Source organism: Podarcis bocagei (assembly GCF_964188305.1).
Source record: "Podarcis bocagei genome assembly, chromosome: 4".
In the NCBI taxonomy this organism is placed as follows: domain Eukaryota; kingdom Metazoa; phylum Chordata; class Lepidosauria; order Squamata; family Lacertidae; genus Podarcis; species Podarcis bocagei.
In genome coordinates, this window is record NC_138128.1 from 6,214,978 (window position 1) to 6,447,238 (window position 232,261).

Below are 232,261 nucleotides of genomic sequence, written 5' to 3' on the forward strand. Positions count from 1 at the left end.
GAAATTTATGGAACTAAGCTAGCAATGCACATTAATTGCAATGACTCACATCCTCCCCACCTGCTGAATTTCTGCCTATCAGAATGATGGTAAATGTAGAAACCGGGCCAAAGAAAGAAAGAGCTGGAGATAGCAACAAATTAGCAGAGCTTTGCCTCCAACATCCCTTTCCATATAGCTGTTAATGATAATTTATTCACACACACACACACACACACACACACACACACACACACACACACACACATGCATCATAGACAAGTTCATCCAACAACTAGGGTTACATCTTTTCTTGTCACAGATTTGAGGCTTTTTAAAAAAAGCCATTTGTTATCTATAGCATTCATAGAATCACACAATTGTAGAGTTGGAAGGGACCCTGGGGGTCATCTAGTCCAACCCCCTGCAACGCAGGAATCTTAATTAAAGCATCATTTAAAGCACTCTTATACCACTTTAACAGTCACGGAGTCCCCCAAAGAATCCAAGTTTGTTTGGAGACCTCCTAGTCTTCTCCTAGAGATATAATCCCCGGATTCTTGGGCCAGTCCAGTCCTGCCTCTTTAAACAGACTAGAATGGCTTCCCTGAGCAGGTCACCATTTGCAGTTTCAGCCTTTGCCTAGAAGAAAGTCACAAAGTCCTGGCAATTCTGCCAGTCTCTGCTTCCTCCCCCTGCATTTGTAATATAAGGGGTAACAAGGATGGTCTGCAATAGAGGGATATAAGAAGTGCTGGGGGGGGGAAATAATTTTATTTTTTTAAAAAACACAACCAATTCTAACAATTGTAGGTGGCATGTGTCATCATAAAATATGCATTTAGTTCTGTGTGTGACAAGGGGAGGGGGGCGGGGAAGAGCATCTTTCCAAAAACTATTAATTGGCAGGATTAATAGAGGACACCTCGTATTCACAGGCACCAGAGCTGCTGCTTCTGGGACAAAATGCTAATAATAGAAGTTCCCCTGGTGCGGGACTTGACATCTTTCCTCAGGGCCTGCAAGACAGAGCTGTTCCACCAGGCCTTTGGTCAGGGCGCAGCCTGACTCCCTCCCTTGGCAATCTTCACGGAGCTCTGGCCCAATGGTTGCCAGTGGCTTGATTTGAATTAATTTTATAATGAATGATTTTAGAGTGTTGTTTGTGCTGTACTTTTGTACTGTTTTATTGTTGTTAGCCGCCCTGAGCCCGGCTTCGGCTGGGGAGGGCGGGATATAAATAAGATTTATTATTATTATTATTATTATTATTATTATTATTATTATTATTATTCATTATACACCTTTAGGCGCCAAGCAAAAACATTCCTTTTTAACCAGGCCTTTGGTTGATTTGATTGACATCCTATGTCCTTTTAAAATGTGGTTTTATTTTTGGGGGGCAGGTTTATTGGTTTTGTGGTTTTATACGTTGATTTTGTTCTATGAACCGCTCTTAGACCTCCGGGTATAGCGTGGTACAGTGGTACCTCGGGTTAAGTACTTAATTCGTTCCAGAGGTCTGTTCTTAAGCTGAAACAGTTCTTAACCTGAAGCACCACTTTAGCTAATGGGGCCTCCTGCTGCCACTGCACCGCCGGAACACAATTTCTGTTCTCATCCTGAAGCAACGTTCTTAACCTGAAGCACTATTTCTGGGTTAGCGGAGTCTGTAACCTGAAGCGTATGTAACACGAGGTACCACTGTATATTAATTAATTAATTAATTAAGTAAGTAAAAAAATAGAAGGCAGTGGACCAAAACAAAGAAAGCTCCCTTCCCCAAATGCCTGGCCACGTGTTTCATCTTACAAACAAAACAAAACAAAACAAAACAAAACAAAACAAAACACACTCATTAGGCTGCTGCTCCACTATTGGCTATCCTGGAGCATCAATCAGCCAGCTATGAAGGGGAGGGTGGCCTCAACTTCCTAAGTACCTACCATGTTTAGTTGTGCATGAGACAAGCAAGCTGGAGTGAGCGCCCAAATGCCCACCTGGCCAACCCCTAGGTATGGTCCTGCCAGCAGGGCTCTTATGGCCCCATTAAAAAGTTTTGGAATTAGGAAGTTAGCAGGCAAAATGAAATAACAACACAGCGCTTAAAGGATCACGACATGCTGCTGAACCCCTGTTTCGTATTTCTCAACAGTGGATGGAAACAGGTAGGACAGTTTAGCTATAAAGATAATATCGTTAGTCTGTTACTTGCAGCTAAACTGTAGGTGGCTCAGAGTTGGAAGAAAACTCAGGCAAATACTTGAGTCGTAGCTCAGTGTTTGGATATATACCAGCAATTCCAAAATCAGCAAAAGCTGCATGTGATCCAAAACAGGAAATTCATAGGGTCCCTTTCCTTGGTTAATCAAATGGCAAAGCTGGATACATGTCAAACGATATATATGTTGCGATAAGGGATGAGGATGTTTCCGAAAGATGCATATGCTAGGGTGATGCAGGCATAAGCATGCATATGTTAGTCAAAGTAACTAACTAACTAACTAACTAACAGCGTGTGCAAAATTGCATGCAAAATTACAAAGGTGTGGTATATTGGGAGAAATTTGCAGGAAAGTGCTGGTGAATGGACGGGGTATAAATAATAAATTATTAGTATTATATTATTATGAGAATTTAATTTTTTCAAGAAAGAACAGAGGCAGAAATTTGGGGGACTGAACTGAAGAATGGAAAAATGAGAAAATGAAATGGATAATTTGCTCATCTTTGTGACAGCATGTTTATGCTGGGATAAACTTGCCTGAGCCATAGAGCTATTGGAGACAGGGAAGTGGACAGGAGAAACAATAATAATAATTGTCACAGAAACAATAATAATAATAACAAAAAATGCAAGACCTAGTTTAATATGGGACAAGCAGCTCAACCCACTTAAGAGTTAGTTAAATACAACCCTGATATCCCAGTTTTCTGTTTACAAGAAGAGAAGCGAAAACAAAATTCGTATAAAATGAACAAATACTATAAAAATAACTATTGCTGTAACAGAATCCGTAACAGAACAGTAGAGGAAAGGAGGCTAGCGAGAATCACTAGAAAACAAAACCAAGACCCAAAGGCTGTCACAGGACAGAAACATTTTGATTCACTGGAATGGAAACCCAGACTATAATATAATGGGGATAAAACAATTAGCCATCTTGATAAGAGATACAGTCATGAAGGTGTGCTATAAATAGATAATTATAATAAATGCTAGTTAGTTAGAGAGTCAGATGAGTCCAGTTTGTCTTTCAAAAGTGGAGTACATAAATAGGTGCCGGCCAGGAAAATGAGAGAGGTGGCGATGTCTCTGATGAATGCAAAATGCCCTCAGAAAAAGGGGATTCCTCTCACCCGGCTCTGCCTGGAATAAAGGAAGACTGGACCATGGTGCGAGCATCGGAATCTCTGATTACTTTGGTTCTGCGTAAGATTCTGCGCTTGATGAAACTGCCCTGGTCCCGCAAGCGCTACCCTCCTGGACCCCTTCGACTTCCCATCATCGGAGGCATGTGGCGGTTTGGGGTCATGCTCTCTCTGGATACTTTCATGAAGGTACTTCTTTCAAAATACTTCTTCAGCTGAAAAACAGGAAGAGCGAAAAGGCATTGCAAATTATTTGAGAACTGTGGATAATGATTCACCTGTGAAATCTAGGGCTTGAGCGTCTTGGCAGATTTTTCTGCCTGCTGTGGCAATTGCAATGTGCTGCATTGTTTAAATTGTTTTTGTTGCTGTTGCTTCTTTCATTTCTTACATATTGAATTTTAATGTATTACAATTTTAATTCCATAAGAGAAAAAATGTAATGCAATAAAATGCACAGTGTAAGAAATAAAAGAAGGAATACAAATACAATAAGAAATCAAAATGAATATTCAAATCCACAGACATGCTGTGGAGCATATTAATTCAGCTTGTGGACTCTTGGTGGCCATGGACCATATCTGAGAACGCTTGATCTATGGGTCTTTTAAGAATTTATGTGCAGAAGAAATCCTTGAAACAATATATTTTTGGTATTCTCTCCAACAAAACTACTGATCATATTAAAGGTTAATCAGAAATTTAGTTACGCAGTTCTCAATCCAATTAGTTTTTCAGGGTTTTCCCCAGTAATTCCAGCCAATTAGTCAAGAATTCTCTTCTGCTTGGTCACATTGCCAACGAAAATTATCTTTCTTTTTTAAATAAAAATTAACCAATTGTGAAATAACTGGGTGAATGGCCATATTCATTATCTCATATAAAAGTTTGTGATATTCTACCCATCGATGGATGTGGAAACAAATAAAGAGACCTCAGTGGAACAAATATCAGATCACCAACCTTTTGCCTTTGAGAGAGAGATCTGACTCTTTGGGAGTAGGTGAGATTCTTGTGGTTGAAGGGAAGCCTGTCTGAGCAGGTACAAAAAAGTTATTTAAGGCCATGTGCTAACTGCAGAAATACCTTTTATCATCTTAATTTGATATGTCACCTTCTTAGAAAGCTACTGTCTCAAGGCAGAGATCTATAGTGTTCTGTCCTCAAGGAGTGACAGCCACAATGTGCTTTACGTGAGACAGCTGTTAGACTGGTGACTGGCAGTGGCCGCCGACACCATATAACACCGGTCCTGAAAGATCTTCATTGGCACCCAGTACGTTTCCGAGCGCATTTCAAAGTGTTGGTGCTGACCTTTAAAGCCCTAAACAGCCCTGTATCCCTGAAGGAGCGTCTCCACCCCCATCATCCAGCCTGGACACTGAGGTCCAGCGCCGAGGGCCTTCTGGTGGTTCCCTCACTGTGAGAAGTGAGGTTACAGGGAACCAGGCAGAGGGCCTTCTCGGTAGTGGCACCCACCCTGTGGAACACCCTCCCACCAGATGTCAAGGCAATAAACAACTATTTTACTTTTTAAAAGACAACTGAAGGCGGCCCTGTTTAGGGAAGTTTTTAATGTCTGATGCTGTATTGTTTTTAATATTCGGTTGGAAGCTGCCCAGAGTGACTGGGGAAACTCAGCCAGATGGGCGGGGTATAAATAAATAAATAAATAAATAAATAAAGCTTCAAAAGCTTCAGCTAACCCTGCAGCACCCCCCCCCCAAAATATGGCTTCTTAGATATCAAAAAATGGCACCACCCATGAACCGGACAGTGGTTCTGCGGGTCAAGAAAATCCTTGGGTTTGCAGAAGTGCACAAAAAACCCTTTAGAAAATGCATTAGGCTGTGTGGAGGACACACTCCAAAATGTCACATTGAGGGCTGTGAAGTTTTTTGGGGTCACAGCCTGCTGGCGGGAGGAGGTGGAAAACCAGTTAGGAGGTGGAATGTTATGAAGCACCCTGATAGTGGTCCTGGCTGACTGACTAGAGCCCTGAATTGCGAGTGACACTTGCCCAGCCCAGACGGCTTACACTGCCAAACTGAAACCACAAAAGATTCAAAAGAAACACAACCTACAGCCGGCATAGTAGATCATTCTGTCCATTCCCAGTAACATCCAGCTGGGTGGCCTTACATTATAAGTTCTAAGACTTCCCTGGGCTGCAGCATTCATCTCTCTCACACACCTTACGGCTCCAATGTTTCCTGAGGGATGATTCAAATCAAAATGCCCCTACGAGCCAGTACTTGACGCTTCCAAAATATCCTGAATATAACTAATCTCTTCTCTCTCTTTTTTTATCTGAATGGCAGTTGGCAAAGCAATATGGGAACATTTGCATGGTATGGATGGGGCCTATACCTGCAGTCATACTGTCCGGCTACAAACCAGTCAAGGAAGGCCTAATCAACCATTCGGATGATTTTGCTGACCGTCCAGAAACTCCGTTCGTGAAAAGTGCAGGGAAAAATAGGGGTAAGTTGTTGGTTTGAGTAGGAGGTTTTATTAGCCTTTTATCCAGTGAAGGAAACAAAGGACCCTTCCATATGGGATGTACCTTTTCCCCATGGGCGTCTTCTTCTGCAACATGTCATTGATGCAAGAGTAGTGGTGGATTTATACTGGACAATCCACACCACTTTATTAGTTGTTCTGCTTTCCCAGTGTTACTGCATTATCCAACGAAAGCTGGACAACCCTCCACCCGGAACATTTGCGGAATGGAAAGTTACAGGATTTCATTAGGAAGTAACAGGACATGCACTGATGGGAAAGGGAGCAGCTTGGGCCTATGAATTCATGATGGTTTGCGCTGGTGTAGCGGTTAAGAATAGTGGACTCGTAATCTGGTGAACTGGGTTCGCTTCCCCGCTCCTCCACATGCAGCTGCTGGGTGACCTTGGGCCAGTCACACTTCTTTGAAGTCTCTCAGCCCCACTCACCTCACAGAGTGTTTGTTGTGGGGGAGGAAGGGAAAGGAGAATGTTAGCCGCTTTGAGACTCCTTGGGGTACTGATAAAGCGGGATGTCAAATCCAAACTCTTCTTCTCTTCTTTCAATGTTGTTTGTACCTGCAAAGTGTTGGGGCAGTGACTCACTCCCAGTCTGTACATATCAATTAAAGAGCAGCAGTTCCATAATGGAACTGGTACTGCAGTGTAAAAAAGAAGCTAGAAGTACTAGCATTGTAACCAGTAAAATTAATGTAAAGAATTCTTTTAACAGTAGTTTTCGCATGCGCTAATTTTCTCTGATTCTTGATGGCCCCAGGTATTCTGCCAAGCTTAGGACCCCACTGGGCATGCTGATACCTCCCTGCTGTTAGCCTCATTTTGGCTCCAATCCTGTTGGTACTCAGTGCTTGAGTTTCGTAATAGAGGGAGTGATGATGAAGGTCTTGTTTCTTATATGCATTTTCTGAAACATTCACTGGTGTCCCATATCAGAGATATAACACTCCACAACGAAAAAATTGATTCTGCACCAGTCTTCTGTTCTTAGGTTCTTTAATGCCTAGGCATGGACTGCACTGGTGTTTTCTAGGCTGCTGATGTAATAGCTTTTATATGAATTTTGTAAGCAATAATTTCTCACTGGTCTGTGATGGTTTTAGGTATTGTACTTTCAAACGGTCACACCTGGAAGCAGCAGAGACGGTTCAGCGTGGTTACTATGCGGAAGCTGGGGCTGGGGAAGAAAGGCATGGAGCACCAAATAGAAGAGGCGGCCATTGAGCTTGTGGAGATCTTTGCACGTGCAAAGGGTATGTGATAGAAGAAAATGAGGCTAACTCAGGTTGGTTTGTTATCCACCTCTGCCTGAGACAATCTGCAGGTTGGGGCAACTTCCTGGGACTCACAGCAGAAGAGTGGTTCAGTTTTGGAAGCTGAGAGAAAAGAGTCCACTGGCATCCTGTAAACTGGGTAGGGATTGCTTGGGAATACAAATATTTAGCAGCCGCAGTGCAAAGAGTTAGTGCCTAGTTTGCATCCTGCTGGTGTAAAAAAAAAAATCATGGGAGATGATGGATTGCAGAGGTGACAGGACTTGCTGTTGTTTGAGACCATTACATTGTCTGTGAATTGTGCAATTGTCTCATCCTGATTTTAGTAAGTAGGCAAAGTGTGTTAAACTGTTTTTTAAACTAAGGAACTTTCTTAATGGTTTCTTTCTTCTTTGGCGATCACTCATCGCTGAGTAAGATTGTCTTCCATAAACACGGTTTTAACAATGAGTCCGTAAGTGACAGTGGAGGCTAATTCTGGATCCACATGTCCTTCCACAATGGGAATATTGATTTCCGGGCAGGAGCTGATCACGGTGTGGATTTGCCACAAGAAAGAAGCAAGAAAGACTGATTTTGAAAAGCTGTTAACTAATCACGATTTCTCCTTTTGCATAGCAAAAGAATAATAAGTGTGTTTGTGTATGTGTGTATGTATGTATGTGTGTGTATATATATACATATGAGCATTGGATCTCATTAGGATTTCATCTGCAGGGCAGCCATTTGACCCATCCTTACACATCATCAATTCAGTCTGCAACGTGATATGCGCCATGTCCTTTGGATACCGATTTTCTGTTGAAGATAAAGAATTCCTGAGGCTGATAGAAGCCATTCGGATTAGCTTACAGTTTGGAGGCAGCTTCTTTCATGGCGTGAGTAGGTTGAAGCTTAGGCTTGGTGGTGGGCGGGTGGAGGAGAGCATGAGATGGGAGGCCCGTGAGCTGTGGCTGCCTACAGTAGACATCAGTTCAAACTGGGATAGCCAGCAATGTCAACTCCAGATGCTGTGGACTACCATTCCCATCGGCCCCAGGCAGCATGGCCAATGATCAGGAATGATGGGAGCTGCAGTCCAAATCATCTGGGCAACACCACATGGGTTACCCCTGTAACCTTATAAATGTGAACAATACTGAATTTCTCCTCCATCTCACCTTTCAGACACTCAGGGTGAAATTTCTAGCCCTCAAGAACAAGCCAAAGCATAATAATAATAATAATAATAATAATAATAATAATAATAATAATAATTTATTTATACCCCGCCCATCTGGCTGGGTGTCCCCAGCCACTCTGGGTGGCTTTCAAAAAATATTAAAATACTGTAGTACATCAAACATTAAAAGCTTCCCTAAACAGGGCTGCCTTCAGATGTCTTCTAAAAGTCTGGTAGTTGTTGTTCTCTTTGACATCTGGTGGGAGGGTGTTCCACAGGGAAGGCACCACTACCGAGAAGGCCCTCTGCCTGGTTCCCTGTAGCTTTGCTTCTCGCAATGAGGGAACCGCCAGAAGGCCCTTGGCGCTGGACCTCAGTGTCCGGGCAGAACGATGGGGGTGGAGACGCTCCTTCAGATATAAGCATGAAGTTGGAGTTGACTTGTGGGTTGTGTTGCTGATAGGATGTGCCTTTTCTTTCCTTGTAGCTCTACGAAATTCTCCCATTTGTCATGAAATTTCTCCCGGGGCCTCACAAAACCGCATTGTCCTCCATTGAGATGGTCGTTTCATTTGCGAAGAACGAGATAGCGAGGCACAAGGAAGACCAGACTGTGCATGAGCCCATGGACTTCATTGATTTCTATCTATCTCATATAGAGAGGGTAAGGAACTGCTTTGTGGGCGAATGCTTCTTCTTCAAGGAATCGTTGCATTCTCTGTTACGATCGAACAATAACATCTGCGGGACCGCTGGGAATCCCCCCTGCCCTCATTAGTCATTTTATGTAAACTGTGTTACTTTTACTGTTGATAGCCGCTCTGAGCCCGGCTTCGGCTGGGGAGGGCGGGATATAAATAATTTATTATTATTATTATTTTATTATCATGGGAGTTGCAGGCCCAAAACACCTGGAGGGCCGAGGTTGAGGAAGTCTGGTATAGGAACATAATAAGAGCTGCTGGATCAGGCCAGTGGCCCGTCTAGTCCAACATCCTGCTTTCACAGTGGCCAACAGGATGCCTGTGGAAACTAGCAAGCAGGATCTGACCACAAGAGAAACTCTCCCCTCCTGCGGTTTCCAGCAACTGTGATTCAGAAGCGTTGGTTAGTAGCTGTTCATAGCGCTCTTTAAAAGCCATCTAGGTTTTTGTTGTTGTTGTTGTTTTATTCATTTTTATTTTTTATTCATTACATACACCTCAAATTCTTAACATTTACAATATATTCCTCCCTCCCTCCCCTCCAAGGCTTCCCCCAACGTCCGCTTCTGGTTTGTTTCTATTTTCACCCATTTTGATATCTCTTAACAGAAAAAGTTATTAATAACATAACTTCAAGCCTAAAGACGTAAAAATAACAGTAAATACACCATCATCTTTCACTATTTTTCAAAACATTTTCTAATGCTAATAATGTGAATGTTTATTTAAATCCTGCCATCAAGTCTATTGACCTTCTTTGTTTCTGCACATATAATATGAGTGGTTCCCAATCTTTTTCAAAGTCTTTTTCTCTTAGTCTATCTGTCATTTTTGCCAGCTCTGCATAGTTCATCAACTTCTCTTGCCATTGTTCTTTAGTTGGTATTTTTCCAGTCTTCCAATTTTGTGCAATCAACATTCTTGCTGCTGTAGTTGCACACATAAATAAAGTCCTCATTTCCTTTGGTATGTCTTGACCTAAAATACCTAACAAAAAGGCTTCTGGTTTTTTTGTTTTTTTAAAAAAAGTTATTTTCAACATTTTCTTCAATTCATTATATATCATTTCCCAGTAGGATTGCAAAAAGGTAAAACGCTACTAAAGCCATCTAGGTTGATGGCAATTGCTCTCTCCCATGAGAGGGAGTTCCATAGCTTACCTATGTGCAGAGACTGGAAGGCCACCTGCCATGAATGATCTTGGTGAGATTCTTGCATTGCAGGGGGTTGGACTAGATTCTCACAATAAGAATGGGGTTTTCCTTCCAGACTGTCATTGTTGGTTTTTTGGATGGGATTCAATCGCAAACAAGCAAATTTAGGGTGCACGATTACAGAGGATTGTTGGAGGTTTTGAACAATGATCTACTCCCCCCCCCCCAAGATACAGAAAGTGACAGGGAATTGCACTTGGAAGTGCGGGGTAACAATTGCTTCGATGCAACAGCATCTAACCTCCTCACAAACAAATCAGGATGAATGCTCAAGGAGCAGGTCACCTGGAAACACCCTCACATTAAGGCCTAGTATCAAGAAGAGAAATAGCATGGTGTTCCGATAGTGGCAGGAATCAGATTACTCAGGTGGTAATTCCTCTACTCATCCTTGGTCTTCCTTGTGGCAGTCACTGTTTGACCTCTGCTCACTAGACAGCTGGAACTTCCTCAGTTCCTGATGGAGGTAAGTCTTAGTCGATTAACTGTATGCACTTATGTTGATTAATCAATAAAATTTACGTACATAAATGTAAAAAAACAATAGTTTTGAAGCAAAAAGTATACTTTTCTGATTTAGCACATCTGTGTCGCAGCAGGTATAATCTCAGGAAAGGCACCACCTCATTTAAAGAGGCACTTCGCTGCCTGCAATTTTTATTAATACTTGTATATTATATGGAAGGCCCATTTTCCAGGGCTTATACTGGTGTAAGATCCACTGGTCTTAGTTTAGCAGACTGGGGCCTGTGAGTGAACTGAATCTAACCTCCGCTATTGCTTACAACAGAACAAGGATGACCCCTACTCTACCTACAATGAGGACAACCTGGCTCAGTGTATTTTTGACCTCTTTATTGCTGGAACAGAGACAACTGCTACCACTCTGCAATGGGCACTGCTCCTCATGGTGACACACCCAGATATTCAAGGTGAGAGGGAACTGTGCAATGGCAGCAAGAGGCCATTTTGACCTCTTGATCTTGGACCTGAATTCCTTTCAGATTGGCCCCCATCCAGCCCATTACTACTTCTGGGCAAACACCTTCAAAGCCTCTCTTGATTCAGATGGAATGGAGATACAGAGCTGTGTGTCACTAGCATACTGACAGCACCATGCTCCAGATCTGTGGAAGATCCCGGTAGATCTTGCTGCAAGAGGCTACCCTTCTGAAAATCATTATTTAGGTTTTCCGCCCCAGCAGGTCTAGGTGGAATACTTTCCTGTGGAACAAATACCCCTTAATGATTGCTCAACTTGTTTAATTTGAGATGCTTCATCCAAAACAAAGCTTAATTCTCCACCATTTTCCTCAGAGAAAGTCTACCAGGAGATGGAAGATGTTTTCGGTTCATCTCACTCAATCCGCTATCAAGATCGGAAGAAGCTGCCCTACACCAATGCTGTGATTCACGAGATCCAGCGTTCAAGATATATCTTTTTAATTGGGCTTCCAAGGCAAACCGTGAAGGATGTGAACTTGCATGGTTTTCACATTCCAAAGGTACAGACGATTGTAACAGTTGCATTTCTATAGCCCAGGGGGAAGGCAGGTTCCCTTGTAGTGCAAATTCTGTAGAAAGTAACTATAGCTCCTTCCATTTCCAAAAAAGAGAGGGGAGTTCATGCAGGGACATCTTGCGCTGTGTCCTCCAGATGTGGACCACAACTCACATTATCTGTGACCCCCATCATTGATCTATGTTGGCAGGGGCTGTTGGGAGTTGTAATCCGCAGCAGGAGCGATTGGTGAGCAGAGGTGCAGCTGCACACCTTGCCTCTCAGCAGCAGAGTTCCTCCTGCTTCCTGGGAGGAAGAGGCATGAGATGACAGGGGAGATAGCATCTGCGCAGGCACATTGGAGGGAGTGCCCCAGAAATGCACAGGATCGCTTCTGCGGAGCTTCTTCACAATTTGCATCCTTCCATCAGCACTCAAGACTTTTAAATTCATGAAATGCAAATCTGAAAATTCATCATTTACAGTGGTGCCTCGCAAGACGAAAAGAATCCGTTCCACGATTCTTTTCTTCTAGCGGTTTTTTCGTCTTGCGAAGCAACCCCATTGGCGGCTAAGCGGATTAGCGCTATTAGCGATTTAGCGCTATTAGCGGCTTAGCGGGCTTAGCGGCTAAGCTGTTAAAAGGCTATTAACAGCTTAGCCCCTTTGAAAAGGGGGGGAAGCGAAAAAAAATGGCAAGACTCGCAAGACGTTTTCGTCTTGCGAAGCAAGCCCACAGGGAACTTCGTCTTGCGAAGCGCCTCCGCGACGGAAAACCCTTTCGTCTAGCGGGTTTTCCGTCTTGCGAGGCATTCGTCTTGCGGGGCACCACTGTATTAAAGAAAGAAAATGCAATTCTTCAGTTCCAGGAGAATGAAGCTTGTATGTAAAGATTAGTGGAAATAATAATAATAATAATAATAATAATAATAATAATAATAATAATAATAATAATGTTTATACCTCACCCATCTAGATGGGTTTCCCCAGCCACTCTGGGTGGCTCCCAACAGATTAAAAACAGAATAAAACATCTAACATTAAAAACTTCCCTAAACAGGGTCGCCTTCAGATGTCTTCTAAAAGTCAGATAGTTGTTTATTTGATTGACATCTGGTGGGAGGGTGTGCCACAGGACAGGTGTCACCACTGAGAAGGCCCTCTGCCTGGTTCCCTGTAACCTCACTTCTTGCAGTGAGGGAACTGCCAGAAGGCCCTCGGAGGTGGACCTCACTGAGCGATGCAGGTGGAAAATGGGGGAATTGAAGGGCAAAAGTGCAATGTTCTGTTTAGATGCATCCTGAGACAAGTCTTCTTTCCCTGCAGGGGGCTGTGATTGCTGCAGATCTCCGCTCTGTTCTTCTTGATCCTAAGGAATGGGCAACACCTAAAAAATTCAACCCAAACCATTTTTTGGACGAGGACGGGCAGTTTGTGGACAGAGAAGCATTTCTGCCATTTGGTGCAGGTATGTGCAAGTGCCCCAACTGTTGCATTCAGACAACACTTTATTCCATTTTCTTGATGTTTTCTTACCAGATGATTTTCACATTTTGTGTGATCTTCCACACAACACAAATGCCACTTCTGGAGATGTAGTGGAATCTAGTGGAAGTTTAGCGCTCGTTTCAATTTGTTTCCAGAAAGCAACCTGTTCTCAGCTCTGTTAGCATGGAAAATAGAGCCACAAAATTATGCTAGTCCAGCATACAGTTCCCTCCCACCATTTTCATTGGTGCATCATGGCAGAACAGAAGCGCACATGCGCCCTAAAGACTAGCATTGGATACAACCCAATAAAAATAGTTATAATAAGTATTATTATTAGTAATAACTAGTATCATTCATAAAAACAATGGTAAGTATTAAATACTACTATTAGCACTACTAGCTAATGATAGAGATTTTAGCATACAGTTTTAACATGTAATTTTAGTATGTATAATTCTTTTTAAATTACTGGTTTGATTCTTTATATTATAGTGTTTGCTTTTACTGGTATTTTTAATGAACACTTTAGATTGTCTTTTGTAAGCCGCTTAGAGGTATTTCGTTTGAGGAAGCAACTAAAGCAACTTTTACTAGACTCAGGAATTTGGGGAGATCTGGCCTATCGCAAACCCATAACAATACTTGAAAGGGAGATTTAAATAAACACATTACGGAAATAAAATAAGTAACCAGTCCTGATCTTATGCCGAGCCAGGTCTTGGCATCCCCTGAAATAAAGCCCACTTTCTCAGTGACATCCCCACACCCCAAAGTTGAAATGGGGGACTCGGGAATCGTAGAAAGAGGAGTTGCTGCAGGATGCTTTCATAGACTGAATGAGGCCTTGGCCCAGACACCCAGATTCTTTTCTCAGAGTCAAAGCAAATTGGTGCCTTGGGTAAACACTCTGGGGTATAGGTGGAATAGTAGATAATTCAGTTCCTGCTTTCCTCTTTTTTCATTTTCCTGCAGGTGCTCGGGTGTGTCCAGGGGAGCAAATGGCAAAGATTGAGCTCTTCATCTTTTTCACAAGCCTGCTGAGAGCATTCAGGTTCCAGCTGCCAAAAGGAGTGAGAGGAGTCCATAAGAAGCCTATAATAGGGCTGACGGTCCGTCCTCGCCCCTACAAACTCTGCGCTGTTCCCCGCTGCAGCCACATAAACAATTAGGGGGGCTGATCAACTACTGCAATCTCCTCCTTTAATCATTTCCCGCCATCCTCACATTCTTTCTTGGCTTGCTCAATTGAGATTCTCCAATCTGTGATGCCACTGTGATGCTGCTGCTGCTCTGGTGAGTGCTGGGTGGGCCACTCCCTTTCCTGCCAACTCCATCTGGCCTAGGGGGTGGAGCCTGCACTCACCCCCACAGTTTAGAGGCCTGAGCAGCTCCCTACAGCAAGTGACAAAATGGTTTTAAATGCTTTAAGTGCTTTTCATTTGCTGCACCTTAAATGGTGGTTGTTGTTTTTTATAATTTTTCATAATATTTTATAATTTTATAATTTTTTTTCTGCTTGGGGTTGGATAAGTATTTAGTCAGGGTGGGGAGTAGTTTAATTTTAGCACTATTGTTTCTTGCTTTGCTTCTATTTTTATTATTCTGTTAAGTTATTATATAGTTTGTATTTTGCTTTTTAAGGGGAAGGGTCAGGGCTGCCTGGGTGTAGGCCTCAGCCAATAGAATGGCTGGGGCAGGTTCCACCGGGGGGGTGTGTGTATTGGGACACCCGATCTCAGTGATTACAGGCAGGAGGAGGAGTTATGCTATGCTAAGACCAGACCATGTCATTACCGAGGAGGCAGGGTTAGTCGTTGTTTGAGGACTATCCCTGCCTCCAGGTCTGGTCCTGACCGGAAGGATACAGTAATCAGCAAGGGAAACCCACATGACCTGAAATTGTTGCTGTGCAATGCCAGGTCAATGATGAATAAAACCACTGCCATCCATGACCTGATTGTGGATGGAGGATTTGACCTGGCATGTGTGACAGAGACCTGGTTGGATGAAGCAGATGGGCCTGTCCCTGCCGCTGCTTGCTCACCAGGTTTCTCTTATGCACAGCAACCCAGGTCATGTGAGCAGGGAGGGGGGTTGCAGTGATTTTTAGGAAGTCATTAGTCTGCAGCAGGCGTCCTATTAGGAAGACCCAGTTTTCTGAGTGCATGTTCTGGAAGTTGGGCAATAGGGGCAGTACAGGATTCCTACTGGTGTACCGACCTCCCTGCTGCACCAAGGATTCCCTGCCCGAGCTGCTTCAGGTCGTGGCGGATATGCTCCTGGAGACACCTAGCTTGGTTGTCCTGGTGGATTTTAACATCCATGCTGACACAACCTTACAAGGAGCCGCTCGGGACTTCATGGAAAGCATGGCCTCCATGGGGCTGTCCCTGAATAAGTTTGGCCCAACTCATAGCCGCGGACATGCCTTAGACTTGGTGTTTACCTCTACGGATGTTGGTGATCTGACACTAACTAAAAGCGAAACAAAAGAAGTGCCATGGTCAGATCACTTCTTGGTGCAACTGGACTTCTCCACGACCCTTCCCCTCTGCAGGGAGGTGGGACCGATTCGGATGGATCCAATTGGTTTCCAGAGAGTGGTAGGGGATGTTTTATCCCAAGTTGATGGCCTCTCAGCTGATTCCATGGTGGCCCGTTGGAATGCGGAGTTAACTAGGGCTATTGACTGACTGGCTCCGAAGCGCCCTCTCTGATTGCACGGAGCCCGGACAGCCCCGTGGTTTTTCCCGGAGCTGAGGGCGATGAAACAATCGTTGAGACGGCTAGAGCGCCGGTGGCGGAAAACTCACTCTGAATCAGACCGGACATGGGCTAGAGTTCAATGTCGAGCCTACCAAGTGGCAATGGCGACGGTGAAGAGGGCCTTCTTTGCCGCCTCCATTGCATCTGCAGAAAACAGCAACAGGAGATTTTTTCAGGTGATTCGCAATCTATCAGAAGCACCTATACCACTGGGGCCTGGTAGGGACCCCAAGATCTCCTGCAATGCTTTTGCAAAGTTTTTTGCAGATAAAGTCGCTCAGATTCAGAAGGAGGTAGACTCCACCGTGGGAGCAGGGCCGGGGTGGGAGAGTGCTAGAGTTCTGTCTAGTCCTGTTACATGGGATCAATGGGTGTTCATCAGTATGCAGATGACACCCAGCTCTACCTCTCCTTTAAATCAGAAGCAGTGAAGGTGGTGAAGGTCCTGGGTAAGTGCCTGGAGGCGATTGGAGGATGCATGGGGGCTAACAGATTGAGGTTGAATCCTGACAAGACAGAAGTACTGTTTTTGGGGGATAGGGGGTGGGCGGGTGTGGGGGATTCCCTGGTCCTGAATGGGGTAACTGTGCCCCTGAAGGACCAGGTGCGCAGCCTGGGAGTCATTTTGGACTCACAGCTGTCCATGGAGGTTCAGGTTAATTCTGTGTCCAGGGCAGCTGTCTACCAGCTCCACCTGGTACGCAGGCTGAGACCCTACCTGCCCGCAGACTGTCTCACCAGAGTGGTGCATGCTCTAGTTATCTTCCGCTTGGACTACTGCAATGCTCTCTACGTGGGGCTACCTTTGAAGGTGACCCGGAAACTGCAATTAATCCAGAATGTGGCAGCTAGACTGGTGACTAGGAGTGGCCGCCGGGACCACATAACACCGGTTCTGAGAGATCTGCATTGGCTCCCAGTACATTTCCAAGCACAATTCAAAGTGTTGGTGCTGACCTTTAAAGCCCTAAATGGCCTCGGTCCTGTATACCTGAAGGAGCGTCTCCACCCCCATCGTTCAGCCCGGACACTGAGATCCAGTGCCGAGGGCCTTCTGGCGGTTCCCTCATTGCGAGAAGTAAGGTTACAGGGAACCAGACAGAGGGCCTTCTCGGTAGTGGCGCCCACCCTGTGGAACACCCTCCCTTCAGATGTGAAGGAAATAAGTAGCTATCCTATCTTTAAAAGACATCTGAAGGCAGCCCTGTTCAGGGAAGTTTTTAATATTTAATGCTGTATTGTTTTTAATACTTGATTGGGAGCCGCTCAGAGTGGCTGGGGAAACTCAGCCAGATGGGCGGGGTATTAATAATATATTATTATTATTATTATTATTATTATTATTATTATTATTATTAATGAGTTACCACCAGCCTGGCAAATATTCATTGTTCCTTGTTCATTGCTTGTGCACATCCGGGACCGATTTCTTGCAGTTCTCCTGTGTGTTTCAGAGACGGCAAGGGATTAGCTGAATAAACTATTTGGTCAGATCTATGTTCTGAGCTGTGAGTGTATTATTTGATAAAGGATGAGCTGTTATATGCCACCCCAGTCTCTGTGAGCGCTACAAGTTTCTAAGGGTTGCAGGCACACTATAAACAGGAAATGAACGCATAGCTACTGTGGTTTTAAACTTGTTCATTTCCTGTTGATGGAAAAGCTGTTGATGTTACGGATGACCTGACCTGCTCCTATGGATCAGATAAGAAACTAAATAACTGATCAAGCTGGCCGTAATGAGGTCACCACAGGTGTCCTGTACTAGCCTACACATAAAATCTTCTTCACAATTTTCTATTTCCTTCTGGAAATAGTCCTTTTGAAAATAGCAGGAGTAGCAAGAAGGAGCAAATAATTTACTCGATGAATATTGAAGAAGGCAAGCTGCCCCCTGGTGTATACAAAGTACAAAACTGGGTTTACTAACCACAAAAATGGGTTCTTCCACCGCCCTCAGAAGCTTGGGGTGGTGGCAGCCCAGGAAAGGCATTATTTGTAGCGGCCCCTAAGTTGTAGAACTCCCTCCCACCTCTTTACCCTAGTTTTTGATACGTGAGATGCGTATATTTTTAGAACCCACCTTATTTTTATAATGTAAAGTTGTTTTTCTGGGGAAACCCAGCCAGGTGGGTGGGGTATAAATCATCATCATCATTATCATCATTGTGTAATATTGCATCTTAACATTAATATTGAGTTTTAATTGTTGTAACCCAACTTTGGAACTCAGGGTGAAGGGCAGGTAAAAGATTGTAATAAATAACAGCAACAACTTGAATGCTGCAATTCAGAACTTTCCTCAGCACAGAACTCTTATCTTGTTGTATGCTATAGCACTTGGACTTACATGCATCAGCCTCTGCTGTCCCCCCTCCCCCATTTACTGAAGAACTTAATTACAGTGGTACCTTGGTTCTTGAATTTAATCTGTTCCAGTAGTTCGTTCGATTCCCGAAACCAAGGCGTGGCTTCCGATTGGCTGCAGGAGATTCCTGCACTCAAGCGGAAGCCACATCGGACGTTCGGCTTCTGAAAAACATTTGCGAACCAGAACACTTACTTCTGGGTTTGTGGCGTTCGGGAGTCGAAATATACGAGTACCAAGGCGTTTGAGAACCAAGGTACGACTAAAACTGTCCCCCAGGGGATTTGTTCAGGTGGAATAAATTATCTCCAGTTTAATTGCTGGATCTATGAGAGAATGGGTTGCTATCAACTTCTGCCTGCTGACAAGTTTGAACAGAATGGGTGTCTCCTTTTGTTTCTTCAGGGTGAAACATTACATTGCATTTTGTTTTTCAATCACATAATGACAAGTATGATGGAGGGCTGTCAGTGATTGCTTACTACCCACATGGATGGAAGCTGGGCTTCTGCCTCAGTGGAGTCCACGTCAAGGCCAGCAAAGAGGGGGAGTGCTGCATCTTACACACACACACACACACACACACACACACAGAGAGAGAGAGAGAGAGCATGCCCCACTATCAACATCAGTAGAAATGGGCAAATCTGTCCTTTTTGGATTATGCTTAGGATGGTGCTGTTAGTTACTATATGCTCTTTCACCACATGTAAACGGTTTTAAAGGGAATTCTACAGGCTAGGTTGATTCTGCCATCTAGGGTTGAAACTCTGTTACTTAACTGAGCCCCAGTGCTAAACACAATTCCTAACAGGGTGAAGGTTTAATCCCATGTAAACTCATTTGGAGACCAGCCACATTAAGGATGTGCTTCTAATTTGTAATTGCTATCCTCACCACCCCAGTGGCGTAGCGTGGGGGTGCAGGGGGGGCCGGCTGCACCGGGCGCAACATCGGGGGGGGGGGGGGCGCGCTCGCACTCGCAGCTCTCTGCCCCTACTAAAATCCATGGGTTAGGGGGCGCAAATTACTTGCCTTGCCCCGGGTGCGGACAACCCACGCTACGCTACTGCACCACCCTCATACGTGTGCCACCATTGCATAAGGTTATGTGTGCAGGAGTGATTTTATCCCACAGTAACTGCATGTTCTTACACAAGTCTACTTATAATCATAGTATTGTAGAGTTGGACGGGCCCCAATAAGTAGGTTTACTTCCTGATAAGTCTAGATACAGGTAGGTAGCCGTGTTGGTCTGCCGTAGCCGAAACAAAATAAAAAACCTCCTTCCAGTAGTACCAGAGAGACCAACTAAGTTTGTTATTGGTATGAGCTTTTGTGCGCATGCATACTTCTTCAGATACACCAGGAGTGTGCATGCACAGGAAAGCTCATACCAATAACAAACTTAGTTGGTCACTAAGGTGCTACTAGAAGGAAATTTTAATTTTGTTCCTGATAAGTGTGTAGGATTGCAGCCTGATTGGGTGTGTCTTAAACAGGATACAGAACAACAAAACAAAACCACCCATCCCTTCTTCAGCCAGCTCCCCCCACCCCATTACAGTGGTCAGGCTGTCCTGGACCAGCTGGTAAAAAGCACTCTTAGCCACTGAAGGAGCATATCCACCCACATTGTTCAGCCTGGACACTGAGGTCCAACTCCAAGGGCCTTCTGGTGGTTCCCTCACTGTTGGAAGTAAAGCTACAGGAAACAGGCAGAGGGTCTTCTCAGTAGTGGCGTCCGCCCTGTGGAATGACCTGCCTTCAGATGTCAAGGAGATGATTTGCTTTAGGATGAGAACAGAAATCGTGCAGCAGCGGCGCAGTGGCAGCAGGAGGACCCATTAGCTAAAGTGGTACCTCGGGTTAAGAACTTAATTCGTTCTGGAGGTCTGTTCTTAACCTGAAGCACCAATTTAGCTAATGGGTCCTCCTGCTGCCACTGCTGCACGATTTCTGTTCTCATCCTGAAGCAAAGTCCTTAACCCGATGTTAGATTTCTGGGTTAGCGGAATCTGTAACCTGAAGCGTATGTAACCCGAGATACCATTGTGTAACCTTTAGAAGACATCTGAAGGCAGTCCTGTATAGGGCAGTTTTTTAATCTGTAATGTTTTATTGTGCTTTTATATATGTTGGTAGCTGCCCAGAGTGGATGGGGCAACCCAGTCATATGGGCAGGGTATAACAACAACAAAAACAACAACAACAATAATAGATGTAACCTGTGCATTTAGCAATGAAGATGGATCGAGGAGCACCTGTAGATTATGAACGTGCTATTTCACCATGCAAAGAAGGCAATGGAGCAATTATCTGGACCACCTACTTTCAGGAAGCACCTGCTCACAGAGCCTCAGTCTTGCCAGGTTTCAGAGTCAGGGCTTATCCACACTTACCTTTCCTCTGTTCCTTCTAGGCACAGCCAGTGCTCTGTAGCTTTCCCTATCATAATCCACTCCTTAAAGCTCAACCAGAGTGAACGGCAATCTGCAGAGAACCTAAATTGACATTTGCTCTGACTGAGTGTGCTAAAGAGAGGTCCCTGGCTGGTGAATTTAGATAATAATAATAATAATAATAAATTTTTATTTATACCCTGCCCTTCCCGGTTTAAAAACCGGGCTCAGGGCGGCTAACAGCAAATATAAAACATTGATTAAAATGTGACTTAAAAACAGCATAAAACACAACATAAATGCATCATCAATGTCAATAAAATTCAAAAATTCAGGGGTCATTCTGGGGAGAAAAAAAACCCCCAGTCAGTAAATATCAAATGATACCAGGGCTAACTGGCCAAGTTGGTCCTACTAGGGCCAGCAAGGAGACCAGGGAAGAGTTTAAATGTGGGGTCACCTAAAGACAACTTGGTTAGGCCCTGATAATCTTCCTTCACTCCATTTTAGTCTCTGTCTCACAGCCCCATAGTCCCAAATAATTGCATCTATACCCTTAAGGTGTATGAGGTGTGAGGGGAGGGGTAGTACCTTTGGTGGGGAACACACATGCTCTCACCTGTAGCTCCTAGAAGCTCCTAGAAGCTGTCAGCAGCCACACCTCTGGAAACGGCTTTGACTGCATGGCACAACCAGGTGAGGGAGCTGATGAGTCTCAAATTCTCAGTGAGTTAGGGACTTCCCCAGCATGCGAAGGCAAACTGTGGCAGATTGAGCGAATGAGACCAAGAGTGGGTCCAATGGCCCTGAAGGCAGTTTCTGTAGATGCTGTAGAGGGAAGTGAGAGGCAGATGGGGCTTGTCAACCAGGGAAGGTAGCCCACCTAGGAGAAAGAACTCTGACGCTAAACCTCCACTGCCTTGCGGGACATCTTCAGAAGAAAAGGCTAAGAAATCTTCTTCTTTCTTCTTTGGTGATCACTCATCGCTGAGTAAGATTGTCTTCCATAAACATGGTTTTAACAATGAGTCTGTAAGTGACTGTGGAGGCCAATTCTGGATCCACATGTCCTTCCACAGTGGAGACATTGGGTTCCGGGCAGGAGTTGATCACGGTGCGGATTTGCCAAGGTTGCCTTCCTCTAAGGCTAAGGAATAAAACTTACACAAATCCAGAGTGGAGTCCCTAAGATGGTTGGATGGCACCTTGTACTCCTATCTCTGGCAACTCCTGCAGCCAAGCTGGTGCCAAATGTATGGTTCTGCTTTCCTTTGGACCACACCAGTGAGATTTTCATCTGGGCAGCCCAGGACCTCCATACACAATGCCCAGGCTTGCGCCCTGGGGAGGTAACCTCAGAGTTTGCCTATGGTGAACTTTGATTTCAAATTACTCTCAATTATTTGAGGGACACATATCAGGATCAACCATGTTGACTGCTGTATAGTAATCCATGCCTGGAGGACCGCATTTCTGGGCTACTTGAATAAAGTGTCAGAAGGCATCTCTAAAGATATGGCCTTCATAAGTGGCAGGAAAACCAGCAGGTGGCAGGTGGCAGCTTCTTTGAAGAAAGCAAAACAGCATTAGGGAGAGAACATTCAAGAAATATTCTAAGAGAGAGAAAGAGAAGGCCGGAGGAATGTTGTGGGAAATGGGATCTTTGATTACTCTGATTCTGCACTTTCAGAAATGGCTCTTTTCACATGAATTTTACCCTGCTGGGCCTTTCTGGCTTCCTATCGTTGGAGGCATATGGCAGTTGGGGGGGTCATGCTTTCAAAATATACTTTCATGAAGGTACATCTTTTAAAACTGTTTATCGTCTCAATAAGCTGTCATCAAAACCAATTTGTTTTATTTAATTATAAAAAATATTTATATACCATTCATCGGTTAAAAACAAAATGAAAAACCAGAGCAGTTTACAAAGATTATATATAAAATCATATAATAAAAAAGTTTTTAGAATGTTATAGCTAGAAATCAGGCAACTATTGTGGAAAGATGTGTTCTTAATTGTCTGCATAAGCCTTTTCAGCAGGTGTTTAAACTGTGTTGCACAGCTGATGTTCTTTGCATGGTCATCTGTCCAGTCATTAATTAATTAATTAATTAATTAATAATATTAATTCTGCTGGGTCTGCTCTGGGTAAGCATTCATGGAATACAACTTGTGGGTTCTGCATTTGAGCTGAGTGCACTGTGGAAACATTTTAGAGTATCCTTTCCCAACCTGGAGCCCTTGGTGCCCATTGAACTAAGGAGGCTGTACTAAAGCTAACTCAGGATGCCTGAAGAGCAAAAGGCTTACAAAGAATTTTTGTAAAAATACATAGAATTCCATTTCTAAATGAACTAAAATGAGCCCTCAGTGGATGCCCCAGAGACACACAAATGCATTCGTATTTCGTAGACCTGCTAGTTCCAGAAGTCCCTTGTGATTTCTTGAAGGAAGTGTACTTTCTGTGTACAAATCATAACTGAATCCTAAACTGGAAAATGAAAATGAGGCTACAATCCTAAGTGTGTTATACTTGAAAGCTAACTTCCACAAGATTGTCAGTGTTTGTAAAAAACAGCAACAAAGGTTCTTACATCCCTTTGTCGCGTCAACCTGGTCCTCGGACCCTTGTCGGCATAAAAGAGTCCACGAGAAGAGTATCCTTGCAGAGTACTTTCTGCTTTTATTCTTAAAAGTCTTTCTGCAAAAGCGACTGACCAACTGTACACACATCAACACTACCAGCTTTCACTAACCAACCAACCAAGCAACCAACCCCAACTAACATTTCTCACTCTATATATACAACCCGGTGCTGACTCATGCTGACCCTGCTTTTTTAAGCATTAAAGAAACAGCGGCCATTTTAGCCATGACAAAGATCAAGAGGAATCACATTGGAGAACATATGCTTACAGTGTTAAAATACAGCTTTTAAACCCCTTAACCCTGCCTCCAAATTGCTTTCATGGTGGATTTGGGCTGGGTGGCTCCCAGGGTGGCACAGGGTGATTCGCCGCTTCAATTGCAGCTACAGAAAACAGCAGCAGGAGACTCTTTCAGGTGGTTCATAATCTATTGGAACGACCTTCGTCATCGGGGCCCGGTAAGGACCCCAAGATCTCCTGCAATGCTTTTGCAAAGTTTTTTTTGCAGATAAAGTCGCTCAGATTCGGAAGGAGGTAGACTCCACCGTGGGAGCAGGGCCAGGGCGGGAGAGTGCTAGAGTCCTGTCTAGTCATGTTATATGGGATCAATTTCAATCTGTTACCTCCAAGGATATGGACAGGCTGCTTGGATGAGTGAAACCAACCACCTGTCTTCTTGATCCTTGTTCATCCTGGCTGATAAAAGCAAGGTGGGAAGGGGTGGGCGATGGGCTCCGTGGGGTGGTGAATGCTTCCCTCTGTGAGGGAGCCTTCCCAGACCCGCTGAAAGAGGTGGTCATTAAACCGCTTCTTAAAAAAAAATCTTTAGACCCAGCCATTTTGGCCAACTATCGCCCAGTCTCAAATCTACCATTCTTGGGCAAGGTGATTGAGCGGGTGGTTGCTGAACAACTCCAAGCACGCCTGGAGGAAGCGGACCATTTAGATCCCTTCCAATCGGGATGCAGGCCTCACCATGGGACTGAAACTGCCTTGGTCGCGCTGGTTGATGATCTCCAGCGGGCTAGGGAGAAAGGTAATGAGGCATCTGATGAAGATCTGCGTTTTAAAATGAGCTTAAAAATATATATTTGTAAATGTTTGTATCTCTCATGCCAGGCAGAAACCAGCTGGGTGCTTTGGCAGATGTTTATCTTCCTAAACAGGGCCCCTCTGATTTGTATTAGCATTAGCAGGAGACGAGTGCCTCAGGGTTGTAAAAGGAAATTACAGGCTAGGAGCAAAAGGTCACACTGACCATACAAATTACAGAATACAATCAAGCTGCAAAGACACAATTAAGACTTGGTAAATAGTGAGATTTATTGTTTAACAGAAATACCCTGTGCCTCCCATTAAACTTGAGCCACATCTTCCTAAGGTTAAAGGGCAAAAGCTAATAGAAACAGCAGCTGGCTAGGAAAAGGAGTTGTAAACTAAAGAGGCTGCTTTCGAAGATGCTTTACTGAGTCCTTTTTACTTTGAAAAGACCTTTCCTTCTAAAAATCTATCTATGTTATATATGAAATATATTGGCTTAAATGTAATCATGCAAAGGATTTAGAAAGTAATGTTATGTTAGATTCTTATTTCATTGATGGCGTGTGAGAAGGTGAACCCAAGATCTCTGTTTAAAATAAAATTAGAACCACTAGCCATCTGTTTTGGAGTGAATAGGGTAATAGGGCAGCAGGGGCCAAAGGTTATCTGGTAATTAAGGTGCCTGGTCGAGGCAAATGTAAGATATATGGCTACTTGTCTGCCATTTATGGATAGAAGGAAATATAGCTCTTTGTCTCCCATAAAAGGTAATAGGAAATGGGTGTATCTTTCATGATTGGTTCTAGCAAACAGTCAATAGGAATTTCAACCAGGCTGATTGGACAGAGGCAGCCAAAGGAGGAGCAAGGGGGCTGGGCTGAGGGAATATAAGTGCTGGCCAACAGGGCTGGAGTGGGCAGAGCTTTGGTATCCATATACCACTGTGTCTCTCATTTATTTGTCTGACAAATAAATTATTATTTTAATTTCTCTATTGCTGCGTTGAATATTTCATTCCAGCTAAGCGTTAACCACAAGCAGGGTGCTACAGTGAGAGCTGTTTCCTAGTTCTGCTGGATCTCTCAGTGGCCTTTGACACCATCGACCATAACATCCTTCTGGACCGTCCAGGGGGGCTGGGAGCTGGGGGCACTGTCATACAGTGGTTCCACTCCTTTCTCCTGGGCCCTGTCCAGAAAGTGGTGCTGGGGATTGAGTGTTCAGACCCCTGGGCTCTCACTTGTGGGGTGCCTCAGGGTTCCGTCCTCTCCCCCATGTTTTTTTTAATATCTATATGAATGGTAAATTTGAGACTGGGCGATTGTTGGCCACCCCCTGCCTCCACATGCCCCCAGGCACTGGCAACCCACACTATGCCACTGCAGCTGTATGAGGCTTGCTTGACTGGCTAGTCATTTTAGCGGTTTGTACTGTTTTTAATGGTCTGCTTTTTTCTGCTTTACTCTGATATCACAGTATATAAATGGCAATGCATAAATTATTTTATAGATTAAAAAAACACATGCATACATAATGTGAAATATCAATGGTGCAGGCTGTCTCAGAAAGGTGTGCTAAATACATCAAAAACAATGTTTAATTTCATTCCTCTAGGGGGCGTTTGCAGCCTCTGTGTTTGCAGGCTGCTGAGAAACAGAGCTATGGTGGCCTTTTCCTAGCCCTATTTTATTTGTATACTGCTTATCTGTCAATAAAACCTCTAGCCAGTGCACAAAACCTGAGCTGACCACAAGACCTGAGACTTTTTGTCCTGCAAAACAAACCTTGGCCTGGCTGCGAGGTGGAGGTTTGGAGTCTGCAAGAGCTACAGTCAGCCCCGGGCCGGGGAGGAGTAAGAGGCCAGTTGGAATAATGGACCTAGATTTGAGAGACGGCGGCTTATTTTAATTTATGAATTAGCCTTATGGGCAGTTTTGTCTCCTGGTGCAGTTGCTAAAAGAAGGTCTATAGTGTGTGGATAATATAATTATATAGTTTAGCCACAAGGTGGCACTGGACTTAGTTGTATCTGGGTTACGTTTCTGTTGCTCTTCTGTTCTTGTGTGAGACACACAATGAACATTTCTGTCTGCCATCTCTACTGCCATGTCCCGTGAGCCGTTTGTGACACAGTACACAGTACACAATTTGGCCGTAGGTTAGGGAAGAGTGTGTGGATGGGTAGAATAGTGTAGATACAGGGCAGTTTCCTTACCCACTCATTTCTCAGTAGGGCAGCTGGCCCAACCCATTGGGGTGCTGGTGTTGGTTTATAGCCAGAAGGTGTGTGTGTGTGTGTGTGTGTGTGAAGGAGAGGAGGTGCTGGCTTTGTTGCAATTTGTATTGGACAGGAAGTTTGGTGAGATTTCTGAGACCAGAAAGACTTTCCCCAGCAGCCTTAGTTGTTCAGTGCAACATTTGCATCAACCATTTGGGGTGAAGTCTTTTTGGACTCAAAAATCTAAAGTGGGAGTAGGTGAAAAACATACAGGGGATGGGGAGAGCATAGCTAGCAAAGACTATGATAGTTTTTGTTCCAAAGACTGGCCAGGTTCCCCAGGGTATCCAATCAAGTGAGCATTAACAGGCAACCCGCCAGACAGGAGATAAACAACGACAGGAGATAAACAACGCACTCAGATTTCTGCTGCCCTTTTTGTGATGTAGGTATGATGTGTCTGGGCGGTGGTCTTGAGCTACACCCCTTCTGTGATGTATGTATGATGCTTCTGGGGCTGGTCTTGGACTCCAGGGCGGGCAATTTAAAATGTCTATATAAGGAGGGGCACACCTTGGTTCTGGGTTCCTCCTCCTTTCCTGCGTGTGAGGGGAGCACCCTGTTGCAACAGATCAATAAAGATCAGGCTTACTAGCTGCTTTGCTTCTCAATATTCTCTGGTTGGCCTCTGTTATTTTCTCCTACCAATAGGGAACCTACGTAAGGACTCTATATGGGCTCTTTGATACCCAATAAGGGAAAAAGGCAGATTTTCTTTAATTTTGTTTAGAACACAAGTTATGCCAAAGTTGGTTATGCTTATGAAATACACTTTTCAGTTTGCTTTGTGTTAATCTAACCTAGAAGTTAGAGCAAACTGTCTACGCAGCGAGGGAGCCTTCATCTAAGGAGCTACCTCTTGTTGTACAAAGGACTATGAAATTGTGCCTTAAGTCTCTTTTACTAAAACATTCTCTTTTTATGTTTGGATGAATAATTGGAGAGACAGCTGGAATCTCCCCGATATTTAGCAATACTGTGCATATGTTAAAATGTCAGCATGCAATTAAGGCATTGTCCTTTCGCCTGCTCATCTGTGTTGGCTGTACAGCTCAAATGATTTTCTTACGCAGCCCTTGTGCAATGGGCCTGGAAAAGTAGAGCACCCCCTGCAGAAGATCTTGCACATTGATTGCAATGTTTGAAAAGGAAGTATGTCATTCCTATATGTTATGCCAGTGTCTCTGGATTCAATGCTAATTGTACCTAATTGTTATTCAGCAGAACACCCAAGTTGTTTTATGATGTTAATGATGACTCTAAGAACATGACGTCTTCCAGGAGGAACCTAAAACTGACTCAAGGGGCCTCAGAATCTGCTCTGTCACTACCCAGGGACCTAGTTGTATGCTAATTGCTAGCTTCAAAAGGACTGCTGGCTTAATTTGCAAATGACTAGGCTTGCAACAATTGTTTACAGAGAGTACCTAGATGTAATGGGAACCTATATGCTGCCAAGCAATTTATTCTTAAATGGAAAAATGTGGATGTTGCATGACACATCTTTGCATATTGATTTAAAAGTGTATTTTTCTACATATGAGCTTTGGATTTGACCTTGCTTTGTTAGAGAGTGTTGGTGCATTTTGAAATACTGTACACCTCCAATGCAAGAAAGCAAAGTGGCTGTCCAATGAGGCCTTACAAATAGCGGGGGAGAGAAGGCAAGCAAAATGCGAGGGAGATAGAGAAAGATACAGGAAATTGAATGCAGATTTCCAAAAAACAGCAAGGAGAGACAAGAAGGCCTTCTTAAACAAGCAATGCAAAGAAATAGAGGAAAACAACAGAATGGGAAGAACCATAGATCTGTTCAAGAAAATTGGAGATATGAAAGGAAAATTTCGTTCAAAGATTACCATAATAAAGGACAAAAGTGGTAAGGGCCTAACAGAAGCAGAAGACATCAAGAAGAGGTGGCAAGAATACACAGAGGAATTATACCAGAAAGATATGGATGTCTTGTACACCCCAGGTAGTGAGGTTGCTGACCTTGAGCCAGACATCCTGGAGAGTGAAGTCAAATGGGCCTTAGAAAGCACTGCAAATGGGGGGCCACCAGGTGGCGCACTGGAAGATGGCCAACAATAACACCTCTCCGACCCATACAAGGTAATTAAGAGGCTGCTAAGGGAAGCATGCAGTCTCCCACCCCCAAGGATATGGGGGGGGACTGCCTTGCCAGCGGTGGCCACAATGCACCCCCAGATTCGAGAGAAGGGGGTGCGCTGGTCACTTGGCTAAGCCCTCGGTGTGTTCGGCTCTTCCCGGACGCCGTCTCCAATTTGCGCGTGCTGGCTTGCTTTAACATGAAAATATAACTGGAAATATATAATTGGAGATGTTAAAGCACATACGTCAAGCAAAGGTTGGGAGATAAGACTGCTGATTAATGGATTTCTGGGATCGGAGCGGCGGGCGAAGAGAAATAAATCAAGAGACGGAGCGCCATTAAGAGATGGGCATGTTTGGAGCTAAGAAGGTGGGGTGGAGGAAAAACTTTTCTTTCTTTATATTATATGAGCATAAATAACCCTCCACCCAAAGAAAAAAGAACTGCCGTATTTTACTACACAAGCAGGAATCTAAAAACTGTGTGGGATGAATTAATGATGAATGAAGAGAGGAATGGTAAAGATCGGAGAATGGAAAAAATTTATGACGCAGTTTTAAAATGGCGTCTCGCAAGACAGGCTTGTTTAAGAAAGACGGGGGGAGGAGAACCAGGACTGTTTGAAAGTGAACGGTATTTGGAATTTGATCTTTAACCTGGCAGAGCCCTCTAGGAGATATTTTACAAGCCCGGGACAACTAAAGGGCAGACCGAAGATAAATTTTTGAAGTAGGAGTGGAATGGCGGCTGTCCCTATGACATATGACTTATGGAGTGCGTAAAACCCACACAGACGATGTTTGTTCTTAATCTGCCTGTGAAGATTATCAGAGATCGCAAAGAAAGGAATATATGACAACAACAAGAATGAAGAAAGTAAAAAAGAGACTACCGTATTTTTCGCTCCATAGGGCGCACCGGACCATAGGGCGCACCTAGTTTTGGGAGGCAGAAAACAAGAAAAACTTATTCTGAACCCCAGAAGCCAGAACAGCAAGAGGGATCTGGCTTCTGGGATACCTTGTGGCTGTTCTGGCTTCTGGGATAACCGCGCCAAGCCTCTTCAGGGCAGCGGGATGAAGGTTCCCCCTGCCCGAAGAGGCTGCGCAGGGCTAAAGCAGAAGCCAGGACAGGCGCGTCGCTGAAGGGGCGCTGCGCCTTCTCTCTCTCTCTCTCTCTCTCTCTCTCTCTCTCTCTCTCTCTCTCTCTGCTCAGCGCCTCTCCTTCACAGGAGAGGCGCTGCGCAGAGAGGGAGAAGGCACAGCGCCCTTCAGCGAAGCTGGAGAAGGAACAGAAGGAGACCCTTCTGTTCCTCCTCCGGCTTCGCTGGAAAGGCGCGTCACTGCGAAGCGGGAGGAGGAACAGAAGGAGACCCTTCTGTTCCTCCTCGGGCTTCGCTTGATAGGCTCGTTGCTCAAGGGGCGCTGCGCCTTCTCTCTCTCTCTGCGCAGCGCCTCTCCTTCACAGGAGAGGTGCTGTGCAGAGAGGGAGAAGGCGTGGCGCCCTTCAGCGAAGCTGGAGAAGGAACAGAAGGAGTCCCTTCTGTTACTCCTCCGGCTTCCAGGTCAGGCGCCTTGCGGCGAAGCCGAGGATCCTGCATTCGCTCCATAGGACGCACACACATTTCCCCTTCATTTTTGGAGGGGAAAAAGTGCGTCCTATGGAGCGAAAAATACGGTATCTGGATAGAACTGGATAGAACTGTTTAATTAATGCAGTAATAGAAGTGATGTTTGGATTCTCGTCCGGAACTTGATGTATGGGTACCCCCAACAAAATTGAAAAATTCGGCTGTATAATTTGGAATTAATGTGATTTGAAATAATGTGATATGATTGGCCTATTAATAAAAAATATTTTTTTTAAAAAAAGAAAGCACTGCAAATAACAAGGCCAGGGGAAGTGATGGTATTCCAGCTGAACTATTTAAAATTTTAAAAGATGATGCTGTTAAGGTGCTACACTCAATATGCCAGCAAGTTTGGAAAACTCAGCAGTGGCCAGAGGATTGGAGAAGAATGCTCCAACTACTGCACAATTGCACTCATTTCACGCGCTAGCAAGGTTATGCTTAAAATTCTACAAGGAAGGCTCAAGCAGTATGTGGACTGAGAACTCCCAGAAGTGCAAGCTGGATTTAGAAGAGGCAGAGGAACCAGAGACCAAATTGCAAACATGCGCTGGATTATGGAGAAAGCTAGAGAGTTCCAGAAAGACATCTACTTCTGCTTCATTGACTATGCAAAAGCCTTTGACTGTGTCGACCACAGCAAACTATGGCAAGTTCTTAAAGGAATGGGAGTGCCTGATCACCTCATCTGTCTCCTGAGAAAATCTCTATGTGGGTCAAGAAGCTACAGTTAGAACTGGATATGGAACAACTGATTGGTTCAAAATTGGGAAAGGAGTACGACAAGGCTGTATAATGTCTCCCTGTTTATTTAACTTATATGCAGAATTCATCATGCGAAAGGCTGGGCTGGATGAATCCCAAGACGGAATTAAGATTGCTGGAAGAAATATCAACAACCTCAGATATGCAGATGACACAACCTTGATGGCAGAAAGTGAGGAGGAATTAAAGAACCTTTTATTGAGGGTGAAAGAGGAGAGCGCAAAATATGGTCTGAAGCTCAACATCAAAAAAACGAAGATCATGGCCACTGGTCCCATCACCTCCTGGCAAATAGAAGGGGAAGAAATGGAGGCAGTGAGAGATTTTACTTTCTTGGGCTCCATGATCACTGCAGGTGGTGACAGCAGTCACGAAATTAAGAGACGCCTGCTCCTTGGGAGAAAGGCGATGGCAAACCGTGACAGCACCTTATAAAGCAGAGACATCACCTTGCCAACAAAGGTCCGTATAGTAAAAGCTATGGTCTTCCCAGTAGTGATGTATGGAAGTGAGAGCTGGACCATAAAGAAGGCTGATCGCCAAAGAATTGATGCTTTTGAATTATGGTGCTGGAGGAGACTCTTGAGAGTCCCATGGACTGCAAGAAGATCAAACCTATCCATTCTTAAGGAAATCAGCCCTGAGTGCTCACTGGAAGGACAGATTGTGAAGCTGAGGCTCCAAGACTTTGGCCACCTCATGAGAAGAGAAGACCCTGATGTTGGGAAAGATGGAGGGCACAAGGAGAAGGGGACGACAGAGGACGAGATGGTTGGATAGTGTCTTCGAAGCTACAAACATGAGTCTGACCAAACTGCGGGAGGCAGTGGAAGACAGAAGTGCCTGGCGTGCTCTGGTCCATGGGGTCACGAAGAGTCGGAGACAACTAAACAACAACAACACCTCCACATAAGCCCGCATTTCCTTTTTTAAAAAATGCTTTTTATTAAGTTTTCCACAAACAACAAATAAAACAATCTTTACAATCAACATTTTGTGTCATCTTATTTACATTGCGTATATTCACGCCCCGACTTCCTTCCTTCCCTGCTTTGGTTTTCTTAATATATATCTTCTCTTGTAGTTTCTTATTTACCTTGCATACACATCACAGGATTTATGTTAACCCTGCCGTAGTTTTTAAGCTTCTACAGTTATATCTTATATATACCACAAATTTACCCCATTCTTCTTTGAACTTTGTCCCTTTTTGGTCTCGAATTCTGTATGTCATTTTAGCTAATTCTGTATATTAAAAAAAATTGGTTTGCCATTCTATTAACGTTGGAGTCTCCTGTAATTTCCATTTTTGGGCCACAAGTACTCTAGCTGCTGCAGTAGCATATTGAAGTAATTTATGATCTTCTTTTTTTTTTACTTCCTTCCCTATTATCCCTAATAAAAAGATTTCAGGTTTTTTTGGAAATGTATACTTAAAAAGTTTTTTCAATTCATTATATATTACCGTATTTTTCGCTCTATAAGACGCACCAGACATTAAGACGCAGCTGGTTTTTGGAGGAGGAAAACAAGAAAAGAAAAATAATCTGAATCTCAGAAGCCAGAACAACAAGAGGGATCGCTGTGCAGCGAAAGCAGCAATCCCTCTTGTTGTTCTGGCTTCTGGGATAGCTCCACAGCCTGCATTCGTTCCATAAGACGCACACACATTCCCCCTTATTTTTTAGGAGGGGAAAAGTGAGTCTTATAGAGCAAAAAATACGGTAAGTCCCAAAACTTTTTCATCTTTTCGCACTCACACCACATGTGGTAGAGATCCCCGTCTTTTAATTTGCATTTCCAACACGCTCTATTGTTCAATTTATACATTTTGGCCAATTTGACCAGGGTAATATACCACCGGTGCATCATTTTTCCTAAATTTTCTCTTAAGCTGGAGCATGCTGTAAATTTCATCCCTTCATTTCATAATTTGACCCATTTGTCATAATCGATGTTGTAGCCAAAATCAACCGCCCACTTTATCATAACTTCTTTGACCATCTCATCCTTAATGTCCTTAGTGTTTTACCTTCTTTTAATAAAGCATTAACCTGATGATATTGTAACCATCCTGTAAGCCCATCTTTTATTTCCTCATATGGTTTAATTCTCCACCCATACTCTGTTTTCACTAATATATCTTCATAAGTTATTCTCTTTCCCTCCATATTTAATTTTTTTGTTATTAACATATCTGTTGGAGATAGCCACCAGGGTGTGGTTCTTTCTAACAGGTTTTTGTTCTTGTCCCATACATCATATAGGGCGCCCCTGAAAATATGATTGGTAAAAATATGATTGGTATAACTTATTCATGACCTTATAGAGTACCAGAGTTAATTGTTCTTCAAGAATTTTGTAGTATTTAGTAGAAAGGCCATCCTATTTTCATCTTTTTTATCGCATTTTGTAACTCTTCTGTTGTTATTGGTTTATTTAATTGTTCTCTTTCTTCCACTGTTATTTGTTTCCCTTTATAAATCTTCTATATATTTTTCTATTTTACTTACTTCCTTATTCTCTTTCTTATATAAGTCTTTATAAGATTCCTGGAAGGCCTTCTTTATTTCTCTCTGATCTTCTATTTGATGTTCTCCAACTTTAATTTTACTTATCACTTTCTGCTTTTGTCTTTTTCTTAATTGCCAAGCGAGAAGTTTCCCTACTTTATCAGCCGATTCAAAAAATCTCTGCTTCATGTATTTACCGTAGTTTTCGCTCCATAACATGCATTTTTTTCCTCCTAGAAAGTAAGGGAAAATGTCTGTGCGTGTTACGGAGCGAATGACTCCCTCCTCCGTGGTTTCCAGCGGGAGGGGAGGGCTCCTTTAACACGACACGACATGACACGACACGACACGACACGACACGACACGACACGACACACTCATTACTCAAACTCAGTGGTGGGACCCTGCTCTTTCTCTCTCTGCTGCTCCACTATTGGCTATCCTGGAGCATCAATCAGCCAGCTATGAAGGGGAGGGTGGCCTCAACTTCCTAAGTACCTACCATGTTTAGTTGTGCATGAGACAAGCAAGTTGGAGTGAGTGCCCAAATGCCCACCTGGCCAACCCCTAGGTGTGGTCCTGCCAGCAGGGCTCTTATGGCCCCATTAAAAAGTTTTGGAAATAGGAAGGTAGCCTGCAAAATGAAAACATTAAAATAAAATAAAAACATTGAAATGAAAACATTAAAAAGTTTTGGAAATAGGAAGGAAATAGGAAGCATGCTGTCAGTGAACTGCCATCAGAGGCACGGGAGAAGGAGAGGGTCTCTGATTCTGCAGGAGAAGGCCCCAGCGCTAGGGGGAGACTCAGCTGGGAAGTAGGGGAAGAGAATGAGTGTAACACCAGGGATTCAGGAGAGCAACGGGACAGGGAGGTGCAGGGGCTCCAGGGCTCTTAGTTAGAAGTGAGTGAGGAGAGCCCAAGCACCCCTCTGCCCACGCCCACCCTGCGCAGGAGACCCCCGCGCAGTGAGAGGCGGAGACGATTGGGCGTCAAACAACTCTTATGTTGGCAACGCTTTAAGAAACGCCCACAGACAGATTCTACGAGTGACTAAGGGCAGCCACGCTGAGATGGGCTGTGCAGTCCGGAGGGTTTAACCAGGCAATCTAATGCTCAAACGGAGCAGGATTACGCACGAGTAACTCCCAACCATTATACATGCAAAAATAGGAAGGTAACCTGCAAAATGAAATAACAACACAGCACTTAAAGGATCATGACATGCTGCTGAACCCCTGTTTCGTATTTCTCAACAGTGGATGGAAACAGGTAGGACAGTTTAGCTATAAAGATAATATCGTTAGTCTGTTACTTACAGCTAAACTGTAGGTGGCTCAGAGTTGGAAGAAAACTCAGGCAAATACTTGAGTCGTAGCTCAGTGTTTGGATATATACCAGCAATTCCAAAATTAGCAAAAGCTGCATGTGACCCGAGGCACTTCCAAAACAGGAAATTCATAGGGTCCCTTTCCTTGGTTAATCAAATGGCAAAGCTGGATACATGTCAAACGATATATATGTTGCGATAAGGGATGAGGATGTTTCCGAAAGATGCATATGCTAGGGTGATGCATGCATAAGCATGCATATGTTAGTCAAAGTAACTAACTAACTAACTAACCAACTAACTAACAAACAGTGTGTGCAAAATTGCATGCAAAATTACAAAGGTGTGGTATATTGGGAGAAATTTGCAGGAAAGTGCTGGTGAATTTTCATGAGGATTTAATTTTTTTCAAGAAAGAACAGAGGCAGAAATCTGGGGGACTGAACTGAAGAATGGAAAAATGAGAAAATGAAATGGATAATTTGCTCATCTTTGTGACAGCATGTTTATGCTGGGATAAACTTGCCTGAGCTATAGAACTATTGGAGACAGGGAGGTAGACAGGAGGAGAAAAACCCCAGGAATTGTTTTGGTTCTTTATATTGAAGTTAATCTAATAAATGTTGCAGAAACAACAACAATAATAATAACAAAAAATGCAAGACCTAGTTTAATATGGGACAAGCAGCTCACCCCACTTAAGAGTTAGTTAAATACAACCCTGATATCTCAGTTTTCTGTTTACAAGAAGAGGCGCTAAAGCAAAATTCGCATAAAATGAACAAATACTATAAAAATAACTATTGACGTAACAGAATCCGTAACAGAACAGTAGAGGAAAGGAGGCTAGCAAGAATCACTAGAAAACAAAACCAAGACCCAAAGGCTGTCACAGGACAGAAACATTTGATTCACTGCAGTGGAAACCCAGACTATAATATAATGGGGATAAAACAATTAGCCATCTTGATAACAGTTACAGTCATGAGGGTGTGCTATAAATAGATAATTATAATAAATGCTAGTTAGTTAGAGAGTCAGATGAGTCCAGTTTGTCTTTCAAAAGTGGAGTACATAAATAGGTGCTAGCCGGGAAAATGAGAGAGGTGGCGATGTCTCTGATGAACGCAAAATGCCCTCAGAAAAAGGGGATTCCTCTCACCCGGCTCTGCCTGGAATAAAGGAAGACCGGACCATGGGGCGAGCATCGGAATCTCTGATTACTTTGGTTCCACGTAAGATTCTGCGCTTGATGAAACTGCCCTGGTCCCGCAAGCGCTACCCTCCTGGACCCCTTCGACTTCCCATCATCGGAGGCATGTGGCGGTTTGGGGTCATGCTCTCCCTGGATACGTTAATGAAGGTACTTCTTTCAAAATACTTCTTCAGCTGAAAAACAGGAAGAGCGAAAAGGCATTGCAAATTATTTCTTTTATTTGAGAACTGTGGATAATGATTCACCTGTGAAATCTAGGGCTTGAGCGTCTTGGCAGATTTTTCTGCCTGCTGTGGCAATTGCAATGTGCTGCATTGTTTAAATTGTTTTTGTTGTTGTTGCTTCTTTCATTTCTTACATATTGAATTTTAATGTATTACAATTTTAATTCCATAAGAGTAAAAATGTAATGCAATAAAATGCACAGTGTAAGAAATAAAAGAAGGAATACAAATACAATAAGAAATCAAAATGAATATTCAAATCCACAGACATGCTGTGGAGCATATTAATGCAGCTTGTGGTGGCCATGGATTATATCTGGGAACGCTTGATCTATGGGCCTTTTAAGAATTTATGTGCAGAAGAAATCCTTGAAACAATATATTTTTGGTATTCTCTCCAACAAAACTACTGATCATATTAAAGGTTAGTGTGTATCCTATCAGAAATTTAGTTACGCAGTTCTCAATCCAATTAGTTTTTCAGGGTTTTTTTCCAGTAATTCCAGCCAATTAGTCAAGAATTCTCTTCTGCTTGGTCACATTGCCAATGAAAATTATTTTTCTTTTTTTATAAAAATTAACCGATTGTGAAATAACTGGGTGAATTTCCATATTCATTATCTCATATAAAAGTTTGTGATATTCTACCCATCGATGGATGTAGAAACAAATAAAGAGACCTCAGTGGAACAAATAGCAGATCACCAACCTTTTGCCTTTGAGAGAGAGACCTGACTCTCTGGGAGTAGGTGAGATTCTTGTGGTTGAAGGGAAGCCTGTCTGAGCATGTACAAAAAAGTTATTTAAGGCCATGTGCTAACTGCAGAAATACCTTTTATCATCTTAATTTGATATGTCACCTTCTTAGAAAGCTACTGTCTCAAGGCAGAGATCTATAGTGTTCTGTCCTCAAGGAGTGACAACCACAATATGCTTTACGTGAGACTGCAGCTAGACTGGTGACTGGCAGTGGCCGCCGACACCATATAACACCGGTCCTGAAAGATCTTCATTGGCTACCAGTACGTTTCCAAGTGCATTTCAAAGTGTTGGTGCTGACCTTTAAAGCCCTAAACAGCCCTGTATCCCTGAAGGAGCGTCCCCACCCCCATCGTCCAGCCTGGACACTGAGGTCCAGCGCTAAGGGCCTTTTGGCCGTTCCCTCGCTGCAAGAAGTGAGGTTACAGGGAACCAGGCAGAGGGCCTTCTCGGTAGTGGCACCCACCCTGTGGAACGCCCTCCCACCAGATGTCAAGGCAATAAACAACTATTTTACTTTTTAAAAGACAACTGAAGGCGGCCCTGTTTAGGGAAGTTTTTAATGTCTGTTGCTGTATTTTTTTTAATATTCGGTTGTGGTTCGAGGACCCGACCCCCGCGATGTGAAATAAATACACAAGGACACGTGATATAAGGTTAATGGGCAAGAAAAGGCCACAACTTTATTGATTACAGCAGTGAAAAGGTATTGGCTTAGGCATTGGATGTCTAAAACAAGGGGGTTTATTCACCAGTAGGTCGAGCCTGTTGATGCTAATCCAACTATAGGCTCTCCCCTGATGTCACCGAGGGTCGTGCCATGGCCTCCCGCCAAGCAGGCATCGGACAGAGTAACGACCCCAGATTCCTTTAACGGAATATCCAAAAATTGAAGGCATAGGCGATGGCCACACCCAGCCCTTCGACACACCACAACACATTATTCCAATGCCTAACCTACCCACCAATACCACAAAAAGTTGTGACGATTGCTACGAGGTAGGCGAAAAAACCAAAAAGCCTAATGCCAAATGGAAAAATTCCTACCAGGCCCCCTAGACAACCAGGGCAACCAACCTAAGGTCCATAGCAAGGCCAGTGACCTAAGCCCTAACTCTAAGGGAGTGGAGGGTGGGTGACTCGCGACGGGACGATGGCGAAGAATGAGGCTGGGGAGAGGCTGGCGCCGCAGCAAAAGGCTGCTGAACACGCCCCCTTGAAGGCACCTGGTTGGATGCCTGCCGAGGGGGCGTGGGCGCCAGCCAGGTGAGAAGAGGAGGAGGCAGGGGGCTAATGCTCCCTGCTAGGGGCGGTGCTCGGGCTCCCGCCCACAACCACTCCCCTCTCTTCCAGGGAGGAGAGTCTTTGGAAGCTATTATTATTATTATTATTATTATTATTATTATTATTATTATTATTATTATTATTATTATCATTATTATTATTATTAATTCTTCAAAAGCTTCAGCTAACACTGCAGCACATCCCCCCCCAAGTATGGCTTCTTATATATCCAAAAATGGCACCACCCATGAACCGGGCAGTGGTTCTGGAGGCTCAAGGAAATCCTTGGGTTTGCAGAAGTGCACAAAAAACCCTTTAGAAAATGCATTAGGCTGTGTGGAGGACACACCCCAAAATGTCACACTGAGGGCTGAGAAGTTTTTTTGGGACACAGCCTGCTGGTGGGAGGAGGTGGAAAACCAGTTAGGAGGTGGAATGGTATGAAGCACCCTGATGGTGGTCCTGGCTGACTGGCTAGAGTCCTGAATTGCGAGTGACACTTGCCCAGCCCAGACGGCTTGTACTGCAAAACTGAAACCACAAAAGATTCAAAAGAAACACAACCTGCAGCCGGCATAGTAGATCATGTTCTGTCCATTCCCAGTAACATCCAGCTGGGTGGCCTTACATTATAAGTTCTAAGACTTCCCTGGGCTGCAGCATTCATCTCTCTCACACACCTTACGGCTCCAGCGTTTCCTGAGCGATGATTCAAATCAAAATGCCCCTACGAGCCAGTACTTGAAGCTTCCAAAATATCCTGAATATAACTAATCTCTTCTCTCTCTTTTTTTATCTGAATGGCAGTTGGCAAAGCAATATGGGAACATTTGCACGGTATGGATTGGGCCTATACCTGCAGTCATACTGTCCGGCTACAAAGCAGTCAAGGAAAGCCTAATCAACCATTCGGATGATTTTGCTGACCGCCCAGAAACTCCTTTCCTTAAAAGTGCAGCAAAAAATAGGGGTAAGTTCTTGGTTTGAGTAGGAGGTTTTCTCTTAGCCTTTTCTCCAGTGAAGGAAACAAAGGACCCTTCCATATGGGATGTACCTTTTCCCCATGGGCGTCTTCTTCTGAAACATGTCATTGATGCAAGAGTAGTGGTGAATTTATACTGGACAATCCACACCACTTTATTAGTTGTTCTGCTTTCCCAGTGTTGCTGCTTTATCCAATCAAAGCTGGACAACCCTCCGCCGGGAACATTTGCGGAATGGAAAGTTACAGGATTTCAGCAGGAAGTAACAGGACATGCACTGATGGGAAAGGGAGCAGCTTGGGCCCCTCTAAACATCCTTTCTTTGTGCATTCAATGATGGTTTGCGCTCTTGATGCTTTTGGAGTGGCCACAAAGAAGCTCTTCTTTCAGTGTTGTTTGTACCTGCAAAGTTTTGGGGCAGTGACTCACTCCCAGTCTGTACATATTGATTAAAGAGCCGCAGTTCCATAATGGAACTGGTACTGCAGTGTAAAAAAAGAAGAAGCTAGAAGTACTAGCATTGTAACCAGTAAAACTAATGTAAAGAATTCTTTTAACAGTAGTTTTCGCATGCGCTAATTTTCTCTGATTCTTGATGGCCCCAGGTATTCTGCAAACCTTAGGACCCCACTGGGCATGCTGATACCTCCCTGCTGTTAGCCTCATTTTGGCTCCAATCCTGTTGGTACTCAGTGCTTGAGTTTCGTAATAGAGGGAGTGATGATGAAGGTCTTGTTTCTCATATGCATTTTCTGAAACGTTCACTGGTGTCCCATATCAGAGATATAACACTCCACAACGAAAAAATAGATTCTGCACCAGTCTTCTGTTCTTAGGTTCTTTAATGCCTAGGCATGGACTGCACTGGTGTTTTCTAGGCTGCTGACGTAATAGCTTTTATATGAATTTTGTAAGCAATAATTTCTCACTGGTCTGTGATGGTTTTAGGTATTGTACTTTCAAACGGTCACACCTGGAAGCAGCAGAGACGGTTCAGCGTGATTACTATGCGGAAGCTGGGGCTGGGGAAGAAAGGCATGGAGCACCAAATAGAAGAGGAGGCCATTGAGCTTGTGGAGATCTTTGCACGTGCAAAGGGTACGTGATAGAAGAAAATGAGGCTAACTCATGCTGGTTTGTTATCCACCTCTGCCTGAGACAATCTTCGGGTTGGGGCAACTTCCTGGGACTCACAGCAGAAGAGTGGTTCAGTTTTGGAAGCTGAGAGAGAAGAGTCCACTGGCATCCTGTAAATTGGGTAGGGATTGCTTGGGAATACAAATATTTAGCAGCCGCAGTGCAAAGAGTCAGTGCCTAGTTTGCATCCTGCTGGTGTAAAAAATAATAATCATGGGAGATGATGGATTGCCGAGGTGACAGGACTTGCTATTGTTTGAGACCATTACATTGTCTGTGAATTGTGCAATTGTCTCACCCTGATTTTATTAAGTAGGCAAAGTGTGTTAAACTCTTTTTTAAACTAAGGAACTTTCTTAATGGTTTATAATGACAATGGCCAGGGAAGGCTGCAATTAGCACAGTAAATTCAAAATGTTTAATTGAGTGTTAATTTAGTTTATAATGAAAGGAAGTTGAAATTAATGAACAGGGTTGGGCTTGGGTCACTATACAATATATTCTCAAGCTCCGGCAATAATTTGCAGTTGACAGCAACTAATTAGAGTGATGCATACAATGAACCTTCGGCTGGATCCAGGAGTGACTTGTATGAGCAGAAAGGCGCTTGGACTTGAGCTTGGTGCTCTCATCCCCAGATTTTGCAGATTCTCCCTGCTGCTGCAACCTGGACATGCTCCACCACTCACCATTAAGGAGAGTTCCCTGATCCTGAAGAGCAAATTGCTGAGAAAGCAAGAAATGCACTGGAGTGTGTGTGTGTGTGTGTGTGTGTGTGTGTGTGTGGAGTGAACTGGCAGTAAATCACACAGTGCAATTTGGAGTTAGCTCTTTATTAGCAAAAACATGATCTGCATGGACTTGACGGAGTGTCAGGTTTAATGAGCACAGCCACCCATCCCCGGCAGATCTTGTCTGCATGGAGCAGTTCCTGAGACTGAAGGTCCCTGCGTTCCCACTGCTGCCTAAGTCCCCTCCTCTCCAGGGTTTCCCCCCAAGCAATCGGAGACTATGCCTACATGCAGCCAATCTCTTCTCTACCCTTTTCATGCCTCTTCTGGTTCTGGGAGAGCAGGGGGAAGGGGCAGACACCAGTGACTCTTCAGCAGCCTGACTCATCTCTGTCTCTTGGCCTCTTTCTTTCCACTCTCCTGCTTCAGCTTCTGCCTCTGATTCTGGACTTCTCTGTGCCACAGACCCTACCAGCTCACTAAGCCCAGTTATCTCCTCATTCTTCTGTCCCATTCTTCTGTAAAATGGATGCCTAATTGATTCCAATTTGGAAACAAACAAACAAACAAACAAACAAACAAACAAACAAACAAACAAGAACATATATTGGAATAACAATGGAGATAAGGAGCAAGAAAGACTGATTAACCAATCACAATTTCTCCTTTTGCATAGCAAAAGAATAATAAGTGTGTTTGTGTATGTGTGTATGTATGTGTGTGTGTATATGTAGATATATGTGTGTGTGTGTGTGTGTATATATATATATATATATGCAGGTTTTGGTGTCTTCGGGTGTCTTCCCGTGTAAGAGTTGGGGTGTCTAGGCGACGTTTCGACGAGGTCTCACTCGTCATCTTCAGGCTGGTGCTTTCGGCTTCTTGTTACTAGAACAGAGCAGGATCTCAGTGTTTGAGTTCCTATAAATACTGTTGAGGGGGTGTGGTGTATAGCCTCCAACGTTCTGGGCAGAGAGGGAGTTCCCAGGTTAGTGTGCCTTTTCTTCTTTTGTTCCTTAATTACTTGAGGGATATCTTGAGTGATTTCTTGAGTGATATTCTGAGTACCACTTAGGAGGGTCATTAGGTGTGGATTAGTTGCTAAAGCTTTCGTGTCTTGACCTCTTGAGCTTGTGAAGAGTTTTTCTGAGAAGATGGCTGTACTGCACTTAGTTGTGCTCTGGCTTGGCTTCGTGTATAGGGGCGAGCTATAGGGGCGAGCCACACCAGACCCAAACCCAGACCCTCTCCACAGATAAAGTACAGACACCATCCAGTAGCCAAACCATAGTGGCACCTCCGGATGCTGCACCCCCCTGCAATCCCTACACAGATCTGGCTGGCACAGGGCACAAAACCACAGCTCGCCCCTATACACGAAGCCAAGCCAGAGCACAACTAAGTGCAGTACAGCCATCTTCTCAGAAAAACTCTTCACAAGCTCAAGAGGTCAAGACACGAAAGCTTTAGCAACTAATCCACACCTAATGACCCTCCTAAGTGGTACTCAGAATATCACTCAAGAAATCACTCAAGATATCCCTCAAGTAATTAAGGAACAAAAGAAGAAAAGGCACACTAACCTGGGAACTCCCTCTCTGCCCAGAACGTTGGAGGCTATACACCACACCCCCTCAACAGTATTTATAGGAACTCAAACACTGAGATCCTGCTCTGTTCTAGTAACAAGAAGCCGAAAGCACCAGCCTGAAGATGACGAGTGAGACCTCGTCGAAACGTCGCCTAGACACCCCAACTCTTACACGGGAAGACACCCGAAGACACCAAAACCTGCATTCCTGTACCCGTGAAAATCTACGAAAGCATATATATATATATATATACACACAGTATTTTTTGCACCATAACACTCACTTTTTTCCTCCTAGAAAGTAAGGGGAAATGTCTGTGCGTGCTATGGAAGGAATGCCTACGGGTGGCATGCCTACGGATTTTCCTCCTCTAAAAACTACGTGCATGTTATGGTCGGGTGCGTGTTATAGAGTGAAAAATACGGGTATATATGAGCATTGGATCTCATTAAGATTTCATCTGCAGGGCAGCCATTTGACCCATCCTTACACATCATCAATTCAGTCTGCAACGTGATATGTGCCGTGTCCTTTGGATACCGATTTTCTGTTGAAGATAAAGAATTCCTGAGGCTGATGGAAGCCATTCGGATTAGCTTACAGTTTGGAGCCAGCTTCTTTCATGGCGTGAGTAGGTTGAAGCTGAGGCTTGGTGGTGGGCGGGTGGAGGAGAGCATGAGATGGGAGGCCCGTGAACTGTGGTTGCCTACAGTAGACATCAGTTCAAACTGGGATAGCCAGCAATGTCAACTCCAGATGCTGTGGCCAGATGCTGTGGACTACCACTCCCATTGGCCCCCGGCAGCATGGCCAATGATCAGGAATGATGGGAGCTGTAGTCTAAATCATCTGGGCAACACCACATGGGTTACCCCTGCTGCAAGGGATATGTCAGTATACACCAGGGATCAGCAAACTTTTTCAGCAGGGGGCCAGTCCACTGTCCGTCAGACCTTGTGGCGGGCTGGACTATATTTTTTGGGGAAAATGAATGAATTCCTATGCACCACAAATAACCCAGAGATGCATTTTAAATAAAATGACACATTCTCCTCATGTAAAAACACCAGGCAGGCCCCACAAATAACCCAGAGATGCATTTTAAATAAAAGCACACGTTCTACTCATGTAAAAACACGCTGATTCCTGGACCGTCCGTGTGCCGGATTTAGAAGGCAATTGGGCTGGATCCGGCCCCCTGACCTTAGTTTGCCTACCCATGGTATACTCTCTCTCTCTTTAAAAAAATATGTTTATTGAGTTTTCAAAAGCAGCAACCTGCAAACAAGAAAAACAAAATGGGAGCACAGGACAAGAACTGTGTGGAGCACATTATTGCAGTCAGAATGAAACAAATAAAGGTTCAGTACACTCTTGCAAATGCCATAATAAAATAGATTCCACGAAGGGACATTTTGGAAGGAAGTGGCACATATTGATAAGGAAGCCTCACCACACAGACATGGTCAGAGGCATCAAATACTTCTGAAGACCAGTTGCTAGAAACCACAGGAGGTCTTGTGCTCAAATGAGTTGGCCACTGTGAGAACAGGATGCTGGACTAGATGCGACCTGATCATGGAATCATAGAACTGTAGAGCTGGAAGGGATCATGGGGGTCATCTAGTCCAACCCCCTGAAATGCAGGAATCTTTTGCCCAATGAGGGGCTTGAATCCCATGACCCTGAGATTAAGCATGTCATGCTGTACCATATGGACCATCCCAGATACAGCAGGTTCTTCTTTATGCTCCAATACATCTTTGCAAAGCAAATTTTACACTGTTTCAACTAATATATACACGTCTTATGTGCCCTTTACCCTAGCATATGCATTTTTACACATTGCTTGCCTGGAGAGCTGCACTATAAAGATCAGAGGAGTGCAGATTTCAAAGTGTGGCTCTGTTCCTGTATTGTTCCAGAAAGTTCAGGCCAGAAAGTTCACTTATAATTGTGAACAATACTGAATTTCTCCTCTATCTCACCCTTCAGACGCTCAGGGTGAAATTTCTAGCCCTAAAGAACAAGCCAAAGCATGAGGTTGGAGTTGACTTGTGGGTTGTGTTGCTGATAGGATGTGCCTTTTCTTTCCTTGTAGCTCTACGAAATTCTCCCGTCTGTCATGAAATTTCTCCCAGGGCCTCACAAGACTGCATTGTCCTCCATGGAGATGGTCTTTTCATTTGCGAAGAACGAGATAGCAAAGCACAAGGAAGACCAGACCGTGCATGAACCAATAGACTTCATCGATTTCTATCTATCTCAGATGGAGAGGGTAAGGAACTGCTTTGTGGGTGAATGCTTCTTCTTCAAGGAATCGTTGCATTCTCTGTTACGATCGAACAGTAACATCTGCGGGACCGCTGGGAATCCCCCCTGCCCTTATTAGTCAGCCGCCGTGCAGTGAAATGGTTGGGGAAAGTAGATCTTTTCATATCCTCGACAGTCTAGGACAGGCTTCCTCAACCTCAACCCTCCAGATGTTTTGAGACTACAATTCCCATCATCCTTACCTTACCTTACCTTTCTCGTCCTTATCTGGCCACAGTGATCCATGCGACGGTCACTCCAGGCTTGATTATTGTAACTTGCTCTGCACGGGGCTTCCCTTGAAGCTGACCCTGAAACTCCAGCGGGAGCAGAATGCCGTGGGGAGGCTCCTTACGGGGTCCTTGCCGCAGGGTCACATTCACCCGGTTCTTTACCAACTGCACTGACTCCCGGTGGAGTACAGGGTCAGGTTTAAGGAGCTGGTTTTGATCTTTAAAGCCCTAAGCGGCCTAGGACCCACGTACCTATGGGTCCGCCTCTCCTGGTGTGCGCTGCAGAGGACCTTAAGGTCCACAAATGAGAACATTTTGGAGGTTCCAAGTCGCAAGGTGGTTAGGTTGGTCTCAACTAGGGCCAGGGTCTTTTCAGTACTGGCCCTGACTTGGTGGAACGCTCTGTCACAAGAGACTAGGGCCCTGTGGGACTTGACATCTTTCCGCAGGGCCTGCAAGACAGAGCTGTTCCTCCTGGCCTTTGGTTTGGACTCAGTCTGACCCTTATGTTTCCCTCCCCTTACGGTTTTGATCTATGGGATCCTTTTAAAATGAGGCTGCATTTTAAATTGCATTTTAACCTGTATTTTAAATTGTTTTTCCCCCCTATTATGATTTTACTGTAATTCTACTGGTGTTATCCGCCCTGAGCCTGGCTCTGGCTGGGGAGGGCGAGGTATTAATAACAATAACAATAACAATAACAATAACAATAACAATAACAATAACAATAACAATCATCATCATCATCATCATCATCCCTGACCTACAATTCCTGCTAGCTAGGGATCATAGGAGTTGTAGGCCAAAAACACCTGGAGGGCCGAGGTTGAGGAAGCCTGGTATAGGAGCATAATAAGAGCTGCTGGATCAGGCCAATGGCTTCTCTAGTCCAACATCCTGCTTTCACAGTGGCCAACAGGATTCCTGTGGGAAACTAGCAAGCAGGATCCGACCACAAGAGAAACTCTCCCCTCCTGCGATTTCCAGCAACTAGGATTCAGAAGCGTTGCTGCCTCCGACCATGGAGGCACGGCATAGACATCCTGGCTAGCAGCTATTCATAAAAAGGTAAAGGGACCCCTGACTGTTAGGTCCAGTCATGACCGACTCTGGAGTTGCAGCGCTCATCTCGCTTTATTGGCCGAGGGAGCCGGCGTACAGCTTCCAGGTCATGACTAAGCTGCTTCTGGCGAACCAGAGCAGTGCACAGAAACGCCGTTTACCTTCCCGCCAGAGCGGTACCTATTTATCTACTTGCCCTTTGAGTGCTTTTGAGCTGCTAGGTTGGCAGGAGCAGGGACCGAAAAACGGGAGCTCATCCCGTCACGGGGATTCGAACCGCTGACCTTCTGATTGGCAAGTCCTAGGCTCTGTGGTTTAACCCACAGCGCCACCCGCTGTTCATAGTGCTCTTTTAAAGCCATGTAGGTTAGTAGCAATTGCTCTCTCCCATGAGAGGGAGTTCCAGAGCTTACCTATGTGCAGAGACTGGAAGGCCACCTGCCATGAATGATCTTGGTGAGATTCTTGCATTGCAGGGGGTTGGACTAGATTCTCACAATAAGAATGGGGTTTTCTTTCCAGACTGTCATTGTTGTTTTTTTTGGATGGGATTCAATCGCAAACAAGCAAATTTAGGGTGCACGATTATAGAGGATTGTTGGAGGTTTTGAACAATGATCTACTCCCCCCCCCCCCCAAGATACAGAAAGTGACAGGGAATTGCATTTGGAAGTGCGGGGTAACAATTGCTTCGATGCAACAGCATCTAACCTCCTCACAAACAAATCAGGATGAATGCTCAAGGAGCAGGTCATCTGGAAACTGATGGAGGTAAGTCTTAGTTGATTAACTGTATGCACTTATGTTGATTAATCAATAAAATTTACGTACGTACAGTGGTGCCCCGCAAGACGAATGCCTCGCAAGATGAAAGGGTTTTGCATTTTTTGAGTCGTTCCGCAAGACGAATTTCCCTATGGGCTTGCTTCGCAAGACGAAACGTCTTGCGAGTTCTTGCGAGTTTGTTTCCTTTTTCTTAAAGCAGTTAATAGCCGCTAAGCCGCTAAGCTGCTAAGCCGCTAATAGCCGTGCTTCGCAAGACGAAGAGACTCGCGGAACGGATTAATTTCTTCTTGCGAGGCACCACTGTAAATGCAAAAAACAATAGTTTTGAAGCAAAAAGTATACTTTTCTGATTTAGCACATCTGTGTCACAGCAGGTATAATCTCAGGAAAGGCACCACCTCATTTAAAGAGGCACTTCGCTGCCTGCAATTTTTATTAATACTTGTATATTATATGGAAGGCCCATTTTCCAAGGCTTATACTGGTGTAAGATCCGCTGGTCTTAGCTTAGCCAACTGGGGCCTGTGAGTCACTGTGAACTGAATCTAACCTCTGCTATTGCTTACAACAGAACAAGGATGACCCCTACTCTACCTACAATGAGGACAACCTGGCTCAGTGTATTTTTGACCTCTTTATTGCTGGAACAGAGACAACTGCTACCTCTCTGCAATGGGCACTGCTCCTCATGGCGACACATCCAGATATTCAAGGTGAGAGAGAACTGTGCAATGGCAGCAAGAGGCCATTTTGACCTCTTGATCTTGGACCTGAATTCCTCTTAGGTTGGCCCCCATCCAGCCCATCACTACTTCCAGGCAAACACCTTCAAAACATCTCTTGATTCAGGTGGAATGGAGATACAGAGCTGTGTGTCACCAGCATACTGACGGCACCATGCTCCAGATCTCTGGAAGATCCGTGCAGATCTTGCTGCCAGAGGCTATCCCTCTGAAAATCATTATTCACCCCCCCCCAGCAGGTCTAGGTGGAATACTAGGTGGAACAAATACCCCTTAATGATTGATCAACTTGTTTCACTTGAGATGTTTCATCCGAAACAAAGCTTAATTCTCCACCATTTTCCTCAGAGAAAGTCTACCAGGAGATGGAAGATGTTTTCGGTTCATCTCACTCAATCCGCTATCAAGATCGGAAGAAGCTGCCCTACACCAATGCTGTGATTCACGAGATCCAGCGTTCAAGATATATCTTATTATTTGGGGTTCCAAGGCAAACCGTGAAGGACGTGAACTTGCACGGTTTTCACATTCCCAAGGTATAGATGATTGTAACAGCTGCATTTCTATAGCTCAGGGGGAAGGTCACAAGATCACAAGAGAGGCAGGTTCCCTTGTAGTGCAAATTCTGAAGAAAGAAACTTTAGCTTCTTCCATTTCCAAAAAAGAGAGGGGAGTTCATGCAGGAACATCTTGCGCTGTGTCCTCCAGATGTGGACCACAACTCACATTATCTGTGACCCCCATCATTGATCTATGTTGGCAGGGGCTGTTGGGAGTTGTAATCCGCAGCAGGAGCGATTGGTGAGCAGAGGTGCAGCTGCACACCTTGCCTCCCAGCAGCAGAGTTGCTCCTGCTTCCTGGGAAGAAGAGGAATGAGATGACAGGGGAGATAGCATCTGCGCAGGCACATTGGTGGGAGTGCCCCAGAAACGCACAGGATCGCTTCTGCGGAGCTTCTTCACAATTTGCATCCTTCCATCAGCACTCAAGACTTTTAAATTCATGAAATGCAAATCTGAAAATTCATCATTTATTAAAGAAATAAAATGCAATTCTTCAGTTCCAGGAGAATGAAGCTTGTATGTAAAGATTAGTGGATATAATAATAATAATAATAATAATAATAATAATAATAATAATGATGATGTTTATACCCCGCCCATCTGGCTGGGTTTCCCCAGCCACTCTGGGTGGCTCCCAACAGATTAAAAACAGAATAAAACATCTAACATTAAAAACTTCCCTAAACAGGGTTGCCTTCAGATGTCTTCTAAAAGTCAGATAGTTGTTTATTTGATTGACATCTGGTGGGAGGGTGTGCCACAGGACAGGTGTCACCACTGAGAATGCCCTCTGCCTGGTTCCCTGTAACCTCACTTCTTGCAGTGAGGGAATTGCTAGAAGGCCCTCAGAGGTGGACCTCACTGAGCGATGTGAGTGGAAAATGGGGGAACTGAAGGGCAAAAGTGCAATGTTGTGTTTAGATGACTCCTGAGACAAGTCTTCCTTCCCTGCAGGGGGCTGTGATTGCTCCAGATCTCCGCTCTGTTCTTCTTGATCCTGAGGAATGGGCAACACCTAAAAAGTTCAACCCAAATCATTTTTTGGACGAGGACGGGCAGTTTGTGGACAGAGAAGCATTTCTGCCATTTGGTGCAGGTATGTGCAAGAAGCCCCAGCTGTCGCATTCAGACAACACTTTATTCCATTTTCTTGATGTTTTCTTACCAGATGATTTTCACATTCTATGTGATCTTCCACACAACATAAATGCCACTTCTGCAGATGTAGCAGAATCTAGTGGAAGTATAGGGCGAAAAATACGGTATTATTATTAGTAATAACTAGTATCATTCGTAAAAACAATGGTAATTATTAAATACTACTATTAGCACTACTAGCTAATGATAGAGATTTTAGCATACAGTTTAAACATGTAATTTTAGTACGTATAATTCTTTTTAAATTACTGGTTTGATTCTTTATATTGCTTTCATTATGAACCTCGTTTTCCGTGTTTGCTTTTACCGGTAATGGTATTTTTAATGAACACTTTAGATTATCTTTTGTAAGCCGCTTAGAGGTATTTCGTTTGAGGAAGCAACTAAAGCAACTTTTACTAGACTCAGGAATTAGGGGAGATCTGGCCTCCCGCAAACCCATAACAATACTTAAAAGGGAGATTTAAATAAACACATTACTGAAATAAAATAAGTAACCAGTCCTGATCTCATGCTGAGCTAGGTCTCGGCAGCCCCTGAAATAAAGCCCACTTTCTCAGTGACATCCCCACACCCCAAAGTTGAAAGGGAGGCATGAGGGACTCAGGAATCGTAGAAAGAGGAGTTGCTACAGGATGCTTTCATAGACTGAATGAGGCCTTGGTCCAGACACCCAGATTCTTTTCTCAGAGTCAAAGCAAATTGGTGCCCTGGGTAAATACTCTGGGGTATAGGTGGAATAGCAGATAATTCAGTTCCTCTTTCTTTATTTTCCTGCAGGTGCTCGGGTGTGTCCAGGGGAGCAACTGGCAAAGATTGAGCTCTTCATCTTTTTCACCAGCCTGCTGAGAGCATTCAGGTTCCAGCTGCCAAAAGGAGTGAGAGGAGTCCATAGGAAGCCTATAATAGGGCTGACGGTCCGTCCTCGCCCCTACAAACTCTGCGCTGTTCCCCGCTGCAGCCACATAAACAATTAGGGGGGCTGATCAACTACTGCAATCTCCTCCTTTAATCATTTCCCGCCATCCTCACATTCTTTCTTGGCTTGCTCAGTTGAGCTTCTCCAATCTCTGATGCCACTGGTTGATAAAAGAATTACCACCAGCCTAGCAAATATTCATTGTTCCTCATTCATTGCTTGTGCACCAGTATCTGGGACCGATTTCTTGCAGTTCTCCTGTGTGTTTTAGAGACGGCAAGGGGTTAGCTGAATAAACTATGTGGTCAGATCTGTGTTCTGAGCTGTGAGTGTATTATTTGATAAAGAATGAGCTGTTACCTGCCACCCCAATCTCTGTGAGCGCTACAAGATTCTGAGGGTTACAGGCACACTTATCAGAGTCTGTGTTCCCTTTTGGGACAACGAGACACAATAGAAACTGTGGTGTCTTTATGATAGATGGCTTATTTTCATGTATGTACAACCTGAGCCAACGGTGGATAGGTTCCCAGCATTACACACTCTAAGAGGATCGCTTGCTTCCCTCATAGGTGCAGCAGCCAATCTCCTGCTTTCCTATTGGCTGTCATGTTGGATCCCAAGTTGGTAGCACCCATTGGTAGCTTTGCCCCCCCTCCCCGCCTGCTTGCCAAACTGCTTGCAAAATGCAACTATTTTCCTTTAGCTTATATCACTGCCCACCAGGGACTTCCCCTTCCCTTGCTTGTAGCTGCAAACAGACCCAAAGGGGTTTTCCTTTTGCCCAAATCAGGCCAACACCATTCCTGAAACTTAACTCTGCTTTTGTCTCTGCTAACCACCCCCTGAGTAAGCGGATGTTCTTCTCTGGAAGATCTCCAGAACTCATCTCTATCGTGGCCACCTAGCAGCCTGATGTGCAATTACAGCTACATCACCAGTTCTAATCATTTATGTCCCTGTAAAACTCATAGCCACTGTGGTTTTAAACTTGTTCATTTCCTGTTGATGGAAAAGCTGTTGATGTTACAGATGGCATGACCTGCACCTATGGATCAGATAAGAAACTAAAAAACTGATCAAGCTGGCCGTAATGAGGTCACCACAGGTGTCCTGTACTAGCCTACACATAAAATCTTCTTCACAATTTTCTATTTCCTTCTGGAAATAGTCCTTTTGAAAATAACAGGAGTAGCAAGAAGGAGCAAATAATTTACTCGATGAATATTGAAGAAGGCAAGCTGCCACCTGGTGTATACAAAGTACAAAACTGGGTTTACTAACCACAACAATGGGTTGTTCCACCGCCCTCAGAAGCTTGGGGTGGTGGCAGCCCAGGAAAGGCATTATTTGTAGCGGCCCCTAAGTTGTAGAACTCCCTCCCACCTCTTTACCCTAGTTTTTGATACGTGAGATGCGTATATTTTTAGAACCCACCTTATTTTTATAATGTAAAGTTGTTTTTCTGGGGAAACCCAGCCAGATGGGTGGGGTGAATAATAATAATAATAATAATAATAATAATAATAATAATAATAATACTAATAATAATAATAACAACCTTGTTTAATATTGCATTTTAACCTTAATATTGAGTTTTAATTGTTGTAACCCAACCTTGGAACTCAGGGTGAAGGGCAGGTAAAAGATTGTAATAAATAACAGCGACAACTTGAATGCTGCAATTCAGAACTTTCCTCAGCATAGAACTCTTATCTTGTTGTATGCTATAGCACTTGGACTTACATGCATCAACCTCTGCTGTCCCCCCTCCCCCATTTACTGAGGAACGTAATTACAGTGGTACCTTGGTTCTTGAACTTAATCTGTTCCGGTAGTCTGTTCGACTCCTGAAACCAAGGCGCTGCTTCCGATTGGCTGCAGGAGATTACTGCACTCAAGCGGAAGCCGCGTTGGATGTTCGGCTTCCGAAAAATGTTCGCAAACTAGAACACATACTTCCAGGTTTGCGGCATTCAGGAGTCGAAATATCCGAGTACCAAGGCATTCGAGGACCAAGGTATGACTGTAAAATTGTCTCACAGGGGATTTGTTCAGGTGGAATAAATTATCTCCAGTTTAATTGCTGGATCTATGAGAGAATGGGTTGCTATCAACTTCTGCCTGCTGACAAGTTTGAACAGAATGGGTGTCTCCTTTTGTTTCTTCAGAGTGAAACATTACATTGCATTTTGTTTTTCAATCACATAATGACAAGTATGATGGAGGGCTGTCAGTGATTGCTTACTACCCACATGGATGGAAGCTGGGCTTCTGCCTCAGTGGAGTCCACGTCAAGGCCAGCAAAGAGGGGGACTGCTGCATCTTACACACACACACACACACACACACACACACACACACACACACACACACACAGAGCCCATGCCCCACTATTAACATGAGTAGATATGGGCAAATCTGTCCATTTTGGATTATGCTTAGGATGGTGCTGTTAGTTACTACATGCTCTTTCACCACCTGTAAACTGTTTTAAAGGGAATTCTACAGGCTAGGTTGATTCTGCCATCTAGGGTTGAAACTCTGTTACTTAACTGAGCCCCAGTGCTAAACACAATTCCTAACAGGGTGAAGGTTTAATCCCATGTAAACTCACTTGAGACCAGCTGCATTAAGGATGCACTTCTTATTTGTAATTGCCATCCTCACCACCCTCATACATGTGCCACCACTGCATAAGATTATGTGGGCAGGAGTGATTTTATCCCACAGTAACTGAATGTTCTTACACAAGTCTACTTATAATCATAGTATTGCAGAGTTGGACAGGCCCCAATAAGTAGGTTTACTTCCTGATAAGTCTAGATACAGGTAGGTAGCTGTGTTGGTCTGCCGTAGTTGAAACAAAATAAAAAACTTCCTTCCAGTAGCACCAGAGAGACCAACTAAGTTTGTTATTGGTATGAGCTTTTGTGCGCATGCATACTTCTTCAGATACACCAGGAGTGTGCATGCACAGGAAAGCTCACACCAATAACAAACTTAGTTGGTCACTAAGGTGCTACTAGAAGGAAATTTTAATTTTGTTCCTGATAAGTGTGTAGGATTGCAGCCTGATTGGGTGTGTCTTAAACAGGATACAGAACAACAAAACAAAACCACCCATCCCTTCTTTAGCCAGCTCCCCCCACCCCATTACAGTGGTCAGGCTGTCCTGGACCAGCTGGTAAAAAGCACTCTTAGCCACTGAAGGAGCATATCCACCCACATTGTTCAGCCTGGACACTGAGGGCCTTCTGGTGGTTCCCTCACTGTTGGAAGTGAAGCTACAGGGAAACAGGCAGATGGCCTTCTCAGTAGTGGTGCCCGCCCTGTGGAATGCCTTGCCTTCAGATGTCAAGGAGATGAGTAACTATACAGTGGTACCTTGGGTTAAGAACTTAATTCGTTCTGGAAGTCTGTTCTTAACCTGAAGCACCACTTTAGCTATTGGGTCCTCCTGCTGCCACTACGCCGCCGCTGCACAATTTCTGTTCTCATCCTGAAGCAAAGTTTTTCACCTCTAGACTATGAACCTGCTATTTCAAGGGTAGTACAACACCATGCAAAGAAGGCAATGGAGCAATTATCTGGACCACCTACTTTCAGGAAGCACCTGCTCACAGAGCCTCAGTCTTGCCAGGTTTCAGAGTCAGGGCTTATGCCCATTCCGAACTTCAGGAGGAGGGGGGGTTGCGGGCTCACGACCCCGCCCACACATAAGGGATTCCCTTATTTGCATCCCCTGCAGCACCAGCCAATCGGCTGGCGGCAGGGGCGGGCCTTCCAGAGGCCACATAAGGTCGGGGCAGCCCTCTGCTCGCCCCTTTTCTTCCTAGCTGCTGACGCTGCTGACCACGTGGAGCCGGTACTTTGAAGAGGACTTTTAAAAGGGAGGTTCCGCCTTGTTGTTGCTGTTGTCCAAGCTAACCCCCTTTGCATGTACCCTGCATTTTCCTACTGCTTCCCCCTCATTCTTCCTTATTTTCTCATTTTATTTCCAAAGCTTTTCTCATTGTTTCTGTCTGCTGAGCATATTTAGTTCCAGAAATTCTATGTTACCCTTAAGACTTTACTCCTAGTGTTCTCTGCCTCCCGACTATACTGCCTAAAGTTCTCCTTTACTTTTGGGTGCATGTTTCTGGGTTAGTGACTTTGTTTTGCCACAGTGCAGTTTTCCTCACTGCCTGGTTACTTTGCTTTTATTTGTATTATTTTGGCCTTGGCACACGTGCGCTTGCAGCTGCATCCGCCTACCTACTATCCTCTTTGCCTCTACGTCCTCTTAAAGCTTGTCTTAAAGGCAGTGGGTTCCGTGCCGGCTAATTTGGGCTTTTCAGCGCTCCTCCGACCGGCGGATAGCCACTCTGGGTGTGCATTTGTGTGTGCGTGTGTTCCTCAGCGCCCTGGCGAACTAAGGGGAGATACTCTGTTTGTGCGCCTGTGTGCTTGCAGTATTGCTGTGAATTCCTGTGAGGGCTTTTCCAGCAGCTTATTATTATTTCAACTCACCCTCTTCCCCCTTCGTTACCCCCCCTCCCTACTCTGGAATTTTGTCCCTCCTGAGCTGATATTGTCCTCCCTCCCCCTTCGCTAGCTGGCTTTGTGTCCTTCTCTAGCAGGCTCCGTGGTGTGGCTTGGAGCCCTTCCTCCCCTTTCAGGGGGCGGCAGCTCCATTTACAAACTTCTTTCAGAAGACTGCATTGCCCCAATTTTGCTATTGTCCCATTTTGCTGCTTATTGCTTTACCTTAAACCCTTCTGGGTCGGCCTGGTGCTTCTCTCCCGCTGTTGCCCCATAGTAATAAAAGCTATCGCTGGGTGTTTCTTTATCCCCTTTAGTTTTAAAACTTTTCCTGTGCACCGGACTTGCAATCCCCCCCCCCCCTGCTTGGTTTAAGAGTGTGCAGCTATACTGCAGCTGCATCCCCAGGGTAATTCTGTTCAGCTTACTCCAAAGTCTTTGTTAGTTGAACGTGCTATCCAAAGAACTACTTAGTTGAACTCGATTTTATTTGCCTGGCATTTATTGTTATATTAGCTGCTTTCAGCATTTGTTTTACTTGGGAGACGCAGTCACACCCCCACTCCCCTTCCCCTCGCATTGTCCTTTGATCACAGACCAGGGTTGCTTTGTTTTCCCTTAAGCACCGAATAGCTGGGCAATTAATAGCCTCCTGGTCTTACAGAAGGCAGCTTATGCTTTAGCTGCAGAACCAGTTCTCTTTTGTTGTTCTAGTGACACCTTTACTGCCACCCCCTTGCGTCCCCTTTGTCTCCGGGTGGGGCTGCTTTACCTGCAGTCGTCTCCGCCCATTGCTCACAGCAACTGAGTCACTTCAATATAATTGCTGATAGTATCAGCAGTTCTTGAAATTCAGTTTGCCAGATATATTGCAGATTAATTGAAGCAGGCCCCCCTGGTGGAGGCAGGTTCCTTACTATCTGATATCTAGTGGTCAGCAGTGGTCTCAATTTGCTAATTAATATCTGCAAAATATTATTTACATCTAATTTAAAATATCAATCAGGTAATTTGATCAAGCCATTCGATTTGCACCAACATATTCAGTAATTGATTAGAGACTAATTTAAGAGGCTTGAGATTTTACTAAATGGGGATTACATTAATTTTATATTATGTTAACTGATTTGAGATGCTTGAATAAAGTCCGAATTTGACCAGTTTATTGGACACAATAGGGTGCTAATTAACCAGTAGCAATAGCTAGTGTAAATTGATAGCGGCTTTATAGTAACTTTAATTACATTGTAATAATTTATTGAGAATTAGTGTATCAATGATTAGCAAGATATTTACTGGTTAAATAAGTAAAGAAATAAATAAAATAATAATAATTTAAAATAATAATAATAATAATTAACGAAATAAATAAATAAAATTAATAATAATAAACTACCAGGCAGGATACATTGTCGCTTAAAGACAGGCAGTTCGTGGTACATTGTTGACTCAGGTACCTGGCGGATGGCCAATCAAAGATACATTGTCTTTGGCAGCATTTTCCTTCTGCTGTGGCCTCCAGCATAACCTTATGTTTTTCAAACTGTTAGTTAAAGGGACATTTCCATTTGATTGCAGTGTGGGGGCCGCCCATTGTTCCATCCCTATATGCTTGTGTGTTATTTAGCTGTGTCTATCTGCCTGGCCCTTTGCTTGGTGGCAAATAAATAAATTTATAGGCAAATACAAACCAGTCAAGTGAAGAATAATTATTTCATATCATCATTAGTTATGGTAGACAATTAATAGCATCATCAATTAATAGCATCATCAATTAATTCTACTTACAGTGGTAATTATTTGAACAAATAATACTGGAATAGATTGTAATAAATAACAATAACAATAAATAATAGAACAACAACAACAAATAAATAAATAAATACAAATGAATAGATAAATAACAGAATAAAATACTACTAATAATAAATAAAATAAGTGGATGTAATTTATTTATTTAATTTTTTTTGAAAATTATTATAATAAAGAAATAAATAATGATAAATATACATTAATAATAATAACAGAGAATAAGTGGAATGATGTCACATACCAAGATTAAATTGATTAATTAATTAAACAAATCCATAGATAAATATATAAATAAACAAATAACATAAAAATAAATAAATAAAATAAAATTCATTAATAATAAATAATTTACATATATTTCAGAACCCTCAGTTGGTTAGAGCGTGGTGACAATAACGTCAAGGTTGCAGGTTTGATCCCTGTACGGAACAATTATATATTCCTGCTTTGCATGGGGTTGGACTAAATGACCCTCAGGGTCCCACACAGTTCTAGAGAGCCTGGATAGCTCAACTGGTTAGAGCATGGGGCCGATAATGCTAAGGTTGCTGGTTTGATCCCCGTATGGGAGCCCGGTATATTCTGCATTGCAGGGGATTGAATGAGATATTATAATATGAAGTAGGAAGCATCTTATTTTAAGAAAAATTTAAAAAAAAAGAACAAATAATAATAATAATAAATATTAATATATATAGAGAGAGTAATAAATAGCACACGCAAGCACATTCTAATGGGATAAACAATTAAACATTTAACTGAATGCTTGAGAATCATTGTTTATTGTAAGTAAAGCAATCATTAGTTAGTATATTTGTTTCAGAGTCAATAACACGTCCCTGTACAACCGCTTGTAAGCGGTGGCACGTGTTTGTGGCAGTAGCTTTAGCATGCTATCCTTGGCGCCTAAGAGGAAGCGCTCTGCAACGGAATCAACTCACACCTCAGGCTGCATGGGTGCCAATAGCCGTAACTCATCGGGGGTGCCACATGGATGGGATAATAACCCCAAAAATATTTCACACTGCCTAAATGCATTTAGATCGTTCATTGATGATTATGAGCAGTGTTTTTTCCGATCAATCCCCTATAATGAATAATTATTTCATATCATCGCCAGTTACGGTAGACAATTGATAGTATCAGTAATTAATTCTACTTACAGTGGTAGTTGATTGAACAAATAATACTGGATTAGATTTTAACAAATAACAACAATAATAAATAATAATAACAATAAATAGATAAATAAATATCAGATAAATAATAATAGAATGATAACAACAACAATAAGGGGGTATAGCTCAGTGGTAGAGCATTTGACTGCACATCAAGAGGTCCCTGGTTCATATCCGGGTGCCCCCCCCCCCCCAGCTCCCTCCTCTCCGAATGAATTCTTCGATCGGGCACTAAGACTTATCCGGAATTTTGGTTACGAGGCACTCTTGGCAAAATGTGACATAGTCAGCCTTCTGTCTATTGCCAGTTCATCCCAATGACTCTCATTTGCTGGGATTCAAATTTCAAGGGAAATATTACATTGTCAAGGCTATGCCGATTGGTTGTTCTGCAGCCGGCTCGGCCAGACTTTGCTCCATATCCTTCCTGTGTTAGGAGTAATGGTCAAGCAGAGGGGAAGCAGTTCATTTTGAAAACATAGATACACGGGGGAGCAAGGAACCTCGCTGGTTCAGGACACAGTTCTAGGAATGATGGTTTCTATGTTAATACATTTTGCCCTGCTGTTAAGGACTTTCCCTCCCAATATGCTCTTAGGGATGCCCTCTGGTCTCTCTGAAGCACCATGAATAAGATCAGCTAAAGACAGGATGTTTTGCAAGATGTAGTCTCAACAGCACCTTATCACAGCACTATCTAAGTTTTCTTTTTGTGTGGCTCTGCTTGAGTTTTGTTTACACTCAAGGTACAAACTGATACCTCGGTGACTTTCTACTCATTGGGAAACCCAATACTGGCGAATGTGCCTCCCTTCTGGAGATCTTCTCAGCTTTGGCCCAGGAGCTGGGAGTTCCCCTCACAGCAGATAAGGCAGACCCTCAACGCATCTTACTTGCCTGGGTATAGAGCTTGACGCAGCAGCTCAATCCGCCCGCCTGCCAGTGGGGGAAATAGTTGCCCTTAACGAAACTATTTGTCAAACCCTTCACGAAATAATAATAATAATAATAATAATAATAATAATAATAATAATAAAGTCGCTCTTAGAGGGGCCTAGTCCTTGCTAGATCATTTCAACTTCGCATGTAGAGTAGTTTCACCAGGCCGCCCATTTCGCTCCCGCTTAGCCAGGTTGTCAGCGGGCCTCAAGCACCCGCACCATAGAGTAAGACTTATCAAGTCAGTCAAGGCGGATTTTGAGATGGGGATCAGATTTCTGGAACACTACAACGGAGTCTCCCTATGGCTGGAAATCCTTAATTTGGCCTCTGATTTCCAGGTCCACTCCAATGCACGTGCCCGCCTAGCCAGGCTGTCAGTGGTCTTAGACACCCGCACAACAGGGTCCGCCTCCCCAGGTCGGTCAAGGCAGATCTGGAGGTGTGGACGACTTGTCTGGAGATCTACAATGGGGTATCTCTATGGCAGGATGTCTTGAATCTGTCATCAGACTGTCATCAATCCAAGAGGAGTATGCTGCGCACTCCTTTCTCATCGGGGCGGTGACCATACGGTTTACCGGCTGAAAGAATTATGGACATGGGGCGTTGGAAATCTAACGCATACCGGGGTTATATCCGGAAGCCCGTCTAAATTCCCCTCACTCCCCCCCCCTGGCATTCCTCTTGATCCGGTTCTCCGATTCTCTCATTTCAGGTACTGATGTGGTTCGATTGTGGGTTATCGGCCACAGCATCGTATATTGGGCAAAACGGCGCGCAGAACACAGGGGCTGGGATGCTGAGCTACGACTACCCAGCAGGGTCAAAGTATCATGGATCACTAGGAGGGGCATGCGTTGGGAAGAGTTTTTCCCAGCCGTATCCAGGAAAATCGCTGCCGAGGGCCCACCCAGTGCCCTGGTCATCCAGCTGGGCGAGAATGACCTGCCTTATAGAAAAGGGGTGGACTTGATGTGGAACATTATCAATGACTTGGAGTTGTTGAGGGGCATCCCATGAAAACATTGCAATAATTTGGTCATCTTTGCTGGAAAGGCGATGTTGGCGGGACGCGGAGAAACCCGTGGCCGTGAATAAGGCAAGGAGGATTGTGGAGCGCGCGGTGGCACGTAGAGTGGCCGCGTTGGGCGGACGGGTCATCCAGCACCCATGCATACGGTTTGACAAGGAAATGCTTTATCGCTGGGATGGCGTGCATCTATCTGATGCTGGCAATGATATTCGGTTGGCAGATATTTTTCAAGGCGTTAGGGATTGGTTACAGGTTTGAGGGTATTGGCGGCGAGCCGGCTTACGGCTCGGGTAGCGGTAGGCATTGGCCGGGGTATTGTTATGCAAATGAGGTTGGGGGGGAGGAACGCCATCACCTCCCCCAATGCTTGAAGGGTAGTTCGTTAAAGGACTCCGAGGGGCGACGCCTCGTCCGAAACCTACGGAGGCTAGGGCCTAAAGCGCGCCCCCGAGCGGTAACCCCTCGGGGAGCGCCTAGGGATACGCATCTCGGGTGGCTCCCCCTGTTGGTGTTTAACCCTTCCCGGTTAGACCGGATAGTCGGTTAGGGGCCAATGCCTAAAGCCAATACCCTTCTTACCTGTAATCAATAAAGTTGTGGCCATTTACGCCCATTAACCTAAATTTCTGTGTCCGTTGTCTTTATTTATTCCACCTGTGGGGGGGGAGGGAATAGCCACGCAATGCCCATTCCGAACTTCAGGAGGAGGGGGGGTTGCGGGCTCACGACCCCGCCCACACATAAGGGATTCCCTTATTTGCATCCCCTGCAGCACCAGCCAATCGGCTGGCGGCAGGGGCGGGCCTTCCAGAGGCCACATAAGGTCGGGGCAGCCCTCTGCTCGCCCCTTTTCTTCCTAGCTGCTGACGCGGTTTCCCACCCACCCGCCCTTTAGGTTTTGCCACTGACCTTGCTATGGGCTTCGGCTGGTCGCCGCAAGGGGCCTGGTAGGAGTTTTTCCATTTGGCTAATTGGCTGGTTTTCGGAGCCACTTGGTTTTTTCGCCTACCTCGTAGCAATTCGTCACAACTCCCTCGGTTTTGGTGGTAGGCATTGGCCGGGGTATTGTTATGCAAATGAGGTTGGGGGGGAGGAACGCCATCACCTCCCCCAATGCTTGAAGGGTAGTTCGTTAAAGGACTCCGAGGGGCGACGCCTCGTCCGAAACCTACGGAGGCTAGGGCCTAAAGCGCGCCCCCGAGCGGTAACCCCTCGGGGAGCGCCTAGGGATACGCATCTCGGGTGGCTCCCCCTGTTGGTGTTTAACCCTTCCCGGTTAGACCGGATAGTCGGTTAGGGGCCAATGCCTAAAGCCAATACCCTTCTTACCTGTAATCAATAAAGTTGTGGCCATTTACGCCCATTAACCTAAATTTCTGTGTCCGTTGTCTTTATTTATTCCACCTGTGGGGGGGGAGGGAATAGCCACGCAATCCATCCTTACCTTTCCTCTGTTCCTTCCAGGCACAGCCAGTGCTTTGTAGCTTTCCCTATCAAAATCCACTCCTTAAAGCTCAACCAGAGTGAACGGCAATCTGCAGAGAACCTAAATTGACATTTCCTCTGACCGAGCGCTAAAGAGCAGTCCCTGGCTGGTGAATATAGATAATAAAAATAACAAATTTTTATTTATACCCTGCCCTTCCCGGTTTAAAAACCAGGCTCAGGGTGGCTAACAGCAAATTTAAAACATTGATTAAAATGCAACTTAAAAACAGCATAAAATGCAACATAAATTCAGGGGTCATTTTGGGGGGAGAAAAAAACCCAGTCAGTAAATATCGAACAATACCAGGGCTAACTGGCCAAGTTGGTCCTACTAGGGCCAGCAAGGAGACCAGGGAAGAGTTCAAATGTGGGGTCACCTAAAGACATCTTGGTCAGGCCCTGATAATCTTCCTTCACTCCATTTCAGTCTCTGTCTCACAGCCCCATAGTCCCAAATAATTGCATCTATACCCTTAAGGTTTATGAGGTGTGAGGGGAGGGGTAATACCTTTGGTGGGGAACACACATGCTCTCACCTGTAGCTCCTAGAAGCTCCTAGAAGCTGTCAGCAGCCACACCTCTGGAAACGGCTTTGACTGGATGGCACAACTGTTGAGTGATTTCTTGCCCAGATAAGCCTGGCATCCGACCCACTTCCAAAGCTGCGCCAGGCCTCTGCATCGCAGTCTGCATTCCAAAGCTCTGAGCAATAGCAGAGTCTAGGATCATTCAGAGAAATCAGCATCATTCAGAAATCTAGCATCATTCAGAGAAAGAGCTGTTTGACAGTGGAATTTGCGGCCAAGGAGTGTGGTGGAGTCTCCTTCTTTGGAGGTCTTTAAGCAGAGGCTTGACAACCATATGTCAGGAGTGCTGTGATGGTGTTTCCTGCTTGGCAGGGGGTTGGACTCGATGGCCCTTGTGGTCTCTTCCAACTCTATGATTCTATGATTCTATTCTATGATTCTATGAGCTTCTGTGCTTCAGTGTGCATAAACAGAGTCTCACACAGAGGTGTTGTTGTTTAGTCGTTTAGTCGTGTCCGACTCTTGGTGACCCCCTGGACCAGAGCATGCCAGGCACTCCTATCTTCCACTGCCTCCCGCAGTTTGGTCAGACTCATGTTTGTAGCTCCGAGAACGCTGTCCAACCGTCTTGTCCTCTGTCGTCCCCTTCTTCTTGTGCCCTCAATCTTTCCCAACATCAGGGTCTTTTCCAGGGAGTCTTCTCTTCTCATGAGATGGCCAAAGTCTTGGAGCCTCAGCTTCACAATCTGACCTTCCAGTGAGCACTCAGGGCTGATTTCCTTAAGAATGGAGAGGTTTGATCTTCTTGCAGTCCATGGGACCCTCAAGAGTCTCCTCCAGCACCATAATTCAAAAGCATCAATTCTTCAGCGATCAGCCTTCTTTATGGTCCAGCTCTCACTTCCATACATCACTACTGGGAAAACCATGGCTTTAACTATACGGACCTTTGTTGGTAAGGTGATGTCTCTGCTTTTTAAGATGCTGTCTAGGATTGCCATCGCCTTTCTCCCAAGGAGCAGGTGTCTTTTAATTTCGTGACTGCTGTCACCCCTTCATGGATCACTGCCTTGCCATGGCGAAGGGGCTTGAATAACTCAGAGAAACTATGAGCTATGCCGTGCAGGGTCACCCAAGATGGACAGGTCATAGTGGAGAGTTTTGACCAAACGTGATCCACCTGGAGCAGGAACCGGCAAGCCACTCCAGTATCCCTCCCAAGAAAACTCCATGGACAAACACACAGAGGTACTAAAAACTAAAAAGCAGTTTATTTACAGCAGAACTATCCATTATCTAGCACAGTACAGAGCATCGTGAAACACGTCTGCTCCACATGAAAATGAAAGAAGAATAGAACAAAGGACTGAGACTCTCAGAAGTGACGCAGAGTCTCTCCGCCCCACAGTAGGCAGGACGCACACTCTGAGCTGTTTAACCCTGTAAGCTCAGGTTCTCCTCACAGGTGAGGGAGCTGATGAGTCTCAAGTTCTCAGTGAGTTAGGGACTTCCCCAGCATGCGAAGGCAAACTCTGGCGGATTGAGCGAATAAAACCAAGATAGGGTCCAATGGTCCTGAAGGCAGTTTCTGCAGATGCTGTAGAGGGAAGTGAGAGGCAGATGGGACTTGTCAACCAGGGAAGGTAGCCCACCTAGGAGAAAGAACTCTGATGCCAAACCTCCACTGCCTTGTGGGATATCTTCAGAAGAAAAGGCTAAGGAATCATCTTCTTTCTTCTTTGGTGATCACTCGTCGCTGAGTAAGATTGTGTTCCATAAACATGGTTTTAACAATGAGTCTGTAAGTGACTATGGAGGCCAATTCTGGATCCACATGTCCTTCCACAGTGGGGACATTGGTTTCCAGGCAGGAGCTGATCACGGTGTGGATTTGCCAAGGGTGCCTTTCTCTAAGGCTAAGGAATAAAACCTACACAAATCCAGAGTGGAGTCCCTAAGATGGTTGGATGGCACCTTGTACTCCTATCTCTGGCAACTCCTGCAGCCAAGCTGGTGTCAAATGTATGGTTCTGCTTTCCTTTGGACCACACCAGTGAGGCTGTCATCTGGGCAGCCCAGGACCTCCATACATGCTTTCAGAATATACTTTCATGAAGGTACATCTTTTTAAACTGTTTATCGTCTGAATAAGCTGTCGTCAAAACCAATTTCTTTTATTTATTTCTAAAAAATATTTATATACTATTCGACAGTTAAAAACAAAATGAAAAACCAGAGCAGTTTACAAAGATTATATTTAAAATCATACAATAAAAAAGTTTTAAAAATGTTAAAACTAGAAATCAGGCAACTATTGTGGAAAGATGTGTTCTTAATTGTCTGCATAAGCCTTTTCAGCAGGTGTTTAAACTGTGTTGCACAGCTGATGTTCTTTGCATGGTCATCTGTCCAGTCATTAATTAAGTAATTAAAATTACGGGATGCGGGTGGTGCTGTGGGTAAAACCTCAGTGCCTAGGACTTGCCAATCGTATGGTCGGCGGTTCGAATCCCCGCGGCGGGGTGAGCTCCCGTCGTTCGGTCCCAGCTCCTGCCCACCTAGCAGTTCGAAAGCACCCCTAAGTGCAAGTAGATAAATAGGTACCGCTTTATAGTGGGAAGGTAAACGGCATTTCCGTGTGCTGCGCTGGTGCTGGCTCTCCAGAGCAGCTTCGTCACGCTGGCCACGTGACCCAGAAGTGTCTTCGGACAGCGCTGGCTCCCGGCCTCTTAAGCGAGATGAGCACGCAACCCCAGAGTCGGTCACGACTGGCCCGTACGGGCAGGGGTACCTTTACCTTTAATTAATAATAATATTAATTAATAATATCAATTAATCAATAATATTAATTCTGCTGGGTCTGCTCTGGGTAAGTGTTCATGGAATACAACTTGTGGGTTCTGCATTTGAGCTGAGTGCACTGTGGAAACATTTTAGAGTATCCTTTCCCAAACTGGAGCCCTTGATGCCCATTGAACTAAGGAGGTTGTACTAAAGCTAACTCAGGATGCCTGAAGAGCAAAAGGCTTACAAAGAATTTTTGTAAAAATACATAGAATTCCAATTCAGAGAGATATTTCTAGATTTGTCTGGCAGAGCAAGAAGCCCAGAATAAAATTTAAGATATTAACAGATGCAAAGGAAAGGGGTGGATTTGCCCTGCCAGACCTTAAACTTTATTATGAATCAGCAGCCTTTTGCTGGTTGAAAGAATGGCTACTTCTTGAAAACACAGACATTTTGGATTTAGAAGGTTTTAACAATGTATTTGGATGGCATGCATATTTATGGTATGATAAGGTCAAAGCACATAAAGCATTCAAGAATCATATTGTCAGGAAAGCGTTGTTTAATGTCTGGATAAGATACAAAGACTTGTTGGAAAATAAAACCCCAAGGTGGTTGTCACCAATGGAAGCGAAAGCTTTGAAAAGGCTCAATATGGAGGCCAAATGGCCGACATACTGTGAAATTTTGGAACAAGAAGGAGATCAACTGAAATTGCAGAGTTTTGAAAAATTAAAAAACAAAGTGAGAGATTGGCTTCATTATTATCAGATAATGGAGACATATAATTTAGATAAGAAAATTGGCTTCCAGGTGGAAAAGTCAAAATTAGAAACAGAACTGTTAGAACCTAAAACTAAGAATTTGTCAAGAATGTATAACTTGCTTTTGAAATGGAATACTCAGGATGAAACGGTGAAATCTGTCATGATTAAATGGGCACAGGATGTTGGACATAATATTATGTTTGCTGACTGGGAACAGTTATGGACGACAGGTACAAAGTTTACGGCATGTAATGCCCTAAGAGAGAATATTATGAAAATGATATACAGGTGGTACATGACCCCAGTCAAGCTTGCAAAAATCTATCATTTGCCCGATAATAAATGTTGCAAATGGAAGGTACATTCTTTCACCTTTGGTGGACATGCCCAAAGATTAAGGCTTTCTGGGAAATGATTTATAATGAACTGAAAAAGGTATTTAAATATACCTTCCTGAAGAAACCAGAGGCCTTTCTCCTGGGCATTGTCGGCCAATTGGTGCCAAAGAAGGACAGAACTTTATGTATGCTACTACAGCAGCAAGAATACTCATCGCTAAGTATTGGAAGACACAAGATCTACCCACTCTGGAAGAATGGCAGATGAAGGTGATCGACTACATGGAATTGGCGGAAATGACTGGCAGAATCCGAGACCAGGGAGAAGAATCAGTGAAAGAAGACTGGAAGAAATTTAAAGACTATTTAAAGAAATATTGTAAAATTAATGAATGTTAGAAGGATGTTGGATAGAAACTAAGTGGTTTCCAGCTGTAATGCTTTAGGAGACATAAAAAAAAAGATTCACAAATGGGTAAAAGTTTAATGGTAAGGATTTGCTGAACTAACAAACTGAATTGGAATACAAGGAGGGGAGGTCTGAGGAGGTCTGAGGAAATAACTGTACGGAAGTTATGTTATTGAAAATTAATGTGTGTTTTTAATTGTTTTTTATTTTGTATGTTTATTTTTCATTTTTTGCTATATCTTAAAAACTTTCAATAAATATCTTTTAAAAAAAGGAATTCCATTTCTAAATGAACTAAAATGACCCCTCAGTGGATGCCCCAGAGACACACAAATGCATTTGTATTTCGTAGACCTGCTAGTTCCAGAAGTCCCTTGTGATTTCTTGAAGGAAGTATACTTTCCATGTACAAATCATAACTGAATCCTAAACTGGAAAATGAAAATGAGGCTACAATCCTAAGTGTGTTATACTTGAAAGCTAACTTCCACAAGATTGTCAGTGTTTGTAAAAAACAGCAACAAAGGTTCTTACATCCCTTTGTCGCCTCGACCTGGTCCTCGGACCCTTGTCGGCATAAAAGAGTTCACGAGAAGAATATCTTTGCAGAGTACTTTCTGCTTTTATTCTTAAAAGTCTTTCTGCAAATGCGACTGACCAACTGTACACACATCAACACTACCAGCTTTCACTAACCAACCAACCAACCCCAACTAACATTTCTCACTCTATATATACAACCCGGTGCTGACCCTGCTTTTTTAAGCATTAAAGAAACAGCGGCCATTTTAGCCATGACAAAGATCAAGAGGAATCACATTGGAGAACATATGCTTACAGTGTTAAAATACAGCTTTTAAACCCCTTAACCCTGCCTCCAAATTGCTTTGGTGGTGGATTTGGGCTGGGTGGCTCCCAGGGTGGCACAGGGTGATTCTGCCCAATTCTGGGACCACAGTGTTAGGATTTTTATCTCACCAGCTGCTCAGCAAGTAGCACTATGGTTGTTTATATCATGTGAGTGTCTGAGAGCATGACAGGAAGTCTCAGTATTGTTGGGTACTGCGAGAGAAGTTACTCTCACTTCTGTGTGAGATGTTGTTTCTGTACTGCTGCTGAGAGAGAGCAGACATGCTGGTGGATTCTCTGTATATAGACTGTGAAATAAAGTAGTTTTAGAACTACCATTGTCTCTTTCTTCTGCAATGAGATGCCAGAAGACGAGTGTGCTCCTCTCAGGAGGGAGGGGTCGCTTATCACTGGTCTCTCTGGACTGAGGAAGATTTATAGCCAGAGGGTGACCACCGGAGAGACGCCTTGGTGTCTTGGGAAGGTGCAGTGGCGTAGCGTGGGGGGTGAAGGGGGGCCCGGCCGCACCGGGCGCAACATCTGGAGGTTAGGGGGCACAAATCCACGGGTTAGGGGGCGCAAATCCATGGGTTAGGGGGCGCAAATTACTTGCCTTGCCCCGGGTGCTGACAACCCACGCTACGCCACTGGGAAGGTGGTGGCCTTCCCGGGCATTTTTCCAACAATGATAGCAGAGGATGGTTGCATTCCATTGTGAGGCATCAGGCATAAGCCTGCATTTTATTAATGTTTGATCAGGACTTGTATATTAAAGAGGGCTTAATTTTCAAATGTTCCATGCCAGGCAGAGAAAACCTTGGTCATTCTCCTAAGACAAGGGGCCCCCCCTTTGATTGATAGCAGAAAACAAATCTCAAAGTCGTAAAAGCTGAAATTACAGACTGAGAGTAAGGACACTGACCCTACATGTTATAGAAGATAAAAAAGGCAGAGATAAACATGATTAGGAATGAGTAAATAGTAAAATGATGCCAATGTGCCTCCCAGTAAAATGAGTCAGATCATCTTTCTAAGGTTAAAAAGGCCAAGACCAAATGGAGAAGCATCTAGCTGGGAAGTCTTTTTAAAACTGTTTCTTTCTTAAACTGAGAGAAAAGGCAACTGGCTTGGCTGGGGAAAAAGAAGCTTCTTCCTATTTTATTTTGAGGCTGGAAAGGAGGCTGAAGGGGGGGGAATGTAACTGAAGAGGTTTCTTTAAAAACTGTTTTTTTTACTGAGTTCCTTCCTTTCTACTTTGAGAAGCTTTATTCCTTTTAAAAGGTTACCTATGATAATGTATGAAATATATTAGCTTAAATATATTGGCTTAAATGTAACTATGCAAAGGATTTAGAAAGTAACAAATTTAGATGTTAAGATTCTTATTTCATAGAATCATAGAGTCCTAGAGTTGGAATAGACTACAGGGGCCATTGAGCCCAGCCTCTTGCCAGACAAGAAGACGCCATTAAATGCTGTCCTGATATATGGCTGTCAAACATTTGTTTAGAAACCTTCAAATGAAGGATATCTTTCAATGTTGATGTGAAACTCAAGATCCTTGACATATGTTTAAGATAAAAATTTAAGATTAACCATTTGTTTTAGAAGGCAATAGGGCAGGAAGGGCAAGAGGTGAGCTGGTAATTAAGATTCCTTGTTGAGACACATGTAAGATATATTACTACTTATTTGTCATTTATAGATGTAACAATATATAGCTGTTTGTCCTCCATATAAGGACAGGAGGATGTGGGTGTATCTTTTAGGATTGGATATAGCAATCAGCCAATAGGAAATCCAACCAGGCTGATTGGACAGAGGCAGCCCAAGGAGGAGCAAAGGGGGCTGGATTAAGGGAATATAAGGGCTGGCCATAATGGCAGGAGCCAGGCCAGAGCTTGGTAACCATATACCACTGTGCCTCTTATTTATTTGTCTGACAAATAAATTATTATTTTAATTTCTCTGTTGCTGCGTTGAATATTTCATTCCAGCTAAGCGTTAACCACAAGCAGGGTGCTACATTTTATGGTGCCTGCGACTCGGATAAGTGGTCTGCTGGAACGCAGCGCCTTCGCCTCACTGGACGGGGTACAAGAGAGAGGACAACTGTGCCTACCCAGCGCGCACTGGAAAAATTTTTTCCAGGGGAACGCAGCAGTCTCGTCTGTCTGATACCCTGCCCACTGACGGCGACGGACCGGGGGGGACCAGAGAAATAAACAGGGAACCAGCTAAGGGTAAGTGCACTAAGGGGTTTTGGCCCTCCAATTAATTGGGAGGAAGAGAAGTCCTGATCAAACTTCTGCGTCTCAGTAAAGGGGAACTGAGTACGCTAGGTGGCTGGGTATATCAGATGGTGATCTGGTGGGGGAAAGGGAAGAATGGGAGGTAGTGTGTGGTGAAGTATCTAGAGCATTGTATGTGTGAGAAAGTACAGAGCAATCTGTAGCTGACCTGAGTGTGGAGTGGGCAGTACTTCGGTTCCTGGTAAGGCGACTTCACCAGGCAAGGAAACCCACGAAGCGTGTGTGTGAGTGACTGAGTGGATACTTCACAGGGCCATACAATGGGAGTTGGGGGTTCAAAAGGGGAAAATACACCTTTTGAATGTATGTTAAATAATTTTAAGAAAGCCTTCTCAGGGGCATATGGAGTCAAACTGACGCCAGAGCGCCTGAGAACGTTATGTGAATTAGAGTGGCCGAATCAAAATATTGAATGGCCATCTCAAGGAACCTTTGATATAAATTTAGTAAGCAAACTTTGGTCTAACTTCGCCAAAGAAATTGGAGGGTGCCCAGAACAATTTTCATATATAGATTCCTGGCTGAGCACATTAAATAAAAATCCTCCATGGATAAGGGAATGCAAAGTCCAACGATGCAAATTATTGGCTGTAAAAGCCAAAGCTAGGAAAGGAATCTTGCCAAATAAATCCAAACACTCCACCAGTTGTAACCCCAAGGCAAGAAAGTGGAATGAATAATGGGGCTGGAGTCACAGAACTTGATTCCTTGATAGATTATGATAAATATCTTCAGGAGGCATTGGAGTTCTATAATGAAGCCCAAGCAGAAGTGGTTATTCCACCTGTGAGTCCAAGTAGAACTCCATCTACAGTCTCTTTTAGTGAAACAACTGATTGCCTACCCCAAACCCCTGTACATCCAAATCCTAGAGAATTATTACAGAAGTTACAGGGAGACCTTAATCGGTCAGCAAGCAATACAGCCAGGCGTATAAAGCTGCTAAAAGAACGCCTTGGGACAAATACCATCCCCTATGATTTGAGGCCCCTAGAGCAAAGCGAAGAGAAAGATCACGTAGTAGCCCCTCTCAGAAGAGTATTTGATGCACTTGAGGAGCCTGTGCTGGTTAACGGGCAACTCGGACCACGGCCACCTCGAACGTCGACCCTCCAGTACATTCCATTCACAACTACGGATCTGATGAATTGGAAAACACACACCCCATCTTTTGCAGAAAAACCTCAGGCTATGATGGACTTGGTGACTTCAATAATAAATACTCATAGTCCTACTTGGACAGATTGCCGCCAGCTCCTGAATACTCTGTTCACCACTGAGGAAAGGAGAGACATAATTGAAAAGGCACAGATATATTTGCGTGAGCAGGCCAGAGTGGGAAATATTTATAATATTGATCGTCATCTCCAGGACAACTTTCCCTTGGAAGATCCTAATTGGGATCCAAACAATGCAATTCACCTGGCCAGGCTTACCACCTACCGCCAGACGCTTGTGCAAGGTATCTGCAGGGCATGCCAGAAGCCCACTAATATGTCTAAAGTCTCAGGAGGGTAGACGTGTTACCCATAACACTGTTTCGTGTTCGGTGCACACCCACAAAAAGACTTAAGTTGTCACCTTTTGAGCTCCTGTATGGGAGGCCGCCCTCCTTTGTTCAGGATAGTCCAACTGACCTCAAACAAATAAGAGACCATGTGACACAGGGACAAGTGCAATCTCTCTCCCGTGTTTTTGTCTCTCTCCCGTGTTTGTTTGTTTGTTTGTTTTTATCTTAACAGGTGGGCCCTCGAGCGCACGCCGTGCAGCATTGCCGTGCCGATTCATCAGCTTCAGGCTGGCATAGCATATGGGTGAAAGAGTGGAAACGTGATCCACTTGCACCTAAGTGGCGTGGACCTTACACCGTCTTGCTCTCTACTCCAACAGCGGTGAAGGTAGCTGAGGTGACCCCCCTGGATTCATCACTCCCGTTTGAAGAAGTCCGAAGGCAGTTGGACATGCAAAGGTGACCCCTCTAATCCTCTTAAACTGACTCTCTCCAAAAACCCCTGTATCTAGCCCTACCGGGAACGGGCTAGGTCTCGGGCAACATTAGACGACCGGCCTGCTGCAGCCACAAACCTGGAAGCTGGCTGACCTGCGCACGCCTGAAGCTTGAGGAGCGTCTGAACCAGAGACTGTGAGCGGGAAGATTCTCTTATACAATTGATTGACTGCCCCCTTGTGGAACAATTATCAGGGATATTACACATTGGGGATCTTTGGGATATATGTTTTGGTCTTGGTGGTTCCCCATTCCTGTCACTGGGGGAATTATATTGGGACTAATATTTATTTGCTATCACTATAAGGTAATCTTTTTTGGAAGGAATGCATATGCTAGACATCAACATGATTCTATTATTAATCCTGATCCCTTGGGAAGGGGAAGGGTCCTTGAATCTGGCCAAATTGACTAAATATGGATTCCACCATGACCACAATATGTGGGTAGGTTTAGCTGAAATGGTAGCCAATGTTGCAAATAGGACCAATTGCCTTGTTTGCTCTCTCGGGCCAGATGATTCAGAGGGAGGTATGCCCTTATTACCGATACCATTAGATGCCATTGGTATGGTAAGCGAAATACCACACCAAACAGAAGTACAGAATTTCCCCGGATGGAACTCAACTAAACCATTACGAGTTATACCTGTACAAGGGGAATTCTGTGTACATAGATCATCAGATGCAGCTGATTCTACCATGATAGGCTCTTCTCATTGTCACTATACTTGGGATAATATTAAGAATACCTGGGCACACGATACTACCTATCGAACTCGGGATGCCTTGCCCTGTGCACCTCCTTTTATTCATGCATGGAAAGTGGTATGGAACATAACTGTGACAGAAAAAGGCAATCTAACATACTGCACTGTGAACTCTCTACCTCTTTTGCTATTTCGCCTTCTGTACTCCACGTACCAAAGACCTCAGACACGATGGTTGTGGTGGATATGTGGAGAATGGGCATACAAGAAACTCCCCTCCAAATGGAGTGGGACTTGTTTCCTGGGATGGGTATTGCCACCAATGTGGATTATGCCCACTAATTTGCCCAAGCGTACACGAAGAAACGCTGATATTTCTCATATAGCAGGAGGAAGTACCCAAAGTTGGAGCGGTACTGATGATTGGCCACCAGAGCGCATTATAGCCTATTATGATCCTGCCTCCTGGAATCCTGGTGAGCTCATACAAGGGGCACGGGATCCTATTTATAATCTAAACAGAATAATTCGATTGCAAGCAGTAGTGGAACTTGTAACCAATGCAACGGCCAAGAGTTTGAGACTTATTGCACAACAATTGGATGAAAGTAGAGCCGCCATTTTGCAGCTGAAAATGGGAATGGATTATGTACTTGCCAAGCAGGGAGGCCTATGTGGAGTCTTGAACTTGACAGGGAATGCCTGTTGCTTTAACATTTCAGATAATGGTGAGGCAATCCGTGTGTTGGCCACAAAGATGGAGAATATAGCACATGTCCCAGTACAAACATGGGAAGGATGGGATATGGGATGGCTCACCAATTGGTTACCTAATGTCACAGGACTCAAAGGGATACTATTGTCTTGCTTGTTTTTCTTGACAGTAGTGGTAATGGTTTTATGTATGATGCCATGTATCATTTCATGTTTTAGAAGTACAATTAGCAAGATGGTTTCGAATGAAACTCTACCTCATATCATGGCCCTATACAGAGCTTTACCTCAGGAATATGATGAAGGTCAAGCTATCAAGGACACTTGGTATGAAGGTCCTTGAGCTTGAAAGGGGGGAATGAGGCATCAGGCATAAGCCTGCATTTTATTAATGTTTGATCAGGACTTGTATATTAAAGAGGGCTTAATTTTCAAATGTTCCATGCCAGGCAGAGAAAACCTTGGTCATTCTCCTAAGACAAGGGGCCCCCCCTTTGATTGATAGCAGAAAACAAATCTCAAAGTCGTAAAAGCTGAAATTACAGACTGAGAGTAAGGACACTGACCCTACATGTTATAGAAGATAAAAAAGGCAGAGATAAACATGATTAGGAATGAGTAAATAGTAAAATGATGCCAATGTGCCTCCCAGTAAAATGAGTCAGATCATCTTTCTAAGGTTAAAAAGGCCAAGACCAAATGGAGAAGCATCTAGCTGGGAAGTCTTTTTAAAACTGTTTCTTTCTTAAACTGAGAGAAAAGGCAACTGGCTTGGCTGGGGAAAAAGAAGCTTCTTCCTATTTTATTTTGAGGCTGGAAAGGAGGCTGAAGGGGGGGGAATGTAACTGAAGAGGTTTCTTTAAAAACTGTTTTTTTTACTGAGTTCCTTCCTTTCTACTTTGAGAAGCTTTATTCCTTTTAAAAGGTTACCTATGATAATGTATGAAATATATTAGCTTAAATATATTGGCTTAAATGTAACTATGCAAAGGATTTAGAAAGTAACAAATTTAGATGTTAAGATTCTTATTTCATAGAATCATAGAGTCCTAGAGTTGGAATAGACTACAGGGGCCATTGAGCCCAGCCTCTTGCCAGACAAGAAGACGCCATTAAATGCTGTCCTGATATATGGCTGTCAAACATTTGTTTAGAAACCTTCAAATGAAGGATATCTTTCAATGTTGATGTGAAACTCAAGATCCTTGACATATGTTTAAGATAAAAATTTAAGATTAACCATTTGTTTTAGAAGGCAATAGGGCAGGAAGGGCAAGAGGTGAGCTGGTAATTAAGATTCCTTGTTGAGACACATGTAAGATATATTACTACTTATTTGTCATTTATAGATGTAACAATATATAGCTGTTTGTCCTCCATATAAGGACAGGAGGATGTGGGTGTATCTTTTAGGATTGGATATAGCAATCAGCCAATAGGAAATCCAACCAGGCTGATTGGACAGAGGCAGCCCAAGGAGGAGCAAAGGGGGCTGGATTAAGGGAATATAAGGGCTGGCCATAATGGCAGGAGCCAGGCCAGAGCTTGGTAACCATATACCACTGTGCCTCTCATTTATTTGTCTGACAAATAAATTATTATTTTAATTTGTCTGTTGCTGCGTTGAATATTTCATTCCAGCTAAGCGTTAACCACAAGCAGGGTGCTACAATTGGATCTCTGCTGTTGCTTTGAGATGAAGTACAACGTGTCCTTGCTTCAGGGGAGTCTTGGCCCAGCTATGAAGAGCTGCATTCCTGCCAGACACGGAAGGAGGCTTTTGGCTGCTTGCCGCTTGGAACTGTGAGTAACCAGTTTTATTTACTGAGGCTGATAAACCTCAAGGAGCAGGTCTTAGTTGCCCAAAGCCTGCTTAAAGTTTTACGGCTTGCTACCTAGAAGGAGCTGAAGAGCTGTTAATTGGAGCCAAGATGGATTCCAAACAGGGAGTTGGGTTGTTGTCTTGCCCACAGATGGCAATTTTGCGAGCTGGGTCCTAAAAATGGAGGCCGTGCTTGTGAGTCAGAGAATATAGGATGTTATTCAGAACGCCATTCCTGCAGCACCTGGGAGGCTCTGGAATGATCGCGACACGCAAGCTAAAGCTGCAATAATTTTCTGTGTATCAGAATTGATCCACATTCAGGATCAGGCCCACGCACGTGATACGTGGGAAACATTACGTCGCATTCATAGTCTATTAAACACTAAAAGCTTTCGTAAACTTTGTTTAATTTAACATGATTGATTCATATAATAATGATTACAGTGTATGACTGTAGTGCGTGCCTTGGCAGTTGCAAAGTCACATAAGATGCCAGAAAACCTGTTTGTCTTTTACAACAATATATATAAGCAGGAAAAAGAGAGACAGGTGCTGTTGTCTCTGAGGAAGGCAAAAAGCCTTTAGAGAGAGTTGAACCCAATCAGGCATCGTAGGAAGAAACAAGGTGAAAGAGACGGCAAGAGAAGGATGGAGATACGGGCACTTTTGATTGCTCTCCTGGTGGCTCTTCTGATTCTGAACTACCTGAAACAGCTCTGGTCAACTAGGCACTATCCTCCTGGACCTCTCCAGCTTCCTCTCATTGGAAGTATATGGCGGGTTGGGTTGAAGCTTTGTGAAGATACTTTCATTATGGTACGTATTTCTTACTATAACATTGTCTAATGTGAACAATTGTTTCATTTATTTTCCCCAACCATTTTGATATTTAAGCTTAAACAGTAGCATCAATTTCAGATAGGTTAAAATGGTAAATGCAATGGCCACAATCAAAAACAAAAGTGTTCATTTGAACTAGAAACTACTTCAAAGAACAACTCAAGGACTAGAAAATTACAAATTGTTCTAAACAGTGCTATTTTTTTTGGGGGGGGGGAATTGTGCTGGAACTCACCATGAATGCCTCCCTTGCTCTCTTATAATGGCAGGGGTGCACACCTGAGCAGTGCCAGGACTGAGTTCTGGCAAGTTTTGACTGAAAAAAACCCTACTTCTAAAGGCATCTCTGCAGTTAATACTATTCTCTAGTAGGATTGTTATATTTTAAAGAGCAAAACAGAAGAAGCATTTGCTGACTTCTACTTTCTTGCACTGTTCTAAGTTTGGGGTGGTATGCAATAATATAAATTCTGTACAGCAGAAAATGTTAGTCATTCATCTCATTAAAACGTATGTTTACATGTTGTTACTACAGCAGGTTGTTAGTATGCATACCAATCAATAAGCTACTTGATTTTATTAGCCCTATTCTTAGCTGTTTAAATCACTGATCATTTATTTATTTTAATTGCCTTGGTTTAAACCCATCCTGAGAGAGACAGATATTCCAGTTAGATACTGCAGCAACCAATACTGGTACAGAACAAACAAGTTCTTCTTCTTTCTTCTTCTTTGGTGATCACTAGTAGCCAGTAAGATTGACTTCCATGAAACACAATCTTAACAGTGAGTCCGTAAGTGACTGTGGAGGCAAATTCTGGATCCACACGTCCTTCCACTGTGGGGACATAGGTTTCTGGGCGGGAGTTGATCATGGTGAGGGTTTGCCAAGTGTGTCTTTCTCTTAGCTCATTTCTCCTTTCTGTCCTGAGTTCGAATGTCTTCAAAGCCCATGACACCTTTGGTAAAGGCTGTTCTCCAATTGGAGCGCTCACAGGCTAGTGTTTCCCAATTGTCAGGGTTTATACTACTTTTTAAAGATTTGCCTTGAGAGAGAGTCTTTAAACCTCTTTTGTTGACTGTCAGCATTACACTTTCAATTTTTAAGTTGGAATACAGTTGTTGCTTTGGAAGATGCTAATCAGGCTTCTACACATGATCAGTCCAACGAAGTTGATGTTCAAGAATCATTGCTCCGACACGTGATCTTTGTTTCAACCAGTACACTGGCATTAGTTTGCCTGTCTTTCCAAGTGATGCGTAAAAATTTTCAGAGACACTGTTAATGGGAACTTTCAAGGAGTTGGAGATGGCGTTTGTAAGTGGTCCATGTTTCACAAGCATACAGTAAGGTTGGTAGTACAATAGCTTTGTAAACAAGCATTTAGGTTTCCCCAGTCCTCAAACACTCTGCACTTCAATCAGGAGAAAGCTGCACTCTCAGAGCTCAGGCGATGCTGGATTTTGGCATCAACGTCGGCTCTTGTGGAAAGATAACTGCCCAGGTAGGAGAAGTGATCAACATTTTCCAACATCACACCATTGAGTTGGATTTGTGGCACTGCAGAGGGGTTGTTTTGTGCTTGTTGGTGCAGCAACCGCTGTCCTAGTTCTGGGGAAAGGCGAGGTCTGGAATGCTTCTAATGATGTGTCAGCCAGTGTCAGCTGGTGACAGCCAGCTTTGTTGTTTTTAATTTTGTTACTAGCTGTCCACAGCTGTCCCAGATTGGGAGATACTGCAAGCTCATCTCTAATTTGTTTTTGCGGAATGTGTGAGAGGAGGAATTTGTGATTGTCTTGTAATCAGATACCTAACTCTTTATGAAACTCTCAATGGAGCAATGTTAAATGTGTCTTGGTGGCACTGTAATAATAGTAGCATCTTCATAAAGTTTTCTTTTAGTGTGTAACACACCATAAATTTTAAATCTCTGATCCATAATTGTTCCCAGGCATCCATTTGTATGGTATGCCCAAAATCTTTTGCCCATTTAATCATAACTTCTTTCACTTCTTCATCTTTTACTTCCCAAATAAGTCTATACATTTTAGATAACACTTTGCTTCTGCTTTGTATTAATTCTTTTTCCAGCCTCAAAGTTTCTGTTGCAAACCCATTTTTCTTTTTTTCTTTTTCAGATGATCTTTATTAAATTTTTAGTTACATACTGTACATACACATACATTCTATTTCACATTTATTCTTGCTCTCCTGAGCTGACTTCCTTCCTTCCTTCTTCTGGCTTTTTTATGTCCTCTTTGAGTTTTCGCATTGTCTTTTCCCCATTCTTTTTGATATGTTTCATCCCCCTGAGGTTGAATTTTTACTATTAATTCGGCTATTTCTGCATACTCCATAACCTTGTACTGCCATTCTTCTATTGTAGGCAATTTTTGCTGTTTCCATACCTGAGCCAGCAGTAACCTCGCCGCCGTTGTTCTGTATAAGAACAGTTTCTGGTCATTCTTGTCAATGTCTTCTCCCACCATTCCCGACAGGAATGACACTGTTTTTTTCAAAAACGTATACCTAAAAATCTTCTTTAATTCGTTATATATATTTTCCCAATACGTTTTCACTATGTCACAAGTCCACCACATGTGGAAGAAACTGCCTTCTTTCACCCCACACTTCCAACAATTTTTATTTCCTGTTTTATACATCTTTGACAATTTAATTGGCGTGAGGTACCATCTGTACATAATTTTTAACAGATTTTCTTTTAACAACGTACATGCTATAAATTTTAGGCTGGTCTTCCATAATTTTATCCACTTTTCATACTCAATGTTGTGGCCTACATCTATTGCCCACTTAATCATGACACTTTTGATTTCTTCATCTTTTGTGTGCCATTCTAATAAATACTCATAGACCTTAGACAGTGCTTTTTTTGTTATTTTGTAGTACTACAGTTTCTAATATTGATTTTGTTTGTTCAAACCCTCTTGTTTTCTTATCCTTTGAGAAGATATCACCCATTTGATGGTACTCCATCCAATTTTGCAGTTTATCTTTCAATTCCTCATATGGTTTGATCTTAATTACATTGTTCTCTTCCAATAACATGTCTCTATAGGTCAACCATTTTCCTTTCATATTTAGTCTTTTCAGTGAAAAAGCCTCTTGGGGTGACAGCCACCATGGCGTCTTTCTTTCGAACCACTCTTTATATCTTTTCCAGACTTCAAATAGTGGTCTTTTTATGATGTGATTTAAAAAGTCCCAATGTACTCTGACCTTGTCATATCAAAGGTATGCGTGCCACCCATATCTGTTTCCGAAACCTTCCAGTTCTAATATATCCGTATTTTCCAAACTAAGCCACTCTTTTAACCATATTATAGATGCAGCTTCGTAATATATTTTGAGGTCCGGTAGTGAAAAGCCTCTTTCTTTTTTGTCCATTAAAAGTTTGAATTTTATTCTAGGGTTTTCCCCTTGCCATACAAACCTGGAGATCAGTTTTTGCCACTCATTGAATTGGCCTTGTCCTGTTATAATTGGAATGGTTTGAAATAGCATTTTTGGTAGGACATTCATCTTAATAGCTGCTATCCTTCCACAGAAGGATAGCTTCAGTCTGTCCCATATTTCCAATTTCTTTTTTACTTCTTTCCATATTGTTTTATAATTATCCTTGAATAGGTTTGTATTTTTCGGGGAGAGCCAAACACCCAAATATTTTATTTTCTTTACTGTTTTTATTTCTGTTTTGCTTTGTAGTTGGTCTAGTTGTTCCTCATTCATGTTCTTTACCATCATTTTTGATTTACGTGTTACGTGTCTTTCTTGTAAGCAAGTTATGTCTGTTTTTTTTTAATAACTCATATTCAATTTTATTTCTTTTGGCTTTATTGTTCATGCCATTAACATTCCATGATATAACTTTAATTGCCATTTGGATTTATTTATTTAAATACAATTTTATTTTATTGTTTACATTTAAATATCTCCCTCTTCTCCCTCTTGTTCTTGTTTATCCTCTTCACTTTCCTGATCCCCTCCCTCCCTCTTTGTGAATTCTATTCAAAGGGTTGAAAGTCACTCATTAATGCCGGTAGGGAATTCTGAAAAGAGCTTCACAATATTGTTTTTGTTAGCAAAGCCTCCTCCATGTATTTGACATTCTTGTTGAGGTAAAGCTTTCCAGAAGAATGTGTAGCCTCCTTTTTCTTCCTTCAGTTGTCCCTCACCTGCTCTTTGAGTTTCTTGAAGCGCTGCAATATCAATGTTAAAACATCGCAACTCTCTTGCAAGAAAAGGAAAGGAAAGGGGAAAGGGGAAAGGGGAAAGGAAAGCTGGGGGGAGGGGAAAAATCTGCAGAGAGGAGATGCACACTTGGCCAGAAACTGCAGAGGTGAGGAAGGCTGAAGTTCATGTTGAAATAATCATCTGCTTACTTTGAACCTAATATCTCTCTCCTCCCTTATGACCCAAACGGTAGATGGCAAAGCAATATGGAAACATTTATACCTTATGGGGCGGACCACTAGCTGTGGTAGTACTGTCTGGATATGAAGCAGTGAAAGAAGCACTCATTGACCGCTCTGAAGAATTCTCTGAGAGATTAGAGACGGCTTTTCTTAATGATATAATAAAAGGAAGGGGTAAGTAGTCAAGAACGTGAAGTCCTACTGCTATTTCCCCAGGTAAAACATTTAAAGAGGGTATCTGGAAAAAGAGAACAAAGGATCTCTCTTAATGTTGCAATCAACAGAAAATGGGTTGTATCCAATTTTAGCTCTACTCACAATAGACCCATTACAGTTAATGGACACAGCTAACTTAGGTCTTAGGTTTGACCAAACTGCAGGAGGCAGTGGAAGACAGAAGTGCCTGGCGTGCTCTGGCCCATGGGGTCACTAAGAGTTGGACACGACTAAACGACTAAACAACAACAACCTAGGTCTGTTAATTTCAATGGGTCTACTCTGAGTACAACTTAGCAGGCTCAAGTGAGCTCTAATAGTAACAAGTGGTGGTGTTTTTGTTTAGTCATTTAGTCGTGTCTGACTCTTCATGACCCCATGGACTAGAGCATTGTACTTAACAGTTGGAAGGAGCTGTCGAAGGACAGTAACAGAAGCATCCTTTTGCTTTGTTCTTCCCACCACCTTGCTGTTTTCTTCTCACTGCCTGAATGCAAACTTGTCCTGCAATCTGCTGAACCCCAAACTGACAAATGCCTAAAAGTCTCACATTGGAGTGAAAATTCAACTGCCTGCTCCAAACAGAGAGCAAATTGTACTTCATTGTAAACCAGCACCAATGAAGAAGAAGAAGAAGAAGAAGAAGAAGAGGAGTTTTGGATTTGATATCCTGCCTTTCACTCCCTTTAAGGAGTCTCAAAGCGGCTAACATTCTCCTTTCCCTTCCTCCCCCACAACAAACACTCTGTGAGGTGAGTGGGGCTGAGAGACTTCAAAGAAGTGTGACTGGCCCAAGGTCACCCAACAGCTGCATGTGGAGGAGCGGAGACGCGAACCCGGTTCCCCAGATTACGAGACTACCGCTCTTAACCATTACACCACACTGGCTCTTATGACCTTGAGCCTTAGACATAACAATAGGTGCATTGACCCTGAACCAAGTATTTCAATTAGCTGTTGCTGAATGTGCAAATTACTGATGGGAACTTCCATTTGTGCTGTGCTTTGTAGGCAAAGGTTCAGGATTTGTTGAGATGCTATTCCAGGCTGTATCAACAGACGTATAGTATCTAGATCAAGGGAAATAATAGTACCTCTCTTTTCTGCTGTGATCAGATCCCCCCTGGAATACTGTGTCCAGTTCTGGGCGCCACTATTTAAGAAGGATGTTGAGAAGCTGGAATGTGTGCAGAGGAGGGCAACTAGGATGATCAACGGTCTAGATACCAAGCCTTATGAGCAATGGTTGAAGGAGCTGGGTATGTTTAGCCTGGAAAAGAAGAGACTAAGAAGAGATATCTAAAGGTCTGTCACTTGGAAGATGGAGCAAGCTCGTTTTCTCCTGCTTTGGAATGTAGAACTTGAACCAATGGCTTCAAGTTACAAGATTCTGACTAAACATATGGAAAAACTTTCTGACAGTAAGAGCTGTTTGACTGTGGAACAGTCTGCCTCTGGAGGTTGTGGACTCTCCTTCCTTGGAGGTTTTTAAGCAGAGTATCTTGGATGCTTTAGCTGAGATTCCTGCATTGCAGGGGGTTGAACTAGATGACCCTTGGGTCCCTTCCAACTCTAAGATTATATTATTCTATGATTCTATGATCAATCAGCAGAATTGGCACTACTACAGGTGCCACATAATAAGTGTTCCGTATTTGTAAGAACTTGGAAGTTTAGTGCATCAGGGCCCACAGTTTGGAACTCCCTGCCTGTTGAGATTAGGTAGGCCCTTTATTCTTTTTGGTGTATAAAAAACATCCTTGCTTAGACATGCCTACCTAGATGCTTAGAAAGTTGAGGCAAATTTAATCTGTTTTAGTATTTTAGCTTTTGCATATTTTAAAGTAGGGTTGGAATTTTTTCTGGATTTGATTGCCTAATCTTTTTGTGAACCACTTAGAAGCTTTTTACTATAAAGCAGTGTATGAAATAAATAAATACATACGCAAAAGCTATAAAGAGCTAAGTGCAAGGTAAGACATTTGTTGTTGTTTAGTCGTTTAATCGTGTCCGAGTCTTCATGACCCCCTGGACCAGAGCACGCCAGGCACTCCTGTCTTCCACTGCCTCCCGCAGTTTGGTCAGACTCATGTTTGTAGCTTCAAGAACACTGTCCAACCATCTCGTCCTTTGTCGTCCCCTTCTCCTTGTGCCCTCCATTGTTCCCAACATCAGGGTCTTTTACAGGGAGTCTTCTCTTCTCATGAGGTGGCCAAAGTATTAGAGCCTTAGCTTCAGGATCTTCCCTGCCAGTGAGCACTCAGGGCTAATTTCCTTAAGAATGGATGCATTTGATCTTCTTGCAGTCTATGGGACTCTCAAGAGTCTCCTTCAGCACCATAATTCAAAAGCATCATTTATAATAATAATAATAATAAATTTTATTTATATCCCGCCCTCCCCAGCCGAAGCCGGGCTCAGGGCGGCTAACAACAATAAAACAGTACAAAAGTACAACATAAACAACATTCTAAAATCATTCATTATAAAAATTAATTAATTCAAGCCACTGGCAACCATTGGGCCAGAGCTCTGCGAAGATTGCCGAGGGAGGGAGTCAGGCTGTGCCCTGGCCAAAGGCCTGGTGGAACAGCTCTGTCTTGCAGGCCCTGCGGAAAGATGTCAAGTCCCGCAAGGCCCTGGTCTCTTGTGACAGAGCGTTCCACCAGATCGGAGCCACAGCCGAAAAAGCCCTGGCTCTAGTTGAGGCCAGCCTAACCTCTCTGAGGCCTGGGACCTTCAAGATGTTTTTATTTGAAGACCGTAGGTTTCTCTGTGGGGCATACCAGGAGAGGCGGTCCCGTAGGTACGAGGGTCCTAGGCCATATAGGGCTTTAAAGGTTAAAACCAGCACCTTAAACCTGATCCTGTACTCCACCGGGAGCCAGTGCAGCTGGTATAGCACCGGGTGAATGTGATCTCGCAGCGAAGACCTCGTAAGGAGTCTCGCTGCAGCATTCTGCACCCGCTGGAGTTTCTGGGTCAGTCTCAAGGGCAGCCCCACGTAGAGCGAGTTACAATAATCCAGTCTGGAGGTGACCGTCGCGTGGATCACAGTGGCTAGGTCAGGGCGAGAGAGGTAAGGAGCCAACTGCTTAGCTTGGCGGAGATGGAAAAATGCCGCCTTTGTTATAGCTGCAATCTGCGCCTCCATGGAAAGGGAGGTGTCGAAGATTACACCCAAACTCTTAACGGACGGTGCTGGCACTAATTGCGCCCCCGCAAGAGATGGGAGTTGCCCCCCCAATCCCATATCGCCCCGTCCCAGCCACAGGACCTCTGTCTTCGAAGGATTTAGCTTCAACCGGCTCCCACGTAACCATCCAGCCACAGCTTCCAAACATCTGGTCAGTGTGTCTGGGGCCGAGTCAGGATGGCCATCCATCAACAGATAGAGTTGGGTGTCATCGGCATACTGATGACAACCCAGCCCAAAACTCCGAACAAGCTGGGCGAGGGGGCGCATAAAGATGTTGAAAAGCATCGGGGAGAGTATCGCACCCTGAGGTACTCCACACACCAAGGAGTGGCGCGATGACAATTCCCCCCCAAGCGCCACCCTCTGTCCCCGACCAGAGAGAAACGAGCGCAGCCATTGAAGGACTGTGCCCTGGATCCCCACGTCGGCAAGGCGGTGGTCCAGAAGTTCGTGATCGACCATGTCGAAAGCTGCTGATAGATCTAGAAGAATCAGCAGCCCCGACCCGCCTCGATCCAGCTGTCTACGAAGGTCATCTGTTAGGGCGACCAGAGCCGTCTCGGTCCCATGACCAGCGCGGAAGCCGGACTGGAATGGATCCAGAGCCGATTTCTTCGGCGATCAACCTTCTTGATGGTCCAGCTCTCACTTCCATACATCACTACTGGGAAAACCATGGCTTTAACTATACAGACCTTTGGTAAGACATAGATTGAACCATAGGAGCCAACTCCTAGGGACTGAGAGGGCTTCCGTCTCACAAATAAAATATTAGAGGGGGCTGCCCCCCAAGTTGATGGGCATTGACATTCAAATGGTGTGTGTGCACCATGTCATGTGATGGATTATGTGGGATAGGTCTTACCTGGGCCCCCACAATATTCTGTTCAAGTTGGCACTCCTGTATCGAACAAGTGACATGTTCCTTAAACCTAACTATGTTGAATAAAACACAAGTGTGGTGGACCCAACAGAAATAAGCTGCAGTTTAAGTTTTTCTGCAGAAAGTATCACTGTATTAAATACCAATTCCCTCCCCCCAGCCCAAAATTATAATTTGTTGTTGTTGTTTAGTAGTTTAGTTGTGTCTGACTCTTTGTGACCCCATGAACCAGAGCACGCCAGACACTCCTGTCTTCCACTGCCTCCCGCAGTTTGGTCAGACTCATGTTGGTAGCTTCAAGAACACTGTCCAATGATCTCGTCCTCTGTCGTCCCCTCCTCCTTGTGTCCTCCATCTTTCCCAACATCAGGGTCTTTTCCAGGGAGTCTTCTCTTCTTATGAGGTGGCCAAAGTATTGGAGCCTCAGCTTCATGAACTGTCCTTCCAGTGAGCACTCAGGGCTGATTTCCTTAAGAATGGATAGGTTTGATCTTCTTGCAGTCCATGGGACTCTCAAGAGTCTCCTCCAGCGCCACAATTCAAAAGCATCATAATTTGTAGAACTGTCCAAAGATGACCCAGAAGCTGTTGGCAGACAAACGCCAGCTCCCTCAGTCAGTAAAGCAAGATGAGCGCACAACCCCAGAGTCGTCCACGATTGGACCTAATGGTCAGGGGTACTGTCAGGGCTGCTTCCAGATCCTAGCTCACAGAGGATCACGCTAGCCAGCGTTCACTTTATAAAAGTCTTTATTGAGTTACAGTTTCCCATTTCAAACTGCCGCATGCAGCCCTACGTCTTATCAGCTAGACCGGCGAAGCTCCATCTGAGTCCCCGCCTCCTGTACACCAACTTAATAACCTCGCCTTACTCCACCTTTTCCGCCTTGCCCTCCTTCTCTGGTTCCCTCTGCCCCCCGTGGTTTCTTCCTTCCTGGACTCTTCTGACGCTGACCCCCCGGACCCTTCTGTCTCCTTGCGGCGGGCTTTAGGACCTGGCTCCCTTTCCGGGCTGCTTACTCTGCCGCCTTCCTGTGCATTTGAACTTGGCGCGCGCGCCCAACCTCCCACTTTCCGCTTGACCATTCCTTCGCTCCCCGATGGAGGTGTGGCCACTCCTGACTCATGCCCTCCCCCCTGCGGCGAGCCGCCGGATCCCGATACCTGGCGCCCTTCCTCCCCACTGCGCTCTGTTGGGGACTTTGGCCCCGATTTCCAACTGCTGCTCTCTGAACCCCCTTTTGTCCCTTTTTCCTGGGGTGTCCCCTTAATCTCCCCCCTCGCTCTGGCCACTGGCGCTCCCTTCTGTGAATCTTCCGATTCACTGGAAAGACTCGGAGATCTCAGGTTGTCGTCATCGCTCATCTTTCCTTCGGACTCCTCCCCCTCGCTCTCTGTTTCCTCCCTTGCCCTCGCCTCTGCTCCTGAACCCCTGACAGGTACCTTTACCTGTACTGTAAATTGCCGGAACTTCTGGAACCATCTGATTTGTCTTCTGTTGTTTTACAAACTAAAACAGCCAAGACATTGGGGTGAATCACTTGTGAGTGTCTGAGTGCTCAAATAGGTTCTCTCAGGCACTGTATTCATTTCATTTTCATTCCATAAATTTTATATAAAGCTTGGCTGAAAAAAGAAACTCAGAGTTGTTGTACAAAGCATGCAGTGCCGGCCTATATTGTAGAGATGTCCATGTAACACACAGATGTCACCTTTGCTTCAGAGAGACAGAGTAGCTCTTGAGTGCTAAACATAGATTCTTCTGGTTTAGCGGTTTAATTTTTAACATCAGTTTATGTAAGTAATAATTTCTCACTGATTTTCCATAGGTATTATATTTTCAAATGGTCACACCTGGAGGCAACAGAGACGCTTTGGTGTGGTTACTATGCGGAAGCTGGGGCTGGGGAAGAAAGGCATGGAGCACCAAATAGCAGAGGAGGCCCATCAGCTCGTGGAGGTTTTTGCACGTTCAAAGGGTATGTGATGCTAAGTGATGGTGCTGAGCTGGCATATATTCCAGTCTGAAGAAATCTTTGTGTACTACTGCTGTACATTTTGGAAAGGAATGTTGATAGTTTTGCTTAAATCTAACATAAATATGTTCTCAGTATTAACAGGAGCGGCTGAACTAACATTAGTATAATTTTATTTTGCAGGACAACCACTTGACCCCACCTTTCACATCACTAATTCAGTCTCCAATGTGATATGCGCTGTGGCTTTTGGGCACCGATTTGCTGTTGAAGATGAACAGTTTCAGAAACTGATAGAAGCCATTAATTATTTACTAAAATTTCTGTTTACCCCCGCTCATATTGTGAGTAGTCATTTTCATTTCTACTGATCCAGACAGGTCTCCCAGAGACTTTAAGTCCCCCTATCAGCATTCTGGAATCCATTATGCTAGAGGTTAGAGTGTTGGCCTCAGACAACTGAGACCAGGGTTTAGAACTAGTCATAGGCCATTTACTAGCTCGCAGTTTAATCTATTTCTCAAGATTATTGTGCAGATTAAAAGATGTGAAGCAACTATGTACACCACCTGGAACTCTTTGGAGGAAAGATGAGATGAAAATGGAACAATGACATACAGGTCATCTAGAGCCCATCTAAATGCAGAAAGAGGATGAGGCCAAAATATCTTCACAGTATGGGCATTCCATAGTTTTGGTACCATTATGGAAAATTGAATGTGTCTACTGTCTGGTACAATGTGTCTACTGTCTGAGAAGGATGTTCTTCTCATTATAGGGGATTAGAAAGCTAAACTAGGGAGTCAAGAGTTAAAAGGAACAACAGGCAAGTTTGGCCTTGGAGTTCAAAACGAAGCAGGGCAAAGGCTAATAGAGTTCTGTCAAGAGAACAAGCTGGTCATCACAAACACTCTTTTCCAACAACAAAATGATTTATTGCTCAGATAACAGTCCAGCTGCAGCAGGCCTCTGCTTTGCAGCACGCATTCCAAAGGCATTCCAAAGGCATTCCAAAGCTCTGAGCAAAACAGCAGAGTCTAGCAGCGGTCAGAAAATAAGCCTTCTGCAGCCTTCTGCCTTCTGTGCTTCGGTGTGCATAAATCAGGCTCTCACGCAGAGTTACTAAAACTAAAAGCACTTTAATACAGCAAAATTATCCACGGTCATGGAACATCGCGCAAGCGTGTCTGTTCCGGACAAAAGCGAAAGCAGAATAGAACAAAGAACTGAGACTCTCGGAAGTGACGCAGAGTCTCTCCGCCCCACAGTAGGCAGGACGCACACTCTGAGCTGTTTAACCCTGTAAGCTCAGGTTCTCCTCACACTCTACACATGGACATCACCAGATGGGCAGCATCAAAATCAGATTGATTATATTCTCTGCAGCCAAAGATGGAGAAGCTCTATATAGTCAGCCAAAACAAGACCTGGAGCTGACTGTGGCTCAGATCATCAGCTTCTTATAGCAAAATTCAAGCTTAAACTGAAGAAAGTAGGAAAAACCACGGGGCCAGTAAGATACAATCTAAATCAAATCCCTTATGAATACACAGTGGAAGTGAGAATCAGGTTTAAGTATTTAGATTTGGTGGACAGTGTGCCTGAAGAATTATGAATGGAGGCTCGTAACATTATACAGGAGGCAGCAATGAAAAAAATCCCAATGAAAAGGAAATGCAAGAAAGCAAAGTGGCTGTCCAATGAGGCCTTACAAATAGTGGGGGAGAGAAGGCAAGCAAGCAAGGTTATGCTCAAAATTCTACAAGGCAGGCTAAAGCAGTTTGTGGACCGAGAACTCCAAGAAGTACAAGCTGGATTTCAAAGGGACCAAAATTTCAAAGAGACCAAATTGCAAACATGCACTGGATTATGGAGAAAGCCAGAGAGTTCCAGAATGGCATCTACTTCTGCCTAATTGACTACGCAAAAGCCTTTGACTGTGTGGACCACAGCAAACTATGGCAAGTTCTTAAAGAAATGGGAGTGCCTGATCACCTCATCTGTCTCCTGAGAAATCTCTATGTGGGACAAGAAGCTACAGCTAAAACTGGTTATGGAACAACTGATTGGTTCCATAAGGAAAGGAGTACGACAAGGCTGTATATTGTCTTCCTGCTTATTTAACTTATATGCAGAATTCATCATGTGAAAGGCTGGGCTGGATGAATCCCAAACCGGAATTAAGATTGCAGGAAGAAATATCAACAACCACAGATATGCAGATGAAACAACTTTGATGGCAGAAAGTGAGGAGGAATTAAAGAACCTCTTAATGAGGGTGAAAGAGGAGAGTGCAAAATATGGTCTAAAGCTCAACATCAAAAAAATGAAGTTCATGGCCACTGGGCCCATCACCTCCTGGCAAACAGAAGGTGAAGAAATGGAGGCAGTGACAGATTTTACCTTTTGGGGCTCCATGATCACGGCAGATGGCGACAGCAGTCATGAAATTAAAAGATGCCTGCTTCTTGGGAGAAAAGTGATGATAAACCTAGATAACATCTCAAAAAGCAGTGACATCACCTTGCCAACAAAGATCCGTATAGTTAAAGCTGTGGTTTTCCCAGTAGTGATGTATGGAAGTGAGAGCTGGACAACAAAGAAGGCTGATTGCCAGAGAATTGATGCTTTTGAATTGTGGTGCTGGAGGAGACTCTTGAGAGTCCCATGGACTGCAAAAAGACCAAACCTATCCATTCTAAAGGAAATCAACCCTGAGTACTCACTGGAAGGACAGATCCTGAAACTGAGGCTACAATACTTTGGTCACCTCATGAGAAGAGAAGACTCTCTGGAAAAAACTCTGATGTTGGGTAAGATTGAGGGCACAAGGGGATGACGGAGGATGAGATGGTTGGACAGTGTTATAGAAGCTACCAACATGAAACTGACAAAACTGTGGGTGGCACTAGAAGACAGGAGTGCCTGGCGTGCTCTGGTCCGGGGGTCACGAAGAGTCAGACATGACTAAACGAATAAACAACAACTGTCTGATCACTGTATCTAATGGCAACTGTACATAGGACTCAGGGGCTCAGATACCTTCACATGGGAGAAATCAGTTCTTATGGTATTCTGGCTGTGGACCAGGTGTGGGGAACGTCTGGCCCCCCAGATGTTGCTCATCTACAATTGGTCATCTTTGGCCTTTGGCTATGCTGGCTGGTTCTGATGGGATTGTGGTTCAGTAACATATAGATGGCCAAGGTTTCCCTCACCTGCTCTAGACTGTTAAGATATTCAAATGTCAACATGTTAAAGTTTAAATTGATTTACCCCACCAAGGGTGAAAAGGGAACTAGAAAAAAAAGGTATCCTGGCTGTTGGCTCTTAAGGTCATAGAATCATAGAATTTTAAGGTTGGAAGGGACCCCAAGGGTTGTCTAGTCCAACCCCCTGCAATGCAGGAATCTCAGATAAAGCATCTATGACAGATGGCCATCCAACCTCTGCCTAAATACCTCCAACGAAGGAGGGTCCGTATCTTCCACCCCCATTCCTGGGGATCAAATTGATTTGAATGGTTATAGTAAAACATGCAGGAAACTATGATATGTAATATGTACCACGGAAGGAGAAGAAGGGCAGTCATTAAATGTTTCAAAGTTTGTAACACGTTTAATTTGATATGTAGAAAAATGAACTCCTATCTATATCTATATATCTATACCTATATCTATACATACATACATATACACACACACGTATGCACATACATACATACATACATACATATGTGTGTGTGTGTGTGTGTGTGTGTGTGTGTGTATGTATATGTATGTATGTATTTAAACAATAAGCTATGTATTTGGTTCTTAGCGGGGAGTGAAACTTGAGCAAAATTGAATTTCTCTGCTATCCATATTCTCCATCCCCATTCCTGGTCTGGAATAGTGCAGTTTTAGAATGAAGCCTGAAAGCTGGCAATATATTTCAAACGCTAGTTTTCATACCACTTTTCAGCCAAGCTTAATTATCATAATCCAGTCATTGTGGAATTCTGAAGATGCTGTTGACACCCACCTTCTTCTCCATGAGAGTCAAGCTAATATACTTTCTGTGAGGAATAACCCAGATCATGTTATTTAAGCACTAGCCCACAGGAGTTGATTCATGAACAGTGTGACCAAGCTTCTTCATGGTAATGGCAACGTTTTTGCTATCCTTTACTTTAGCTGTATGAAATATTCCCATGGATTATGAGATATCTCCCAGGGCCCCACAAGAAGGCATTTTCCAGCCTGGATACGGTGATTTCATTTGCAAAGGATGAGATAGAGAAGCATAAGGAGACTTCGTCTCTGCATGAGCCACAGGATTTCATTGATTTCTATCTACTCCAGATGGAGAAAGTAAGTACTGAATACCAGGACTATAAAACAGGAGGGCTTCATTAATCAATGCAGAGTTCAGAGTACATGTGGGGCACACTGTATCAAAATATATCACACCATGCACCCCATAGTTAAATGGTAATGCAATCCTGAAATTACTTACCAGTAGCCACAAATGCTGTATGCTGAGAGTCAAATGCTCTCTGTGTTTCTGTATACATTGCTTGGCTAGATAGCAGCGCTGCAAAATTCAGAGAAATGAGAATTTTGAAGGATGGCTGCATTTTCACTACTGGTATTGCTTCGAAAAGTAAACAACTCTGTATGTGGTTTGCAAAAATTCCTTAACAATACACAACATGCTTATAAGAATATTCTTATAAGATTATAAGCGTGTTATGTATGATCTAGAGTTCCTTTTTGGGCTAACCAGAAGAAGATTCAAGAAACAGAGATTGAAATCCTGGGTATCCCATTGTTGCAGTTCCATCGGGATTGCACCAGAACAAGTATACACACAGAGTCATTCTGATTCACTTATTTCAGGAATATTTGGACGCTTTGAGATACTGAGTTGCGTATGTCATTATTATTTTGACATTGTAGATATTATTTAAGATTCCATGTATTAGAAGGTTTTGAAATGTTGTACATTATTGTTAAGGAATTTTTGCAAATCATATACAGAGTTGTTTAAGTTACAGATAGGTAGCCGTGTTGGTCTGCCATAGTCAAAATAAAAAAAATCCTTCCTGTAGCACCTTAAAGACCAACTAAGTTAGTTCTTGGTATAAGCTTTCGTGTGCATGCACACTTCTTCAGATACACTGAAACAGAAGTTGCCAGATCCTTCTATATAGTGAGAAGGTGGGGAGGGGTATTACTCAGAAGGGTGGTGGGAATGGGAGATTGGCAGATAGCTGGGATGAGCCTGTTGACGACTCTTAACGACTGTAATAGGTCTTACAGGAAAAGGCAAGGGGTGAGAAGGTGAGAAATGGCTTAGTCATGTATAATGAGATAAGAATCCAATGTCTCTGTTCAGACCGGGTCTCTCCATTGTTTTAAGTTTGGTAATGAGTTGCAATTCAGCAGCTTCTCTTTCCAGTCTATTTCTGAAATTCCTTTGTAGTAAAACAGCTACTTTGAGATCTTGTATAGAATGTCCTGGGAGATTGAAGTGTTCTCCTACTGGTTTCTCTGTTTTGTGATTCTTGATGTCAGATTTATGTCCGTTTATTCTTTGGCGTAAGGTTTGGCCTGTTTGTCCAATATATAAACCCTTCCAGATCTAGGACATCGGTGTTTTCTAATAAAAACCAATCTTTCATCCAGCAGAAAGCTGCAGCTTCATAATATAACCTTAAGTCCGGCAGGGCAAATCCCCCTCTTTCTTTTGCATCAGTTAGTATTTTAAATTTTATCCTGGGCTTTTTGCCCTGCCAGACAAACTTAGAAATATCTTTCTGCCACTTTCCAAAACATTCCACCCTGTCCACAATCTGTAGGGTTTGAAACAAAAACAACATCTTTGGCAATACATTCATTTTTACAGCAGCAATTCTACCCAGCAAGGAAAGTTTCAGTCTTGACCAAGTTTCTAAATCCTTTTTGACCTCTAACCAACATTTTTCATAATTATCTTTAAACAAATTCAAATTTTTGGAGGACAAATTAACCCCCAGGTATTTCACTTTTTTAACCACATTTAATTCTGTTTCCTTCTGAAACTCATCTGTTTCTAAAGGTGTCAAGTTTTTCCCCAAAACCTTAGTTTTTTGCTTGTTCAGCTTAAATCCCGCCACCCGACCAAACTCATGAATCAATTCTAAAACTCTTTTTGTACTAGATTCTGGCTCCTGTAATGTTAAAACCAAATCATCTGCAAAAGCTTTCAATTTATATTGTTTCACTCCGACCTGTATTCCTTATACCAACCGGTCCTCCCTAATCATACTCAATAGCACCTCCAGGACTGAGATGAATAAAAGAGGGGATAGGGGGCACCCCTGTCGTGTTCCTTTTTCGATTTTAAACTCTTCTGTCACCACATTGTTCACAATCAATTTAGCTTTTTGCTCTGAATAAATTGCTTCTATACCATTTTCAAACCCCCGTCCCACTCCCATCCCCTCCAAATTTTTCTTCATAAACTTCCAGGAGATGTTGTCGAAGGCCTTCTCCGCATCAATAAAAATTAACACTGCTTTTGTATTGATATTAGTCTGCAACAGTTCCAAAATGTCAATAATGTTCCTAGTGTTATCAAACAAATGTCTGCCTGGGAGAAAGCCTGCCTGGTCCTTATGAATTACTTCATTTAACACTCTTTTAAGTCTGCTTGCCAAAATGTCTGCAAAAATTTTGTAATCCACATTTAGGAGTGAGATGGGACGGTAGTTCTTTAGTTGGGTCTTTTCAGTTTCCAATTTAGGAATCAATGTGATGAAAGCTTCTTTCCACGTTTCCGGTGCCTTCTTCCCCTCCATAATCTGGTTGCAAACCTCCATTAATGGCTGTATCAAGTAATCTTTTAAAGTCTTATAGTACTTGGAGGTAAGTCCATCTGGGCCTGGAGATTTGCCAAGTTGCATATTCTGAATGGCACCCTCAATTTCCTGTTGTGTTATTTGGTAATTCAAGATTGTTCTCTTTTCTTGAGATAGTTTTGGTAATCCATTTACTTTTAAAAATTGGTCTATCTCAGTCACTTCCTGAGGCCCTTGCGTATAAAGTTTTTTGAAATATTTCTGGAAACACTTTCTAATCTCTTCTGGTTTCTGTATATTTCTCCCTTCAACCTCCAGATTGGTAACAAAGTTCAATTTTTGTCTCTTTTTCAACTGCCAAGATAGCAGTTTTCCACATTTATTCGCCGATTCAAATGATCTTTGTTTCATTTGTTTAATTTTCCATTCCACTTTTTGATTTATCAATTTCGCATATTGTGCTTGATGGAATTTAATTTCTCTCAGAACTTCTTTTGATTTTGGATTTAGTCTCAGTTTTTTCTCGCCCTCTCTTATCTTTTCTAATATCTTGTCTTTTTTTCCATTCCAGAGTTTTTTCTTAATCGTATTTTGTTGTATCAGAAACCCTCTCATTACAGCTTTACTTGCGTCCCAGATTGTTCTCTTTTCCACCGAGGTGTTCAAGTTTATTTCAAAATAGTCTTTTAAGGTTTTTTGGGCCTTCTTCACGATCTCCTGATCTCTTAGTAGAGTGTCATTCATCCTCCATCTGAAGGAACCGGTTGGAGTAAGTCTCAATTCCATTTTCAGGGCGTTATGGTCGGAGCAGGTTTTTGGGCAGATTTCCACTTTTTTAGTCTTAGGTGCCAGCCCTCTAGATGTCCATATTTGGTCGATTCTTGTCCATGACAAGTGAGCCTCAGAAAAGAAAGTTCCTTCTTTACCTAGGGGGTTCTTTGTCCTCCAAATGTCAATCAAGTCCATACTGTCAGTCAGTTCAAAAAAAGTTTTAGGTAGTCTGCCATCTTTAGTTAAATTTTGGTTTTGTGACTTATCCATGTAGGTCGAGACCACCCCATTCATATCTCCCATCATAATGATGTTGGTATAGTCCAGATAGTCCAGCATTATCTCCTGCAGCTTCTTATAAAATTCCGATTTCCCCTCATTTGGTGCATAAATTCCTACTATCAGAAACTTTTCTCCTTGTGTTTGTATCTCAATTGCCAAAATTCTTCCTTGCTCATCTTTAAACAAAAATTTCGGTGACAGGTTCTCCTTTGCATAAATCACTACGCCTCTTTTCTTGACTTTGTCTGATGAAATAAATTCTTGGCCTAGTCTTTTGTTGATTAACACTTTCCTATGGAGCCTGGTCACATGCGTTTCCTGCAAGCAAATAATGTCCAATTGTTCTTTTTTCAATATATGAAAAATCCTTCTTCTTTTTTCCGGGGAATTTCCGCCATGTATATTCCAACTAAAAAGCTGCAGAGACATCCTGGATCAATCTAAAAGTCCTATAGGGGGTGTAACTTCCTTTTCGTCCAGACCCGGAGGTGGGACAGGTGTTAAATCAAACGAAGGTATTGGCCCGGCTCCTGCTATTCCTTTCCGAAGGTCCTCTCCGTGGTCGTTCAGAAATTTTTGTTGGTCCTCTGCTGTTCTAATTTTAACTTTTTTTCCTCTGAAAGTAAAAGATAATCCTTGGGGAAACTCCCACCTATAAGGGATTGTGTTGTTTCTCAATAGTCCTGCTAAGTCCTTATATGTAATTCTTAAGTCCAAAAGTTGTTTCGGGATATCTCTGTAGATTTCTGCTTTTTTACCTTGAATCACCAATGCTTTTTTGAAATACAGGCCTAATATTTGGTCTCTTTCTTGCCTAGATCTCAAAATGATCAGGCAATCTCTAGCTCTATCCTTCCTCACCAGTCTTCCCAGTCTGAAAGCGGTGACAATTTTAAAGTCCTTATCTTCTTCTATGCCCCAGAACTTTGATAATTCCGATGTCAAAAAACCAATCAAATCTTCTTGTTCAAGTTCTGGTATGGCTCTTAATCTGAGATTATTTTCCCGATTTTTCAATTCCACCATAGACAGATAGGCCTGCTGTTCATTAATTTGCCTGCACAATGGCCTTACTTCCCTTCTTACTTCCTCGGCCTTTTTATTGGCTTCTTCTGCTTTTTGATTTGCTTCTACAGCCAGTTTCCGATTTTCTGTAGTTGTTGCTTGAAGATTCCCAATTACTTGAGTATTTTGGGAGACTTGCTCAGTCAGTTTATTAATGGTAGTTGTAACTTGATCAAATTTTGTATTTAAGGCTGCCAGCTGATCCAAAATTTGTTTAGAAACTGGATCAATCTCTCCTGAAGCCATATCTTTTGGTGCTGGCACTTGGGCTGGCTGAACAACTTCTCCTTCTTGCAATGTTAAAACAGTAGGGACAGATGATCTACGTGGCTGTACAGTCAATGTTGTTTGTAGCAGTTGCTGTTCTGCTTTCGTTTTGGCTGCCCTAGTTTTCCTTGTGCCACTCATTCCACAGCTGTCTATGCGTCAAGGTCAAATTGTAAATCCCATGGGAAAAATAATCCAGAGTATAAACAACCACTCAGAAGATAGTCCAAATAATATGCAGTTCCCAGAGAATTGTTAGTCCTAAATCCACTAGAGGGAGCTCCCCTGTAGTTCAGAGGAAAAGGAAAACTTTTTCCGCCATTAAACAGCAGTCCCAAAACAAAGAAAATTAAAGAGGTACCTTCAATGTCCCTTTAAGTTGCAGAGCTTTCCCCAAGTAAAACAAAGTTTCAATAATGGTGCAAGTAGCAGTCTCTTATTTGTATCCAACAGCACTCAACAGTAGCACTTTCACATTTAGTTACAGTTTCCGCAATTTGACAGCTCTTATATCCTGGCAGCCCGACGATTTGGTTATTCAACTTTTATAATCCACTAAATAGAGGAAAGGTTTCAATTCAGGTCAGTTCACTCACCAACAGCTTAGTCCTTTTCCCTTCCAAATGAACAAATTCAAACTTGCACGGTTATGACAGCTTCCCTTTATAGTCCTTTTCAAAGCGCTCCCCGCTTGCAAAAGTCTTTGCTTTGATCTTAAGCAGAATCGGAAGGCGGACTTCCTGTTTTCACCTCCCGTTTTCAGCCGAATTTGAGAATTTTTGTCCCAAATAAATCCTTATATTCCTTACTCACGAGTGTAGAATTTTAGAGTCTGATGTTCCAGGAAGAAAGGACAGCGCTCATCAGCAGCAGCCGCGCGGCTTCGCTTCCGCAGAAAGAGCGATGAACTCACAGCACCGCTCCCCCTTCCACGTTCCGGAGCCCCTTACGAGGTTCCTTCGCCGTTTCTGGGGTCGCTCCTGGTGCCCGCCGAGTCCCACGGCCACGGGCTCACTCTGCCCGTGGTTTTTCTTGATGGGTCATCGCTGTGCCGCAGCGCACGACCCTTTTCCGCGGAGCCCCTCTTCAGAGACCGAAGAGGACCGCCATTGCTGTTTCGCGCCGCCTCCGAAAGTCCCGGATTTTTTTTTTTTTTGACAGAGTTGTTTAGTTTGTGATTTATCTCTCTGTATTCATTGGGCATGGTGTTATTTCAAAAAGTACAAATTAAGCAATAATAATTTTAATAACTTTATTATTTATACCCCACCCATCTGGCTGGGTTTCCCCAGCCACTCTGCTTTTAAATGTGACCTGAATCATATCTGACCCACATTCCTAAATGGTACATAGTTGCATTCTGAAGAGAAATAATGCACACTTTTAGAGCCTTGTGACAATAATCTACAACAGAACCTCTCAAATTTTCATGTTGATGACACACTTTTTAGATATGCATCATTTTACGACAGAGTAATTCAGTTTTACTAGCAAACCGGAGGTTAAACGAACCCCTTTCCAACCCTAGGAGGAACTCAGGGAGCATTCACACGACACAACTACACGCTGTAGTTGACACACTAACATGTTGTGACACACAGTTTGGAAAGCACTGATCTACTCAATGAAAGAGACTCAAATATATTCAAATGCTCACAGGGCAAAAAGTTGGCAAAAGAAGCTAAAGTAAGTGATGGAGAACAGACTATAAGGCATATAAATGACATGTCACCTTTCTTATTTTCAGCACCAGAACAGGAATGATCCAGAGTCTACGTTTAATGAAGACAACCTGGCCCAATGCATTTTTGACTTCTTTGTAGCAGGGACAGAAACAACCGCCATTTCTCTGAAATGGGCACTTCTCCTCCTGGCAAATCATCCAGATATCCAAGGTGAGAGAGGGAGACGTGTGCAATGGGAGCCAAAAGACAAGAGCATATTGAAATAAGCTAAATGTTTTTGACTTACATCTCATGGAAGATCATTCTTCTTCACAAATGTTTCCTTATACAGATTCTGGAACTTATGATCAAACTTAACAGTGTGGTAGAAGTAAAAAACTAATTTGCCCTGAACACCCCATGCCCATAGAATACTTCCAGTCTATGATTACTGGGACAATAAGAGATGGAGGGTCTCAATTTATAATTAAATTCATAGGAGAGGGTAAGGGACAAGAATGTGCCCCTGTTGTTAGACTAAAGTGAATTCATCAAAGTTTTTCTGAAGGAGAGAAGAGTGGCTTTGCAAATAGAGGGAAGACAATTTGAAGACTGGGATGGTCAAAGGAAGGGAGAGAAAGAGATGAATGTTTTTGCCGGTGATGTCATGGTGAATCCAGAAATCCAGGCTCCCTTCATGACAACCCCCAAGCCATTCCCCTTCTAAAACTCTGCAACCAAAATGAAATGTTGACCAATGCACAGATTATGACTTAATGAAGTCATGTTTTTTCTTACTCCCTGCCCTTCCGCTTTGCTTAACATCCAGCTTGGAAGAATTCTGGTAGACCTGCTCAATCCCTTGTGACATTTTGGTTGGCCATGATATCTTTCCAAATATAAGTAGCAGCTGAGATTAGGGAATTTCCCAACTTTCCAGACCTAGGAGCTCACCTTTAGCTGAAAAATGTTTTTGGAGGAGCACTCCTTAATTTTTTACCAGATATTTATATGGTGGCAGTGCTGGTGTTGCAACCCACTTTAGGTCGGGAAAAATCCTGGTAGTGCAGCCACCTTGACCCACCAGTGGAAGTAGCAGTTAGAATGTCAAACTAGGATTGAGAAAACCCAGGTTCAAATTCTAATACAGCTATGAAACCCTCTAGGTGGCCTTAGACTAGTCCGTATTTTTCAGATTAACCTATTGTCCCAGGTTACTAATGAGGTTTAAAAAGAGTGGAAGAACCATGTATATTGCATTGAAGTCCTTGGAGGAAAATATGGGCTATAAATGCAATAAATAATATAATAATATAAATGAGATATAAACTGGGATTCATTCATATATCTTCTTAGAATAATTTCATGGTAAATAAATATCCTGGAAAAAAATGTTCTTGTCAAAATAAACAATACATTTCCATCATTTTCTTCAGATAAAGTTCACAAGGAGATAAAAAATGTTATAGGTTCTTCTCATTCAATGTGCTACCAAGATAAGAAGAAACTGCCCTACACCAATGCTGTGATTCATGAAATGCAGCGCTTTAAATATGCCTTTATAAGTGGAATTCCCAGGCAAACGGCAAAGGATGTGAAGACACATGGTTCTCTTATTCCCAAGGTAACAGCTGCATTCTTGTAGATCAAGAGCATATAGGGCTGGATCATAAGTGGCGTAAACCTCACTTATGAGCTGCTGAAGCACATGTTCTGGCTCGTAATAGGGCCTACAATGTGGTGGCAAGGGCAGAGGTTTTATCCTACTTTGCTGCCTCCATTACATCCTCGGGGAACCATTGAGCAGAGTTATTCTGTGTCATCCAGAGGTTAGTAACCTGTGACTGGCGAGGTGGATCTCCTGAACACATGGTGACTAGCTGTAACTAGATAGCTAAACATTTCAAGGATAAAGTTGTTTGGCTCTGCAGCAATTTAGATGCTGCTATTGAGACTGTGCCAGCTGAGGTGTCCTACAAATTGTCCAGCCCAGTATTGTGGAATCAATTCCAATTAATAATCTCAGGGTTGTGGGTTTGAGCCCCATGTTGGGCAAAAAATTCCTGCATTGACCCTTGTTGCCCCTTTCAACTCTACAACTCTACAATTCTATGATTATTATTCTATTACAGTGGCACCTTGGTTTAAGAACAGCTTAGTTTATGAACAACTTGGATTAAGAATGCTGGGTGGGGTGACTGGATCGATCAGAGGTGTGGTAGTGTGATGGAGTGGTGCCTGTTGCACGTAAAGAGGCGGTGGTGTTCCACTTCTCAAAAATCCCACTCTAGACCCAATGGAGTGTAACAACTATAGACGGGCTGCCAACAAACCTTTCTTTTTCGCTCTATAACACGCTCCCAACCATAACATGCACATACTTTTTAGAGGAGGAAAACAAGGAAAAAAAATTCTAAACGAAACAGTGGATGTATGATTTTTGTGGTTCATGCTGTGGCCACAGACATGTGATCTTACGGTGAGTTTGGGGTAGCCCAATGCAAAAATCCTGAGGATCCATGTGGATCCGTGCTTTGTAACCACGTTTTTGCACCACTGCGGCCCCAGGCAACAGTGGGTGCGTGATTTTTTTGGGTGCAAGCTGTAGCCATGGACATGCTATGTGATCTGATGGTGAATTTGGGGTGACCCAGTGAAAAAATCCTGAGGATCCATGTGGATCCGTGCTTTGTAACCATGTTTTAAGTGGGGAGGGAAGGAAAAGCACTCAAGGGACAAGGAACATGCGTGGGGTGGGTGGAGAAGGATGCTGTTAATAATGCAGAAGAGGGGTATAAGATGAGAAGGCTCTTATAAGAGGAGTGGGGAGGAGAGAGAGACAGAAAGCCTGCTTGAAAAAACGTTGCTGTTATTTAGCAAGTGGGGAGGAGAGAGAGACAGAGAGCCCGCTTGAAAAATCTTTGCTGTTATTTAGCGAGTGGGGAGGAGAGAGGGACAGAGAGCCTGCTTGCTTTAAAGGAGCCAACCGGACAGGAACCGCTTACACGAGTGTAAGCGGCTCCTCTCCTCTCCCGCTTTGCTCCTTTAAAGAAGCAGGTTCTCTGTCTCTCTCTCCTCCTCACTCAGCGGCTCTTTTCCTGCTTTGCTGTTTCAAAGCGAGCCACGGAGGAGGGAAGGAAGGGGAACCATGGATCCTCTGCTCACGACTGCAGCAGATCCCCCCCGCCACCTGTAGGCATTCGCTCCATAACACGCACAGACATTTCCCCTTACTTTCTAGGAGGAAAAAAGTGAGTGTTATGGTGCGAAAAATACGGTAAATTCAAATATTTATATGCTTAAAATACTGCAATTTTGTGTTTCCTCTAATAATGTTGGTACTTGACCAGGAGGAAATACACAAACAGTGATACTGAGTTCAGAAGAAGTTTTAGAACTGAATCAGCCTTGGTCGCCCTAATGGATGGTTGTTATTGGCCAGAGGTCTCAGTCTGGATGTTGGGCTTTCCTTTGAAAAGAGGGGTGGGGAGAAGGAGGCCATTCTTCTCCTGGCTATACAGGTAGGTTTTAATAGGGAGAAAAGCTGAGGATGAATCTGGCCACTGGTAAATGACTTCCCTCCCTTGGCATATTGAGGGACATTTCAGAAATGTGTTGATCTTAGTGTATTCAATGACAATGGTTTCTTCTTTACAGACGACTGGTATCTTTCCTGACCTGCGCTCTGTTCTCCTTGATCCCACACGATGGGAGACACCTGCAGAGTTCAACCCAAATCATTTCTTGGACAAGGATGGACAATTTGTGAACAGAGAAGAATACCTGCCATTTGGTGCAGGTAAATGCAGAAGACCAAGCTATGTTTTGATGTGTAGACATGCATATTGGGCTACTCACAGGAAATGACATCATAATCAGCACATGCAAGAGAAAGTAGACAGCACTCTTGCAGGAGCAGTGGCCCTGCGACTCACCAGAACAGGAATTAGAAAGGAAGTGGCAACTTTGGGGAAGCTCTGGGTCGGTGATGGTGACTCTGCAGATGCACATACACTTTCAGGGTCTTCACCACCACCAACCTGAAGCATCTCAGACTTTGCCACCACCCTGCCCTATCCCTCCTTTGAGCTCTAAAGGAGACAGGAGTCCTGATTATTTCCTTGACCCAACTCCTTCCAACTCTACGATTCTATGAACCTACGACTAGTAGTTGGGCTTGGTTTTACAAAATATTATGTGGAGTATTTCAAAGTTATAAAATAATGATATCTGGAGACAGTGCAATTTTTCTAGAAAAGGAGGTGCTGGAACTCACTGTGAACCTCCCTCGTTCTCTTAGAATGGCAGTGATGCCTATCCGAGAGATGCTGGAACTGAGATCCAGTGAGTTCCGGCTGAACCCCCCCCCCCCGACTGGAAAGTAAGTTATTACTCAGTTGCTGATTTTCCCATGTCTCCTCTTCAGGGTCTCGCATATGTTTGGGAATGCAGCTGGCAAAGATCGAAATCTTCATCTTCCTGACCAGCCTGCTGAGAACATTCAACTTCCGCCTGCCAGAAGGCGTGAAAGAACTTAATCAAGACCCTGTACCAAGGGTTGCAATGAACCCTCATCCTTATAAAATCTGTGCTATTCCCCACTGCAGGACATAATAAAACAGGGACTGGCACATTTCTCTCTCCTTCCTTTCCACTGAATATGATGTTCTGCCCTGACTTGCTCATTTTATCTGAAATTAACATAAGAACATAAGAGTCTTCTGGATCAAATTTAGGGTAGTTGTATACCAGGCAAAGGGCCCTTCTCGATAGTGGCGCCTGCCCTGTGGAACGCCCTCCCATCAGATGTCAAATAAACAAAAAACTGACTTTTATTATTATTTTTATAATAATATTTATTAAAGTTTCATAAACAATCAAAAGCTTCCAAATTTAAACATAAAATAAAAAACCAAAAGAAGCTACAAAAATGAGGAAATACAAAACACATAAAAGTACACAATAGAAAACAGTTAACAGAATAGAAAAAAAAGAAGAAGAAACACCAAAAAACAAGACAGGGAAAAAAATTAGTATTTTCATATCTTAAACTTCATTCACTAGTTTATTGACCTCCTCACACTTCACTTTTTGTATTCCAGTTCAGATATTTAGTTCAGCAAATCCTTACCCTCTGTCATTTATCTAACTGACTTTTAGAAGACATCTGAAGGCAGCCCTGTTTAGGGACTTTTTAATGTTTGATGTTTTATTGTGTTTTTATTGTGTTGGGAGCCACCCAGATGGGTATGTATGTATGTATGTATGTATGATGATAATAATAATATAATAATAATTTATTATTTATACCCCGCCCATCTGGCTGAGCATCCCCAGCCACTCTGGGCAGCCTCCAATCAAGTGTTAAAAACAACACAGCATTAAATATTAACAGATATTAACAGATCCTGGTGGGTGGAAGAAATTAGAAGAACATGGATTTAATAAATTAAAAGATCTGTTAGATGAAGACGGGAAGTTAAGGACAAAAAATAGCATTTTGGAGAAAGTAGGAAAACAATATTGGTTGAAAGTGCAAGGGCTATATAAATGAATAGAAGCAGAAAAAATAGAGGATATGATGAGTTCAGGATCAGTAATTGATGAAATACGTAACAAAAGACAAATAACATAGAAAGGGATAGCAGGCATGATATATAAATTAATGATAAGAAATAAGGAAAGGATGATAAGGGTATTTCAGAATAAATGGGAGCGGGAAGGGCTGTTTCATTTGAATACGGTCCAAGAGATGATGAAGAGTATAGATAAAATAAAAATGGATAAATATAAAGAATTAAGTAGGAAATTCCTATTGAAATGGTATAGAACCCCGGCACAACTGGCGTGTATAGTTAAAGGATTGAGTCCTAAGTGTTGGCATTGTTGTCAAGAGTTAGGGGTATATGCACATATGTGGTGGGAGTGTATTTGTGTAAAGGAATATTGACAAAAGATTATAAAGGTTATTTCTGAAGTATTTCAGGTTAAGATAGAAGGCAATAGAGAAATGTTTATCTCAGGAATACTGGGGAATAGTAAAATAGAAAGAAAAGAGCAAGATTGGTATAAAATTATGATCTTAGCTGGTATGCTTGTTATTGCATTAGGATGGAAAGAAAAGGATAAATGGACAATGGAAAAATGGAATGACTATGTTTTTGACTATATACAATCTGACATATTTGAACAGGTAATGACGGAAGATACATGGGAAAACAAATGTCAAAAGATTTTGAATAAATGGACAAGTTATAGGAATTGGATAGCATGGGGGGAAGCCAACCCAAGTATCCAAATTAGAATGAATAATCTGTGCACATGGTTAAAGATCTGAAGAGAGAACACGTGTTGGGGGGAGGGGTTAAAGGGAAGGGAGGGAGGAAGGAAAAATAGGATAAATGAGTAGGGACAAAAGTATATACTGTTATGTATAACTAATAGGAGGAGGATTTTGATGAATGTAATTGTTAGATTTTCGACTGAATGTTTTTTTGTAAGTTATTCGACATCCCTGGATGAAAGTGTGATTATAAAGAATGGAAAATTAAAAAAATTAAAAATTAAAAAAGAAAGAAAGAAAAAGAAAGAAATCAGATTGGTCTGGCATGACTTATTTCTGAGAAACCCATGCCTGTTCTTAGTAATCACAGCATCCTTTTCTAAGTTGTCACAGACTGACCGTATAGTTATCTTGTTATGTACTGAAGTTCTCACCCTGGGCCAGCAGGGGGATACTGTAGATAGTTGTGCAAATGAAGGATCGAAAGTGACGTTCAGTGATTGGATAGTTTTAGAAAGTTGTTACAGTAAGGTTGTTCTGGAGCTCTATATAAGCAGGCTGACTGAACCCTTTAGTTCAGTTCTGTTCTGGCTTGTGAATAAACAAGAACTGTTTGAAGAATCGCTGTGTCGTCTGATATGTCCACCCACAACTTAACATATCTGTTCTAGGATCTTTCCTGGTATTGATATCAAGCTCACTGGTTGGTCGTTAGGTAGGACTTCTCTCCCCCCCCTTTTTTGAAGATGGGTCTGCAGGGACCTCAAAGATCATAATCAATGTTTCTGAGATTACATCCACAAGCTCCGTTACACTTTTACTCTTGGGTGCAGCTCACCAGTCCCTGGAAGTTTGAAGCAGCTTAGGAGAGAGGGGAACCATAATGTACAAAACCCTGTGTTTTATTTTCCTTTATTGTCATGGAAATGGTGTCCCACACTTGCAGATGCCATGATACAGTGGTACCTCGGGTTACAGACACTCAGTGGCGTAGCGTGGGGGGTGCAGGGGGGCCCGGCCACACCGGGCGCAACATCTGGGGGTTAGGGTTAGGGGGCACAAATCCACGGGTTAGGGGGCGCAAATTACTTGCCTTGCCCCAGGTGCTGACAACCCACGCTACACCACTGCAGACGCTTCAGATTACATACGCTTCAGGTTACAGACTCTGTTAACCCAGAAATAGTGCTTCAGGTTAAGAACTTTGGTTCAGGATAAGAACAGAAATCGGGCTCTATCTGCGCGGCAGCAGCAGGAGGCCCCATTAGCTAAAGTGGTGCTTCAGGTTAAGAACAGTTTCAGGTTAAGAACGGACCTCCGGAACGAATTAAGTACTTAACCTGAGGTACCACTGCACAAAATATAATATTGTTCCCCATTAAAAATAATACTGTTCCCCCAATATTTTTAAGCAATTGCCCTTACAAGAATCATAGAATCATAGAATTGTAGAATTGTACAGTTAGAAGGGTCACGACCTGAGGGTCATGTGCTAGCAGTTTTGGACGCACCACCTTTCGGATTAAGTATAATGAGTATATACAATAATAATAAGCATATACAATATAAGTACATACAATAATAATTGTTTGCAATTGTTTGCTGTGCCATTTGCAGCAGAAGGCGGGGCGGGGGACAAGAGAGAGAGAGAGACAGACAGACAGACAGATTTGTTGCCAGATTTATTTCCCATATTCTTTTTCTTCCACTCAATTCCTGGCGGTCGCTCTCACTTGCTTTGCCTCCAATCCATTTATCAGCTCCTCCTTGTCCTTTGGCCCTCATTCTGTATCCAGATCCAGGAGGGGAGCACCAGGGCAGAGGCTGAGGATGGTCAGAAAAGGAGCCTCTGACCATGGGCAGAGTGCAGCCACTCACCTGTCAGAGGAAGAGAGTGGTCCCATCAGGAAACAGCAGGAGGGAAGGCCAACACGTGAGGAGGAAGAACCACTTCCATCTCCAGGCCCTACTGGAGAAAGCAGCCTGCCACGCTCCCCTCTTGAAGCTTTTAGTCAATGAACCAAGTCGCAGCTATGAATGGTGTTTGGGGTGGAGAGAGGAGAAATGTGAACCCTGCAGATGATAAATATAGGGAAGCGTGCTGCTGCAGTGGGAGGGAGAAGTCAGACAGGACTATAGCACACTAGCTCCGGTAGTTCTTTTACTTTCATTCTCCTTTTAAACCAAACCAAAGTTATTTAGGGAGCTTACAAATGTGTTTCAATAAAGGCATCCTAGACTTCCATAAACTGAACTCCCCCCCAACCCCCCCAACTAGGGGCCTCTCTCACCCTAGTCTGCTGTTTACTCAGTTTGTTCAGCCTGGTCAAAAATGAGGTGGAGAGAAGGTGGCAGGGGAGGTTGTGGCAGCTCATCGCAAGGTGGTGCTGGTGGGGGTCCATAGTGCAAGACCATTTTTTTGGCCATGTTAGGGAAACCGCCGCCTCACCCCTTGCCCCTTCTCCCCAACCGCCTGGAGTAAAAAGTAGCTGGGGAGTAATGGTTGGCGGCCAGCACTTGGCACCGGTGGACGGTGCCTGACGCTACTCCGGACAAGCTTCCACTGAAGCAAACTACTTCATGCTATGGCCAGCCATGGCTTTGAAGATTGCCTGCTAAAGTATTTGGCTTGTGCAGACAAATGAATCAGAAGGAGCAGACAGACTTAGAAGGAGGCGTGCCCAAGGAAATACAGCTCTAGGTCCCACTAGAAGTGTATTGTGGGTCCCATCAGAAAAGCCTTGATGTTCTACGTTCTCTTTCCCCATTGCAAACACACACACACAAACAACAAAAAATCAGTCCACAGTATGCTGGGAAGAAACATGGATGTGTTCCCTTAGGCAGCGGTTCTCAACCTGTGGGCCCTCAGATGTTGTTGGACTACAACTGCCATCATCCCTAGCTAGCAAGACCAGAGCTCAGGGGTGATGGGAGTTGTAGTCCAACAACATCTGGGGACCCACAGATTGAGAACTGTTGCCTTAGAGTGAGTGACGCTCCCACATGATGGAGGATGAGCTTGGTATAGCTTGGTGTAGTTGGAGACTTTTAATCTCAGGGTTGTGGGTTCAAGCCCCACGTTGGGCAAAAGATTCCTGCATTGCAGGGAGTTGGACTGGGTGACCCTCATGGTAACTTCCGAGTCTACAATTCTATCATTCTATGTGGGTACTGCAGGCTCCGCCAATTCTCCTGCCTCAAGGACACAAAGTGCCCACACAGACAAGGTCTGTTAATTCCCTCCTGCATAAATGAAAGGAGGAGGAAGGAGAAAAAAAAAAGCCCTACAGGAATACACACCCACACCCACACCCACACCCACACCCAAGTCTCAGTCAACTTCAGCAGACAAGAAGCACATGGAAGAGGCAAAAACAGGGTTGCCATATCTATGGAATTTCCCGGACATAGCCTGGATTTGGCCGTCGGAAACAGTGGGCAGAAATTGCTGTATGTCTGGGAAAATCTGGACATATGGCAACCCATGTCAGAAGCGCAACAACTTTGCCCTGCCCCCAAAAGTTCAAGAACTCGTGTGTCTGGATTTTTGAAATATAGGAACCCTAGCCAAAAAGGAAGGCAAAAGAGAAATCACAATGACAGTGGTACAGAGTAAGGAAAAAGTTTTCCTCACTCAAAAAAGGAACCTGCCAACCTGACCAGAGGCAGGGCAGAACTGGAGGGAAGGATAGCTTCTCCCTCTGGAAGAAGAGGCAAAAGACTTGAAGGGCCCTGCCTCTCCATTCCAGCAGGAGGAGTCATCCTGTTCACTGGACTTTCTCTAGTGTGCTCCGGCAAAGAGAAGTGCTGACGTCCCTGAGAAAAGCAAAGGAAGAAAATGGAACCTAACCAGGCATCCTAGAAAGAATCAAGGAGAAATAGAAGACAGGAGGGGTATGGAGATATTGGCATTTTTGATTGCTCTGCTGGTGGTTCTTCTGGTTCTGGACTTCCTGAAACAGCTCTGGTCACGCAGGCACTAACCTCCTGGACTTCCTCAGCTTCTTCTCATTGGAGGTGCATGGCAGATTGGGTTGAAGATTTGTGAAGATACTTTCATTATGGTACTTACTTCTTACTATAACTTTGTCTAATGTGGTGGATTGGGGTGAAGATTCATGAAGACATTCTTGCTAAGGTATTTATTTCTCAGTAATAACTCAGACTCATGTGCACAATGGTTTTTATTTATTTCCCCCCAAAGTAAGAAACTTTAAGTATAAACAATAACATCATTTTCAGGTAGGTTTAAATGGTAAATGCAACGGCTGCAATCAAACACAAACTAGGGTGTGATGAAACTCCTACATTCATAAATTATGGAATTAAAATGAAAATGTAGGACTTCCGGGTTAGCGCCTCCAGCAATGGCGGATTTCCTCTGATCGGGAGGAATCCGCTTTGTGGAAAATAGGGTCTGGACCGCCACGGCGAGGCGGAGACCCACCAAAAACCACAGGCGGGAGAAGCCTATGGACGTGGGATTCGGCTGGCACCTTTTGCGCCTCCCCTACTCGTGGGGAAACCCGGTTTCGGGGATCCGGAGTGACATGGGGTGAATGGCGCGGTGCTTCGAATCGACTGCTCTTTTCACAGAGTGAAGCCGCATTGCTGTTGCCGGAGAGCGCTGACTTTTTCCTGTGGACAATTGGACTTTAAACAACTACCCGTGAGTAGAACGGAAAATTGGACTTTGAAACATCTTAATTTGGCACCAAAGCGGGAAGGTTCTAAACAGGAAGTCCGCCTTCCGCTTTTGTAAATAGATTGAAGCAAAGACATTGCAAGCTAAAGTCTGGACAATCTTTTGTAAAGGACTAAATCTCCATCGGCTAAAACTACTAAACCCCCCTTGGAAGCAGGAGAAGAGGGGGGAAATCTTAAATTGTTTAAGCCTGCAGGAGAGAGAGTAAAGAAAGATAAATTTTCACTGTCTTGAACCTGGGAACGGGGTGCCAGGAAGATAGACGTTTTGGGAAAGTTCACTGACTGAGAATAAAACGTTCTTTGACAGATAGTTAAAAAAGAGAAACATATTGATTCCAATGTTTCCTTTTGCACTTAAAAGGAACAAAATATTTGAAAAACGAAAGTAACTGTGTGGCTGGATAGGCTTTCAAAAGGACGGATACAAATAGAAAATGTTTTCCTCTAGAGGGAGCTTTTGAAACTGTTTTTGGAGTCGATCTGGGGAATTCTCCAGCTGCAGAGATTAAAGATCGTGAGAACCAGATATTGACCTTGAACAAGAATGTGTGCAGGAGAAGCCTTAGCGATTGCTTTTTGCAAGACAAGCGCTTTACTGGAACAGCTACACGAGAAGATGGATTTGATGACTGTTGCAGTTAATAATTTTGGACAAACAGTGAATACCTATATAGAAACCACTCAGGAACTGAACCACAAATCTGCTTTGACAGGGCAAGTTGTGCAGAAGACAAAGGAGGAGGTTGTTGTAGAACCTCAAGTAATACAAGTGGAAAGAGTCGTGGCCTTGCAGGAACATAAGCAGGAACATAAGCTGTTGTCTTTGATGACTGAATCTGGAGAAAGTCAGATTTGGAGAGATGGAGTCTCGTTTGGTTTGGAGATGGGAAGTTGGATAGACCCCCCCTATGCATGGATGTTCTGGCTTCTGGGATCTGGTTTTGGGCCAGGGGGAGTCTGGAGTTGTGGGGGCCTTTAACTCTGGAGGGACTTTGAAACAGGCCTTCAAATACCTTTTGGATTTTAGTGCTGACTATGGAGAATGGGCTGACCTGTCGAGAAGGGATAAAGACATTGTAAGGTTGGAGTTTCCCCGAGATCTACTCCTCAGTGATAAAGGAAGGAAATTGAGAACAAGACCAGCAGAAGACAAAGTAAAGTGCAGGTATAAATATGAAGAAGACCTGCAGAAGGGACATGGAAAAGAGTTAAGAGCCTCGGATAGAAGATCACCAGGTTAATGGACTAGATGGAATGGATAGAAAGGACTGACAGAACCCGAGACCAGGAAGAAGAGACGGTGGATGAAGATTGGAAGAAAGTTTAAAAATTCATTTAGAGAATTATTGTAAAATTAATGAGTATTAGAAAAAATGTTGGAATGAAAATATTTGGCTTTAGTAGAAATGCTATAAGGAGTTATGTATAAATAAGTTTTATGTTTTAGGGCTTTTTATGGTAAGATAAGGTTAAAATAAATCAAGACAATTTAATGACAGAATATAGTGAAAGATGGAAAGGATTTGCTGAGATAATTAATAACTAGAATACAAAAAGGGAGGTGTGAGGAGGTCGATGAAACAAGATAACGAAAGATAAAGATTTGGGAATATTGGATTTGTTTTTAATTTTTTGTTTGCTTTTGTTTTTGGTTTTGATGTATTGTGTGTTTTGTTCTCTTTTTTCTTTTTATTGACTTGTACTGTTTAACTCCTTTTTTCTTTTTTTCTTTTTTCTCCCCCCCCTGTAATTTTGAATTCTCAATAAATATCATTTAAAAAAAGAAAAAGAAAAGAAAATGTAATTAAATGAATTAGTTAATCGGGATTACTTCATTCCAAGCATGGTACCTTTGGCCACACACAGGTGGATCTAGCAGTTGCTATGCAGCATATTTTGCTACAAAAAAATGATAGAAGAAACAATCTCCTTGCAACATAGTGCATTGCAGGTGGGCAAAGCCTCTGGCCTTCCAGGTGATGCAGAACTGCAACTTCCAGCAGTGCTGGTCACTGGCTGTACTTCCTGGGGCTGGTGGGAGTTGTAGTTCTGCAACATGTGGCGGGCCAAGGTTTTCCACACCAGATCAAGGTCCACATTGTGAGCAAGAAGATCAGGAAAGCACCAAGGTCAGTGAAACAGAAGGGAGACAAGCTCTGGTGCTATCATGCCCCAACCATTCTAATGCTCTAGTCAACATGGGTTTGTGCTTTTCAGTATTAATAAGAGCTTGTTATTTTTATCTTACAGTGGTGCCTCGCAAGACGAAAAGAATCCGTTCTGTGATTCTCTTCGTCTAGCGGTTTTTTCGTCTTGCGAAGCAAGACCATTGACGGATTAGCGGATTAGCGCTATTAGCGGCTTTTAACGGCTTATCTGCTGATCGGATCAGCTGATAAGCGGCTTAGAGGCTTAGAAAAAGGGGGGGGAAGGAAAAAAACCAGCAAGAACTCGCAAGACATTGTCGTCTTGCGAAGCAAGCCCATAGGAAATTCGTTTTGCAAAGCACCTCCAAAACGGAAAACTCTTTTGTCTAGCGAGTTTTCCGTCTTGTGAGGCATTCGTCTTGCGGGGCACCACTGTATTTTAAATATTGTGTTATGTGTGTTGCTTATGTTGTTGTTTAGTCATTTAGCCTCTTTCGCAAAAAGTTGCTCTTTGTCAGTCCATACTATTTATATGTTTATTTGATACATTTATAAGCCACTTTCTCAGAAAATACTCTTCAAAAAGTACGAAATTAACCAGCCACCACATATTAGCAAAGTTAAAACTTTTATACCATCCAAAATTGGTAACAATCCTAAAAGCTAGAACAAAGTGAGATAAGATAGCTTTGTTATTTTTAAGCTTCCAAGTTGCCGTACTTTACTTTGCGCTGCTACCAGAAATCTCTACTCTTAAAACCCTGTAGCCTTCTTTTAATAAAACTTTATTATATTTTTATAAAGAAGTTTGCTCTTTGAGTTACTGGACCGAACCAGCTTGGGTAGGTTCCAGAGATGGGTCAGTCTCTGCACATTGGGGTGTGGGGTGGTGAGTGGCAGTTTAAAATAAGCTTTGAATACAGCAAGAAGGGAGTTAGAAAGTCTATGTTGTGTTGGTGTTTTAGTGTACACCTCTAGATACTACCCATCTCTGCTGTTTCTCCTTGTTAAAACAGTTTTTAAAAATAAATGAATAACAATTGCTGAGGATCCCTCCATCCTTGCTTTACTCAAACCTCTGCTGTTGTTTCAAACCACAGTGGTCTTGGTGTCCCTCCACCTCCATATTACTCTTAACTTCTGTGGTTGAAGGAAAGAATAGCGGAAGTTGGAGGAATGGCTGCTCTAAAATTCTCCCTCTTCCATTTCTTAGCAGCCGCATGGGAGAGTGATAAAGGATGCGAAGTCATCAAATATCCCACAGTGCCTCCACACAACGTATTTCACTCCTGATCCCATGTGTTTCCCCCCCCAAAATGAAGTTCCAGATTCAGTGTAGTGATTTGGAAGAGATATTTTATTAAAAAGCAGATGGCAACAAATGCACAGGACCCATAAACAGAACTTAACCTTCTCCAACTGGACAAGCCTTGCTCTTGGGATTCTACTCATCTTAAAGATACAATCACAAATATCAGCATGGGGTGTGTGCTGAAAGGAGGATGTTCATTATATAGGTGTTGAGGAAAAAGGGGGAAGGGGGAAAAGTGGTGAGGGTAGGAATGGGGATGCAAAGGAGCTGAAAAGAAATGAGGGATCAGGAGGCAGGGATAGGGTGGGAGATGACAGCAGGGGAATGAAAGGGACTGAAGAAAAGGAGGAGATGGGGTGATGGTGAAAATGGGTGCAAAGCAGAGCTGCAGAAAAGAAGAGAGAAGAAGCCTCAGAAATGGAGCTGGGAAGGTGAAGAGAGACCACAGTAGTTGCATGAGATGGGAAGGGGAAACTCTATGTGTCAGGAGTGACAAAGGGGTTGGTAAGCAGAGGAAGCAGAGGTGCAGCCCCATGTACTTTCATATTTTATTATGCATTGCAGCGGGGAACTGCACAGAGTTTATAAGGATGGGGATGTGCTGTAGCCCCCAGTAAAGCCTCTTTATTGAGTTCTTTCACTCCTTCTGGCAGCTGGAAGCGAAATGCCCTCAGCAGGCTTGTCAGGAAGATGAAAATTTCAGTATTTGCCAGCAGCATACCCAAACACATGCGAGACCCTGAGGATGAGACAAGGGAAAGGCAGCAAGTGAATAATAGCTTACTTTCCAGGGTTCATTACTTTGTAGCTATAAAACACTCTACATAATATGACATAATAAGGGCAGGAAATTACAAGAAGGAACCAAGTGGAAGGAAAGGGCTCATGGTTTTGGTTATCTCTATACTAACACACAGAACATGGAAAACGAAAACAAATTTGAACCATTAATACAGGATGGCAAATATGACCCAGTAGCCACTACTGAAACCTAGTGGAATCAGACTCATGACTGGTATGTAGAAGACTGCTCTGCCCCTCATGCTACTGTTGCCATTTTCTGGAAGCAGACCATTAAACATGCCTACAGACGCCTACAGGGGTGTGGATGGCTTGCTGGTCAGAGGGTCGCAGTTCAAATCCCCGTAACTGAGTGAGCTCCCATTGCTTGGTCCCAGCTCCTGCCAACCTAGCAGTTTGAAAGCACGTCAAAGTGCAAGTAGATAAATAGGTACCACTCCAGCGGGAAGGTAAATGGCGTTTCCGTGTGCTGCTCTGGTTTTGCCAGAAACGGCTTAGTCATGCTGGCCACATGACGCAGAAAAACTGTCTGCGGACAAAGATCAGCTCCCTCGGTCAGTAAAGCGAGATGAGCGCCGCAACCCCAGAGTTGTTCGCAACTGGACTTAACTGTCAGGGGTCCTTTACTTTTATCTTTTTACAGATCACAACATAGCTTGGACTTTTGGATTTACCTGCACCAAACGCCAGAAACTCTTCTCTAGCCACATATTGTCCATCCTTGTTCAAGAAATGGTTTGGGTTGAACACTGCAGGTGTCTCCCATCTTGTGGGATCAACAAGAACAGAGCGGAAATCAGGAATAATATAAGTTCCCTGCAAAGAAGAAACAAATGATTGGCACTCAGACCAATACATTTCTGGATTGTTCCTCACTGTTCTGCAACTAATCTTTGAAGAATTCAAACTGACTAGGGTTTGTGTGTGTGTGTGTGTGGGGGGGGGGATTCACATTTACCAAAGGCCAGATTCATTCCCAATCCCCCCCATCAATAAGCTACTTGTACAGGCAGAAACACAGGGTGACCTCCTTATCCCTATCCCTCTTTTAAAAGGAACCCAGAAGATGACCTCTAGCCACTGCGTGTTCCTCCCCTGCCTCACATTCCCAATAGAACAGCACTAGCCAGTGGTGAAACATGTCTACAGATGGAGATCCTGCTCTTGCATCCTTTTCCTGCCCTTCAAGTTTTTGACTACACAGGAAGTTCCTCTATGGCTTTATGCATCTCTCATGCCTCGGTCCAGTATACCTGAAGGAGCGTCTCCACCCCCATCATTCTGCCCGGATGCTGAGGTCCAGCGCCGAGGGCCTTCTGGCGGTTCCCTCATTGCGAGAAGCAAAGCTACAGGGAACCAGGCAGAGGGCCTTCTCGGTAGTGGCGCCCACCCTGTGGAATGCCCTTCCAGCAGATGTCAAAGCGATAAACAACTACCTGACATTCAGGAGACATCTTAAGGCAGCCCTGTTCAGGGAAGTTTTTAACGTGTGATATTTTATTGTAATTTTGGTTTTTATGGAAGCCGCCCAGAGTGGCTGGGGAGGCCCAGCCAGATGGGCGGGGTATAAATAATAAATTATTATTATTATTATTATTATTATTATTATTATTATTATTATTATTATTAGTATGTTACTCTAGGATTCTCTTTGCTCTTGAGATACAGGAGTGCAGTTTGCCACACTTATTTACCTTGGGAATGAGAAAACCACACAGCTTCACATCCTTTGTACATTTCCTGGTGATCCCGAAAAATAAGGCATATTTAAAGCGCTGTATTTCATGAATCACAGCATTGGTGTAGGGCAGTTTCTTCTTATCTTGATAGCAGATTGTGTGAGAAGAACCTAAAGCATCTTCTATCTCCTTGTGGACTTTATCTGAAGAAAATGATGGAAACAGAAGGTTTATTTTGAATACTGCATTTTATTTCAGATGGACATTTATTTTCCAAAAGGGTCTGGGAACGAGCCTCAGTTTCTTATCTTTATAGCCCATTTTTTACTCCAAGGAGCTCAAGTCAGTGTACATGGTTCTTCCCTGCTCTAGATCCCAGGTGTGAAAAGGTTGAAAGCAAACCTCATCTCAGCTGTTTCTGGTTAACAGAGCTGGCTGGATTTGCTGAAGGTCTGTGATTCAAGGCTGTCTGTTTTACACATATTTTTTTAAAAATCCTCCACCCCTCAGCCCTCAATATTTCCTACTCTGTTTCACCAATCCTCCTTTTCCAGCTTGATCTTTGGCTAACATCACTCATGTAATGGAGCAAGGAGAGGCAGGGATGAGGCTCAGGTACTTATTTCACAGCAGGGGCAATGATGGCGCCCCCCGGGGACCTCTTGGCCAGCCCTCTGCAGGCTGAATAAATAAGAATTTATCAAAAAGAAAATCACCCACTAAGCCAAGCAGAGGAAAAGGTGGCTTACATTAACTGTGTGTTAAGCTACCATTTATATTTGGAAAGATTCCTTTATCACGGCCAAAGCAAATTTCAGGAGTCAATGAGCCCACCAGAACTCTTCTAGGCTGAATGCTGAGCAAGGTGTGATATATGTGTGCAAAAGTGGGGCAATAATGCAGGAGCGGGTGGCGCTGCGGTTTAAACCACTGTGCCGCTTGGGCATGCCAATTGGAAGGTCGGCAGTTCGAGGCCCCACGACGGAGTGAGCTCCTGTTCTTCGGTCCTGGCTCCTGCCCACCTAGCAGTTCGAAAGCATGCAGTGCTAGTAGATAAATAGGTACCACTCCGGCTGGAAGGTAAATGGAGTTTCCATGCACTGCTCTTGTTTCGCCAGAAGTGGCTTAGTCATGCTGGCCACATGACCCAGAAAACTGTCTATGGAAGCAGACAAACGCCGGCTCCCTCGGTCTGTAAAGCGAGATGAGCGCTGCAGCCCCAGAGTCATTCACGACTGGACTAAATTGTCAGGGGTCCCTTTATCTTTTAATGCAGGAGTGAGGAGGGGGGTCTGAGGAAGGGAAAGGAAACGTGCCCCCAATGCCACATGCTTATCTGTTGCCATCCTTGTGCACGGCACACATTACTCTGCAGTGAGGGGGTGGCCGCTTGTATTTATGTATTTATTCTACTAATTTGGAAGTATGCTTGATGTTTTAAGCATCTCCTGGCACTGTACATTATGTACAATATAAAAAAAATATCCACCAAAACAAAAACAAAAATGCTTCATGAAAGGCAGAGGGAAGGGCATTCCACAACACAAGAGCAACATTAGAAAATTCCTATTTTGGGGTCACTACCCTACTGCATTCTGAAGGGTGTTGTGCTACCAGCAGAATGTCCTCAGGTGGCCAAATGAACTTACAGACCTTGTTGTTGTTTAGTCATTTAGTTGTGTCCGACTCTTTGTGCCTGCCTTGCAGAATTTTAAGCATAACCATGCTAGCGTGTAAAATGATCACAATTGTGTGGTAGTTGGAGCATTCTTTGGCACTGCAAGACATAGCTCATAGCTTCTCTGAGTTATTCAAGCCCCTTTGCCATGACAAGGCAGTGATCCATGAAGGAGTTACAGACCTTACAGGGGCTGTTTCAGGCAACCTGGTCCCAAGTTTCTCAGGGCCTCATATAATAATGTGTCATGAAAGCATCCAGCATGCGATGTAAAGGGTTAATGCTCACAAGGGCTGTAGAACTCTGTGATGCCATACATGTATGTCAAAAGCATTCAGCTTATTTCAATAACCCTTTGTCTCCCCAAACTTCCATCATAAGCTCACTTACTTTTAACTCTTTCTGATGTTTTATGTTCTTTGTTTTATCATCTCATTAGATGTGAATGAAACCTTTAAATAATTACGATCCACTCTAGAGATCAAGAGAAGCCCAGGCTCCCATTGTTCCCTCTCTCACCTTGGATATCTGGATGACTTGCCAGGAGGAGAAGCGCCCATTTCAGAGAACTGACGGTTGTGTCTGACCCTGCTACAAAGAAGTCAAAAATACACCAAGCCATGTTTTCTTCATCATAGGTGGACTCTGGGTCATTCCTGCTCTGATGTTGAAAATGAGGAAGGTGACAAGTCATTCACATGCATTACAATCTTCAGCACTTACTTTATCTTCTTTTACCCAGTTACTACAATGCCACCAACATATGCTTGATGAAGGGCAGGGCATCCCATTACACTGCTTGCTGCAAAATGGGAAGATGCCACCACCACTGCCCTGCTGCCACTGCTGCCCCCCTTACCTGAATTGCACAACAGTGCCCACAAAGTGGGCTGGAAAGAAAGATCCCGCTTCTTGCCATTCCACCACCCAAGGCAGCTGCCTCAGCCCGCCTAATGGGCTGGCCGGCCCTGTGCTTCATAGTTGGTTGTGGCAAGAGATCTATGCACACCTTCCTGTGACCACAGTTGTAGCTGCTGGTGCTGCATTTGAGGATCTGTGGGTTGGGGGTAATAATCCAGCACTGGCAGGAGGAGAGGGATCCAATGGAATCTCTCTGGCAGCACACATTCAAAATGTGCACTAAAGGTAAAGGTAAAGGGACCCCTGACCATTAGGTCCAGTCGTGACCGACTCTGGGGTTGCGGTGCTCATCTCGCTTTATTGGCCGAGGGAGCCGGTGTACAGCTTCTGGGTCATGTGGCCAGCATGACTAAGCCGCTTCTGGCGAACCAGAGCAGTGCACGGAAATGCCGTTTACCTTCCCTCCAGAGCGGTACCTATTTATCTACTTGCACTTTGACGTGCTTTCGAACTGCTAGGTTGGCAGGAGCAGGGACCGAGCAATGGGAGCTCCCCCCGTCGCGGGGATTCGAACCGCGACCTTCTGATCGGCAAGTCCTAGGCTCTGTGGTTTAACCCACAGCGCCACCCGTATCCTGAAAATGTGCACTACTTAACACTAAATATAATTATTTATTCTTTTGTCACCATAATGAAATTATGTTAAATTTTGTTGAGTCGTATATCTTTGACCCACTGAGTCTGCTGCAACGGCCCTGCAATAAATTTGATTTATTGCCACTCCGACAAACTTCCAATGGGGCCCACACACTTCCACTCCGCGCGCTGCCACTCTCCTCAGTTGCTGGATAATAGCAGAGTTCACACAGAGCATCAAATGGCTTGTCTGTGCCGATGCTGTGTCCTCAATAACGCAGCTCGACACCAGTGCTTCTAATCCAAAACTCTTTATTTAGTAGCACTCAAAACAGAAAAGAAAACCTGCAGAATCTAGCTGCATGTTCACAGCTCTCTGCCTCTTTACAAAAATGAAACGACCTTGCTCACATTCTCAGACAGACTGCTCTCCAGAGAGAGCTCAGCCCCCACAGAGCACACATCAAAGGAACAAAGCACGGATCATGTGGGCAGTGCACCCAGTTGATAAGAACGCTCCTGGAGTGTTAACACCTGACAGTCCAGAACCACAACAAATTATATTTTTAACCTTCTAGTGTATGAATATAGATGAGTCAGGGGTTTGAATTCTGACTCCCTCCCCCCCATGTGTGGCGTGTAATAAGACATCTGCCACTATCCACTTGGATTGTGCCCAGACTGAGGTTTCATATTCTTCACCCTCACAACAGTCATGTAGGGTGGGACATTTGCTTTTCCTGTTTTCCTGCGGGGAATAGAGACCTTGGTAATGTAGGGACTTGAACTGCGGCTACTCCTAAGCCTAAACAGATTTTAATAGCACCTGGGGTGGGTAACACTGAGGGTTATATTGATATCCTCACAGTTTTTTTAGATCTCCCAAGAATCCCCACACCCTCTTGAGAGCCAAGTTTGAACTGATAATACAAGAGGACTCCTTTCCCTTGCCTGGAGGTGTGAACTAGGGAATCAGAAGGTTGCTGGGGTAGCAAGAAGGAGGAAGAAGAGCTGAAATCCATCTTGGGCAGGGTGGCTGAAGGCTGGCTGTGCTGCTGTGGGGTACAAACTCCTCTTGAAAGGACCATGCTGTAAGATCTGGACTCCCTCCATGCAGACTGAAGGTGTAAATAAGTTAATGAACTATATTTCTTAAAGCCACAACAGTCTCCACCACGTCTTCAATTCTCCAAAGAAACACAGATCCTGGGTGGGTGCCTGCTGCTGCTACCGCTCAGCAGAGAAAGAGGGGCAGGGACTCGGATTAAGACATTTAAAGTGCCCCAAGGTGCTTTTGAGTTGGCTTTTGGTGACCATGGTTAAGCTCTGAATTTGCGGTAGAGATGAGGTTTTAATATGTGGCTTATTTGCCTGCTTTTCAACTAGTTTTAAATGTTTTAATCTGTCCTGAACATGAGGGGTGTGAAAGGGTTAGCAATTCAAATAGTCTTATTTCATGCTACTGGATCTGCCCAGTGGTGGAGGAAGGGGGGGCAGTGGGGGGGGCAGTCCGCCTAGGGTGCCATCTCTGAGGGGGATGACAAGAAGGCACCCCGCAGTGGGTTCACCCTGCCACCCCCGGGCGTGGTGGCATGAGCCGCCGCCATCGCACCACCACCATGTGCGGAGGATCCCTCTGCTGTCCGTATGGCGCACACGCGCCGCCGCTGTATGTAGTGGCGCTGTGCATGTGCCACACCTAGTGGCGCTGCACATGCTCAGCTGGGTGGTTTGCCCTGCCCCTGTGGGTGGTTTGCCCCTCCCCTTGACGCCCCACACTGGGTGCCAGACAGCCTTCCTTTGCCCCTGGATCTGCCCCCAGGAGCGGTATAATTTGATCGCTGTTAACTGGAGGTGCCTGGGATGGCATACAAAAAATTGGCCAGATGTGTAAGCCACAGATTGTGTCCACTGGGTAGATTGGTGGCATTGTGTACAGTCCTGCAAAGGATAGCATGAGTTAGAACTATGTACCAACAAATCCTTCACTGAAGAAAAGTGGGGTGAAAATGAAATCATTGAACCAACAAGCAGTGCTTTTCTGTTTTCTCAGTCCATGTCTGAATGTGAGATGAACAACAATACAAAATAATTTATGTACAGAAACAATGCTCCATAGGGAAGACCCCTCAACACACATGAACTCCCACTCATTCCCACTCATATTTGGGGTTATGAAAATATCTGCCTTTTCCTAGCCATTTCAATCGATGCTTCAATAGATGGATGTTCACCCACTTTAGCAACTAAAAAACTGTGAAAGAAATTTGGGGAAAGCTCAAGGTGGTTTCCAGCTGAGATTCAGAAAAAAATGTTGGTTTCCTGGCAACAGATTAGTATTCACATGTAACAGGGAATATAATGACTCCTGGGATGAGCAGCATTCAGTTGCAAAATAGATACTTACTTTCTCCATCTGAAGTAGATAGAAATCAATGAAATCCTGTGGCTCATGCAGAGATAGATTCTCCTTATGCTTCTCTATCTCCTCCTTTGCAAATGAAAGCATTGCCTTCAGGCAGTACAATGCCTTCTGGTGAGGCCCTGGTACATGTTTCATAAGCCATGGGAACATTTCATACAGCTAAAGGAAAGATAGAGAAAATTTGGTCACATGGTTCATGCTTTGGATTAGCGGTGTTCAAGGGACGTCTCCGCTCTCAGTATTTCTCCTGCAGAGGGGAGCACAGAGAGAAAATCATGTTGACTGTTGACCTCTGTGCTCTAAAGCCACATTGCAATTGGGGATAGACCCTGTCAGCGAGTCACTGTAATTTGTTGAGAACCACAGGGTGATTCCATGATAGCTCCACGATAAACAGGTCACACCTGTCTTGTGGCATGGATTATTTCCTCCAACACTGCAAGATGAACCCATGAAAGTGCATCATGGTGGCTAACAGATTGAGGCTGAATCCTGACAAGACGGAAGTACTGTTTTTGGGGGACAGGGGTTGGCTGGTGTGGAGGACTCCCTGGTCCTGAATGGGGTAACTGTGCCCCTGAAGGACCAGGTGTGCAGCCTGGGAGTCATTTTGGACTCACAGCTGTCCATGGAAGTGCAGGTCAATTCTGTGTCCAGGGCAGTTGTCTACCAGCTCCATCTGGTACGCAGGCTGAGACCCTACCTGCCCACGGACTGTCTCACCAGAGTGGTGCATGGACCACTGCAATGCATTCTACATGGGGTTACCTTTGAAGGTGACTCGAAACTGCAATTAATCCAGAATGCTGCAGCTAGACTAGTGACTGGGAGTGGCTACCAGGACCATATAACACTGGTCTTGAAAGACCTGCATTGGCTCCCAGTACGTTTCCAACCACAATTCAAAGTGTTGGTGCTGACCTTGAAAGCCCTAAACAGCCTCAGTCCTGTATACCTGAAGGAGCGTCTCCACCCCCATCATTCTGCCCGGACACTGAGATCCAGCACTGAGGGCCTTCTGGTAGTTCCCTCACTGCGAGAAGTGAGGTTACAGGGAACCAGGCAGAAGGCCTTCTCGGTAGTGGCGCCTGCCCTGTGGAACACCCTCCCATCAGATGTCAAAGGAAATAAGCAACTATCCTACTTTTAAAGGACATCTGAAGGCTGCCCTGTTTAGGGAAGTTCTTAATGTTTAATGCTGTAAAGTGTTTTTAATATTTGATTGGGAGCCGCCCAGAGTGGCTGGGGAAACCCAGCCAGATGGGCGGGGTATAAATAATAAATTATTATTATTATCATGAGGGAGGAATTGAGACCAGCTTTCAGCACTTCCGTTGGGATTCCATCCTGTCCTGGGGTTGTACCACATGCTTGAGAGTTGAAATAAAAAAAATTCCTTACAGTAGCACCTTAAAGACCAACTAAGTTAGTTCTTGGTATGAGCTTTCGTGTGCATGCACACTTCTTCAGATACAACTCAGAGAGTTGAAGGCGTTATTCAGCTTGTCAAGGGAGAGAGGGACATTCAGCACTTCAAAGAGAGGCAAAGACTGGATACTGTCAATGTGTTTGAGACCATGTTTTCCCATAGCACAATTCATGATAATGATCTGCCCATCACTTCATCTGCTTGCTGCTGTGTCTCCAGACAAGGTTTTCAGTGGTGGAGTTTTCCTGGCTGTTGGTCCAAAGGCTGTCTTCATGCCTTCATACATTTTTCACTGTCAGCAGTGAGTTGAATGTTTGATATAGCTTTAGCGAGTAGTTCATTGACACATCATCTGATCCTTGCAGGAAACATCTTCTCATAAGGCACAAATTTGTAGTTCACAAATGTGAACCTCACCCTTTGCAGCAATAGCAAGCTCCCTCTCCTGACAGCCTGCTCTAGTTCTTCATAGAACATGTCCTTGCTCTGTATGTCAGAGCATATAGTGGGACTGCAGATGCTTAAGATGCTCTAATAACATTCAAACCTGCAATTTGCAACTTTGCAAAATTGCATACAAATGTGTGCATTAGGAGAAATTAGCACCAAAATGCTGATGAAATTTCATGATAATTTTTTAAAAAAAACATATCAGAAATTGATGTAGAAATGTGGAGAACCAATTTTAAGACAGGAAAAATGAGAAACTAAGAGAAACTGAAATTGTCAGGTCCACCCATCCTCCTCAGGTCAAAAGGGTTTAGCTGAGGTCATACAGAAGGGGGCTGCTTTCCTTAGCAGTGCAGGGAATGCTTGAGTTGCAGACCTCTGTTTCATTTTTTAAAAATCCAGCAAAGGAGCCACACCCTAGGCGCCATAATGACTGACACTGCTAAGTTGCAGCTCCCCTGCTTGCAATACAAATTGGGAGATTGATTTGCCCCTCCCCCTTGGGAAAATCAATGCACCTCTGTTGGGTTTAGAGTTGAACTCTTCAACAGTTATGGTAGCACTATTTAAACACAGGCATTTATGGCTCTCCTGAAACTTACTAGTGATGTTCCCAAAATTTAGGTAAAGGTAAAGGGACCCCTGACCATTAGGTCCAGTCATGGCCAACTCTGGGGTTGCGGCTTTATTGGCCAAGGGAGCCAGTGTACAGCTTCCAGGTCACGTGGCCGGAAATTTAGAGAGGTATGAATGTTTACGGCACAAAGGTTCAAATACTGCCATTGCATATTCCAGGCAGACAGCCTTCACACCCTCAGCAAAATGTAGCCATGTGGAGTTTATAGATCTAGCCAGCCAGCCATGCTGTCCTTGCATTTCCAAATTATATCACCAACATGTCCTGGTCTGTGGTCTGTGTATGCTCAGTGCTCATTTGGATGTTTGGCAAGTCAATGTGCCATAGTAGGTCCCTGCCCCCAATAATATTTGTCTTTCTTAAAACTTGAAGATAGCCCGGGATCTTAAATTGGTCCAAAATATGGCTGCCAAGACATATGCTCATCAGTCAAGTCCTATAAGCCTTGATATACAGTGAGCAAAGAATAGACACATTTATTTTTCCATAATGACAATAAAATTGCAGAATTCTCTTCTTGAGAAGATTATTTTGTTCACTTAAGGTGGGCTCTAGACAACTTGTTCTGAAAGGTTATTGTTCCATTTTTATCCATTTTTTTCTCCAAAGAGTCCCTTGTGGTTGGACATAGTCTCCTTGTTCTTTCTTTCAATTTTTATAATAATCTTGAGAAATTATTTATGCTATGAGATCGTAAATAGCCCTTATCTCAGATTAGATTTAAACCTGAACTCAGTTTTCCAACGCTCTAACTTCTATCGTAATGGATTCCAGAATACTGATTGAGGGATTTAAGGCACTTGGGAGACCTGTCAGGCTCAGTAGGAATGAAAATGACAACTCACAAAATGAGCAAAGCTACACAGATATTTTAGGAGAAAATTCATGGCTTCTATCAGCTTCTGGAACCTTTTATCTTCAAGAGCAAACAGGTGCCCAAAAGCCACAGCACATATCACGTTGGAGGCTGAATTAGTGATGGCCATGGAGGGGTCAAGTGGTTGACCTGCAAAATAAAGTTATACTAATGTGAGTTCAGCCACTCCTGTTCATACGGAGAATGGTATTTTATGGTGGACAAGAGAAACTGCAGGGATCTCCAGCAATTTGTTTATTAACATCAATTAATTAATTGATTGGTTGGTTTATATACCACCCTTCATCACAAGATTCTAGGGTGTTTCACAGAGTAAAAATACAAGATAAAAACCCAGGTAAATAATTAAAACAAAATAACAAAACATTCCATAAGCACATTTAAAAGGCTGTAGAATATTAATCAGCCAAACACCTGTTTGAAGAGGAACATTTTTTCTTGGCACTTAAAGATATATAATGATAGCATTCCATTTAAGGCTCATTAGGAATCAAACAAAACATATCACATTCCTTTACAAAATGTACAGAGGTTATACACAAAGGTTTCTTCAGACATATGCCAACCCAGCACGTCACCTATCATCACATACCCTTCGAACGTGCAAAGACTTCCACGAGCTGATGGGCTTCCTCTTCTATTTGGTGCTCCATGCCTTTCCTCCCCAGTCCTAGCTTCCGCATAGTAACAATACCAAACCGTCTCTGTTGCCTCCAGGTGTGACCATTTGATAATATAATGCCTATGAAAAACCAGTGACAATAGTGGAAGAAGGGAGAACTTTAGATAATCCCGAGGAAGTTAAAAAGTGCTTTATAAAATATTGTAATGAGCTATATAAAGCAGGAACTGAGACAGAGGATGAAATAAAAGAGTATTTATATGGAAAGGACATACCTAAAATTAAGAAAGAAAAGCTTCAAGACCTAAACTCTCCAATAACCATGACAGAGCTACATCAAGCAATAATTAAGATGAAATTGGGAAAATCCCCAGGCCCGGATGGAATCACCATTATCACCTATGAAGATACTTTTAAATAGAATACTAGAAGACGGGAAGATTCCCAATACCTGGAAGCAGGCTCATATAGTAGTAATCCCAAAACAAGGACAAAATAAGGAGTTCATAACCAATTATAGACCAATATCATTACTTAATAATGACTACAAGATTTATGCACAAATATTGGCAACAAGATTAAAAACAGTTTTGCAGGATTGTATAAACAAAGAGCAGGCAGGGTTTTTGCCGGGCAGGAAAATGAGTGATAATATAAGAACAGTGATTGATATGATCGAGTATTTAGACATGAAACCAAATAAGAAGGTAGCCTTTGTATTTGTGGATGCAGAAAAGGCGTTTGATAAAGTTTCATGGAAATTGCTAAAAATAATATTAGACCAGATGGACATGGGAGACCAAATTACAAGACGCTTAAAAGCAATCTATGAACAACAAGAAGCAAATATAATAATAATAATGACATGACTGATTATTTTAAAATACAGAAGGGCAGCAGACAAGGGTGCCCGCTCTCACCATTATTATTCATTTTGGTTTTGGAAATACTAAATCAAGAAATCAGACTAGACCAAGAAATAAATGGAATATCCTTAGGGGAGAAAACATATAAAATAAGGGCATTTGCTGATGATTTAGTGTTAATGGTGGAAAGCCCAAAGGAAAGCATAGCAAAGGCTCTAGAAAAAATGGAAAACTTCGGAAAGGTTTCAGGCTTTGCTTTGAATAAAGAAAAAACGAAACTAATGGTAAAAAACATGGGAGACCAAGAGAAAAAGGAACTGGTAGAAAAATTTGGATTACAAATTTGTAAAAATGTGAAATATTTAGGAATTCAAATAACAATGAAAAATATAAATTTGTTTAAAGATAATTATATAAAAAAATGGGAAGAAATAAAAAGAGAAATGGAAATTTGGACAAGATTGAACTTAACACTCTGGGGTAGAATTTCGGCTATTAAAATGAATATCTTACCAAAATTCCTGTTTCTTTTTCAAATGATCCCCATAATAGGTAAAGATGATTGTTTTAAAAAATGGAAAACGGATCTAACAAAATTTATAAGGCAAGGCAAAAATCCACGGATCAAACATAAATTATTAACTGACATAAAAGAACGGGGTGGCTTTGGACTCCCAGACCTGAGAATATACTACGATGCGGCAGGCTTTAGTTGGATCAGAGACTGGATTACATTAGATAATAATGACATTTTAGACTTGGACGGATGGAACAACAGATACGGTTGGCATGCCTATCTAATTTACAACAAAGTGGCGGTGCTTAAAGACTTTCTAAGGTCATGTAATTAGAAATTTGTTATATAAGGTCTGGGTGAGACATAGAATGTTGTTAGAACCGAAAACCCCATGGTGGGTTTCACTGTTAGAAGTAATATCCGTTAAAAAGAAAAATACGATAGGAAGATTGGCGACATACCAGCAGCTCCTAAAGGAGGAACAGGGCCAATTAAAATTAAGACCATACGAAGAGGTGACCCAATACTGCACCACGTGGTTACAATATCATCAAATTGCTCAAATATTTAACCAGGATAAAGCAATAGGATTTGAAAAAGAAGAATCAAAATTACAAAAACTCGAAAAAGAGTATATCAAAAATGTATAATTTATTATTAGAATGGGAGTTAAAGGATGAAGTAAAAAAAGTTATGACTAAATGGGCATGTGATATAGGTTACGCAATTCGGCTGGACCAATGGGAGAAATTATGGAAATGTGATATTAAATTTACGGCATGTTACACAATCAGAGAAAATTTGATGAAAATGGTGTACTAATGCTACTTAACTCCGGTAAAATTGGCTAAAATTTACAAATTAAAATCAAATACCTGTTGGAGATGCAAGAAAGAAATAGGAACAATGTTTCACATGTGGTGGGAATGCCGACCTATTAAACAATTTTGGAATGAAACATATGAAGAAATCTAAAATATCTTTTAGTAAAAAACTGGAGGCATTCCTTTTAGGTATAATCACAAATGATATTCCTGACAATCAAAGGAAAGTCTTCCTTTATGTAACAACAGCTGCCAGGATGCTTATAGCAAAAAATTGGAAAGGGAGAAAAATTCCATCAATGAAAGAATGGCAAATTAAATTTTGTGAATATATAAATCTGACAAGACTCACAGCATTTATAAGGGGACAATCAGACCAGAAATTATTAAAATAATGGGGATGTGCTAAAGAGTATATAAAAAAACATTGTTCTGGAGTAAGTATATTGGCATGTAATGAATGATGCTTTGAAGGGTTAAAGAAAAAGAAAAAATGTGTAAAAAGTATAAAGATAGAAGTAATCTACATTAGACACAGCAATTTAGAAAAAGTAAAACTTTTGAGGTCTTAGAACAAAGGAAGGAAGTCAATATGTGTATATGTATGTAATGACTAGATTAGAATGAAGATATGGTTTTATTTGTAGATGTGTGCTTTTTTCTTTTTTCCCTTTTTTCCTTTTGTGTTCTGTTTTTCTTTCTTGTTTGTATAGTTTCATTTTGGATTCAATGTTTGTAATTTTTGTTGTAATTTGCATTGAAAATAAAATTTATTTAAAAAAAAGAAAAACCAGTGACAAATTATTGCTCTCAGAAATTAGTGTTAAAAATTAAGTTCCTAGCCCAGAACTGAAGTTCATGCCTTTGCATGTAAGATCTGCTTAGTCTCTGTAATGCAAAGAATTACTAGTTGATTCTGACTCCGTCTCAATTTAATGCATGAGTATCTCTACAATATAGGCCAGCATTGCTTACTTTACACAATTCCCACCAGAATGTCACTTTCCGTTGCCTTTCATCATTTAGAGGTTCATCATTGGTTCACCCCCAAGTTTTAGCTGTCTCAATTTGTGTGCTAGTCTGATTGTTTCAGAAGTTCCTCCACTTTGCAGTACCAGCAAAAAGTGAGATCTCTGGATGTCTCTATCAATTTTGACTCTTGTGGGGAAAACTAGTACCTAATATGCTGGTAATTTCTGCAACAAAGACTGAACTTGCAAGTACAGTATTTTTCGCTCTGTAGGACGCACTTCCCCCCCTCCAAAAATGAAGGGGAAATGTGTGTGCATCCTATGGAACAGATGGAGAGCAAGATGGTGAGTGCCGACCCCCCTCTCTCTCTCCACGCTTCAGGGATAGCCGCCTGAAGCCTTTGGAGCACAGCAGGAACTCGCGCTGCGCTCCAAAGGCTTCGGGTTCCTTTTGCTGAAGCCAACATCCAGCCTTTTCTAAGCAAACATTTACCAGCAAATATGTCAGCATCTCCCAATGAGATAAATTTGATTTGATTCACCTATTATTCCTAGCATGGCTATCAAAGGAGTTGGATGTGATAATCAAATAGAAATCTGATTGTCTCAGAAGTTCCTGCACTAATGTGTCAGCGAAAAGCGAGATCTCTGGAAAGCACTTCAAAATTTGACTTTTGTAGGGAAAACTGGCATCTGATACACTGGTAATTGTGGGCCCAGCCAGAGTGCCACCCACTTCTGGGTCAATGTCGACATGTAATATATGATTAATAACTCAGACAAACAACAATCTGGATTAAAAATGCCCATAACTTTTTTGATTACAGATGTAATCTGTGATCCATGCCTCTCCAAGACGTTGATCATCCTAAGGCCACCGCTGGAAGCCCTATGACTTATCTCCCCCATGCTTGGCTTCAGGACAGAGACATCCACCAAGACCACTTTAACAGGGTACGCTGAAAATGGTGCAGGATCACTATTGGGTGATGCACCCCACACTTGAAGACCAGGATTCCACCCAATACCTTAACTGTTGCTATGGGGAAGGCAGAACCTCTACACCAGCCAATTTGTTTACAGGGAAATTCCTTCCCAGCCCTTAATATGGCATTTGCAACCATTTGCAACCGTAGTAAGGTCAGGAGATATACGGGAAGCAAAATAAGGTTAAACAGTGAATGAAGGGAATAGAACGTTGTTAAAGCAGCAACCTGAAAAGCAGAAAATATTTTAAAACCCCAAAATGACCTGAATAATAAGAAAGGTTAATGACAAGGGAGGAGGGGAGAGTTTTGCTCCTTGTCTGACTGTGCTGAGGCAGGATGGCGCTGCCAGCTTTTCTGCCTCGCTAGAAGTGAGGCCACAGCCAATGCCATTCCAGCCAGCAAGGCACATCACCCCAAAAGAGCCCACTAACTGGCCAATTTGAAGTGCAGCAGCTGGTGGGAACTTGAGCCAGCTGCTCAAGGAGGCCAGTGAGAATTCCCCCAACAGCCGCCTGGCCATGTGCACTCCATCCTCACTGCCCAGGGAGTGAGAGAGGGCACAACAGCCGCCCACCTGCAGGAAGAGCTAAGTGTCAGGGATGCATATGGTTGCTCACAAGTAAACAGCCAGGACTCTGACCTGCCTTTTTACAGGTTTTATTAGGTGCAAACTATATACAGTGGCGCTGGTGACACGGGTGGCGCTGTGGGTTAAACAACAGAGCCTAGGACTTGCTGATCAGAAGGTCGGTGGTTCGAATCCCCGTGACGGGGTGAGCTCTCATTACTTGGTCCCTGCTCCTGCCAACCTAGCAGTTCAAAAGCACGTCAAAGTGCAAGTAGATAAATAGGTACCGCTCCGGCAGGAAGGTAAACGGCGTTTCCGTGCGCTGCTCTGGTTCACCAGAAGTGGCTTAGTCATGCTGGCCACATGACCCGGAAGCTGTATGCTGGCTCCCTCAGCCAATAAAGCGAGATGAGCACCGCAACCCCAGAGTCGGCCATGACTGGACCTAATGGTCAGGGGTCCCTTTACCTTTATATAAAGTGCAGAAGCCCAAAGTTCATGTCTGCCTCAGTCACTAGCAGATTCCAAGAGTGGGTTCTTCCTGTCCCCTCCCCAGCTTAAGAACCTCGACACCCCCAGCTTCCTCCTTTCCTTACGTTTGACTCCCTTGCGAAAACTAGGCGATGGAAGCTGCATGTCTGTTTCCCTATCAGCCTGCCTGACAGTGGTGCCAGGGCTCGCAGTAACCTCTGTGAGCCTTTGCCTCACTTCCCCCCTCCTTTCCTCCTCCGTTTCGCCGGAGGCGAGGTGTTACTACTCAGCAAAGTCGGAGGCTCCCTGTACATTTCTGCCTCCCTCCCCGCTTTCGATGGCAGTCCCCTGACACTAAGCAACAAATTTCTGCAATGAACACTGAACTTGAAGGTATCACTTGAGCTTTCATAGAATGTTAAACACCAGCAGTAAACTTCAGTCAAAAACCCATTTCAGCTAAGTTTTCCACACTGTTTTTAAGGATATAATTTCACTGGTGTGTGATGTCAATAAGTTATTTTTCTACTGGCGCCACCAGACTGGTGTTTTATTGAAGGTGTGTATTCTGCAACATATTCTGGACACAGCAAAAGCCAGTTGGGCAGTTCCCTCATCCTGGCAAAGGGACTGAGAGTGAATTGGGTGCCAAACTGGCACCAACACTGGCTCCATCTCCAAGGGCACAGAGATGCCATGTATGAACTAACCTTGCAAGTCCAACATGCTCAAAGGAGTGCTGGCTTGCTCCCCAACCTAGGAACTCTGCTCACTTACTGCAATAAAAGCTGTGTGGGATGTTAGATCAACATCTTAGCTAGCACTTAGCCAGGTGTCTTTACCTCTTATATACCTGCTACACCTTGTAACCTGTGCCTTGGCAATGCACCAGTCTGATGTAGGCATCAAAGTCTTGGGTAGAAAGAACGAGGAATTCAAGTTCTTCATCCAGCACTGAGATCCAGGCCAGTAAATGCATTAAAATGGCAACAGGCAACAAACTTCTGCCTGCAGCTGACTCTTACCACAGTGCACTACAATTGCTACTTCCAGAGAGCACTTGCTAGAGGCACTGGGTTGTATTCAACAATGTTAGAGTAGACCCACTGAAATTAATAAACCTACATTGGTCATGCCAATTAATTTCAGTGGGTCTACTTTGAATAGAACTAGTGTTGTCTACAACCCATTTCCTATTGAGTGCAACATTAATAGAGAAGCTCTGTTGTTCTGTTTTTCCAGACAGCCCTTTAAATGTTTTCCCTGGGGAAAATACCAGTGGAAATTCTCACATTTCACTACTTACCCTTTCCTTTTCCTACAGTCATAAGGAAAGGAGTACGTGGTCGGTCTTCAAAATATTCAGAGTGGTCAACGAGTGCTTCTTCCACTGCTCGGAATCCAGACAGCACTACAAAGGGCAGATGCCCTACCCAAAGGGTGTAAATGTTTCCATATTGCTTTGCCATCTACCATTTGGGTCAAAAGAGAGGAGAAGATTGTTATAGTCAAAGAAAGAAGATACTAATTTGAACCTAAAACATTGTTACGATATTGAAGCAATGCAGCCGCGAGCTACTGCTAGCTTGAAAGCAAAACATAATGGGAATGTTGGGACTGTTCCGTGGGAAACAGAGGGACAGTCAATTCACAGTGCAGAGGGCACCGGAATTAGCTCAGAGTGTAATATGAGCTGTACAGGAAGTACAGGAGGAGTTTGTCTCTCGGTTGTTGGAGTTTGAAGAGAGCAGTCGTGTTTTCTGTAACGCTGAAAAGACAGAAATAAAGGCATGTAAATACGTTTCTGTCTATCTCTTTCCCCTGCCTGGGGGGGGGCAGGAAAGAGTGGTGTGTTCTTCTCACGCTGAGAAGGATCGCCTATCGCGACCTCTGCCTGGATCTTGCCGGGAAAGCAGACAGGGAGGTCAACAGGAGACCAAGCTGGGTGCTTGGGAGAGTTGCCAGTTTCTCCTGATAAAGGCTTGATTTCCGACAAACATGAGCTTCATCCTTCCTCCATGGGTGTAGCCAGGATTTTTGTTAGGGGGGGCAGGCCTTTTGTTAGGGGAGGCAGAACCTCAGTTAGCTATGTATTTTTTATTGATTTTTATTGATTTAGGGGGGCAGTATGAGCTCCTTTGACAGTGGAACGGTCTCCCTTGGGAGGTTGTGGACTCTCCTTCCCTGGAGGTTTTTAAGCAGAAGTTGGATGGTCATCTGTCATGGATGATCTAGTTGAGATTCCTGCAGAGGGTTGAAATAGATGACCCTTGGGATCCCGTCCAACTCTACAGTTCTTTGATTTTATAATCTGCCTCTCTCTAATGGATCTGGTCTGATAACTTGGAGCTAAATGGTACCTTTGGGGATACCAGAACTGAGCCCAGGGACCACTTATTGCACCGAAAGAAAGTCAAGACTGCACTCCTGGCCATTGCATTTGAATACGCTACTTCATTTCTTAATGTATGCACATTTAAATTTGACCCTTAACTTCTGAAAATGCTGACGTGGGAAAAGGAAAACGTCTGAAGAGGAACAGGCATAGGCTGGGCTAGAGCACTGATGCAGGTTTCTGACCCACAGTGGGTCACAGCAAGAAAATTGCCACCATACAAATATATGGGTAAGAAATTAAGATATGCTCCCCCAAATGCATGTTTGGGTTAGAAATTATTAGCAATTTCAGATGTTTTAAAAGTTAATACATTCATATCTGATGATGTAGTAATTTTGTATTTTTTTTAAGAGTTTCCTCTAGAAAAAAATGACTTATAAATGTATTCAATAAACAATAAAATAAAGTATGGATTGACAAAGAGTGAATTCTTCTGGAGGAGGCAATAGAAAAGTCCCTGTTCTGTTTGTCTCTTGTCTACACGTGAGCTGTAGCTCCCCTTGGCTTTACTAAAATAAGTTTATGAGCTTCTGCTTCACTGCCAAGAGAATTTGGTGCCCATTAATCAGTCAGAAGGGGAGTGCTACACAGTGTTCTAGGTCATGTTGCAACATACACTAGAGAAGAAGGAACACAAGTTCCAGAGCAGGCTTCCTCAACCTAGGCCCTCCAGATGTTTTTGGCCTACAACTCCCATGATCCCTAGCTAGCAGGACCAGTGGTCAGGGATGATGGGAATTGTAGTCTCAAAACATCTAAAGGGCCTAGGTTAAGGAAGCCTGTTCCAGAGCTTATTGTAATAAACTGTTTTATTAGCTCAGCTTCCTGTTTTGATTGGTTCAGAGAGATGCCTCCTTCGTCCAGTAGCTATAAGCAACACACACAATAATAATATTGTTACAAATCTGGGGTAACAGACTTTGTGGGTGCAAGGGCTCTCATAACTTCTAGAGTTAGTAATTGTTCAAAATTAATAAAGGAGTAGAAATTAGTAGAAGAGAAGATGCCAGACCAGGGCCTCAACTGCAATAGAAGCTGCTAAGAATGTGAAAAGGTGCTGGAAGCAAGTCATTAACACATCAATGGCAACCATTTCCAGGGCAGGAGGTTACAGGAAATATGACAACACATGGAGTAAATCTGCCCTTTTTGAGAAAAGGGTCTGGAGAACAGACCCTCCAAGTGTCCCAATTTTCCAGGGTCATCTTGGTTTCTGATTTGATCCCAGAATGTCCTGCTTTTCCTTAAAAGGTAAAGGGACCCCGACCATTAGGTCCAGTCGTGGCCGACTCTGGGGTTGCAGCAGTCATCTCGCTTTATTGGCCGAGGGAGCTGAAGAAGAAGAAGAAGAGTTACAGCTTCCGGGTCATATGGCCAGCCTGACTAAGCCGCTTCTGGTGAACCAGAGCAGCACACGGAAACGCCATTTATCTTCCCGCCACAGCAGTACCTATTTATCTACTTGCACTTTGATGTGCTTTTGAACTGCTAGGTTGGCAGGAGCAGGGACTGAGCAACGGGAGCTCACCCCGTTGCGGGGATTTAAACTGCCAACCTTCTGATCGGCAAGCGCTAGGCTCAGTGGTACTTTAGACCACAGAGCCACCCGCGTCTGGTTTTCCTTAGGATGTCCCTATTTTCATTGGAGAAATGTTGGAGGGTATGGAGTTATCCAACCCCCAAGTGGTCTGAAAGCAATCCTGCATAGGGGGACTTCCAGTCTGATCGCAAGGTGGAAGCAAGCGGACTTACCCTCGGGAGAGGGAGGCCAGCTCCTAGAAGAAAAAAGGGGGTGCTAAAAGGGCGCCTTAGCCCCCCAAAACTCCGCTGAAAGGATATTCAGGGGGTCGGGATCCCAGCGCTGTGGCTAAGCGTTCCCCCAGGCCACCAGGTACCCTCTTTTAAGAGGAGACGAGAGCGGCGGGGTAGAAGGGCTAGTAGTGGGACGCCATTGCCAGCTTCTAGGAGCAAAGCCCCGAGCCTGCCCACTGGAGCAATCGGCTTTCCAAATTAAAAGGAATCGATTGGGGAATTTTGGAAATGACTAAATCTTGTTGTTTTGGACCTAATTCGACACAGACAAAGGGTAAACAGGAGGTCAACTTTGTCTGAAATTCGAAGCGCACACAGGGACTATTATCAGTGCGGAGCATAACTGTAAGTAAAAAACAAAGGGAGGCTGTTTGGCAAGTGGAACTATCTCGTTTTTTTGCTTTTAATCTTAGATATTTTAAATGGATTTACTTGAAGAACAAGACAGTGGGGGTGAAATATACTCAGAGTCGCAAAGTGATTTCATGCTCTTTATTCAGCTCATAGTGGTGAGGAGGAATGAATGCAAGTCCCCTCAAAGTATCTGCTTTATATACATTATTTACACAATGGGCTGCACATGATTGGTTAATTCTGGAATTCTACTGTAAGCCAATCAGGTTGTGGATTCACTTATATCTGGAGCATGATTGGGTGGTTCCTGCCAACCAATCATACTGCTGCATTGTTCTTGGACCAATCAGACTGCTGCATTCTGAATCCTATTGTTCTAGGACCAATCAGACTGCTGCAATTTGGATCCTATTGTTCTAGGACCAATCAGACTGCTGCAGTTCGGATCCTATTCAACTCAGTACATAACACCCCTCCCCTCTAAGTTCCAGTCCTGCCCGGGAGGTCGCATTCATAGTCCTCGAGGTATGCCGGCAGCCTACGTGTGCGTTGCGCCCTGGGGTGTTCCCTGGTCCGGGGTTCAGGTTCTGGCTCGTGTTCCAAGGATGCTGGCTGTGATGGGCCTGTTTGGTCTGGCGCAACCGGCTCGCTCAGTCGTGGTTCTGGTTCCGGTGTCCTTTCGGCCTTGCGGGTCCTCTCTGTATTTACTGATTCTGCCTCTCCTGCTGGCCCCTCCTGGTCTATGGGCCTCACTGCCCCTCTGTTCCCTTGGGACTCCTCTGACCTTTCCTCCTCCTGGTTTTCTCCTGGGAATCGTCGCCGTATCTGGTCGCAGTGGCGGCGCCAGCATTGCCCCCCATCCGTTAGCAGCTCGTACGACACGGGGCCAGTGACCCTGGTGACTGTGGCGGGTACCCATGCTGGGCCTGTCCCAAAATTCTTTGCGTACACTGGGTCCTGGGCCTCGAAGGTCCGGGGGTTCCTGCCTTCCCCCCCACTACCTCATCCTGAGCTCTATCGGGGTGAAGGCGGTCCAATCTGATTGCAAGGCGCCGACCCATTAGTAGTTCAGCGGGGCTCCGGCCAGTCGTTGAGCTGGGGGTGCTGTGCTGTGCTAGGAGGAATGTGGCAAGGCGGTACTCCCAATCCCCTTGCGTCATGCGGCGAAGGGTGTCCTTGGTGGTCCGCACCATGGTTCTGCTTGGCCATTGGTGGCAGGGTGGAATGGCGCCGAATGGATATGGCGGATGGCGTTCTGCGCTGTGAAGGTTTGGAATTCTCCTGACGTAAATGCAGTCCCGTTGTCTGAGACGAGAGTGTCAGGGAGCCTGTGGGTTGCAAACAGCCTGCGTAGTACCCGGATGGCTGCGGACGTGGAAGTGGACGGTACCAGTGCGACTTCCAGCCATTTGGTGTAGGAGTCCACCACTATGAAGAATGTTTTCCCCTGAAAGGGGCCAGCGAAGTCCACATGCAGGCGTGACCATGGTGCTCGGGCGGACTCCCAGGACTGGACTGGGGCCCTTGGGGGATCTGGGCGGGATTCTTGGCAGGCCTGGCAGTGTTTGACCCAGGCCTCTATCTCTCCGTCGATCCCTGGCCACCACACATAACTCCTGGCAAGGGCCTTCATTCTTACTACCCCTGGGTGTGTCTCGTGTAGGGCTATGAGGACCCTTTTGCGGAGGGGCTGGGGAACAACGACCCTGCTTCCCCATAGCAGGCACCCCTTGTGGGCCGACAGTTCATGTTTGCGGGTTGTGTAGCCAGCGAATTCTGGCCCAGGGCTGCTGCTGGGCCATCCCCTCCACACCCAGTCCAGGACCCGGGAGATGACCCTATCTTTCTTGGAATGGTGTGCAACTTCTTGTGCCTGAATGGGGCGGTCGGGAAGCAGCTCCAGGCTCATAACCTCTTGTGCAAGTGCTGGGTCGGGGCCTGTTTCCGGTAGTGGTAGCCTGCTGAGGGCGTTCGCATGGCCCATTGCCTTCCCCGGGTGGTGAATCAGTGCATACTGGTAGCTGGCAAGGAAAATTGACCACCTGAGGACGCGAGGAGACAGCACTTGGGGGGTCTGCTTTTCGGGGGCAAACAAGCCAAGCAACGGCTTGTGGTCAGTCACCACGGTGAAGGGCCGCCCGTACAAGAAATCATGGAATTTTTTTACTCCCTTCACGATTGCCAGACCCTCCTTGTCTATTTGCGAGTAGTTCCGCTCGGTTGCGTTGAGTGTCTGGGAAAAGTATGCCACCGGTACCTCTCTTCCATCCGGGAGTTGGTGTCCCAGGACAGCGCCAATGCCATAGGGCGAGGCGTCGCATGCTAGCACCACCGGCAGCCTCTCGTCGAAGTGTGCCAAGACCGAGTTTGAGACAAGCAAGTCCTTGACTGCCTGGAATGCAGCCTCTTGGCGCTGGCCCCACACCCAAGGGGCCCGCTTGTCCAGGAGTCCAGGGGCTCTGCTACTGCCGCCTTGTGGGGAAGGAAGGAATGGTAAAAGTTCAATAGTCCCAAGAAGGCCTGAAGTTCAGTCTTGCTCTTGGGCGCTGGGGCATCACAGATGGCCCGTACCTTGTCCCCAGTCGGGTGGACCCCTTCTGCGTCCACCATAAATCCCAGAAAGTCCACCTGAGGCACTCCTAGTAGACATTTTTCCCGCTTCACCTTGAGACCCGCCGTCTGGAAACGGTGCAGAACGGTGCGGAGGCGGTCCTCAAACTCCTCTGGTGTGGGCCCGGCAATCAACACATCATCGAAGATGGGGGTGACGCCAGGAATCCCTTTAAGGAGCGAGTCCATTAGATTCTGGAATATGCCTGGTGCCACACTGACGCCGAATTGCAGCCGCTTTACCCTGAACGCTCCTCTGTGCGTCACAATCGTCTGTGTCTCTGCTGTGGCCTCATCTACTGGCAGCTGTTGATATGCTTGGGCCAAGTCCAGCTTGCCAAAAAATTTCGACCCAGCCAGGGTGGCAAGGACATGGCTGACCACTGGCACTGGGTATGCATGGGCCGTGAGGGCCTTGTTTATGGTACATTTGTAGTCTGCGCAGATGCGGACCGAACCATTAGGCTTGATGGGTGTGACGATTGGGGTTTCCCAGGGGGCATTAGGTACCGGCTCCAGCACTCCTTGCTCCACGAGCCGGTCCAATTCCTCGTCTATACGGGGTTTCAGGGCGAACGGGACCCGGCGGGCCTTGAGCCTGACCGGTCGTACTGCGGGGTCAAGCTGTAGAGCAATGGGGGGGGCGTATACTGTCCCAATTTCCCATCGAAAACCCCTGGAAATTCCTTGCAGATGGCGTCCACGTCCACTTGTAAGGTAGTGTGGTTCACCCCGGTGATGGCTAGCCCCAGTGGTCCAAACCATGCCTATCCCAGTAAGCTAATGTAGGGGCCCTTGACCACGAGCAAGTCCAGTTGCCGCGTCCGCCCTCGGTATTGCACCCTGAAGGTCCCCACCCCCATTGTGGGGACCTTACGTTTCTGGAAGTCCCAGAGGGTGAATGGGGCCGGCCTGAGTTTGGGACCCCCAGTAGGACACAGTTTCCTTAAGGTCCTTGCCAAGATTATGGATAGAGTTGAACCCGTGTCAAGCTCCATGCGGCATGGGGCCCCCTCTATCTGTACCTCTACATAAATTTTCTCTACGTTGGGGTGGGGCAACTGGTATACCTGGAAGTCCGTGAGCTCCGTAGAGTTGCCTTGGTGTGTTGGGCCCCGGGACCTGGGGCTCTTGGATTGGTCATCTGATGCCTTGCGTCGGGTGGGCCGAGCTCGACACACCCGGGCGATGTGTCCCAATTTTCTGCACTGCCGGCACTCTGCGTTGCGGAAACGGCAGGTCCTCCTCTTGTGACTTTCCCCGCAGCTTGCGCAGTTCCCTCCTTCTCGTCGAGGCAGCTGTGGTATGTGGGCTGCTTGAGTGCGCTGCTGTATTCAGTGCACCTCCTCCCTGTCAGATCCTGAGTCGTCGGTGAGGTCTCCATGGTGGACCCTCGGTTGGGGTGGCAGGCTCGGCCGTGCCTCTTGCGTCGACCTCTCGGCAGCTTCCGTTGCCAGGGCCTCCTCCAGAGCGACCTGGAACGTTAGGTCCTTCTTGGCGTAGAGGCGTCGTTGCAGCTTCTCATCCTTCAGGCCACCGACGAGGCGGTCACGAAGCATGTTCTCCAGCTCTGAGAAGTTGCAGAACCGGGCAGCTTGGCGGAGAGAGGTCACAAACCCAGTTATGGTTTCCCCAGGGGCTTGCCGCTTTGCGTAGAAGGCATTTCGACGAGCCACCACTGAGGGCTGCGGCGAAAAGTGCCCCTTCAGCTGTTCCATTATTGTTTTGTATGGAACAGTAGCGACGTCTTCAGGTGCAAGGAGAGCCCGGGCGATTTCAAATGTCTCCTCTCCGCAGATGCTGAAGAATATCGCCCTCTTCTTGGCGTCTTCTTCATCGGTGACCCCTTTGGCTTCTAGAAGGAAGGTGAAACGGGAGGCGTACGCTTCCCAGTCTCCAGATGCTGGGTTGAACGGCGAGAAGCTGCTGTCGGTTGCCATTCTGAGTTCCTTGTGTCCCGGAGCTGAAGCCTGGATACACGGTGCGAGGCAGCGGTGCGGCAGGTGGCGGTGCTGCGGTGCTGTGTGTGGCAGTCAGCTCAGCGGGATCCCACCTTCGTCGCCAGTGAAATATACTCAGAGTCGCAAAGTGAGTTCATGCTCTTTATTCAGCTCATAGTGGTGAGGAGGAATGAATGCAAGTCGCCTCAAAGTATCTGCTCTATATACATTATTTACACAATGGGCTGCACATGATTGGTTAATTCTGGAATTCTACTGTAAGCCAATCAGGTTGTGGATTCACTTATATCTGGAGCATGATTGGGTGGTTCCTGCCAACCAATCATACTGCTGCATTGTTCTTGGACCAATCAGACTGCTGCATTCTGAATCCTATTGTTCTAGGACCAATCAGACTGCTGCAATTTGGATCCTATTGTTCTAGGACCAATCAGACTGCTGCAGTTTGGATCCTATTCAACTCAGTACATAACAGGGGGGAAGAAGACTGAGGAGATAGAAGAAATAATTTCCTTCTTTTTGTGTTGTGGAGGTTTAAGATGTCGAGAAAGGATCTTGAGAGCGGACTATTTTACTTTCGATTTTAAAAGAACTGTGCAATGAACTGGGAAGCTCCTATTTTTAGTTGTTTTTTCCTATCCTTATTTTTGTAGCACCGTCTAATAAGAAGATAAGACCTACTTTTTATGTGTTTCGCTGTGAGAGTGAACTTTGATATATTTGGGACATTTAATTGGACTTGCCGCTAAAGCTTTAATGGTGGGTGAAAACCTGCCCCCCACCACTCTCTTTGTTTAAGAGGAAGAAAAGAAACGCCATTTTAACTGATTTTTGGATATATGGGCAGATTGGATTTGTGCTTTTTCCTCCCTATCTATTCTTCCCTCCTGGAACTTGGCCGGGTTGTACTTTATTTTTTTTGGTGGTTCCCTGTTTTTGTTCCGATTTCTTGTTTGGAAGAATCTTTGTTTGTTCTCCTTGGGTTCCTGTTTTTTTTTGATTTAAAGGATTTAAAGGATTTTAAAACAGAAACTGGTGTGTTTGTTGGCTGAGTGGTTTGGAATCATAAACATAATATTGGATTTGGCCATCCAAGTGGCGAGAAGAAGTGAAAATATTAATTGATTTGGATGTTTACCTTCAATTTTTATTTCCTTGGTTAAAGAACTGTTAATAACTATTGAGCGCCATCTAGTGGATTACCATATAAATACAACCTCCGCAGAACTGAATTTGGATTACAATTATATATTGCCCCCTGGTGGACAATATAGATGAATATAGATGGAAATTACATAATTATTTTTAAAGACGTTCCACTTCGGTTATTGAAAAAACGGAACCAATATCAACAGCTGATGCAAGCTTTGAGGAAGAAGAAAATTGAATTCAGATGGGAATTCCCAGAAGTAGTATTATTTGCCTACAAAGGAAAAAGACAGAGGCTAACAAGATTTGATGAAATGGACAAATTCCTGAGAAGATATTAAGAACTGGGAGGAGAAGATGAAGAGGCAGTACTAGCAGAGGCAGGAGCTGGAGGAGGAGGCCCACAAGAATCTGAGGAGGAGGGAGAAGAAAGGGAGGAAGAAGAGGAGAAATAAGATTTAAAGACTATTATTATAAATTAATCAGAAATTAATATGGCGTTGAAATTATGGACCTGGAATGTGAATGAGATGAATGAGAAAAAAAGAGAAATAAAATTCAACAATATTTGAAAAAACAAAACTTAGACATTATCTGTTTACAAGAGACACATGTGATGAGAAAACATAGAAAAGTTTTAATAAATAAAAAACTAGGAAATGAATTTATTTCATCAGATAAAATCAAAAAGAGAGGAGTGGTATTATATATTAAAAACAAATTAGAAGCACAACAAATCTTTAAAGATGAGGAGGGTAGAATTGTGGCAGTACAAGTTAAGTGGCAAGGTGAAAAAATAATACAGTGGTGCCTCGCAAGACAAAATTAATTCGTTCTGCAAGTTTTTTCTTCTTGCGAGTTTTTCGTCTTGCGAAGCACGGTTTCCCATAGGAATGCATTGAAAATCAATTAATGCGTTCCTATGGAAACCGCTTGCCAGGCTGGCGGTGCGGAGAAGGGATTTTCTCCCCACCGCAAGCCTTCAGGACAGGTACGGGAACAGAGGGGAAGGGGCGCAGTGCTTCTCCTCTGTTCCCGGGGCTTGCGGTGGGAGGAGGGTTTTTCCTCCCCACCGCCAACATTCAGAACAGCATTCTGAATGTTGGCGGTGGGAAGGAAAACCCTCCTCCCACCGCAAGTCTTCAGGACAGCCATCCGAAGGCTGGCGCGGGGAGAAGGTCTCTCCGCCCCACCGCCAGGCTTTGGAGGAGCCTTCCGAAGGCTGGCGGTGGGGCGGAGAGACCTCCTCTTGCCGCCAGCCTTCGGAGCAGCCTTCCGAAGCCTGGCGGTGGGGTGGAGAGACCTCCTCCCGCTGCCAGCCTTCGGAGCATCCTTCCGAAGCCTGGCGGTGGGGCGGAGAGACCTCCTCCCGCCGCCAGCCTTCCGAAGGCTGGCGGCGGGAGGAGGTCTCTCCGCCCCACCGCCAGCCTTCGGAGGAGGTCCGAGGACAGTGGGGAAGACGCGCTGCGCTTCCCCGCTGTCCCGGAGATTTGCCTATGGGCTTTCGTCTTGCGAAGGAAGCCCATAGGGAAATTCGTTTTGCGAAGCGCCTCCATAACGGAAAACCCTTTCGTCTAGCGGGTTTTCCGTCTTGCGAGGCGTTCGTCTTGCGTGGCACCACTGTAATTGTCGGAGTATATGCACCAAATGGAAAAAAAATGGATTTTTAAAAAGATTTAGAGGAAAAACTATTTGAATATCTGGATCAAAAGATTATAATAATGGGTGATATGAATGCAGTTGTGCCAATGGAGATGGACAGATTAAGAGCAACAGGTAAATCTAAAGAAGGAAAATTACCAAAGACATTCTTTTCAATGGTAGAGAACTGCAATTTAATAGACATTTGGAGACTGAAACACCCATTAGAAAAACAATTCACTTATGAGTCAGAGGCAAATCAATGAATGTCAAGAATTGAGCTTACTACAAGAATTATAAAGATTGAAATTCAACCTAAGGTACTTTCAGATCATAATCCAATAAAATGTATTTTAAAAGGATTTTGGGAAATGGTTTATAATGAATTGAAGAAAATGTTGAAATATACATTTGTTAAGAAACCAGAAGCATTTTTATTAGGCATTACAGGTAATGAGATAAATAAGAAAGAAAAGAAGTTATTTCTATATGCAGTGACAGCAGCAAGAATACTGATGGCCCAGAAATGGAAACAGGAGGAGCTACCTACGATAGAAGAGTGGAGAACAAAAATGATGGACTATGCAGAACTGGACAGAATGACAGGAAGGATCCAAAATCGACAAGATCAAAGATTTACAGAAGATTGGGGAAAATTTATTGAATATTTGCAAAAATTAAGTGATAATCAGATTACGTTTGTAAGTTTTAATGAAACGTTGTGATGGGAGAATGTTATAATAAGTACTAAAAATGGGAGGAAGTTTATAGTAATATGGAAGAAATGTGTAAAAAATGTGTTATCCAACCCCCAAGTGGTCTGAAAGCAATCCTGCATAGGGAAGTTTTTTAAATGTTTAATGTTTGTCTGTGTGTGTCCCTGTGTCCCACTAAGATGTGTGGGGTATAAATAGTAAAATAATCATCATGGAATGGGATGTCTCTATTTTCATCAATGTTGGAGGGTATGGGAGAAGGGGGGGGGGGCGAGCAGACAGAAGATATTTCATTTTGCAATGTGTTCAGGGAACAAGGAGGAGGAAATGGGTGGAACTCCATGCAGAATTGGCTGGTGGAGGCTGCACCAGAGACCAGGGGCCATGACTTACTGCTGCTTTCAACCCAAGCTACGAGAGAAGCACAGCTATACTCTTGCAGTGTATTGTTCTGCACTCCCCCCACTGAAGGCTTTAGGTGTAAATATGTGTAAAATAAACCATATTTCTTAAAGACACTAGTCGCCGCTGTGCCTCGGTTTTCCAATGGAAACTCAACCCTGGGTAAGCACACGGAACTCCCTGGAATCTTGCTATGCTACCGCTTGGCAGAGATTTGGGGTAGCATGAAATATATATACAGTGGTACCTCGGTTCCTGAACACCTCTGTTGTTGTACGTTTCGGTTCTCAAATGCTGAAGACCTGTAAGTAAATGTTTCTGTTTTCGAATGTTTTTCGGAACCTGGTGGATGTGTGACATGGCTTCCGCTGAGTGCAAGAAGCTCTTGCAACCAATGGGAAGCTGCACCTCGGTTTTCAAACAGGCTTCCGGAACGGATTACCTGTGTGTGTGTACCATGAGGTGTGTGTGTACCATGTCATCAAACAAAGATTGGAGGAGGTTGACTTGCAACAAAATCTTACTACAGGTGGTGGTACATGTTCCCCAATGTCCCCGATACCTCGATATCTGTCTACCTTATCGGTTGCGTCGCATAGATTCGCTTTTGTTAGAGCCAGATTTAATGTGTTTCCCTCAAATGTGCTGAACAATAGATTTTCTAACGGTAAAACCTCTGTTTTATGCGCATGTGACAACAAATCAATAGAATCCCTTCATCATATCTTGTTTAATTGTCCTTTATATATTGTTCCCCGATCAAGGATTCTGAGTTCAATCATTTTGGAAACTGTTGCCAAACCACCTGAATTACATCTAGCCTATCTACTCCAGGACATTGACTCTTATAGAACATTACAGGTTGCAAGATTCCTGAATTCTGTTCTTTCATATAAAAGACTTCATGGAATGCTACATGACTATTAAAATCTAGTAAACTCTATTCACCATCTTTATATTCAAGGCCACAATATGGTACACCTAGAGACTGTATGTAATGTGAAGGAGATTATGCGTTGAAATATTTTAGTTGATATTTTAGAATGAAAAATGCTATTTTATTTAGTGATTGGTTTTACCTGGTGGGCTTATAGCCGAATAAAGTATTATCTATCTATCTATCTGTGTGTACCACGAGGTACCACTCTGTGTGTGTGTCCAATATTTTCCCAATATTACCACAGTTTTGCCAATTATACAGATTCCATTAATATTAAAATAATTCCAGTTAATTCCAAATGTATACAATTTAATCAAAGTGGTTTTTTGACCAATGTTTTTGTCCAGTTATTTTATTGCTGTGGTTCATATTTCTTATTAACATCTAATTACATTCGGTTGGTATAATCATTAAGATAACAGCTGCATTTTCAGCGATTACTATTTGTGTTAATACCTTATCTGACTTTCCATAGTAATTCAAATGAGGTGCTCTAAATTATTTTCCCTTTCTCTGCTTGCGTCAGTCTGAATACATCCAATTACAAAGTCCTTGGCCTTTGTCTGCTGTCCAGTTCTTGAAATTCCTCCTACTGCTGTTGTCTGTCAGCATAGCTGGGGTGGGGCTATAATCCTGGAGAATTCTCAAAAAAAATTATTAGCTTCCTCCCATCGTGCTCTCATCTTGCTCAGTGTTTCTGGACAATCTCATACTCCAACAGTCCACTCTTTCTCACTACTCATTCAACATCTAGAAAATTTCCACAGCCCAACAAAGAGGGATCCAGCTACCACTGCAGGGGATCTTGGAGTACTTTCATTTAAATTAATCACCATCAAAGTCTCCATGCCTCCCTTATCCATGACCCCAAATTCCTTTCATCTTTACAACTGCATTTTGGCCAAAGTCCACTTAAGCTGTCTCTCTTCTCTGTTGTTTTTAAGGAGGGCAGGGAAAGTATACACTCTAATTTCCCAAAATAATCCATTCCAGCATTAGAGCTCTCCCCTCATCTTTTTAAACCACACGCAGCTAACTGTTCTTTTAATCACACGTTTTATTCCATACTGCAATCCAACCTCATTTTGTATCTTTAAAATTTTGCGTTTGGAGAGAGTTGCTGAATCATTAATAAAGAAACTCAAAGTAAACAAGAAACCAGACACTCCCCTCTCCACCATCCACTGCCCACACCGAATAAAATCTTTCCTCGTTCCAAACCTCAGATCAATGCAGCTGGGTAATTCCACAGTTCTGGTGACAACCCACCCACCCTCTTCTTAAAAGCCCCAAAGGAAGGAGAGTCCATCACCTTCCTAGGGAGTCCATTCCACTGTCCAAGACATTGGAAACTTCTAAACCATCGGATTTCCGCTTGAGGCGCCATGGAAAATGGCTGAAAATTCCATTGCTCCGGTTCTCATGGGGTAATTAGAGGCTGAGATGGGAGTAACCAGTCTCCCAAAATCTTCATGGGGGTACAGGAAGACACAGTCTCATCCGCAGATGCCCAACAAACCAGCCCCAAATTCAGAAGGAAGGAGGGGCTGGGGGCACTGGATGGAAAGCCCCTGAGAGAGTCTGGCTCTCTTGGACGCTGTCTCTGTGAGCGAATCAAGTTCCATTTCTTAAGATGAAAAATTGGATTTAAGTTTTGGACATGCTTTGAGCGAGGAGGGAGGAATTACTCTGCTGGTTAATACCCAGCCACTGAAGTGCCAAAAAATACTGAGTGAAAGAAGGACTAACATCTAAGTTGGTATGTTGGAATGGAATGAAAAGGGGGGGGGGAGAGCCTCTCTTATTAATGTACTTTGCTTTATTATATTATTTGGCCCAAAAAACAAACCAACCCCAGAAGAACTGTTTACATTAACTGTAACAAGCAAGATTGGAAAGTTTTGTATTTGTTTATATAATATGGCTCTAAAATTATAAACTGTTTGGAAATAATAATACTATATAATTAAGGCTTTTGATCTTTGATTTGCTTGGAAGAGGATAAAAGATTCTCCAAGGTGTGGACATCAGACAGAAGCAGAATCTCATTAGCCGCTGGAGAGATGTTAAAAAACTTTGGACAGTTTCCTAGAATCTATGTGGGAGCTGTGTTGCACTTTTATTTTGGAAACCCGCCATGATTGGAAGTCATACCAGGCTGCAGGATTACAAATAGCCATAGAGGGAGGTGAGCCTTTAATATGTCATTATATTTGTGTTTATGGTTTGATTTGGTAAATATCCCCTGGAAAGGCTAATGTTTGATGCAACTGGTCTGGGAAAAGCAGATGCTTAGATCTGATTTTATTGGAACTGAGTGAAGATGGCAGCTGCCAGCAGCAAAAAGACTTTTGGATTGATTTGGCAGAAACCCCAGCATGTGAGGAAATGCTACGAATTTACAGAGGGGAATCATAGACATAAAATCCACACAGAAATACATCATTGTTTGTTTTAACTCACTTGTGAGAACAATTCAGAGGCTGTGAAAGAATGAAGGTCAACAACAGAAAGAATTAGAGGAACCATCGGAAATGACTATGAAAAGCAGTAGAAGTATGAGATGATCAGAACCCTCCGAACTTGAAGCATGGGAAGTCCTATTAAAAATATATAATTTGGCAGAATATTCAGACTATTTGATATGTATATGTATAATTGGGAATATTTAATGTGATTTGATTGGATTGTTAAAGTAGAAAACCTAATAAAAATGAATTTAAAAAGGAAAATTATAAACCATCATAATGGCTGGGGAAAACAAGCAAAACAACTCTTAACATTACATTAAGTTATTGCTAAAAAATACATACCTTGCTGAAAGTATCTTCACGAAACTTTACCCCAGTCCTCCACATGCTTCCAATGAGAGGAAGCTGGAGAGGTCCAGGAGGATAGTGCCTATTTGACCAGAGCTGTTTCAGGAAGTCCAGAATCAGAAGAGCCACCAGGAGAGCAATCAAAAATGCCCATATCTCCATCCTTGCTATCTCTTTCTCCTTAATTCTTCCTAGGATGTCTGATGAGGTTCACTTCTCTTTCTCTAAGGGCTTCTTCCTTTCTGCAGGGACCACAGCACTGCACTGGAGAACATTTATAATTGATAGGTTGGGAAGTGGCTAGCTTGTTTTGTTTTGTCGAGGAGTGAAAGGTCACCCTGGAACTGCTTGTTCAAGATTTTGGGCTTGTCCACTCTGGAGCAATAATAATAATAATAATAATAATAAATTTTATTTATATCCCGCCCTCCCCAGCCGAAGCCGGGCTCAGAGCGGCTAACAACAGTAAAACGATAAAACATTCTAAAATCATTTCATTATAAAATTAATTCCAATCAAATTAATGGCAACCATTGGGCTAGAGGTTCTGTGAGGATTGCCAAAGGAGGGAGTCAGGCTGTGCCCTGGACAAAGGCCTGGTGGAAGAGCTCTGTCTTGCAGGCCCTGCGGAAAGATGTCAAGTCCCGCAGGCCCTAGTCTCTTGTGACAGAGCGTTCCACCAGATCGGAGCTACAGCTGAAAAAGCCTGGGCTTTGGTTGAGGCCAGCCTAACCTCTCTGTGGCCTGGGACCTTCAAGATGTTTTTGTTTGAAGACCGTAAGTTCCTCTGTGGGACGTACCAGGAGAGGTGGTCCCGTAGGTACGAGGGTCCTAGGTATAATGTGAACTTGAAGTTGGTTGTGCTGACATCCACTGCAGAGAACTGTGATCTTGTACATTTCCCCCCAATGCATTTGAATTTCCCTGACCTGGGGATAATCCAGTAAACCAGGTCAGGGAAATTCAAATACATTGGGGGGGGGGAAATATATATATATTTCCCCAATATATTGTTGTTGTGGGGGCCACCAGGGGGCGCATTGGAAGATGGCCAACAATAACATCTCTCCGACCCACATGAGGTAATTAAGAGGCTGATATGGGAGTATGCAGCCTCCCTTGCCCCCCCCCAAGGGAATGGGGGGGACTGCCTTGCCTGCTGTGTCCATAATTGACCCCAGGATTCGAAAGAATGGGGTGAGGGCACTAGTCACGAAGCCCTCGGGTGACGTCGGCTCTCCCGGACGCTGTCTCTAATCGCGCACTGGTTTGCATCAGCTCGAAATATATAATTGGAAAAAGAAGCAAATGCACATACTTCAAGTGAAGATCGGGAGCAAAGACTGAAGTGACCTCTGTGAAACGAGAGCAACGGGTTGGATTTAACGGAATACAACATGAAGAAAACACACCAGGTTCAGTATGCCGGAGCGGGACTGGATGGGGGGGGACCTTTTTTTTCTTTTCTTCTATGTGATTAATCAATAACCCCTCCTCAAAAAGAACCGTGGCATAACCGACCTAAGCAGGAGGATTAAAAACTGTGTAGAAATGATTTACTACCAAAAGTTTGGCTTGTGAGATTGAGAAAAAGAACAAGGGCTTTTGATGGCGCAGCAATAAAAAGGGAGTCGTAATTTTGACAGGTCTTGTCAAAAGATTCATGTTCGGGAGGAGGAAGCTATGTTTTCATATTGGATTCCTGGTAGAACCTCCTCGAGGACTGAGAAAGAGGGGCAGACCTGCGAAAAGCTAATGAGTAGACAGCAAGAATGTTTTTCTTTATAGAAGCGATGGAATACAGCTGCTGTCTGAAATATGACTCTTGGACGAACGGAAAAATCCACACAGGAATATAAATTTGTTTGAACCCGCTTATGGAGACTATCAGAGGCCACAAAGAGAAAGAGAAAGGAAAAATATAGGAAAACAACTAGAAGAGATGTGGAAAACAGCAAGAAAGGATTGGACACAATTGTGAACATTATTTGGACAGATTTGTGGACTTTTAAAGCAGCAGCAACAAGAGGATTGGATCCCTTTCGGAACTTGAAATATGGGTACCCCCAACAAAAATTTAAAATTAGGCTTTGTAATTCGGTATTTATGTGCTATGATTTGATTGGTCTGTTAATAAAAATTATTTTAATATATATATATATATATATTGTTCTTGTTGTTCTTGTTGTTGTTTAGTCGTTTAGTCGTGTCCGACTCTTCGTGACCCCATGGACCAGAGCACGCCAGGCACTTCTGTCTTCCACTGCCTCCTGCAGTTTAGTCAAACTCATGCTGGTAGCTTCGAGAACACTATCCAACCATCTTGTCCTCTGTCGTCCCCTTCTCCTTGTGCCCTCCATCTGTCCCAACATCAGGGTCTTTTCCAGGGAGTCTTCTCTTCTCATGAGGTGGCCAAAGTATTGGAGCCTCAGCTTCAGGATCTGTCCTTCCAGTGAGCACTCAGGGCTGATTTCCTTCAGAATGGATAGGTTTGATCTTCTTGCAGTCCATGGGACTCTCAAGAGTCTCCTCCAGCACCATAATTCAAAAGCATCCATTCTTCGGCGATCAGCCTTCTTTATGGTCCAGCTCTCACTTCCATACATCACTACTGGGAAAAGCACAGCTTTAACTATACGGACCTTTGTTGGCAAGGTGATGTCTCTGCTTTTTAAGATGTTGTCTAGGTTTGCCATCGCCTTTCTCCCAAGGAGCAGGCGTCTTTTAATTTTGTGACTGCTGTCACCATCTGCAGTGATCATGGAGCCCAAGAAAGTAAAATCTCTCACTGCCTCCATTTCTTCCCCTTCTATTTGCCAGGAAGTGATGGGACCAGTGGCCATGATCTTCATTTTTTTGATGTTGAGCTTCAGACCGTATTTTGCGCTCTCGTCTTTCACCCTCATTAAAAGGTTCTTTAATTCCTCCTCACTTTCTGCCATCAAGGTTGTGTCATCTGCGTATCTGAGGTTGTTGATATTTCTTCCGGCAACCTTAATTCCGGCTTGGGATTCATCCAGCCCAGCCTTTTGCATGATGAATTCTGCATATAAGTTAAATAAGCAGGGAGACAATATACAGCCTTGTTGTACTCCTTTTCCAATTTTGAACCAATCAGTTGTTCCATATCCAGTTCTAACTGTAGCTTCTTGTCCCATATAGAGATTTCTCAGGAGACAGATGAGGTGATCAGGCACTCCCATTTCTTTAAGAACTTGCCATAGTTTGCTGTGCTTCACGCAGTCAAAGGCTTTTGCATAGTCAATGAAGCAGAAGTACCGTATTTTTCGCACCATAGGACGCACTTTTCCCGTCTTAAAAACTAAGGGGAAAAGTCTGTGCGTCCTATAGAGCGAATGCAGGGAGGAGGCAGGCAGGAAAAGCCCTCAAGAGCCCCACACAAGCTTCGCGCGGCTCTTGCGGGCTTTTCCCCAAGAGGGAGAAGGGACTGACGCCGCCAGTCAGTCCCTTCTCCCTCCTCTAGAAAAGCCTTGCACAACCTCTCCAGCCAGGGGGAGGCTTCGCAAGGCTAAAGAGGAAGCCAGGGCAGCGAGCGCGATGCATCCCGTTCGCTGCCCTGGCTTCCTCTTTAGACTTGCGCGCCTCTCCAGCGGGGGTGGTGGGGGTGGGAGGCTTCGCAAGGCTAAAGAGGAGCCAGGGCAGCGAGCGCGATCCATCCCGTTCGCTGCCTGGCTTCCCCTTTAGACTTGCGCGCCTCTCCGGGGGTGGGGGTGGGGAGGAAGCCAGGCAGCGAACGGGATGGATCGCGCTCGCTGCCTGGCTTCCCCTTTAGACTTGCGCGCCTCTCCGGGGGTGGGGGGGGGGTGGGAGGCTTCGCATGTCTAAAGGGGAAGCCAGGGCAGCGAGCGCGATCCATCCCGTTCGCTGCCTGGCTTCCCCTTTAGACTTGCGCGCCTCTCCGGGGGTGGGGGGTGGGTGGGAGGAAGCCAGGCAGCGAACGGGATGGATCGCGCTCGCTGCCTGGCTTCCCCTTTAGACTTGCGCGCCTCTCCGGGGGTGGGGGGGGGTGGGAGGCTTCGCATGTCTAAAGGGGAAGCCAGGGCAGCGAGCGCGATCCATCCCGTTCGCTGCCTGGCTTCCCCTTTAGACTTGCGCGCCTCTCCGGGGGTGGGGGGTGGGTGGGAGGAAGCCAGGCAGCGAACGGGATGGATCGCGCTCGCTGCCTGGCTTCCCCTTTAGACTTGCGCGCCTCTCCGGGGGTGGGGTGGGGGTGGGAGGCTTCGCATGTCTAAAGGGGAAGCCAGGGCAGCGAGCGCGATCCATCCCGTTCGCTGCCTGGCTTCCCCTTTAGACTTGCGCGCCTCTCCGGGGGTGGGGGTGGGGTGGGAGGAAGCCAGGCAGCGAACGGGATGGATCGCGCTCGCTGCCTGGCTTCCCCTTTAGACTTGCGCGCCTCTCCGGGGGTGGGGGGGTGGTGGGAGGAAGCCAGGGCAGCGAGCGCGATCCATCCCGTTCACTGCCCTGGCTTCCTCTTTAGCCTTGCGTGCCTCTCCAGCCGCAAGAGATCTACCAGAGGTAGATCTTAACCCTTGCCTCACCTGGGAGCTTCTCTGGGCAGGAATTCCCTCAGCTTAAGTGAGGTGGGGGAAGTGTGGCAAGTAGGGGGGTACCTACCTAGACACTGAAGCCACATGTCTCTCAGATGAAAATTGGGAGTGGGCATTGTGTGAAGTGCTCTGATGGTGTTTCCTGCTTGGCAGGGGGTTGGACTCGATGGCCCTTGTGGTCTATTCCAATTCTATGATCCTATGATTCTAAGTGGCTGTGGATCTCCTGCTGCAGAACTGTAGGACTGTATAGAGTTGGGAGGGCCACCTGAGGGTCATCTAGCCCAGCCCCCTCACAATGTAGGAATCACAGCTAAAGAACGCCAGGCAGATGGTCCCCCAACCGCTGCTTAAAAGCCTCCAGTGGTGGAGACCCCAAACACCTTCCGAGGTCATAGAATTGCAAGGTTGGAAGGGAACCCCAGGAGTCATCTAGTCCAGCCCCGGTGGACAGCGGGCGCAATCCATCCCGTTGCACAAGACTAAAGATGCTGTGCAAGGCTAAAGAGGAAGCCAGGGCAGTGGGTGCCTGCCCTAGACTGCCTTGTCTTCTTCTTTAGCCGCGCTGGAGAGGTTTAGCTCCTGGCTGGAGAGGTTGCGCGGCTATGGATCCCGTGCGCTGTCTTGGCTTCTTTGCTCTTTGGGGCTGGTGGGGGAACCCGGGCTTCCCCCGCAGCCCCAAGAAGCTCTGGGAGAAGCAGACAGGCTGCGCACAGCCTGTCCGTTGCTCTTTGTGGCTGGGGGGAGGGATAATATTTTTTTCCTTGATTTCCCCCTCTAAAAACTAGGTGCGTCCTGTGGTCCGGTGCGTCCAATAGAGCGAAAAATACGGTAGATGTTTTTCTGGAACTGCACCAATAAAATTGTCCACTAGGGAGCAGTGTTTACTTAAATTTCAATTTCTGTATTATTAGTACTGTATTTATATAGTTGACCTCTAGGAGGCGTTTCAAAATTATCAACCCAACGTTAGCCAAGGAAAATCAAAATAAAAACCACCCCCCCCCCAAAAAAAAATCTCCAGTTCTTCTCGCCAATTGACTGGCCAAATCCAAAACAGTGGTTGCATTAAAAAACTAGAAATCCATGCAGAAGTTTCCAAAATATAATCTTTAGAATCCTTTAAATCCTTAAAGTCACGGTGGCAGAGACCCAGAAAAATATAAATTCTAAAATCTCCCAAAAACAAACCAGAAAAAGAGAAGCCCCAAAAGAAAAGGAAAGAAAAATAAACCAATCCAATTTCCATGGGGAGGAAGAAAACAGGGTGAAGAGACACAACTCCAAGCTCCTTCCAATGTCCAAAAGTAAAATAAAATGGCGTTGCTTTCTTCTCATTCAAAATTAAATTATGGGGGGTGGGTGGGCATAAATCCTCTACATTTGTTCTCAGACCATTCACATTATATCCAAATCTACACTCCAACCAAACACTTAAAGCAAATAATATTTCTTCTCTTCGTATTAAACAGTACTGCCAATGTGAGGGTGTAAAAATAACTAAAAATAGAGGCTTTTCAGCTCATTGCGCAGTTCATTTAAAATTGAAAGTAAAGTAGTCCACTTTCCAGATCCTTTCTCGCCATCTTAGACAATCGCCACTTCAAAAAGAAAGGGATTATTCCCCTACCCCCTCGATCTTCTTCATCCCACCAATTTATTTCTTATGTACCGTATTTTTCGCACCATAGGACGCACCGGACAATAGGACGCACTTTGTTTTAGGAGGGGGGAGAACAAGAAAAAAAATTCTCCCCCTCTCTGCCCAGCGCCCCTTCAGTGAAGCGGCAGGAGGCGATGCACAGAGAGGGGGAGAACTTTCCCCCTCTTGTTTTCCCGCTCTAAAACAAGGTGCGGTTTAAGGTGCGTTCAGGCGGCTACCTTGGAAGCCTGGAGAGCGAGAGGGGTGTGCACTGACCCCTCTCGCTCTCCAGGCTTCAGGTTCCTTTCGACCTGCTCTTTGGGGCTGGTGGGGGAAGCCAACCACCAGCCCCAAAGAGCAGGTCAGGGAGCAGAGGAAAGCGTGTGCGAGGCTAAAGCAGCCCCCCACGACCCTCTCCCGGCTGGGGAGGTGATGGCAGGAGCCTCTACAGCCCCGCGTCACCTCCCCAGCTGGGAGAGCGCGTGAGAGGCTAAAGCAGTCCCCCGCGACCCTCTCCCGGCTGGGGAGGTGACGTGGGGCTATGCCAGGAGCCTCTACAGCCCCGCGTCACCTCCCCAGCTGGGAGAGCGCGTGAGAGGCTAAAGCAGTCCCCCGCGACCCTCTCCCGGCTGGGGAGGTGACGTGGGGCTATGGCAGGAGCCTCTACAGCCCCGCGTCACCTCTCCACCTGGGAGAGGGTCGCGGGGGGCTGCTTTAGCCTCTCGCGCGCTCTCCCAGCTGGGGAGGTGACGCGGGGCTGTAGAGGCTCCTGCCATCACCTCCCCAGCCGGGAGAGGGTCGCGGGGGGCTGCTTTAGCCTTGCGCGCGCTCTCCCAGCTGGGGAGGTGACGCAGGGCTGTAGAGGCTCCTGCCATCACCTCCCCAGCCGGGAGAGGGTCACGGGGGGCTGCTTTAGCCTCGCACACGCTCTCCCAGCTGGGGAGGTGACGCGGGGCTGTAGAGGCTCCTGCCATAGCCGCGCATCACCTCCCCAGCTGGGAGAGCGTGCGCGGGGCTATGGCGTCTTCGCCCCATAGGACGCACACACATTTCCCCTTCATTTTTGAAGGGGAAAAAGTGCGTCCTATAGAGCGAAAAATACGGTAAGTCCTATAAAAAATATCAGAAGCCAATAAAAAGGTAAAACAACAAGGTAGTTCCAATCGCCAAACAGTCTCCGCTTGTTTTTTACTCACAGTTATGATCTGCTCTGATAATACTTCTTGTGTGCGCTTCGGAATTCAGACAAGGTTGACCTCCTTTTTACCCTTTGTCTGCATCGAATTCAGTCCAAATCATCAAAATTTAATCCTTTCGTACTCCCCAAACGATTTCTTTTAATTTGGAAAGCCGATCGCTCCAGTAGGCAGGCTCGGAGCTGCGCTCCTAGAAGCTGGCAATGGCGTCCCACTGCAAGCCCTTCTACCCCGCCGCTCTCGTCTCCTTTTCAAAGAAGATACCTGGCGGCTGGGGGAATCGCTAGTCCACAACGCTGGGATCCTTACCCCCTGAATATCCTTTCAGCAGGGTTTTGGGGGGCTAAGGCACACTTTTAGCACCCCCTTTTATCTTCTAGGAGTTGGCCTCCCTCTCCTGAGGGAAAACCCGCTTGCTTCCACCTTGCGATCCGACCGGAAGTCTGACTTCCACTGTGTATTCATAAGGGGTTTGATTTAGATTGTATCTTACCGGCCCAGTGGTTTTTCCTACTTTCTTCAGTTTAAGCTGGAATCTTGCTATAAGAAGCTGATGATCTGAGCCAGTCAGCTCCAGGTCTTGTTTTTGCTGACTGTATAGAGCTTCTCTATAGAAATGACAGCAAAGGATGTTCTTCTCATTATAGGGGATTGGAATGCTAAAGTAGGGAGTCAAGAGATAAAAGGAACAACTGGCAAGTTTGGCCTTGGAGTTCAAAACAAAGCAGGGCAAGGGCTAATAGAGTTCTGCCAAGAGAACAAGCTGGTCATCACAAACACTCTTTTCCAACAACACAAGAGACGACTCTACACATGGACATCACCAGATGGGCAGCATCGAAATCAGATTGATTATATTCTCTGCAGCCAAAGATGGAGAAGCTCTATACGGTCAGCAAAAACAAGACCTGGAGCTGACTGTGGCTCAGATCATCAGCTTCTTAAAGCAAAATTCAAGCTTAAATTGAAGAAAGTAGGAAAAACCACTGGGCCAGTAAGATACAATCTAAGTCAAATCCCTTATGAATACACAGTGGAAGTGAGGAACAGGTTTAAGAATATAGATTTGGTGGACAGAGTGCCTGAAGAACTATTGATGGAGGCTCGTAACATTATACAGGAGGCAGCAACTAAAACCATCCCAATGAAAAGGAAATGCAAGAAAGCAAAGTGGCTGTCCAACGAGGCCTTACAAATAGAAGGGGAGAGAAGGCAAGCAAAATGCAAGGGAGATAGTGAAAGATACAGGAAATTGAATGCAGATTTCCAAAAAATAGCAAGGAGAGACAAGAAGGCCTTCTTAAACAAGCAATGCAAAGAAATAGAGGAAAACAACAGAATGGGAAAAACCAGAGATCTGTTCAAGAAAATTGGAGATATGAAAGGATCATTTCATACAAAGATTACCATAATAAAAGACAAAAGTGGAAAGGACCTAACAGAAGCAGAAGACATCAAGAAGAGGTGGCAAGAATACACAGAGGAACTATACCAGAAAGAAATGGATGCCTCGTATACCCCAGGTAGTGTGGTTGCTGACCTTGAGCCAGACATCCTGGAGAGTGAAGTCAAATGGGCCATAGAAAGCACTGCAAATAACAAGGCCAGTGGAAGTGATGATATTCCAGCTGAACTATTTAAAATTTTATTTATTTATTTATTTAAATAATATTTATTATTTTTCCAAAATCACTAAAAAAAGAAGAAAAAAAGAAAAAGAAAAACAATACAATACAATACAACACATCAAATTAACAAAACAAGACTAAGACAATAAAATAAATCAACCAATTTCATTATCCCATCTTTCATTCACTTATTTCCACGACCTCCTCACACCTCCCTTTTTGTATTCCACTTCTGTTAATTATTTCAGCAATTCCTTTCCATCCTCCTCTGTTTTTTATCCTATAATTATCTTAACTCATTCTAACCTTATTTTTTCCCTTTAATACTCTATTAACCTATCTGTACTTAATTCCTTATAATATTTCTACTAAAGCCATGTAACTTCATTTCAACATTTTTCTAACATTCATTAATTTTACAATATTTCTGTAGATAGTCTTTAAACTTTTTCCAGTCTTCTTCCACCAACTCCTCTCCCTGGTCTCGGATTCTGCCAGTCATTTCCTCCAGTTCCATGTAGTCCATCAACTTCATCTGCCATTCTTCCTGGGTGGGTAAATCTTGTGTCTTCCAATACTTCGCGATGAGTATTCTTGCTGCTGTTGTTGCGTACATAAAAAAAGTTCTATCCTTCTTTGGCACCGATTGGCCAACCATGCCCAGGAGAAAGGCCTCTGGTTTCTTCAGGAAGGTATATTTAAATACCTTTTTCATTTCATTATAAATCATCTCCCAGAATGTCTTAATCCTTGGGCACATCCACCAAAGGTGAAAGAATGTGCCTTCAGTCTCATTACATTTCCAACATTTATTGTCAGGCAAATGGTAAATTTTTGCAAGCTTGACTGGTGTCATGTACCACCTATAAATCATTTTCATTAAGTTTTCTCTTAGGGCATTACATGCCCTAAATTTCATACCTGTGGTCCATAACAGTTCCCAGTCAGCAAACATAATATTATGTCCAACATCTTGTGCCCATTTAATCATAGCTGATTTCACTGTTTCATCCTGAGTGTTCCATTTCAACAGCAAGTTATACATTTTTGACAAGTTCTTAATTTTGGAATCTAACAATTCTGTTTCCAATTTTGATTTTTCCACCTGGAAACCAACTTTTTTGTCCAAATTATATGCCTCCATTATTTGATAATAATGGAGCCAATCTTGCACTTTATTTTTCAATTTTTCAAAGCTCTGCAATTTTAGTCTGTCTCCCTCTTGTTCCAGAATTTCCCAATATTTCGGCCATTTGGCCTCCATATTGAGTTTTTTCTGTGCCTTCGCTTCCATTGATGACAACCATCTTGGGGTTTTCTTTTCTAACAAATCTTTATATCTTATCCATACATTAAACAATGAACTATTTAAAATTTTAAAAGATGATGCTGTTAAGGTGCTACACTCAATATGCCAGCAAATTTGGAAAACTCAGCAGTGGCCAGAGGATTGGAGAAGATCAGTCTACATCCCAATTCCAAAGAAGGGCAGTGCCAAAGAATGCTCCAACTACCGCACAATTGCACTCATTTCACACGCTAGTAAGGTTATGCTTAAAATTCTACAAGGCAGGCTTAAGCAGTATGTGGACCGAGAACTTCCAGAAGTGCAAGCTGGATTTCGAAGTGGCAGAGGAACCAGAGACCAAATTGCAAAAATGTGCTGGATTATGGAGAAAGCTAGAGAGTTCCAGAAAGACACCTACTTCTGCTTCATTGACTATGCAAAAGCCTTTGACTGTGTGAACCACAGCAAACTATGGCAAGTTCTTAAAGAAATGGGAGTGCCTGATCACCTCATATGTCTCCTGAGAAATCTCTATGTGGGACAAGAAGCTACAGTTAGAACTGGATATGGAACAACTGATTGGTTCAAAATTGGAAAAGGAGTACAACAAGGCTGTATATTGTCTCCCTGCTTATTTAACTTATATGCAGAATTCATCTTGCGAAAGGCTGGGCTGGATTAATCCCAAACCGGGATTAAGATTGCCGGAAGAAATATAAACAACCTCAGATATGCAGATGACACAACCTAGATGGCAGAAAGTGAGGAGGAATTAAAGAACCTTTTAATGAGGGTGAAAGAGGAGAGCGCAAAATATGGTCTGAAGCTCAACATCAAAAAAGCTAAGATCATGGCCACTAGGCCCATCACTTCCTGGCAAATAGAAGGGGAAGAAATGGAGGCAGTGAGAGATTTTACTTTCTTGGGCTCCATGATCACTGCAGATGGTGACAGCAGTCACGAAATTAAAAGACGCCTGCTCCTTGGGAGAAAGGCGATGGCAAACCTAGACAGCATCTTAAAAAGCAGAGACATCACCTTGCCAACAAAGGTCCGTATAGTTAAAGCTATGGTTTTCCCAGTAGTGATGTATGGAAGTGAGAGCTGGACCATAAAGAAGGCTGATCGCCAAAGAAATGATGCTTTTGAATTCTGGTGCTGGAGGAGACTCTTGAGAGTCCCATGGACTGCAAGAAGATCAAACCTATCCATTCTTAAGGAAATCAGCCCTGAGTGCTCACTGGAAGGACAGATCCTGAAGCTGAGGTTCCAATACTTTGGCCACCTCATGAGAAGAGAAGACTCCCTGGAAAAGACCCTGATGTTGGGAAAGATGGAGGGCACGAAGAGAAGGGGACAGCAGAGGACGAGATGGTTGGACAGTGTTGTCGAAGCTACAAACATGAGTCTGACCAAACTGCGGGAGGCAGTGGAAGACAGGAGTGCCTGGCGTGCTCTGGTCCATGAGGTCACGAAGAGTCGGACACGACTAAACGACTTAACAACAACTTATAAAGGTTCATGGTTCTTACATTCCAGGTTCCTATGCAATATTTTTCTTTACAGCATTGGACTTTCCTTTCGCTTCCAGGCATATCCACAACTGAGCGTCCTTTCGTCTTTGGCCCAGCCGCTTCATCAGCTCTGAATCTACTTGTACTTGTCCTCCGCTCTTCCTCAGTAGTATGTTGGACGCCTTCCGACCTGAGGGGCTCATCTTCCAGCGTCATAACATTTATATGCCTATTGCCTTTGTCCATGGAGTTTTCTTAGCAGGGATACTGGAGAGGCTTGCCAGTTCCTGCTCCTGGTGGATCATATTTGGTCAAAACTCTCCACTATGACCTGTCCATCTTGGGTGGCCCTGCACGGCGTAGCTCATAGCTTCTCTGAGTTATTCAAGCCCCTTCGCCACGGCAAGGCAGTGATCCATGAAGGGGGCTTGTAGTGCTTTAAAATAAAATTATATGAAAATTATGTATCGTTGGTATTTATCTCCAGTAAAGTTAGCAAAAATGTATAAGAATTTCTCTAATGTATGCTGGAAGTGCAAATATAAAGTGGGTACATTTTATGATATGTGGTGGTCGTGCAAAAAGGTAACAGGTTTCTGGGAAATGATTTACAATGAATTGAAGAAAATGTTTAAGATAACTTTTGTTAAAAAACCAGAGGTCTTTTTATTAGGAATAACAGGTGAAGACATACCAAGAAATGTTAAAAGACTATTTATGTATGCAACCACAGCCATACCTTGGGCTACAGATGCTTCAGGTTGCTTTTTTTGGGTTATGGACTGCCGAAACCCAGAAGTACCGGAACGGGTTACTTCTGGGTTTTGGCAGAAGCACTAAATTGTGCTTTGCACGTGTGCAGAAGCACCAAATCGCAACCCACATGTTCACAGACGTGCCGCTGCGGGTTGCGAACATTGCGGGTTGCAACCCGAGCTTCCACTGTACAGCCGCCAGGATGCTACTTGCCCAGAAATGGAAAGAAGAGAAAGTACCAACGAAGGAGGAATGGATAACTATGATGATCCAGGACCAAGATGGAAAAAAGTTTATACAAGTCTGGATTAAATTTATAGAATATCTTAAGGTCCACTGTAAAAACATTAGCAGGATTGATATAGTATCTATGAATTAATGTGAATTAGGGTTATCAATTGACTTGTAACTGAATGGAAAACTAAAGATGTGTAAGGTAACAAGGGGGAAATTGGAAACCAGGGGGTGGGGGGAAGTTTAGAAGGGATGAATAAGTAATTAATTTGGATGTTAAATTGTTAAATTATGGAAAATTGAAAATAAAATATGGGGGGGGGGGGAGGAGAATCACGGGAGTCTGTTCTACTGCTGAACAGCTCTTACTGTCAGAAAGTATTTCCACTCACTGTGTGAGTGTCTGGAGGCGGTTGGAGGATGGATGGCGGCAAACAGTTTGAGATTGAATCTTGACAAGACAGAAGTACTGTTTCTGGGGGACAGGAGGCGGGCAGGTGTGGAGGATTCCCTGGTCCTGAATGGGGTAACTGTGCCCCTGAAGGACCAGGTGCGCAGCCTGGGAGTCATTTTGGACTCACCGCTGTCCATGGAGGCACAGGTTAAATCTGTGTCCAGGGCAGCTGTGTACCAGCTCCATCTGGTACGCAGGCTGAGACCCTATCTGCCTGCGGACTGCCTCACCAGAGTGGTGCATGCTCTGGTTATCTCCCGCTTGGACTACTGCAATGCGCTCTACGTGGGGCTACCTTTGAAGGTGACCCGGAAACTACAACTAATCCAGAATGCAGCAGCCAGACTGGTGACTGGGAGCAGCCGCCGTGACCATATAACACCGGTCTTGAAAGACCTACATTGGCTCCCAGTACGTTTCCGAGCACAATTCAAAGTGTTGGTGCTGACCTTTAAAGCCCTAAACGGCCTCGGTCCAGTATACCTGAAGGAGCGTCTCCACCTCCATCGTTCTATCCGGACACTGAGGTCCAGCACCGAAGGCCTTCTGGCGGTTCCCTCACTGTGAGAAGCCAAGTTACAGGGAACCTGGCAGAGGGCCTTCTCGGTAGTGGCGCCCTCCCTGTGGAACGCCCTCCCACCAGATGTCAAAGAGAACAACAACTACCAGGCTTTTAGAAGACATCTGAAGGCAGCCCTGTTTAGGGAAGCTTTTAATGTTTGATGTATCACAGTATTTTAATATTCTTTTGGAAGCCGCCCAGAGTGGCTCGGGAAACCCAGCCAGATGGGCGGGGTATAAATAATAAATTATTATTATTATTATTATTATTATTATTATTATTATTAGTCAGAATCTCCTTTCTTGCAACTGGAAGCCATTGGTTCAAGTCCCACCCTCCAGAGCAGGAGAAAACAAGCATGCTCCCTCCTCCAGGTGACAGCCCTTAAGATATTTGAAGATGGCTATCACATCTCCTTTCAGTCTACTCTATTCCAGGCTAAACATACCCAGCTCCTTCAAGCGCTCCTCATAAACCCTAGTTTGCACACCTTTGATCATCTTCTTTGCCCTCCTCTGCACACGTTCCAGCTTGTCAACATCCTTCTTAAATTGTGGTGCCCAGGATTGGACATGGTCGCTCACAGCAGGAGCATCACCACCATACAAATAGGTGAAGGTAAAGGACCCCTGGACGGTTAAGTCTAGCCAAAGGTGACTATGGGGTGCGGCACTCATCTTGCTTCAGGCCAAGGGAGCTGGTGTTTGCAGTCAGCTTTCTGGGTTATGTGGCCATCATGACTAAACTGCTTCTGGCGTAATGAAACACCGTGATGGAAGCCAGAGCGCATGGAAACACCATTTACCTTCCCACCACAGTGGTACCTATTTATCTACTTGCACTAGTGTGCTTTCGAACTGCTAGGTTGGCAGAAGCTGGGACAGAGCAACGGGAGCTCACCCCATCATGTGGATTAGAGCTGCCGATTAGAACCTTCCAATCTGCAAGTCCAAGAGGTTTGGTGGTTTAGACCACTGTGCTACCCGCATCCCAATCAGGAGTGAAATACGTTGTGTGGAGGCACTATGGAATATTTGAAGACCACATCCTATATCACAGCTAAGGAATGGAAGAAAGAGAGGTTCAAAACAGCCATTCGCCTCACTTCCACTATCCCTTCCTTCAATGGAAGAAGTTTGAGTAAAATGGAGGTAGAGGGACACTGATATGTCTGATTAAGAGCACCTCTAGCTGACAGAGTTCCAGAGAGTTCCAGCTGTAAAAATAATACAGGTATAATAAAGGAGTTCCAGGTGTAAAAATAACAAACAGAACCTTTTTCAAATGCGGAAGAAAAGTCACCCCTCCCCAAATCATTTTCTGAGGTTATATTTTCTGAGAATCCTCTGGAAAAATAATTTCTCAAAGGACCTGTTGATGGCATTTTACCATTGTGCTGTTGAGTTTATTAACTTATGGTCTGTGTTTGTGGTTTGGGAGCTGCACGGTCAGGGAAAAAACAATGCTGTCCAAGGTTGTAAAGACTGCGGAGAGAATAATTGGGTGCACTCTTCCCACCTTGGATCAAATCTATGCTTCCAGGTGTCATAAGAAAGCTGCAGAGATAGAGTAGGATAGTGCGGACCCCGAAAATGATCTCTTTCAGCTTCAGCCTTCTGGAAGAAGGTACAGAGTTTTAAAGACTAGTTAGGACTAGCTGCCTGAGAAACAGTTTCTATCCAAATGCGATTTTGGTTTTAAACGCAGTGTAAGGTAGTCTCTATGGGAGTATATTGTATTTAATTATGGGGGATCAGAGTTTTTAGGGGGCTAACCAGGCTGGGATAGCTGGGATAGCAGGCTTGTTGGTTTTTGAATGTGTGATGTAGATTTTTTTCAATTTCATTGTTCTGTATGGGGCAATGACAATAAAGATTATCATATCGTATCAGCAATCATAGTCACAATCAGAATTATATTGTTTCCTCACTTGAACTTAATGAAAAGGCACAAATCACACACATATGTTATAGACACAAGTCCCTATGCCAGAGATCAATGAGGGTTTTATTGGCATAGCTAGATACGTCAGTCAGGCAATTATGAGTACAGGTTAGACTTATGGAGATAACAAAAGATTACACTTATGGTTACATGTACACCTAAGATTACACTAAGGTTACCTCCACCTACGTGACCTACCTCTAGCACTAACACTGGTAAGCTTTTATCACTTGTACTGCTGGTTTTATCATTTGTATATATTTCATTTTACAATATCCTTATTATATTTGTTCACTTGCTTCATTTTAAACATTTTGATGACAAGTTGCCTTGTGATGGCTTGCAAACCTTTCTGCAAAAACTCTGTCAAGGTTGTGGATCAGATGATAAGAAGTCAAAGAGCTGGGTGCAGTCAGCATACTAAAGCCATCACTTCCTAGATACTCTAGATGACTATGTCCACTGGCTTCAGGTAGATATGAATTAGCATGGCAGATAGCCCTGTTCCTTCTTGAACAGTTGTATATCATCATCATCATCAAAGCCTCTTTCACACACAGAATAAAAGCTCTTCTGATTCTGCACTTCCTGAAACAGCTATGGTCAAATATGCAGTACCCTCCAGGACCTCTTTAGCTTTCTCTCATTGGAGGCATGCAGCAGACTGGGTTGAAGGTTCATGAAGATACTTTCATTAAGGTACTTATTTCTCAGTCTAATGTCAACAATTGTTTTATCTATTTTCCACAACCATGATTATGTTTAAGCTTAAACAGGAGCATGGGTTAAAATGGTAAATCAACAAAGTCAACTCTGATGTAACCCATAGATTTATCTGGCTGAAGAAGTACGTTTTTGTCTGGTGCCAAGAGGTATATAATAAAGGCACTAATCAAATCTCCCTGTGGAGAGCATTTCACATTCTCGTGTTGCCTCCTCCACAAGGAATCAGGAAGGTGGCACCTTCCGGAATTCTTGTGGAGGAGGCACGCTAAGAAGGGCTTCAGAGAATGATCTCAGAGTTTAGATACGTGCATATGGAGACAGGCGGTCCTGTCAAATGGGCCTTAGAAAGCACTGCTAATAACAAGGCCAGTGGAAGTGATGATATTCCAGTTGAACTATTTAAAATTTTATTTATTTATTTATTTAAATAATATTTATTATTTTTCCAAAAACACTAAAAAAAGAAGAAAAAAGAAAAAGAAAAAGAATACAATACAACACATCAAATTAACAAAACAAGACTAAGACAATAAAATAAATCAACCAATTTCATTATCCCATCTTTCCTTCATTTATTTCCACGACCTCCTCACACCTCCCTTTTTGTATTCCACTTCTGTTAATTATTTCAGCAATTCCTTTCCATCCTCCTCTGTTTTTTATCCTATAATTATCTTAACTCATTCTAACCTTATTTTTTCCCTTTAATACTCTATTAAGCTATTTGTACTTAATTCCTTAGAATATTTCTACTAAAGCCATGTAACTTCATTTCAACATTTTTCTAACATTCATTAATTTTACAATATTTCTGTAGATAGTCTTTAAACTTTTTCCAGTCTTCTTCCACCAACTCCTCTCCCTGGTCTCGGATTCTGCCAGTCATTTCCTCCAGTTCTGCCATTCTTCCCGGGTGGGTAAATCTTGTGTCTTCCAATACTTCGCGATGAGTATTCTTGCTGCTGTTGTTGCGTACATAAAAAAAGTTCTATCCTTCTTTGGCACCGATTGGCCAACCATGCCCAGGAGAAAGGCCTCTGGTTTCTTCAGGAAGCTATATTTAAATACCTTTTTCATTTCATTATAAATCATCTCCCAGAATGTCTTAATCCTTGGGCACGTCCACCAAAGGTGAAAGAATGTGCCTTCAGTCTCATTACATTTCCAACATTTATTGTCAGGCAAATGGTAAATTTTTGCAAGCTTGACTGGTGTCATGTACCACCTATAAATCATTTTCATTAAGTTTTCTCTTAGGGCATTACATGACCTAAATTTCATACCTGTGGTCCATAACTGTTCCCATTCAGCCATCATTATATTATGTCCAACATCTTGTGCCCATTTAATCATAGCTGATTTCACTGTTTCATCCTGAGTGTTCCATTTCAACAGCAAGTTATACATTTTTGACAAGTTCTTAATTTTGGAATCTAACAATTCTGTTTCCAATTTTGATTTTTCCACCTGGAAACCAACTTTTTTGTCCAAATTATATGCCTCCATTATTTGATAATAATGGAGCCAATCTTGCACTTTATTTTTCAATTTTTCAAAGCTCTGCAATTTTAGTCTGTCTCCCTCTTGTTCCAGAATTTCCCAATATTTCGGCCATTTGGCCTCCATATTGAGTTTTTTCTGTTCCTTCGCTTCCATTGGTGACAACCATCTTGGGGTTTTCTTTTCTAACAAATCTTTATATCTTATCCATACATTAAACAATGAACTATTTAAAATTTTAAAAGATGATGCTGTTAAGGTGCTACACTCAATATGCCAGCAAATTTGGAAAACTCAGCAGTGGCCAGAGGATTGGAGAAGTTCAGTCTACATCCCAATTCCAAAGAAGGGCAGTGCCAAAGAATGCTCCAACTACCGCACAATTGCACTCATTTCACACGCTAGTAAGGTTATGCTTAAAATTCTACAAGGCAGGCTTAAGCAGTATGTGGACCGAGAACTTCCAGAAGTGCAAGCTGGATTTCGAAGTGGCAGAGGAACCAGAGACCAAATTGCAAACATTTGCTGGATTATGGAGAAAGCTAGAGAGTTCCAGAAAGACACCTACTTCTGCTTCATTGACTATGCAAAAGCCTTTAACTGTGTGAACCACAGCAAACTATGGCAAGTTCTTAAAGAAATGGGAGTGCCTGGTCACCTCATATGTCTCCTGAGAAATCTCTATGTGGGACAAGAAGCTACAGTTAGAACTGGATATGGAACAACTGATTGGTTCAAAATTGGAAAAGGAGTACGACAAGGCTGTATATTGTCTCCCTGCTTATTTAATTTATATGCAGAATTCATCTTGCGAAAGGCTGGGCTGGATTAATCCCAAACCGGGATTAAGATTGCCGGAAGAAATATAAACAACCTCAGATATGCAGATGACACAACCTTGATGGCAGAAAGTGAGGAGGAATTAAAGAATCTTTTAATGAGGGTGAAAGAGGAGAGCGCAAAATATGGTCTGAAGCTCAACATCAAAAAAGCTAAGATCATGGCCACTAGGCCCATCACTTCCTGGCAAATAGAAGGGGAAGAAATGGAGGCAGTGAGAGATTTTACTTTCTTGGGCTCCATGATCACTTCAGATGGTGACAGCAGTCACGAAATTAAAAGACGCCTGCTCCTTGGGAGAAAGGCGATGGCAAACCTAGACAGCGTCTTAAAAAGCAGAGACATCACCTTGCCAACAAAGGTTCGTATAGTTAAAGCCATGGTTTTTCCAGTAGTGATGTATGGAAGTGAGAGCTGGACCATAAAGAAGGCTGATCACCGAAGAATTGATGCTTTTGAATTATGGTGCTGGAGGAGACTCTTGAGAGTCCCATGGACTGCAAGAAGATCAAACCTATCCATTCTTAAGGAAATCAGCTCTTTTACTCTTTGACATCCGAATTGGGAGAACCCATGGAAGCCCTGAACTGGTGTCTGGATGGGCTGGATGTGGGCCAATGAAGTGACTTTAAGTCCTGGTAAGATGGAGGCACAATCGGTGGATGGTTCTTGAGACTACATAATTGGTCAACTGCTACGGATGGGATTGTACTCCCCCTGAAATAACAGGTTCATAGTCTGGGGCTGTATACAACTTGGGATCTGGATACATGAAAGATCATCTCATACAGGCTGGATCTAGACACATCAAAGAAGCATTTCAGTTTAAAGCGTTCTAAATTTAAACAGGGAAAACAGGTAGAGAAAAATGGGATTCCACATCAGCATGTAGCAGTCAAACGAAGACAGACCAAGTGTTCAAGGAAATGCCTTTATTTTAGTTGCAGCTAGAACCCAGTCCTAAACAGACTGGACTACTGATCTCCATTCAGATCAAACTTATACTGTATAGGTTTTTCAGAAAGTGAATCAGCATGACATATGGACATATTGTATTGCAGTCTGACATGATTTATGAAGCAGGACGTTCAGTTAGCCAAGAAAATGAGATGATGTATGAGACATTTGACATGTTACAGATAGGATGCACTGGATTTTCTATCTGCCTTGATTCTCCTTCCTTGATACGGCACTTTAAACAACACAAACTGTTGGCTTTTTTGCAGTATGGTAGCGCTGCAGAGAGCTTGCTGGGGAGACCATGCATTAAAAAGGGACTCAAAAAGCTACTTAAACAAGGTTTTAATTACAAAGACAAAAACTCCTTATACACTAAATACATCAACAAACAAACATGACCCAACTACCAACCCATCCCCCAGGGTAATGGGAGAGGTAGGTGCTGCTCCTTATATACTACACCCACTTGCTGACACAGCTTAATCAGTACAACTCAGCAGCACCTGCTATGTTTCACAGCTATAAAGCTGGGTCTCGTTATTTTGCTCTGGCCCTTTCTCTGGCCCCTTAAAGACATCCACATCGAGTGGAACAATGATGAACATTTACGTATTAAGAAACCATTCAGCATTTCCCCTGCGGTTCATCATTGTGGAACAAAAACATAAAGCATACTTTGTACATGTTTTTCACGTGTAACCTTTGGAAGTGCTTTAGTAAAAATGGCTGCAATTTGATTGTCACCTGGAACGTATTTAAATACAACCATTTCGTCAGCAATTAGTTTCTTTACAGATTCTAAACATAATCTTAAGACTCTAGTGCACTGCGTATTGGTTTCTGAACATAGAATAGCGAGTCCACTCTGGGAATCAAGGTAAACTTTTACTGGTAGTGTTACTTGCATCTGTAGGTCTGCGAATACTTGCAGATACCATTCTACATCACGAGTGGCCTGAACGCATGGACATAATTCACTCTCTGTGGTGGAGAGACAAATAATGGTTTGTGTCTAGGACTTCCATTCATATGGACAACCATTATAACAAAACACCATACCAGACACACCCCTGCAATTATTTTGTTCCACTGAGATGCATCGCAGAAAATTTCAAAACCTCTGTCAATACTTGTTGTAAACTGCAACCTATAATGTTTAGCCATTAACCTATAATGAGAGCCAGTGTGGTGTAGTGGTTAAGAGCGGTAGTCACGTAATCTGGGTAACCGGGTTCGCGTCTCCGCTCCTCCACATGCAGCTGCTGGGTGACCTTGGGCTAGTCACACTTCTTTGAAGTCTCTCAGCCCCACTCACCTCACAGAGTGTTTGTTGTGGGGGAGGAAGGGAAAGGAGAATGTTAGCCGCTTTGAGACTCCTGAAGGGGAGTGAAAGGCGGGATATCAAATCCAAACTCTTCTTCTTCTTCTTCTTCTTCTTCTTCTTCTTCTTCTTCTTCTTCTTCTAGTATGTTTAAGGTACATTACCACTCTCTTAAGAGCAGAGAAACATTGCGTAGTGGGCTTTTCCACAAATTGATGCATCTTTTAACAAAAGTTCAACTGTTTCATATTTTACACTTGGTGAATAACACAAATCATAATCTTCACCTGGAATTTGTTGAAAACCCCTAGCAATTAATCTTGCCTTGTACCTTACAACTTCATTTTTGTCATTCATTTTAACTCTATAAACCCATTTTGAATCAATAAGTCTCATATCTGGGGTTTGTGGTACAAGAGACCAAGTGTTATGCTCTTTTAAAGAAGCTATTTCAGAGTTCATAGCTTTATACCAATTTACAGCTTGGTGCTTAGGTAAATTCTGAACGTCACTGTAGCTTTTTGGTTCAAAACCCGCCTTATTGGCATACACAGTATTAAAATGTTCATCTGCAAAACGTTGTGGCTTCTGTCTCTTTCTATCTGAACGTCTTAGTCCGGAAGGAGAATCAGACTCCTCAGACTTAATGGGACTAAGCGAACTACTAGTTTCAGGTTGTAAATCACCATTGTCAGACTGAAGAGATGCCTGTAGGCTAAGCTCACGGTCAGAAAACTCAAGAGAATCTAACCTCCCCTCGGGTGGCTGTGACTTTAAATCATCAAACAAATTATCAGATTCAACAGGCTTTTTGTCTTTTTCCATTAATTCAGAAGCACCATTTCCTCCTCCTGCTGCTACTGCTTCTTCCTCAGTATCATTTATACCATTAGTATCTTGGAAAACAGCAACACCATTCCAATTTACAGTTTGTATCATGCTTCTGGTAATATGAAATTTGCCAGTTGCTGGTATGTAAATTCTGTATGCCCCCTGCTGGTAGCCCATTAATTTTCCCTGAACACTACGCTCACCCAATTTCTGCTTAGCAGGATAATGCATAATTACATCTGAACCCCAAATACGTAGGTATTTCAGATTAGGGCATTTTTTAAACAACTTCTCATAGGGGGTGACATCTAAACCAGAATGATAACTGCGATTTCTAACATAACAAAAGGCATTGAGTGCTTCAGCCCAAAAGACTTTGGGCAGATTAGCATTGTGCAGATAAGTTTTAACCCCTGCCTGCAGGTCACGCTGCACAACTTCAACAAGCCCATTTTGCCAGGGACTTCGGGGGCAAGATAACTCATGAGTAGTCCCCTGCGCTTCCAGGAAATTCTCAAAATCCTCAGAAACAAATTCCCGGTCAGAAAACAGGTTCTTAATAGGTTTGTTAAAGTGCGTTTTTACCCAGTTGTAAAAAGCTTTGTACTTCTCAAATGCTTGTGACTTTTCAGCTATTGCATAAGTCCAACAATATCTACTATACTGGTCTATCAGGGTAAGCCAGTACTTAGAACCTCCTAAGGATGGTGGGAGTGGCCCAACTAAATCACAATGTACACGCTCAAATGGCTGTTACTTTCCTATCTGAGCACCTACCCTTGCGTGCAACCTTAATCTTATTCTTGCAACAGGATAGACATTGCATAAAGAATTTGCATGGTTTTAAGTTGAGGCCATTAACAGTATTCTTTGTCTTAATTACATCAGCAAAATTCAGATGTCCCAGAATTCTGTGCACCTCATGGACACACCCAGAATGTGGCCTTACATTCCTCAACTCCTGGCTTGACTGTGCTGCTCTGCAATTTATAGGCGATTGTGAGTAGGTGCGAAAATACAGTCTATATAAACCATCAGAGTCCCGGGCATACAATAGGCGTTTTCCCCCCTCAAAAAACTCACACATTGAATTTAAGAAACGCACAGTTATGCCTTGACGAGCAAAACACCTTACTGATAATAAATTGTCCACTGACGGGCAGTAAATGCAGTTCGCTATTGTAATGTTTAAAGAGTCAAGTTTAACAGTACCCCTGACAAGCGACTGTAAGACTTGTGAATTGGCTAAATGTACATTACCAATTTCCTCTTCGAAAGAAATAAACAAACTTCGATCATTGCAAATATGCTGAGATGCTCCTGAGTCCACAACAAAAGACTTCCACTTAGCACCTTTAAGTCTTTTACGATCTGTTGTCTGAGCATGAAAAGCTCACGGCTCGTTTCTGTCTTTACGGTACAATGTAGGCTGCTGGGCTGACGACCATGACTGACGAACAGAAACAGACTTGGGAGTACTTTGCTTTCTTTTGGCTCTGCAGTCCTTTGCAAAATGTCCTTGCTTATTGCAGAACCAGCAATGCTTTGCAGCTTTAAATGCAGTTGTATCACCACAAATTTGCATATGGTGTTCCTCATTCTTTCTGGAAATAGGAGTGCTTATGGCACAAGGCTCCCTTCTGTCCAACTCGCCCATTAATCTTGCCGTTACCCCTTCCACAGTTAATTGTGCTGGTGGAACGGCAGATATCTGGCTAGCTATACCATCAAAGTCCTCGTTAAGGGAACAAAGAATGATAAAAACATACTGAATATCAGGTATCTCCATGTCCCTTCGAATTAATTCGCAGCGTATTGCCTCCAGACGTCTCAAGTGTGCTGCCAAATCATCACCAGGCTGCAACTTCATCTGGTACAACTGCTTGAAAAACGTCAATGCAGACGCTGACTCTTTTCTAACATGCACTGCTGCAAGACTGTCCCACATTTCTTTGGCAATTTTCTTATTTCTTATATAGACTACTTGCTGGTCGCTGACTGCCAAATTAATTATCGCCCTGGCTTTTGCATCTCCTTTCGACCAAGCATTAGTTACAGGGTTAGGAGGGTCAACAGTTACATAGGTCCATACTTCTCTAGAGGTCAAGAGCGCCTCCACCGGAAAAGACCATAAACTATAGTTCTCATCTGTTAGCTGTGGGAAGACCAGAGCCTTCTCAGCTTCAGGAACCCGGTCAACCATTCTGGAACTCTTCCAGACCCACAGAACTACGCCAACAGGAGAAGGAGTTTTCAAACCTTTCTCAGAGTCCAAAAATATGCAGTCATCCACTCAGCAGCTGGGCCCATAACCAAAGATGTTGGCTTTTTGCAGTATGGTAGCGCTGCAGTGAGCTTGCTGGGGAGACCATGCATTAAAAAGGGACTCAAAAAGCTACTTAAACAAGGTTTTAATTACAAAAACAAAAACTCCTTATACACTAAATACATCAACAAACAAACATGACCCAACCACCAACCCATCCCCCAGGATAATGGGAGAGCTAGGTGCTGCTCCTTATATACTACACCCAATTGCTGACACAGCTTAATCAGTACAACTCAGCAGCACCTGCTATGTTTCACAGCTGTAAAGCTGGGTCTCGTTATTTTGCTCTGGCCCTTTCTCTGGCCCCTTAAAGACATACACATCGAGTGGAACAATGATGAACCTTTACATATTAAGAAACTATTCAACACAAACAGGCTGGATATGTCAATTACTGTCCTGATTAAAGCATTCCAAAGCTGAGATACTGTTTGGCAAGCAATCATACAAAAAATCATACAAATCCTCATTAATCCCTTTCATTTAGCATTCTTACAAACGCCCTATGTTGCTTCCTTATTGCTAAACCTTGCCAACTGCTGAGTCTTCAGCCAGTCAGTCCAGTCAAAGTAAACTTTCCACCCCTTCGTGAACTGTAGGCTTTGCAGAGAGAAAGTCTCTCCTTTTTACAGGCTCCAGGCTTGGGGTTCATTTTGCAAACAGGCTTGTTAGTTTTCTACACAAAGTTGGGGTTCATAATAAATTCTGTTCACTCCTTCCCTCAGTGGCACAATGTTATATTACACATACAATGCATAAAAATTGCTTTTTCTTTACCGGTCCGAGTCCCTAGTTTATCACTGTCCTTCAGGTGAGGGTCTCCTGCAGATACCATGTAATCAGGAGGCCCACTCCATACTTCTCTTTTCATGAGGTGGCCAAAGCTTCTGGATCTGTCCTTCCAGTGAGCACTCAGGACTGATTTCCTTAAGAATGGATAGTTTTGATCTTCTTGCAGTCCATGGGACTCTCAAGAGTCTCCTCCAGCATAACTAGCGACGGCACATCTGCGCATGCACGAGTCGCTTTTCGCCGCTTCTGTGCATGCGCATGATGTCATTTTGAGCTGCTTTAGCACCACACTAGCCAAATTTCTAATTGCAATTCATATTAATCAGACTTCCTGTCATCTGAGTGACACATATAAGAATGATTATAGTGTTTGACTGTAGCACATGACTTGGGATCACATTCCAAGGCTACTTGGATATGGTGTCAGAACACTTATTCCTTTCTAATAAGAGGGTATATAAAGAGAGGGAAATATTGTTTTCTCTGAGGAAAGCAAGAACTCCTTAGAGAAAGAGAGTTGAACCTAACCAGGAATACTAAAAAGTATCAAAGAGAAAGAGAAAGCAAGAGAAGGATGGAAATAGCGGCATCTTTTATTGTTCTGCTGGTGGTTCTTCTGATTCTGCACTTCCTGAAACAGCTCTGGTCAAATAGGCACTATCCTCCTGGACCTCTCCAGCTTCCTCTCATTGGAGGCATATGGCGGACTGGGCTTAAGCTTCATACCCATACTTTCATTAAGGTACGGTACTTATTTCTTTTTTATAATAATTTGTAATGAATATGGGTTGCTCGTTCGTAAGTTACCGCCACTCCTGGCTAAGTTGGCTTGTTAAACCTTTCCTGTCTGGACAGCCCTTCACTTCGTGGCTGCCTCAGTCGCTAGCAGAATCCGTCAGTGGGCGTTTCTTAAACCTTTTCCAGCATAAAAGTTGTTTGACGCCAAGTCTCCTCCTACTCTCCCTGCACAGAAGTCTTCTGCGCAGGGAGGGTGTGGGTAGCGGAGGACCCGTGCTCTCCCCGCTGGTGTCCAGCGAAGAGTCCTGGAGCCCTCTCGCCGATTCCCCCATCTGCCCCCCTTTATCCCTGGTGTTGCGGTGATTTCCTTCCCCACCTGAGCTTCCTCTCTCCCTGCTGTGTCCCTCTCCATCATCACTTGAGAGCCTTCCGCCTCTGGCTCCGATGTCAGTTCCCTGACATCCACCTCCCCTCCCCCAGGACCCCCTCCACCCCCGGCCCGACCTTTTGATCCAACTTCGTCCCTTTCTTCGGCTGATGATGTGGGGAACCCCCGGAAGGAGCTGTCACCATCCTCTGAGGATTCAAAATCCACTTCCCACCTGCTCTGATCCCTTCCCGCGGGGCGGGCCTCCCAGTCTGATTCTTCCTCCTCCAAAGCCTCTCCTCCCTCCTCTTCGGAGGCAGGAAACCCCACAAAATCCTCTTCATCGTCTCTGGTTCCAAATTGCTCCTCCCAGAATCTCGCTAGTGGTTTGGGTTTATTCCTTCCCCAGCTGAGCTGCCTCTCTCCCTGCTGGGTCCCTCTCCAGCATCACTTGAGAGCCTTCCCTCCGCCTCTGGCTCCGATGTCAGTTCCCTGACATAATTTTTATTAGTTTTACATATAAACACCTTGTGTAACCTCATATCCTCTTATTAAATCTTTTTGGCTCAACTTAACCTAACAACTTCCTTCCCTCCTTGTGGTTTACAAACTTAAATTTTGCTTCTTTGCATTTCACTTCTTTTCCTATTCTTGTTATATCATTACCTGAAATCATATATTACTCAACCTGAATAGGTAGCAATTTCACCTTACTGATCTTCAGATAACTCTGTGTACTGCATGCTGTGAAGTTAATACCTTCATTCCATAACTTCTCCCAATCTTCTAACTGTATATTATGTCCAATATCTTTAGTCCAATGTATCATTACCGATTTTACCTCGTCACCTTTAGTATGCCATTCCAATAATAATACATTTTCGACAGTATTTTTTCTTATCATTCAATAAATCTATCTCAAATCTAGATCTTGTTGTTTCAAAACCATTTTCCTTTTTATCCTCTTTAAACACTTCATTTATCTGACGATAATGCAACCAATCCCTCAATAATTCTTTTATTTCCTCAATATTTTTTTTAGTTTTAGCTGATTTCCCTCCTCCATCACTAAACCTCTGTAGGTGGCCCATTTTTCTTCCATATTTAACTTTTTAACCGTTAGCGCTTGCAATGGTGAATGCCACTACAGAGTTTTACGTTCTGATAAGCTTTTATATCTATTCCACACCTCATATATTCTTGGTTTTCCCCTTGCCGAATAAATTGTGTTATAACTTTTTGCCATTCTTTAAAATAACTCAACCCACTCATTACTGGGATTGTTTGAAATAAAAATAATCATTTTGGGTAGCAGATTCATCTTTACCACTGATATTCTTCCCCAAAATGATAGCTTCATCCTTCCCCACACTTCTAGATCTCTTTCAATTCCATTACATATAGGTGTCTAATTGTCTTTAAAGGCAAAAGCAACAGAAGAAAAATTTATTTCAATGGGAGTCAAAATAGATGAAAATGTGAAAATAGCAGCTGAGTTATCAACTCAGGTCAATAATTTAGTACAAAAAAATTCAGAACTGACGAAAATAGTGCTAGACCTTAAAGTTAAAACACAGAACCTAGAGGAAGCTCAGAAAAAATTACAAAATGAAAATAGAGAGTTGAAAAGTGAATGCGATAAGATAAGGAAAGGAACAGCAGATCTGAAAGCACAGCAGGATTCAACCTTGGACTCTATTGCGATGTTGCAAATGCAGAGAAGGAAGAATACCCTAAGATTCAGAGGACTAACAGAGGACACAGAGGAAATAATTGAGAAAAAAATCTCAAAAGAGCTAGCAGCTTGGTTAGACCTAGAAGAAGCAGAAGTAGCACAAAAAATAGAAAAAGCATTCAGAGTCAAATCTAATGTAGCAAAAGCAAACAACTGGCTGGCTGATTGTTTAGTCTCTTTTAACTCTATGGATTTCAGAAATAGAATTTTAAAAGATTAAAGCAAAGACATGGCAAGCTAGAGTTTAGAAAACCATTTGTAAAGGATCAACTTTCATCATCTAAAATTACTGAACCCCCTTTGGAAGCAGAAGAAGAGGAGGATTTTTTCTCGACTGTTTAAACCTGCAGAAGAGTGTGTAAAGAAAAGCAATTTTCCACCGTCTTGAACCTGGGAGCGGGGTGTCAGGACAGACGTTTTCGGAGTTCATTGACTATAGACAAACGTTTTTGACAGACAGTTAAAAGAAGAGAAACATAGTGATTCCATTGTTCTCCTTCGCAGTTAAAAGGAACAAAATATTGACAAAATATCTGAAAAAGGAAACTTTGTTGTTAGATCTGCTTTAAAAAAAGAAAGAGAGATGGCTACAAATAGAAGTTCTTCCCCTAGAGGGAGCTTGTGAAACTGTTATTAAATCTGAACTGGGGAGCTTTGCAGCTGCAATAGATTAAGATTGTGGGATCAGACTTTGACCTTGCACAACAATGTACTCGGAGGCGCTGGTGCGTGCTTTCTGCAAGACAAGTGCTTTATTGGAACAGTTACATGAGAAGACGGATTTGATGACTGTTGCGATCAGAAATTTTGGACAGGTAGTGGGTATCTATATAGAACCCACTCAGGAATCAATTCAGGAGTGTGCTCTGACAGATCAGATGAGGGAGGAGGTTGTGGCTGGACCCCGGGAGGCAGAGATGGAGGGAACTGTGGCCCAGCAGGAACATGAGTTGTTGGATCTGACAAATGAACCTGGAAAAAGCCAGATTTGGAGAGATAGAGTCTTGTTTACTCCAGATTACCAAGTTTTTTCTAATCTCTAACCAAGTTTTGGTGTAATTATCCTGAAATAAGTTTATGTTCTTGGGGGTGATCCAAATACCCAAGTATTTCGCTTTTGAAGAGATTTTCAGGCCCAATATTTTTTCTAAGTCGTCCTTTTCTTCTGTGGTTACATTTTTAACAAGCATTTTTGTTTTTGTTATATTCAGTTTAAAGCCTGCCACATCTCCAAATTCTTTAATCAATTCCAGCACTCTTTTCAGACTTTCTTTAGGGTTTTCAGTCATAACAAGTAAATCGTCCGCAAAAGCTTTAATTTTGTATGTTTTGTTTCCCAGAGTGATGCCTTTAACAAGCTCATCCTTTCTTATCTGATTGTTCAAGACTTCCATCACCAAGATAAATATCAGTGGTGACAGTGGGCAGCCCCGTCTTGTTCCCTTGTTTATTTTGCACTCCTCAGTAATTCTTCCGTTGATTATCAATTTTGCATATTGTTCCGAATAGATGGCATTTATTCCTTTACAAATATTTTCTCCCAGTCCGATTTCTTCCATTAATTTTTTCATAAACTTCCAGGACACGTTATCAAAAGCTTTTTCAGCGTCCACCAACATAATAGCTGCTGGTTTATCAATTTTAATATCCAAATATTCTAATACATTAATCACACATCTAATATTGGATTGCATAAATCGTCCGGGAAGAAATCCGGTTTGATCTTTATGAATTATCTCGTTCAGCACCATTTTTAATCTATTTGCAAGAATGTCTGTGAATATCTTGTAATCGTTATTTAGCAGTGCAATGGGTCTGTAATTGGCCATGTTTGGGGCATCTGTTCCCTGTTTATGGATAAGAGTAATAAAGCTGTCCTTCCAGGTTTTCGGAAGCTTTCCATTTGCCAGAATATTATTCATTAGGTCTTTCATGGGAAGAAATAATGCTTGTTCTAACTTTTTATAGTAATTAGCTGGAAGACCATCTGGGCCCGGTGTCTTTCCTAATTTTGATCTCTGTATAGCTTGTTGCACCTCCATAGCTGTTATTGGTGAGTTCAAGATTTCAGTTTTTTCCTTAGGTATTATTAGTAGTTTATTTTTGCCGAAATAATCAATTATTTTTTCTAGAGTCTCTGGACCTTCTTTATATAGTTTTCCGAAAAAACTAGCAAAGTTTTTTACTAATTTCCTTCATTTCTTGAATCCATTTGTCTTCAATTTTAATTTTATTGATAATTCTATCTTCCTTTTTCTTCTTTAATTTCCAGGCCAGAAGTTTGCCAGGTTTATTTGCAAACTCAAAATTTCTATGTCTCAACCATTTTATCTTCCATTCTATCTCTTCATTTATTATCATGGAGAATTGCATCTGTAAAATTTTTATACTTTGCTTAATTAGCTCATCAACTGGTTTTTGGAAAAGGATCCTTCCCTTTTTTCTAATTTCCTCCCAGATCTCCATTTTCTTCTTCTCCTTTGTTTTCCTTTGGAATGCATTTTGTTGTATAAAGAAACCTCTTATGACGGCTTTACCCGCGTCCCAAACCATCTCTAGATCTACTCCTTGATTTAAATTAAACTTAAAATATTCTTCTAAGATTTGCTTGGCCTTCTGTACAATTTTTTCATCGTTTAGCATACTCTCATTAAGTTGCCACCTTTTAACCTTTTCTTCTTTCCCTTTAAAGTTAACCCAGACCACACTGTGATCTGAAATTGTCCTTGGATGGATTCCTGCTTTTGTAATATTATTTAATAAATCCTTTGTTGTCCAGATCGCGTCGATTCATCCCGATTTATGTGGCACTGAATAATGTGTAAATTCTTTCTCTGTTGGATTCTTAAACCTCCAAGCGTCGAACAAATTCAGGAGTTCTATTAATTGGAAAAATGTAGTTGGGAGTTTGTTCTGCCTCTTTTCTTTCTTCTTTATTGTTCTGTCCATGTTTGGATTGACTACTCCATTAAAATCTCCTAATAATATAATTCCCCCCCTAAATATTCTATGACTTTTTCTTCCAGGAATTGATAGAATTCAGATTTTCTTTCATTTGGTGCATAAATTCCTATAACTATCACTTTTTCATTATTGATCTTAACCTCTATAATCACTGTTCGGCCTTTTTCATCATTGTAAAGCAGTTTTGGCTCCAACTGAGGTTTTACATACATTACCACCCCTCTCTTTTTTTCTTTACTTGATGCAATAATCTCAAGCCCCAATCTCTTATTTATTAATACTCTTTTATGTTTTTCCGCTACATGAGTTTCTTGCAGACAGATTAGCTCATATTTTTGCTTAACCAGAATATGTTCCACCTTGTTCCTTTTTGATTTTTCATTTAAACCATTTACGTTCCAAGTAATAAATTTATAATCCATACTTTATTTCTTATGATACATCAACGGGTTAAAAAAAAATACAAATTCAAGGTCTCAGTATACATTTAATAAATTCCCTTCTTAGATCTGCCTCCTAACTCTCAACTGTTTGTTCAATTTCCTCTGATTCTCCCAACAATTGCCTTTTTCCTCCAAGGTCTTTCCGGTACTTTCTCCAGAACTTGTCCGCATCTAATACCGACAAACACTTTCTATGTTTCCCTTTAAAGAAAAAGGAGATGCCTTCAGGGTACTCCCACCTATAGTCCACTGCCTTTGCTTTTAGTGCCTCGGCCAGAGGTCTATAAGCTTATCTCTTTTTTATCAACTGATTTGGGATAATCTTGTGGACGATAATATCATTTCCTTCCAATTGGAATTTCTTCTTGTTACTAGCGTGTAAAATTCTATTTCAGTTTTTTAAAAAACGATGTTTATTGAGAATTTTAAAATTACAAAAAAAACAACAAAGAGAAAAAGAAGGAAAAAACAAGAAAGAAACAAATAGCAATTAAACAATACAAATTGATAAAAGTCAAAAGCAAAAAGCAAAAACAAAACACATAGCACATCAAAATCAGAAAGCAAAAATAAACCACAAAGATTTAAAAACAGATCCAATATTCCCAAATCCTTAACTGTCATTACCTTATTTCATCGACATCCTCACACCTCCCTTTTTTGTGTTCTAGTTGTTGATTGTCACAGCAAATCCTTTCCATTTTTCATAATATTCTGTCATTAAATTACCTTAATCTATCTATTAAATTACTTTATCTTACCATAAAAAACCCTAAAACTTAAAACTTAAATCTTATTTATACCAATTTCTCATAACCATAGCATATTCTTACATAGTTCTTTTTAACATTTCTGCTAAAGCCAAATAATTTCGTTCCAACATTTTTCTAATACTCATTAATTTTAGAAAACATTCCTAAGTAGAATTTTTAAAACTTTCTTCCTATCTTCATCCAACGTCTCTTCCTCCTGGTCTCGGGTTTTGTCAGTCCTTTCTATCCCATCCATCTAGTTCATTAACCTGGTAACCTTATGTCCGAGGCCCTTAAGTCTCTTCCATGTCCCTTCCGCAGATCTTCTTCATATTTATACCTGTACTTTACTTTGTCTTCTGCTCCTTTCACTCATGGAGACTCCAGCTTGACAATATTTTTGTCCCTTCTCGACAGATCAGCCCCTTTTCCATAGTCCACACTGAGCTCCATGTGGTATTTAAAAGCATGTTTCAAGGTCCCTCCAAAGTTGAGGAAGAAGAAGAAGAAGAGTTTGGATTTGATATCCCGCCTTTCACTCCCCTTCAGGAGTCTCAAAGCGGCTAACATTCTCCTTTCCCTTCCTCCCCCACAACAAACACTCTGTGAGGTGAGTGGGGCTGAGAGACTTCACAGAAGTGTGACTGGCCCAAGGTCACCCAGCAGCTGCATGTGGAGGAGCGGAGACACGAACCCGGTTTCCCAGATTACGTGACTACCGCTCTTAACCACTACACCACACTGGTGTAGTGGACCCCCACAACTCCAAACTCCTCCCGGCCCAACGCCAGACTTGAAAAGTCAAAACATCCCTGCATAGGGGGGTCCATCCAGCCCCCCATCTCCAAGCCAAACAGAACTCCATCTCTCCAAATCTGACTTTTTTCAAGTTCATTCATCAAATCCAACAGCTCATGTTCCTGCTGGGCCACAGCTCCCTCCATCTCTGCCACCTGGGGTCCAGCAACAGCCTCCTCCTTCATCTCATCTGTCAAAGCACATTCCTGGATTAATTCCTGAGTGGGTTCTATATAGGTACCCACTGTCTGTCCAAAATTTCCGATCGCAATAGTCATCAAATCCATCTTCTCATGTAACTGTTCCAATAAAGCACTTGTCTTGCAAAAGGCAAGCACCATAGCCTCCGAGTACATTCTTGTTCAAGGTCGAAGTCTGGTCCCACGATCTTAATCTATTACAGCTGCAAAGCTCCCCAGTTCGGTTTTAAAAACAGTTTCACAAGCTCCCTCTAGGGGAAACAATTTCTTTTTGTATCAATTTTTTTTTAAAGCAGATCTAGCAACAAAGTTTTCCTTTTTCGGATATTTTGTCAATATTTTGTTCCTTTTAAATGCGAAGGGGAACAATGGAATCAATATGTTTCTCTTCTTTTAACTATCTGTCAAAAACGTTTGTCCATAGTCAATGAACTTCCCCAGAACGTCTGTCCTGACACCCCACTCCCAGGTTCAAGACGGTGGAAAATTGCCTTTCTTTACTCTCTCTTCTGCAGGTTTAAACAGTCTAAAAAGGGTTCCCCCCTCTTCTCCTACTTCCAAGAGGGGTTCAGTAATTTTAAATTATAAAATTTTGGTCCTTTAAAGACGACTTTCTAAACTCTAGCTTGCCGTGTCTTTGCTTCAATCTATCTACAAAAAGCGGAAGGCGGACTTCCTGTTTAGACCTTCTCGCTTCAGTGCCAAATAAAAAAAATTCTTAATCCAATTTTCCGTTCTACTCACGGGCAGTTGTTTAAAATCCAATTGTCCACAGGAAAAAGTCAGCGCTCTCCGGCAACAGCAATGCGGCTTCACTCCGTGAAAGAAGCAGTCGATTCAAAGCACCGCGCCACTCATCCCACGTCGCTCCGGATCCCCGAAAACCGGGTTTCCCCGCGGGTAGGGGGGGGCGCAAAGGTGCCAGCCGAATCCCACATCCACAGGCTTCTTCCGCCTGTGGTTTTTGATGGGTCTCCGCCTCGCCGTGGCGGTTCAGACCCTGTTTTTCCACGGAGCAGATTCCTCCCGATCGGAGGAAATCCGCCATTGCCAGAGGCGCCATCCCTTCTCTTCTCTCCCCCTCCCCTTTTATGAAGATTACCCGCTCTGAGACCCCACAGCTAATTCTCCCCTGGCCTCCTCGCTGGCCCAAGTAGGACCAATTCAGCCAGCTAGCCCTGCTGATTACCTAATGCTTATTTCCCCTAAATTGATTTCTGAATTTTGAATTTTATTGTTATTCATGTTTTTATACTTTATTTTATGCTGCTTTTACAATTAAGTGTTTTAAATTTGTTATTAACCACCCTGAGCCCAGTTTTTGAACTGGGAAGGGCGGGGTATAAATAAAAAAATATTATTAGTCTATTATTTTCTTATTGTTCTATCAATGTCCAGAGAAACTACTCTATTTAAGTCCCCTCATGAGAATAATTCTTTGGTCTATATATTCAGGTAGTTTTTCCTCCAATAATTTGTAGAAATCTGATTTCTTTTCATTTGGTTCGTAAATTCCGATTATTATTATTTTTTCGCCTTGTGATATCACTTATCCTGCAATCATGCTTTCTTCCTCATCCTTGAAGACCTGCTGTGCCTCATGTCAATTTTTAATATATAGAACCACACCCCTTTTTTACTTTTATCTGATGATATAAATTCTTTGCCCAATCTTTCATTAATCAAAATTCTCCTGTTTTCTTGCGACATGTGTTTTCTGTAAATATATGTCCAAATGTCCCTTTATTAAGATTTGTTCAATTTTGTTTCTTTTTACTTTGTTATTTAGTTCATTCACATTCCAAGTCAATAATTTCAGATTCATTTCCAGTCCTAATTAAATAATACCATATTTTCATACTGTTTATTAAGACTGTTCTTTCTTCTTCTTCTTCTTCTTCTTCTTCTTCTTCTTCTTCTTCTTCTTCTTCTTCTTCTTCTTCTTCTTCTTCTTCTGGTGTTGCTCGTATTTCTTCTTTGCCCAGTTCTTTTGCATATTTCCTCCAAAATTTATCTGTTTCCTGAATACTTTTGAACTTAAATTTCTTCTCTTTGTAGAAAAAGGAGACACCTTCTAGAAATTCCCATCTATATTTTATATCATTCTTCCGAAGTATGTCCATTAAAGATTTATAGGGGTGGGTTGTTTTTTTTAAATCTCACTGGGATTTCCTTGAAAATTATGATAAAGGTTATGTCAATGCATAATCTTTTTTCTAGTAAAAAAAAATCTTTCATTTCTTTGGAATTGAATATCACCAAACAATCACCGAGGAATTTCTTTGATTTTGACGATCTTGTTCTTATCCTAAATGCACTCTATATAGGGTCATTCACTTCTTCTTCTTGCATATTTAACCATTCTGCTATTTCAGAAACCAATCTGCTCTTAATGTCCTCCCCAGGCACCTCTGGTATTGATCTAAATCTCAAATTCAGTTCCTTCTGCTTCATCTCCATCATTGTCAAGGAGTCCCAAGTTTCTTCCTGTATTTTGGTCAGTTCTGCAGCATCCCTTTTGGTCCCCCCCATCTTCTCTCACCTCTTTCATTTCCTTTTGTGTTTTTTGTGTGTGGCATCATCCAGAGCTTGTTTTTTTCTTTAATTCCTGTACAGTTTTTCTTATTTCTGCTGATTTATTTGATTTGTCTTGTTAACTCTGCGACCGATCAGTCATTTTTCCTTTCCATTCCTGTTAATTTTTTCCACTGTCTTTAATGTCTTTTTTCAATTCTGCAAACATTTCTAAAATCTCACTCATAGATTCCAGATACTACTTTGAGCCTCTTTTCTTCCCCGGTGTGTAAACCGTGTCTGGAACTATGTAAAACTTGCTAAATAGTCAGGAATATCACATCATGGCTTGCCTCAACCACAGTAAACCCACCTTGTGTGTGATGTAATTTCTGACTGTTTGTAGAGGGGATGTCCTCCTTCTCCACGCCAAAATGGAGCAAATCCTTAAGAGAGATGTTTCTTTTTGGTTCTGGGTCTCTCTTGTCTCCTTACAAGGAGTGTAGGGAACTCTGTTGCAACGGAAGAAAGAAAGATCTGCTTTGCTTTCATGGCACCCTGCCTCCATCCATTCATCTCTTACCCATCATGGACTTAGGGGACTCAGTCCCTTGGGAAATTGGGCAGCAAAAGCCAACCACCCCTATTTTTTCTATATCACAATTGAAAAGGTAAGTTGTTGCATAGTCAGTGGTGGAGGAACCCTCTTTGTCACCCGGGGTGGTACGCCGAGGGGTGGGGTGGGGCGAACTGCCCGGCAGCCTGATCAGACTACACATGCACGGCAGCTTGTATGGACACCGTGCGTGAGTGGCAGCTCAAACGGATGCTGCAAGCAGTGCCCATACTGACTGCTTGCGTGCCCCTTGCCGCTCCACAGCTGGGGGGAGGCAGTGGCCCATTTTGGCACCCCCCCAGGGTGGCACCCAGGCCACCCACCCCCTCCACCCCCCTCTTCATACGGCACTGTGTATGCTGTTACATGTTATGTGCTTCCTCGGTGTATGTTTATAACCAACCAGAGAATTAACATGAAAAAATTTCCCTCCATTCTTTCAAATCTTCTAGAGCCATCACTCCTGGTTAATATGAACATTATATAAAAAAACCCCACAGCACTGACCACAAACACATAAGAAAATGCATTTCTAAAAAGAGTGAGCACAAAGATCACTCTGCATTCATGGCAAATGCAACAACATTTTGGCATGTGTATTTTCCTGATCTCACCTAGCTCCCCATGCTGTAATTCTCCTACTTTATATGTTTTTGTGCTTTTCATTATTAATCATATTCTTTCCTTTTACATTTTATATTAGTTTCTATAGTATAATTATGTGTGTTGTTTGTATCTGCAGGATGAAGGATGCTTAAATCTGAAAGACACCACACAAAACAAGCAGCTGAGCCAATGAAATAGTTTATTGCAATATACTCTGGAGCTTGTCCTCCCACTCTTCCCATGTGTGATGCAACATGGCCCAGAATGCTATGCACTTCTTCTCTTCCAATAGATGAATGGACACCAACTTGGCAGTGTAGCAGGAGATCATTAGCTATTCCCAGGAAAGCCATGGGACTTTTGTAACTCGTATGTAGCCAGGGAAGACACAAGACAATATTTATTTTGTCTGTTTGTTTAATACATTTATACACCAAATTACTCAGAGAGGTATTTCTTAATTCCTTACCACTTAATTCCATCCTCTTCTTAATTCCTTACCACAACTTTGGGTAGCCTTCCGCCTCTGCTGTTGTGACCCACCGTGGGTCATAAGCCTGACCCAGTGCTGTAGCCAAACTTATACCAACTTGATGCCCTCCAGACTACAATGCCCATCTCCCCCAACCAGCATGGCCAATGGTCAGGCATGATGGGAGTTGCAGTCCAACAGCATCTGGTGGACTCCAGTTTCCACATCCCCGCACAAAATGTTGTTATGGTGATGATGAAGAAGCCTCTGGCAAGGGCTGGCTCATCTACTTGCCTGTCACCAGAAGTCTGTAGACTATGAAGTGCCTCTCTGCTGCTCTGATCCCACGCAGGGAAAAAACAAGCAGGAGGGAGTAAAACAAATGGGTTGGAATGAAGGAAGGAACTAACGAAAGAAAAGGAGATGCTGGCAAGAGAGGAAAATATAGTGAGATGCTTAAGAGGTGAGGAAGGCTGAAGCTCAAATATTAGGTTGAAATAACTATCTAAACATAGCGTTCCTCTTCTCTCTTTTGACCCAATTGGTAGATGGCAAAGCAATATGGAAACATTTACACCCTTTGGGCAGGATATCAACCCTTCATAATACTGTCTGGATTCCAAGCAGTGAAAGAAGCGCTCATTGACCACTCTGAAGAATTTGAAGACCGACCACAGACTCCTTTCCTTATGGTTATGACAAAAGGAAAAGGTAGGTAATGAGAATTTTTGCTGGTACTTTCCCCGAAGAAAATATTTAAGTGGCTGTCTGGAAAAAGAGAACAAAGGTTTTCTATTAATGTTGTACTGAACAGGAAATAGGGGTTCTATGCAGTGCCAGTTCTTATCAGAAAAGACCCACTGAAATCAATGGGCATGGCTAATGTGGGTCTATTAATTTCCATTAGTCTACTCTAACAAGTGCTTTGTACTACACTGTGGTTAGACTGAACTGCAGGTAGAAGCTTGTTTCCTGTTGCAGTTGCAATGCATTGACTGTCCTGGCTCTCAGCGCTGGATGAAAAGCTTGAACTCTCCGCTCTTTCTGCTGAGGTACTCGTAAAATACACTGAGGCAGACTTTGCATCGTCTTGTAATTGTTTGCCTCAGAGATACTGAATAGCTTGCACATTCAAGGGCATGAACTTCAGTAAACAAAGTTTCTTCTTGGCTGGTAACTTAATTGTAACATTAATGTCTGTAAGGAAGAATTTCTCACTAATTTTTCATAGGTATTATATTTTCAAATGGTCACATCTGGAGGCAACAGAGACAGTTCAGTATTGTTACTATGCGGAAGCTGGGACTGGGGAAGAAAGGCATGGAGCACCAAATAGCAGAGGAGGCCCATCAGCTCATGGAGGTTTTTGCACGTTCAAAGGGTATGTGATGATGGGTGATGGTGCTGAGCTGGCGTATGAAGATATATTTGTGTACTACCTCTGTCCATTTTAGAAATGAATGTGATAGGTTTTTCTTGGTTCCCAATGGAGATCCCAGCAGTTTCTCTTGGCCACCATGAAATCCCACTCTCAGTCTGAACAGGAGCAGCTGAACTCACATTAGTATAAGTTTATTTTGCAGGACAACCACTTGACCCCTCCATGCCCATCGCTAATTCAGTCTCCAACGTGATGTGTGCTGTGGCTTTTGGGCACCGGTTTGCTCTTGAAGATGAACAGTTCCAGAAGCTGATAGAAGACTTGGATTTTGTCTCAAAATTTCTAGGAAGCTTCATTCATGCTGTGAGTAGTCATTTTCATTCCTGCTGATTCAGAGAAGTCTCCCAGGGGCCTTATGTTCCCCACTCAGCATTCTGGATTCCTTTATGATAGAGGATAGAGTGTTGGAGAACGGAATGAGGTTTAAATCTAATCTGAAATTGAGCCCCCCCTTTTCTTTCTCTGTAATGCAGGGGTCAGCAAACTTTATCAGCAGGGGGCTGGTCTACTGTCCCTCCGACCTTGTTGGGGGTTGAACTATATTTTGAAAAAAAAGGGGGAAAGAACGAATTCCTATGCCCCAGAAAAAACCCAGAGATGCATTTTAAATAAAAATACACATTCTATGCATGTAAAAACACGTTGATTCCCAGACCGTCCATGGGCCGGATTTAGAAGGCAATTGGGCCGGATCCAGCCCCTGGGCCTTAGTTTGCCTACCCATGCTGTAATGTGTTTCCCTGTCCCCTTTTCTTCTGCTGGCTGCAACGAGCCACCAAAAGGCAAACTTTAACACTTCTCCTTCCCATCCTGCTGTGCTCCACATCCCTCCCTCACCGGCTTCTGTTAAAATAAGAATTTTTTTTTACCTGCCAAAGAAAATCTCAAGTGGAACTGTGTTGAGAGGCATGTTTTGCCTCCCTCCTCCTGATCAATTTCACCCAGAGCCTTGTCAAATTCACCACATTCTTCTTCAAATGTCCCGTTCAAACCTTGGTATGCGGAAATGAATTAGCCATTGCCTCCCCCTTCTCTCTCTCCTGCCTCTTCCTTGCCTCCTCCTTCTCATTATTCTGAGACCTCTTGGCTAGCATTTATTTATATGGGGATCGGCTCTTTTCTCCGCCCTCTCACCTCAGATTTCCATGATGCAAACCCAGGATATGTATTTGTCTTATTTAATATTATTTGTTATTGGGAACAAAGTTCTTGTAAGGAAAGGCAATGGAAGAGACCCAACCTCCGAAGTGTTTGCTAGAGAGGTGTATTTAGAAAATGTAAGTAATTTATCGTTCATGAGAAAACTAGGAAAGAGGAAAAGCTCCCTTGTTAAAGGTTTAATAATAATAATAATAATTTATTATTTATACCCCGCCCATCTGGCTCAGTTTCCCCAGCCACTCTGGGCGGCTTCCACAAAGACAAAAAATACACTAAGATGTCACACATTAAAAATTTCCCTAAACAGGGCTGCCTTCAGATGTCTTTTAAAGATAAGATAGCTGCTTATTTCCTTCACATCTGAAGGGAGGGCATTCCACAGGGCAGGTGCCACTACTGAGAAGGCCCTCTGTCTGGTTCTCTGTAACCTCACTTCTCCCAGCAAGGGAACCGCCAGAAGGCCCTTGGCACTGGACCTCAGTGTCCGAGCCGAATGATGGAGGTGGAGACGCTCCTTCAGGTACACTGGACCAAGGCAGTATAGGGTTTTAAAGGTCAGCACCAACACTTTGAGGGACGCAGGTGGTGCTGTGGGTTAAACCACAGAGCCTACGACTTGCTGATCAGAAGGTCGGCAGTTCGAATCCCTGCGACGGGGTGAGCTCCCATTGTTCGGTCCCAGCTCCTGCCAACCTAGCAGTTCAAAAGCACAAAGTGCAAGTAGATAAATAGGTACCACTCCAGCGGGAAGGTAAACGGCGTTTGCTAGAGAGGTGTATTCAGAAAATGTAGTAATTTATCTTTCATGAGAAAACTAGGAAAGAGGAAAAGCTCCCTTCTTAAAGGTTTGATTTCTTTGAAGGAAGAAATGGGCATTACTTGACTGGGGAACTTGGGAATTTAATAAATAAAATAAAATAAAATAAAATAAAATGAATTTTAAAACTGCATTGCAAGATTTGGAGAACTGCACATTTCAAAGGATTGCTGTGTTTCAATTTGCCTATCAGGCAAATTCACTCTTAAATGTGAACTGACTTGAATTTTTCCCAATTGTATTCTTTAGCCACCCCCACTTCCCAACAAATACTTTGACCCCTAGTTTTCTTTCACATATTTGGCTAGAGATATTTCCCAGAACCAGTCATTGTGAGATCCAAGAGAACCTGCAGACACCTACCTTCTTCTCAGGGAGACTCAGACTAATGTGCTAGCTCTGAAGAATAACCTGGGTCATATTTTAAGTACTAATTCAAATGAATTGACTCATGAACTGCATGACCAAGCTTCCTCATGGTAATGGCAGCATTTCTGCTATCTTTCCTTTAGCTTTGTGAAATGCTCCCATGGCTCATGAAACATCTCCCCGGTCCCCACAAGAAGGCCTTGTCCTGCACAGAGATGGTGCTTTCATTTGCAAAGGAGGAGATAGAGAAGCATAAGGAGAATCAATCTCTGCATGATCCACAGGATCTCATTGATTTCTATCTGCTTCAGATGGAGAAAGTAAGTATCTGCTTTGAAACTGAATGCTGCTCATCCAAGGAATCATTATATTTCCTGTTATAAGTGAATACTAATCTCTTCCAAGGACACCTGAGATGGGACGATGAACTGCTTGTGCGTAAAATCCAAGTCCCTCAGAGTTTGATCAAGTTTGCAAACCTCTGTCTGTAACGGAGCCCCTTAAACATGGCTCCCTCAGTCGCTCGCAGATTCCGACAGTGGTTGCTTTCGGAATCGCTTCCAACATAAAAGCTCCTTAACGGAAACACGTCTTCTGGACTCTCTGCGTGACAGTTTCCGGCGAGGAGTGGGTGTCCCTACGGGAGGTCCTGAAACCTCCCCACTGTCCTCGCTGGAAGTGTCTTGGAGCCATCCCTCCTGCTCACTTTCCCTCAGCTCAGCTCCTCTCCCCCTACTGGTTCCCTCTTCAGCTGCTGAGTCTCTCCCAACCTGTGTGAGCCCTTCCACCTCCCTTCCTTCCGATGGCAGTTCCCTGACATCCACCTCCCCTCCAGGCCCCCCTTCACCCCCTCCCGCCCCCTCCTCTATGGGCGGTGAGGAGGCAAAACCCCGGAAGGAACTTCCTTCATCTTCCGATGTCTCGAACACTTCTCTCCACCTGTTGCGGTTCCTGGTCTCGAAGTACTCCTCCTCCTCAGAGTCCATCTCCCCTTCCCCTTCCGAATCCGTGAATCTTTCCAACTCCTCCTCTTCATCGGTGGTGCCAAAGTATTCCCTCCGGAACCTCTCCACAGGCTGAGGTTTCCTTGGGAACCTTTGATGGAACGTTTCTATCAATACCTCGTCATTGATATCTTCTGCCATTACCCAAGTGTTTTCTGACTCCGGTTCTCCTTCCCACGCTACCAAATACTCCACCTGATCCCCCTTCCACCTGGCGTCGAGGATTTCTGCCACATGGCTGCTGCATTCCCTTTCTTCTATGACCGGTCCCCGAGTGGACATCCCTTCCCGTCCCCCCTCGTACGGTGACAGTAACGACCTGTGAAATACTGGATGCAGTTTCATGTGGTTGGGTAACCGGAGCCTGAAAGCCACTGGGTTGACTTGTTGAATGACCTCAAATGGACCCAACCTCCTGGGTCTTAATTTCTTACAACCTCCTTTGAACGGCAACCCTTGGGTTGAAAGCCACACCCGATCTCCCACCCTTATGGTTTCACCTTCCCTTCGGTTCTTGTCTGCCTGCCTCTTTTATTCTTCCTTCGCCCTTTCTAAGTTGAGTTGGAGCTGATGATGGATTGCTTCCATTTCTTCTACAAAATGCTCGGCTTCCGGGACGCTCCATCTCTCCCCTCCTCCCCCTGGGAATGCCCTGGGATGACACCCATAATTAGCCAAGAAGGGGCTCATCCCTGTGGACACATTCTCTGCATTGTTGTAGGCAAATTCCGCCAGCGCCAACTTCTCTACCCAGTCATTCTCTCTGTCATTGACATAACACCTCAGGTATTGCTGGAGGACACCGTTTGCTCTTTCCGCCTGCCCGTTGGTTTCAGGGTGCCTGTGATGGCCTGGGATTCCGAGTCTGAGAGTGAACCGGAGGAATCCCAGCCGGCACAGGAGTCCCCGCCTCCAGGGCCGGCTGAACTGGGGCAAGGCCTAGATGCTGAGGAGCCTGCACCTGTGCCAGATCCTCAGGGGCAGGCACCAGGTGAGACCATTCTGGCCCCAGAAGTGCTGGAGGACTCAGTGGCTACAGGTGAGCCTCCCCCGGGGCCCAGTAACCCTTCTGCCTCTCCTGAACTGCAGAGGCTTAGGGCAGAGAGGCGAAGGGAACTGGTCTCTCCCAGGAGGAGTGCTCGCCTTAAGGCCAGGAGAGGCGGGGCTCCTGGGGGCCGGGACCGCCCCCGGCCTTAGAAGAAGATAAAGGTCAGGCAGCCCGGTCCCAGGTTGCGGGAGCAACGTCGCTGTGGAGTACCTGCTTTTACCCAGACCTAGATCTACACTCCCGGTGTGCCTGTTCCACACCCGGCTTCCTGCTTCTACTCTCCGGTGTTCCTGTTCCTTGCCCGGCTGCCCGCTGCTGACCTACCCGTGTTCCTGTTCCCCGCCTGGCTTCCTTCTGCTGCCCTACCAGCATTCCTGTTCCCCTGCCTGGCTCCCTGTTTCGGACTTCGCGTCTCATCTAGTGATCGTCTACCCTGCTAGTGACTCTGGACTGAACTTCGGTTACGGTATCAGTACCTTCCCCCCCGGGACCAGCACAGTTTGCTCCCGCCACACCCGCACTCCCTCTTTGTTGGGGTGCGTTCGGGAAGAGTCCGAGGCCATGGCTGACCAAGCGGCTAGACTGTTGGCAATAGCCCAGGAGAACCAGGCCTTGACGCACACCGTGCAGCAGCTCAGTAACGCGGTGACGGCACTTCAGCAGCGGTTGGATGCCCTACCGGCTCCTGGGGCCGACGCCCCGGCTCCTGGCAAGTACCCAGTGGCCTTGCCTGAGAAATTTGATGGGGGCCCGGCAAGCTTTCCCATGTTTCTTGCCCAGGCCAAGCTGTATATTCAGGGGCGCGCCCGGAACTTCCCTGACGACCGCACCAAGGTGCACTTTTTGATTAGTTTGTTAAAGGACCAGGCGGCCAAGTGGGCGTTGCCGCTGCTCAGGCAAGACTCCCCCTTGCTGGCGGACTATGTGGGGTTTTGCAATCTGTTGGAGGCTGCGTTCGGCAACCCCCAGAAGGGGAGTCAAGCCAACCGGGCGATTCGGCGGTTGAAACAGGGCAAGTCCACGGTGGCCGCATACACCACAGAATTCCGGCTGCTGGCACAGGACTTGACCTGGAATGACTCTGCTCTTCGGGACCAGTATCTCGAGGGGCTTTCAGACGAGATACTGGATCAGCTGGCCACTATGGAACGCCCCACCACACTAGACACCCTCATTCAACGGAGTCTACAGATAGACGATCGGCTAGAGGACCGTTGTCAGGCTCGGGGCCGCCGGCACTTCCAGTTCTCAGCACCAGTTTCTACCAGCAGCCCCACAGGCACAGCTGAGTCATTGGAGGAACCTATGCAGATTGGGGCAGTGCGGCCACGCCTCTCCCCCGCAGAGAAGTCACGGCGTCGGGAGGGGAATCTATGTCTCTATTGTGGCGGAAGCGGACACTATGCCCGGTCCTGTCCTGAGAAACACCAGCCACAGGGGAAACCGCCAACCCCAGTAGCTGATGGCCCTGGCTACCTGGGGTCCCAAACCGCACAGAATGGGGCCGCACCAATTGAACTACAACACCTTATGGTTCCGGTACGTCTATACCCTCCAAGTGGGCCCTGGATCCTTACCCATGCTCTAGTGGATTCGGGGGCAACCCGCTCTTATATGGACGCTGCTTTTGCTGCCCGTCATTGGGTGCCACTTCAGAACAAGCCAGAACCGGTACAGGTGGAGGCAATCGACGGACGGCTCCTGCGTTCGGGAGCCGTTACTCAGGAGACCCAGCCCCTGGTCCTGTGTCTCCAGCAGCACCGTGAGATGCAAACTTTGGATATTGCCTCCATGCCCCGGTTCCCCCTGGTGCTTGGGATGGACTGGCTAGAGGCTCACAATGTGCAGATTGACTGGGTCAAACGGACTGTACACTTCCCAGACCCAAGTTATTCTGCTGAGACTGAGATGCTAGCAGCTGCGCCCACTGAGGAGGCTGCTGCAACGCTCCCCGCTGAGTACCGGGACTATCGCGACGTGTTCGAGGAACGGGGGGCAGACCAGCTGCCGCCGCATCAGTCCTTTGACTGCGGCATAGACCTTCAGCCCGGAGCACCCCTACCGGTGAGTCGCTTATACTCATTAACAGAGCCAGAGCGCGAGGCTTTGCAGGACTTCTTGCGCAAGAACCTGGAGCGTGGGTTCATTAGGCCTTCTACTTCGCCCACTGCTGCGCCAGTGCTCTTTGTTAAAAAGAAATGTGGGGAGCTCCGCCTTTGCCATGATTACTGGGCCCTGAATAAAATTACCATCCCAGACCGGTACCCCTTGCCCCTTATTTCGGAGTTACTGGAGCGGGTGCAAGGGGCGCAGGTGTTCACCAAGCTAGACCTCCGGGGTGCCTACAATTTGATTCGGATCCGAGCCGGGGATGAGTGGAAGACAGCATTCGGGACCCGGTACGGGCAGTTCGAATACCTGGTTATGCCCTTCGGTTTGTGCAACGCGCCTGCTGTGTTCCAACGGTACATCAACCACGTGTTCCAGGACTTGCTAGACAAGTACGTGGTGGTGTACTTGGATGACATTCTGGTTTACTCCCGTGACCCGGCGCGCCACGAGGGTCATGTCCGGACCGTGCTGCAGCGCCTGCGTGAGCACCGTCTGTATGCAAAGCTCAGCAAGTGCGAGTTCCATCAGCGGTCAGTGGACTTCCTGGGTCACCGACTCTCACCAGGTGGGGTGCACATGGATCCTGGGAAGGTGGCAGCGGTTCGAGAATGGGCGGCACCTCGGAACCGCAAGGACCTACAGTGTTTCCTGGGGTTCGCCAACTATTACCGGACCTTCATTGCGGATTATGCTCATCGCACCACCCCGTTGACCCGGCTACTGCACCCCAAGACGCCATTTTCCTGGGACAAAGAGGCAGAGGAGGCATTTCAAGGGTTGAAGGCCTGTTTCCAGAGAGCGCCAATCTTGCAACATCCGGATCCTTCTCGACCCTTTGTGGTAGAGACTGACGCCTCCAGTACGGCTCTCGGTGCCGTCTTGTCTTAGCAGTGCGGACCGGAAGCACCACTCTTACCCTGCGCCTACTATTCTCGCCAGCTCGTCCCAGCGGAGCGTAACTATACCGTGTGGGAGCGGGAACTACTGGCCATCAAGGTGGCCTTTGAGGTTTGGCGCCACCATCTTGAGGGGGCACGACACCCGGTGGAGGTGAGAACCGACCACCGGAACCTGGAGTACCTCTAGACCACCCGCAAGCTGAACCAAAGGCAGATCCGGTGGGCGTTGTTCTTTTCCCGGTTCCAGTTCCGGATCCGCTACATCCCTAGCTCCCAAAACCAGAAGGCGGATGCCCTGTCCCGGAAACCTGAAGACAACGCAGACACGGTACAGCAAGCAGTACCCACCATGATCCTACCACCAGCTGCATTCCTGGCCACTTAGGAGGTTGAGCCACTGCAGGCTCGGGTGTGGGAACAGCAGTGGGTCGACGCTTGGGCCCAGGAACGACTCCGGGAACTGGCTGAAGGGTCATGCCCTCAGTATCCAGGGCTGGTCTTGCATCAGGGTCTTCTGCTGCACCACGGGCGTCTGTACATCCCACCAGGTCCGCTGCGGGCTGAGGTTCTCCGGATGACCCATGATGCTCCAGCAGCGGGACACTTTGGGCGGTATCGGACCACCCATCTGGTAAGCCGTGAGTTTTGGTGGCCCCGTCTGAAGGCTGATGTGGCTCGCTACGTCGCTGGTTGTGATGTCTGCAGGCGGGCCAAGGGGCCTACCGGGCGACCCCCCGGCCTTCTTCAGCCATTGCCGGTTCCACCACGTCCTAGGCACACAGTTTCTCTGGACTTTGTAGTGGAGCTACCCCCGTCTCGGGGCTACAGCTGCCTTCTAGTTTTCTCCGACCATTTCACGAAGATGGTGCACTGTGCCCCCTGCCCATCCGTACCCTCAGCTAAGGAAACCGCTCAGCTGTACCTTCAGCATGTCTTCCGCCTGCATGGCCTACCTGAGCGTGTGGTGTCCGACCGTGGCGTTCAGTTCACGTCCCGGTTTTGGCGTTCTTTGCACCAGGCCCTCGGAACAGAGGTCTGTCTCTCATCTGCTTACCACCCACAGACTGATGGCCAGACAGAACGGGCGAATGCGGTGCTGGAGCAGTACCTCCGGTGTTACTGCAGCTACCAGCAGGATGACTGGGTCGACCACCTAGCCTTGGCGGAGTTCGCTTATAACAACGCGGTGAATGCATCCACCCAGCAGACCCCGTTCCAGGCCAGCTATGGGTTTCATCCACGGTTGTTTCCGGATGTGCTGCCGGCATCTGCGGTCCCTGCGGTGACAGAGTGGCTTCAGGAGCTCCAGTCCCAGCAACAGCTGTTGATGGAGCAGCTGCGCCAGGCCAAGGAGGCATACAAGGTCCAGGCCGACCGCCACCGCCATGTGGGGCCGGAACTCCACGTCGGTGACCTGGTATGGCTCTCCACTCGCCACTTCCACCCTTCTCGACCTTCGCGGAAGCTGGACGCCCGTTTCACCGGCCCGTTCCCCATCGTGCACCAGGTCTCGCCGGTGGCATTCCGTCTCCGGTTGCCAGCAACCCTGAAGGTTCACCCGGTATTCCACAGGTCCCTTCTGAGTCCGGTGGCCCCACCCGACGAGTTCCACCCGAACCGTCCCCGACCGCAGCCAGTTTTGGTTCAGGGAGAGCCTGAGTACGAGGTGGAACGCATTCTGGACTCCCGATACCGCAGGGGAAAGCTGCAGTATCTCATAGACTGGAAGGGGTATGGGCCAGAGGACCGTTCCTGGGACCAGCGGCCAACGTCCACGCGCCTGCCTGCCTCCGAGAGTTTCATGCGGCATACCCCAACAAGCCGGGTCCGGACCTCAATTGAGGGGGGGGGGCCTGGGAGGGGGGATGGTGTGATGGCCTGGGATTCCGAGTCTGAGAGTGAACCGGAGGAATCCCAGCCGGCACAGGAGTCCCCGCCTCCAGGGCCGGCTGAACTGGGGCAAGGCCTAGATGCTGAGGAGCCTGCACCTGTGCCAGATCCTCAGGGGCAGGCACCAGGTGAGACCATTCTGGCCCCAGAAGTGCTGGAAGACTCAGTGGCTACAGGTGAGCCTCCCCCGGGGCCCAGTAACCCTTCGGCCTCTCCTGAACTGCAGAGGCTTAGGGCAGAGAGGCGAAGGGAACTGGTCTCTCCCAGGAGGAGTGCTCGCCTTAAGGCCAGGAGAGGCGGGGCTCCTGGGGGCCGGGACCGCCCCCGGCCTTAGAAGAAGATAAAGGTCAGGCAGCCCGGTCCCAGGTTGCGGGAGCAACGTCGTTGTGGAGTACCTGCTTTTACCCAGAACTAGATCTGCACTCCCGGTGTGCCTGTTCCACGCCCGGCTTCCTGCTTCTACTCTCCGGTGTTCCTGTTCCTTGCCCGGCTGCCCGCTGCTGACCTACCCGTGTTCCTGTTCCCCTGCCTGGCTCCCTGTTTCGGACCTCGCGTCTCATCTAGTGATCGTCTACCCTGCTAGTGACTCTGGACTGAACTTCGGTTACGGTATCAGTACCTTCCCCCCCCCCGGGACCAGCACAGTGTCGGGCAGTTGAAAAGTTGACCTCCACCTGCAGTAAGCTCATGAGCTTCCTCCAGAACCTGGAAGTAAATTGTTTTCTCGTGTCTGAGACCACCCTCAATGGCACCCCGTGCAACCTAAAAATGTGTTCTACAAATAACTTCGCTGTCTCTTCCGCCGTGACTGCATGCGAGCAGGCTACAAAGTGGCACATCTTTGTTAGTAGGTCTACCACCACCATGATGGCTGTTTTCCCCTTGGACTTTGGCAGATCAGTCATAAAATCTATCAACACAGCCTCCCAAGGTCGTTCTGGGGTTGGTAAGGGTTCTAATAGCCCCGCCGGCGCCCGCCTCTCCCCTTTGGCTCGCTGGCATTGCTCACACCCTCTTACATATTCCCGTACATCTTCCCTCACCTTAGCCCACCAAAATTCCCTGGTGACCAACCACATGGTTTTGTGTTGTCCAAAATGCCCCGCCGTGGGGCTGTCGTGCAACTGCTTGAGTACCCTCCCCCTTAAGTCTCCTTCGGGGATATACAGTACCCCTTTGTAATACAACGCTCCATTTCTTTCCTCGAAACCCCCTGGTTCCTCTCCCTCACCCCTAAGACCTCTGAGCTTATTCTGGGCATATTCATCATTCTCTGTTTCCTCTACCAGTTCTCTTTGCCCCACCAATGCCGCCCCACACACCCAGCAGTCCTCTGGGATGACATGTCTCTCTTCTGGTGCCCCCTCCCCTTCCAAATATTCAGGTTTGCGTGAGAGAGTGTCCGCCCTAACATTTTCTGGACCTGGCACATAACAAATTTCAAAGTGGAATTTGGAGAACTCCTGGGCCCATCTCACTTGCCGTTGGTTGAGCACTTGTGCCGTTCTCCAATACTCTAAGTTCTTGTGGTCTGTGCACACTTGCACCTTATGTTGTGCCCCAATTAATAAATGCCTCCATCTCCTGAACGCTTCATGAATAGCTAGTAGTTCTCGGTCATACACCGTGTAGTTCCTCTCAGATTTGTTCAGCTTTCGCGAAAAAAAGGCACACGGTCTCCACTCCGACTTCTCCTTCCCCCCAGGCTGCAGAAGCACCGCCCCCACAGCCCGGTCTGATGCGTCCGTCTCCACTTGCATCGGTTTTTGTAAATCCACATGCAAGAGCTGTTCTTCCGAAGCAAACGCCCTTTTCAGTTCCTCAAAAGCTCGCTCCGCCTCCGCCGTCCAAACAAATTTCCTCTTACTGCTGAGACAGTCCGTAATGGGAGCCGTCAAGTGGGCAAAATTTCTGATGAACTTCCGGTAGAAGTTTCCAAATCCAAGGAATCTTTGCACATCCTTCCTTGTTTTCGGTGTTTTCCATTCCAGTACCGCTTGGACCTTGCCAGGATCCATAGCCAATCCCTTGTCCGACAAGCGGTACCCCAGGAATTCAACCTCCTTGGCATGAAACTGACACTTCTCTAGTTTCACCCACAGCTGATTGGCTTGCAGTCTGCCCAACGCTTCCCTGAGGTCTTTTATATGCTGCTCCTCAGTCTCTGAATATACTAACATGTCATCTAAGAAGGCCACACAATTCTTGTAAAGCAAAGGCCCCAGGACGTGGTTCATAAACGATTGAAAGCACGCGGAGCCTGCTTGTAGGCCGAAGGGCATAACTAAATATTCAAATGCCCCCAAAGGGGTGAACATGGTGGTTTTCCATTCATCCCCCTTCCTTATTCGTATCAGGTTGTACGTCCCCCTCAGGTCCAGTTTAGTAAAAATCTTTCCCTGCCTGACCCTTGTCAAAATGTCATCAATTCTGGGCATTGGGAAAGTCACTGGTTCTGACACTGCATTCAAGGCCCTGAAGTCCACTACAACCCTGGGTTTGTCCGTGTTTTTTTTGTCCACAAAAAACACTGGGCTGCCCCCCACCGCCCTGGACTCTCTGATGAACCCTCTCTTCAGGTTCTTGTCAATGAACTCCCTTAGCTCCTGCATCTCTCTGTCTGACATGGCGTACAGCTTGCCTACAGGGAACTGTGCCCCAGGTAGTAAATTGATTTGACAGTCAAAGGGTCTGTGTGGGGGTAGTTTGTCTGCCTCCCTCTCGCTGAAAAGTTGCTCAGGTCGGCGTACTGTTGGGGAACCTTCCCCTTCTCTGTTACTTCTGTCCCTGCTAGAGTGGTTCTGGCCCCTCCTTGAGCCTCCCACTCTTTGCAGTGTTCTAGACAATGCGCTGACCCAAAGGAGACCACTCTCTGATGCCAGCCCACTAGCAGATCATGTAACGCTAGCCAGCTCATCCCCAAAATAATGGGAGCTCCTCCCAAGGTAGCCACATTAAACGCTATTAGCTCAGTGTGTCTTGCTACCCTCATTATCATTGGGACGGTCTGCAGGCTGACTTCTCCTCCCAACAGCTCCCTTCCATCGATCGTGGTCACCTGCAAAGGGTTACTTAAAGGGATAGTCTGTATCTGGTGCTCAGCAGCAAACTCCTTACTCATGAAATTGCAGGAGCTGCCTGAGTCCAATAGCGCCTTTATCTTTAGTGGGTGTCCGTTAGGCAGCTCTAGGAACACCTCTATCACTAGGGCGGGTTTAGGAGGTTCCGGCGTGGGCACTTTCACTGCTCTTTGGCCTGGCTGCTGTGCCCCGACGGTGGCAGCCAGGCGTTGGCTTTTACTTGCTCCGGTACCTTTTCCTCCCTCTCCCCAACAGCTCCCGCCATTTCTTGCCATTCCTTCCTTTGGGGGCAGACTCTGGCAAAATGACCTGGCTGTTGGCAGAGATAACATTTCTTGGCGCCCGTCCCCTCCTTCTTCCGCTCTTCACTGGGATTTGAAATTGCGTGCGCGCGCGCTGTTCCAATTTCCATCGGCTCTCCTGGCGGGAACGGTGGCTCTGGAATCTCTGGAATGCGAAGCTCCCTCCAACGTTCCCCCTTCCCTTCCCGCCTCTCCAAGGCTCTCGCCTCTTGGCGCGCTCCTATGGTCAGCGCTGATTTGGTCAGCTGGTCCATAGACTCCGCCCTGGGCGCCCGGGAAAGTTCATCCTTTACCGCCGAAGCAAGCCCTTCTTCAAAGAGCATTTGAATGGGTTCTGCCGATAGATCCCACCCCAATTTATGGATCAACATGGTAAACTCAGTCCAGTACTCACGAACAGATTGGCTCCCCTGTTTGCACGCCATTAACTGTCTGCGTACCACCCCCTGCTCAATATCGCTGGAATACATCAAATCCATGGCACAAAAAAACTTCCTCGTGTCCTTCAGGATGTCATTGTTTGTTGCCATCAGGGGCCTCACCCACTCTTTCGCCCCCTTTTCGAGATGCCCAATCACAAAAGCCACCCGCGATTCCTCGTCGGGAAAGTCATCAAACTGCAGGTTAAGGGCATATTGCATCTCTGTCCTAAAGGCATGATAGTCCTTGGGCTCCCCCCCAAACTTCTGCACCAATCCTGGCAACTTTCTGGCGAGCGGGGCGGTTTTCCCCTTCTCTGCATCTTGAGCCCTCCTCTCCTCGAGCCTCGCCGTCTGCAGCGCTAGCTGGATCTCCAACGCCCGGTACCTTTCTTCCAGGCTTGGACCCGCTCCAGCTCCTGCTTCTCCGGTTCCGGCTGGGTTGCTCATGATGCCTTCTCCTGCACAAACTGCTCACAGAGACTGTCGGAATGCTGAGATGGGACGATGAGCTGCTTGTGCGTAAAATCCAAGTCCCTCAGAGTTTGATCAAGTTTGCAAACCTCTGTCTGTAACGGAGCCCCTTAAACATGGCTCCCTCAGTCGCTCGCAGATTCCGACAGTGGTTGCTTTCGGAATCGCTTCCAACATAAAAGCTCCTTAATGGAAACACGTCTTCTGGACTCTCTGCGTGACAGTTTCCGGCGAGGAGTGGGTGTCCCTACGGGAGGTCCTGAAACCTCCCCACTGCCCTCGCTGGAAGTGTCTCGGAGCCATCCCTCCTGCTCACTTTCCCTCAGCTCAGCTCCTCTCCCCCTACTGGTTCCCTCTTCAGCTGCTGAGTCTCTCCCAACCTGTGTGAGCCCTTCCACCTCCCTTCCTTCCGATGGCAGTTCCCTGACAACACCAATATTTTTTTCCTGAATCTCAGTTGAAAATGACATTGAGTTACTTTTTTCAATTTTATTGGATTATTATTTTTCTTAGTGAGTTGTGCAAACCACTAATCTTGCATAATGTTTTTTTATTACGGTAGTGGGCACTGGAGATCAGATGATGGATCCAACAGGGCAGTGGGCAAATACGTTTGAAAACCCCTGTAAAACTCATGGGAACATACTCACCACTGAAATGTTGCCTGTGGTGCCCAAACAGTAAGAATGCCCAAATAGTATGAATGGCCAACTCACCAAGTGTATTGTGGCAGATGTTTCATTATACATTACAATGCATTGCAAGAGGAAACATCACTCATCACTTTCATCAGCAGGGGATGAAACAAATCCTAAAGAAAATGTTCCTAAACTAAATGTGACTTCAAACTCCTACCTCATTTATTCCTACACAAGAAAGGTCAAAATATTTTTTCTTCTTGCCTCCTTGGAACAATCTTTGAATACTCTATGGTGACTAAAGAATGATTAAATATGTTTAGTGCTAAGTAATGCACATTTTGAATATCTGCTGCCAGAGAGATTCTTTTGGATCCCTCTTCACCTGCCAGTGTTGGATTATTACCCCAACCCGCAGATTCTCAAATTCAGCACCAGCAGCTACCGCTGTGTACACAGGAATGTGTGCATGGATCTTTTGTCACAACCAGCTACGAAGCAGAGGGCCGGCCCACCCATGAGGCAGGCTGAGGCAGCTGCCTTGGGCAGTGGAATGCCAACAGGAGGCATCCTAGCCTGCCAGTAGTGGAGAAGTGGAGTGGTGGCAGTTTCCTGCAAGATTTCACCAAAAGCTTGCAATATTTCACTGTCCTCACTGTTGTTGTTACCACATTGTGGGCACTGCTGTGTGACCAAAGTAATGGAGGTGGCAGTGACAGCAGGGCAGTGGAGGTGGCACCTTCCTATGTCACCTCAGGCAGTGTAAGAGGACACCTCACCCCTCATGTGTTGGTGGTATGCTAATAGGAGCAGGGGGAGTAATAAGTGCTGAAGGACAGATTGTAATGCATGTAAATGACATGACACTTTCCCCATTTTCAAAATCAGAGCAAAAACGACCCAGAGTCCACCTATGATGAAGAAAACATGGCTTTTAGTATTTCCGCGCTCTTTGTAGCAGGGACAGACACAGTCACCAGTTCTCTGAAATGGGCGCTTCTCCTCCTGGCAAGTCATCCAGATATCCAAGGTGAGAGAGGGAAACCTGTGCAGGGCTTCCTTTGATATCTAGAGTGGACTGTAATTCTTGTGTCAATTAATTGTTAATGATTTTCAAAAAAAAATAAGAAATTGACAGCAAATTAATTCAAATTTACAACAAATTTTAATGTTGATTATCTCCCATTCCCCGTTCAAAATGTTAGCAGCAAAGGAATGAGAGAAAAGAAACAATAACATACTTTCCCCTCATTTCTGTTACTTTTCCATCCTTTCCTCAATTTCCACTGGCTGTGCATATTTAAATTCCTGCTTAGATTTTCATTTAACTATAACATTTTCCCAGTTATTTAAGTAGAGTTATTCTTCCTTTATCTAACCATATAACCATCAATCATAGTTTCAAATCATATTTCCTCCTATACAACTTATTTGTCTTCCTTTATGCGTTCTCAACACTCTGAATAATAATAATGGTAATTATATAATCTTCTTTAACCCTAGTATTCTCTTCAAACTTCACAGTCCTCAAAAGCATTCATGAAGACTCTTTGTTTTCCTTGTTATGCTGTTCCTTTAAGCAAAAACACCCCAACAACTTGACAATATCCATTTTCCCAGACTGAATCTTCCTGCTATTGTTCTGTCCCCCTTAACACTATCCCTACTAAGTACTGGAAGAGGGTGAACCTTATACCTGTGAAACTTTAAAATGTTATCCTTAATATACCCCCTCCCAATATTCAGCCAGGACCATACATATCCCCTTCTGTCTTTCACATTATTCGTTCTTCTTTATGAAGCACATTCAATTTTTATAACGTAACAACAACATGAAATTCAGGGTTACTTCTTCCTTTCTCTCTGAATGCTTTGGACCTTTGAGAGAACATTCTCATGTCTTACCAAGAACCAGAGGCGTAGCAAGGTCAGGAGGTACCCGGTGCAGAATTTTTTTTGTCAACCCCCCCAACATTGAAATTGAAATCTGTCAATCCCCCAAGAAAGCCAGACACCCCTAGGCATGAGGCAGCTCCCTATGTTACCAAAAGCAATGCATCAGCCACAGACTAGACCGTAGCGTCTTCTAGTCCAACCCCTGCAATGCAAGAATCTCAACTAAAGCATCCATGACAGATATCCATAAATAATCCCTTCGTGAAAATGATTGACATCCAGCCTCTGCTCAAAAACCTCCATGGAAGGAGAGCCCACCAACTCCTGAGGGAGACTGTTCCACTGTCTAACAGCTCTTGCTGTCAGAAAGTTCTTCCTGATGTTTAGTGGAATCTCTTTTCTTGTAACTTGAAACCATGGGTTCGAGTCCTACCCTCCGGAGCAGGAGAAAACAAGCTTGCTCCATCTTCCATGTGATGACCCTTAAAGTACAGTGGTACCTTGGGTTAAGAACTTAATTCGTTCTGGAGGTCGGTTCTTAACCTGAAACTTTCTTAACCTGAGGTACCACTTTAGCTAATGGGGCCTCCAGCTGCCGCCGCGCTGCCACTGCCACCGGATTTCTGTTCTCATCCTGAAGCAAAGTTCTTAACCTGAGGTACTATTTCTGGGTTACCAGAATCTGTGACCTGAAGCGTCTGTTGGAAAAACGCCCCCGGGAAGGGTGCCAACTTCCCAAGAAACCGGGGCTTCTCTCTGGTGGTCACTCTCTGGCTGGAATCCTCCCTCAGTCCAGAGAGACCGGTAATAAGTGACCCCTCCATCCTGAGAGGAGCACACTGATCTTCTGGCATCCCATCACAGAAGAAAGAGACAGTCCGTAGTCTACTCACTACAATAATAATAATAATAATAATAATAATAATAATAATAATAATAATAATAATTTTATTATTTGTACCCTGCCCATCTGGCTGGGCTTCCCCAGCCACTCTGGGCGGCTTCCCAAAAAAATATTAAAATACTCTAATACATCAAACATTAAAAGCTTCCCTGAACAGGGCTGCCTTCAGATGTCTTCTAAAAGTCTGGTAGTTGTTGTTCTCTTTGACATCTGGTAGGAGGGCGTTCCACAGGGAGGACTGTACACGCAGCTCTTACAAGCATGACTGCTCTCCTGAGCTGCAAACACAAGAGTCTCTGACTCGACTCACACTTCGACTCAGAAGCGAAAGGAACTCTCTGGTTACATGAGAACTAGCAGAGACTTCCTGTCTCACACTCAGAGATATCACATGATGTCAACAATGTAGCTGCTCTTCGCAGCTGGTAAGATATAAAAATCCCAACAGCGTCTGTAACCTGAAGCATCTGAATAGGATCCAAACTGCAGCAGTCTGATTGGTCCTAGAACAATAGGATCCAAAATGCAGCAGTCTGATTGGTCCTAGAACAATAGGATTCAGAATGCAGCAGTCTGATTGGTCCTGGAACAATGCAGCAGTATGATTGGTTGGCAGGATCCACCCAATCCTGCTCCAGATAGAAGTGAATCCACAACCTGACTGGCTTACAGTAGAATTTCGGAATTAGCCAATCATGTGCAGCCCATTGTGTAAATAATGTATATAAAGCAGATACTGTGAGGGGACTTTCATTCATTCCTCCTCACCACTATGAGCTGAATAAAGAGCATGAAATCACTTTGCGACTCTGAGTATATTTCACTGGCGACGAAGGTGGGATCCCGCTGAGCTGACTGCCACACACAGCACCGCAGCACCGCCACCTGCCGCACCGCTGCCTCGCACCGTGTATCCAGGCTTCAGCTCCGGGACACAAGGAACTCAGAATGGCAGCCAACAGCAGCTTCTCGCCATTCAACCCAGCATCTGGAGACTGGGAAGCGTACGCCTCCCGTTTCACCTTCCTCCTTGAAGCCAAAGGGGTCACCGACGAAGAAGATGCCAAGAAGAGGGCGATATTCTTCAGCGTCTGCGGAGAGGAGACGTTTGAAATCGCCCGGGCTCTCCTTGTGCCTGAAGACGTCGCTACTGTTCCATACAAAACAATAATGGAACAGCTGAAGGGGCACTTTTCGCCGCAGCCCTCAGTGGTGGCTCGTCGAAATGCCTTCTACGCGAAGCGGCAAGCCCCTGGGGAAACCATAACTGGGTTTGTGACCTCTCTCCGCCAAGCCGCCCGGTTCTGCAACTTCTCAGAGCTGGAGAACATGCTTCGTGACCGCCTCGCCGGTGGCCTGAAGGATGAGAAGCTGCAACGACGCCTCTACGCTAAGAAGGACCTAACGTTCCAGGTCGCTCTGGAGGAGGCCCTGGCAACGGAAGCTGCCGAGAGGTCGACGCAAGAGGCACGGCCGAGCCTGCCATTCCAACCGAGGGTCCACCACGAAGACCTCACCAACGACTCAGGATCCGACAGGGAGGAGGTGCACCGAGTACAGCAGTGCACTCAAGCAGCGCACAGACCACAGCTGCCTCGACGAGGAGGGAACTGCGCAAGCTGCGGGGAGAGTCACGAGAGGAGGACCTGCCGTTTCCGCAACGCAGAGTGCAGGCAGTGCAGAAAATCGGGACACATCGCCCGGGTGTGTCGGGCTCGGCCCACCCGACACCAGGCATCAGATGACCAATCCAAGAGCCCCAGGTCCCGGGGCCCAACGCACCAAGGCAACTCGACGGAGCTCACGGACTGCCAGGTATACCAGTTGCCCCACCCCAACGGAGAGAAAATTTATGTAGAGGTACAGATAGAGGGGGCCCCATGCCGCATGGAGCTTGACACGGGTTCAACTCTATCCATAATCTCGGCAAGGACCTTAAGGAAACTGTGTCCTACTGGGGGTCCCAAACTCAGGCAGGCCCCATTCACCCTACGGGACTTCCAGAAACGTAAGGTCCCCACAATGGGGGTGGGGACCTTCAGGGTGCAATACCGAGGGCGGACGTGGCAACTGGACTTGCTTGTGGTCAAGGGCCCCTACATTAGCTTACTGGGATTGGCATGGTTTGGACCACTGGGGCTAGCTGTCACCGGGGTGAACCACACTAGCTTACAAGTGGACGTGGACGCCATATGCAAGGAATTTCCAGGGGTTTTCGATGGGAAATTGGGACAGTATACGGGCCCCCCCATTGCGCTACAGCTTGACCCCACAGTACGACCGGTCAGGCTCAAGGCCCGCTGGGTCCCGTTCGCCTTGAAACCCCGCATAGACGAGGAATTGGACCGACTCGTGGAGCAAGGAGTGCTGGAGCCGGTGCCTAATGCCCCCTGGGAAACCCCAATCGTCACACCCGTCAAGCCTAATGGTTCGGTCCGCATCTGCGCAGACTACAAATGTACCATAAACAAGGCCCTCACGGCCCACACATACCCAGTGCCAGTGGTCAGCCATGTCCTTGCCACCCTGGCTGGGTCGAAATTTTTTGGCAAGCTGGACTTGGCCCAAGCATATCAACAGCTGCCAGTAGATGAGGCCACAGCAGAGGCACAGACGACTGTGACGCACAGAGGAGCGTTCAGGGTAAAGCGGCTGCAATTCGGGGTCAGTGTAGCACCAGGCATATTCCAGAATCTAATGGACTCTCTCCTTAAAGGGATTCCTGCCGTCACCCCCTTCTTCAATGATGTGTTGATTGCTGGGCCCACACCAGAGGAGTTTGAGGACCGCCTCCGCACCGTTCTGCACCGTTTCCAGACAGCGGGTCTCAAGGTGAAGCGGGAAAAATGTCTACTAGGAGTGCCTCAGGTGGACTTTCTGGGATTTATGGTGGACGCAGAAGGGGTCCACCCGACTGGGGACAAGGTACGGGCCATTTGTGATGCCCCAGCGCCCAAGAGCAAGACTGAACTTCAGGCCTTCTTGGGACTATTGAACTTTTACCATTCCTTCCTTCCCCACAAGGCGGCGGTAGCAGAGCCCCTACACAGACTCCTGGACAAGCGGGCCCCTTTGGTGTGGGGCCAGTGCCAGGAGGCCGCATTCCAGGCAGTCAAGGACTTGCTTGTCTCAAACTCGGTCTTGGCACACTTCGATGAGAGGCTGCCGGTGGTGCTAGCATGCGACGCCTCACCCTATGGCATTGGCGCTGTCCTGGGGCACCAACTCCCGGATGGAAGAGAGGTACCGGTGGCGTACTTTTCCCAGACACTCAGCGCAACCAAGCGGAACTACTCGCAAATCGACAAGGAGGGTCTGGCAATTGTGAAGGGAGTAAAAAAATTCCATGATTTCTTGTATGGGCGGCCCTTCACCGTGGTGACTGACCACAAGCCGTTGCTTGGCTTGTTTGCCCCCGAAAAGCAGACCCCCCAAGTGCTGTCTCCTCGCGTCCTCAGGTGGTCAATTTTCCTTGCCAGCTACCAGTATGCACTGATTCACCGACCTGGGAAGGCGATGGGCCATGCGGACGTCCTCAGCAGGCTACCACTACCGGAAACAGGCCCTGACCCAGCACCTGCACAAGAGGTTATGAGCCTGGAGCTGCTTCCCGACCGCCCCATTCAGGCACAAGAAGTTGCACACCATTCCAAGAAAGATAGGGTCATCTCCCGGGTCCTGGACTGGGTGTGGAGGGGATGGCCCAGCAGCAGCCCCGGGCCAGAATTCGCCGGCTACACAACCCACAAACATGAACTGTCAGCCCACAAGGGGTGCCTGTTATGGGGAAGCAGAGTCGTTGTTCCCCAGCCCCTCCGCAAAAGGGTCCTCACAGCCCTACACGAGACACATCCAGGGGTAGTAAGAATGAAGGCCCTTGCCAGGAGTTATGTGTGGTGGCCGGGGATTGATGGAGAGATAGAGGCCTGGGTCAAACACTGCCAGGCCTGCCAAGAATCCCGCCCAGATCCCCCAAGGGCCCCAGTCCAGTCCTGGGAGTCCGCCCGAGCACCATGGTCACGCCTGCATGTGGACTTCGCTGGCCCCTTTCAGGGGAAAACATTCTTCATAGTGGTGGACTCCTACACCAAATGGCTGGAAGTTGCACTGGTACCGTCCACTTCCACGTCCGCAGCCATCCTGGTACTACGCAGGCTGTTTGCAACCCACGGGCTCCCTGACACTCTCGTCTCAGACAACGGGACTGCATTTACGTCAGGAGAATTCCAAACCTTCACAGCACAGAACGCCATCCGCCACATCCGTTCGGCGCCGTTCCACCCTGCCACCAATGGCCAAGCAGAACGCATGGTGCGGACCACCAAGGACACCCTTCGACGCATGACGCAAGGGGACTGGGAGTACTGCCTTGCCACATTCCTTCTAGTACAGCACAGCACCCCCAGCTCAACGACTGGCCGGAGCCCCACTGAACTACTAATGGGTCGGCGCCTTGCAATCAGATTGGACCGCCTTCACCCAGATAGAGCTCAGGATGAGGTAGTGGTGGGGGAAGGCAGGAACCCCCGGACCTTTGAGGCCCAGGACCCAGTGTACGCAAAGAATTTTGGGGCAGGCCCAGCATGGGTACCCGCCACAGTCACCAGGGTCACTGGCCCCGTGTCGTACGAGGTGCTAACGGATGGGGGGTAATGCTGGCACCGCCACTGCGACCAGATGCGGCGACGATTCCCGGGAGAAAACCAGGAGGAGGACAGGTCAGAGGAGTCCCAAGGGAACAGCAGGGCAGTGAGGCCCATAGAGCAGGAGGGGCCAGCAGGAGAGGCAGAATCAGTAAATACAGAGAGGACCCGTGAGGCCGAAAGGACACTGGAACCAGAACCACGACTGAGCGAGCCGGTTGCACCAGACCAAACAGCCCCATCACAGCCAGCATCCTTGGAACACGAGCCAGAACCTGGAGCCCGGACCAGGGAACACCCCAGACCGCAACGCACACGTAGGCCGCCGGCGTACCTCAAGGACTATGAATGCGACCTCCCGGGCAGGACTGGAACTTAGAGGGGAGGGGTGTTATGTACTGAGTTGAATAGGATCCAAACTGCAGCAGTCTGATTGGTCCTAGAACAATAGGATCCAAAATGCAGCAGTCTGATTGGTCCTGGAACAATAGGATTCAGAATGCAGCAGTCTGATTGGTCCTAGAACAATGCAGCAGTATGATTGGTTGGCAGGATCCACCCAATCCTGCTCCAGATAGAAGTGAATCCACAACCTGACTGGCTTACAGTAGAATTCCGGAATTAGCCAATCATGTGCAGCCCATTGTGTAAATAATGTATATAAAGCAGATACTGTGAGGGGACTTTCATTCATTCCTCCTCACCACTATGAGCTGAATAAAGAGCATGAAATCACTTTGCGACTCTGAGTATATTTCAGCTATCATCTCTCCTCTCCTCTTTTCTAGGCTAAACATACCCAGCTCCTTCAACTGTTCCTTATAAGGCTTGGTTTCTAGACCCTTGATCAACTTGGTTTCCTTCCTCTGCACATGTTCCAATGTGTCAATTTCATTTTTAAACTGGGGTGCCCAGAACTGGACACAGGACTCCAAGTGTGGTCTGATCTAGGCAGAAGAGAGTAGGACTGTGACTTCCCTATACTTCTTATTCTGTGAACTACCCTGAGACACCCAGGTATAGGGCGGTATATAAATTCAATTAACAACAATAAGAACAACAATACTTCTGCTGATGCAGCCTAGAATAGCATTGGTCTTTTTTGCTGTTGCATCATACTGTTGACTCATGTTGAACTTGTGGCCTAGATCCTTTTCACATGTGCTACTGGCTTTAAAATGATTTTTGTGTATCTGGGGGGGCACTGCCCCCCCCCGGCTATGCCCATTCTCAGAGCAATGGACAGGAGCCCTGGACCACCGTCTTCTCTCTCTCTCTCAGAAATCTATAATATCACATCAGATCCAAGAGGGGCCAAATCCACTGTCCATAAAGGGTTTCTGGAGTCACAGTGAAAAGCTTTCTGAAAAGTGTCATTCTCATCTGGCAATGGAAAAAAGCGCCATTCAATCTTAGTTTGAAAGACAAGCATGAATGAAACACCAGGAAGCGTAATGTGTGAATGTATCATGGAAACATGTACAATGCCCTTCTTGTCACATGCACACATGCAATCACAGGACTAGAGAATTAACTCAAAAGGGCAACTCAGTGATGAAGGGAGTGCAGCGTGTTCCAGAAGACAAGTGGCTGGTGCTTAAAAAAATAAGCAGAAGAAGACAACAGGAGAGGATGAGCCTAGAGACACAACAGAAACTGCTAAAACTGCATTGTGGGGGAATATGTATTTTCCTCTCCTATTAGCAAAACTTACTGTGTTGTATCCAAAGTTTGCTTACTCAGGAGTAAACACAGGAAATCCTTGGACGCCCTTCCAGAGGGAAAAAAGCAAAACAAAATCGGGTGGCAAACCACACTCCTCCCAGAGTTAAAAAAACCCAAAGAACAGAACAATGTGATTCTCCTCTCAGCAATTCATTTCCACCACCACCCCTTGAGTACTGGAGCAGAAAGACAAAAGAAGAAGAAAACTCCTAGCCTCCCCCCCCCCCCCAATTTGCCAAGTAAAACTCACGGGATAATTTACAGCTCATTGAATCCCCCAACAAAAGCAGCAAAGACCTTGGACTGCGCGCAGCAGGCTTTTAAATGAGGGCTGCGGGGAAACCAAAAGCAACATGCTCAGGCAAGCTCTGCAAAGATGCTCTGGACATGATGGTGCGTGGGGGGGGGGAGCCGCAGCTACACCTCTGCAGGAGCCTTTAAGGATGGGACATAGACGGGCAGGGAGAGCAGGACCTGGCCCACCTTGCAGTGAGCTGGGGAGGCAGGCAGGGGGACGGTGGTTGCTGATGCTTTGCCACTTGTGCCGGCGTTGGCTTGGGAGGTGCGGGGTGAGGGGCCCCGTGCCAAATATCACCCCCTTCAGGGTGGTACCCGGAGCGGTGCGTCCCCTCTCCCTTCCTATGCCACTGCCAAGAACTCAGCTACATTAGACAAAAAAGTTCTCAATGTGTTATAAATATGCAACACCAGATGGCACCAGAGACTAAAAGAAATTTCTATGCAATTTTTACATAGCTTTTTCTTTTCTTTTGTTATAACGATTTAATTACTGACTTATTTATAGTGGTCCCAGTCCCCCCCCCCCCCCGTGTGTAGATCCACCCCAACAATTGGTGAGGCTCCTAATCTTCCTTGTTATTGCAGTTCCCTTTAAACAAAACAAACTTTGGATTATCTGTTTTCCATTTGATCTTCTGGCTACTGCTCTAGCCCTTTAACACTGCCCATGCCAAGTACTGGGGGGAGAATGAAGTTTATATATTCAAAATAAAACTTTTGTTTCCGTAATTTTCTTCAGATAAAGTCCACAAGGAAATAGAAGATGCTTTAGGTTCTTCTCACACAATCTGCTATCAAGATAAGAAGAAACTGCCCTACACCAATGCTGTGATTCATGAAATGCAGCGCTTTAAATATGCCTTATTTATGGGGTCTCCTAGGCAATGTACAAAGGATGTGAAGATGCGTGGTTTTCTCATTCCCAAGGTAAAGAAGAGTGATACAACTGCACGCCTGTATCCCAAGAGTCTATGAGTAGGTTGCAGCAGTGGTGTAGCGTGGGTTGTCAGCACCCGGGGCAAGGCAAGTAATTTGCGCCCCCTAATTTGCGCGTCTGGACACGCTCTAATCAGCCAAGACGGGCACGGGTCGAGAGGACAGGTGGTGGGCTTTCCAGCTCGGAGGAGTCTGTCCACATCGGCTGGGGATATCTGGTCGAAGTGGTCCAATACTGGACCCGAGGACAGTCGAGGGGCCTCCAGTTCCTTTATTGTATCCAAATTGGCAGGGAGGTCATGGCGGAGCGACAAGACCTTCTCCGCAAAAAAGCTCGCAAATGCCTCACAGCCGTGTGTCAATTTGTTATTTAAATTTGGCTGTCCCTCAAGGGACGTTAAAGACCTGATTATACTAAATAATTGCGCTGGGCGAGAGCTAGCGGATGCAATGGAGGCCGAGAAGTATGACTTCTTAGCAGCCTTCACCGCCATCTCGTAGGTTTTCATAAAAGCCCTATAAGATGTTTTTGAGGCTCCGTCACGGGCACCCCGCCATACTCGCTCTAGCCGTCTGAGGTCCCGCTTCATTTTCCGGAGCTCCTCGGTAAACCAGGGAGCCCGGTTTCTGCGGGGTCGCAGAGGGCGCTTAGGTGCGATCTCATCGATGGCTGCCAGGAGCTGGGCATTCCAGCCCTCAACAAGCTCAGTCAATGAGTCGCCAGGGGGAGCAAGGTCCCGCAAGGCTTGGCGGAATCTCTCAGGGTCCATCAGCCTCTGCGGGCGAGCCCAAATTGGCTCGCCACCTAAGCAGGGTGGGGGTGGAAAGTCAATCCTGGCTTTCAGAGCGTAGTGATCAGACCATGGCACCTTAATCGAAGGAGACATGATCACATCTATACCGACGCCAAAGATCAAATCCAGCGTGTGGCCTGCTTGATGTGTGGGGCCCGAAACAAACTGGGAGAGCCCTAGTGTCGCCATGGAAGACACCAGGTCCAGAGCCTGTGAGGAGGGAGTGGCATCAGCATGGATGTTGAAGTCCCCCAATACCAATAGGTTAGGGAACTCCAAGGCCCAGCCGGCCACCGCCTCCAATAGGCCTGACAGGGTGGCTGCTGGTGCGCTAGGTGGCCGGTACACCAGCCAGACAGCCAAGCTCTCCTCGGAGCCCCACACTAGGCCAACACATTCGATGCCGGGGATCGATGGCGATGGTAGAGCCCTGAAAGGACAATCTTCCCGGATTAATAATGCCACCCCTCCCCCCCGGCCCACAGTCCGCGACTGGTGGAGGACAGAGAAACCCGGGGGCGTCATCTCTCGTAAGGTAACTGTTGCCCCTTCGCGCACCCAGGTCTCCGTCACACAAGCCAGGTCGACCCCCTGCGAGATAAAGAAATCTCGCAGGGTGGCGGTTTTATTGCCTATAGACCTGGCATTGCACAGCACCAGTGACGGAGGTGAGTAATCCTTGCTCACCCTACCCTCGTCCCTCGGGATGGGGCGCAGATTGGAAAGGGTACGAGCGTATCCATATCTCGATCCCCTTCGCCTGTAACATCTGCCCCCACCGCCATACCTCCCTCGCCCCTCCACGGTAGCAATCCCAGGCCTCATAGTGGCCTCCATTGATGGCAATTAATATTATTCTTTCGCAGCCTAGAACAATAAAACCTTAAAACAATGAAAACAAAAAACAAAAACAACCCAGAAAACAATAAAACAATACAAACAAAAACTGCAAAAATTACAAATTCATCAAAATCTAACAAATTCCCCAGCCCACCCAAACATCCATCCCACCCCCATATATAGAATCGAAAGGGAAAGGGAAATATTAAAAAACAAAAACAAAACAAAACATGTTAAAAAGAGCTCTGCACTCCTCCGGGTCCTCCTGGGCAATAGCAGCATCAATGGCAACAACCATCCTTGTGAGGCCCCACCCTGGGCCAGATAGTAAGTGGCAGGAGCAGTCCTTGTGAGGCCTGTCAGGCCCTCCCTAGGCCAGGTGGTAAGTGGCAAGAAGGAGCAGGGCCCTCAGGCACTCACGCAGGAGAGTCTTCCTGGGCAGCAGAGCAGTCCTTGTGAGGCCCCAGGCCCCGCCCCAAGCCAGATGGTAAGTGGCAAGAGCAGGGCCCTCAGGCACTCACCACAGGGGAGTCTTCCTGGGCAGCAGAGCAGTCCTTGTGAGGCCGCAGGCCCCGCCCCAAGCCAGATGGTAAATGGCAAGAGCAGGGCCCTCAGGCACTCACCACAGGGGAGTCCAGACGAGGTGCGGGCCCTCCTGGGGGATATCATCAATTTGTCCCTTGGCACGGGGACATTCCCAGGGGAACTGAAGGAGGCAGTGGTGCGCCCGCTCTTAAAGAAAACATCATTAGATCCTTTAGATCTATCCAATTACCGCCCGGTTTCGAATCTTCCGTTCCTGGGTAAGGTGATTGAGAGAGCGGTTGCTGAACAGCTTGGTGGGTTTCTGGATGAAACATCGGTTCTGGATCCATTCCAGTCCGGCTTCCGCGCTGATCATGGGACCGAGACGGCTCTGGTCGCCCTAACAGATGACCTTCGTAGACAGCTGGCGGGTCGGGGCTGCTGATTCTTCTAGATCTATCAGCAGCTTTCGACATGGTCGATCACGAACTTCTGGACCACCGCCTTGCCGACGTGGGGATCCAGGGCACAGACCTTCAATGGCTGCGCTCGTTTCTCTCTGGTCGGGGACAGAGGGTGGCGCTTGGGGGGGAATTGTCATCGCGCCACTCCTTGGTGTGTGGAGTACCTCAGGGTGCGATACTCTCCCCGATGCTTTTCAACATCTTTATGCGCCCCCTCGCCCAGCTTGTTCGGAGTTTTGGGCTGGGTTGTCATCAGTATGCCGATGACACCCAACTCTATCTGTTGATGGATGGCCATCCTGACTCGGCCCCAGACACACTGACCAGATGTTTGGAAGCTGTGGCTGGATGGTTACGTGGGAGCCGGTTGAAGCTAAATCCTTCGAAGACAGAGGTCCTGTGGCTGGGACGGGGCAATATGGGATTGGGGGGGCAACTCCCATCTCTTGCGGGGGCGCAATTAGTGCCAGCACCGTCCGTTAAGAGTTTGGGTGTAATCTTCGACACCTCCCTTTCCATGGAGGCGCAGATTGCAGCTATAACAAAGGCGGCATTTTTCCATCTCCGCCAAGCTAAGCAGTTGGCTCCTTACCTCTCTCGCCCCGACCTAGCCACTGTGATCCACGCGACGGTCACCTCCAGACTGGATTATTGTAACTCGCTCTACGTGGGGCTGCCCTTGAGACTGACCCAGAAACTCCAGCGGGTGCAGAATGCTGCAGCGAGACTCCTTATGAGGTCTTCGCTGCGAGATCACATTCACCCGGTGCTATACCAGCTGCACTGGCTCCCGGTGGAGTACAGGATCAGGTTTAAGGTGCTGGTTTTAACCTTTAAAGCCCTATATGGCCTAGGACCCTCGTACCTACGGGACCGCCTCTCCTGGTATGCCCCACAGAGAAACCTACGGTCTTCAAATAAAAACATCTTGAAGGTCCCAGGCCTCAGAGAGGTTAGGCTGGCCTCAACTAGAGCCAGGGCTTTTTCGGCTGTGGCTCCGATCTGGTGGAACGCTCTGTCACAAGAGACCAGGGCCTTGCGGGACTTGACATCTTTCCGCAGGGCCTGCAAGACAGAGCTGTTCCACCAGGCCTTTGGCCAGGGCACAGCCTGACTCCCTCCCTCGGCAATCTTCGCAGAGCTCTGGCCCAATGGTTGCCAGTGGCTTGAATTAATTAATTTTTATAATGAATGATTTTAGAATGTTGTTTATGTTGTACTTTTGTACTGTTTTATTGTTGTTAGCCGCCCTGAGCCCGGCTTCGGCTGGGGAGGGCGGGATATAAATAAAATTTATTATTATTATTATTATTATTATTATTATTATTATTATTATTATTATTATTAACCCGTGGATTTGCGCCCCCTAACCCTAACCCCCAGATGTTGCGCCCGGTGCGGCCGGCCCCCCCTGCACCCCCACGCTACGCCACTGGGTTGCAGCCCCCAGCCATGCAGGAACTTCCTGTGTAGTCTAAAACAGGAGTTCCATCTGCAGACATGTTTCACTAGGGCTATTCCTGGGTCCATGTGGCACCTCAGAGGAGCATGCAGTGGCCAAAGGTCTCAGCGAGGCCTTTTTGAAACTGGTGTTGGGGGAGACCCTGCTATGTTTCTGCTTGTATATAAATATTTTTTTTAATAGAAAGAAGTTGAGGATGAATATGGCCACTGTTAAATACCCACCTGTCCCCCCAAAACCCTGAGTTTCAATTCAGTTTGAACTCTGCAAAGATTTGTCCTGGGAGAGCGAGGGAGAATCCTCTGTTGGTCAGAATGCTGATCTGAATGCATTCCAAGTTAATTCTTTCTTCCTTGCAGGGGACTGCCATTCTTCCTGATCTGCGCTCTGTTCTTCTTGATCCAACACGATGGGAGACTCCTGCAGAGTTCAACCCGAATCATTTCTTGGACAAGAATGGACAATTTGTGGACAGAGAAGAATATCTGCCATTTGGTGCAGGTGAATGCAAAAGTCCAAGCTGAGTTGTGGTCTATAGACATGCTTATTGGTTGGCTTCCAGGAAATGACATGATCATCAGCAAGAGAGTAGGGCAGAATGGATGCAATATTCCCTTGGCAGGAGTGGCACTGCTGGTCAGCAGGATGGGGCAAGGCTGTTGATAATTTAGGGAATTTCTGGGTGGTTGATTTTGGACTCACAGGTACCCAAACCCTTATGGGGTTCACACTTCACACTTGCCACCCCATTGCCCTGTCCCTGAGAGAGGTAACACTGCCAGCACCAGGGTGTTGTCGCTCCCTGTCACATGTGACAGCTGGATGCCATCCAACTTCTTTTCAGGTGACAAGGCTAAAGCTCCCCCACCTCTTTTCATGGAATGTAATTTAGCCTGCTATGAAACTATATTCAGAACTGAGTCTGCAGTTAAACTATCCCACTTCCGACTGAGGTTGAACTGTGACAAGACAGAAGTACTGTTCTTGGGGGACAGGGGGCGGGTGGGTGTGGAGGACTCCCTGGACCCTACCAGCCCACAGACTGTCTCCACAGAGTGGTGCATGCTCTCGTTATCTCCTGCTTGGACTACTGCAACGTGCTCTACGTGGGGTTACCTTTGAAGGTGACTTGGAAACTGCAATTAATCCAGAGTGCGGCAGCTAGACTGGTGACTGGGAGTGGCCGCCGAGACCATATAACACTGGTCCTGAAAGACCTACATTGGCTCCCACTCCGTTTCCGAGTGTTGGTGTTGACCTTGAAAGCCCCAAAGTGTCTCAGCCCAGTATACCTGAAGGAGCGTCCCCACCGCCATCGTTCAGCCCGGACACTGAGATCCAGCGCTGAGGGCCTTCTGGCGATCTCTCATTGCAAGATGTGAGGTTACAGGGAACAAGGCAGAGGACCTTTTCGGTAGTGATGCCTGCCCTGTGGAACGCCCTCCCAGCAGATGTCAAGGAAATAAGCAACTATAATACTTTTAGGAGACATCTGAAGGCAGCCCTGTTTGGGGAAGTTTTTAATGCTTAATGCTATATCATGTTTTTAATATTTGGTTGGAAGCTGCCTAGAGTGGCTGGGGAAACCCAGTCAGATGGACGGGGTATAAATTCTTCTTCTTCTTCTTCTTCTTCTTCTTCTTCTTCTTCTTCTTCTTCTTCTTCTTCTTCTTCTTCTTCTTCTTCCTCTCCTCCTCCTCCTCCTCCTCCTCCTCGATTATTTCACTTTTCTAACTATGTCTAGTTCTCCAAAGTATTATACAGTATAGCATGTTTTATAGCTGCGAAGTAATTGACACTGAAAAGTAAATTATTACTCAGTTGCTGACTTTCCTATGTCTCCTCTTCAGGGGCTCGCATTTGTTTGGGAATGCAGTTGGCAAACATCGAAATCTTCATCTTCCTGACCAGCCTGCTGAGAACATTCAGCTTCCAGCTGCCAGAAGGAGTGAAAGAACTCAATCAAGAGCCTTTAGTAGGGGCTACAACACACCCCCATCCTTATAAACTCTGTGCTATTCCCCGTTGCAATGCAAACCTCTGATTTTGTTTAAAAGCACCATTTTCCTCTCAGTGTCCCTCTAGTCCTACTTTACTCAAACTTCTGTCATTGCTTAAAATAGACACTTTCCCCCTTTTAATGTAAAACCCATCTCACAATATTCAAACCGGATGGCAGCATGCTGCTGGCCATGTGAAGGTGTCAGTTGCTTGCACATTTATTTTTGCTGTTTCTTAATAAAAGTACGAAGGCATAAGAGGAACTCTGCTGGACCAGGCAAGATAGGACCCGTCTAGTCCTCCAGATGCCTGTGGGAAGCCTCCAAACAGGAAACTGAACGCAACAGCACTCTCCTCACTTACAATTTCCAGAAAGTAATATCCATAGCCACAGCGTAGGCAGAACACAGCCCTTGTGGTTTGTACCCATTGATAGCTTTACCCTCCATGAACCTATCTGATTCTCTTTCTGAGCCATCCAAGTTGATTGGAATTGCTACATCTTCTGGGAGCAAATTCCATAGTTTAATGCTGCAGAGAAATGCTGTATTGGTCAGAAGGGAAGCCACTCCCAAATTTTGACTCCACACCTAAAACGAGATCTCTGGAACCATGACTCCTCTACCTACAGGTGTGTGATTGTAAGGCACAACCACGTTTTATGCAAGCCAGATTTGAGGGTGGGTACTAGAGCATACATAGAATGCCCAGGGCAAACATGGTGTTTTCAGGTCCCTTTTCACCCAGTGCACTCTGCCTGTGCTCAGAGATTTAGAGAAACCTTTTTAAATGATTGTTTGGGAAGCAATTGGGTTGCTTGGTTTTTTGGGGGGAGGGTTAGGGTAAAAGATCATGCTGGTTCTGTTTGAGCAAGATTTTGGGCTTCTCCACCCTGAAAAAGAAGAAGAAGAAGAAGAGTTTGGATTTGATGTCCCGCTTTATCACTACCCTAGGGAGTCTCAAAGCGGCTAACATTCTCCTTTCCCTTCCTCCCCCACAACAAACACTCTGTGAGGTGAGTGGGGCTGAGAGACTTCAAGGAAGTGTGACTGGCCCAAGGTCACCCAGCAGCTGCATGTGGAGGAGCGGAGACGCGAACCCGGTTCCCCAGATTACGAGTCCACCGCTCTTAACCACTACACCACACTGGCTCTCGCTCCATTATACTGGAGTATAATGTGAATTTGAAGTTGTCTGTGCTGACATCCACTGCAAAGAACTGTGATCTTGTGTCATTAACTCCAAAACCTATGTTTTATAGGTCTGGAAAGGCACCCCATGATTGTAACTGACTGAGACCATTTATGAAAACACATGCTTGTTAAACTGCAATAAATAAACAGAAGTTTGTGTTCCAATTTAACCCTGACTGGGCTCAGTATTTTACCTGGTAGGGCCTGGGTGGTGGCAGTGAGAAATAAAGTGGTAGCACAGAGATCAATATACGGTGAAACGTCCGGGAACCCTGTGTGATCGCCACAGAAAAGTGGTGGCAGTGGTGTGATACGATTAGTCTAAGAGCCTGTGAGGGGAAGCAATACACCTGGAGAGGGGGAAGGGTAAAATCGGTGAAGTGATTACCTGGCCCGAGGGTGTGATTGAGGTAAACCCCAGATTGCCATGAGGCCGAGATCACAATAAGAGCAAGAGATCTCAAAAGACTGTTCTGGCAGAGGCTTAGGCTCAGGGTCAGTGGATGTGAGCTTGAAAGGTTAGTATGATGGCCTGGGATTCAGACTCGGATGCTGAACCTGAGGAATCCCAGCCTGCACAGGATTCCCCACCTCCAGAACCAGCTGAGCCGGGGCCGGGGCATGAGCCTGAAGGGTCCTCACCTGTGCTGGATCCTCAGGTGCAGGCACCAGCTGAGTCTGCTCTGCCTCCGAGGTGATGGAGGACCCATTGCCTGCAGGTGCTCCACTCTCAGCCCCGTCAGAGGAAGCTGAGGTTGTCTCTGGGTCCGGTAACCCTCCAGCGCTCCTGAGCTGCAGAGCCTCAGGGCAGAGAGGTGGAGGGAACTAAGTTTCTGCAGGAGGAGGGCTCACCTCCAGGCCAGGAGATGCGAGTCACCAGAGGATTGGGGCCGCCCTATGCCTTGGGGCCACCCTATGCCTCGGGGCAGATAAAAGCTGGCCAGCCCTAGTCCCAAGATGTAGGAGCAACACTGTTGGTTGCCAGTTCCTGCCTGAACCCTGTCCTGCCTTCCTGCCTGAGCTCTGACTTCACTCGGCTCCCTGCCCTGCACCCAGCTTCTGCTACTCCCGTGGACACCCTCCGGGATTACATTTTTGGCTGCTGGCTGCTTGAAGACAAACCCCTAATTATTTTGGCTGGGTCCTCTTCGAAAGAAGGATTCTGATTTAAGGTGCTTGGGGGTCTGTGGTCCTGGGCATCGGATGGCTCCAGGGGGTCGTACACTCGGTGGGGCGGGGCCATCAAGGTGGAGTTTTAGCTGCCTCAATTGCAGCATCAGTATTGTCCACTGTCCTGAGGGCATGTATCTTGCGGATTTCCTCAATGGTCAGTATTGTAATCCTAGGGTTTTTAATCCCTTGGTTATTTAATTGTCTCTTTTTTTTTAACAGTTCTGTCCCATGCGGCTCTCAAAGCCTTCTGCTCTGTTTCTTTCTGTCTGCCAATTCACATCCTTGCATTGTGCTGCTTCTAGAACCAAGAAGCCACATCCAGCTCACTGGCTTACTGGCTCTATCTCACGCAGCTCTTTAAAATCTTCTGCTCTTTTCTTTCTGCCAATTCACATACTGAAATACTCTTTGGACTGTCTGCTTGTCCATTTCACCTGATTCCTTCTGAATTTCACCATTCTCAACTTCCTCTTCTCTTTCTTCCTCAGTCTCTTTGCTTGGGGGTTGGGTAGGGGGAACCTCATTTAGCCCTGGTGCAGTTGCTGCATAGGGTGGAGGGGGGCTAATTATTCCTCCTTCCTCTTCTGGGTCTGGCAAGACTGCTGGTTTTTCCCCTAACTTGTACTTGCTGCCATACAGGGCACAGTTTGGCACGGCACGGGTAATCACAGTTCTACTTTTCCTAAGCCATGGGGGACGGTCAGGAACTTCACATAAGTGTTGGAGTCTATTTTTCATCAGGTTTTAAAATCCCCAATCTTCTCCCTTTGTGGCATCTTTCCAGTCCCCCCCCCCAGGAAACATTGCGGGGGGGGGGGTCGTGGGAGTTGTTTTACTGCTTTTTCTCCATGACCCTGGAACACTTGGACACTACTGGGATACTGGGACACTCCCTCCTCCTAACGTAATTTCTCTCACTCAGTCACAGGCCAGACGTTGCTTCCAACGTCTCACACACTCAAAACATTCATTGGAGTGTCCCCACACGCACATTCAGAAAACCCATGCACCTCCCCCAATCCCCTTTTTTACCAAAAACCAAAACCACAACTGGGCAGCGCTTCACGACTTTTACCGGGGCCCAAGAGCACCTTTGTTTACTGCTTCTTCTGGGCACAAAACCAACAACCAACCACAACCGGCAGTGCTTTGACTTCGACCGGGGCCCAGCAGCACCCTTTTTGCTGCTTTTCTGGGCAAAACCAAAACCAGTGGCACTTCTTCTACCCTACTGGCGGAGCTGATCAAACTCTCTTTTTCCTCCCACCGAACCCTGTGGAGCTTGCTCCCACCTATACCCTGTGAAGCCTACCTTTTTCCTCGAGGTACCTTCCTTCGGCTGTTGCTTTTTCTCTGGTCCTTGCAGTGTGTCCACTCAGGAACGGGTGGCAATTCCTCCCACGAACTTGGCAGGATGTGCACTGGAACTGCTGACACGAACCGAGCTGTTCACCACAGGGACGCCTTGTACCCAACATCCCTTATCCTCAGGGAATCTGTTTTTCCCGGCCAACGCACCAAGAAATGTAGCCTTATGAGGCTTTGCCCTCGGGTGGGGAAAATATTGCACCTGGGAAAGGGAAGTGGAAGTCAACAGACACTCAAGGAATAGTTTCGGAGAAAAAGGTTTTATTTCTACCATCCATGAACTGGTAGAAGGAGCAAGTGTGATAAGTCACAAAAAGCATGCACGAGTTCACAATCACATGCACAAGCATATATACCCCTTTCCAGTTCCCTCCTCCTTTCTCCTCCCTCAGGAGTCCTGCCCCATGTTGAGGTTCCTGAGCATGTACAGAAAGCTGTCTTGGGACTATTGTGGACTCTTGGCAGGAAAGGGGGTGAGGGGGTTTCAGTGTGTTCCAGTTGTTTCATTCTTGGCTTTGGCATGGTTCCCGGAGAGAAAGCAAGTTGCAATGTGGTTCTGAGAAAGGCCTGAGAAGACAATGGGCTCTGTTCTCTACCTTGTTGCAATCTTTTTAGTTACAGCAAGTGGAATGTTTCTGATGCTTAGCTGCTGAGAAAATGATTTTGAAAAGCTTTGAGAAGCTTTGAGCCTGCTTTGGTGGGGGGTGACTTTGGGCCTAGGTGAGGTCACCTGTCCTCACCTTCCTTCACTACTACGGATTGCCTTCCCATTGCACCTTTGACTATGGACCGGACTTGGACCTTGCCTCTCAGGTAACCCACGGGACCAGCACAGTTAGAGGCAAAAACCTAAAGCATACTTTGGGGACCAGGGTCTTGAAAAGCCAAGCCAGGAGGAACAGGGTTGAGAGTAAAATTCTCTTATTTAATTAATTAGTGAAAATACTGACTCACACATAATGCCCCCCAAGAAGACCAAGCACCCTGTGAGAGAAAACCCATACGAAATCTCTGGAGAAGAAAATGGGAATCCCCAGGGGGAGGAAATGAGAATAGAAGAGATGACTAAAACCCCACCTGAAGTAGACGTTCCACAGTTCTCAGAGCATTTTGAAAAGTGGAAATTAGTACAAGAATATAACTTGAAATTGGAGCTTGAGAAAAATAGAACTGAACAAGAATTGAAAAAAGAAAAATTGAGGGCTGAGCAGGAAAGGAACAGCAGCGGTTTCAGTTAGAGATGAGACGGTTGGAATTAAAGGTTTAGGAAAATCAAAATAATAGTAGTAACACCGATGGGCAGAATCAAATGAAGATAGATTTAAAATGCTTTCCTGAGTTTAGAGATAAGGATAGCCCAGAAGCATTTTTAGTATCCTTCGAGAGGGCATGTCACGATTTTCAAGTGAGAGAGGAAGATAAAATGATGATCTTGAGAGCTAGAATAAGTGGCCCTCTAGCCGAAATATACACACAAATGACTTGTACAAGCAGTTAATATACACCCGCTTTGGGATTACCTCAGAGCAGTTGAGGAAAAAATTTAGAAGTGTGACAAAGGTGAGGGAGGAAACTTTGGTGCAAAGATAAAAACTTACCTCACGAGATGGTTAGAGCAAGAGAATGCAGACATGGTACCTAAAATTAGGGAAGTGATAGCATTGGAGCAATTTTACTGCACAATAAATGGCCAATTGAAATACCTGATAAAAGAAAGGAACCCCAAGACAATAGAGGAAGCAGCTGGTTTAGCCGATAAAATAAATGAAATCAGAGACCATGGATTTGATGGGCCAGAATTTGGTGGGAGATATTGGGAAACAAACAAGAATAAATTTCAGCAAACCAAAGGAAAAATTACCTCAGAAACCGATAAGAGAAGTAGCCCCTCATCAAAAAGCCACCATGAGAAGGCACATACCCATACAAAGTTTACTGAGGGAAAAGTCAATAAAACAAGTTATGCAGGACCCAAAGACATTTCATGCTGGAGATGTGGAAAATTAGGTCATAAAAGTTTTGACTGTAAAACAGGAAAAGAAACGTCCATTTGTAGCACCACACAAAAACAGACATATTGTATCCAGCCTGTGGAGCAGGGCCAGACTAGACAGGTTGTCAAGGGAACCAACATGCCAGCTAGGCCCGAGCCTGCTGAGGTAGTAGATGCCAAAATCCTGCACCGTTATGCAATTCAACAAGATAATCTCTTGTTAAAGAAAGCTGGAGAGTATATCTGCATAGACGGAAAAAGATATCTCGGGTTAAAGGACATGGGTTCACAAGTCACTATAGTCCACCCGGAGATAATCGGGACTGAAGCCATAATTCCAGGAAAATTAATAAAATTAGAAGGCATTTTGAAACAAGCAGAGATCCTAAAGGTGGTGGAAATAGATGTCAGGTTCAAAAACTGGGCAGGGAAGTGGCAGGTAGCCCTTTCAGAAGAAATTCCCACCCCTGTGCTCATCGGTTGGGACATTTTAGAACATGTGCAGAGTACTTTCATAGTTACCAGAGCAAAAGGGAGCCCACAGTCACCTAATCCTAGAATCATAGAATCATAGAATCATAGAATCATAGAATCATAGAATCATAGAATCATAGAATCATAGAATCATAGAGTTGGAAGAGACCACAAGGGCCATCGAGTCCAACCCCCTGCCAAGCAGGAAACACCATCAAAGCACTCCTGACATATGGTTGTCAAGCCTCTGCTTAAAGACCTCCAAAGTAGGAGACTCCACCACACTCCTTGGCAGCAAATTCCACTGTCGAACAGCTCTTACTGTCAGGAAGTTCTTCCTAATGTTTAGATGGAATCTTCTTTCTTGTAGTTTGGATCCATTGCTCCGTGTCCGCTTCTCTGAAGCAGCAGAAAACAACCTTTCCCCCTCCTCTATGTGACATCCTTTTATATATTTGAACATGGCTATCATATCACCCCTTAACCTCCTCTTCTCCAGGCTAAACATGCCCAGCTCCCTTAGCCGTTCCTCATGAGGCATCGTTTCCAGGCCTTTGACCATTTTGGTTGCCCTCCTCTGGACATGTTCCAGTTTGTCAGTGTCCTTCTTGAATTGTGGTGCCCTGAACTGGACACAGTACTCCAGGTGAGGTCTGACCAGAGCAGAATACAGTGGCACTATTACTTCCCTTGATCTAGATGCTATACTCCTATTGATGCAGCCCAGAATTGCATTGGCTTTTTTAGCTGCTGCGTCACACTGTTGGCTCATGTCAAGTTTGTGGTCAACCAAGACTCCTAGATCCTTTTCACATGTACTGCTCTCAAGCCAGGTGTCACCCATCTTGTATTTGTGCCTCTCATTTTTTTTGCCCAAGTGCAATACTTTACATTTCTCCCTGTTAAAATTCATCTTGTTTGTTTTTGCCCAGTTCTCTAATCTGTCAAGGTCATTTTGAAGTGTTATCCTGTCCTCTGGGGTGTTAGCCACCCCTCCCAGTTTGGTGTCATCTGCAAATTTGATCAGGATGCCCTTGAGTCCATCACCCAAGTCGTTGATAAAGATGTTGAATAAGACCGGGCCCAAGACAGAACCCTGTGGCACCCCACTAGTCACTCTTCTCCAGGATGAAGAGGAACCATTGATGAGCACCCTTTGGGTTCGGTCAGTCAGCCAGTTACAAATCCACTGAGTGGTAGCATAGTCAAGACCGCATTTTACCAGCTTCTTTACAAGAATATCATGGGGCACCTTGTCAAATGCCTTGCTGAAATCAAGGTAGGCTACATCCACAGCGTTCCCTTCATCTACCAGGCTTGTAATTCTGTCAAAAAATGAGATCAGGTTAGTCTGACATGACTTATTTTTCAGAAATCCATGCTGACTATTGGTGATCACAGCATTCCTTTCTAGGTGCTCACAGACTGTTTGCTTAATGATCTGCTCCAGAATCTTCCCTGGTATTGATGTCAGACTGACTGGGCGGTAATTATTTGGGTCCTCTCTTTTCCCCCTTTTGAAAATAGGGACAACATTTGCCCTCGTCCAGTCTGCCGGGACTTCGCCTGTTCTCCAGAAATTCTCAAAGATGACTGCCAGTGGTTCTGAGATCACATCTGCCAGTTCTTTTAATACTCTTGGATGCAGTTCACCTGGCCCTGGAGACTTGAATACATCTAAACTAGCCAAGTATTCTTGTACTATCTCCTTAGTTATTCTGGGCTGTGTTTCCTCTGCTGAATCATTTGCTCCAAATTCTTCAGGTCGGGCATTGTTTTCTTTATCGGAGAAGACTGAGGCAAAGAAAGCATTGAGGAGTTCAGCCCTTTCTGTGTCCCCTGTTTGCATTTCACCATCTTCTCCTCTGAGTGACCCCACTGTTTCTTTGTTCTTCCTTTTGCTACGAACATACCCATAAAAGCCTTTTTTTTGTTGCTTTTAACCTCTCTAGCAAGCCTGAGTTCATTCTGTGCTTTAGCTTTTCTGACTTTGTGTCTACACATGCAGGCTATTTGTTTGAATTCCTCTTTGGTGTTTTCCCCCCTTTTCCATTTTTTGTACACATCTTTTTTTAATCCTAACTCAGTTAAAAGTTCTTTAGATAGCCACCCTGGCTTCTTTAGGCACCTTCCATGTTTCCGTCTCATTGGTGTTGTCTGAAGTTGTGCTTTTACTATCTCTCTCTTAACAAACTCCTAGCCATCATGAACTCCCTTTCCTTTTAGTATTACTGTCCATGGGATCTCACCCAGCACTTCCCTAAGTTTTATGAAGTCGGCTTTCTTAAAGTCAAGAAATTGAGTCCTAGTATGCTTGGCTGCTCCTTTCCGCTGTATAGTAAACTTCAGAAGAGCATGATCACTCGCGTCTAATGATCCTTCCCCTTCTACCCCACTAACCAGGTCATCAACATTGGTTAGGACCAGATCTAAAATGGCTATTCCTCTTGTTGCTTCTCCCACTTTCTGGACAATGAAGTTGTCTGCAAGGCCAGTGAGGAATCTGTTTGACCTTATGCTCTTGGCTGAGTTTGACATCCAACAAATATCCGGGTAATTGAAGTCCCCCCATTACTACTATCTCCCTTCCTTTTGCATGCTTGGCCATCTGTTCCAGGAAGGCATCATCTATGTCTTCCGTTTGGCTTGGGGATCTATAGTAAACTCCCACAATGAGGTCACTGTTATTCTTCTCTCCCTTAATTTTGACCCAAATGCTCTCACTTTGGCTTTGAGGTTCTAAATCTTGGATCTCTTCACAGGTATACACATCCCTGACATATAACGCCACTCCTCCTCCTTTCTTGTCTTGTCTTGTCTCTGAAATAGATTGTATCCCTCCATTATTACATTCCAATCGTGGGACTTATCCCACCAGGTTTCAGTGATGCCTATTATGTCATATTTAGTTTGCTGTACCAAGAGCTCAAGCTCATCTTGTTTATTTCCCATACTTTGCGCATTAGTATACAGACATTGAAGTCCATTAATCATTCCCCTGTGTCTCTTATTTAAGGATTTTTTCCTCCCACCACTAGGTCTGCGTGCTGTTTGCTCCATTTGGTCTATGACATTTGGATGATCATCTTCATCAATTGATAGACTCCTACCTTCAGGAGCAATGTCTCCCTCCCCCACATTAGTCAGTTTAAAGCCCTCCTGATGAGGTTTCTGAGATTTTTGGCAAAAGCATTCCTCCCAACCGTTGTGAGGTGCAGCTCATCGCTTGCCAGAAGTCCATCTTTAAGAAACTGCAGTCCGTGATCTAAGAATCCAAACCGTTCCTGTTTACACCATTTGCGAAGCCAGCTATTCACTTCCACTATTTTTCCCTCTCTCCCTGGGCCACGTCGTTCAACTGGGAGGACAGATGAGATGACAATTTGTGCATTTAATTGCTTCAATTTCCTGCCCAGAGCCTCGTAGTCTTTTTTGATCTTCTGGAGGCTATTGCTTGCAGTGTCATTGGTTCCCATATGAACCAAGAGGATGGGGTATTTGTCAGTGGGTTTTATGATTCCTTGCAGTCGTTCAGTTACATCTTGGATCTTAGCCCCGGGGAGACAGCATACTTCCCGAGACATCTTGTCAGGCCCACAGATCACTGCTTCTGTTCCCCTCAGTAGGGAATCCCCTATCACCACTACACGCCTCCTCTTAGCTTTAGTTGGGGTTCTTCTGTGAGCTGTCCGTTCCAAGGTCGCCTGCACATTGCCTGAGGACTGACTTTGCTGCTCGTCTTCATATACCTGATCGACTGTAATGAGGGAGAGATCCTCAAATGGAGTCTGCTCTTCATCTTCCATGCTAGGGGAGAGGACCTCAAAGCGATTGTGTATTTCTAAACAATCAGAGCGAACCCTGGGCCTCCTACTTCTTTGAGTCACGTTTCTCCATATATCTGGCTCCTGTGTTGGTGAACTAGCCTCCTTCTCAGGGAAGTCCCCTGTCTCCTCCTTGGTGGAGATGGTGTGCTCTGTTGCTTCCAAGAAGAGCTCCAGCTCTCTAATTCTTTGGAGCGTAGCTACACGTTCCTCCAGTTGCTGGACTTTGTCTTCTAAGAGGGCAATTAACATGCAATTGCTGCAGGTAAAGCTGCCTGCAACCTTTGGCAAGATGGCAAACATTGCGCAGGAACCGCAGGCGATTGCAGCTGTTCCCTCCCCCTCCATCTTGAGAACGTGTCGTTGGGGGTGGCTACAGCGGTCCTCCATCATAAAAAGTGTGAAGACAGGACAAATAACACCCCCCCAAAAAACCATAGGTCTCCCCCAACAAACGTTTGAGACTAGCTCCCCTAAATCTAAAAGATGGATCAAACTAGGCACGCGCCGCTGCCCTGCAAGCTCTGATAAGCTCCTCCCACAGCTAATCACCTGCCTCAACAGAAACCCTGCCCTCTCTGACCTTTGCACAGGGAGAGCAGCTAATCAGCCACAAAGAAACACACACACAAGAAAACCCTTTTTGCTCCTTCTTCAGCTGCTGCCCTGCAAGCTCTGATAAGCTCCTCCCACAGCTAATCACCTGCCTCAACAGAAACCCTGCCCCCTCTGACCTTTGCACAGGGAGAGCAGCTAATCAGCCACAAAGAAACACACACACAAGAAAACCCTTTTTGCTCCTTCTTCAGCTGCTGCCCTGCAAGCTCTGATAAGCTCCTCCCACGGCTAATCACCTGCCTCAACAGAAACCCTGCCCTCTCTGACCTTTGCACAGGGAGAGCAGCTAATCAGCCACAAAGAAACACACACACAAGAAAACCCTTTTTGCTCCTTCTTCAGCTGCTGCCCTGCAAGCTCTGATAAGCTCCTCCCACAGCTAATCACCTGCCTCAACGGAAACCCTGCCCCCTCTGACCTTTGCACAGGGAGAGCAGCTAATCAGCCACAAAGAAACACACACACAAGAAAACCCCTTTTGCTCCTTCTTCAGCTAAACTACAATTAGCTTGTGAAAGATCATATAAAATTATAGCCAAAATGAATGAAGTAAATTATGTGATCCAGCAAGAAATATGTAAATATGATCAAAACTTATTTTAGAACAGAAAACTGGGCACTGTATGCCCTGCGAGAGGATCCAGGTGAACCAGACATACCATGCTGGGGGGGGGGGAGGGGGGCGGACAAGAGAGAGTCCCAGGGTAGCTTAAAGGGCATAAAATTGGCTCCGACTTTAACCCTTAAACAGCAAGAGGAAGTAAAACAGATCTTGCAGGAATACGAATCCTTATTCCGTAATATTCCAGGAGTGGCCAAGGGTGTGGAACATCAGATAGACACAGGGGAAGCCAAACCCATTGCTGTGAACCCCTACCATATAACAGGAGGGTATGTGGAGAAGGTTGGCAATGAGGTGCGGGACATGTTAAAAGCGGGAATTATTGCACCTTCAGAAAGCCCTGGGGCAGCCCCTATAGTGCTATTGGACAAGACCGATGGATCGGTATGCTTTTCTTTGGATTTCAGAAAACTGAACCATGTCACCAAAGCAGATGCGTATCCCATGCCACGATTGGATAATCTGATAGAGACCATTGGGCGATGTCATTACATCACGTGTTTAGATTTGACCACGTGTTTAGATTTGACCAAAGGATATTATCAGGTCAAAATGAATCCGAGGGACCAAGAGAAGACAGCATTTAGAAGTCCCTTAGGGCTCTATGACTTCAAAGTTATGGCATTTGGGTGAAAAAATGTGCCCACCACGTTCCAAAGATTAGTGGACAAGATTCTAAATGGACTGAGCAGGTGCACAGTTGCCTATTTAGCAGATATTGCAGTGTTCAGTGTGACCTGGGAGGAGCATAAAGTACATTTAAGACATTTACAGCGACTTAAGGAGGCAGGGTTGACTATCACAGCGAACAAATGCCAGATAGGTGGTGTGACTATACAGTATCTAGGAAATATGGTCGGAGGAGGGATAATTAAACCAGTAGAGGCAAAGGTTGAGGCCATTTCCACCTGGTCTACCCCTACTTCCAAAAGGAAGGTACTTGCTTTCTTACGACTAGCAGGGTACTATAGGAAGTTTATTCCAAACTTCAGGGAACTAGACTTCCGGGTTGGCGCCATCGCCGAATGGCGGACTCCCTCCGAGCTCCGGAGGGAGTCTGCTGGGCAGGGGCTGGGTCCTACCGCGCCGGCGACGCGGGGACCCTCAAAAACCACGGGCACGGAGCCCGTGGACATGGGGACTCGGCTGGTACCGTTAACGCCCTCCCGATTCGTGAAGGAGCCTTTTTAAAGGCTACGGATCGGGTGCCGGGGAGCGGCGTGGTGCTGAGAGTCCATCGCTTCCCCTGCCGAGCGCAGCCGCATGCCATTCGTCGGAGAGCGCTGGCTTCTTCCATTGGAAATTCGGACATTTAACAACAACCCGTGAGTAATTGGGTAACCGGGCATAAAAGGAGGAAAAAAGGAATTTTTTTCGGATTCGGCACGAGCGGGGGGGATCTAAAAAGGAAGTCAGTCCCCTCCCTGATTGTAAACATGCTAAAACAAGGACTGGGAAACCAAGATCGATTCAGAAGTTTATTGCTGACAAAGATGATCAATTCCACGATGGGATACTATAAGAATAAGAATTGTGCTGGAGGAGAAAAAGTCGAAGAGGGAAAAGGCAACCCCCCCCCCCTGGGAACCGGGGCGATTCGGAGAACCTGGTGGAGAGAGACGGAGAATTTGACAGCTGTCAAAGTAGCTGTCAAATCTTGAGAATATAAAGAGGACTCTGTTACAAGTATTTTGCTGGTTAATTCTGTTACAATTGGACATAAATATGGATACAAAATGTCAGAGGGAAAAAGAAACAACAATTTGACTTTTGGATTAGAGGACACAAAGTTATTGCAACCCCCCTAGAGGGGCTTCGGGACATTACAAGTGGCGTATGTGGAAAACTACTCTTTTGTCTACAGAGGTGTTCACAATACAATAGAATTTTTCTATTGAAGCAAGAAAGGAACTGGACGTAAGTTTTTGTTCCTGAATAACAAACCTCTGTAGAGATACTAGATTTCGGAATAAGAATGGTTTTGCAGCTGAACAAGACAGAAACCTGAGAAAGCAAGAAACAAAAGAGCAAAGGACCAACTACGTCACAGAAAGAACAATGGGAGGAGTAATAAGGACTAAGGAAAATTAAAGGCCTCTATAAGTCTGGATTTTTGAAGTTAAACATCATCAAAACAAGCAAATTTAAAGAAAACCGGCAAGATGGATTGAGAAAAATCTGGCTGTGGACTTGAGACCTCCAGGCCGACAACACATAGACTGATGGAAATGGGGAATCCAAACCGGGGAAGGGAGGGGGAATTCTAGAATCCAAAGGCTATGTAACCAAATTTTTGAATTTTCTGCTATCTTTTATCTTTTATCTTTCTATTTTGATTTAACATGTTTTGAAAAAAAAAAGGGGGGGGAACTCGTGGGAGGAAACGGGGTAGATCTTGGAGGAAAAATCTTTCTTTTTCTATTTTGTTAAAGATGAGGAGTGATGTTAAGATTGTAATCTAAATTGGCTAATAGGTACAACATATTAGGTTTAAACTGGGAATGAGAGCTTGTGGAACCAAATTAGGGAAAGGGGAATACAGTCGGGAGGGGAAGGAGGGAGTCCCAGAAAGAAGGCTATGAAAATAAGGGTTTAAAGTTGGTCTTTTTATTTCTTTCTTTTCTTTATCTTTTCTATCTTTTCTATTCTGTTATTATGGGAAATTATAATAAATATGATTTAAAAAAAAACAACAAACTTCAGGGAACTAGCAGCACCGTTATCCGACCTTACACGCAAGAAGGAGCCAGACGAAGTCAAGTGGACATCAGCCTGTCAGCAGTTCTTTGGCGCATTGAAAGGAGCCTTGATGTCAGGACCCGTTCTTGCAGTGCCAGACTACAACCAAGAATTCACTGTGTTCACAGACACTTCAAACGCCAGAATTTGGGCTGTATTATGCCAGCCAGGACCAGAGGGAGTTACTGCCTAGAGAAAAGCACCTCTCGATGGTTGAGAAAGAATGCTTGGCAATTGTGTGGGCCCTTCAAAGATTGAAGCCGTATATCTGGGAACGAGGCTTTGTGTTATGTACAGACCACTCACTATTGATATGGCTGCGATTGATGAAGAGTAAAAGTAAGTTGCTGCGGTGGGTCCTATTACTACAAGATTTCAATTTTACCATCAAAAGTGTGAAAGGATCCTTGAACATTGTGCCGGATGCCTTATCACGAAAACCAGAGAGTGAAGGATGAACAGAGACAATTGTTTCCTGCTTGGCAGGGGGTTGGACTCGATGGCCCTTGTGGTCTCTTCCAACTCTATGATTCTATGATTCTATAGGAAAAAAATAAAACAAAACTGTTTGATCAGGAGTGTAACTTTAAGAAGTTAACTCTCCTGAATCGAAACTTCTTAAGGGGGGAGGTATGTGACGTTAACATATGAGAGTGCTGGAGGTTAAATAGTTAAACAGGTTACCCAATCAGAACCCAGGAGGGTGGAGTCAGAGGGACTATCAAACCAGCTCTGGGAGGGGCAAAAAGGGGGAGTTCGTTGGGAGTTGGGTGGTTGGTTGGAGTGGGAGTGAATTGGGATATAGTCTGTGGGTAGGTTGAGTTAGTGTACCGAAATAAGCTGAGTCAGGATGTAGCCTTATTTGAGTTCACCGATTGGGTCTGCATTGCTCCGGGACAGGAGGAAGGAAGTCAAATGACACCAAGGTTGGTTCAAAGAAAGAGTTTATTCTGCTCTCCGGATAGCAGAAGGCACTTGCGTGATCAAGTCCACAGCAAGTCCAAAGAAATGACAAGTTTCATGCAGTATATATATTCTCCAGGCACCCTCTCCCCCTTCCCCAGCCACGTCAGCTTGCACACGCAGGTTGACGTCACAGATGTTCCTGCTCCGGCACTCTTAACCATAAAAGGGATTTCCTTCCTGCACTCCTGAACATAAAAGGATCTTCCTCTTCCTACTCTTATCTTGGAGGAAGGGGTCATCATCTCCGAGAACACGCTTCTGGCGTTTTTCCCAGACTTGGGTCTGTGCATCTTTGTGGTGGGAACATAAGATAAGGCACAAACGTGTTTTCTCTGTTCTACTGGTACAGTTAGGGTCATCCTTGATGTCACAAACTGATAAAGGAGAGAGCTGTGTTCTTGTTATGCATTTGCTCAATGGCTCAAGTTTATGCATTTTAGCTAAGGAAAAATAGGGATTTTGGTGCAGTTTAAAACTTCCTGCACAGTCAGTTTTGGGTTTTGGGAAACCCATTCCTTCAAGGAACAGTTAGGAGCTAGGAAGACAAGTAAATATCTGAGAGGTGGTTTAGTGAGTGAGAGCAGGTAGCGGAAGTTATAGGTCTGGATAGGCACCCCATGATTGTAACTGACTGAGACAGTTTATGAAACCACACGCTTGTTAAACTGCAATCAATAAACAGAAGTTTATGTTGATGGGCAGTTAACCCTTGACTGGACTCAGTATTTGACCCGGTAGGGCCTGGGTGTTGGCAGCGAGAAATAAAGTGGTGGCACAGGGATCAATAGATGGTGAAATGTCCGGGGACCCTGTGTGATCGCCACAGATGGTTTATTAAGTAAAGATGACAAAATTATCTAATATATGTAATTAAAAGGATAGCTGTATGGAGAGGATGGGAAGTTACATGTTCATGAAGAAAATACATAGCCAAAATTTAATGTAACTTTGGTAATCAATGATATGTTTATTTGACTGAAAAAGACGATTATGATTTCATGTTGTATATAGGTATAAATGAACAATAAAGCAAAATTTTAAAACAAAGAGGGGGAAAAGAACGGTGATCTTGTACATTTCCTCCAATGAATTTGGATTCCGTTGGCCTGAGGATAATCCAGTAAATGGTGAAAAAACCTTCCCCAAATTACTGCACTTTGGACAGTGGATGCTTTGCACTGGCGGTGGGAGGTTTTCTGGCAGATGAACCAGACTTTCACTACTACACTCCTTTCGACTGTATGCCCCCTGGTTCCCAGTGTGCCCATTTGTGTTCCAGAGAAACTTGTGGCAAAATTTGTGCTCTCTTTTCTTCTTCTTATTTGGATGGGATTTCCATGCTCTGAAGGAATACTACTTGCTTCTGATAACTTCTTCGACGTTGCTTGTTAAGCATGCTGGCATCTTCTTAGCCCTGGTGGTACCTTTGCTGATCTGTGGTATACATTCTAGCTGAGCACCTAATACTGCAGTTTAAAAATAACTCCCTAGCATTCTGAACATAGGATTTGGCCTTATGCCAAATGAGACCATTGTTCCATCTAGCTCAGTCTTATCTACACTGACTGGCTGTGGCTATCCAGAACTTCAGACGAAACTGTGTCCCAGTTGTACCCGGAGATGCCATGGATAGGACACAGTACTATTTTTCTAGAAAAACAGGTGCCAGAACTCACCGCAAACTCCTCCTCCCTCCTCCTCCTCCTTTCTTCTTTAGAGAACACGTCCAGCCCGATCTTGAGATGCTGGGTCTTTTGCATGTACAATTCACGTCCTACCACTGCGCAACAGCCATTTGTCATTCTTGGGCAGCAGCTGCTACTTTTAAAAATATAATATTTTCTATTTTGACAAAGTGATAATAAATAAGAATAAA

At 44.9% G+C, this 232,261-nt stretch overlaps 5 protein-coding genes and 1 long non-coding RNA gene across 7 annotated transcripts; 4 read left to right on the top strand and 2 right to left on the bottom strand.

The window, feature by feature from the left end:
• Positions 1-3,233: 3,233 nt before the first annotated feature.
• Positions 3,234-14,925, top strand: LOC308584961 (cytochrome P450 2J2-like). Its single transcript, XM_081190369.1, has 9 exons — positions 3,234-3,540; positions 5,673-5,835; positions 6,974-7,123; positions 7,862-8,022; positions 8,794-8,970; positions 11,015-11,156; positions 11,542-11,729; positions 13,052-13,193; positions 14,189-14,925. Exons 1-9 carry the CDS (start codon positions 3,310-3,312, stop codon positions 14,383-14,385), a joined length of 1,551 nt encoding a protein of 516 aa, XP_081046495.1. The 5' UTR covers positions 3,234-3,309; the 3' UTR covers positions 14,386-14,925.
• A 2,338-nt stretch (positions 14,926-17,263) lies between these two features.
• LOC308585169 lies at positions 17,264-62,498 on the bottom strand. The gene is made up of 3 exons (XR_014007106.1): positions 62,295-62,498; positions 50,969-51,039; positions 17,264-17,356 (listed from the first exon to the last, which is right to left on the bottom strand). It is a non-coding gene; the product is annotated as an uncharacterized lncRNA (long non-coding RNA).
• Positions 35,954-51,094, top strand: LOC308584962 (cytochrome P450 2J2-like). The gene is made up of 9 exons (XM_081190370.1): positions 35,954-36,437; positions 39,365-39,527; positions 40,489-40,638; positions 43,467-43,627; positions 45,102-45,278; positions 47,969-48,110; positions 48,489-48,676; positions 49,659-49,800; positions 50,643-51,094. The coding sequence occupies exons 1-9, from the start codon at positions 36,207-36,209 to the stop codon at positions 50,837-50,839; spliced, it is 1,551 nt and encodes a 516-aa protein (XP_081046496.1). The 5' UTR covers positions 35,954-36,206; the 3' UTR covers positions 50,840-51,094.
• A 12,371-nt stretch (positions 62,499-74,869) lies between the features above and the next one.
• LOC308584974 (cytochrome P450 2J2-like) lies at positions 74,870-102,057 on the top strand. Its single transcript, XM_081190387.1, has 9 exons — positions 74,870-75,819; positions 80,292-80,454; positions 86,408-86,557; positions 86,738-86,898; positions 90,730-90,906; positions 97,510-97,657; positions 98,863-99,050; positions 101,084-101,225; positions 101,853-102,057. The coding sequence occupies exons 1-9, from the start codon at positions 75,652-75,654 to the stop codon at positions 102,038-102,040; spliced, it is 1,485 nt and encodes a 494-aa protein (XP_081046513.1). The 5' UTR covers positions 74,870-75,651; the 3' UTR covers positions 102,041-102,057.
• A 9,848-nt stretch (positions 102,058-111,905) lies between these two features.
• On the bottom strand, positions 111,906-146,334 carry LOC308584990 (cytochrome P450 2J2-like). 2 transcript variants are annotated; one of them, XM_081190412.1, is made up of 9 exons: positions 145,976-146,334; positions 130,486-130,648; positions 123,944-124,093; positions 123,320-123,480; positions 119,941-120,117; positions 116,556-116,697; positions 114,374-114,561; positions 113,354-113,495; positions 111,906-112,617 (listed from the first exon to the last, which is right to left on the bottom strand). In XM_081190412.1, exons 1-9 carry the CDS (start codon positions 146,141-146,143, stop codon positions 112,430-112,432), a joined length of 1,479 nt encoding a protein of 492 aa, XP_081046538.1. In that variant the 5' UTR covers positions 146,144-146,334; the 3' UTR covers positions 111,906-112,429. The 2 variants fall into 2 exon arrangements, with proteins under 2 accessions (XP_081046538.1, XP_081046539.1); XM_081190413.1 differs by lacking the exons at positions 130,486-130,648; positions 145,976-146,334 and adding an exon at positions 129,177-129,261.
• Positions 146,335-171,531: 25,197 nt separating this feature from the next.
• On the top strand, positions 171,532-215,487 carry LOC308584971 (cytochrome P450 2C39-like). Its single transcript, XM_081190382.1, has 9 exons — positions 171,532-171,808; positions 183,820-183,982; positions 184,503-184,652; positions 184,855-185,015; positions 187,203-187,379; positions 199,814-199,955; positions 209,133-209,320; positions 213,774-213,915; positions 215,265-215,487. Exons 1-9 carry the CDS (start codon positions 171,641-171,643, stop codon positions 215,456-215,458), a joined length of 1,485 nt encoding a protein of 494 aa, XP_081046508.1. The 5' UTR covers positions 171,532-171,640; the 3' UTR covers positions 215,459-215,487.
• The last annotated feature ends 16,774 nt before the right edge of the window (positions 215,488-232,261 follow it).

Bases quoted from the DNA above. Each gene is read 5' to 3' on its own strand.
- LOC308584961 (XM_081190369.1), top strand. From the start codon at position 3,310: ATGCCCTCAGAAAAAGGGGATTCCTCTCACCCGGCTCTGCCTGGAATA. The intron at 8,023-8,793 runs GTGAGTAGGTTG...CTTTCCTTGTAG, and splicing joins GAGGCAGCTTCTTTCATGGC to CTCTACGAAATTCTCCCATT. The intron at 8,971-11,014 runs GTAAGGAACTGC...TGCTTACAACAG, and splicing joins ATCTATCTCATATAGAGAGG to AACAAGGATGACCCCTACTC.
- LOC308584974 (XM_081190387.1), top strand. From the start codon at position 75,652: ATGGAGATACGGGCACTTTTGATTGCTCTCCTGGTGGCTCTTCTGATT. The intron at 97,658-98,862 runs GTGAGAGAGGGA...CATTTTCTTCAG, and splicing joins AAATCATCCAGATATCCAAG to ATAAAGTTCACAAGGAGATA. The intron at 101,226-101,852 runs GTAAATGCAGAA...TCTCCTCTTCAG, and splicing joins ATACCTGCCATTTGGTGCAG to GGTCTCGCATATGTTTGGGA.
- LOC308584990 (XM_081190412.1), bottom strand. From the start codon at position 146,143: ATGGAGATATGGGCATTTTTGATTGCTCTCCTGGTGGCTCTTCTGATT. The intron at 130,649-145,975 runs GTATGTATTTTT...CCCAAATGGTAG, and splicing joins GTGAAGATACTTTCAGCAAG to ATGGCAAAGCAATATGGAAA. The intron at 116,698-119,940 runs GTAAGTATCTAT...TTTCAACATCAG, and splicing joins ATCTACTTCAGATGGAGAAA to AGCAGGAATGACCCAGAGTC.
- LOC308584971 (XM_081190382.1), top strand. From the start codon at position 171,641: ATGGAAATAGCGGCATCTTTTATTGTTCTGCTGGTGGTTCTTCTGATT. The intron at 209,321-213,773 runs GTAAAGAAGAGT...TCTTCCTTGCAG, and splicing joins GTGGTTTTCTCATTCCCAAG to GGGACTGCCATTCTTCCTGA. The intron at 213,916-215,264 runs GTGAATGCAAAA...TCTCCTCTTCAG, and splicing joins ATATCTGCCATTTGGTGCAG to GGGCTCGCATTTGTTTGGGA.
- LOC308584962 (XM_081190370.1), top strand. From the start codon at position 36,207: ATGCCCTCAGAAAAAGGGGATTCCTCTCACCCGGCTCTGCCTGGAATA. The intron at 39,528-40,488 runs GTAAGTTCTTGG...TGATGGTTTTAG, and splicing joins AAGTGCAGCAAAAAATAGGG to GTATTGTACTTTCAAACGGT. The intron at 48,111-48,488 runs GTGAGAGAGAAC...CATTTTCCTCAG, and splicing joins GACACATCCAGATATTCAAG to AGAAAGTCTACCAGGAGATG.